At 49.9% G+C, this 264,084-nt stretch overlaps 1 protein-coding gene across 5 annotated transcripts; it reads right to left on the bottom strand.

Moving 5' to 3' along the window:
* Positions 1-28,397: 28,397 nt before the first annotated feature.
* On the bottom strand, positions 28,398-244,298 carry celf1 (cugbp, Elav-like family member 1). 5 transcript variants are annotated; one of them, XM_087996846.1, is made up of 15 exons: positions 244,253-244,298; positions 242,061-242,115; positions 198,623-198,810; positions 196,629-196,711; positions 190,532-190,580; positions 189,989-190,123; positions 159,106-159,185; positions 144,576-144,737; positions 142,902-142,977; positions 142,428-142,556; positions 138,386-138,499; positions 137,670-137,855; positions 136,039-136,182; positions 127,182-127,350; positions 28,398-32,577 (listed from the first exon to the last, which is right to left on the bottom strand). In XM_087996846.1, exons 3-14 carry the CDS (start codon positions 198,798-198,800, stop codon positions 127,223-127,225), a joined length of 1,464 nt encoding a protein of 487 aa, XP_087852972.1. In that variant the 5' UTR covers positions 198,801-198,810; positions 242,061-242,115; positions 244,253-244,298; the 3' UTR covers positions 28,398-32,577; positions 127,182-127,222. The 5 variants fall into 5 exon arrangements, with proteins under 5 accessions (XP_087852972.1, XP_087852973.1, XP_087852969.1 ...); XM_087996847.1 differs by having other exon boundaries at positions 242,061-242,108; positions 244,253-244,274; XM_087996843.1 differs by lacking the exons at positions 242,061-242,115; positions 244,253-244,298 and adding an exon at positions 203,874-204,062.
* Between the last annotated feature and the right edge of the window lie 19,786 nt (positions 244,299-264,084).

Below are 264,084 nucleotides of genomic sequence, written 5' to 3'. Positions count from 1 at the left end.
CAGAACAACCTGTAGTACACACTGCAGCTACTGAGCATTGGTGGTGGAGGGAGTGGATGCTTGTATACGTGGTGCCAATCAAGCGGGCTGTTTTGTCCTGGATAGTGTAAGCTTCTTGAATGTTGTTGGAGCTGCACCCATCCAGGTGTGTGGGGACCATTCCATCGCACTTCTAACTTCTACCTTGCAGATGGTGGACAGACTTTGAGGAGTCAGGAGGAGAGTTATTCTGCACAGTTTTCCTAGCGTCTGACCTCTTGTCGCCACTGTGTTAACAGGGTGAGTCCAGCTGAGTTACTGGTCAACGATCCCCAGGATGTTAATAGTGGAGGATTCAGTGATGGTAACACCGTTGAATGCCAAGGGGCAATGGTTAGACTGTTTCTTATTCGTGATGGTCAGAGCCTGCCATTTGTGTGGTGTGAATGTTACTCGCCACTTGCCAGCCCAACCCTGCATATTGTTCAGATCTTGTTGCATTTGAACATGGACTGCTTCAGTATCTAAGGAGTTGTGAACGGTGCTGAACATTGCGCAACCATCAGCGAACATCCCCACCTCTGACCTTATGACAGAGGGAAGGTCATTGATGACGCAGATTGGGCCTAGGACACTACCCTGAGGAAGTCCTGCAGAGATATCCTAGAGATGAGGTGACTACCCTCCAACAACCACAGCCATCTTCCTGTGTGTCAGGAATGACTCCAACGACCAGAGAGTTTGCTCCCATGGACCCATTGATTTCAGTTTTGCTCGGGCTCCTTGATGCCACATTCGGCCGAATGCAGCCTTGATGTCAAGAGCTGTCACTCTCCCATCCCCTCTGGAAATCAGCCCTTTTGTCCATGTTTGTACCAAAGCTGTAACACGGTCAGGAGCTGAGTGGCCCGGGCAGAACCCAAACTGGGCATCACTGCGCAGGTTATTGCTGAGCAGGTACTGCTTGATAGCACTGTTGGTGACACCTTCCACCACTTTACTGATAATTGAGTGTGGACTGATGAAGCAGAAATTGGCCAGTTTGGATTTGTCCTGCTTTTTATGTACAAAACATACTTGGGCAATTTTCTACATTGTTGGCTAGTTGCCAGTGTTGTGACTGTACTGGAACAGCTTGGCTAGGAGAGCGATAAGTTCAGTACTATTGCCGGAACGTTGTCAGGGTCCATGGCCTTTACAGTATTCAGTGCCTCCAACCGTTTCTTGATATCACGTGGAGTGAGTCACATTGGCTGAAGACTAGTACCTGGGATGCTGGGGACCACTGGAGGAGGCCGAATTGGATCATTCACTCGGTATTTCTGGCTGTAGATTGCTGTGAAAGCCTCAGCCTTATCTTTTGCACTGATGGCTCTCCCATCATTGACGATGGGGATATTTGTGGAGTCTTCTCCGACAGTGAATTGTTTAATTGTCCACCACCAGTCACGATGGGATGTGGCAGGACTGCAGAGCTGAGACCGGATCAGTGGGTCTGGGATCGTTTAGTGCCAGATTGACACCTTAGCTTCAGGTATGCCTGGTACTGCTCCTGGCACGTCCTCCTGTACCATTGAACCAGAGTTGATCCCCTGGCTTGATGGTAATGGTTGAGTGGGGATATGCTGAGCCTTGAGGTTACAGATTGTGCCATAGTACAATTCTGCTGCTGTGGGTGTGTCGTGTTTACAATTCTGTTGTTATGTCTGCATGGGTCTCCTCCAGGTACTCTCGTTTCCTCTCACAATACAAAGATGTGCAAGTTAGGTAGGTTGGTCATGCTAAATTGCCCCATAGTGTCCAGTGATGTACAGGCCTAGTGGATTATACACAGGGAATGGGGGTGGGGGGTGAGGGGGCTGGGTCTGGATGGGATGCTGTTTCGAGGGTCACTGGAGACTTGATGGGCTGAATGGCCTCTTTATGCACTGTCAGGATTCTTTGATTCATTTTTCCCTTTGACCATAATTGCTGCTGTTTTTCGACATTTGTTACACCCTCTCCCTTCCTGTCCAACTCTGGGTACCATGACCCAATTACCTGCCCTATTTTGCTGCCACATCCTTTTGCTTTCTAAGCCTGCATTTCTGCTCTCCCAAATCGTCACCATCCCGCTCATTAGTTTGAAGCCCTCTCTACAGCCTTAGACATTTGATTCCCCAGGACATGTTTCAAGTGAAATCTGTCTCACCAGAACATCTCCCTTCTAGCCCAGTACTTGTGCCAATGCCCCAAGAATTGAAAGCCATTCCTCTTCCACCAATCTTTCAGCCATACATTTAACTCTTTGACTTAATTTACCCCATGCCACGGGTAACAATCCCAATACTATCACCTTGGAGGTTTTGCTTTTGAGCTTAGGTCTTAACGACTTCCAGCAGAACCTTCTTTCTCATCCCATCAACATTGTTAATATCAATGAGAATGACAACAATGCTTGCCTTTATCGGTCAGAGTATTGAGTACAGGAGTTGGGAGGTCATGTTGCGGCTGTACAGGACATTGGTTAGGCCACTTTTGGAATGTTGCGTGCAAATTTGGTCTCCTTCCTATCGGAAAGATGTTGTGAAACTTGAAAGGGTTCAGAAAAGATTTACAAGGATGTTGCCAGGGTTGGAGGATCTGAGCTACAGGGAGAGGCTGAACAGGCTGGGGCTGTTTTCCCTGGAGCGTCGGAGGCTGAGGGGTGACATTATAGAGGTTTACAAAATTATGAGGGGCATGGATAGGATAAATAGACAAAGTTTTTTCCCTGGGGTGGGGGAGTCCAGAATTAGAGGGCATAGGTTTAGGGTGAGAGGGGAAAGATATAATAAAGACCTCAGGGGCACCTTTTTCACGCAGATGGTGGTGTGTGTGTGGAATGAGCTGCCAGAGGATGTGGTGGAGGCTGGTACAATTGCAACATTTAAGAGGCATCTGGATGGGTATATGAATAGGAAGGGTTTGGAGGGATATGGGCCGGGTGCTGGCAGGTGGGACTAGATTGGGTTGGGATATCTGGACGGCATGGACGGGTTGGAGCGAAGGGTCTGCTTCCGTGCTGTACATCTCTATGACTCTATGACTTGAATCCTTGGTATAAACCTTACTAAAAACAGTTCTTTCCCTCTCTGTATGGAATTCACAGTTTGAAACAAATTCTCAGATATTCACACTCAGCCTTTGTCTGACTCACCAAGGTGAATTCTCCACTCATCCTGACTGTACACTATAAAGAAACCCGTTTCTTACCCGGGGCTACTCAGAGTCACTTTCTTTCAGCTAGTTTACAGAAGGGATGTCAGGCACTTGAATGCTGACAGCCATGATCAGGCAGCTGCTGCTTTAGTTGTTGAACTTACGAAAAGTTATTGTCTGAATCTGACTTTAACTCTCAATCTGAATTTGGAAAAGATATACAGTGTACCAGTTAAACTCCAACACGTAATGCAAATATGCAGTCATAGAGCTGTACAGCACGGAAACAGACCCATCCATCAAAATCGTCTATGCCGACCAGATATCCTAAATAAATCTAGTCCCATTTGCCAGCACTTGGCCTATATCCCACCAAACTCTTCCTATTCATATACCCTTTTAAATGTTGCAACTGTACCAGCCTCCACCACTTCCTCTGGCAGCTCATTCCATACATATAGTGGGCGGCACGGTGGCACAGTGGTTAGCACTGCTGCCTCGCAGCGTCAGAGACCCGGGTTCAATTCCCGCCTCAGGCGACTGACTGTGTGGAGTTTGCACGTTCTCCCCGTGTCTGCGTGGGTTTCCTCCGGGTGCTCCGGTTTCCTCCCACAGTCCAAAGATGTGCAGGTCAGGTGAATTGGCCATGCTAAATTGCCCGTAGTGTTAGGTAAGGGGTAAATGTAGGGGTATGGGTGGGTTGCGCTTCGGCGGGTCGGTGTGGACTTGTTGGGCCGAAGGGCTTGTTTCCACACTGTAAGTAATCTAATCTAATCTATACACGTACCACCCTCTGCATGAAAATGTTGTCCCTTCCGTCCCTTTTAAAACTTTCCCCTCTCACCTTAAATTTTAGTTTTGGACTTCCCCGCCCTGGGGAAAAGACTTTGTCTGGTTATCCTATCCATGCCCCTCATGATTTTATAAACCTTTATAAGATCACCCCTCAACCTCCGACGGTCAGGGAAAACAGCCGTAGCCTATTCAGTCTCTCCCTGTAGCTCAAATCCTCCAACCCTGGCAACATCCTTGTCAATCTTTTCTGAACCCTTTCAAGTTTCACAACATCCTTCCTGTAGCATGTACAGTCACAACATGACCTCCCAACTCCGATACTCAATGCTTGGTGTCAATATTTGATACTCAATATTTTGGTGTCCTCAGCATAGTTACTAACCATGCATTCTATGTAAATGACGAAAAGCAATTGACCCAGCACCAACACTTGTGGCACACTGCTGGTCCCAGGCCTGCAGCCCAGAAAGCAACCCTCCAACGCCACCCTCTGTCTCCGGACCACCCTCTGTCTCCGGACCACCCTCTGACCTCCGAGCCAATTTTGTATACAATTGGCTAGCTCCTCTTATTCCATGTGATCTAACTTTACTAACCAATCTACCATGCAGTCCACATAAGAAACATCTACCATTCTGCCTTCATATCTGCTTTGTCACCTCTTCAAAAAGTCAATCAAGTTTGTGAGACACTAAGCCATGTTGACTATCCTTGCCTTTCCAAATGCACGTAAATCTTGTCCCGCAGGATCTGGATGAGGGACTCAAAAGCAATATTTCACGGATTGTTGATACCACAAATGTTGGGATGGACAGATGAGGATATAACCATCTCTCCAAGTTGGACTATAAAGTTGTTGATTCTCAGAATAGGACATGAAGCTTAATAAGGGAAACTACAATTGAATGGGGTGTGAACTGGCTGTGATAAATCGTTACTGAAACAAGTTATCCCCCTATCTACGTCTCTCATAATTTTGTAGACCTTGTTATGAAGTCAAGAGAATGTATGGTCACTTTAAGAGAGAGGTACCTTTTCTGACTGAGAGATTATGACAGCACATGTGTCTATGATGAGCTGACAGCTACAGGGAGGCTGAGAATTGATAATATATAACAATCAGCTTGGGGTTTGAAGTTAAGGATTTGAATTTAACCAATTAATTTAAATTATGCCCAGGATACCAAAAACCAATTGAATTTGAATTTCATTGTATTGATGACCTCAGACCAATGAGAGGGGTTATAAAAGGGGATGTAAAAGGAAGGGCCGTTTGAAAATGAGTCAGAGCTAACTGCCATCCAAAAAAAAACATCTTGTTTGCTCTCAATAGAAATCGCTAAGAAAGCATTATCTACCTATAAAAGGTGCCAAAGCATTTAATAGCTAAAAATATTCACAGTAAAAAGTAACACAACCACCTGGGAGGAAGACAGCAAATTTGGAAAACAGCATAAGAGACTGTTTAAACTTTCAGAGATTAAGTTAATGATTATTGTGGGACATAGGTAAAGCAGTATTACTTCTGCAACCATAATTGTTTATTAACATCAGTATATAATTGTTTCAGCCAAATTAATAATTGCTTATTAACACCAGTATCAGCCAAAAACTGAATTAATGATTGCTTATGTAAGGCAAAAATAAAAATTAACACAGGAATGAAGACTATGTAAAGGGATACATAGTTTGTTCTGAGTTAGCTAAAATGTGCATACAAGAATGGAATGTGCCTGCAAACAATGGAAGATGTTACAGACAAATAGATAAGTTGAAAAAAAAAATCAAGATATTCCAAGCTCAGCAAATTTCCCTCATGTCAGCACTGAGGCGAGCCAAGTCACTTATGGGGGTGAGGGTCGCCCGGCTTGGAGTAGGGGGAGAGGTAAACAAGGGCGGGGCACAGCTGGGCCGGGGCAGAACCCAATAAGGAATATTGATAGGTTTGAAGGCCAATGAGGTAAACGGGGAAGTACCGAGAATTAAACTGTATAAATTGTGAAGTAATTTCTGGATCAGGGTGGCTACTTGCTAGACACCCCTTCTTGCAAGAACATTTCAATAAAATTCGCTACTTTAGAATTTGATTCGGACTGAAATTTATTATACTGTAAGCTCTGTTTCTCACACATTATTTTATTGGATCAAAGCTTTAATAGAGTTGGGGGTCAGAGATTGAATAGTTAAGGAAGAGTGGACTCAGATTTGTTAATAGTTTTTGTTTAATGTTTACTGTTAGAGTTAAGAAAATAACTTGTTTTTTTCAGTAAATTGTGGGAATTAAGGGTTTTCTTTCACTCACTCACATTTTGGCAGATTTACGAGGTGAGGCAAGCTTTTCTCAGTGTTTTAGTTTTAATTAGCAGGGGGTTTGACCTCCTTGTCATAACAGCCTCGATCAGGTCTCCTCTCACCATTCTTCATAGCCAATGCAGTCCTGACCAGGCAACATCCTGGTGAACCTTTGCTGGACTCTGCAAAGCTTCCACATCCTTCTGGTAGTGTGGTGACCAAAATTGCACACAATATTCCAAATAAAGTTAGATCATATGGGATTCAGGGAGAACTTCATAAACATAGAACAATACAGTGCAGTACACACCCTTCGGCTCTACTTGCAGATCAGACGAACCTCCATACCCTTCATTTTACTATCATCCATGTGCCTATCCAACAGTCACTTAAATGTCCCTAATGTATCTGACTCTACTACCATCGCTGGCAGTGCATTCCATTCACCCACCGCGCTCTCTCTAAAGAACCTACCTCTGAACCTAAACCTTCCTCCAATCACCTGAAATTAATGTTCCCTTGTGATCGCCATTTCCGCCCTGGGAAAAAGCCTCTGCCTATCTACTCTATCTATGTCTCTCGTCACCTTGTACACCTCTATCAAGTCACCTCTCATCCTTCTTTGCTCCAATGAGAAAAGCCCGAGCTCCCTCAGCCTTTCTTCATAAGACATGCTCTCCAGTCCAGGCAGCATCCTGGCAAATCTCCTCTGCATTCTCTAAAGCATCCACGTCCTTTCTATAATGAGGCGATCAGAACTGAACACAGTAATCCAAGTGTGGTCTAACCAGGGCTTTATAGAGCTGCAGCATAACCTTTTGACTTTTAAACTCAATCCCCCTGCTAACGAAAGCCAACACAACATACATCGTCTTAGCAACCCTATCAACTTGGGTGGCAACTTTGAGGAATCTATGGTTATGGACCCCAAGATTGCTCTGTTCCTCCACACTGCCAAGAATCTTGCCTTTAACCCTGTATTCGACCTTCCAAAGTGAATCATTTCACACTTTTCCAGGTTGAACTCCATCTGCCACTTATCAGTCCGGTACTAGACCCTGTCAATGTCCCGTTGCAACTGTTACGACGTGGTTGGTGAATCCCGCTGTTACTTAAACCAAAAAGCTCACCTCGTCTCATAATCTGTTAAAATGAGTTAAAAATTCCACTACTTAAAGAAAATAATATCAGTTTATTCCTTAACTCTAAAAGTGAACATTAGCAACATTTATTCACAACTTCTCTTAATTGCTTAGTATCTGCCTCCAACTCTATAACAATATATTGTTCCAATAAAACACTTATTAAAATTGCATTAACTTAATTTCACACCCACACAGCCACCACTGTCTCCGTTGTCTGTTTTCTTCCTGCAGAACATCTCCCTTCTTCCTTTTTACTGAGAGTATGTTTCATATGAAAAGGTACCTTTGATAAACAGTGTTTGCTAAATTCTTGGGTCTTTCTTGATGGCAGTTGCTCTCTCTGCAATTTTCAAAATATCCACATTCTTCTCACCTCAATATCAGATTGTCTCATTGGTTCGATGTTGGCAAAACAATAAATTCAAACTCGATTAGGTTGTAGAATCCTGGGGCGTAATTTAAACCGATAGGTTAAATTTGGAGATGCTGCTGTTGGACTGGGGTGGACAAAGTTTAAAATCACACAACACCAGGTCATAGTCCAACAGGTTTATTGGGAAGCACTAGCTTCCAAAGTGCTGCATCAGGTGGTTGTGGAGTATAAGATCATAAGACACAGAATTATAGCAAAAGGGTTACAGTGTCATGGAGCTGTAATGATATATTAAACAAATTTAGATTAAGTCTTTCATCTTTTAGAATGGGGTATGCTAATTTCGGTTCTTTAATATGTAAATCCCAGAACTCCTCTGGAGTTACATTCTCTAGACAGCTTGAGCTTTTCTAAAGTGGCCGAGCAGAGGCTGATAGCCAAGTTCGGTACCCATGAGGATGGCTTCATCCGGGACCTTGGGTTCATTTCACACTACAGGCGACCCCACTGCAGTATACTCTCTCACACACACACACACAAACTCCTACATACGCACACAGACTCTCTCACACATGCACTCCGCAGTCACATGCACGCACCCTCTCACAGGCTTATACCCCATCACACTCACACACACACTTTACTAAGCTTACACACACACACTCTTTCACATGCACTCACACCCACTTGCACACTCTGTCTCCTTGCATGCACACACGTATAAGTTTATGAGGTGAATTTGTATTTGCAGAATTATATTTTATTTTGCTCAAAAACTCATGTAAGATTCTGTAAGACCTACTTTAGAAATAGAACCAGTCTGATTCAACATTGGGACACAGATAGACTTTACCCTCACACCTTTAATGCATTGTCTGAGCTGAGCTGAGAAAAGCTCAAGGTGTCTTGAGAATATAACTTCAGAGGCGTTCTGGGATTTACATATTAAAGAACCAAAACTAGCATATCCCATTCTAAAAGATGAAAGACTTAATCCAAATTTGTTTAATATATCATTACATTTCCTTGACACTGTAACGCTTTTGCTATAATTCTGTGTCTTATGATCTTATACTCCACAACCACCTGAGGAAGGAGCAGTGCTCCAAAATCTAGGCTTCCAAGTAAACCTGTTGGACCTGATGTCACCTGATGTCATGTGATTTTTAACTTGGTTAAATTTGAACTGTTGTCAAAACAGCAACCATGGAGACGGCACAGTGGCTCAGTGGTTAGCACTGCTGCCTCACAGCGCCAGGGACCTTGGGTTCGATTCCAGCCTCGGGTGACTGTCTGTGTGAAGTTTGCACATTCTCCCTGTGTCTGCGTGGGTTTCCTCCAGTTTCCTCCCACAATCCAAAAGATGTGCAGGTTAGGTGAATTGGCGATGCTAAGTTGCCCGTAGTGTTAGGTGCATTAGTCAGAGGGAAATGGGTCTGTGTGGGTTACTCTTCGGAGGGTCGGTGTGGACTTGTTGGGACAAAGGGCCGGTTTCCACATGTACGGAATCTAATCAAACTCAGGTATCTATTTCACAGCCAAATGTTACATATTTTCAATTTTCCCATACAGTCTGGGACTGCCATCTAGTCATATACACAGGTGCTTGTAAGGTCTCAGTTCAGAACAGCATTCACTCTCTCTTAAAGGTACAGTACACACCTTCAACTTAATGACACCTCCCCCCTTTAAGACAAAAAGTACCATCAGAATGAAAAGATGGCTTCATTTTTTTATCTAATCCTTAATCCCATTACAATGAAATATGAAAGTGATTAATCCAAGTTATACTCTCATATTTATTTCTGCACACATTTTTATAACATTGTCCAATCTTATCTGTACTTTTTCTTTTAAATTTGAGATAACGCATCTGCTACCACATGATTTTACGACCCACAGCATGAACAATTTGTAAATTAAACATAAGACTCCAACTAAATAGTCTTATATTCTTGTCCTTAAATCATTCCAAGAATATAAGAGGGTTGTGGTCCGTGTGCACAACTGTCTCTGATACATTGTTCATCACATAAATATTAAAATGATATGACGCCAGTACCAAACTCAAGAATTCTTTTTCAATGGTAGAGAATTTTCTCTAGTGGGTGTTGAGCTTCTTTGAAGAGTAACCAATTGGCCATTCAATTCCATCATCATCTTCCTGTAGCAGTTAAGCTCCAACTCCTATATCGCCAGCGTCAATTGCAGCTTGGAAGGATTTCAAAACAATGAGCGTATTTAAAACTGGTGTGGTGGTTAATACTGCTTTCAAATTCTCATATGCCTCCTGGCATTGTTCTGTCCACCGAAACTCTGTGTTCTTCTTCAGTAAATCTGTTAGCGGTGCCACTACATTGCTGAAGTTTGGAGCCATGATTTGGAGATGTCGGTGTTGGACTGGGGTGTTGTGGAGGTGGTTGTGGAGGACTCAATCCTAACACACAGAATTTATAGCAAAAATTTACAGTGTGCTGTAACTGAAATTATACATTGAAAAATTGATTGTCTGCTTGAATACCGTGATAGTTTCACTTCTTTCATGTGTAAATCACAAAACCTTTTTTTTAAAAGTTGCATTCTCAGGTTAGCTGTTAACAATGGTGATAGCTAGACAATATGTTGAAGGTGTTGGCCCCCTGTGTTCTCTGTCTATACCATGATGTCTGCGTGGATTCTAATCTAAAAAGTGAGATAACGGAGTTTTACATGAATTCATGCAGTTCTCCGACTTCCCCAGTTGGGGAATACTTCAGTGGTCCAGGACATTCGACCTCGGACCTTCAGGTGACCATCCTCCAAGGCGGACTTCGGGACAGGCAGCAGCGAAAAGTGGCCGAGCAGAGGCTGATAGCTAAGTTCAGTGACCTTGGGTTCATGTCACACTACAGGTGACCACCATTGCACTATACACACACACAGACACTCCTACACACACACACACACACACACACACACACACACTCTCACACACACACACAGGCACACCCATACACACATACACACAGACACACGTACACACAGACGCGCACACAGACAATTTTGCTATAAATTCTGTGTGTTAGGATTGAGTCCTCCACTATCACTCCGAAAGCTAGTGCTTCCAATTAAACCTGTTGGACTATAACCTGGGGTTGTGTGATTTTTAACTTTGAAGTTTGTAGCAAACTTCCATTAGAGGTTTTGCTTCTCGTAATCAAAGAGCTCTGCCAACTGTACCATGTGATCTTTCTATGACTCGCTAAAGATCACTACATCATCCAAATAAACTGCACAATTTGTTAATCCACCCCCACAACTCTGTTCATGAGGCTTTGGAATATGCGTTCTTCATTCCAAAGGGCATCACTTTGAATTGATATATCCCATTTGGGGTTATAAACGCAGAGATTTCTTTCCCTTTCTCTGATATTCTCTGCCAATAACCACGCAGTAAGTCCACCTTTGTGACATAACTGGCTTGTCCAACTTTTCTCTATAGTCCTCCAGTCTTGGTATTCGGTATGAGTCTGAGTAACAGCATTGACCTTCCGATAGTCCACAAAGAATCATTGAGTCCCGTCAAGTTTGGGAACTAACACGATTGGCAAACTCCACTCATTCTGACTCGGTTTGATGATATCTTCGTTGAACATTGAATCCACTTCCTTCTGGACCCGTGTGGGTTTGAGAGGATTAAATCTGTAGGGGTGTTGTTTTATTGGTACAGCATTCCCTACTTCCACCTCATGCACAGTAGCATTAGTCCTCCCCACTTTATTCCTGAGTATGTCCTCATACTGGTGCTACAAACCTTTCAACTGAGTTCATTGCTCCTGAGACAGATGGTTCACTAACCCATCCCATTCCTCAAGAACCTCCTCATTATTGAACATATTTTGAGGCACAAACTTCACAACATCTGGATTTGATTCCTCATGGGTTGAACCAAAGGGTCTGTTTCCATGCTGTACATCTCTATGACGCTATGACTCTGTGGGGCAGTAACTAACACTTGTTTCTCCAGGTCCTTCTCTCTATTATAATAAGATTTCAACATATTCACATGACCTACCCAATTCAGTTTTTTTCTATCCAGATAGTTTATCTAACTCAACTTTTTCTCAATTTGATAGTGACCACTAAACCTCGCTTTGAAGGGATCTCCTACCACTGGTAACAATATTAATACATCATCCCCATGGGAAAATGTCCAAATTTTAGAGTTTTTATTCATTCTATGCTGTGCCCTCTTCAGGTGCTGTTTAGCTAACTCACCTACCCAGTTTAATCTCTCCCTCACCACAGATACATAATCCAAGTGTGAGACCTCCAACTTCTGTCCTGTCAATTTCTCTGTAATTAATGTCAAAGGGCCTCTCGCTTTATGTCAGAATATTAAAGGAGTAAACTGAGTAGATTCATTTGGGGCATCTCTAATGAAAAAAAAACAATACGAATGGGATATCTTTATGCCAATCATTTGGGTAATCCTGACAGTACGCTCATAACATGGTCTTCAGGGTCTGATGCTGACCTTTCTGGAGCTCCCTGGAATTCACGATGATTGTTTTAAACTGCTGTATGCCTAAGCTATCCATGACTTCCTTAAACAGTCGAGCAATAAAGTTAGACCCTTGGTCTGACTGAATCTCTCTGGGTAGCTCATACCGATGAAAAAAGCTACTAACCCCTCCACCACTGTTTGTGCCTTAATGCTCCATAATGGAACTGTGTCCGGAAATCTGGTAGACACATTCATATGTTTAGTATGTACTGGTTCCCACTTCTAGTTTTCAGGAGGGGACCTACACAATTAATCATAACCCGCGTGAAAGGTTCTTCAAATGTGAGAACTGGCAACAACAGTGCTGGTTTTATTACTGACTGTGGCTTACCTACCATTTGGCACATATATGTATGGCAAAAATTAAACACATCCTGGGGCAGTCCAGGCCAATAGAAATGCTTGTGGACCTTAGCTTGAGTCTTCCCTACACCTCGGTGACCTCCTATCGGTAGTTCGTGTGCTACCCGTAATATTTCCTGTCTGTATGCTATCAGCAACAGCTATGCTATTTGGCTCTCCAATCTGATTTAACATAACACTAAATTTCGTCCATCTATCCCACAAATTACCACTCTGTCGGGTAACAGGTCAGAAAGAGTGCAAAGATGTTCATCTCTTACTGTGAGAGACTAATTCGATCTCTCAAAATTCTAACTTCTTTCCCTTCTCCTCCTGTTCTTTCTGAGTAAACTTTACTCACAGAGACAACGTCTTTCTAAAGATCAGGGACTAACTCCACACCCAGCCCCTGCCTGGGCTGTGCACTCTCCTGCAGCTCCTTGACTTTTCTTGGGGGTTTCCTTTACTACTTGCACTAATGCCACTGGCTTGGCCTCTTTTACCACATCTTTTCCCACAATGCCTTTCTTTAATGACCAGCACTGTGACTTTACGTGACCCACTTTATCACCGTGGGAACACCTGAGGCCTTTCACCTCCTTATCACCCTCTTGGGCTCCTTTTCTCACCTGTGGTAAACAATTACCAGTGTGCTGTACTCTTTGTTTTGTAGGGTAGGATCTCCCCTTCTCCCAATTCCTGGCCCTCACAGGATGAAAGCCTTGCCGGAAGCTAAACTTTGCCTGATGCATCAATGTATAATCATCTGCCATCTCTGCTGCTCTTCTCATTTCTTAAACGTTCTGTTCATCCGCATGAATTCTTATCATCTCTGGAAGTGAGGTGTTAAACTTCTCCAGCAGAATAGCCTCTCTTAGAGCCTCATAGGTCTTATCTATTTTTAAGGTATGCGCCCACCTGTCAATATTACTATGTTTAATTCTTTCAAACTCAACATAAGTCTGACCTGGTTCCTTCTTTCTGTTTCTGAACCACTGTCTATATGTTTGGGTATCAATTCATAAACACTCAAAATAGCCTGTTTGACATCTGCATAATCTCTTGATCCCTCATTTCACAACGCTGCAAATACCTCACTGGCTCTGCCTACCAGCTTCGTCTGAACTAGCATTACCCACAAGTTTTCTGACCACTCCATCTGCCTGGCCAAACAGCCCTTGACACTATCCACAACTCCACCAACTTCCTGTCATTGGCAAACCTATGAACCCACCCTTCCATTTCCTCATCCAAGTCATTTATAAAAATCACAAAGAGCAGAGGTCCCAGAACCGAACCCTGCTGAACACCACTGGTCACCGAGCTCCAGGCTGAATACTTTCCATCTACCACCACTCCCTGTCTGCTGTGGGCCAGCCAATCCTGTATCCAGACAGCTAGATTTTTCTTACTTTCTGAATGAGCCTACCATGGGGAACCAGATCAAACACCTTGCTAAAATCCAGAAACACCACATCCACTGCTCTACCTTCATCAATGTGTTTTGTCACATCCTCAAAGAATTCAGTAAGGTTTGTGAGGCATGACCTGTCCCTCACAAAGCCATGCTGACGATGTCTAATCAAACTCTGGTTTTCCAAGTAATGATAAATCTTGTCTCTCAGAATCCTCTCCAATAATTTGCCCACCACTGACGTACGGCTGACTGGTCTGTAAGTTCCAGAGTTATACCTGTTCTGGTTCTTGAACAAGGAAATAGCATTTGCCAACCTCCAACCATCTGGCACTACACCAGTGGACAGTGAGGATGCAAAGATCATTGCAAAGGCTCAGCAATCTCTTCCCTCACTTTCCATAGAAACCTTGGGTATATCCTGTCTGGCCCAGGGGACTGATCTTTCCTTACGATTTTAAAAATTCTCAGCACATCCTCCTTCCTAACATCAACCTGTTCTAGAATATCAGTCTGTTTCACGCCGTCCTCAGAAATGTCAAGGTCTCTCCCAGTAGTGAATACTAAAGCAAAGTATTAATTAAGAACCTCCCCTGACTACCGGCGCAAGTTCCCGCCACTATCCCTGATTGGCCCTATCCTCACTCTGGCCATCCTCTTGTACCTCACATAAGTGTAGAATACCTTCGAGTTTTCCTTAATCCTACCCACTAAAGCTTTTTCCAGCTCTCCTAAGTCCATTCTTCAGTTCCTTCCTGGCTATCTTGTAACCCTCTAGAGCCCTGTCTGATCCTTGCCTCCTCAACCTTAAGCTTCCTTCTTCCCCTTGACTAGATGTTCCACATCCCTTGTCACCCAAGGATCTTTCAACCTACCATCCCTTCCTTGCCTCAGTGGGACAAACCTATCCAGCATTATCAGCAAGTGCTCCCTAAACAACCTCCACATTTCTGTCATGCATTTCCCCGAGAACATCTGTTCCCAATTTAGGCATGCCTGTTCCTGCCTTATAACATTGTAATCCCTCCTCCACCAATTAAATACTTTCCCATACCGTCTGCTCCTATCCCTCTCCATGACTATAGTAATGATCAGGGAGTTGTGATCACTATCACTGAGAGATCTGACACCTGCCCTGGTTCATTGCCGAGCACCAATTCCAGTATGACCTCCCCTCTAATCAGCCCCTCTACATAGTGCATCAGGAACCCTCACAAAAACTGCTCCATTCACACTATTTGAACTAAGGAGGTTCCAATCAACATTAGAGAAGTTAAAGTTACCCGTGACAACAACCCTGTTATTTCTGCAACTTTCCAAAATCTGCCCCCCAATCTGCTCCTCTGTATCTCTGTTGCTATTGGGGCCCTCTGTGGAAAACTCCCAATAAAGTGACTGCTCCTTTCCTGTTTCTGACTTCCACCCAGACTGACTCTGTAGGCAAACCCTCCTCGATGACCTCCCTTTCTGCAGCTGTGGTACTATCCCTGATTAGCAATGCCTCTCCCCCACCTCTTTTACCTCCCTCACTATTCCTTCTGAAACATCTAAACCCTGGAACATCCAACAACCATTCCTGTCCCTGTGATATCCAAGTCTCCATAATGGCCACAACATCATAATTCCAAGTGCTGATCCATCTGAGCCAATCATCCTTATTCCTGATACTTCTTGCATTAAAATAGACACATTTCAACCCATCACACTGACTGCACCTTTGCCATATCAAGTTCCTATCTCTCTTCACAGACTCTCTGCATACTGTATCTGCCTGTTCACTACCTACTCCATCATCTCCCCTGTCAATCTAGTTTAAACTCTCCTGAAGAGCTCTAGCAAACCTCCCGCCCAGGATATTGATAGCCATGCAGTTCAGGTGCAACCCATCCTTCTTGTACAGGTCCCACCTTCCCCAGAAGGTATCCCAATGATCCACATATCTGAAGCCCTCCCTTCTAAGTCGGCCCAGCAGCTACATGTTTATCTGCACTCACTCTCTATTCCGAGCCTCACTAGCACATGACACCTGTAGCAATCCTGAGATTATTACTCTGCTCATCCTGCCTTCTAGCTTCTAACCTTACTCCCAATATTCTCTTTTCAGGTCCTCCTCCCTTTCCCACCCTCTGTCATTGGTACTGATGTGTCCCACGGCCTCTGGCTGCTCTCCCTCCCCTGTAGATTTGATCCGAGACATCTCTGACCCTGGCACCCGGGAGGCAACACACCATTCAGGAGTCTCGCTCGTGGCCACAGAATCTCCAGTCTGTTCCTCTCACCACTGAATCTCCAACCACTATCGCTCTCCTATTCTCCCCCCATTCCCTTCTGTATCATAGAGCCAGGCTCAGTGCCAGAAACCTGGTCGCTGTGGCTTTCCCCCGGTAGGTCGTTCCCCCCAACAGTATCCAAAACGGTGTACTTATTATTGAGGGGAAAGGCCACAGGGATCCCTGCACTGTCTGCCTATTCCCTTTCCCTCTCCTGATGGCCACCCAGCTGCCTTTATCCTGTAACTTAGGTGGGACTACCTCCTTATTACTCCTCTCTATCACCCCCTCCACCTCTCAAATGATCCAAAGTTCATCCAGCTCCAGTTCCCTAACACCATCTGCAGGTGAAGTCAGCAGGGACATCAGTGATGACCCTTACCTCCCACATCCTGCAAGAGGAGCTTGCAACTTCCCAACTGAATACAAAAGGAGACAGAGGGTAGTGGAGGAAGGTTGTTTATTGGATTGCAGGAGTGTGACTAGCAGTATTCCATGGGGATCGATGCTCGGTACACTGTTGTTAGTCATTTACATAAACAATTTGGATGAAAATACAGGAAGTATGGTTAGTCTGTTTGTGGATGACAGCAGCTTTGGTGGTACAGTAGACAGTGAGGGATCTTGATCAATTGGGCCAATAGGCCGAGGTGTGGCAGATGGAGTTTAATTTAGATGATTGCGAGATGTTGCATTTTGCGAAGATGAACAAGGGCAGGACTCGCACGGTTAATGGTAGGGCCCTGGGAAGTGTTATAGAACAGAGACACCTTGGGATTCGTTGAAAGTTACATCACAGGTAAAGGATGCATTTGGCACACTGGCCTTCATTGCTCAGTCCCTTGAGTATAGGAGTTGGAACGTCACATTGCATGAGACATTGGTGAGGCCACTTTTGGAGTACTGTGTACCATTCTGCTTACCCTGCTATAAGAAGGATATTACTAAATTGGAGAAGGTCAGGAAAAATTTACAAGGATGCTGCTGGGACTGGAGGGTTTAAGTTCAAAGGAGAGGTTGGATAAACCCGGACTTGTTTCACAGGAGTGCAGGAGGTTAGTGGGTGACCATACACAGGTTTATAAACTCATGAAGGGCATAGATAAGGATTGGGGAGTTCAAACGTAGGGGGCATAAGTTTAAGGTGACAGGTGAAAGATTGAAAAGGGACCTGAGGGGCAACTTAGAACACTGAAAGTACAGCACAGGAACAGGCCCTCCACCCCATGATGTTGTGCTGAACACGACACCAAATTAAACTAATCTCTTCTGTCTGCCCTAGGTCCATATCCCTGCACTCTTTGTATATGCATGTGCTGATCTAAAAGTTGGTTAAGTGCCCCTATTATCTGTCTCCATCACCACGCCTGGCAGCACATTCCAGATTTCTACCACTCTGTGTAAAATACTGGCCCCTCACATTTACTTTGAAAGTTCTCTTGAAATGCATACCCCCTGAGATTAGACATTTCAACACTGAGAAAAAAGACTACTTTCAAGTCTCCCCTCAGTATCCACCACTCCAGTGAAAGCAGCCCAAGTTTTTCTGGTCTCTCCTTCTAGCGTATACTCTTTCATCCAGGAAGTATCCTGGCAAATCTCTTTTGTACCCTCTCCAACCCTTCCACATCCTTCCTGTAATGTTGTGACCAGACCTGAATGCAATATTCTAAGATTGGCCGAACCAAACTCTTAGAAAGCTGCAACATGAGATCCTGACTCTTGTACTCAATTCTCTGACCAATAAAGGCAAGTATGTCATATGTCTTCTTTCCCACCATGTCTACTTCTAAGGCCAATTTCAGGGAGCTATGAACTTGAACCTCAAAACCCCTCTGTACTTCCTTCTGCATTCTGGGTTCTGCCATTAACATTTCTGCTTCCTTAACATTTGACCTCCCAAACAGTGCACCTCACACTTATCCAGATTAAACTCCATCCGCCATTTCTCCACCCATATCTGAACTATCTCCCATTGTATCATTTGATAACCTTCCATTGCTATCCACTATTCCACCAATCTTTATATTGTCTGCAAACTTACTAACCCACCCATCTACATCTTCATCGAACTCATTTGCATATATCACAAACAGCAGAGGTCTCAGTATGGATCCCTGCAGAACACCACTAGTCACAGATCTCCAGTCTGAAAAACAGCCTTCCACCACTACCTTCTGCCTTCTATGGGCAAGCTAATTCTGAATCCATGGGGCCAGGCCACCATGGTTTACATATATCTTAATTTTCTGGACGAGCCTACAATGAGGGACCTTGTTGAAAGCTTTACTAAAATCCACGTAGAGAACATCCACTGCTCTACCCTCATCAATCATCTTTGTCAACTCCTCAAAATTCAATCAAGTTAGTAAAACACGACCTTCCTGCACAGAGCCGTACTGTCCCTAATTAGGCCATGCTTTTCCAAATGCGTGTAAATCCTATCCTTAAGAATTCTCTCCAACAGCTTCCCAACCACCAATCTTAGTCTCACTGGTCTATAGTTTCCTGGATTAGTTCTATATCCCCTTCTTGAATGGAGGAATAACAGTAGCTGCTCACCAGCCCTCCAGGACTTCTCCAGTGGCTAGTGAGGCCCAAGCAATTTCCTCTCATGCTCTTCTCAATACTCTGAGATAGATACCTTAGGGCCTTGAGGACTTCCCTACCTTAAAGCCCTTTAAGAGATCCAGCATCACTGTTTTCTTGATCTCAAAATGCCCTCGGATATTAGCACTGTGACGATGCTGCTCCTTTACTAAGGCTACATTGTCGTTGGCTTTTTTCCAGAGAGTCATAAAATACACAGACTCTAAAAAGTCTAAGTTGAAGGGTTTTAGGGCCAATTTGATTTTCACTAACAAATACTGCCTTTAGCAAAAGGCTTTTAAGTTTAAAAAAAACACTTGTACAATGAAGGGGAGTGGCCAGTTCTCCCAGCTCAGCTTTTCTCTGGTTTGGTTTGGTTTGAGCACAGTAATGTTGTAAAAGCTGCTGGACCCTAAGAAGTTGGTGTATACTGATCTCTCTCTGACTTCTCTCCTGTGAGAACTTGGGTTTGATTTTACCTTTTGTGCCAGGGGATGTTTATAGGGATTGTTGCAGGTACTGGGAACAGCATCGGTTCTGTTCTCTTTTGTTTCTGTTTCATTCAGTACTCTTGTAAATAAATTGTTTTGTTTAAAACCACGTGGTTTGACCAACTGCATCCCTCCTGGACTATCCACATTACGCCTGCTTAAAACAACGAGCAAGTTTAGGGTCTGGGCTACCTTCTTAAAATATTTTGAGGGGGTTCAGCCTGGTCTGTAACAGCCTGTTCGACACAAATCTCACAATCCTCCATATCCTTCTCCTGGGAGTATACCGATGCAAAGTGATCATTTAGGATCTCACCCATAGCCTCTGTCTCCAAGCACATGTTCCCTCCTTTATCCTCAAGTGTCTGACCTTCACCCCAGTTATCCTCTGAAGGCATGTAAAGAATCCCAAGACATCCCATTTAACTCGACTTAACAACATCATTTCATGGTCCCTTTCTATCCTAGTTGACTGCTTGAGTTCTTTCATGCTTTTTTTATATTCCTCATGGGTCCTGTCCAGTTTTAGCTTCCTAAACCTTACATATGCTTTTGTCATTTTGACTAAATTCAAAACCTTCCCTGTTATCCAAGAGTCCCTTACCTTGCCATCCTTATCATAGACACGTACAGTACGGAAACAGACCCTTCAATCCAACACGTCCATACCAACCAGATATCCCAACCTAATCTACTCCCATTTGCCAGCACTTGGCCCATATCCCTCCAAATCCTTCCTATTCATATACCCATCCAGATGCCTCTTAAATGTTGCAATTGTACCAGCCTCCACCACTTCCTCTGGCAGCTCATTCCATACATGCACCACCCTCAGCATGAAGAAGTTGCCCCTTAGGTCTCTTTTATATCTTTCCCCTCTCACCCTAAACCTATGCCCTCTAGTTCTGGACTCCCCGACCCCAGGGAAAAGACTTTGTCTATTTATCCTATCCATGCACCTCATAATTTTGTAAACCTCTATAAGGTCACCCCTCAGCCTCCAACGCTCCAGGGAAAACATCCCCAGCCTATCCAGCCTCTCCCTATAGCTCAAATCCTCCAACCCTGGCAACATCCTTGTAAATCTTTTCTGAACACTTTCAAGTTTCACAACATCTTTCCAGTAGGAAGGAGACCAGAAGTGCATGCAATATTCCAACAGTGGCCCAACCAATGTCCTGTACAGCCGCAACATGACCTCCCAACTCCTGTACTCAATACTCTGACCAATAAAGGAAAGCATACCAAACGCCTTCTTCACTATCCTATCTACCTGCAACTCCACTTTCAAGGAGCTATGAACCTGCACTCCAAGGTCTCTTTGTTCAGCAACACTCCCGAGGACTTTACCATTAAGTGTATAAGTCTGCTAAGATTTGCTTTCCCAAAATGCAGCAACTCACATTTATCTAAATCAAACTCCATCTGCCACTTCTCAGCCCATTGGCCCATCTCGTCTAGATCCTGTTGTAATCTGAGATAACCTTTGTCCTTCCTTCTTACTGGAACCTGACTGTCCTGAACGATGTAGATGCTTTATAGAGGTTGCAGAAGACGTTTACCAGGATGCTGCCTAGATTGGAAGGCATGTCTTATGAAAAGAGGTTGAGTGAGCTAGCGCTTTTCACACTGGAGAGAAGAAGGATGAGAGGTGACTTGATAAGGTAACGAGAGGCAAAGACAGAGTAGTTAGCCAGAGACTTTTTCCCAAGGTGGAAGTGGCTGTCGAGGGGTCAGAATTTTAAGGTGATTGAAGGAAGGTTTTGGGGAGATGTCAGAAGTAGGTTCTTTACAGAGAGAGTGGTGGGTGCGTGGAATGCACTGCCAGCAGTGGTAGTAGAGTCAGAGACATTAGGGACATTTAAGCGACTGCTGGACAAGCACATGGATGGCAGTAAATTAAGGAGTGTCTAGGTTAGGTCGATCTTAGATTAAGATAAATGCTCAGCATAACAGTGTGGGCCAAATGGCCTGTACTATACTGTATTGTTGTATGAACTCTGATCAGTGGTCTTTAAAGAAACCTCCATGTCAAATGTGGATTTGGTTGATAACAGCTCCTCCCAATTAACACTCCTTAGCTCCAGCCTAATAACGACGTAATATGCCCTTCCCCAGTTTAGCACTTTCCAACAAGGTCATAGCTAACTTAAAACTTAAGGAGTTGTGGCAACTGTTACCATCATGCTCTCCCACTGAAAGATCAGTTACCTGGCCAGGCTCATTAACCAATATAAGGTCCTGTATAGCCCCTCCCCTAGTTGGACTAACCACATACTGTATAAGAAACCTTCTTGGATGCACTTAAACTCTGCTCCATCTGAGCCCCTTGCTCTAAGGGAGTCCCAGTCAATACTGGGGACGTTAAAGTCACCCACTGTGACAACTCTTCACACAAAGGAGAGATGATACCTAGAATGAATTGCCAGATGAATTGGTAGATACAGGTATAGTTCCAATATTTAAAAGACATTTTGACAGGTACACAAACAGGAAAGCTGTAGTTGTAGGTACGTACATTCTAAGTACTATAGCAAACGGCACCTGAGCTACAAATCTTTACAAAAACCTTGAATGAAGGAAATGTTTAGAGAGATATGGGTCAAAGGCAGGTAAATGGGACTAGTTTAGTTTGGGAAACTTGGTAGATATGAATGTGTTGGAATTAAGTGTCGGTTCCCGTGCTGTATGATTCTGAAAAGGGGAGAAGTAAGCTTGCAGGGAACATAAGAACTGACTGCAAACATTTATGTAAGCATGGGAAGAGAAAAAAATTGCTGAAAACTAGCGTAGGTCCCTCAAAATAAGAAATGGGGGAATATACAATGGGGAACACAAAAATGGCTGCCAAACTAAATGCTTACTTTATTTCATCTTCATAAAGGCGGACATAAATACTAGAAACGACAGGAACACAGGGTTCAGTGAGAGGAAGGAACTGAAGCAAATCTGTACGAGAAACGGTCATAGACATGTACAGCATGGAAACAGACCCTTCAGTCTGACCCGTCCATGCCGACCAGATATCCTAACCCAATCTAGTCCCACCTGCCAGCACTTGGCCCATATCCCTCCAAACCCTTCCTATTCATACACCCATCCAAATGCCTTTTAAATGTTGCAATGGTACCAGCCTCCACCACATCCTCTGGCAGTTCATTCCATACACGTACCACCCTCTGCGTGAAAAAGTTGCCTCTTAGGTTTCTTTTATATCTTGCCCCTCTCACCCTAAACCTATGCCCTCTAGTTCTGGACTCCCTGACCCCAGGGAAAAGACTTTGTCTATTTATCCTATTCATGCCCCTCAAAATTTCTGAACCTCTCTAAGGTTACCCCTCAGCCTCTAATGCTCCAGGGAAAACAGCCCCAGCCTGTTCAGCCTCTCCCTGTAGCTCAGACCCTCCAACCCTGGCAACATCCTTGTGAATCTTTTCTGAACCCTTTCAAGTTTCACAACATCTTTCCGATAGGAAGACCAGAATTGCACGCAATATTCCAACAATGGCCTGACCAATGTCCTGTATAGTCACAACATGACGTCCCAACTCCTGTACTCAATACTCTGACCAATAAAGGAAAGCATGCCAAACGCTGCCTTCACTATCTACCTGCGACTCCACTTTAAGGAACTATGAACCTGCACTCCAAGGTCTCTTTGTTCAGCAACACTCCATAGGACCTTACCATTAAGTGTGTAAGTCCTGCTAAGATTTGCTTTCCCAAAATGCAGCACCTCGCATTTATCTGAATTAAACTCCATCTGCCACTTCTCAGCCCATTGGCCCATCTGGTCCAGATCCTGTTGTAATCTGACGTAACCCTCTTTGCTGTCCACTACACCTCCAATTTTGGTGTCATCTGCAAACTTACTAACTATACCTCTTATGCTCGCATCTAAATCATTTATGTAAATTACAAAAAGTAGAGGGCCCAACACCGATCCTTGTGGAACTCCACTGGTCACAGGCCTCCAGTCTGAAAAACAACCCTCCACCATCACCCTCTGTCTTCTACCTTTGAGCCAGTTCTGTATCCAAATGGCTAGTTCTCCCTGTATTCCGTGAGATCTAACGTTGCTAATCAGTCTCCCATGGGGAATCTTGTCGAACGCCTTACTGAAGTCCATATAGATCACATCTACTGCTCTGCCCTCATCAATCTTCTTTGTTACTTCTTCAAAAAACCCAATCAAGTTTGTGAGACATGATTTCCCACGCACAAAGCCATGTTAACTATCCCTAATCATGTATCTTTCCAAATACATGTACATCCTGTCCCTCAGGATTCCCTCCAACAACTTGCCCACCACCGAGGTCAGGCTCACTGGTCTATAGTTCCCTGCCTTGTCTTTACTGCCCTTCTTAAACAGTGGTACGTTTGCCAACCTCCAGTCTTCCTGCACCTCACCTGTGACTATCGATGATACAAATATCTCAGCAAGAGGCCCAGCAATCACTTATCTAGCTTCCCACAGAGTTCTCGGGTACACCTGATCAGGTCCTGGGGATGTATCCACCTTTACATCCCCAGACATCCAACACTTCCTCCTCTGTAACCTGGACATTTTGCAAGATGTCACCATCTATTTCCCGACAGTCTATATCTTCCATATCATTATCCACAGTAAATACTGATGCAAAATATTCATTTAGTATCTGCCCCATTTTCTGTGGCTCCACACAAAGGCCGCCTTGCTGATCTTTGAGGTGCCCTATTCTCTCCCTAGTTACCCTTTTATCCTTAATGTATTTGTAAAAACCCTTTGGATTTTCCTTAATTCTATTTGCCAAAGCTATCTCATGTCCCCTTTTTGTCCCCCTGATTTCCTTCTTAAGGATACTCCTACTTTCTTTATACTCTTCTAAGGATTCACTCGATCTATCCTGTCTATACCTGACATATGCTTCCTTCTTTTTCTTAACCAAACCCTCAATTTATTTCGTCATCCAGCATTCCCTATACCTACCAGCCTTCCCTTTCATCCTGACAGGAATATACTTTCTCTGGATTCTTGTTATCTCATTTCTGAAGGCTTCCCATTTTCCAGCCGTCCCTTTACCTGCGAACATCTGCCCCCAATCAGCTTTCGAAAATTCTTGCCTAATACCGTCAAAATTGCCCGTTCTTCAATTTCGAACTTCAACTTTTAGATCTGGTCTATCCTTTTCCATCACTATTTTAAAACGAATACAATTATGGTTGCTGGCCCCAAAGTGCTCCCCCACTAACACCTCAGTCACCTGCCCTGCCTTATTTCCCAAGAGTAGGTCAGGTTTCGCACCTTCTGTAGTAGGTACATTCACATATTGAATCAGAAAATTGTCTTGTACACACTTAAGAAATTCCTCTCTATCTAAACCTTTAACACTATGGCAGTCCCAGTCGATGTCTGGAAAGTTAAAATCCCCTACCATAACTACCCTATTATTCTTACAGATAGCTGAGATCTCCTTACAAGTTTGTTTCTCAATTTCCCTCTGACTGTTAGGGGGTCTATAATACAACCCCAATAAGGTGATTATCCCTTTCTTATTTCTCAGTTCCACTCAAGTAACTTCCCTGGATGTATTTCAGCACAGCTGTAATGCTCTCCCTTATCAAAAATACCACTCCCCCTCCTCTCTTGCCTCCCTTTCTATCCTTCCTGTTGCATTTGTATCCCGGAACATTAAGCTGCCGGTCCTGCCCCTCCCTGAGCCATGTTTCCGTAATTGCTATGATATCCCAGTCCCATGTTCCTAACCATGCCCTGAGTTCATCTGCCTTCCCTGTTAGGCCCCTTGCATTGAAAAAAAATGCAGTTTAATTAATTAGTCCTGCCTACCCTGACTGTTTGAATCACTTCTGTTCTCAGCTGTACCCATCTCAGATCGATCTCTTTCCTCACTATCTCCCTGGGTCCCACCCCCCCACCTTACTAGTTTAAATCCTCCCAAGCAGTTCTAGCAAATTTCCCTGTCAGTATATTAGTCCCCTTCCAATTTATGTGCAATCCATCCTTCTTGTACAGGTCACTTCTACCCCAAAAGAGATTACAATGATGCAAAAATGTGAATCCTTCTCCCAACCACCAGCTCCTCAGCCATGCATTCATCTGCTCTATATTCCTATTCCTGCCCTCACTAGCTCGTAGCACTGGGAGTAATCCAGATATTATTACCCTTGAGGATCTCCTTTTTAAATTTCTGTGTAACTCTCTGTAATCTCCCTTCAGAATCTCAACCTTTTCCGTTCTTATATCGTTAGTTCCAATGTGGACAATGACCTCCTGCTGGCCCCTCTCCCCTGTGAGAATAGCTGCTGAGACATCCTTGATCCTGGCACCAGGGAAACAACACACCATTCTGCTTTTTCTCTGCTGGCCACAGAAATGTCTGTCTGTACCTCTGACTACAGAATCCCCTAACACAATTGATCTCTTGGAAGCCGACGTACTCCTCGTTGCATTAGAGCCAGTCTCAATACCAGAAACTTGGCTGTTCATGCTACATTCCCCTGAGAATCCATCACCCCCTACATTTTCCAAAACACTATACCTGTTTGAAATGGGTATATCCACAAAAGACTCCTGCACTAGCTGCCTACCTCTCTTACCCTTCCTGGAGTTAACCCATCTATGTGACTGTATCTGAGAGTTTCTCCCCTTCCTATAACTGCCATCCATCACATACTGTTGCTGTTGCAAGTTCCTCATCACTTCTATCTGTCTCTCCAATCGAACCACTCGATCTGATAAAATTCGCATCCAACAGCATTTATGGCAGATATAATCCGCAGTAACCCTTAAACTCTCTTTAAACTCCCACATCTGACAAGAAGTACATATCACTGCAAAGGCCATTTTTGCTCTTTCACAATCTACAGACCCAGAAAATAACACCATCTTATTCCTCTACAAACACTGCCCCAGGTTAAATTAATAGCTATGGCTTATATTTTAAGTTTAATCAAGAGACTTCTCTCCAAAAACATATAATCAAAAAAGAATCCACTATACTCACTACTGCAGCCTTTCTCTTGGACAGACTTAAAACAACAATTAACTTATCTGATTCTGTGCTGTGAACTTCGCCCAACAGTTCCTCCAAGATTAGTTGTGAATTTCACTGTTTGTTAATTTTCCCAGATGCACTCCGATGTCCAGCGTGTTGGAGAAATTGACAGGATTGAACGCTGATAAATCCGCAAGGTCTGATAACCAAAGTACTTAAGAAAGGGGCTCTAGAAAGTTGATGCACTGGTGGTCACCTTCAAATATTCTTTTGATTCAGACTAGTGAATCTGATGTCCATGGTGGGCCATTCCACTATGAACGATTTGACAGCAGAGCACTTGGAAAACCAGTGGTAGAATTGCTCAGCATAGATTCACAAAAGGGAACTAATGCTTGACAAATCCACTGAATTTTTTTTTAAGAACGTAACATGTAGAGTTGATCAAAGGGAGTCAATAGGTGTGATTTATTTGGACTTTCAAAGTTTTTTTTATTCATTCAAGGGCTGAGGATATCACTGCCTAGGTTAGTATGTTTTGCCCATCCCTAATTGCCCAGAGGGCAGTTAAGAGTCAGCTGTAGGCTAGACCACGTAAGGATGGAACTTTCCTTCCCTAAAGGAAATTAGTGAACCAGATGGGTTTTTCCAACAAACAATGGATTTGTCATCATCATTAGACTCATAATTCCAATTTTTTTATTGAATTTAAATTGCACCATCTGCTGTGGCAGGATGTGAATTCGAGTCTCTAGCATATTACCTGGGTCTCTGGATTAATAGTCCAGTAATAATACTATCAGGCTGTTACCTCCTCACAGTCCCATTAAGAGATTGACGTGTAAAACTCTCGTGCATGGGAATGGGGGCAGCATATTGAGATGGATAGAAAATTGGGTTAGCAGACAGGAAGCAGCGTTGGAACAAATACGTTTTTTTTTTGCCTGCCAGGCAGTGACCAGTGAAGTACACAGAGATCAGAAGAGCCCCAGCTATATGTTAATGATTTAGATGAGGGAACTAAATGTAATCTCAAAATTTGCATTTGATACAAAACTGGATGGAAGGATGAACTGCAGGGAGGTTGCAGAGCCCGGGCTGAGTGAGTGGGCCAATACATGCCGGATGTGGTATAATGCGGACACATGTAAGGTTATCCACTTTCGTAGCGAGAGTAGGAAGGCAGATTATTATTTGAATGGCTGTAAATTGAGGGGAATGTTTAAGGAGACCTGGGTGCCCCTGTGGACAGTTGCAGAAAGTAAGCGTGCAGGGAGAGCAGGCAGCAAAGAAGGCAAAGTGTATGTTGGCCTTCACAGTGTGAAGATTCAAGGACAGGAACAAGGATATCTTCCTGCATTAGTCAGGGCACTGGCAAGGCCACGACTGGAACACTGTGAGCAGTTTTAGTTTCCTTATGCGTTGAAGGACATTGTTCCCATTAAGGGGATGCAGGAAAGGTTGACCATATTGATTCCAACACTGACTATGAGTAGAGATCGAGTCAGTTTGAATTGAATTTACTGGATTTTAGAAGAATGAGAGCAGAAACCTATAAACTTCTAACAGGATTAGGTAGATTAGAACAGCCACCAGCTGGAGAAGAAGTAACACATTCACAACACCACTGTGGCAGACAAATGCTGGTGACATTCATATCCTGAGAGAGAACATCAGACTGGTGCAAATAACAAATGCCCAGTATTAAGAATAAGCAGTAAGATTCCTAGATTGAGAGAAAAGTGGAAGACATGGAACTGAGAGGTGTACCTTCTCGACTGAAGGCGACTGGTTTCTTGGGAAACAAGGTCAGTTTAATGGACGTTGTGGGTCCAAGTCAAATGACTGGCAGGTAAAGTGTTTTTGTGAAGTAAGAGATGGGTTTTATCGCTCTTGATCACTGTGCACTTCTTCTGTCAAAGTCATGACACCAGACCGTACCTACTTCACGAGCACATTCTGAAAAGAAACAGGCAGATGACAGAATCGTCTCAAACTGTTTAATCGTAAATACTAAACAAGGAAGGTACCACATTTCCATACAAAATGACTGCAAATCTATGCGTGCAGTTAAAACATTTTAGTACCCTTTCAAGACAAAAATAGTAGGAAAAATCTGAAACAAATACCAGCTTTATTCAAACTAGCAACATTTTGCCATTCCTCTACATCAACTGTTGGCTCCAAAAAACAACTTACAAGTGGTTTTATGATTTCTTTCATTATTAATTCCATAATTTGTCTCAAGATTACATCACACAAAAAAAAAATCACACTAGATAATGACACTTTGCAAAAAAAAAGAAAAGCGTTTTCTTGGTAATGAATGAACAAAGTTGCATTTGACTTTAGTTAGAGGGGTTTGGTCATTGTGGCAAACTGCTAGAAATCAGTAACATTCACATTTGTTAATCATTTAATAGTTCTTGTACAAAAGGCAAAATTTTACAAAACCTATAGAGTTAAATACAATGAGTTTTTACCAATAAAAAGCCCACAGGATTTTGAATTGTTTGTTAACTCACAAAGCAGCAAGGGTTTGGAAAAATCAGTCACTCAAGTATTCTGCCTTTATTTGTATTCTTTACATTATCAAAAGACAAGGTGGTAATTATACATCTTTGCTCCACAGGATTTTGAATGTGGGTAGAACAGTTCAGGTGTCCAAGTGCCCATGGTGATGTTGGAAGATTGGCAATGATGCGGCAGAGGGAACACATAGATAAGGAGTGTTTGTGGGGTGACAGTGGGGGGTGAGGGACATGTGAAAACCAGCCTCCACCCTGTGGATCAATGGCAGGAGTCATGGGTTCCCCTGGTGGATCTAGAGCAGGACTTTCACTTACGTGTTTTCTGGGAACAGAGTGCACGAACCACGGTGAATGTACTTTGTAGGTACACGTGGACATTCACTTGAGGTCATGTGTGGGTGCCAGCCTGTCTAGAGGGGTTGGTGGAACTCAGCATTGTTATCAAAGGGCTGAATTGACTACTCCTGTTCCCATTTTCTATATTGCCAACACCATCTCTCCACACAAAGTGTATGAGCCTCCTACACCTTTCAATGTAAGAGGCTCATACCCTGATGAGAGTGCCAGGTCCAGCTTGGTACTTTTTTTGGGGGTTGGGTAGGGGGGTCAGAAATAAACTACCAACTAAACTGGGCTCAAACATGGCCAAATACTGCAGCTACCAAACAACCACAGGTTCCGGTTAAGAATTAGTTTGTAAAATTAGTTGCTGGGAGAGTTGCTTTTTAAAGAAGGCTGTTTTATCTGAGAACTGTAATTAACAGATGGAGTTTCACAGTTATCACTTTGCTAGATTAAGAAATGGTGCAACACGTATACAGTGTGAAGAGTTCAGATCAGTGCATCAACAGCCCCCCTGGAAGGGTCCAGGAACAGCACCTCAGCCCAGGGGTCCTTTGGATGTCTTGAAGAGGAGGTATTAACGAGACTTCGGGGCTTTGAAAAAGCAGGGCTGTAGGTCGAGGGGACAGTTATTTAAACATTGTGGCTTATGGGAATGCTCCGGGAGAAACCATGCTGGGAGCAGGAAGGTCCTGAAGAGGCCTGGCTGCTTCAATTGTAACCCTATGTCTACTGGGGTTGAACAGAGTGAGTCAGAGATCCATTCAGAGTCAGGAGTGATAACAGCACAGGGAAATGAAATCCCAGGAAAGGTCAGACATGGGCTCATAGTGGCTGTGTGTGGGAGACAAGGAAAGGGGGTCGAATGGTGAGGTGGAAATTTGAGGTTAAGTGCTAGGGTCAATATGAAAATGGGAGGGGTGAGTCTAAGGGTGGGGGCTGAGGATGTTTGAATTCAGGTGGGAGTTTGGGATGGAGGGGGTTGGAGGCAGTGGGTTGAGATAGACGTTCAGTTGGAAGTGGCTGAATTGAGGCCCAGGGTTACTAAAGGTTCGCGTGGAGGGAGGTGTTGAGTCTGATGTCTCAGGGCCTGGTTGGAGTTGAAAGTGAATGGCGATTGAGCGTTTGCTGTTCTGAATTAAATTAGGGAAGTGGGGTATGTGGGCTTCAGAGTTGGGAAATGTAATTGCCAACTCCCCGCCCCACCCAATATCCCATGAGAGTCCGTAGCAATCTCCACAAATCCTTCACAGAATTGCACAGCTTGTCAAACCCAAAGGTGGCTTACTTCCTCAAAATAACCAGCACTCTGTGCTCTCCTTCCCACTTAGCTACAAATAAAGATGCATCCCACCATCAACTGGAAATGACCCATCTCCAATCTCCCGTAAAATCAAACATTTCTCCATATGTGTGTGTGTGTGTGTGTGTGTGTGTGCGCGCGCGCGTGCGTATATACGAGAGGAAGAGGAAGGAGGGGCCTGGGAAGAGAGTGAACACCACCGATGCTGGGTTTAGACAGACAGAGGGGAGAGTTTGAACAGGACACATCTGGTCTGACTATGATATTTGCCACAACACAGTTCAAAAATATACTTTATTTAAACCTCCAACTTTTGTTTTTGCACTTTATCAAACAGTAACTTTTAAGTCAGGAAGACAGAGAAGCAGTACAAAGTGGAAAAGGCTGTAACATGCAAATAACACTTGGCACTAAATAGAGTTAACAACAAGTCACATCACATTTTGCTGAGGTCTTCAGCATGGATACAATACACATGCAAGGTATAGTCACACCAAACTCGACAACATTAAACTACTGACTTTCCATTTTTTTTTGCTTTTCAAACACTTACTGCTAACAACAGAAAACCAAAGTGCCAAAAGAAACCCTATGGGAAATGGCCGACACTTTGAAAGAAGTTATTCAAGTATTTCTTTACTGATGTCACTCCAGCATAATGAACAGGGAAAGGTGGTGGTGGAGTCGGGAGGGGGGCGGGCGGGAGAGAACGCGCGAGAGAGAGAGAGAGAGAGAGAGAGAGCGCGAGAAAGAGACAGAGACAGGAGAAAAAGGGGGAGGGGAGAGGGAAGACAGAGTGAGGGAGGGAGAGAATGAAGGAGGAGAGAAAGAGAGAATAAGGGAGATCAGTGGTTGGGCGGGGAGGGGGGGGGGGGGGAGTAATAAAGACAGAGAATGAAGGAGCAGGAGGAAGTGAGAAAGAGAACGAGGAAGCCAGGAGAAAGTGTGTGTGTGTGAGAGAGAGAGAGAGAGAGAGAGAGAGAATGGGGTAGAAGAAGGGAAAGAGAAAGAACATGAGAAAAGTTGGGGGGGGAGGGAGGAGAGAGAGATAGAATGAATGAGGAAGGCAAGGAGGAGGGGAGAGAGAGAGAGAGAGAGAACGAGGGAGGCAACGGAGAAGAGAGAACGAGGGAGGCGGGGGGAAGAGAGAGGAGGGAGGTGAGGGGGGAAGAGAGATAGAGAGAACAAGGGAGGCAAGGCGAGGAGCAGAGAACGGGGAGGGAAGATGGGCAGACAAAGATGGGGACAAGGAGTGGGGGACAGAGAGAGGGAAACAGGAAGCTAGGAAGAGGAGAAAGAAGGGTCAAGATGTGAGGGAAGTGGCGAAAGAGCGAGATGAGAAAAAAATGGTAAGAAAAAAAGTGGTCAATTTCAGAAGGTAAAGATTGTGAAAAGGGAAATAAGATGCTGAAATAGCGAAAGAGAAAGCTCAACCCTGCCAATGTATGAAGAATGCATCTGAGGTTCATTTCCCTTCGAGTAAATTGTGACAAACACTCCACACTGTCCTAAACACACATCACACTAAAAAAAACACCAATAAGATACGCACAAATCATTTTCTGTTTTTTTTTCAAATTGATTGGCTGCTTGAGAAATAAAGCCCTCTGCCCATGCTAGAAAGGGCGCTTTGCAATAAGGAGTAGAAAGAAGTGTCAAAATGCTGCAATTTAGTTAAGAAATTCTAGAAAAATAGACTCTCAGAGAAGTTTTAGAAGATTTCAATGTAACAATCTGGAAGCTTGTTTAAAGCAGCCTGCCCCAGCAGCACTGAGTGAGGTCGGGGAAGGGGGAGGGGGTGTGAGAGGGGGTGCACGGGAGTAGAGGTGAACAAAAGGTTTCTGAAATACATCAAATTTAATAGTCTAAACAAGGTCAAAGGTCAGTAGAGGTCAAGCATCAGAGAAGCTCAGAGACAACGAGGGGATGATGAACTTGGACGTCACAGCAACATGCTAGGCAAACGATGAACAGACGGGCACGAAGATATCTAGAAAAGAAAACAAAACCAGAAAGGGAGAAGGACCAAGTTACACAAAGCCATAAACAAAAGGAAGAAACAAAACTAAACCAAAATTAACAACAAAACACAATGATACAGTGCATGGGGGTGGGGTGGGGGGGGTCAACGCATAATTTGAACAATGGGACGTGGAAATAGCACATGCTGAACACGAGAACAGACGTTAACTCACACACGTACATGGATGACACCAGACAGCCCTCAGCTACTCCGAGGAGTCAGGGATTGGGAGATAAGGAAGGGGCAGGGCCCACACCCTGTGTCCTGTCACTTACAGTCTGCACCCATCGCCAAGTGAGAATATTCCTCCTAACAGGAGGGAAGGTGAGCAAGGAAACAGACAGACACGAGGGGGCAGAGTGTGCAAGCAAAACCAGCACCAATACCCCTGCTGACAACAAATCAAAAGACTGGCACAGATAAAGTTATTTTCAAAATTAATACTGTTCGAGCAACAAACTCTCATGCAGATATAGAATGCCTAGGTGTCAAACTGAATCACCGAGCCGGACAGCCACTGAGACAATACGGGATGCTGCAATCCCTGGCCACCCAGCTGCTCACCTGATAGGACTCCAGCCCAGGAACCCTTTTCCCAGCCTGGGACATTGCAAACCCTTCAGGGCCTTTTGAAGTGTGGCTTACAAATGAACACCGAATGGCAACTTACTCTGCAGTGCTCAAAAAACCGCAAGGTGTCAATGTAAAAGCATTTCGCAGTTTCAGACTGGGGACAGTTCTCAGCCAAGACTCAAAATGGACTCCCCTGCTGCTCAGCGATTAGAATCAGAAATGGCTTTCCTTCTAGCAGAGAAGTCAAAAGACGTGTTGAATGTAACGTGTTGATTGAAAGGTGGCAGCTGCAACGGTGCGGCACTCCTGCCACACTGACCCTCCAACTGCGCGGCACAGCCTCAGCGCTGACCTTCCGACACTATCTTAGCAGGTCCGGCTGAATTATGGCACTCGGATCTTTGGAGTAATGGGAAGCATGCTGTTACTGGGGCAACCCAGTACCTTCCTCTCTCTCAGTGCAACTGGGCATGTACTGAGCATGCTTCTGGATTCAGCTCAGGGGCCAGACTGGAGGAAGGAGCAGGTGGTGGGGGGAGGTGAGACTGGAGATGGAGGCATTGGGAGGAAGCTCCTTCCGTGTAGGCTTTGGGCCGAGCTGGGGACAAAGGTGATGTCAGAGATTAGACGTGACCCGCGACTTACAGAGCACCCTTGGCTTGTCAGCGTCAGTTCACCCCCAGTTATTCTCGAGAGGGTCTTCAACGCAAATCATTTTCCTATCAGTGGGCTACACCCGGGACAGTTGTGTCATGAACACACGGTCAGGAACAAGGTCAGCTCCTTCACTGGGCTTTCATACTCTGACAAGTAGGTTGAGTGAGGTCAGCAAGCTATCATATTGAAATGAAATCTTTCACTTCTCTCCAAACAGCTATTGAAAACAACACAAGACGGTTCAAGTATTTGGATTCAAGAGTGTCAGAGGGACCCTGTTTCAGTAGTTCCACTTCAAACATTGCATAAAACAGCCATGTCAACAAATTGTCAACAAAACACTGATTCCCTAGTAACATATCTCACAAAATAAATAATCTCCAACACTCAGGAGCAGTAAAAAACCTCTATAAAAATACAAAAGGTAGAACTGTGATTATACATTCATCCCAATCTGTTTTGTGCATTTTTAAAACAAGTTCACATTAATTTCCCTGGAGGTTTTTTTTTCAGAACGTTAAATACGCGAAAAACAAAAAACATTTTGTTCTGCTTCTTTTTAAAAGACCCAAAAGCAAAAAATAAAAACGACTGGAGAGAATCAAAGTATTGGAGGAGACGACATCGCCTTCCACATATCTGACACAGGATTTGCATTCAGTCATGGTATATACAGAGCAGCACCTCTCTCTAGAGTTAGGACAGCAAATGTGAGCACAATAGCAGCACGGGAAACCTTCGAGGAACCATGGAACCTTGTACAATAGAGAACGCAGCTGGAGGAAAGACAGAAAGAGACACATAGACTAGGGGAGGAGGGAGACACAGAGAGAGAAAAACAACACAGAGACCGACAGCAAGCGAGAGAGAGAGAGAGAAACAGAGAAAGAAAGACAGACCAACAGGGTGAGAGAGAGAGAGAGAGAGACAGACTGACTGACAGCAAGAGAGACAGACAGGCTGACAGTGCGAGAGAGAGAGAGACACAGACCAATGGCGAGACAGTCAGACCAACTGACAGCGACAGACAGACAGAGAACGACAGCGAGAGAGAGACAGACAAACTGACAGTGAGAGACACAGACAGCGAGACAGACTGACAGTGAGAGAGACAGACAAACCGAGAGCGGGATGGACAGACCAAAAGAGAGCGCGAGAACGAGAACGAGACAGACCGACGGCGAAACCGAGACAGCCAGCCAGCAAAACATACGCAATGACAGTGAGAGCAAGAGCAAGACAGACAAACAGCAAGAGCGAGGCAGACCGACCAACAGCGACAGCGAGACAGACCGACTGACAGCGAGACAGACCAACCGACAGTGACAGCGAGACAGGCCGACTGCGAGAGCGAGACAGACAGACCATCGGCGAGAGCGAGACAAACAGACCGACAGCGAGAGCGAGAGCTAGAGAGACAGACCGACTGACCAACAGCAAGAACGAGACAGACCAACCAACAGCGAAAGCGAGACAGGCCGACTGCGAGAGCGAGACAGACCGACCGACAGCAAGAGCGAGACAGACCGACCGACAGCGAGAGCGAGACAAACAGACCGACAGCGAGAGCGAGACAGATAGACTGACCGACCAACAGTGAGAGCGAGACAGACTGACAGCGAGCGCGAGACAGACAGACCGACTGACAGCGAGAGAGAGAGACAGCGAGAGGGGCACGCGAGAGAGACAGCGAGAGGGGCACGCGAGAGAGAGACAGCGAGAGGGGCGCGAGAAAGAGAGAGACAGCGAGAGGGGCGAGAGAGAGAGGGAGACAGTGAGAGGGGTGTGCGAGAAAGAGAGACAGTAATAGGGGCGCGAGGGAGAGAGACAGCGAGAGCGGCGCGAGAGAGAGACAGGGAGAGGAGCGAGAGAGAGCAAGAGCGAGAGGGGCGCGAGAGAGAGAGAGAGAGTGACAGCGAGAGGGACGCGCGAGAGAGAGTGACAGTGAGAGAGGCGCAGAAGAGAGACACAGCGAGAGGGGCGCGCGAGAAAGAGACGAGAGGGGTGCGCGAGAGAGAGAGACAGCAAGAGGTGCGAGAGAGAGAGAGAGAGAGAGACAGCGAGAGGTGCGAGAGAGAGAGACAGCCAGAGGTGCGCGCGTGAGAGAGAAAGCGAGAGGGGCACGCGTGAGAGAGACAGCGAGAGGGGCGCGCGCGAGAGAGACAGCGAGAGGGGCACGTGAGAGAGAGAGAGACAGCAAGGGGGCGCGTGAGAGAGAGAGAGAGAGCGAGAGGGGCGCGAGAGAGAGAGACAGCGAGAGGGGCGCGCAAGAGAGAGACAGCGAGAGGGGCGCGCGAGAGAGACAGCGAGAGGGGCGCACGCGCGAGAGAGACAGCGAGAGGGGCGCGCGCGAGAGAGACAGCGAGAGGGGCGCGCGCGAGAGAGACAGCGAGAGGGGCGCGCGCGAGAGAGACAGCGAGAGGGGCGCGCGCGAGAGAGACAGCGAGAGGGGCGCGCGCGAGAGAGACAGCGAGAGGGGCGCGCGCGAGAGAGACAGCGAGAGGGGCGCGCGCGAGAGAGACAGCGAGAGGGGCGCGCGCGAGAGAGACAGCGAGAGGGGCGCGCGCGAGAGAGACAGCGAGAGGGGCGCGCGCGAGAGAGACAGCGAGAGGGGCGCGCGCGAGAGAGACAGCGAGAGGGGCGCGCGCGAGAGAGACAGCGAGAGGGGCGCGCGCGAGAGAGACAGCGAGAGGGGCGCGCGCGAGAGAGACAGCGAGAGGGGCGCGCGCGAGAGAGACAGCGAGAGGGGCGCGCGCGAGAGAGACAGCGAGAGGGGCGCGCGCGAGAGAGACAGCGAGAGGGGCGCGCGCGAGAGAGACAGCGAGAGGGGCGCGCGCGAGAGAGACAGCGAGAGGGGCGCGCGCGAGAGAGACAGCGAGAGGGGCGCGCGCGAGAAAGACAGCGAGAGGGGCGCGCGCGAGAAATACAGCGAGAGGGGCGCGCGCGAGAAATACAGCGAGAGGGGCGCGCGCGAGAAATACAGCGAGAGGGGCGCGCGCGAGAAATACAGCGAGAGGGGCGCGCGCGAGAAATACAGCGAGAGGGGCGCACGCGAGAAATACAGCGAGAGGGGCGCACGCGAGAAATACAGCGAGAGGGGCGCGCGCTAAAGAGACAGCGAGAGGGGCGTGAGCTAAAGAGACAGTGAGAGGGGCGCGCGCTAGAGAGGCGCGCGTGAGAAAGACAGCGAGAGGGGCGCGCGCTAGAGAGACAGCGAGAGGGGCGCGCGCGAGAGAGACAGCGAGAGGGGCGCGCGCGAGAGAGACAGCGAGAGGGGCGCGCGCGAGAGAGACAGCGAGAGGGGCGCGCGCGAGAGAGACAGCGAGAGGGGCGCGCGCGAGAGAGACAGCGAGAGGGGCGCGCGCGAGAGAGACAGCGAGAGGGGCGCGCGCGAGAGAGACAGCGAGAGGGGCGCGCGCGAGAGAGACAGCGAGAGGGGCGCGCGAGAAAGAGACGAGAGGGGTGCGCGAGAGAGAGAGACAGCAAGAGGTGCGAGAGAGAGAGAGAGAGAGACAGCGAGAGGTGCGAGAGAGAGAGACAGCCAGAGGTGCGCGCGTGAGAGAGAAAGCGAGAGGGGCACGCGTGAGAGAGACAGCGAGAGGGGCGCGCGAGAGAGAGACAGCGAGAGGGGCGCGCGAGAGAGAGACAGCGAGAGGGGCGCGCGCGAGAGAGACAGCGAGAGGGGCACGTGAGAGAGAGAGAGACAGCAAGGGGGCGCGTGAGAGAGAGAGAGAGAGCGAGAGGGGCGCGAGAGAGAGAGACAGCGAGAGGGGCGCGCAAGAGAGAGACAGCGAGAGGGGCGCGCGAGAGAGACAGCGAGAGGGGCGCACGCGCGAGAGAGACAGCGAGAGGGGCGCGCGCGAGAGAGACAGCGAGAGGGGCGCGCGCGAGAGAGACAGCGAGAGGGGCGCGCGCGAGAGAGACAGCGAGAGGGGCGCGCGCGAGAGAGACAGCGAGAGGGGCGCGCGCGAGAGAGACAGCGAGAGGGGCGCGCGCGAGAGAGACAGCGAGAGGGGCGCGCGCGAGAGAGACAGCGAGAGGGGCGCGCGCGAGAGAGACAGCGAGAGGGGCGCGCGCGAGAGAGACAGCGAGAGGGGCGCGCGCGAGAGAGACAGCGAGAGGGGCGCGCGCGAGAGAGACAGCGAGAGGGGCGCGCGCGAGAGAGACAGCGAGAGGGGCGCGCGCGAGAGAGACAGCGAGAGGGGCGCGCGCGAGAGAGACAGCGAGAGGGGCGCGCGCGAGAAATACAGCGAGAGGGGCGCGCGCGAGAAATACAGCGAGAGGGGCGCGCGCGAGAAATACAGCGAGAGGGGCGCGCGCGAGAAATACAGCGAGAGGGGCGCACGCGAGAAATACAGCGAGAGGGGCGCGCGCTAAAGAGACAGCGAGAGGGGCGTGAGCTAAAGAGACAGTGAGAGGGGCGCGCGCGAGAGAGACAGCGAGAGGGGCGCGCGCGAGAGAGACAGCGAGAGGGGCGCGCGCGAGAGAGACAGCGAGAGGGGCGCGCGCGAGAGAGACAGCCAGAGGGGCGCGCGCGAGAGAGACAGCGAGAGGGGCGCGCGCGAGAGAGACAGCGAGAGGGGCGCGCGCGAGAGAGACAGCGAGAGGGGCGCGCGCGAGAGAGACAGCGAGAGGGGCGCGCGCGAGAGAGACAGTGAGAGGGGCGCGCGCGAGAGAGACAGCGAGAGGGGCGCGCGCGAGAGACAGCGAGAGGGGCGCGCGCGAGAGAGACAGCGAGAGGGGTGCGCGCTAGAGAGACAGCGAGAGGGGCGCGCGCTAGAGAGACAGCGAGAGGGGCGCGCGCTAGAGAGACAGCGAGAGGGGCGCGCGCGAGAGAGACAGCGAGAGGGGCGCGCGCGAGAGAGACAGCGAGAGGGGCGCGCGCGAGAGAGACAGCGAGAGGGGCGCGCGCGAGAGAGAAGAGAGGGGCACGCGCGAGACAGCGAGAGGGGCGCGCGACAGAGAGAGACAGCGAGAGGGGTGCGCGAGAGAGAGACAGCGAGAGGGGCGCGCGAGAGACAGCGAGAGGGGCACGCGAGAGAGACTGCGAGAGGGGCGCGCGAGAGACTGCGAGAGGGGCGCGCGAGAGGGAGACTGCGAGAGGGGCGCGCGAGAGAGAGAGAGACAGCGAGGGGGTGCGCGAGAGAGAGAGAGACAGTGAGAGGGCGCGCGTGAGAAAGACAGCGAGTGAGGCGCGCGAGAGAGAGAGACAGCGAGAGGGGCGCGCGAGAGAGAGACAGCGAGAGGGGCGCGCGAGAGAGACAGCGAGAGGGGCGCGCGAGAGAGAGACAGCGAGAGAGAGACAGTGAGAGGGGCGCGTGAGAGAGAGACAGTGAGAGGGGCACGTGAGAGAGACAGCGAGAGGGGCGCGCGAGAGAGAGACAGTGAGAGGGGCGCGCGAGAGAGAGACAGCGAGAGGGGCGCGCGAGAGAGAGAGACAGCGAGAGAGAGACAGTGAGAGGGGCGCGTGAGAGAGAGACAACGAGATGGGCGTGAGAGAGAGACAGCAAGAGGGGCGCGCGAGAGAGAGACAGCGAGAGGGGCGCGCGCGAGAGAGACAGCGAGAGGGGCGCGCGCGAGAGAGTGAGAGGGGCGCGTGAGAGGGGCGCGCGTGAGAGAGACAGCGAGAGGGGCGCGTGAGATGGGCGCGCGTGAGAGAGACAGCGAGAGGGGCGCGTGAGAGGGGCGTGCGCGAGAGAGACAGCGAGAGGGCCGCGTGAGAGAGAGACAGTGAGAGGGGCGCGTGAGAGAGACTGCGAGAGGGGCGCGTGAGAGAGACTGCGGGAGGGGCGCATGAGAGAGACAGCGAGAGGGGCGCGTGAGAGAGACAGTGAGAGGGGCGCGAGAGAGAGACAGAGAGGAGCGCAAGAGAGAGAGAGACAGCAAGAGAGGCGCGAGATAGAGAGAGAGGGGTGCGAGAGAGACAGCGAGAGGGGCACGTGAGAGAGACAGCGAGAGGGGCGCGCGAGAGAGAGACAGTGAGAGGGGCGCGCGAGAGAGAGACAGAGAGGGCCGCGAGAGAGAGACAGCGAGAGGGGCGCGCGAGAGAGAGACAGCGAGAGGGGCGCGTGAGAGAGAGACAGCGAGAGGGGCGCGCGAGAGAGAGACAGCGAGAGGGGCGCGAGAGAGACAGTGAGAGGGGCGCGAGAGAGACAGTGAGAGGTGCGCGTGAGAGAGACAGTGAGAGGGGCGCGTGAGAGAGACAGTGAGAGGGGCGCGTGAGAGAGACAGCGAAAGGGGCGCGTGAGAGAGACAGCGAGAGGGGCGCGCGCGAGAGAGACAGCGAGAGGGGCGCGCGCGAAAGAGACAGCGAGAGGGGCGCGCGCGAGAGAGAGACAGCGAGAGGGGCGCGCGCTAGAGAGACAGCGAGAGGGGCGCGCGCTAGAGAGACTGCGAGAGGGGCGCGCGCTAGAGAGACAGCGAGAGGGACAGTGAGAGGGACGCGCTAAAGAGACAGCGAGAAGGGCGCGCGCGCTTGAGAGACAGCGAGAAGGGCGCGCGCTTGAGTGACAGCGAGAGGGGCGCGCGCTAAAGAGACAGCGAGAGGGGTGCACGCTAAAGAGACAGCGAGAGGGGCGCGTGCTAGAGAGACAGCGAGAGGGGCGCGTGCTAGAGAGACAGCGAGAGTGGTGCGCGCGAGAGAGAATTAGAGTGGCGCGCGCGAGTGAGACAGCGAGAGGGGCACGCGCGAGACAGACAGCGCGAGAGAGACAGCGAGAGGGGCGCGCGAGCGAGAGAGACGAGAGGGGCGCGTGCTAGAAAGACAGCGAGAAGGGCGCGCGCGAGAGAGACAGCGAGAGGGGCGCGCGCGAGAGAGACAGCGAGAGGGGCGCGCGCGAGAGAGACAGCGAGAGGGGCGCGCGCGAGAGAGACAGCGAGAGGGGCGCGCGCGAGAGAGACAGCGAGAGGGGCGCGCGCGAGAGAGACAGCGAGAGGGGCGCGCGCGAGAGAGACGGCGAGAGGGGCGCGCGCGAGAGAGACGGCGAGAGGGGCGCGCGCGAGAGAGACAGCGAGAGGGGCGCGCGCGAGAGAGACAGCGAGAGGGGCGCGCGCGAGAGAGACAGCGAGAGGGGCGCGCGCGAGAGAGACAGCGAGGGGCGCGCGCGAGAGAGACAGCGAGAGGGGCGCGCGCGAGAGAGACAGCGAGAGGGGCGCGCGCGAGAGAGACAGCGAGAGGGGCGCGCGCTAAAGAGACAGCGAGCGGGGCGCGCGCTAAAGAGACAGGGAGAGGGGCGCGCCCTTGAGAGGCGCGCGTGAGAAAGACAGTGAGAGGGGCGCGCTAGAGAGACAGCGAGAGGGGGGCGCGCTAGAGACAGCGAGAGGGGCGCGCGCTAGATAGACAGCGATAGGGGCGCGCGCGAGAGAGGAGAGGGGCACGCGCGAGACAGCGAGAGGGGCGCGCGCGCGCGTGAGAGAGAGACAGCGAGATGGGCGTGAGAGAGAGACAACAAGAGGGGTGCGCGAGAGAGAGACAGCGAGACGGGCACGTGAGAGAGACAGCGAGATGGGCGTGAGAGAGAGACAGCAAGAGGGGCGCGCGAGAGAGAGACAGCGAGAGGGGCGCGTGAGAGGGGCACGCGCGAGAGAGACAGCGAGAGGGGCGCATGAGAGGGGCGCGCGCGAGAGAGACAGCGAGAGGGGCGCGTGAGAGGGGCGCGCATGAGAGAGACAGCGAGAGGGGCACGTGAGAGAGAGAGAGACAGCGAGAGGGGTGTGTGAGAGAGAGACAGCGAGAGGGGCGCGTGAGAGAGAGAGAGAGAGACAGCGAGAGGGGCGCGCGAGAGAGAGACAGCGAGAGGGGCGCGCGCGAGAGAGACAGCGAGAGGGGCGCGCGCGAGAGAGACAGCGAGAGGGGCGCGCGCGAGAGACAGCGAGAGGGGCGCGCGCGAGAGAGACAGCGAGAGGGGCGCGCGCGAGAGAGACAGCGAGAGGGGCGCGCGCGAGAGAGACAGCGAGAGGGGCGCGCGCGAGAGAGACAGCGAGAGGGGCGCGCGCAAGAGAGACAGCGAGAGGGGCGCGCGCAAGAGAGACAGCGAGAGGGGCGCGTGCGAGAGAGACAGCGAGAGGGGCGTGCGCTAAAGAGACAGTGAGAGGGGCGCGCGCGAGAGAGACAGCGAGAGGGGCGTGCGCTAAAGAGACAGTGAGAGGGGCGCGCGCTAGAGAGGCGCGCGTGAGAAAGACAGCGAGAGGGGCGCACGCTACAGAGACAGCGAGAGGGGCGCGCGCTAGAGAGACAGCGAGAGGGGGACGCGTTAGAGAGACAGCGATAGGGGCGCACGCGAGACAGCGAGAGGGGCGCGCGCGAGACAGCGAGAGGGGCGCGCGCGCGACAGAGAGACAGCGAGAGGGGCGCGCGACAGAGAGAGAGAGACAGCGAGAGGGGCGCGTGAGAGAGAGACAGCGAGATGGGCGTGAGAGAGACAGCAAGAGAGGTGCGCGAGAGAGAGACAGCGAGACGGGCGCGTGAGAGAGACAGCGAGATGGGCGTGAGAGAGAGACAGCAAGAGGGGCGCGTGAGAGAGAGACAGCAAGAGGGGCGCGCGAGAGAGAGACAGCGAGAGGGGCGCGTGAGATTGGCACGCGTGAGATTGGCACGCGCGAGAGAGACAGCGAGAGGGGCGCGTGAGAGGGGCGCGCGTGAGAGAGACAGCGAGAGGGGCGCGCGAAAGGGGCGTGTGAGAGAGAGAGAGTCAGCGAGAGGGGTGTGTGAGAGAGAGACAGCGAGAGGGGCGCGCGAGAGAGAGACAGCGAGAGGGGCACATGAGAGACAGAGACAGCGAGAGGGGCGCGCGAGAGAGAGACAGCGAGAGGGGCGCGCGAGAGAGAGACAGCGAGAGGGGCACATGAGAGAGAGAGATAGCGAGAGGGGCTCGCGAGAGAGAGACAGTGAGAGAGGTGTGTGAGAGAGAGAGACAGTGAGAGGGGCGTGTGAGAGAGAGAGAGACAGTGAGAGTGGCGTGTGAGAGAGAGAGACAGCGAGGGGGCCAGAGAGAGAGACAGAGAGGGGCCTGCGAGATAGAGAGAGACAGCGAGAGGGATGTGTGAGAGAGATACAGCGAGAGGGGTGTGTGAGAGAGAGACAGCGAGGGGGGCGCGTGAGAGAGACAGAGAGAGGGGCGCGAGAGAGAGACAGTGAGAGGGGCACGAGAGAGAGAGAGACAGTGAGAGGGGCACGTGAGAGAGACAGTGAGAGGAGCACGCGAGAGAGACAGTGAGAGAGACAGCGAGAGGGGCACGAGAGAAAGAGACGAGTGGGGCGCGTGAGAGAGAGACAGCGAGAGGGGTACACAAGAGAGACAGCGAGAGGGGCGCGTGAGAGAGAGACACAACGAGTGGGGCGTGAGAGAGAGAAAGCGAGAGGGGCACGAGAGTGACAGCAAGAGGGGCGCGTGAGAGCGACAGCAAGAGGGGCACGAGGGAGACAGCGAGAGGGGCACGAGGGAGACAGCGAGAGGGGCACGAGGGAGACAGCGAGAGGGGCACGAGGGAGACAGCGAGAGGGGCACGAGGGAGACAGCAAGAGAGACAATGAGAGGGACGTGTGAGAGGGAGACGGCGAGGGGGCGTGAGAGAGAGAGACAGCAAGAGGGGTGAGAGAGAGAGACAGCGAGAGGGGCGTGTGAGAGACAGACGGCGAGGGGGCGTGAGAGAGAGAGACAGCAAGAGGGGTGAGAGAGAGAGACAGCGAGAGGGGCGTGTGAGAGAGAGACAGCGAGAGGAGCGTGAGAGAGAGAGAGAGCGAGGGGGGCGTGAGAGAGAGAGAGACAGCGAGGGGGGCGTGAGAGAGAGAGACAGCAAGAGGGGTGAGAGAGAGAGACAGCGAGAGGGGCGTGTGAGAGAGAGACAGCGAGAGGAGCGTGAGAGAGAGAGAGACAGCGAGGGGGGCGTGAGAGAGAGACAGCGAGAGGGGCGTGAGAGAGAGAGACAGCGAGAGGGGCAAGAGAGAGAGAGAGACAGCGAGAGGGGCACGAGAGAGAGACAGCGATAGGGGCATGAGAGAGAGAGACAGCGAGAGAGGCGCGCGAGAGAGAGAGAGAGACAGCATGAGACTGACCGAGGGGCCAGGGCAAGGGAGAACGAGAAGGACAGAGACACACTCGACAGAGAGACGCTAGAGAAAATAGGGACATGGAGACACACTAGTGAAAGATAGAGGGACAGAGAGACACGAGAGAGAGAGACAGAGACACACTCGAGCAAGGTTGAGGGTCAGAGACACACTCGACAGACGGAGAAAGAGAGACAGAGACACACTCGCGAGCGACAGAGACAGAGATATACCTGAGAGCGAAAGACAGAGCAACAGTCGAAAGATGAAGGGTGTGTGTGTGTGAGAGAGAGAGAGAGAGAGAGAGAGAGAGAGAGAGAGAGAGAGGGGGGGGGGGGAGAGAGGGAGACACGCACACTAGGGGGAGATAGAGAGACAGAAAAACACTAGGGAGAGAGAGACAGAGACAGACTGAGGAACACGCGACACAGAGACAGAGAGGGATGACACAACATAACGCTTGAGAGAGCAAGAGAGACAGAGACAGAGCTACAATCGAGAGAGAGGGGCACATTCAAGAGAGACAGAGAGATAGAGACACTGGTGAGAGGGGGACAGAGACATTGACACACTCGAGAGAGAGAGAGAGAGAGGGACAGAGACACACTTGAAAGAGACAGAGGGACAGAGACACACTTGAAAGAGACAGAGGGACAGAGACACTTGAGAGAGTTAAAGGGACAGAGACTCACTCGAGAGAGTTAAAGGAACAGAGATACACTCGAGAGAGACAGGGGGACAAAAATACACTCGAGAGAGTTAAAGGGACAGAGATACACTCGAGAGAGACAGAGGGACAGAGACACACCAAGAGAGAGACAGAGGGACAGAGACACACCGGAGAGAGACAGGGGGACAGAGATACACTCGAGAGAGACAGAGGGACAGAGACAAACTCGAGAGAGACAGGGGGACAGAGATACACTCGAGAGAGAGAGGGACAGAGACACACTCGAGAGAGTTAAAGGGACAGAGACATACCCGAGAGAGACAGAGGGACAGAGATACACTCGAGAGAGACAGAGAGACAGAGGGACAGAGACACGCTCGAGAGAGTTAAAGGGACAGAAACACACCCGAGAGAGTTAAAGGGACAGAGACACACTCGGGAGAGTTAAAGGGACAGAGACACACTCGGGAGAGACAGAGGGACAGAGACACACCCGAGAGAGACAGGGGAACAGGGATACACCCGAGAGAGAGACAGAGGGACAGAGACACACCCGAGAGAGACAGGGGGACAGAGACACACCCGAGAAAGACAGGGGGACAGAGATACACTCGAGAGAGTTAAAGGAACAGAGATACACTCGAGAGAGACAGGGGGACAAAGATACACTCGAGAGAGTTAAAGGGACAGAGAAACACTCGAGAGAGACAGGGGGACAAAGATACACTCGAGAGAGACAGAGGGACAGAGACACACCCGAGAGAGAGACAGAGGGACAGAGACATACCCGAGAGAGACAGGGGGACAGAGATACACTCGAGAGAGTTAAAGGGACAGAGACACGCTTGAGAGAGACAGAGGGACAGAGATACACTCGAGAGAGACAGAGGGATAGAGACACACCTGATAGAGACAGAGGGACAGAGACACACCCGAGAGTTAAAGGGACAGAGATACACTCGAGAGAGTCAAAGGGACAGAGACACACTCGAGACAGTTAAAGGGACAGAGACACACTCGAGAGAGACAGAGGGACAGAGACACACCCGAGAGTTAAAGGGACAGAGATACACTCGAGAGATTTAAAGGGACAGAGACACACTCGAGAGAGTTAAAGGGACAGAGACACACTCGAGAGAGACAGGGGGACAGAGATACACTCGAGAGAGTTAAAGGGACAGAGACACACTCGAGAGAGACAGAGGGACAGAGATACACTTGAGAGAGACAGAGGGACAGAGACACACTCGAGACAGTTAAAGGGACAGAGACACACTCGAGAGAGACAGAGGGACAGAGACACACCCGAGAGTTAAAGGGACAGAGATACACTCGAGAGAGTTAAAGGGACAGAGACACACTCGAGAGAGACAGAGGGACAGAGATACACTTGAGAGAGACAGAGGGACAGAGACACACTCGAGAGAGTTAAAGGGACAGAGACAAAACCGAGAGAGACAGGGGGACAGAGATACACTCAAGAGAGTTAAAGGGACAGAGACACACTCGAGAGAGACAGAGGGACAGAGATACACTCGAGAGAGTTAAAGAGACAGAGACACACTCGAGAGAGACAGAGGGACAGAGACACACTCGAGAGAGTTAAAGGGACAGAGACAAAACCGAGAGAGACAGGGGGACAAAGATACACTCGAGAGAGACAGAGGGACAGAGACACACCCGAGAGTTAAAGGGACAGAGATACACTCAAGAGAGTTAAAGGGACAGAGACACACTCGAGAGAGTTAAAGGGACAGAGACACACTCGAGAGAGTTAAAGGGACAGAGACAAACTCGAGAGAGACAGGGGGACAGAGATACACTCGAGAGAGTTAAAGGGACAGAGACAAACTCGAGAGAGACAGAGGGACAGAGACACACTCGAGAGAGTTAAAGGGACAGAGACAAAACCGAGAGAGACAGGGGGACAGAGATACACTCGAGAGAGTTAAAGGGACAGAGACACACTCGAGAGAGACAGAGGGACAGAGACACACTCGAGAGAGATAGAGGAACAGAGACACGCTCGAGAGAGTTAAAGGGACAGAAACACACCCGAGAGAGTTAAAGGGACAGAGACACACTCGAGAGAGTTAAAGGGACAGAGACACACTCGAGAGAGACAGAGGGACAGAGATACACTTGAGAGAGAGAGAGGGACAGAGACACACCTGAGAGAGACAGAGGGACAGAGACGCACCCGAGAGAGACAGAGGGACAGAGGCACACCCGAGAGAGACAGGGGGACAGGGATACACCCGAGAGAGACAGGGGGACAGAGACACGCCCGAAAGAGTTAAAGGGACAGAGACACACCCGAGAGAGACAGAGGGACAGAGATACACTCGAGAGAGAGAGAGAGAGAGAGAGAGAGGGACAGAGACACACCCGAGAGAGACAGAGGGACAGAGACACACCCGAGAGAGACAGGGGGACAGAGACACACCCGAGAGAGACAGGGGGACAGAGATACACTCGAGAGAGTTAAAGGAACAGAGATACACTCGAGAGAGAGACAGGGGGACAAAGATACACTCGAGAGAGTTAAAGGGACAGAGATACACTCGAGAGAGACAGAGGGACAGAGACACACCCGAGAGAGCGACAGAAGGACAGAGACACACCCGAGAGAGACAGGGGGACAGAAATACACTCAAGAGAGTTAAAGGGACAGAGATACACTCGAGAGAGACAGAGGGACAGAGACACACCCGAGAGAGCGACAGAAGGACAGAGACACACCCGAGAGAGACAGGGGGACAGAAATACACTCAAGAGAGTTAAAGGGACAGAGATACACTCGAGAGAGACAGAGGGACAGAGACACACTCGAGAGAGATAGAGGGACAGAGACACACCCGAGAGAGATAGAGGGACAGAGACACACCCGAGAGAGACAGTGAGACAATCGAGAGAGAGACAGGGGGACAGAGACACGCTCGAGAGAGATAGAGGGACAGAGACACACCCGAGAGAGACAGTGAGACAGTCGAGAGAGAGACAGAGGGACAGGGACACACTCGAGAGAGACCGAGGGACAGAGACACACTCGAGAGAGACAGTGAGACAGTCGAGAGAGAGACAGAGTGACAGAGACACACTCGAGAGAGACTGGGGGACAGGGACACGCTCGAGAGAGATAGAGGGACAGAGAAACACCCGAGAGAGACAGTGAGACACTCGAGAGAGAGAGAGAGAGAGACAGAGGGACAGAGACACACCTGAGAGAGACAGTGAGACAGTCGAGAGAGAGACAGGGGGACAGAGACACGCTCGAGAGAGACAGGGGGACAGAGATACACCCGAGAGAGACAGTGAGACAGTCGAGAGAGAGACAGAGTGACAGAGACACACTCGAGAGAGACAGGGGGACAGAAACACACTCGAGAGAGATAGAGGTACAGAGATACACTCGAGAGAGAGAGAGGGACAGAGACACACTCGAGAGAGATAGAGGGACAGGGACACACCCGAGAGAGATAGAGGGACAGAGATACACTCGAGAGAGAGAGAGGGACAGAGACACACTCGAGAGAGACAGAGAAACAGAAACACACCCGAGAGAGACAGCGGGACAGAGACACACCCGAGAGAGACAGAGGGACAGAGACACACTCGAGAGAGACAGAGGGACAGAGATACACTCGAGAGAGACAGAGGGACAGAGGCACACCCGAGAGAGACAGAGGGACAGAGACACGCTCTCGAGAGACAGGGGGACAGAGATACGCTCGAGAGAGAGACAGGGGGACAGAGACACGCTCGGGAGATACAGGGGGACAGAGACACACTCGAGGGAGTTAAAGGGACAGAGACACACTCGAGAGAGTTAAAGGGACAGAGACACACTCGAGAGAGACAGTGAGACAGTCGAGAGAGAGACAGGGGGACAGAGACACGCTCGAGAGAGATAGAGGGACAGAGACACACCCGAGAGAGACAGTGAAACAGTCGAGAGAGAGACAGGGGGACAGAGACACACTCGAGAGAGACAGAGGGACAGATACACACTCGAGAGAGACAGGGGGACAGGGACACGCTCGAGAGAGATAGAGGGACAGAGACACACCCGAGAGAGACAGTGAGACAGTCGAGAGAGAGACAGAGGGACAGAGACACACTCGAGAGAGACAGGGACACGCTCGAGAGAGATAGAGGGACAGAGACACACCCGAATAAGTTAAAGGGACAGAGACACACCCGAGAGAGACAGAGGGACAGAGACACACTCGAGAGAGACAGGGGGACAGAGATACACTCGAGAGATACAGGGGGACAGAGATGCACTCGAGAGAGTTAAAGGGACAGAAACACACCTGAATAAGTTAAAGGGACAGAGACACACCCGAGAGAGACAGAGGGACAGAGACACACCCGAGAGAGACAGTGAGACAGTCGAGAGAGAGACAGAGGGACAGAGACACACTCGAGAGAGATAGAGGGACAGAGATACACTCGAGAGAGTTAAAGGGACAGAAACACACCCGAATAAGTTAAAGGGACAGAGACACACCCGAGAGAGACAGAGGGACAGAGACACACTCGAGAGAGACAGGGGGACAGAGATACACTCGAGAGATACAGGGGGACAGAGACACACTCGAGAGAGACATGGGGACAGAGACACACTTGAGAGAGTTAAAGGGACAGAGACACACTCGAGAGAGACAGAAGGACAGAGATACACTCGAGGGGGTTAAAGGGACAGGGATACATCGAGAGAGACAGAGGGACAGAAACACACTCGAGAGGGACAGAGAAACACTCGAGAGAGAGAGAGTTAAAGGGACAGAGACACCCTCGAGAGAGACAGAGGGACAGAAACACGCTCGAGAGAGAGACAGAGGGACAGGGACACAGTCGAGAGAGACAGAGGGACAGAGACACGCTCGAGAGAGAGACAGAGGGACAGGGACACACTCGAGAGAGTTAAAGGGACAGAGACACACTCGAGAGAGACAGAGGGACAGAAACACGCTCGAGAGAGAAGGGGTACAGAGACACGCTCGAGAGAGACAGGGGGACAGAGACACGCTCGAGAGAGACAGGGGGACAGAGACGTGCTCGAGAGAGACAGGGGGACAGAGACACGCTCGAGAGAGACAGGGGGACAGAGACACACTCGAGAGAGGCAGAGGGACAGAGACACACCCGAGAGTTAAAGGGACAAAGATACACTCAAGAGAGTTAAAGGGACAGAGACACACTCGAGAGAGACAGAGGGACAGAGACACACCCGAGAGAGACAGAGGGACAGAGACACACCCGAGAGAGACAGAGGGACAGAGACACACCCGAGAGAGTTTAGGGGACAGAGACACACCCGAGAGAGACAGGGGGACAGAGACACGCTCGAGAGAGACAGGGGGACAGAGACACACTCGAGAGAGGCAGAGGGACAGAGACACACCCGAGAGTTAAAGGGACAAAGATACACTCAAGAGAGTTAAAGGGACAGAGACACACTCGAGAGAGACAGAGGGACAGAGACACACCCGAGAGAGACAGAGGGACAGAGACACACCCGAGAGAGTTTAGGGGACAGAGACACACCCGAGAGAGTTTAGGGGACAGAGACACACCCGAGAGAGACAGAGGGACAGAGACACACTCGAGAGAGACAGAGGGACAGAGACACTCAAGAGAGTTAAAGGGACAGAGACACACTCGGGATAGTTAAAGGGACAGAGACACATCCGAGAGAGACAGAGGGACAGAGATATACCCGAGAGAGTTAAAGGGACAAAGACACGCTCGAGAGAGACGGGGGGACAGGGACACACTCGAGGGAGTTAAAGGGACAGAGACACACTCGAGAGCGTTAAAGGGACAGAGATACACTCGAGAGAGACAGGGGGACAGACACACACTCGAGAGATTTAAAGGGTCAAAGACACACTCGAGAGAGACAGATGGACAGAGACACACTCGAGAGAGTTAAAGGGACAAAGACACACTCGAGAGAGATAGAGGGACAGGGACACACTCGAGAGAGATAGAGGGACAGGGACACACTCGAGAGAGATAGAGGGACAGAGACACACTCGAGAGAGGCAGGGAGACAGAGACACACTCGAGAGAGGCAGGGGGACAGAGGCACACTCGTGAGAGACAGGGGGACAGACAGAGACACGCTCAAGAGAGACAGAGGGACAGAGACACACTCAAGAGAGACAGAGGGACAGACAGAGACACGCTCAAGAGAGACAGAGGGACAGACAGAGACACGCTCAAGAGAGACAGGAGTACAGACAGAGACACGCTCGAGAGAGCCAGGGGGACAGAGACACACTCGAGAGAGACAGAGGGACACACACTGAAACAGAGAGATAGACACTCAGACAGACAGACACTGAAGACAGAGAGAGAGAGAGAGACACACACACACACTGGAGACAGACACAGAGAGAGAGACATGGGAGACAGAGAGACACTCGAGACAGAGAGAGAGACACACACACTCGAGACAGAGAGAGAGAGAGACTCTCGAGACAGAGAGAGACACACACACTCGAGACAGAGAGAGAGAGATACTCGAAACAGAGAGAGACTCACACTCGAGACAGAGAGAGACTCACACTCGAGACAGAGAGAGAGACTCACACTCGAGACAGAGAGAGAGACTCACACTCGAGACAGAGAGACTCACACTCGAGACAGAGAGAGACTCACACTCGAGACAGAGAGAGGGACAGAGACACACTCGAGACAGAGAGAGAGAGAGACACTCGAGACAAAGAGAGACATACTCGAGACAGAGACACACTCGAGACAGACAGAGACACACTCGAGGCAGACAGAGACACACTCGAGACAGAGAGACACACACTCGAGACAGAGAGACACACACTCGAGACAGAGAGACACACACTCGAGACAGAGAGAGACACACTCGAGACAGAGAGAGACACACTCGAGACAGAGAGAGACACACACTCGAGACAGAGAGAGACACACACTCGAGACAGAGAGAGACACACACTCGAGACAGAGAGACACACACTCGAGACAGAGAGAGACACACACTCGAGACAGAGAGAGACACACACTCGAGACAGAGAGAGACACACACTCGAGACAGAGAGAGACACACACTCGAGACAGAGAGAGACACACACTTGAGACGGAGAGAAACACACTCGAGACGGAGAGAGACACACACACTCGAGACAGAGAGAGAGAGAGACACACACTCGAGACAGAGAGAGACACACACTCGAGACAGAGAGAGACACACACTCGAGACAGAGAGACACACACTCGAGACAGAGAGACACACACTCGAGACAGAGAGAGACACACACTCGAGACAGAGAGAGACACACACTCGAGACAGAGAGAGACACACACTCGAGACAGAGAGACACACACTCGAGACAGAGAGAGACACACACTTGAGACGGAGAGAAACACACTCGAGACGGAGAGAGACACACACACTCGAGACAGAGAGAGAGAGAGAGACACACTCGAGACGTAGAGACACGTACTCGAGACAGAGAGAGACACACACGCGAGACGGAGAGAGACACACACTCGAGACAGAGAGAGACACACACACCTGAGACAGAGAGAGAGAGACACACACCTGAGACAGAGAGAGAGACACACAATCGAGACAGAGACGCTCACTCGAGACAGAGAGAGAGACACACACACTCGGGACGGAGAGAGAGACTCACACTAGAGGCAGAGAGAGAGAGAGACAGAGGGACAGAGATACACTCGAGAGAGACAGAGGGATAGAGACACACCCGAAAGAGACAGAGGGACAGAGACACACCCGAGAGAGACAGTGAGACAGTCGAGAGAGAGACAGAGGGACAGAGACACACTCGAGAGAGATAGAGGGACAGAGATACACTCGAGAGAGTTAAAGGGACAGAAACACACCCGAATAAGTTAAAGGGACAGAGACACACCCGAGAGAGACAGAGGGACAGAGACACACTCGAGAGAGACAGGGGGACAGAGATACACTCGAGAGATACAGGGGGACAGAGACACACTCGAGAGAGACATGGGGACAGAGATACACTTGAGAGAGTTAAAGGGACAGAGACACACTCGAGAGAGACAGAGGGACAGAGATACACTCGAGGGGGACAGAGAAACACTCGAGAGAGAGAGAGAGAGTTAAAGGGACAGAGACACACTCGAGAGAGACAGAGGGACAGAAACACGCTCGAGAGAGAGACAGAGGGACAGGGACACAGTCGAGAGAGACAGAGGGACAGAGACACGCTCGAGAGAGAGACAGAGGGACAGGGACACACTCGAGAGAGACAGAGGGACAGAGACACGCTCGAGAGAGACAGAGGGATAGAGACACGCTCGAGAGAGAAGGGGGACAGAGACACGCTCGAGAGAGACAGGGGGGCAGAGATACACTCGAGAGAGTTAAAGGGACAGAGTCACACCCGAGAGAGACAGAGGGACAGAGATACACTCGAGAGAGACAGAGGGATAGAGACACACCCGAAAGAGACAGGGGGACAGAGACACACTCGAGAGAGGCAGAGGGACAGAGACACACCCGAGAGTTAAAGAGACAGAGATACACTCGAGAGAGTTAAAGGGACAGAGACACACTCGAGAGAGACAGAGGGACAGAGACACACTCGAGAGAGTTAAAGGGACAGAGATACACTCGAGAGAGGTAGAGGGACAGAGATACACTCGAGAGAGTTAAAGGGACAGAAACACACCCGAATATGTTAAAGGGACAGAGACACACCCGAGAGAGACAGAGGGACAGAGATACACTCGAGGGAGTTAAAGGGACAGAGACACACTCGAGAGAGACAGAGGGACAGAAACACACTCGAGAGGGACAGAGAAACACTCGAGAGAGAGAGAGAGTTAAAGGGACAGAGACACACTCGAGAGAGACAGAGGGACAGAAACACGCTCGAGTGAGAGACAGATGGACAGGGACACAGTCGAGAGAGACAGAGGGACAGAGACACGCTCGAGAGAGAGACAGAGGGACAGGGACACACTCGAGAGAGACAGAGGGACAGAGACACGCTCGAGAGAGAAGGGGGACAGAGACACGCTCGAGAGAGACAGGGGGACAGAGACGCGCTCGAGAGAGACATGGAGACAGAGACACGCTCGAGAGAGACAGGGGGACAGAGACACACTCGAGAGAGACAGGGGGACAGAGATACACTCGAGAGAGTTAAAGGGACAGAGATACACTCGAGAGAGACAGGGGGACAGAGACACACCCGAGAGAGACAGGGGGGCAGAGATACACTCGAGAGAGTTAAAGGGACAGAATCACACCCGAGAGAGACAGAGGGACAGAGATACACTCGAGAGAGACAGAGGGATAGAGACACACCCGAAAGAGACAGGGGGACAGAGACACACTCGAGAGAGGCAGAGGGACAGAGACACACCCGAGAGTTAAAGGGACAAAGATACACTCAAGAGAGTTAAAGGGACAGAGACACACTCGAGAGAGACAGAGGGACAGAGACACACCCGAGAGAGACAGAGGGACAGAGACACACCCGAGAGAGTTTAAGGGACAGAGATACACTCGAGAGAGACAGAGGGACAGAGACACACTCGAGAGAGACAGAGGGACAGAGACACTTGAGAGAGTTAAAGGGACAGAGATACACTCGAGAGAGTTAAAGGGACAGAGACACACTCGGGATAGTTAAAGGGACAGAGACACATCCGAGAGAGACAGAGGGACAAAGATATACCCGAGAGAGTTAAAGGGACAAAGACACACTCGAGAGAGACGGGGGGACAGGGACACACTCGAGGGAGTTAAAGGGACAGAGACACACTCGAGAGTGTTAAAGGGACAGAGATATACTCGAGAGAGACAGGGGGACAAACACACACTCGAGAGATTTAAAGGGACAAAGACACACTCGAGAGAGACAGAGGGACAGAGACACACTCGAGAGAGTTAAAGGGACAGAGACACACTCGAGAGACGGGGGACAGAGATACACTCGAGAGAGAGTTAAAGGAACAGAGATACACTCGAGAGAGACAGGGGGACAAAGATACACTCGAGAGAGTTAAAGGGACAGAGATACACTCGAGAGACACAGAGGGACAGAGACACACCCGAGAGAGAGACAGAGGGACAGAGACTCACCCGAGAGAGACAGGGGGGCAGAGATACACTCGAGAGAGTTAAAGGGACAGAGTCACACCCTAGAGAGACAGAGGGACAGAGATACACTCGAGAGAGACAGAGGGATAGAGACACACCCGAAAGAGACAGGGGGACAGAGACACACTCGAGAGAGGCAGAGGGACAGAGACACACCCGAAAGAGACAGGGGGACAGAGATACACTCGAGAGAGTTAAAGGGACAGAGACACACTCGAGAGAGACAGAGGGACAGAGACACACCTGAGAGAGACAGAGGGACAGAGACACACCCGAGAGAGTTTAAGGGACAGAGATACACTCGAGAGAGACAGAGGGACAGAGACACACTCGAGAGAGGTAGAGGGACAGAGATACACTCGAGAGAGTTAAAGGGACAGAGACACACTCAGGATAGTTAAAGGGACAGAGACACATCCGAGAGAGACAGAGGGACAGAGATATACCCGAGAGAGTTAAAGGGACAAAGACACACTCGAGAGAGACAGAGGGACAGAGACACACTCGAGAGAGTTAAAGGGACAGAGACACACTCGAGAGACGGGGGACAGAGATACACTCGAGAGAGAGTTAAAGGAACAGAGATACACTCGAGAGAGACAGGGGGACAAAGATACACTCGAGAGAGTTAAAGGGACAGAGATACACTCGAGAGACACAGAGGGACAGAGACACACCCGAGAGAGAGACAGAGGGACAGAGACTCACCCGAGAGAGACAGGGGGGCAGAGATACACTCGAGAGAGTTAAAGGGACAGAGTCACACCCTAGAGAGACAGAGGGACAGAGATACACTCGAGAGAGACAGAGGGATAGAGACACACCCGAAAGAGACAGGGGGACAGAGACACACTCGAGAGAGGCAGAGGGACAGAGACACACCCGAAAGAGACAGGGGGACAGAGATACACTCGAGAGAGTTAAAGGGACAGAGACACACTCGAGAGAGACAGAGGGACAGAGACACACCTGAGAGAGACAGAGGGACAGAGACACACCCGAGAGAGTTTAAGGGACAGAGATACACTCGAGAGAGACAGAGGGACAGAGACACACTCGAGAGAGGTAGAGGGACAGAGATACACTCGAGAGAGTTAAAGGGACAGAGACACACTCAGGATAGTTAAAGGGACAGAGACACATCCGAGAGAGACAGAGGGACAGAGATATACCCGAGAGAGTTAAAGGGACAAAGACACGCTCGAGAGAGTTAAAGGGACAGGGACACACTCGAGGGAGTTAAAGGGACAGGGACACACTCGAGAGCGTTAAAGGGACAGAGATACACTCGAGAGAGACAGGGGGACAGACACACACTCGAGAGATTTAAAGGGACAAAGACACACTCGAGAGAGTTAAAGGGACAAAGACACACTCGAGAGAGATAGAGGGACAGAGATACACTCGAGAGAGATAGAGGGACAGAGATACACTCGAGAGAGATAGAGGGACAGGGACACACTCGAGAGAGATAGAGGGACAGAGACACACTCGAGAGAGGCAGGGAGACAGAGACACACTTGAGAGAGGCAGGGGGACAGAGGCACACTCGAGAGAGACAGGGGGACAGACAGAGACACGCTCAAGAGAGACAGAGGGACAGAGACACACTCAAGAGAGACAGAGGGACAGACAGAGACACGCTCAAGAGAGACAGAGGGACAGACAGAGACACGCTCAAGAGAGACAGGAGTACAGACAGAGACACGCTCGAGAGAGCCAGGGGGACAGAGACACACTCGAGAGAGACAGAGGGACACACACTGAGACAGAGAGATAGACACTCAGACAGACAGACACTGAAGACAGAGAGAGAGAGAGAGAGAGAGAGAGAGAGAGAGAGACACACACACTGGAGACAGACACAGAGAGAGAGACATGGGAGACAGAGAGACACTCGAGACAGAGAGAGAGACACACACACTCGAGACAGAGAGAGAGAGAGAGACACTCGAGACAGAGAGAGACACACACACTCGAGACAGAGAGAGAGAGAGATACTCGAAACAGAGAGAGACTCACACTCGAGACAGAGAGAGACTCACACTCGAGACAGAGAGAGACTCACACTCGAGACAGAGAGAGACTCACACTCGAGACAGTGAGAGACTCACACTCGAGACAGAGATAGAGACTCACACTCGAGACAGAGAGACTCACACTCGAGACAGAGAGAGAGACTCATACTCGAGACAGAGAGAGGGACAGAGACACACTCGAGACAGAGAGAGAGAGACACTCGAGACAAAGAGAGACATACTCGAGACAGAGACACACTCGAGACAGACAGAGACACACTCCAGGCAGACAGAGACACACTCGAGACAGAGAGACACACACTCGAGACAGAGAGACACACACTCGAGACAGAGAGACACACACTCGAGACAGAGAGACACACACTCGAGACAGAGAGAGACACACACTTGAGACGGAGAGAAACACACTCGAGACGGAGAGAGACACACACACTCGAGACAGAGAGAGAGAGAAACACACACTCGAGACGTAGAGACACATACTCGAGACAGAGAGAGACACACACTCGAGACAGAGAGAGACACACACGCGAGACAGAGTGAGACACACACGCGAGACAGAGAGAGACACACACTCGAGACAGAGAGAGACACACACACCTGAGACAGAGAGAGAGAGACACACACCTGAGACAGAGAGAGAGACACACAATCGAGACAGAGACGCTCACTCGAGACAGAGAGAGAGACACACACACTCGGGACGGAGAGAGAGACTCACACTGGAGGCAGAGAGAGAGACAGAGGGACAGAGATACACTCAGAGAGACAGAGGGATAGAGACACACCCGAAAGAGACAGGGGGACAGAGACACACTCGAGAGAGGCAGAGGGACAGAGACACACTCGAGAGAGACAGAGGGACAGAGACACACCCGAGAGAGACAGAGGGACAGAGACACACCAGAGAGAGACAGAGGGACAGAGATACACTCGAGAGAGTTTAAGGGACAGAGATACACTCGAGAGAGACAGAGGGACAGAGACACACTCGAAAGAGACAGAGGGACAGAGACAGACCCAAGAGAGACAGAGGGACAGAGACACATCCGAGAGAGACAGAGGGACAGAGATACACTCGAGAGAGTTAAAGGGACAAAGTCACGCTCGAGAGAGACTGGGGACAGGGACACACTCGAGGGAGTTAAAGGGACAGAGACACACTCGAGAGCGTTAAAGGGACAGAGATATACTCGAGAGAGACAGGGGGACAGAGACACACTCGAGAGATTTAAAGGGACAAAGACACACTCGAGAGAGACAGAGGGACAGAGACACACTCGAGAGAGTTAAAGGGACAAAGACACACTCGAGAGAGATAGAGGGACAGGGACACACTCGAGAGAGATAGAGGGACAGAGACACACTCGAGAGAGGCAGGGAGACAGAGACACACTCGAGAGAGGCAGGGGGACAGACAGAGACACGCTCTAGAGAGAAAGAGGGAGAGAGACACACTCAAGAGAGAATGAGGGACAGACAGAGACACGCTCAAGAGAGACAGAGGGACAGACAGAGACACGCTCAAGAGAGACAGGAGTACAGACAGAGACACGCTCGAGAGAGCCAGGGGGACAGAGACACACTCGAGAGAGACAGAGGGACACACACTGAGACAGAGAGATAGACACTCAGACAGACTGACACTGAAGACAGAGAGAGAGAGAGAGAGAGACACACACACACTGGAGACAGACACAGAGAGAGAGACATGGGAGACAGAGAGAGAGAGAGACAGAGAGAGAGAGAGAGAGACACACACACACACTGGAGACAGAGACACACACACACACTGGAGACAGAGAGAGACCCACAAACACACTGCAGACAGAGAGAGGGAGAGAGAGAGAGAGAGAGAGAGACACACACACTGGAGACAGACACAGAGAGAGAGAGACATGGGAGACAGAGAGACACCGGAGACAGAGAGAGAGAGACAGAGAGAGAGAGAGAGAGAGAGAGAGAGACAGAGAGAGAGAGAGACACACACACTGGAGACAGAGACACACACACACACTGGAGACAGAGAGAGACCCACAAACACACTGCAGACAGAGAGAGGGAGAGAGAGAGAGAGAGAGAGAGAGACACTGGAGACAGACAGACAGAGAAACAGAGTCAGACAAAGACAGAGACACTCGAGACAGAGACAGAGAGTCACACGAGAGAGAGAGAGAGAGACACATACTCGAGACAGAAGAGAGAGACACTCGAGACAGAGAAAGAGACACTCAAGACGGAGAGAGAGACACACACGCGAGACAGAGAGAGAGAGAGAGACACACACGCGAGACGGGGAGAGGGAGAGAGAGAGAGAGAGAGAGAGAGAGAGAGAGAGAGAGAGAGAGAGAGAGAGAGAGAAAGAGTGAGTCAGTCAAGAGAGAGAGTCAGAGAGACACACATTCGAGATAGAGACAGAGAGACACTCAAGACAGACACTCGAGACAGAGAGAGAGAGAGAGACACACACTCGAAACAAAGAGAGAGAGAGACACTCACTCGAGACAAAGAGACACTCACTCGAGGCAGAGAGACACTCATTCGAGACAGAGAGAGAGAGACACTCGAGAGAGAGAGAGAGATGGAGAGAGACTCACACTCGAGACAGAGACACTCGAGACAGAGAGAGAGAGAGACAGACACACTTGAGACAGAGGGAGACACACACTCGAGACAGAGAGAGACACTCGAGACAGAGAGAGAGAGACACTCGAGACAGACAGAGAGACACTCGAGACAGAGAGAGAGAGACACTCGAGACAGACAGAGAGACACTCGAGACAGACAGAGAGACACTCGAGACAGACAGAGAGACACTCGAGACAGACAGAGAGAGAGACACACACACACTGGAGACAGAAAGAGAGAGAGTCACTCGAGACAGAGAGAGAGAGAGACAGAGACACACTCGCGACAGAGAGAGACACACACTCGAGACAGAGAGAGAGAGACACTCGAGACAGAGAGACACTCGAGACAGAGAGACACTCGAGACAGAGAGACACTCGAGACAGAGAGACACTCGAGACAGAGAGAGACAGAGACACACACTCGAGACAGAGAGTGAAAGAGACACTCGAGACGGAGAGAGAGACACACACACACTCGAGACAGAAAGAGAGAGAGTCACTCGAGACAGAGACACTCGAAACAGAGAGAGCGAGACAGAGACACACTCGAGACAGAGAGAGACACACACGCGAGACAGAGACAGAGAGAGAGAGACACTCGAGACAGAGAGAGACACACTCGAAACAGAGAGAGCCACACAGTCGAGGCAGAGAGAGCCACACACTCGAGACAGAGAGCCACACTCGAGACAGAGAGTCACTCGAGATAGAGAGAGAGAGAGACACACACACACTCGAGACAGAAAGAGAGAGAGACACTCAAGAGAGAGACATAGAGACTCGAGACAGAGAGACCCACTGGAGACAGAGAGAGAGAGACACTCGAGACAGAGAGAGAGACACACACACTCGAGACAGAGAGAGAGAGAGAGACACTCGAGATAGAGAGAGACACACACACTCGAGACAGAGAGAGAAACTCGAAACAGAGAGAGAGAGACTCACACTCGAGACAGAGAGAGAGACTCACACACGAGACAGAGAGACTCACACTCGAGACAGAGAGAGAGACTCACACTCGAGATAGAGAGAGAGACTCATACTTGAGACAGAGAGAGGGACAGAGACACACTCGAGACAGAGAGAGAGAGACACTCGAGACAAAGAGAGACATACTCGAGACAGAGACACACTCGAGACAGACAGAGACACACTCGAGACGGAGAGACACACACTCGAGACAGAGAGACACACACTCGAGACAGAGAGACACACACTCGAGACAGAGAGAGACACACTCGAGACAGAGAGAGACACACTCGAGACAGAGAGAGACACACACTCGAGACAGAGAGAGACACACACTCGAGACAGAGAGAGACACACACTCGAGACAGAGAGACACACACACTCGAGACAGAGAGAGACACACACTCGAGACGGAGAGACACACACTCGAGACGGAGAGAAACACACTCGAGACGGAGAGAGACACACACACTCGAGACAGAGAGAGAGAGAGACACACACTCGAGACGTAGAGACACACACTCGAGACAGAGAGAGACACACACGCGAGACGGAGAGAGACACACACCTGAGACAGAGAGAGAGACACACAATCGAGACAGAGACGCTCACTCGAGACAGAGAGAGAGAGACACACACTCGGGACGGAGAGAGAGACTCACACTGGAGGCAGAGAGAGAGAGAGACATACACTGGAGAGAGAGAGAGAGAGAGAGAGTCACTCGAGACAGAGACTGAGAGACACTCGAGACGGAGAGAGAAACTCACACGCGACACGGAGAGAGAGAGAGAGACTCACACTCGAGACAGAAAGAGAGAGACTCACACTCGAGACAGAGAGGGAGACTCACACTCGAGACAGAGAGGGAGACTCACACTCGAGACAGAGAGGGAGACTCACACTCGAGGCAGAGAGAGACACACACACTCGAGACAGAGAGAGAAACTCGAAACAGAGAGAGAGACTCACACTCGAGACAGAGAGAGAGACTCACACACGAGACAGAGAGACTCACACTCGAGACAGAGAGAGAGACTCACACTCGAGACAGAGAGAGACTCATACTTGAGACAGAGAGAGGGACAGAGACACACTCGAGACAGAGAGAGAGAGACACTCGAGACAAAGAGAGACATACTCGAGACAGAGACACACTCGAGACAGACAGAGACACACTCGAGACAGAGAGACACACACTCGAGACAGAGAGACACACACTCGAGACAGAGAGACACACACTCGAGACAGAGAGAGACACACTCGAGACAGAGAGAGACACACTCGAGACAGAGAGAGACACACACTCGAGACAGAGAGAGACACACACTCGAGACAGAGAGAGACACACACTCGAGACAGAGAGACACACACACTCGAGACAGAGAGAGACACACACTCGAGACGGAGAGACACACACTCGAGACGGAGAGAAACACACTCGAGACGGAGAGAGACACACACACTCGAGACAGAGAGAGAGAGAGACACACACTCGAGACGTAGAGACACACACTCGAGACAGAGAGAGACACACACGCGAGACGGAGAGAGACACACACCTGAGACAGAGAGAGAGACACACAATCGAGACAGAGACGCTCACTCGAGACAGAGAGAGAGAGACACACACTCGGGACGGAGAGAGAGACTCACACTGGAGGCAGAGAGAGAGAGAGACATACACTGGAGAGAGAGAGAGAGAGAGAGAGTCACTCGAGACAGAGACTGAGAGACACTCGAGACGGAGAGAGAAACTCACACGCGACACGGAGAGAGAGAGAGAGACTCACACTCGAGACAGAAAGAGAGAGACTCACACTCGAGACAGAGAGGGAGACTCACACTCGAGACAGAGAGGGAGACTCACACTCGAGGCAGAGAGAGACACACACACTCGAGACAGAGAGAGAAACTCGAAACAGAGAGAGAGACTCACACTCGAGACAGAGAGAGAGACTCACACACGAGACAGAGAGACTCACACTCGAGACAGAGAGAGAGACTCACACTCGAGACAGAGAGAGACTCATACTTGAGACAGAGAGAGGGACAGAGACACACTCGAGACAGAGAGAGAGAGACACTCGAGACAAAGAGAGACATACTCGAGACAGAGACACACTCGAGACAGACAGAGACACACTCGAGACGGAGAGACACACACTCGAGACAGAGAGACACACACTCGAGACAGAGAGACACACACTCGAGACAGAGAGACACACACTCGAGACAGAGAGACACACACTCGAGACAGAGAGAGACACACTCGAGACAGAGAGAGACACACTCGAGACAGAGAGAGACACACACTCGAGACAGAGAGAGACACACACTCGAGACAGAGAGAGACACACACTCGAGACAGAGAGACACACACACTCGAGACAGAGAGAGACACACACTCGAGACGGAGAGAAACACACTCGAGACGGAGAGAGACACACACACTCGAGACAGAGAGAGAGAGAGACACACACTCGAGACGTAGAGACACACACTCGAGACAGAGAGAGACACACACGCGAGACGGAGAGAGACACACACCTGAGACAGAGAGAGACACACACCTGAGACAGAGAGAGAGACACACAATCGAGACAGAGACGCTCACTCGAGACAGAGAGAGAGAGACACACACTCGGGACGGAGAGAGAGACTCACACTGGAGGCAGAGAGAGAGAGAGACATACACTGGAGAGAGAGAGAGAGAGAGAGAGTCACTCGAGACAGAGACTGAGAGACACTCGAGACGGAGAGAGAAACTCACACGCGACACGGAGAGAGAGAGAGAGACTCACACTCGAGACAGAGAGAGAGAGACTCACACTCGAGACAGAGAGAGAGACTCACACTCGAGACAGAGAGGGAGACTCACACTCGAGACAGAGAGGGAGACTCACACTCGAGACAGAGAGAGAGAGACCCACTCGAGACAGAGAGAGAGACATTCGAGACAGAGAGACACACACACACACTCGAGACAGAGAGAGACACTCGAGAGAGAGAGAGAGAGAGAGAGAGACAGATAGAGACTCGAGACAGAGAGACACCCACACACACTCGAGACAGAGAGAGAAAGAAAGAGACACTCGAGACAGAGAGAAAGAGAGAGAGACACTCGAGACAGAGACAGACACACCTGAGACAGAGAGAGAGAGACACACACCTGAGACAGAGAGAGAGACACACAATCGAGACAGAGACGCTCACTCGAGACAGAGAGAGAGACACACACACTCGGGACGGAGAGAGAGACTCACACTGGAGGCAGAGAGAGAGACAGAGGGACAGAGATACACTCGAGAGAGACAGAGGGATAGAGACACACCCGAAAGAGACAGGGGGACAGAGACACACTCGAGAGAGGCAGAGGGAGAGAGACACACCCGAGAGTTAAAGGGACAAAGATACACTCGAGAGAGTTAAAGGGACAGAGACACACTCGAGAGAGACAGAGGGACAGAGACACACCCGAGAGAGACAGAGGGACAGAGACACACTCGAGAGAGACAGAGGGACAGAGACACACCCGAGAGAGACAGAGGGACAGAGACACACCCGAGAGAGACAGAGGGACAGAGACACACCCGAGAGAGAGAGAGGGACAGAGACACTTGAGAGAGTTAAAGGGACAGAGATACACTCGAGAGAGGTAGAGGGACAGAGATACACTCGAGAGAGGTAGAGGGACAGAGATACACTCGGGAGAGTTAAAGGGACAGAGATACACTCGAGAGAGGTAGAGGGACAGAGATACACTCGAGAGAGTTAAAGGGACAGAGATACACTCGAGAGAGTTAAAGGGACAGAGATACACTCGAGAGAGGTAGAGGGACAGAGATACACTCGAGAGAGTTAAAGGGACAGAGATACACTCGAGAGAGTTAAAGGGACAGAGATACACTCGAGAGAGGTAGAGAGACAGAGATACACTCGGGAGAGTTAAAGGGACAGAGACACACTCGAGAGAGACAGAGGGACAGAGATACACTCGAGAGAGACAGAGGGACAGAGATACACTCGAGAGAGTTAAAGGGACAGAGATACACTCGAGAGAGAGTTAAAGGGACAAAGACACGCTCGAGAGAGACGGGGGGACAGGGACACACTCGAGGGAGTTAAAGGGACAGAGACACACTCGAGAGCGTTAAAGGGACAGAGATACACTCGAGAGAGACAGGGGGACAGAGACACACTCGAGAGATTTAAAGGGACAAAGACACACTTGAGAGAGACAGAGGGACAGAGACACACTCGAGAGAGATAGAGGGACAGGGACACACTCGAGAGAGGCAGGGAGACAGAGGCACACTCGTGAGAGACAGGGGGACAGACAGAGACACGCTCTAGAGAGAAAGAGGGACAGAGACACACTCAAGAGAGAATGAGGGACAGACAGAGACACGCTCAAGAGAGACAGAGGGACAAACAGAGACACGCTCGAGAGAGCCAGGGGGACAGAGACACACTCGAGAGAGACAGAGGGACACACACTGAGACAGAGAGATAGACACTCAGACAGACAGACACTGAAGACAGAGAGAGAGAGAGAGAGAGAGAGAGACACACACACTGGAGACAGACACAGAGAGAGAGACATGGGAGACAGAGAGACACTGGAGACAGAGAGAGAGAGAGAGAGAGAGAGAGAGAGAGAGAGACACACACTGGAGACAGAGAAACAGAGTCAGACAAAGACAGAGACACTCGAGACAGAGAATCACTCGTGACAGAGACAGAGAGTCACTCGAGAGAGAGAGACACATACTCGAGACAGAAGAGAGAGACACTCGAGACAGAGACACTCGAGACAGAGACACTCGAGACAGAGAGAGCGAGACAGAGAGAGCGAGACAGAGAGAGCGAGACAGAGAGAGCGAGACAGAGACACACTGGAGACAGAGAGAGACACACACGCGAGACAGAGACAGAGAGAGACACACACGCGAGACAGAGACAGAGAGAGAGACACACTCGAGACAGAGAGAGCCACACACTCGAGGCAGAGAGAGCCACACACTCGAGACAGAGAGAGCCACACACTTGAGGCAGAGAGAGCCACACACCCGAGGCAGAGAGAGCCACACACCCGAGGCAGAGAGAGCCACACACTCGAGACAGAGAGTCACTCGAGATAGAGAGAAAGAGAGAGACACACACACTCGAGACAGAAAGAGAGAGAGACACTCAAGAGAGAGACATAGAGACTCGAGACAGAGAGACCCACTGGAGACAGAGAGAGAGAGAGACACTCGAGACAGAGAGAGAGACACACACACTCGAGACAGAGAGAGAGAGAGAGAGACACTCGAGACAGAGAGAGAGAGAGAGAGACACTCGAGACAGAGAGAGACACACACACTCGAGACAGAGAGAGATACTCGAAACAGAGAGAGACTCACACTCGAGACAGAGAGAGAGACTCACACTCGAGACAGAGAGAGAGACTCACACTCGAGACAGAGAGAGAGAGACTCACACTCGAGACAGAGAGACTCACACTCGAGACAGAGAGAGAGACTCACACTCGAGACAGACTCATACTCGAGACAGAGAGACACACACTCGAGACAGAAAGAGACACACACTCGAGACAGAGAGAGACACACACTCGAGACAGAGAGAGACACACACTCGAGACAGAGAGAGACACACACTCGAGACAGAGAGAGACACACACTCGAGACAGAGAGAGACACACACTCGAGACAGAGAGAGACACACACTCAAGACGGAGAGAGACACACACACTCGAGACAGAGAGAGAGAGAGACACACACTCGAGACGTAGAGACACATACTCGAGACAGAGAGAGAGACACACACTCGAGACGGAGAGAGACACACACTCGAGACGTAGAGACACATACTCGAGACAGAGAGAGAGAGACACACACGCGAGACGGAGAGAGACACACACTCGAGACAGAGAGAGAGAGACACACACCTGAGACAGAGAGAGAGACACACACACCTGAGACAGAGAGAGAGACACACAATCGAGACAGAGACGCTCACTCGAGACAGAGAGAGAGAGACACACACTCGGGACGGAGAGAGAGACTCACACTGGAGGCAGAGAGAGAGAGAGAGAGAGAGAGACACACACACTGGAGACAGAGAGAGAGAGAGAGAGTCACTCGAGACAGAGACTGAGAGACACTCGAGAGAGAGAGAGAGAGACAGATAGAGACTCGAGACAGAGAGACACCCACACACACTCGAGACAGAGAGAGAAAGAGAGAGACACTCGAGACAGAGAGAAAGAGAGAGAGACACTCGAGACAGAGAGAGACACACACACCTGAGACAGAGAGAGAGAGACACACACCTGAGACAGAGAGCGAGACACACAATCGAGACAGAGACGCTCACTCGAGACAGAGAGAGAGACACACACACTCGGGACGGAGAGAGAGACTCACACTGGAGGCAGAGAGAGAGAGAGACAGAGGGACAGAGATACACTCGAGAGAGACAGAGGGATAGAGACACTCGAGACAGAGAGAGAGACACACACCTGAGACAGAGAGAGAGAGACACACACCTGAGACAGAGAGAGAGAGACACACAATCGAGACAGAGACGCTCACTCGAGACAGAGAGTGAGAGACTCACACTCGAGACAGAGAGAGAGACTCACACTCGAGACAGAGAGGGAGACTCACACTCGAGACAGAGAGAGAGACTCACACTCGAGACAGAGAGAGAGACTCACACTCGAGACAGAGAGAGAGACTCACACTCGAGACAGAGAGAGAGACATTCGAGACAGAGAGACACACACACTCACTCGAAACAGAGAGAGACACTCGAGAGAGAGAGAGAGAGACAGATAGAGACTCGAGACAGAGAGACACCCACACACACTCGAGACAGAGAGAGAAAGAGAGAGACACTCGAGACAGAGAGAAAGAGTGAGAGACACTCGAGACAGAGAGAGACACACACACTCGAGACAGAGAGAGATACTCGAAACAGAGAGAGACTCACACTCGAGACAGAGAGAGAGACTCACACTCGAGACAGAGAGAGAGACTCACACTCGAGACAGAGAGAGAGACTCACACTCGAGACAGAGAGAGAGAGAAACACTCGAGACAGAGAGAGAGACATTCGAGACAGAGAGACACACACACTCACTCGAAACAGAGAGAGACACTCGAGAGAGAGAGAGAGAGACAGATAGAGACTCGAGACAGAGAGACACCCACACACACTCGAGACAGAGAGAGAAAGAGAGAGACACTCGAGACAGAGAGAAAGAGTGAGAGACACTCGAGACAGAGAGAGACACACACACTCGAGACAGAGAGAGATACTCGAAACAGAGAGAGACTCACACTCGAGACAGAGAGAGAGACTCACACTCGAGACAGAGAGTGAGACTCACACTCGAGACAGAGAGTGAGACTCACACTCGAGACAGAGAGTGAGACTCACACTCGAGACAGAGAGACACCCAAGAGAGAGAGACATACAGACACACACACACACTTGAGACAGACAGAGAGAGAGACACACACACGAGACAGAGAGAGAGAGACACACGTGAGACGGAGAGAGAGACACACTCGAGACAGAGAGAGAGAGAGAGAGAGAGAGAGACACTCGAGACAGAGAGAGACACTCGAGACAGAGAGAGACACACACACTCGAGAGAGATACACACACATTCGAGACAGAGAGAGACTCTCGAGACAGACACGAGAGAGAGAGAGAGAGATAGAGAGAGAGAGAGAGACACTCACTCGAGACAGAGAGGGACCCACTCGAGACAGAGAGAGAGACCCACTCGAGACAGATACTCGAGACAGAGAGAGAGACACACACACTCGAGACAGAGAAAGACACACACACTCGAGACAGAGAGAGAGAGAGACACTCGAGACAGAGAGAGAGAGAGACACGAGAGAGAGAGAGAGACACTCGAGACAGAGAGAGACACTCGAGACAGAGAGAGAGACCCACTCAAGACAGAGAGAGAGACCCACTCAAGACAGAGAGAGAGAGACACACACTCGAGACGGAGAGAGACACACACTCGAGACGTAAAGACACATACTCGAGACAGAGAGAGAGAGACACACACGCGAGACGGAGAGAGACACACACTCGAGACAGAGAGAGAGAGACACACACCTGAGACAGAGAGAGAGACACACACACCTGAGACAGAGAGAGAGACACACAATCGAGACAGAGACGCTCACTCGAGACAGAGAGAGAGAGACACACACTCGGGACGGAGAGAGAGACTCACACTGGAGGCAGAGAGAGAGAGAGAGAGAGACACACACACTGGAGACAGAGAGAGAGAGAGAGAGTCACTCGAGACAGAGACTGAGAGACACTCGAGACGGAGAGAGAAACTCACACGCGACACGGAGAGAGAGAGAGAGAGACTCACACTCGAGACAGAGAGAGAGAGACTCACACTCGAGACAGAGAGAGAAACTCACACTCGAGACAGAGAGAGAGACTCACACTCGAGACAGAGAGAGAGACTCACACTCGAGACAGAGAGAGAGACTCACACTCGAGACAGAGAGAGAGACTCACACTCGAGACAGAGAGAGAGACTCACACTCGAGACAGAGAGAGAGAGAGACCCACTCGAGACAGAGAGAGAGACATTCGAGACAGAGAGACACACACACACACTCGAGACAGAGAGAGACACTCGAGAGAGAGAGAGAGACAGATAGAGACTCGAGACAGAGAGACACCCACACACACTCGAGACAGAGAGAGAAAGAGAGAGACACTCGAGACAGAGAGAAAGAGAGAGAGACACTCGAGACAGAGAGAGACACACACACCTGAGACAGAGAGAGAGAGACACACACCTGAGACAGAGAGCGAGACACACAATCGAGACAGAGACGCTCACTCGAGACAGAGAGAGAGACACACACACTCGGGACGGAGAGAGAGACTCACACTGGAGGCAGAGAGAGAGAGAGACAGAGGGACAGAGATACACTCGAGAGAGACAGAGGGATAGACACACTCGAGACAGAGAGAGAGACACACACCTGAGACAGAGAGAGAGACACACACCTGAGACAGAGAGAGAGAGACACACAATCGAGACAGAGACGCTCACTCGAGACAGAGAGTGAGAGACTCACACTCGAGACAGAGAGAGAGACTCACACTCGAGACAGAGAGGGAGACTCACACTCGAGACAGAGAGGGAGACTCACACTCGAGACAGAGAGGGAGACTCACACTCGAGACAGAGAGGGAGACTCACACTCGAGACAGAGAGAGAGACTCACACTCGAGACAGAGAGAGAGACTCACACTCGAGACAGAGAGAGAGAGAAAAACACTCGAGACAGAGAGAGAGACATTCGAGACTGAGAGACACACACACTCACTCGAAACAGAGAGAGACACTCGAGAGAGAGAGAGAGAGACAGATAGAGACTCGAGACAGAGAGACACCCACACACACTCGAGACAGAGAGAGAAAGAGAGAGACACTCGAGACAGAGAGAAAGAGTGAGAGACACTCGAGACAGAGAGAGACACACACTCGAGACAGAGAGAGAGAGAGACCCACTCGAGAGAGAGAGAGAGAGAGAGAGAGAGAGACCCACTCAAGACAGAGAGAGAGACACTCACTCGAGACGGAGAGAGAGAGACACACGCGAGACGGAGAGACACACACTCGAGACAGAGAGAGAGAGAGAGAGACAGACTCGAGACAGAGAGAGAGAGACACTCACTCCAGACAGAGAGAGAGACACACATGCGAGACGGAGAGAGAGAGACTCACACTCGAGACAGAGAGAGACTCACACTCGAGACAGAGAGAGAGACACACACGCTGGAGACAGAGAGAGAGACACTTGAGACAGACAGAGAGAGAGACACTCACTCGAGACAGAGACACACTCGAGACAGAGAGAGACAGACACACTCTCGAGACAGAGAGAGAGAGACACACACACTCGAGACAGAGAGAGACACACACTCGAGACAGAGAGAGAGGGACACCCGAGACAGAGATAAAGAGACCCATTCGAGACAGAGAGAGAGAGAGAGATCCACTCGAGACAGAGAGAGACACACTCGAGAGAGAGAGAGAGAGAGAGAGAGAGACACTTGAGACAGAGAGAGAGAGACACTCGAGACAGAGAGACACTCGAGACAGAGAGAGAAGACACACACACACACAATCGAGACAGAGAGAGAGAGACACTCAAGAGAGAGATATAGAGACTCGAGACAGAGAGAGAGACACTCACTCGAGACAGAGACACACACACACACACTCGAGAGAGAGAGAGTGAGACATACTCGAAACAGAGTGAGACATACTCGAAACAGAGAGAGAGACACACTCGAAACAGAGAGAGAGACACACTCGAAACAGAGAGAGAGACACACTCGAAACAGAGAGAGAGACACACACCCGAAACAGAGAGAGAGAGACACTCGAGAGAGAGAGAGAGAGAGAGAGAGAGAGAGAGACTCGAGAGAGAGAGACTCGAGAGAGAGAGAGACTCGAGAGAGAGAGACTCGAGACAGAGAGCGAGAGAGACACTCACTCGAGACAGAGACATACACACACACACACTTGAGACAGACAGAGAGAGAGACACACTCGAGACGGAGACAGAGAGACACTCACTCGAGACGGAGAGAGAGAGACACACGCGAGACAGAGAGAGAGAGACACACGCGAGACATAGAGAAAGAGACACACTCGAGACAGAGAGAGACACACACTCGAGACAGAGAGAGAGGGACACCCGAGACAGAGATAAAGAGACCCATTCGAGACAGAGAGAGAGAGAGAGATCCACTCGAGACAGAGAGAGACACACTCGAGAGAGAGAGAGAGAGAGAGAGAGAGAGAGAGAGACACTTGAGACAGAGAGAGAGAGACACTCGAGACAGAGAGACACTCGAGACAGAGAGAGAAGACACACACACACACAATCGAGACAGAGAGAGAGAGACACTCAAGAGAGAGATATAGAGACTCGAGACAGAGAGAGAGACACTCACTCGAGACAGAGACACACACACACACACTCGAGAGAGAGAGAGTGAGACATACTCGAAACAGAGTGAGACATACTCGAAACAGAGAGAGAGACACACTCGAAACAGAGAGAGAGACACACTCGAAACAGAGAGAGAGACACACTCGAAACAGAGAGAGAGACACACACCCGAAACAGAGAGAGAGAGACACTCGAGAGAGAGAGAGAGAGAGAGAGAGAGAGAGAGACTCGAGAGAGAGAGACTCGAGAGAGAGAGACTCGAGAGAGAGAGACTCGAGAGAGAGAGACTCGAGACAGAGAGCGAGAGAGACACTCACTCGAGACAGAGACATACACACACACACACTTGAGACAGACAGAGAGAGAGACACACTCGAGACGGAGACAGAGAGACACTCACTCGAGACGGAGAGAGAGAGACACACGCGAGACAGAGAGAGAGAGACACACGCGAGACATAGAGAAAGAGACACACTCGAGACAGAGAGAGAGACTCACATTCGAGACAGAGAGAGAGAGAGACTCACACTTGAGACAGGGAGACACTCACACTCGAGACAGAGAGAGACTCACACTCGAGACACAGAGAGACACCCAAGAGAGAGAGACATACACACACACACGTGAAACAGACAGAGAGACACAATCGAGACAGAGAGAGAGAGACACACGCGAGACAGAGAGAGACTCACACTCGAGACAGAGAGTGAGACTCACACTCGAGACAGAGAGTGAGACTCACACTCGAGACAGAGAGTGAGACTCACACTCGAGACAGAGAGTGAGACTCACACTCGAGACAGAGAGTGAGACTCACACTCGAGACAGAGAGTGAGACTCACACTCGAGACAGAGAGTGAGACTCACACTCGAGACAGAGAGTGAGACTCACACTCGAGACAGAGAGTGAGACTCACACTCGAGACAGAGAGTGAGACTCACACTCGAGACAGAGAGTGAGACTCACACTCGAGACAGAGAGTGAGACTCACACTCGAGACAGAGAGTGAGACTCACACTCGAGACAGAGAGTGAGACTCACACTCGAGACAGAGAGTGAGACTCACACTCGAGACAGAGTGAGAGACTCACACTCGAGACAGAGAGACACCCAAGAGAGAGAGACATACAGACACACACACACACTTGAGACAGACAGAGAGAGAGAGACACACACACGAGACAGAGACCCTCACTCGAGAAGGGGGGAGAGAGACACACGCGAGACAGAGAGAGAGAGACACACGTGAGACGGAGAGAGAGACACACTCGAGACAGAGAGAGAGAGAGAGAGAGAGACACTCGAGACAGAGAGAGACACTCGAGACAGAGAGAGACACACACACTCGAGAGAGATACACACACATTCGAGACAGAGAGAGACTCTCGAGACAGACACGAGAGAGAGAGAGAGATAGAGAGAGAGAGAGAGACACTCACTCGAGACAGAGAGGGACCCACTCGAGACAGAGAGAGAGAGAGACCCACTCGAGACAGATACTCGAGACAGAGAGAGAGACACACACACTCGAGACAGAGAGACACACACACTCGAGACAGAGAAAGACACACACACTCGAGACAGAGAGAGAGAGAGAGACACTCGAGACAGAGAGAGAGAGAGACACGAGAGAGAGAGAGAGAGAGACACTCGAGACAGAGAGAGACACTCGAGAGAGAGAGAGACACACACACACGAGAGAGAGAGAGAGACACACTCGAGAGAGATACACACACACTCGAGACAGAGAGAGAGACCCACTCAAGACAGAGAGAGAGAGACACATACTCGAGACAGAGAGAGACACTCATTCGAGACAGAGAGACACACACACACACTCGAGACAGACAGAGAGACACACACGAGACAGAGAGAAAGACACACGAGACAGAGAGAAAGACACTCGATATAGAGACAGAGAAAGAGAGAGAGAGAGACAAAGAGAGAGAGACACTTGAGACACAGAAAGAGACACTCGAGACAGAGAGAGACACTCGAGACAGCGAGAGAGAGACACTCGAGACAGCGAGAGAGAGACACTCGAGACAGCGAGAGAGAGACACTCGAGACAGCGAGAGAGAGACACTCGAGACAGCGAGAGAGAGAGACACTCGAGACAGACACTCAAGACAGCGAGAGAGACACTCGAGACAGCGAGAGAGAGACACTCGAGACAGTGAGAGAGAGACTCTCGAGACTGCGAGAGACACTCGAGACAGCGAGAGAGAGACTCTCGAGACTGCGAGAGACACTCGAGACAGAGAGAGACACACACGAGACAGAGAGAGAGAGACACTCGAGACAGAGAGAGAGGGACCCACTCAAGACAGAGAGAGAGACCCACTCAAGACAGAGAGAGAGACACTCGAGACAGAGAGAGAGAGACACTCGAGACAGAGAGAGAGAGAGACTCGAGACAGAGAGAGAGAGAGAGACTCACACTCGAGACAGAGAGAGAGACTCACACTCAAGACAGAGACAGAGAGAGAGAGACACACACACAAAGAGAGAGTCACTCGAGACAGAGAGAGATAAAGACACACTCGAGGCAGAGAGAGAGAGAGACATTCGAGACAGAGAGAGAGAGACACATACTCGAGACAGAGAGAGACACTCATTCGAGACAGAGAGACACACACACACACTCGAGACAGACAGAGAGACACACACGAGACAGACAGAGAGACACACACGAGACAGAGAGAAAGACACTCGATATAGAGACAGAGAAAGAGAGAGAGAGACAAAGAGAGAGAGACACTTGAGACACAGAAAGAGACACTCGAGACAGAGAGAGACACTCGAGACAGCGAGAGAGAGACACTCGAGACAGCGAGAGAGAGACACTCGAGACAGCGAGAGAGAGACACTCGAGACAGCGAGAGAGAGACACTCGAGACAGCGAGAGAGAGAGACACTCGAGACAGACACTCAAGACAGCGAGAGAGACACTCGAGACAGCGAGAGAGAGACACTCGAGACAGCGAGAGAGAGACTCTCGAGACTGCGAGAGACACTCGAGACAGCGAGAGAGAGACTCTCGAGACTGCGAGAGACACTCGAGACAGAGAGAGACACACACGAGACAGAGAGAGAGAGACACTCGAGACAGAGAGAGAGAGACACTCGAGACAGAGACACTCGAGACAGAGAGAGAGAGACACTCGAGACAGAGAGAGAGAGACACTCGAGACAGAGAGAGAGAGACACTCAAGACAGAGAGACACACTCGAGAGAGAGAGAAAGACACACACTGGTGAGAGAGATACACACACACTCGAGACAAAGAGAGAGACACTCGAGACAGAGAGAGAGGGACCCACTCGAGACAGAGAGAGAGACCCACTCAAGACAGAGAGAGAGACACTCGAGACAGAGAGAGAGAGACACTCGAGACAGAGAGAGAGAGAGACTCGAGACAGAGAGAGAGAGAGAGACTCACACTCGAGACAGAGAGAGAGACTCACACTCAAGACAGAGACAGAGAGAGAGAGACACACACACAAAGAGAGAGTCACTCGAGACAGAGAGAGATAAAGACACACTCGAGGCAGAGAGAGAGAGACATTCGAGACAGAGAGAGAGAGACACACACACGAGACAGAGTGAGAGAGATACACTCGAGACAGAGAGAGAGAGAGACACACACACTCAAGACAGAGAGGGAGAGAGACACTCACTCGAGAGGAGAGAGAGAGAGTTACTCGAGACAGAGAGAGAGAGAGACACAAACTCGAGACAGAGAGAGAGATACTCGAGACAGAGAGAGAGGGTCCTACTCGTGACAGAGACAGAGAGACCTACTCGAGACAGAGAGACCTACTCGAGACAGAGAGACACACATTCGAGACAGAGAGAGAGAGAGACACTCGAGACAGAGAGAGACACTCACTCGAGACGGAGAGAGAGAGAGACACTCGAGACAGAGAGAGAGACACACACACAAACTCGAGACAGAGAGAGAGACACTCACTCGAGACAGAGAGACACTCACACACACACACACACTCGAGACAGAGACAGAGAGACACACTCCAGACAGAGACAGAGAGACACCCTCGAGACAGAAAGACACACACACTCGAGATGGGGAGAGAGAGAGACACTCACTCGAGACAGAGAGAGAGAGACACACACACTGGAGACAGAGAGAGAGAGAGAGACACTCACTCGAGACGGAGAGAGAGAGAGAGAGACACTCACTTGAGACAGCGAGAGAGAGAGAGACTCACACACTGGAGACAGAGAGAGAGAGACACACACACACTCGAGACGGAGAGAGAGAGAGAGAGAGACACTCACTCAAGATGGAGACAGAGAGAGAGAGAGAGAGAGAGACACTCACTCGAGGCGGAGAGAAAGAGAGAGAGAGAGAGACACTCACCCGAGGAGAGAGAGAGAGAGACTCACACACTGGAGACAGAGAGAGAGAGAGACACTCACTCGAGATGGAGAGAGAGAGACACTCATTTGAGATGGAGAGAGAGAGAGAGAGACTCACACACTGGAGACAGAGAGAGAGACTCACACACTGGAGACAGAGAGAGAGAGAGAGAGAGAGAGAGAGAGACACTCACTCAAGACGGAGACAGAGACACTCACTCGAGGCGGACAGAAAGAGAGGGAGACACTCACTCGAGATGGAGAGGGAGAGAGAGACTCACACACTGGAGACAGAGAGAGAGAGACAGAGAGAGAGTCACTCGAGACAGAGACACACTCGAGACAGAGAGAGTGAGAGAGACACTCGAGACAGAGAGAGAGACACTCGAGACAGAGAGAGAGAGAGACACTCGAGAGAGAGAGCGCGATTCGAGACAGACAGAGAGAGATAGACACACACTTGAGACGGAGAGAGAGAGAGACAGAGAGAGAGAGAGAGAGAGAGACAGAGAGAGAGAGACAGAGAGAGAGAGACAGAGAGAGAGACAGAGAGAGAGACACACTCACTCGAGACGGAAAGAGAGAGACTCACACACTGGAGACAGAGTGAGAGTGACAGAGAGAGAGAGAGAGTCATCGAGACCGAGAGAGAGAGACAAAGACACACTCGAGACAGAGAGAGACAGAGACACACTCGAGACAGAGAGAGAGACACTCGAGACAGAGAGAGACACGCACACTCGAGACAGAGAGATACACACACACTCGAGACAGAGAGAGACACTCGACACAGACACGAGAGAGAGAGAGAGAGAGAGAGAGAGAGAGAGAGATAGAGAGAGAGAGAGAGAGAGACACTCACTCGAGACAGAGAGGGACCCACTCGAGACAGAGAGAGAGACCCACTCGAGACAGATACTCGAGACAGAGAGAGACACACACACTCGAGACAGAGAGACACACACACTCGAGACAGAGTGAGAGAGACACTCGAGACAGAGAGAGAGAGAGACACACGAGAGAGAGAGAGAGAGAGACTCAAGACAGAGAGAGACGCTCGAGAGAGACACACACACACACACACACACGAGAGAGAGACACACACTCGAGAGAGAGAGAGAGACACACACTCGAGAGAGAGAGACACACACACTCAAGACAGAGAGAGAGACCCACTCGAGACAGAGAGACACACACACGAGAGAGAGAGAGAGAGAGAGACACTCGAGAGAGAGAGCGCGATTCGAGACAGACAGAGAGAGAGAGACACACACTTGAGACGGAGAGAGAGAGAGAGAGAGAGAGAGAAAGAGAGAGAGAGAGAGAGAGAGAGAGAGAGAGAGAGAGAGACAGAGAGACACACACACGAGAGAGACAGAGAGAGAGAGAGACACTCGAGACAGAGAGACACACACATGAGGCAGAGAGAGAGAAAGAGACACTCGAGACAGAGAGAGAGAGAGAGACACTCGAGACAGAGAGAGAGAGACTCGAGAGTGAGAGAGAGAGACTCGAGAGAGAGAGAGAGAGAGAGAGAGAGAAAGAGAGAGAGACACACTCGAGACAGAGACACACACTCGAGACACACACACACTCAAGACAGAGAGAGAGAGAGACACTCGAAACAGAGAGACTCACACTCGAGACAGAGAGAGACACTCACATTCGAGACAGAGAGAGAGACTCACACTCAAGACAGAGAGAGAGACTCACACTCGAGACAGAGAGAGAGAGACTCACACTCGAGACAGAGAGAGAGAGACTCACACTCGAGACACAGAGAGACACACACGAGACACAGAGAGAGACACACACTCGAGACAGAGAGAGAGACAGAGAGAGAGAGAGACTCACTTGAGACAGAGAGACACTCATTCGAGACAGAGAGACACACACACTCGAGACAGAGAGAAAGACACACGAGACAAAGAGAAAGACACTCGAGACAGAGAAAGAGAGAGAGACAAAGAGAGAGAGAGAGACACTCGAGACAGAGAGAGAGAGACACTCGAGACAGCGAGAGAGAGACACTCAAGACAGAGAGACACACTCGAGAGAGAGAGAAAGAGACACACTGGAGAGAGAGAGATACACACACACTCGAGACAGAGAGAGAGACACTCGAGACAGAGAGAGAGGGACCCACTCGAGACAGAGAGAGAGACCCACTCAAGACAGAGAGAGAGACACTCGAGACAGAGAGAGAGAGACACCCGAGACAGCGAGAGAGAGAGAGAGACTCACACTCGAGACAGAGACAGAGAGAGAGACACACACACACTGGAGACAGAGAGAGAGACACACACAAAGAGAGAGTCACTCGAGACAGAGAGCGACAAAGACACACTCGAGGCAGAGAGAGAGAGACCGACGAGACAGAGAGAGAGATACACTCGAGACAGAGAGAGAGACACACACACTCGAGACAGAGAGGGAGAGAGACACTCACTCGAGACGGAGAGGGAGAGAGAGAGAGAGTCACTCAAGACAGAGAGAGAGAGACACACAAACTCGAGACAGAGAGAGAGAGATACTCAAGACAGAGAGAGAGAGTCCGACTCGAGACAGAGACAGAGAGACCTACTCGAGACAGAGAGACACACTCGAGACAGAGAGAGACACACATTCGAGTCAGAGAGAGAGAGACTCGAGACAGAGAGAGACACTCACTCGAGACGGAGAGAGAGAGAGAGAGAGAGAGAGAGAGAGAGAGAGAGAGAGAGAGAGAGAGAGAGAGAGAGAGAGAGAGAGACACTCGAGACAGAGAGAGAGGGGGACACTCACTCGAGACAGAGAGAGAGAGACACTCACTCGAGACAGAGAGACAGTCACTCGAGACAGAGAGACACTCACACACACACACTCGAGACAGAGAGACACACTCCAGACAGAGACAGAGAGACACCCTCGAGACAGAGAGACACACACACTCGAGACGGAGAGAGAGAGAGACACTCACTCGAGACAGAGAGAGAGAGACACTCGAGACAGAGAGAGAGAGAGACATTCGAGACAGAGAGAGACACATTCGAGACAGAGAGAGACACTCGAGACAGAGCGAGAGAGACACTCGAGACAGATAGGTAGAGAAAGAGACACTCGAGACAGAGAGACACACACACACTCGAGACAGAGAGAGAGAGACACACACAGGAAACAGAGAGAGAGAGAGAGCCATTCGAGACAGAGAGAGAGAGAGAGACAGAGACACACTCAAGACAGAGACTCAGAGACACACTCGAGACAGCGAGAGAGACTCAGAGACACACTCGAGACAGAGAGAGAGACATAACACCAGAGACAGAGAGACACACACCATACAGAGACACACAATCACAACAGAAACACACACTCGAGACGGAGAGAGACACACTCGAGAAGGAGAGAGAGAGACACTCGAGACAGAGAGAGAGACACTCGAGACAGAGAGAGAGACACTCGAGACAGAGAGAGAGACACTCGAGACAGAGAGAGAGACACTCGAGACAGAGAGAGACTCATACTCGAGACAGACAGAGAGAGAGAGAGAGAGAGTGAGAGAGAGACACACACACACTGGAGACAGAGAAAGAGAGAGAGACAAAGAGATAGTCACTCGGGACAGAGAGAGAGAGAGTCACTCGGGACAGAGAGAGAGAGAGACTCGAGATAGAGAGATACAGAGACACACTCGAGACAGAGAGAGACACACACCCTCGAGACAGAGAGAGAGACACACACACTCGAGAGAGAGAGAGACACACACACACACACGAGACAGAGAGAGACACACAAACACTCGAGACAGAGAGAGAGACACACACACACTCGAGACAGACACACACACACACTCGAGACAGAGAGAGAGACACACACACACACTCGAGACAGAGAGAGAGAGACACACACTCGAGACAAAGAGAGACACACACACACTCGAGACGGAGAGGGAGAGAGAGACCCACGAGACAGAGAGAGAGACCCACTCGAGACAGAGACAGAGAGACCTACTCGAGACAGAGAGACCTACTCGAGACAGAGAGACCTACGAGACAGAGAGACCTACTCGAGACAGAGACACACATTTGAGACTGAAAGAGAGAGAGATACTCGAGACAGAGAGAAAGAGAGAGAGAGTGAGAGAGAGACACTCACTCGAGACGGAGAGAGAGAGTCACTTGAGATGGAGAGAGAGAGACACACACACTCGAGACAGAGAGAGAGACACACACACTCGAGATAGAGAGAGACACACACTCTCGAGACAGAGAGGGAGAGAGAGATACTTGAGACAGACAGACACACTCGAGCCAAAGACAGAGAGACACACACTCGAGACAGAGACAGAGAGACACACTCGAGACAGAGACATACTCGAGAGAGACAGAGAGACACACACTCGAGACAGAGAGACACACACTCGAGTCAGAGAGAGTGTGACAGAGAGAGACAAAGACACACTCGAGACAGAGAGAGAGACACTCGAGACAGTGAGAGAGAGAGAGACACTCGAGACAGAGAGAGAGAGAGAGACACTCGAGACAGAGAGAGAGAGAGACATTCGTGACAGAGAGAGAGACACATTCAAGACAGAGAGAGATACTCGAGACAGAGCGAGAGAGACACTCGAGACAGATAGAAAGAGAGAGAGAGACACTCGAGACAGATAGAGAGAGAGACACTCGAGACAGAGAGACACACACACACTCGAGACAGAGAGACACACACACACTCGAGACAGAGAGACACACACACACTCGAGACAGAGAGACACACACACACTCGAGACAGAGAGAGAGACACACACAGGAGACAGAGAGAGAGAGAGAGCCACTCGAGACAGAGAGAGAGAGAGAGAGACAGAGACACACTCGAGACAGAGAGAGAGACTCAGAGACACACTCGAGACAGCGAGAGAGACTCAGAGACACACTCGAGACAGAGAGAGAGAGACAAAACACCAGAGACAGAGAGACACACACCATACAGAGAGACACAATCGCGACAGAAACACACACTCGAGACGGAGAGAGACACACTCGAGACGGAGAGAGAGACACTCGAGACGGAGAGAGAGACACTCGAGACGGAGAGAGAGACACTCAAGACAGAGAGAGAGAGACACTCGAGACAGAGAGAGAGACACTCGAGACAGAGAGAGACTCATACTCGAGACAGAGAGAGAGAGACAGAGAGAGACACACACACACACTGGAGACAGAGAAAGAGAGACCCACACTAGAGACAGAGAGAGTGTGACAGAGAGAGAGAGTCACTCGAGACAGAGACAGAGAGAGACAAAGACACACTCAAGACAGAGAGCGAGAGACACTCGAGACAGAGAGAGAGAGAGAGAGACACTCGAGACAGAGAGAGAGAGAGAGACACTCGAGACAGTGAGAGAGAGAGAGAGACACTCGAGACAGAGAGAGACACTCGAGACAGAGAGAAACACTCGAGACAGAGAGAAACACTCGAGACAGAGAGAAACACTCGAGACAGAGAGAAACACTCGAGACAGAGAGAAACACTCGAGACAGAGAGAGAGAGACACACACACAGAGACACACTTGAGACAGAAAGACACACACCCAAGACAGAGAGACACACACACTCGAGACAGAGACACTCGAGACAGAGAGAGACAAACACTCGAGACAGATAGAGAGAGAGAGACACTTGAGACAGATAGAGAGAGAGAGACACTCGAGACAGATAGAGAGAGACACTCGAGACAGAGAGAGATAAACACTCGAGACAGATAGACACTCGTGACAGACCGAGAGAGAGACACACGAGACAGAGAGAGACAACCACTCGAGACAGATAGAGAGAGACACTCGAGACAGAGAGAGAGAGAGACACTCGAGACAGAGAGAGAGAGAGACACTCGAAATACAGAGAGAGACAGAGACACACTTGAGACAGAGACACACACACACATATTCGAGACAGAGAGACACACACACACTCGAGACGGAGAGAGAGAGAGAGAGACACTCACTCGAGACGGAGGCAGAGAGAGAGAGAGACACTCACTCGAGACGGAGAGAGAGAGACACACACTGGAGAGAGAGAGAGAGACACACACACACTCGAGACGGAGAGAGAGAGAGAGACACACACACACTCACTCAAGATGGAGACAGAGAGAGAGAGAGAGAGAGAGACACTCACTCGAGGCGGAGAAAGAGAGAGAGAGAGACACTCACTCGAGAAGGACAGAGAGAGCGACTCACACACTCGAGACAGAGAGAGAGAGAGACACTCACTCGAGACAGAGAGACACTCACTCGAGACAGAAAGACACTCACACACACACACTCGAGACAGAGAGATACACTCCAGACAGAGACAGAGAAACACCCTCGAGACAGAGAGAGACACTCACTCGAGACAGAGAGAGAGAGAGACACTCGAGACAGAGAGAGAGAGAGACATTCGTGACAGAGAGAGAGACACATTCGAGACAGAGAGAGATACTCGAGACAGAGCGAGAGAGACACTCGAGACAGATAGAAAGAGAGAGAGAGACACTCGAGACAGATAGAGAAAGAGACACTCGAGACAGAGAGACACACACACACTCGAGACAGAGAGACACACGCACACTCGAGACAGAGAGACACACACACACTCGAGACAGAGAGACACACACACAGGAGACAGAGAGAGAGAGAGAGAGCCACTCGAGACAGAGAGAGAGAGAGACAGAGACACACTCGAGACAGAGAGAGAGACTCAGAGACACACTCGAGACAGCGAGAGAGACTCAGAGACACACTCGAGACAGAGAGAGAGAGACAAAACACCAGAGACAGAGAGACACACACCATACAGAGAGACACAATCGCGACAGAAACACACACTCGAGACGGAGAGAGACACACTCGAGACGGAGAGAGAGACACTCGAGACGGAGAGAGAGACACTCGAGACAGAGAGAGAGAGAGAGACACTCGAGACAGAGAGAGAGACACTCGAGACAGAGAGACTCATACTCGAGACAGAGAGAGAGAGAGAGAGAGAGAGAGAGAGAGAGAGAGACAGAGAGAGAGACAGAGAGAGAGACAGAGAGAGAGACAGAGAGACAGACAGAGAGAGACACACACACACACACTGGAGACAGAGAAAGAGAGACCCACACTCGAGACAGAGAGAGTGTGACAGAGAGAGAGAGTCACTCGAGACAGAGACAGAGAGAGACAAAGACACACTCAAGACAGAGAGCGAGAGACACTCGAGACAGAGAGAGAGAGAGAGACACTCGAGACAGAGAGAGAGAGAGACATTCGTGACAGAGAGAGAGACACATTCGAGACAGAGAGAGATACTCGAGACAGAGCGAGAGAGACACTCGAGACAGATAGAAAGAGAGAGAGAGACACTCGAGACAGAGAGACACACACACACTCGAGACAGAGAGACACACGCACACTCGAGACAGAGAGACACACACACACTCGAGACAGAGAGACACACACACAGGAGACAGAGAGAGAGAGAGAGAGCCACTCGAGACAGAGAGAGAGAGAGACAGAGACACACTCGAGACAGAGAGAGAGACTCAGAGACACACTCGAGACAGCGAGAGAGACTCAGAGACACACTCGAGACAGAGAGAGAGAGACAAAACACCAGAGACAGAGAGACACACACCATACAGAGAGACACAATCGCGACAGAAACACACACTCGAGACGGAGAGAGACACACTCGAGACGGAGAGAGAGACACTCGAGACGGAGAGAGAGACACTCGAGACAGAGAGAGAGAGAGACACTCGAGACAGAGAGAGAGACACTCGAGACAGAGAGACTCATACTCGAGACAGAGAGAGAGAGAGAGAGAGAGAGAGAGAGAGAGAGAGAGAGACAGAGAGAGAGACAGAGAGAGAGACAGAGAGACAGACAGAGAGAGACACACACACACACACTGGAGACAGAGAAAGAGAGACCCACACTCGAGACAGAGAGAGTGTGACAGAGAGAGAGAGTCACTCGAGACAGAGACAGAGAGAGACAAAGACACACTCAAGACAGAGAGCGAGAGACACTCGAGACAGAGAGAGAGAGAGAGACACTCGAGACAGAGAGAGAGAGAGAGAGAGACACTCGAGACAGTGAGAGAGACACTCGAGACAGAGAGAGACACTCGAGACAGAGAGAGACACTCGAGACAGAGAGAGAGAGAGAGACACACACACAGAGACACACTTGAGACAGAAAGACACACACCCAAGACAGAGAGACACACACACTCGAGACAGAGAGAGAGAGACAGAGACACGCGAGACAGAGAGAGACAAACACTCGAGACAGATAGAGAGAGAGAGACACTTGAGACAGATAGAGAGAGAGAGACACTTGAGACAGATAGAGAGAGAGAGACACTCGAGACAGATAGAGAGAGACACTCGAGACAGAGAGAGACAAACACTCGAGACAGATAGACACTCGTGACGGACCGAGAGAGAGACACACGAGACAGAGAGAGACAACCACTCGAGACAGATAGAGAGAGACACTCGAGACAGAGAGAGAGAGAGACACTCGAGAGAGAGAGAGAGAGAGAGACACTCGAGACAGAGAGAGAGAGAGACACTCGAAATACAGAGAGAGACAGAGACACACTTGAGACAGAGACACACACACACATATTCGAGACAGAGAGACACACACACACTCGAGACGGAGAGAGAGAGAGAGAGACACTCACTCGAGACGGAGGCAGAGAGAGAGAGAGACACTCACTCGAGACGGAGAGAGAGAGACTCACACACTGGAGACAGAGAGAGAGAGACACACACACACTCGAGACGGAGAGAGAGAGAGAGACACACACACACTCACTCAAGATGGAGACAGAGAGAGAGAGAGAGAGACACTCACTCGAGGCAGAGAGAAAGAGAGAGAGAGACACTCACTCGAGAAGGACAGAGAGAGCGACTCACACACTCGAGACAGAGAGAGAGAGAGACACTCACTCGAGATGGAGAGAGAGAGACTCACACACTGGAGACAGAGAGACATACACTCGAGACGGAGAGAGAGAGAGAGAGAGAGAGAGAGAGAGACAGACACACTCACTCGAGACGGACACAGAGACACTCACTCGAGGCGGAGAGAAAGAGAGAGAGACACTCACTCGAGACGGAGAGGGAGAGAGAGACTCACACACTGGAGACAGAGAGAGACAGAGAGAGAGTCACTCGAGACAGAGACACACTCGAGACAGACAGTGAGACAGAGACACACTCGAGACAGAGAGAGTGAGAGAGACACTCGAGACAGTGAGAGAGAGACACTCGAGACAGAGAGAGAGAGAGAGACACTCGAGACAGAGAGAGAGAGAGAGACACTCGAGACAGAGAGAGAGACACTCGAGACAGAGAGAGAGAGAGAGACACTCGAGAGAGAGAGAGACACTCAAGAGAGAGAGCGACTCGAGACAGAGATGGAGAGACACACACACTTGAGACGGGGAGAGAGAGACACTCACTCGAGACCGAGAGAGAGAGAGACAGAGAGAGAGAGACACACTCACTCGAGACGGAAAGAGAGAGACTCACACACTGGAGACAGAGTGAGAGTGACAGAGAGAGAGAGAGAGTCATCGAGACAGAGAGAGAGAGACAAAGACACACTCGAGACAGAGAGAGAGACAGAGACACACTCGAGACAGAGAGAGAGAGAGAGACACTCGAGACAGAGAGTGAGAGAGAGAGACACTCGAGACAGAGCTAGAGAGACACGAGACAGATAGAAAGACACTCGAGACAGATAGAGAGAGAGACACTCGAGACAGATAGAGAGAGAGACACTCGAGACAGATAGAGAGAGAGACACTCGAGGCAGATAGAGAGAGAGAGACACTCGAGACAGAGACATAGAGAGAGAGACACTTGAGACAGAGCGAGACAGGCACGGGACAGATAGAGAGAGAGAGACACACACTCGAGACAGAGAGACACTCGAGACACAGAGAGAGACACTCGAGACAGAGCGAGAGAGAGCGAGAGAGACACTCGAGAGAGCGAGAGAGACACTCGAGACAGATAGAGAGAGACACACTCGAGACAGATAGAGAGAGAGATTCGAGACAGACAGAGAGAGAGAGAGAGAGACACTCGAGACAGAGACACTCGAGACAGAGAGAGAGAGAGAGAGAGACACACACACCCGAGACAGAGAGAGACACACACACCCGAGACAGAGAGAGACACACACTCGAGACAGAGAGACACACTCGAGACAGAGACAGAGAGACACACTCGAGACAGAGACAGAGAGACACACTCGAGACAGAGAGAGAGAGACACTCGAGACAGAGAGAGAGGCACTCACTCGAGACAGACAGAGAGAGACACTCCCTCGAGACAGAGAGAGAGAGAGAGAGACACTCACTCGAGACGGAGAGAGAGACACTCACTCGAGATGGAGAAAGAGAGAGACACTCACTCGAGACGGAGAGAGAGAGACACTCACTCGAGACGGAGAGAGAGAGAGACACTCACCCGAGACAGAGAGAGAGAGAGACACTCACTCGAGACAGAGAGAGAGACTCACTCGAGACGGAGAGAGAGAGAGAGAGAGAGAGAGAGAGAGAGGGAGACAATCACTCGAGACGGAGAGAGAGAGAGACACTCACTTGAGACGGAGAGAGAGAGAGAGACACTCACTCAAGTCAGAGAGAGAGAGAGACACTCACTCGAGACGGAGAGAGAGAGAGAGAGAGACACTCACTCAAGACGAAGAGAGAGAGAGAGAGAGACACTCACTCAAGACGGAGAGAGAGACTCACACCCGAGACGGAGAGAGAGAGAGACTCACACTCGAGACGGAGAGAGAGAGAGACTCACTCGAGACAGAGAGACAGTCACTCGAGACAGAGAGACACTCACACACACACACTCGAGACAGAGAGACACACTCCAGACAGAGACAGAGAGACACCCTCGAGACAGAGAGACACACACACTCGAGACGGAGAGAGAGAGAGACACTCACTCGAGACAGAGAGAGAGAGACACTCGAGACAGAGAGAGAGAGAGACATTCGAGACAGAGAGAGACACATTCGAGACAGAGAGAGACACTCGAGACAGAGCGAGAGAGACACTCGAGACAGATAGGTAGAGAGAGAGACACTCGAGACAGATAGAGAAAGAGACACTCGAGACAGAGAGACACACACACACTCGAGACAGAGAGAGAGAGACACACACAGGAAACAGAGAGAGAGAGAGAGCCACTTGAGACAGAGAGAGAGAGAGAGAGAGACAGAGACACACTCGAGACAGAGAGAGACTCAGAGACACACTCGAGACAGCAAGAGAGACTCAGAGACACACTCGAGACAGAGAGAGAGAGAGACATAACACCAGAGACAGAGAGACACACACCATACAGAGACACACAATCGCGACAGAAACACACACTCGAGACGGAGAGAGAGACACTCGAGACAGAGAGAGAGACACTCGAGACAGAGTGAGAGACACTCGAGACAGAGTGAGAGACACTCGAGACAGAGAGAGACTCATACTCGAGACAGAGAGAGAGAGAGAGAGAGTGAGAGAGAGACACACACACACTGGAGACAGAGAAAGAGAGAGAGACAAAGAGATAGTCACTCGGGACAGAGAGAGAGAGAGTCACTCGGGACAGAGAGAGAGAGACACTCGAGATAGAGAGATACAGAGACACACTCGAGACAGAGAGAGACACACACCCTCGAGACAGAGAGAGAGAGACACACACACACTCGAGAGAGACACACACACACACTCGAGACAGAGAGAGAGACACACAAACACTCGAGACAGAGAGAGAGACACACACACACTCGAGACAGACACACACACACACTCGAGACAGAGAGAGAGACACACACACACATTCGAGACAGAGAGAGAGAGACACACACTCGAGACAAAGAGAGACACACACACACTCGAGACGGAGAGGGAGAGAGAGAGACCCACGAGACAGAGAGAGAGAGACCCACTCGAGACAGAGACAGAGAGACCTACTCGAGACAGAGAGACCTACTCGAGACAGAGAGAGACACACATTTGAGACAGAAAGAGAGAGAGATACTCGAGACAGAGAGAAAGAGAGAGAGAGTGAGAGAGACACTCACTCGAGACGGAGAGAGAGAGAGAGAGTCACTTGAGATGGAGAGAGAGAGACACACACACACTCGAGACAGAGAGAGAGACACACACACTCGAGACAGAGAGAGACACACACACTCGAGACAGAGAGGGAGAGAGAGATACTTGAGACAGACAGACACACTCGAGCCAAAGACAGAGAGACACACACTCGAGACAGAGACAGAGAGACACACTCGAGACAGAGACATACTCGAGAGAGACAGAGAGACACACACTCTGGAGACAGAGAGACACACACTCGAGTCAGAGAGAGTGTGACAGAGAGAGAGAGTCACTCGAGACAGAGACAGAGAGAGACAAAGACACACTCGAGACAGAGAGCAAGAGACACTCGAGACAGAGAGAGAGACACTCGAGACAGAGAGAGAGACACTCGAGACAGAGACAGAGACACTCGAGACAGAGAGAGAGACACTCGAGACAGTGAGAGAGAGAGAGACTCGAGACAGAGAGAGAGAGAGAGACACTCGAGACAGAGAGAGAGAGAGAGACACTCGAGACAGAGAGAGAGAGAGAGACACTCGAGACAGTGAGAGAGAGAGAGAGAGAGACACTCGAGACAGAGAGAGACACTCGAGACAGAGAGAGAGAGACACTCGAGACAGAGAGAGAGAGAGACACTCGAGACAGTGAGAGAGAGAGAGACACTCTCGAGACAGTGAGAGAGAGAGAGAGACTCGAGACAGAGAGAGACACTCAAGACAGTGAGAGACACTCGAGACAGAGAGAGACACTCGAGACAGAGTGAGAGAGAGAGACACACACAGACACACACTTGAGACAGAAAGACACACACCCAAGACAGAGAGACACACACACTCGAGACAGAGAGAGAGAGACACTCGAGACAGAGAGAGACAAACACTTGAGACAGATAGAGAGAGAGAGACACTCGAGACAGATAGAGAGAGAGAGACACTCGAGACAGAGAGAGACAAACACTCGAGACAGATAGACACTCGTGACAGACAGAGAGAGAGACACACGAGACAGAGAGAGACAACCACTCGAGACAGAGAGAGAGAGACACTCGAGACAGAGAGAGAGAGACACTCGAGACAGAGAGAGAGACACTCGAGATACAGAGAGAGACACACTTGAGACAGAGAGACACACACACATTCGAGACAGAGAGAGAGAGACACACACACACTCGAGACGGAGAGAGAGAGAGAGAGACAGACACTCACTCGAGACGGAGGCAGAGAGAGAGAGACACTCACTTGAGACGGAGACAGAGAGAGAGAGAGACACTCGAGACAGAGAGAGAGAGAGACACACACAAACTCGAGATAGAGAGAGAGATACTCAAGACAGAGAGAGAGAGACACTCACTCGAGACAGAGAGAGAGAGACACTCACTCGAGACAGAAAGACACTCACACACACACACTCGAGACAGAGACAGAGAGATACACTCCAGACACAGACAGAGAGACACCCTCGAGACAGAGAGAGAGACACTCACTCGAGACAGAGACAGAGAGAGAGAGACACTCGAGACAGAGAGAGAGAGAGACATTCGTGACAGAGAGAGAGACACATTCGAGACAGAGAGAGATACTCGAGACAGAGCGAGAGAGACACTCGAGACAGATAGAAAGAGAGAGAGACACTCGAGACAGATAGAGAAAGAGACACTCGAGACAGAGAGACACACACACACTCGAGACAGAGAGACACACACACACTCGAGACAGAGAGAGAGACACACACAGGAGACAGAGAGAGAGCCACTCGAGATAGAGAGAGAGAGAGACAGAGACACACTCGAGACAGAGAGAGAGACTCAGAGACACACTCGAGACAGCGAGAGAGACTCAGAGACACACTCGAGACAGAGAGAGAGAGACAAAACACCAGAGACAGAGAGACACACACCATACAGAGAGACACAATCGCGACAGAAACACACACTCGAGACGGAGAGAGACACACTCGAGACGGAGAGAGAGACACTCGAGACAGAGAGAGAGACACTCGAGACGGAGAGAGAGACACTCGAGACGGAGAGAGACACTCGAGACGGAGAGAGAGACACTCGAGACGGAGAGAGAGACACTCGAGACAGAGAGAGAGACACTCGAGACAGAGAGAGAGACACTCGAGACAGAGAGAGACTCATACTCGAGACAGAGAGAGAGAGACAGAGAGAGAGAGACAGAGAGAGACACACACACACACACTGGAGACAGAGAAAGAGAGACCCACACTCGAGACAGAGAGAGTGTGACAGAGAGAGAGAGTCACTCGAGACAGAGACAGAGAGAGACAAAGACACACTCAAGACAGAGAGCGAGAGACACTCGAGACAGAGAGAGAGAGAGAGAGAGAGAGAGACACTCGAGACAGAGAGAGAGAGAGAGAGACACTCGAGACAGTGAGAGAGAGAGAGAGAGACACTCGAGACAGAGAGAGAGACACTCGAGACAGAGAGAGACACTCGAGACAGAGAGAGAGAGAGACACACACACAGAGACACACTTGAGACAGAAAGACACACACCCAAGACAGAGAGACACACACACTCGAGACAGAGAGAGAGAGACAGAGACACTCAAGACAGAGAGAGACAAACACTCGAGACAGATAGAGAGAGAGAGACACTTGAGACAGATAGAGAGAGAGAGACACTCGAGACAGATAGAGAGAGACACTCGAGACAGATAGAGAGAGACACTCGAGACAGAGAGAGACAAACACTCGAGACAGATAGACACTCGTGACAGACCGAGAGAGAGACACACGAGACAGAGAGAGACAACCACTCGAGACAGATAGAGAGAGACACTCGAGACAGAGAGAGAGAGAGACACTCGAGAGAGAGAGAGAGAGAGACACTCGAGACAGAGAGAGAGAGAGACACTCGAAATACAGAGAGAGACAGAGACACACTTGAGACAGAGACACACACACATATTCGAGACAGAGAGACACACACACACTCGAGACGGAGAGAGAGAGAGAGAGACACTCACTCGAGACGGAGGCAGAGAGAGAGAGAGACACTCACTCGAGACGGAGAGAGAGAGACTCACATACTGGAGACAGAGAGAGAGAGACACACACACTCGAGACGGAGAGAGAGAGAGAGAGACACACACACTCACTCAAGATGGAGACAGAGAGAGAGAGAGAGAGAGACACTCACTCGAGGCGGAGAGAAAGAGAGAGAGAGACACTCAATCGAGAAGGACAGAGAGAGAGCGACTCACACACTGGAGACAGAGAGACATACACTCGAGACGGAGAGAGAGAGAGAGAGAGAGAGAGAGACAGACACACTCACTCGAGACGGACACAGAGACACTCACTCGAGGCGGAGAGAAAGAGAGAGAGACACTCACTCGAGACGGAGAGAGAGAGAGAGAGACTCACACTGGAGACAGAGAGAGAGAGACAGAGAGAGAGTCACTCGAGACAGAGACACACTCGAGACAGACAGAGAGACAGAGACACACTCGAGACAGAGAGAGTGAGAGAGACACTCGAGACAGAGAGTGAGAGAGAGACACTCGAGACAGAGAGAGAGAGAGAGACACTCGAGACAGAGAGAGACACTCGAGACAGAGAGAGAGAGAGAGACACTCGAGAGAGAGAGAGACACTCAAGAGAGAGAGCGACTCGAGACAGAGATGGAGAGACACACACACTTGAGACGGGGAGAGAGAGACACTCACTCGAGACCGAGAGAGAGAGAGACAGAGAGAGAGAGAGACACACTCACTCGAGACGGAGAGAGAGAGAGAGAGAGAGAGACACACTCACTCGAGACAGAAAGAGAGAGACTCACACACTGGAGACAGAGTGAGAGTGACAGAGAGAGAGAGAGTCATCGAGACAGAGAGAGAGAGACAAAGACACACTCGAGACAGAGAGAGAGACAGAGACACACTCGAGACAGAGAGAGAGAGACACTCGAGACAGAGCTAGAGAGACACGAGACAGATAGAAAGACACTCGAGACAGATAGAGAGAGAGACACTCGAGGCAGATAGAGAGAGAGAGACACTCGAGACAGAGACAGAGAGAGAGAGACACTTGAGACAGAGCGAGACAGGCACGGGACAGATAGAGAGAGAGAGACACACACTCGAGACAGAGAGACACTCGAGACAGAGAGAGAGACACTCAAGACAGAGCGAGAGAGACACTCAAGACAGAGCGAGAGAGACACTCGAGAGAGCGAGAGAGACACTCGAGAGAGCGAGAGAGACACTCGAGAGAGCGAGAGAGACACTCGAGAGAGCGAGAGAGACACTCGAGAGAGCGAGAGAGACACTCGAGAGAGCGAGAGAGACACTCGAGAGAGCGAGAGAGACACTCGAGACAGATAGAGAGAGACACACTCGAGACAGATAGAGAGAGAGAGAGATTCGAGGCAGACAGAGAGAGAGAGAGAGAGAGAGAGAGAGACACTTGAGACAGAGCGAGAGAGACACACTCGAGACAGAGAGAGAGAGACACTCGAGACAGAGAGAGAGAGAGAGACACACACACACCCGAGACAGAGAGAGACACACACTCGAGACAGAGAGACACACTCGAGACAGAGAGACACACTCGAGACAGAGAGACACACTCGAGACAGAGACAGAGAGACATACTCGAGACAGAGAGAGAGAGACACTCGAGACAGAGAGAGAGAGACACTCGAGACAGAGAGAGAGAGAGAGAGGCACTCACTCAAGACAGAGAGAGACACTCACTCGAGACAGAGAGAGAGAGACACTCCCTCGAGACAGAGAGAGAGAGACACTCACTCGAGACGGAGAGACACTCACTCGAGATGGAGAAAGAGAGAGACACTCACTCGAGACGGAGAGAGAGAGAGAGAGACACTCACTCGAGACGGAGAGAGAGAGAGAGAGACACTCACTCGAGACGGAGAGAGAGACACTCACTCGAGACAGAGAGAGAGAGAGACACTCACTCGAGACAGAGAGAGAGAGAGAGACACTCACTCGAGACAGAGAGAGAGACTCACTTGAGATGGAGAGAGAGAGAGAGAGAGAGAGGGAGAGAGGGAGACAATCACTCGAGACGGAGAGAGAGAGAGACACTCACTTGAGACGGAGAGAGAGAGAGAGAGACACTCACTCAAGTCAGAGAGAGAGAGAGACACTCACTCGAGACGGAGAGAGAGAGAGAGAGAGACACTCACTCAAGACGAAGAGAGAGAGAGAGAGAGACACTCACTCGAGACGGAGAGAGAGACTCACACCCGAGACGGAGAGAGAGAGAGACTCACACAGTGGAGACAGAGAGAGAGTGACAGAGAGTCACGAGAGACAAAGACACACTCGAGACAGAGAGAAAGAGAGACACACACACTGGAGACAGAGAGAGAGTGACAGAGAGAGAGAGAGTCACTCGAGACAAAGAGAGAGAGACAAAGACACACTCGAGACAGAGAGAGAGAGAGAGAGACACACACACTCACTCGAGACGGAGAGAGAGAGACACTCGAGACAGAGACACACTTGAGACAGAGAGAAAGACACACACACTCGAGACAGAGAGGCAGAGACACACTCGAGACAGAGAGAGAGAGATTTGAAGCACTCAAGACAGAGAGAGAGAGAGAGACACTCGAGACAGAGAGAGACAGACTCTCGAGACAGATAGAGGGAGACACTCGAGACAGGGAGAGAGAGAGACACTCGAGACAGAGAGAGAGAGAGACACTCGAGACACACTTGAGACAGAGAGACACACACACACACGAGAAAGAGACAGAGAGAGAGGGAGACTCACACTTGAGACAGAGAGAGAGACACACGAGATAGAGAGAGAGAGACATTCGAGGCACTCGAGGCACACAAAGAGAGAGATACTCGAGACAGAGAGAGACACTTGAGACAGATAGAGAGAGACACTCGAGACAGAGAGAGAGAGAGACACTCGAGACAGAGGGAGAGGGAGAGAGAGAGAGACACTCAAGACAGAGGGAGAGAGAGAGAGAGACACTCGAGACACAGAGAGAGACACACACACACTTGAGACAGAGAGAGAGAGAGAGAGACTCACACTCGAGACAGAGAGAGAGAGACACACACACACACACTCGAGACGGAGAGAGAGAGAGAGACACTCACTCGAGACGGAGAGAGAGAGAGAGACACACACAGAGACACTCACGCGAGACGGAGAGAGACACTCGAGACGGAGAGAGAGAGACTCACATACTGCAGACAGAGAGAGAGTGACAGAGAGAGAGAGTCACTCGAGACAGAGAGACAAAGACACACTCAAGACAGAGAGAGAGAGAGAGAGAGAGAGAGAGACACTTTTGAGACAGAGTGAGAGAGACACTTTCAAGACAGGGAGAGAGACACTCGAGACAGAGAAAGAGAGAGAGACACTCGAGACACAGAGAGAGAGACAAAGACACACTCGAGACAGAGAGAGAGAGACACTCGAGACAGAGAGAGACACTCGAGACAGAGAGAGAGAGACACTCGAGACAGAGAGAGAGAGACACTCGAGACAGAGAGAGAGACACTCGAGACACTCGAGACAGAGAGAGAGACACTCGAGACAGAGAGAGAGACACTCGAGACAGAGAGAGAGACAAAGACACACTCAAGACAGAGAGAGAGAGAGTGAGAGAGACACTTTCAAGACAGGGAGAGAGACACTCGAGACAGAGAAAGAGAGAGAGACACTCGAGACACAGAGAGAGAGACATAGACACACTCGAGACAGAGAGAGGGAGACACTCGAGACAGAGAGAGACACTCGAGACAGAGAGAGAGACACTCGAGACAGAGAGAGAGACACTCGAGACAGAGATTGACAGACACTCGAGACAGAGAGAGAGACACTCGAGACAGAGAGAGAAACACTCGAGACAGAGAGAGAGACACTCGAGACAGAGAGAGAGACACTCGAGACAGAGAGAGAGACACTCGAGACAGAGAGAGAGAGAGAGACATTTGAAGCACTCGAGACATAGAGAGAGACAGACACTCGAGACAGATAGAGAGAGACACTCGAGACAGGGAGAGAGACACTCGAGACAGAGAGAGAGACACTCGAGACACACTTGAGACAGAGAGAGACACACACACACACTCGGGACAGAGACAGAGAGAAAGAGAGAGACTCACACTCGAGACAGAGAGAGAGAGACACTCGAGATAGAGAGACATTCGAGGCACTCGAGACAGAGAGAGAGAGATACTCGAGACAGAGAGAGAGAGATACTCGAGACAGAGAGAGAGACACTCGAGACAGAGAGAGAGAGAGAGAGAGAGAGAGAGACACTCGAGACACAGAGAGAGACACACACACACTTGAGACAGAGAGAGAGAGAGAGACTCACACCCGAGACAGAGAGAGAGAGAGACACACACAGACTCTAGACGGAGAGAGAGAGAGAGACTCACTCGAGACGGAGAGAGAGAGAGAGAGATAGAGAGAGAGAGAGACACACACACAGAGACACTCACTCGAGACTAAGAGAGACACTCGAGACGGAGAGAGAGAGAGACTCACATACTGCAGACAGAGAGAGAGTGACAGAGAGAGAGAGTCACTCGAGACAGAGAGAGAGAGACAAAGACACACTCAAGACAGAGAGAGAGAGACAGAGAGAGAGAGACACTCTTGAGACAGGGAGAGAGACATTCGAGACAGAGAAAGAGAGAGAGACACTCGAGACAGAGAGAGAGAGACAAAGACACACTCGAGACAGAGAGAGACACTCGAGACAGAGAGAGAGAGACACTCGAGACAGAGAGAGAGAGACACTCGAGACAGAGAGAGAGAGACACTCGAGACAGAGAGAGAGAGACACTCGAGACAGAGAGAGAGAGAGAGACACACTTTCTAAACAGAGGAAGAGAGACACTCGAGACAGAGAGAGACAGAGACACACACACCCGAGACAGAGAGAGACACACACTCGAGACAGAGAAAGAGAGAGACACTCGAGACACAGAGAGAGAGACAAAGACACACTCGAGACACAGAGAGAGAGACAAAGACACACTCGAGACAGAGAGAGAGAGAGAGACACTCGAGACAGAGAGAGAGAGACACTCGAGACAGAGAGAGAGACACTCGAGACAGAGAGAGACACTCGAGACAGAGAGAGAGACACTCGAGACAGAGAGAGAGAGAGAGAGACACTCGAGACAGAGAGAGAGAGACACTCGAGACAGAGAGAGAGAGAGACACACTCGAGACAGGGAGAGAGAGAGACACTTTCGAAACAGAGGAAGAGAGACACTCGAGACAGAGAGAGAGACACAGAGACACACACACCCGAGACAGGGAGAGACACACACTCGAGACAGAGAGACACACTCGAGACAGAGAGAGACACTCGAGACAGAGAGAGTGACACTCGAGACACAGTGAGAGAGACACTCGAGACAGAGAGAGAGAGAGACACTCGAGACAGAGAGAGAGAGACACTCGAGACAGAGAGAGAGAGAGACACTCGAGACAGGGAGAGAGAGAGACACTTTCGAAACAGAGGAAGAGAGACACTCGAGACAGAGAGAGAGACACAGAGACACACACACCCGAGACAGGGAGAGACACACACTCGAGACAGAGAGACACACTCGAGACAGAGAGACACACTCGAGACAGAGAGACACACTCGAGACAGAGAGACACACTCGAGACAGAGAGACACACTCGAGACAGAGAGACACACTCGAGATAGAGACAGAGAGACACACTCGAGATAGAGACAGAGAGACACACTCGAGATAGAGAGAGAGAGACACTCGAGACAGAGAGAGAGAGAGACTCGAGACAGAGAGAGAGAGACACTCGAGACAAAGAAAGAGAGAGAGAGACACACTTTCGAAACAGAGGAAGAGAGACACCCGAGACAGGGAGAGAGAGAGACACTTTCGAAACAGAGGAAGAGAGACACTCGAGACAGAGAGAGAGACACAGAGACACACACACCCGAGACAGGGAGACACACACACCCGAGACAGGGAGAGACACACACACCCGAGACAGAGAGACACACTCGAGACAGAGAGACACACTCGAGACAGAGAGACACACTCGAGACAGAGAGACACACTCGAGACAGAGAGACACACTCGAGACAGAGAGACACACTCGAGACAGAGAGACACACTCGAGACAGAGAGACACACTCGAGACAGAGAGACACACTCGAGATAGAGACAGAGAGACACACTTGAGATAGAGACAGAGAGATACACTCGAGACAGAGAGAGAGAGACACTCGAGACAGAGAGAGAGAGACACTTTCGCAACAGAGGAAGAGAGACACTCGAGACAGAGAGACAGATTAGATTACAGTGTGGAAACAGGCCCTTCGGCCCAACAAGTGCACACCGACCCGCCGAAGCGAAACCCACCCATACCCCTACATTTACCCCTTACCTAACACTACGGGCAATTTAGTATGGCCAATTCACCTAACCTGCACATCTTTGGACTGTGGGAGGAAACCGGAGCACCCGGAGGAAACCCACACAGACACGGGGAGAACGTGCAAACTCCACACAGTCAGTCGCCTGAGTCGGGAATTGAACCCGGGTCTCTGGCGCTGCGAGGCAGCAGTGCTAACCACTGTGCCACCGTGCTGCCCACTCGAGAGACACACTCGAGACAGAGAGACACACTCGAGATAGAGACAGAGAGAAACACTCGAGATAGAGACAGAGAGATACACTCGAGATAAGACAGAGAGATACACTCGAGATAAGACAGAGAGATACACTCGAGACAGAGAGAGAGAGACACTTTCGCAACAGAGGAAGAGAGACACTCGAGACAGAGAGAGAGAGACAGAGACGCACACACCCGAGACAGAGAGACACACTCGAGATAGAGACAGAGAGACACACTTGAGATAGAGACAGAGAGATACACTCGAGACAGAGAGACACACTCGAAACAGAGAGACACACTCGAGATAGAGACAGAGAGACACACTCGAGACAGAGAGAGAGAGACACTCGAGACAGAGAGAGAGACACTCACTCAAGACAGAGAGAGGCACTCACTCGAGACGGAGAGAGAGAGAGAGAGAGGCACTCACTCGAGACGGAGAGAGAGAGAGAGACACTCACTCAAAACGGAGAGAGAGACACTCACTCGAGACAGAGAGAGAGATACACTCACTCGAGACAGAGAGAGAGAGACACTCACTCGAGACAGAGAGAGAGAGAGATAGGGAGACACTCACTCGAGACGGAGAGAGAGAGAGACACTCACTCTAGACGGAGAGAGAGAGAGAGAGAGAGAGACACTCACTCGAGACGGAGAGAGAGAGACTCACACCCGAGACGGAGAGAGAGAGAGATTCACAATCGAGACAGAGAGAAAGAGAGACACACACACTGGAGACAGAGAGAGAGTGACAGAGAGAGAGAGAGAGTCACTCAAGACAAAGAGAGAGAGACAAAGACACACTCGAGACAGAGAGAGAAAGACACTCGAGACAGAGAGAGAGAGAGAGAGAGAGACACTCACTCGAGACGGAGAGAGAGAGACACTCACTCGAGACGGAGAGTGAGACACTCACTCGAGACGGAGAGTGAGACACTCACTCGAGACGGAGAGAGAGACACTCACTCGAGACGGAGAGAGAGAGAGACACTCACTCGAGACGGAGAGAGAGTGAGAGAGACTCACACTCGAGACAGAGAGAGAGAGAGAGAGACACTCACTCGAGACGGAGAGAGAGAGAGACTCACACTCGAGACAGAGAGTGACCGAGAGAGAGTCACTCGAGACAGAGAGAGAGAGACACTCGAGACAGAGAGAGAGAGACACTCGAGACAGAGAGAGAGAGAGACACACACTTTCTAAACAGAGGAAGAGAGACACTCGAGACAGAGAGAGACAGAGACACACACACCCGAGACAGAGAGAGACACACACTCGAGACAGAGAAAGAGAGAGAGACACTCGAGACACAGAGAGAGAGACAAAGACACACTCGAGACACAGAGAGAGAGACAAAGACACACTCGAGACAGCGAGAGAGACACTCGAGACAGAGAGAGAGAGACACTCGAGACAGAGAGAGAGAGTCACTCGAGACAGAGAGAGAGACACTCGAGACAGAGAGAGAGACACTCGAGACAGAGAGAGAGACACTCGAGACAGAGAGAGAGACACTCGAGACACAGTGAGAGACACTCGAGACAGAGAGAGAGACACTCGAGACAGAGAGAGAGAGAGACACTCGAGACAGAGAGAGAGAGAGACACTCGAGACAGAGAGAGAGAGAGACACTCGAGACAGGGAGAGAGAGAGACACTTTCGAAACAGAGGAAGAGAGACACTCGAGACAGAGAGAGAGACACAGAGACACACACACCCGAGACAGGGAGAGACACACACTCGAGACAGAGAGACACACTCGAGACAGAGAGAGAGACACTCGAGACAGAGAGAGTGACACTCGAGACAGAGAGAGAGAGACACTCGAGACAGAGAGAGAGAGACACTCGAGACAGAGAGAGAGAGACACTCGAGACAGAGAGAGAGAGACACTCGAGACAGAGAGAGAGAGACACTCGAGACAGAGAGAGAGAGACACTCGAGACAGAGAGAGAGAGACACTCGAGACAGAGAGAGAGAGACACTCGAGACAGGGAGAGAGAGAGACACTTTCGAAACAGAGGAAGAGAGACACTCGAGACAGAGAGAGAGACACAGAGACGCACACACCCGAGACAGAGAGACACACTCGAGATAGAGACAGAGAGACACACTTGAGATAGAGACAGAGAGATACACTCGAGACAGAGAGACACACTCGAAACAGAGAGACACACTCGAGATAGAGACAGAGAGACACACTCGAGACAGAGAGAGAGAGACACTCGAGACAGAGAGAGAGACACTCACTCAAGACAGAGAGAGGCACTCACTCGAGACGGAGAGAGAGAGAGAGAGAGGCACTCACTCGAGACGGAGAGAGAGAGAGAGAGACACTCACTCGAGACGGAGAGAGAGACACTCACTCGAGACAGAGAGAGAGAGAGACACTCACTCGAGACAGAGAGAGAGAGAGAGACACTCACTCGAGACAGAGAGAGAGACTCACTTGAGATGGAGAGAGAGAGAGAGAGAGAGAGGGAGAGAGGGAGACAATCACTCGAGACGGAGAGAGAGAGAGACACTCACTTGAGACGGAGAGAGAGAGAGAGAGACACTCACTCAAGTCAGAGAGAGAGAGAGACACTCACTCGAGACGGAGAGAGAGAGAGAGAGAGACACTCACTCAAGACGAAGAGAGAGAGAGAGAGACACTCACTCGAGACGGAGAGAGAGACTCACACCCGAGACGGAGAGAGAGAGAGACTCACACAGTGGAGACAGAGAGAGAGTGACAGAGAGTCACGAGAGACAAAGACACACTCGAGACAGAGAGAAAGAGAGACACACACACTGGAGACAGAGAGAGAGTGACAGAGAGAGAGAGAGTCACTCGAGACAAAGAGAGAGAGACAAAGACACACTCGAGACAGAGAGAGAGAGAGAGAGACACACACACTCACTCGAGACGGAGAGAGAGAGACACTCGAGACAGAGACACACTTGAGACAGAGAGAAAGACACACACACTCGAGACAGAGAGGCAGAGACACACTCGAGACAGAGAGAGAGAGATTTGAAGCACTCGAGACAGAGAGAGAGAGAGAGACACTCGAGACAGAGAGAGACAGACTCTCGAGACAGATAGAGGGAGACACTCGAGACAGGGAGAGAGAGAGACACTCGAGACAGAGAGAGAGAGAGACACTCGAGACACACTTGAGACAGAGAGACACACACACACACGAGAAAGAGACAGAGAGAGAGGGAGACTCACACTTGAGACAGAGAGAGAGACACACGAGATAGAGAGAGAGAGACATTCGAGGCACTCGAGGCACACAAAGAGAGAGATACTCGAGACAGAGAGAGACACTTGAGACAGATAGAGAGAGACACTCGAGACAGAGAGAGAGAGAGACACTCGAGACAGAGGGAGAGGGAGAGAGAGAGAGACACTCAAGACAGAGGGAGAGAGAGAGAGAGAGACACTCGAGACACAGAGAGAGACACACACACACTTGAGACAGAGAGAGAGAGAGAGAGAGACTCACACTCGAGACAGAGAGAGAGAGACACACACACACACACTCGAGACGGAGAGAGAGAGAGAGACACTCACTCGAGACGGAGAGAGAGAGAGAGACACACACAGAGACACTCACGCGAGACGGAGAGAGACACTCGAGACGGAGAGAGAGAGACTCACATACTGCAGACAGAGAGAGAGTGACAGAGAGAGAGAGTCACTCGAGACAGAGAGACAAAGACACACTCAAGACAGAGAGAGAGAGAGAGAGAGAGAGAGAGAGACACTTTTGAGACAGAGTGAGAGAGACACTTTCAAGACAGGGAGAGAGACACTCGAGACAGAGAAAGAGAGAGAGACACTCGAGACACAGAGAGAGAGACAAAGACACACTCGAGACAGAGAGAGAGAGACACTCGAGACAGAGAGAGACACTCGAGACAGAGAGAGAGAGACACTCGAGACAGAGAGAGAGACACTCGAGACACTCGAGACAGAGAGAGAGACACTCGAGACAGAGAGAGAGACACTCGAGACAGAGAGAGAGACAAAGACACACTCAAGACAGAGAGAGAGAGAGTGAGAGAGACACTTTCAAGACAGGGAGAGAGACACTCGAGACAGAGAAAGAGAGAGAGACACTCGAGACACAGAGAGAGAGACATAGACACACTCGAGACAGAGAGAGGGAGACACTCGAGACAGAGAGAGACACTCGAGACAGAGAGAGAGACACTCGAGACAGAGAGAGAGACACTCGAGACAGAGATTGACAGACACTCGAGACAGAGAGAGAGACACTCGAGACAGAGAGAGAAACACTCGAGACAGAGAGAGAGACACTCGAGACAGAGAGAGAGACACTCGAGACAGAGAGAGAGACACTCGAGACAGAGAGAGAGAGAGAGACATTTGAAGCACTCGAGACATAGAGAGAGACAGACACTCGAGACAGATAGAGAGAGACACTCGAGACAGGGAGAGAGACACTCGAGACAGAGAGAGAGACACTCGAGACACACTTGAGACAGAGAGAGACACACACACACACTCGGGACAGAGACAGAGAGAAAGAGAGAGACTCACACTCGAGACAGAGAGAGAGAGACACTCGAGATAGAGAGACATTCGAGGCACTCGAGACAGAGAGAGAGAGATACTCGAGACAGAGAGAGAGAGATACTCGAGACAGAGAGAGAGACACTCGAGACAGAGAGAGAGAGAGAGAGAGAGAGAGAGACACTCGAGACACAGAGAGAGACACACACACACTTGAGACAGAGAGAGAGAGAGAGACTCACACCCGAGACAGAGAGAGAGAGAGACACACACAGACTCTAGACGGAGAGAGAGAGAGAGACTCACTCGAGACGGAGAGAGAGAGAGAGAGATAGAGAGAGAGAGAGACACACACACAGAGACACTCACTCGAGACTAAGAGAGACACTCGAGACGGAGAGAGAGAGAGACTCACATACTGCAGACAGAGAGAGAGTGACAGAGAGAGAGAGTCACTCGAGACAGAGAGAGAGAGACAAAGACACACTCAAGACAGAGAGAGAGAGACAGAGAGAGAGAGACACTCTTGAGACAGGGAGAGAGACATTCGAGACAGAGAAAGAGAGAGAGACACTCGAGACAGAGAGAGAGAGACAAAGACACACTCGAGACAGAGAGAGACACTCGAGACAGAGAGAGAGAGACACTCGAGACAGAGAGAGAGAGACACTCGAGACAGAGAGAGAGAGACACTCGAGACAGAGAGAGACACTCGAGACAGAGAGAGAGAGAGACACACTTTCTAAACAGAGGAAGAGAGACACTCGAGACAGAGAGAGACAGAGACACACACACCCGAGACAGAGAGAGACACACACTCGAGACAGAGAAAGAGAGAGACACTCGAGACACAGAGAGAGAGACAAAGACACACTCGAGACACAGAGAGAGAGACAAAGACACACTCGAGACAGAGAGAGAGAGAGAGACACTCGAGACAGAGAGAGAGAGACACTCGAGACAGAGAGAGAGACACTCGAGACAGAGAGAGACACTCGAGACAGAGAGAGAGACACTCGAGACAGAGAGAGAGAGAGAGAGACACTCGAGACAGAGAGAGAGAGACACTCGAGACAGAGAGAGAGAGAGACACACTCGAGACAGGGAGAGAGAGAGACACTTTCGAAACAGAGGAAGAGAGACACTCGAGACAGAGAGAGAGACACAGAGACACACACACCCGAGACAGGGAGAGACACACACTCGAGACAGAGAGACACACTCGAGACAGAGAGAGACACTCGAGACAGAGAGAGTGACACTCGAGACACAGTGAGAGAGACACTCGAGACAGAGAGAGAGAGAGACACTCGAGACAGAGAGAGAGAGACACTCGAGACAGAGAGAGAGAGAGACACTCGAGACAGAGAGAGAGAGACACTCGAGACAGAGAGAGAGAGAGACACTCGAGACAGGGAGAGAGAGAGACACTTTCGAAACAGAGGAAGAGAGACACTCGAGACAGAGAGAGAGACACAGAGACACACACACCCGAGACAGGGAGAGACACACACTCGAGACAGAGAGACACACTCGAGACAGAGAGACACACTCGAGACAGAGAGACACACTCGAGACAGAGAGACACACTCGAGACAGAGAGACACACTCGAGATAGAGACAGAGAGACACACTCGAGATAGAGACAGAGAGACACACTCGAGATAGAGAGAGAGAGACACTCGAGACAGAGAGAGAGAGAGACTCGAGACAGAGAGAGAGAGACACTCGAGACAAAGAAAGAGAGAGAGAGACACACTTTCGAAACAGAGGAAGAGAGACACCCGAGACAGGGAGAGAGAGAGACACTTTCGAAACAGAGGAAGAGAGACACTCGAGACAGAGAGAGAGACACAGAGACACACACACCCGAGACAGGGAGACACACACACCCGAGACAGGGAGAGACACACACTCGAGACAGAGAGACACACTCGAGACAGAGAGACACACTCGAGACAGAGAGACACACTCGAGACAGAGAGACACACTCGAGACAGAGAGACACACTCGAGACAGAGAGACACACTCGAGATAGAGACAGAGAGACACACTTGAGATAGAGACAGAGAGATACACTCGAGACAGAGAGAGAGAGACACTCGAGACAGAGAGAGAGAGACACTTTCGCAACAGAGGAAGAGAGACACTCGAGACAGAGAGACAGATTAGATTACAGTGTGGAAACAGGCCCTTCGGCCCAACAAGTGCACACCGACCCGCCGAAGCGAAACCCACCCATACCCCTACATTTACCCCTTACCTAACACTACGGGCAATTTAGTATGGCCAATTCACCTAACCTGCACATCTTTGGACTGTGGGAGGAAACCGGAGCACCCGGAGGAAACCCACACAGACACGGGGAGAACGTGCAAACTCCACACAGTCAGTCGCCTGAGTCGGGAATTGAACCCGGGTCTCTGGCGCTGCGAGGCAGCAGTGCTAACCACTGTGCCACCGTGCTGCCCACTCGAGAGACACACTCGAGACAGAGAGACACACTCGAGATAGAGACAGAGAGAAACACTCGAGATAGAGACAGAGAGATACACTCGAGATAAGACAGAGAGATACACTCGAGATAAGACAGAGAGATACACTCGAGACAGAGAGAGAGAGACACTTTCGCAACAGAGGAAGAGAGACACTCGAGACAGAGAGAGAGAGACAGAGACGCACACACCCGAGACAGAGAGACACACTCGAGATAGAGACAGAGAGACACACTTGAGATAGAGACAGAGAGATACACTCGAGACAGAGAGACACACTCGAAACAGAGAGACACACTCGAGATAGAGACAGAGAGACACACTCGAGACAGAGAGAGAGAGACACTCGAGACAGAGAGAGAGACACTCACTCAAGACAGAGAGAGGCACTCACTCGAGACGGAGAGAGAGAGAGAGAGAGGCACTCACTCGAGACGGAGAGAGAGAGAGAGACACTCACTCAAAACGGAGAGAGAGACACTCACTCGAGACAGAGAGAGAGATACACTCACTCGAGACAGAGAGAGAGAGACACTCACTCGAGACAGAGAGAGAGAGAGATAGGGAGACACTCACTCGAGACGGAGAGAGAGAGAGACACTCACTCTAGACGGAGAGAGAGAGAGAGAGAGAGAGACACTCACTCGAGACGGAGAGAGAGAGACTCACACCCGAGACGGAGAGAGAGAGAGATTCACAATCGAGACAGAGAGAAAGAGAGACACACACACTGGAGACAGAGAGAGAGTGACAGAGAGAGAGAGAGAGTCACTCAAGACAAAGAGAGAGAGACAAAGACACACTCGAGACAGAGAGAGAAAGACACTCGAGACAGAGAGAGAGAGAGAGAGAGAGACACTCACTCGAGACGGAGAGAGAGAGACACTCACTCGAGACGGAGAGTGAGACACTCACTCGAGACGGAGAGTGAGACACTCACTCGAGACGGAGAGAGAGACACTCACTCGAGACGGAGAGAGAGAGAGACACTCACTCGAGACGGAGAGAGAGTGAGAGAGACTCACACTCGAGACAGAGAGAGAGAGAGAGAGACACTCACTCGAGACGGAGAGAGAGAGAGACTCACACTCGAGACAGAGAGTGACCGAGAGAGAGTCACTCGAGACAGAGAGAGAGAGACACTCGAGACAGAGAGAGAGAGACACTCGAGACAGAGAGAGAGAGAGACACACACTTTCTAAACAGAGGAAGAGAGACACTCGAGACAGAGAGAGACAGAGACACACACACCCGAGACAGAGAGAGACACACACTCGAGACAGAGAAAGAGAGAGAGACACTCGAGACACAGAGAGAGAGACAAAGACACACTCGAGACACAGAGAGAGAGACAAAGACACACTCGAGACAGCGAGAGAGACACTCGAGACAGAGAGAGAGAGACACTCGAGACAGAGAGAGAGAGTCACTCGAGACAGAGAGAGAGACACTCGAGACAGAGAGAGAGACACTCGAGACAGAGAGAGAGACACTCGAGACAGAGAGAGAGACACTCGAGACACAGTGAGAGACACTCGAGACAGAGAGAGAGACACTCGAGACAGAGAGAGAGAGAGACACTCGAGACAGAGAGAGAGAGAGACACTCGAGACAGAGAGAGAGAGAGACACTCGAGACAGGGAGAGAGAGAGACACTTTCGAAACAGAGGAAGAGAGACACTCGAGACAGAGAGAGAGACACAGAGACACACACACCCGAGACAGGGAGAGACACACACTCGAGACAGAGAGACACACTCGAGACAGAGAGAGAGACACTCGAGACAGAGAGAGTGACACTCGAGACAGAGAGAGAGAGACACTCGAGACAGAGAGAGAGAGACACTCGAGACAGAGAGAGAGAGACACTCGAGACAGAGAGAGAGAGACACTCGAGACAGAGAGAGAGAGACACTCGAGACAGAGAGAGAGAGACACTCGAGACAGAGAGAGAGAGACACTCGAGACAGAGAGAGAGAGACACTCGAGACAGGGAGAGAGAGAGACACTTTCGAAACAGAGGAAGAGAGACACTCGAGACAGAGAGAGAGACACAGAGACACACACACCCGAGACAGGGAGAGACACACACTCGAGACAGAGAGACACACTCGAGACAGAGAGACACACTCGAGACAGAGAGACACACTCGAGACAGAGAGACACACTCGAGATAGAGACAGAGAGACACACTCGAGATAGAGAGAGAGAGACACTCGAGACAGAGAGAGAGAGACACTCGAGACAGAGAGAGAGAGACACTCGAGACAAAGAAAGAGAGAGAGAGACACACTTTCGAAACAGAGGAAGAGAGACACCCGAGACAGGGAGAGAGAGAGACACTTTCGAAACAGAGGAAGAGAGACACTCGAGACAGAGAGAGAGACACAGAGACACACACACCCGAGACAGGGAGAGACACACACTCGAGACAGAGAGAGAGACACAGAGACACACACACCCGAGACAGGGAGAGACACACACTCGAGACAGAGACACACACTCGAGACAGAGAGACACACTCGAGACAGAGAGACACACTCGAGACAGAGAGACACACTCGAGACAGAGAGACACACTCGAGACAGAGAGACACACTCGAGACAGAGAGACACACTCGAGACAGAGAGACACACTCGAGATAGAGACAGAGAGACACACTTGAGATAGAGACAGAGAGATACACTCGAGACAGAGAGAGAGAGACACTTTCGCAACAGAGGAAGAGAGACACTCGAGACAGAGAGACAGATTAGATTACAGTGTGGAAACAGGCCCTTCGGCCCAACAAGTCCACACCGACCCGCCGAAGCGAAACCCACCCATACCCCTACATTTACCCCTTACCTAACACTACGGGCAATTTAGTATGGCCAATTCACCTAACCTGCACATCTTTGGACTGTGGGAGGAAACCGGAGCACCCGGAGGAAACCCACACAGACACGGGGAGAACGTGCAAACTCCACACAGTCAGTCGCCTGAGTCGGGAATTGAACCCGGGTCTCTGGCGCTGCGAGGCAGCAGTGCTAACCACTGTGCCACCGTGCTGCCCACTCGAGAGACACACTCGAGACAGAGAGACACACTCGAGACAGAGAGACACACTCGAGATAGAGACAGAGAGAAACACTCGAGATAGAGACAGAGAGATACACTCGAGATAGAGACAGAGAGATACACTCGAGATAGAGACAGAGAGATACACTCGAGACAGAGAGAGAGAGACACTTTCGCAACAGAGGAAGAGAGACACTCGAGACAGAGAGAGAGAGACAGAGACGCACACACCCGAGACAGAGAGACACACTCGAGACAGAGAGACACACTCGAAACAGAGAGACACACTCGAGATAGAGACAGAGAGACACACTCGAGACAGAGAGAGAGAGACACTCGAGACAGAGAGAGAGACACTCACTCAAGACAGAGAGAGGCACTCACTCGAGACGGAGAGAGAGAGAGAGAGAGAGACACTCACTCGAGACGGAGAGAGAGACACTCACTCGAGACAGAGAGAGAGACACTCACTCGAGACAGAGAGAGAGATACACTCACTCGAGACAGAGAGAGAGATACACTCACTCGAGACAGAGAGAGAGAGACACTCACTCGAGACAGAGAGAGAGAGAGAGGGAGACACTCACTCGAGACGGAGAGAGAGAGAGAGACTCACTCGAGACGGAGAGAGAGAGAGAGAGAGACACTCACTCGAGACGGAGAGAGAGAGAGAGAGAGAGACACTCACTCGAGACGGAGAGAGAGAGACTCACACCCGAGACGGAGAGAGAGAGAGACTCACAATCGAGACAGAGAGAAAGAGAGACACACACACTGGAGACAGAGAGAGAGTGACAGAGAGAGAGTCACTCAAGACAAAGAGAGAGAGAGACAAAGACACACTCGAGACAGAGAGAGAAAGACACTCGAGACAGAGAGAGAGAGAGAGAGAGACACTCACTCGAGACGGAGAGAGAGAGACACTCACTCGAGACGGAGAGTGAGACACTCACTCGAGACGGAGAGAGAGAGAGAGAGAGACACTCACTCGAGACGGAGAGAGAGAGAGAGACTCACACTCGAGACAGAGAGAGAGAGAGAGAGACACTCACTCGAGACGGAGAGAGAGAGAGACTCACACTCGAGACAGAGAGTGACCGAGAGAGAGTCACTCGAGACAGAGAGAGAGAGACACTCGAGACAGAGAGAGAGAGACACTCGAGACAGAGAGAGAGACACTCGAGACAGAGAGAGAGACACTCGAGACAGAGAGAGAGAGAGACACTTTCGAAACAGAGGAAGAGAGACACTCGAGACAGAGAGACACACACACCCGAGACAGAGAGAGACACACACTCGAGACAGAGAGATACACTCGAGACAGAGAGACACACTCGAGACAGAGAGACACACTCGAGACAGAGAGACACACTCGAGACAGAGAGACACACTCGAGATAGAGACAGAGAGACACACTCAAGATAGAGACAGAGAGGCACACTCGAGACAGAGAGAGATAGACACTCGAGACAGAGAGAGAGAGACACTCGAGACAGAGAGAGACAGAGACGCACACACCCGAGACAGAGAGAGACACTCGAAACAGAGAGAGACACTCGAAACAGAGAGAGACACTCGAAACAGAGAGACACTCGAAACAGAGAGACACACTCGAAACAGAGAGACACACTCGAAACAGAGAGACACACTCGAAACAGAGAGACACACTCGAAACAGAGAGACACACTCGAAACAGAGAGACACACTCGAAACAGAGAGACACACTCGAAACAGAGAGACACACTCGAAACAGAGAGACACACTCGAAACAGAGAGACACACTCGAAACAGAGAGACACACTCGAAACAGAGACAGAGAGACACACTCGAGACAGAGAGAGAGAGAGACACTCGAGACAGAGAGAGCGAGAGAGAGACACTCGAGACAGAGACAGAGAGAGGCACTCACTCGAGACGGAGAGAGAGAGAGACTCACACTCGAGACAGAGAGAGAGACACTCACTCGAGACAGAGAGACACTCACTCGAGACAGAGAGAGAGAGAGACTCACTCGAGACGGAGAGAGAGATAGAGAGAGAGAGGGAGACACTCACTCGAGACGGAGAGAGAGAGAGAGAGAGAGAGAGAGACATTCACTCGAGACGGAGAGAGAGAGAGAGAGACACTCACTCGAGATGGAGAGAGAGAGAATCACACCCGAGACGGAGAGAGAGAGAGACTCACACTCGAGACAGAGAGAAAGAGAGACACACACACTGGAGACAGAGAGAGAGTGACAGAGAGAGAGAGAGTCACTCGAGACAAAGAGAGAGAGACAAAGACACACTCGAGACACTCGAGACACTCGAGACAGAGAGAGAAAGACACTCGAGAGAGAGAGAGAGAGAGAGAGAGAGACACTCACTCGAGACGGAGAGAGAGACACTCACTCGAAACGGAGAGAGAGAGACACTCACTCGAGACGGAGAGAGAGAGACACTCACTCGAGACGGGGAGAGAGAGAGAGAGACACTCACTCGAGACGGGGAGAGAGAGAGACTCACACTCGAGACAGAGAGTGAGTGACAGAGAGAGAGAGAGTCACTCGAGACAGAGAGAGAGAGACAAAGACACACTCGAGACAGTCAGAGAGACACACACACACTCGAGACAGAGAGAGAAATACTCGAGACAGAGAGAGAGACACACACACTCGAGACAGAGACAGATACTCGAGACAGAGAGAGACACACACTCGAGACAGAGAGAGACACACACACCAGAGACAGAGACAGAGACACACACACCCGAGACAGAGAGAGAGAGATACTCGAGACAGAGAGAGAGAGACACTCACTCGAGACAGAGAGAGAGACACACACACACCCGAGACAGAGAGAGAGAGATACTCGAGACAGAGAGAGAGAGACACTCACTCGAGACAGAGAGAGAGACACACACACACCCGAGACAGAGAGAGACACACACACACACCCGAGACAGAGAGAGAGACTCTGTCTCTGGTGTGTGTGTGTCTCTCTCTCTGTCTCGAGTATCTCTCTTTCTCTCTCTCTCTCTGTCTCGAGTGTGTGTGAGATACTCAAGACAGAGAGAGACACACACACACCAGAGACAGAGAGAGACACACACACCCCCGAGAGAGAGAGAGAGATACTCGAGACAGAGAGACACACACACCTGAGACAGAGAGAGAGAGACACACACTCGACAGAAAGAGAGAGACACACTCGAGAGAGAGAGAGACACACACTCGAGAGAGAGAGAGAGACACTCGGGACAGAGAGAGAGACACACACACACCTGAGACAGAGAAAGAGAGAGAGATACTCGAGACAGAGAGACACACACACACACGAGACAGAGAAAGAGACACACACTCGAGAGAGAGACACACACTTGAGACAGAGAGACACACTCGAGACAGAGAGAGAAAGAGAGAGAGAGCCACTCGAGACAGAGAGAGAGAGTCACTCGAGACAGAGACAAAGACACACTCAAGACACAGAGAGAGAGAGACAATTTTGAGACAGAGAGAGAGACACTTTCAAGACAGGGAGAGAGACACTCGAGACAGTGAGAGAGAGAGAGACACTCGAGACAGAGAGAGAGAGACAAAGACACACTCGAGACAGAGAGAGAGAGAGACACTTTTGAGACAGAGAGACACTCGAGACAGAGAGAGAGAGACACTCGAGACAGAGAGAGAGAGACACTCGAGACAGAGAGAGAGAGAGAGAGACACTCGAGACAGAGAGAGAGAGACAAAGACACACTCGAGACAGAGAGAGAGACACTCGAGACAGAGAGAGAGAGACACTCGAGACAGAGAGAGAGAGAGAGAGACACTCGAGACAGAGAGAGAGAGAGATACTCGAGACAGAGAGAGAGACACACTCGAGACACAGAGACACACTCGAGACACACTCGAGACACAGAGACACACTCGAGACAGAGAGAGAGAGACACACACACTCGAGACAGAGAGAGAGTGACAGAGACGACAGAGAGAGAGTGACAGATGACAGAGAGAGAGTGACACGAGACACAGAGAGAGAGACACACACTCGAGACAGTGAGAGAGAGACACACATATTTGATACAGAGAGAGAGACACACACACCCGAGACAGACAGAGAGACACACACACACTCGAGACAGACAGAGAGACACACACACTCGAGACAGACAGAGAGAGAGAGATACTCGAGACAGAGAGAGACACACACACACTCGAGACAGACAGAGACACTCGAGACAGAGAGAGAAAGACACTCGAGACAGAGAGAGACAGAGACACACCTGAGACAGAGAGAGCACACACACTCGAGACAGAGAGAGAGACACACACATACTTGAGACAGAGAGAGAGACACACACACACCCGAGACAGAGAGACTCACACTCGAGACAGAGAGAGAAAGACACTCGAGACAGACAGAGAGAGACAGAGAAACACCTGAGACAGAGAGAGACACACACACTCGAGACAGAGAGAGAGACACACACATACTTGAGACAGAGAGTGAGACACACACACACCCGAGACAGAGTGACACACACTCGAGACAGAGAGAGAGAGAGAGATACTCGAGACAGAGAGAGACACACACTATCGAGACAGAGACAGAGAGAGATACTCGAGACAGAGAGAGACACACACACTCGAGACAGAGAGACACACACACTAGAGACAGAGAGAGAAACACACACACACCCGAGACAGAGAGAGAGAGAGAGATACTCGAGACAGAGAGAGAGACACTCACACCCGAGACAGAGAGAGAGAGAGAGATACTCGAGCCAGAGAGAGAGACACTCACTCGAGACAGAGAGAGACACACACACCCGAGACAGAGAGAGAGAGAGAGAGAGATACTCGAGCCAGAGAGAGAGAGACACACACCCGAGCTAGAGAGAGAGAGAGACACACACCCGAGACAGAGAGAGAGAGAGAGATACCCGAGACAGAGAGACATACACACCCGAGACAGAGAGAGAGAGAGACACACTCGAGAGACAGAGAGACACACTCGAGACAGAGAGAGAGGCACTCGAGACAGAGAGAGAGAGAGGCACTCGAGACAGAAAGAGAGAGAGACACTCGAGACAGAGAGAGAGAGAGAGAGACAGAGAGACAGAGAGACAGAGAGAGACACACTCGAGACAGAGAGAGAGACACTCGAGACAGAGAGAGAGAGACACTTGAGACAGAGAGAGAGAGACACTCGAGACAGAGAGAGAGAGACACTCGAGACAGAGAGAGAGAGACACTCGAGACAGAGAGAGAGACACTCGAGACGGAGAGAGAGAGACACTCGAGATAGAGAGAGAGAGAGAGACACTCAAGGCAGAGAGAGAGACACTCGAGACAGAGAGAGAGAGAGAGATACTCGAGACAGAGAGAGACACACACTATCGAGACAGAGACAGAGAGAGATACTCGAGACAGAGAGAGACACACACACTCGAGACAGAGAGACACACACACTAGAGACAGAGAGAGAAACACACACACACCCGAGACAGAGAGAGAGAGAGAGATACTCGAGACAGAGAGAGAGACACTCACACCCGAGACAGAGAGAGAGAGAGAGATACTCGAGCCAGAGAGAGAGACACTCACTCGAGACAGAGAGAGACACACACACCCGAGACAGAGAGAGAGAGAGAGAGAGATACTCGAGCCAGAGAGAGAGAGACACACACCCGAGCTAGAGAGAGAGAGAGACACACACCCGAGACAGAGAGAGAGAGAGAGATACCCGAGACAGAGAGACATACACACCCGAGACAGAGAGAGAGAGAGACACACTCGAGAGACAGAGAGACACACTCGAGACAGAGAGAGAGGCACTCGAGACAGAGAGAGAGAGAGGCACTCGAGACAGAAAGAGAGAGAGACACTCGAGACAGAGAGAGAGAGAGAGAGACAGAGAGACAGAGAGAGACACACTCGAGACAGAGAGAGAGACACTCGAGACAGAGAGAGAGACACTCGAGACAGAGAGAGAGAGACACTCGAGACAGAGAGAGAGAGACACTCGAGACAGAGAGAGAGAGACACTCGAGACAGAGAGAGAGAGACACTCGAGACAGAGAGAGAGAGACACTCGAGACGGAGAGAGAGAGACACTCGAGATAGAGAGAGAGAGAGAGACACTCAAGGCAGAGAGAGAGACACTCGAGACAGAGAGAGAGACACTCGAGACAGAGAGAGAAAGACACTCGAGACAGAGAGAGAGAGAGAGAGAGAGACACTCACTCGAGACAGAGAGAGAGACACTCACTCGAAACGGAGAGAGAGAGACACTCACTCGAGACGGAGAGAGAGAGAGAGAGACACTCACTCGAGACGGAGAGAGAGAGAAAGACTCACACTCGAGACAGAGAGTGAGTGACAGAGAGAGAGAGAGTCACTCGAGACAGAGAGAGAGAGACAAAGACACACTCGAGACAGGAGAGGGAGACAGAGACACTTTCGAGACAGAGAGAGAGACTCACACTCGAGACAGAGAGAGAGAGCCACTCGAGACAGAAGGAGAGAGAGAGAGAGAGACACACTCGAGACAGAGAGACAGAGACACTCGAGACAGAGAGAGAGAGACACTCGAGACAGAGAGAGAGAGAGACACTCGAGACAGAGACAGAGAGACACTCGAGACAGAGACAGAGAGACAGAGATACACTTGAAACAGAGAGAGACACACTCCCGAGACAGAGAGAGACACCCGAGACCGAGAGAGAGACACACTCGAGACACAGAGACACACTCGAGACACAGAGACACACTCGAGACACAGAGACACACTCGAGACACAGAGACACACTCGAGACACAGAGACACACTCGAGACACAGAGACACACTCGAGACAGAGAGAGAGAGAGACACACACACTCGAGACAGAGAGACAGTGACAGAGACACAGAGAGACACTCGAGACAGAGAGAGAAAGACACTCGAGACAGAGAGAGACACTCGAGACAGACAGAGAGAGACACACCTGTGACAGAGAGAAACACACACTCGAGACAGACAGAGAGACACACACACACTCGAGACAGAGAGAGAAATACTCGAGACAGAGAGAGAGACACACACACTCGAGACAGAGACAGAGAGAGATACTCGAGACAGAGAGAGACACACACTCGAGACAGAGAGAGACACACACTCGAGACAGAGAGAGACACACACACCAGAGACAGAGACACACACACCCGAGACAGAGAGAGAGAGATACTCGAGACAGAGACAGAGAGACACTCACTCGAGACAGAGAGAGAGACACACACACACCCGAGACAGAGAGAGAGACACACACACACCCGAGACAGAGAGAGACACACACACACACCCGAGACAGAGAGAGAGACTCTCTCTCTCTCTCTGTCTCTGTCTCTGGTGTGTGTGTCTCTCTCTCTGACTCGAGTATCTCTCTTTCTCTCTCTCTCTCTCTGTCTCGAGTGTGTGTGAGATACTCAAGACAGAGAGAGAGACACACACACCAGAGACAGAGAGAGAGACACACACACCCGAGACAGAGAGAGAGAGATACTCGAGACAGAGAGAGACACACACCCAAGACAGAGAGAGAGACACACACTCGACAGAAAGAGAGAGACACACTCGAGAGAGAGACACACACTCGAGAGAGAGAGAGACACTCGAGACACAGAGAGAGAGACACTCGAGACAGAGAGAGAGAGACACTCGAGACAGAGACACACTTGAAACAGAGAGAGACACACACACCTGAGACAGAGAGAGAGAGACTCTCGAGACAGAGAGAGAGAGAGACACTCACTCGAGACAGAGAGACACACACTCGAGACAGAGAGAGAGACACTCGAGACAGAGAGAGAGACACACACATACTTGAGACAGAGAGAGAGACACACACACTCGAGACAGAGAGAGACACACTCACCAGAGACAGAGAGAGAAACACACACACACCCAAGACAGAGAGAGAGAGAGAGAGATACTCGAGACAGAGAGACACACACACACACGAGACAGAGAAAGAGACACACACTCGAGAGAGAGAGACACACTTGAGACAGAGAGACACACTCCAGAAAGAGACAGAAGACACACTCGAGACAGAGACAGAGAGACGCACATTCGAGACAGAGACATACTCGAGACAGAGAGACACACTCGAGACAGAGAGAGAAAGAGAGAGAGAGCCACTCGAGACAGAGAGAGAGAGTCACTCGAGACAGAGACAAAGACACACTCAAGACACAGAGAGAGGGAGAGACAATTTTGAGACAGAGAGAGAGAGACACTTCCAAGACAGGGAGAGAGACACTCGAGACAGAGAGAGAGAGAGACACTCGAGACAGAGAGAGAGAGACAAAGACACACTCGAGACAGAGAGAGAGAGAGACACTTTTGAGACAGAGAGACACTCGAGACAGAGAGAGACAGACACTCGAGACAGAGAGAGAGAGAGAGACACTCGAGACAGAGAGAGAGAGACACTCGAGACAGAGAGAGAGAGAGACACTCGAGACAGAGAGAGAGAGACACTCGAGACAGAGACACACTTGAAACAGAGAGAGACACATACACCTGAGACAGAGAGAGAGAGAGATACTCGAGACAGAGAGAGACACTCACTCGAGACAGAGACACACACACCTGGGACAGAGAGAGAGACACACTCGAGACAGAGACATACTCGAGACAGAGACATACTCGAGACAGAGACATACGCGAGACAGAGACATACGCGAGACAGAGACATACGCGAGACAGAGACATACGCGAGACAGAGACATACGCGAGACAGAGACATACGCGAGACAGAGACATACGCGAGACAGAGACATACGCGAGACAGAGACATACGCGAGACAGAGACATACGCGAGACAGAGACATACGCGAGACAGAGACAGAGATACACACACACTTGAGACAGACAGAGAGAGACACACTCGAGACAGAGAGAGAGACTCACACTTGAGACAGAGAGAGAGAGAGACACACTCGAGACAAAGACAGAGAAAGAGAGAGCCACTCGAGACAGAGAGAGAGACACTTGAGACAGAGAGAGAGAGAGACACTCGAGACAGAGAGAGAGAAACACTCGAGACAGAGACAGAGAGACAGAGATACACTTGAAACAGAGAGAGACACACACACCCGAGATCGAGAGAGAGAGACACCCGAGACCGAGAGAGAGACACACTCGAGAGAGAGAGATACACACTCGAGACAGAGAGAGAGACACACTCGAGACAGAGAGAGAGAGACACTCGAGACAGAGAGAGACACAATCGAGACAGAGAGAGACACACACTCGAGACACAGAGACACACTCGAGACACAGAGACACACTCGAGACAGAGAGAGAGAGAGACACACACACTCGAGACAGAGAGAGAGTGACAGAGACGACAGAGAGAGAGTGACAGAGATGACAGAGAGAGAGTGACACGAGACACAGAGAGAGAGACACACATACTTGATACAGAGAGAGACACACACACCCGAGACAGACGGAGAGACACACACACTCGAGACAGACAGAGAGACACACACACTCGAGACAGACAGAGAGAGAGAGATACTCGAGACAGAGAGAGACACACACACACCGAGACACTCGAGACAGAGAGAGAAAGACACTCGAGACAGAGACACACCTGAGACAGAGAGAGCACACACACTCGAGACAGAGAGAGAGAGACACACACATACTTGAGACAGAGAGAGAGACACACACACACCCGAGACAGAGAGACTCACACTCGAGACAGAGAGAGAAAGACACTCGAGACAGACAGAGAGAGACAGAGAAACACCTGAGACACAGAGAGACACACACACTCGAGACAGAGAGAGAGACACACACATACTTGAGACAGAGAGAGAGACACACACACACCCGAGACAGAGTGACACACACTCGAGACAGAGAGAGAGAGAGAGAGATACTCGAGACAGAGAGAGAGACACACACTATCGAGACAGAGACAGAGAGAGATACTCGAGACAGAGAGAGACACACACACTCGAGACAGAGAGACACACACACTAGAGACAGAGAGAGAAACACACACACCCGAGACAGAGAGAGAGAGATACTCGAGACAGAGAGAGAGACACTCACTCGAGACAGAGTGAGACACACACACCCGACAGAGAGAGAGAGAGAGAGAGATACTCGAGCCAGAGAGAGAGAGACACACACCCGAGCTAGAGAGAGAGAGACACACACCCGAGCTAGAGAGAGAGAGACACACACACCCGAGACAGAGAGAGAGAGAGAGATACCCGAGACAGAGAGACATACACACCCGAGACAGAGAGAGAGAGAGACACACTCGAGAGACCGAGAGAGAGGCACTCGAGACAGAGAGAGAGGCACTCGAGACAGAGAGAGAGGCACTCGAGACAGAGAGAGAGGCACTCGAGACAGAGAGAGAGAGAGGCACTCGAGACAGAAAGAGAGAGAGACACTCGAGACAGAGAGAGAGAGAGAGACACTCGAGACAGAGAGAGAGAGAGACACTCGAGACAGAAAGAGAGAGAGACACTCGAGACAGAGAGAGAGAGAGACACTCGAGACAGAGAGACAGACACTCGAGACAGAGAGAGAGACACTCGAGACAGAGAGAGAGACACTCGAGACAGAGAGAGAGAGAGACACTCGAGACAGAGAGAGAGAGACACTCGAGACAGAGAGAGAGAGACACTCGAGACAGAGAGAGAGAGACAATCGAGACGGAGAGAGAGAGACACTCGAGACGGAGAGAGAGAGACACTCGAGACAGAGAGAGAGAGAGAGAGAGAGAGACACTCAAGGCAGAGAGAGAGACACTCGAGACAGAGAGAGAGACACTCGAGACAGAGAGAGAGAGACACTCGAGACAGAGAGAGAGAGAGATACTCGAGACAGAGAGAGAGAGAGATACTCGAGACAGAGAGAGAGAGACACTCACTCGAGACAGAGAAACACACTCGAGACAGAGACAGAGAGACACACACACCCGAGACAGACAGAGAGACACACACACTCGAGACAGAGAGACACACACACTCGAGACAGAGAGACACACACACTCGAGACAGACAGAGAGACACACACACTCGAGACAGAGAGAGAGAGATACTCGAGACAGAGAGAGAGACACACACACCAGAGACAGAGAGAGAGACACACACACACCCGAGACAGAGAGAGAGACACACACACACCCGAGACAGAGAGAGAGACACACACTCGAGAGAGAGACACACACTCGAGAGAGAGACACACACTCGAGAGAGAGACACACACTCGAGAGAGAGACACACTTGAGACAGAGAGACACACTTGAGACAGAGAGACACACTTGAGACAGAGAGACACACTTGAGACAGAGAGACACACTTGAGACAGAGAGACACACTTGAGACAGAGAGACACACTCCAGACAGAGACAGACACACTCGAGATAGAGACAGAGAGACACACTCGAGACAGAGACAGAGAGACACACATTTGAGACAGACATACTCGCGACAGAGAGACACACACTCGAGACAGAGAGAGAGAGAGAGAGAGTCACTCGAGACAGAGAGAGAGATAGACAAAGACACATTCAGGACACAGAGAGAGAGAGACAATTTTGAGACAGAGAGAGAGAGACACTTTCAAGACAGGGAGAGAGACACTCGAGACAGAGAGAGACTCGAGACAGAGAGAGAGACAAAGACACACTCGAGACAGAGAGAGAGAGACACTCGAGACACAGAGAGAGAGAGAGAGAGACACTCGAGACAGAGAGAGAGACATACTCGAGACAGAGACATACTCGAGACAGAGACATACTCGAGACAGAGACATACTCGAGACAGAGACATACTCGAGACAGAGACATACTCGAGACAGAGACATACTCGAGACAGAGACATACTCGAGACAGAGAGACACACTCGAGACAGAGAGACACACTCGAGACAGAGAGACACACTCGAGACAGAGATAGAGAGAGAGACACTCGAGACAGAGAGAGAGAGACACTCGAGACAGAGAGAGAGAGAGAGAGAGAGAGAGACACTCGAGACAGAGAGAGAGAGAGACACACACTAGAGACAGAGAAACACACCCGAGACAGAGAGAGAGACACTCGACACACAGAGAGAGAGAGAGAGAGACACTCGAGACAGAGAGAGAGAGACACACTCGAGACAGAGAGAGAGACACACACTCGAGACAGAGAGTGACAGAGACACAAAGAGAGAGAGAGACACTCGAGACAGAGAGAGAGAGAGACAGAGACACACTTGAGACAGAGAGAGAGACACACACACACTCGAGACAGAGAGAGATACTCGAGACAGAGAGAGAGACACACACTCCCGAGACAGAGAGAGAGACACACACACACTCGAGACAGAGAGTGAAAGACATTCGAGACAGAGAGAGAGAAAGACACTCGAGAAAGAGAGAGAGAGAGAGAGAGACACGCGAGACAGAGAGAGAGAGAGAGAGAGACACTCGAGACAGAGAGAGAGTGACACTCGAGACAGAGAGAGAGACACTCGAGACAGAGAGAGAGACACTCGAGACAGAGAGAGACACAGAGACACACTTGAGACAGAGAGAGAGACACACACCCGAGACAGAGAGAGACAACACACACTCGAGACAGAGAGAGTCACTCGAGACAGAGAGAGAGAGACATTCGAGACAGAGAGAGAGACACTCACTCGAGACAGAGAGACACACACTCGAGACAGAGAGAGAGAGAGAGAGACACTCGAGACAGAGAGAGAGAGAGAGAGAGAGACACTCGAGACAGAGACAGAGAGAGACACTCGAGACAGAGAGAGAGAGACACTCGAGACAGAGAGAGAGAGAGAGACACTCGAGACAGAGAGAGAGAGACACACGAGACAGAGAGAGAGAGACACTCGAGACAGAGAGAGAGAGAGACACTCGAGACAGAGACACACTTGAAATAGAGAGAGACACACACACCTGAGACAGAGAGAGAGAGAGATACTCGAGACAGAGAGAGAGCGAGAGACACTCGAGACAGAGAGAGAGAGAGAGAGACACTCGAGACAGAGAGACACTCGAGACAGAGAGAGAGAGACACTCGAGACAGAGAGAGAGAGAGAGAGACACTCGAGACAGAGAGAGAGAGACACACGAGACAGAGAGAGAGAGACACACGAGACAGAGAGAGAGAGACACTCGAGACAGAGAGAGAGAGAGACACTCGAGACAGAGACACACTTGAAATAGAGAGAGACACACACACCTGAGACAGAGAGAGAGAGAGATACTCGAGACAGAGAGAGAGAGAGACACACACTTGAGACAGAGAGAGACACACACTCGAGACAGAGAGATACACACACTCGAAGCAGAGAGAGAGAGAGTCACTCGAGGCAGAGAGAGAGTCAAAGACACACTCGAGACATAGAGAGAGAGAGACAGAGAGAAAGAGAGACACTCGAGACAGAGAGAGAGAGAGACAGAGACATACTTGAGACAGAGAGAGAGACACACACACCAGAGACAGAGAGAGAGAGAGAGACACACACACTCGAGACAGAGAGAGAGAGAGATACTCGAGACAGAGAGAGAGAGAGAGAGAGACACTCACTCAAGACAGAGAGAGAGAGACACACACACTTGAGACAGAGAGAGACACACACACTCGAGACAGAGAGAGAGTGACAGAGAGAGAGAGAGTCACTCGAGACAGAGAGAGAGTCAAAGACACACTCGAGAAATAGAGAGAGAGAGACAGAGAGAAAGAGAGACACTCGAGACATAGAGAGAGAGAGAGACACTCGAGACAGAGAGAGAAAGACACTCGAGACAGGCAGAGAGAGACACTCGAGACAGACAGAGAGAGACAATCGAGACAGAGAGAGAGAGACACACACACTCGAGACAGAGAGAGAGAAAGAGAGACAGAGCGAGAGAGAGACACACTCAAGACAGAGAGAGAGACACTCGAGACAGAGAGAGAGAGAGACAGAGACATACTTGAGACAGAGAGAGAGACACACACACCAGAGACAGAGAGAGAGAGAGAGACACACACACTCGAGACAGAGAGAGAGAGAGATACTCGAGACAGAGAGACACACACACTCGAGACAGAGAGAGAGACACACACACTCGAGACAGAGAGAGAGAGAGAGATACTCGAGACAGAGAGAGAGAGACACTCACTCAAGACCGAGAGAGAGAGAGACACACACTTGAGACAGAGAGAGACACACACTCGAGACAGAGAGATACACACACTCGAAGCAGAGAGAGAGTGACAGAGAGAGAGAGAGAGTCACTCGAGACAGAGAGAGAGTCAAAGACACACTCGAGACATAGAGAGAGAGAGACAGAGAGAAAGAGAGACACTCGAGACAGAGAGAGAAAGACACTCGAGACAGGCAGAGAGAGACACTCGAGACAGACAGAGAGAGACAATCGAGACAGAGAGAGAGAGAGACAATCGAGACAGAGAGAGAGAGACACACACACTCGAGACAGAGAGAGAAAGAGAGACAGAGCGAGAGAGAGACACACTCAAGACAGAGAGAGAGACACTCGAGACAGAGAGAGAGAGAGACAGAGACATACTTGAGACAGAGAGAGAGACACACACACTCGAGACAGAGAGAGAGAGACACACACACTCGAGACAGAGAGAGAGAGAGAGAGATACTCGAGACAGAGAGAGACACACACACTCGAGACAGAGAGAGAGAGAGAGAGATACTCGAGACAGAGAGAGAGAGACACATACACCAGAGACAGAGAGAGTGACACACACACTCGAGACAGAGACATACTTGAGACAGAGAGAGAGACACACACACCAGAGACAGAGAGAGAGACACACTCGAGACAGAGAGACAGATACTCGAGACAGAGAGAGAGACACACACTCGAGACAGAGAGAGAGACACACACACTCGAGACAGAGAGAGAGACACACACACTCGAGACAGAGAGAGAGACACACACACTCGAGACAGAGAGAGAGACACACACACACTCGAGACAGTGAGAGAGATACTCGAGACAGAGAGAGACACACACGAGAGAGAGACACACTCGAGACAGAGACAGAGAGACACACACACTCGAGACAGAGACAGAGAGACACACACACTCGAGACAGAGAGAGACACACACTCGAGATAGAGAGAGAGACAAAGACACACTCGAGACAGAGAGAGAGAGAGAGACAGAAAGAGACACTTTCAAGACAGAGAGAGAGACACTCGAGACAGAGAGAGAAAGACACTCGAGACAGAGAGAGAAAGACACTCGAGACAGAGAGAGAGAGAGAGAGAGACACGCGAGACAGAGAGAGAGACACTCGAGACAGAGAGAGAGTGACACTCGAGACAGAGAGAGAGACACTCGAGACAGAGAGAGACACAGAGACACACTTGAGACAGAGAGAGAGACACACAGCCGAGACAGAGAGAGAGACAACACACACTCGAGACAGAGAGAGTCACTCGAGACAGAGAGAGAGACATTCGAGACAGAGAGAGAGACAATCACTCGAGACAGAGAGACACACTCAAGAGAGAGACATACTTGAGACAGAGAGACACACACTCGAGACAGAGAGAGAGAGAGAGAGAGAGAGACACTCGAGACAGAGACAGAGAGAGACACTCCAGAGAGAGACACTCGAGACAGAGACAGAGAGAGACACTCGAGACAGTGAGAGAGAGACACTCGAGACAGTGAGAGAGAGATACTCGAGACAGTGAGAGAGAGATACTCGAGACAGTGAGAGCGAGACACTCGAGACAGTGAGAGCGAGACACTCGAGACAGTGAGAGCGAGACACTCGAGACAGTGAGAGCGAGACACTTGAGACAGTGAGAGCGAGACACTCGAGACAGTGAGAGAGAGACACTCGAGACAGTGAGAGAGAGACACTCGAGACAGTGAGAGATAGAGATACTCGAGAAAAAGAGAGAGATACTCGAGAAAAAGAGAGAGACACACTGAAGACAGAGAGAGAGAGAGACACTCGAGACAGAGAGAGAGAGAGAGACACTCCAGACAGACAGAGAGAGACACACACTCGAGACAGAGAGAGAGAGAGACACACACTCGAGACAGAGAGAGAGAGAGACACACACTCGAGACAGAGAGAGAGAGAGACACACACTCGAGACAGAGAGAGAGAGACACACACTCGAGACAGAGAGAGAGACACACACACACTCGAGACAGAGAGAGAGACACACACACACTCGAGACAGAGAGAGAGAGAGACACTCGAGACAGAGAGAGAGAGAGACACTCGAGACAGAGAGAGAGAGAGACACTCGAGACAGAGAGAGAGAGAGACACTCGAGACAGAGAGAGAGAGAGACACTCGAGACAGAGAGAGAGAGAGAGAGACACTCGAGACAGAGAGAGAGAGACACTCCAGACAGACAGAGAGAGACACACACTCGAGACAGAGAGAGAGACACACACTCGAGACAGAGAGAGAGAGACACACACTCGAGACAGAGAGAGAGAGACACACACTCGAGACAGAGAGAGAGAGACACTCGAGACAGAGGGAGAGAGAGACACTCGAGACAGAGGGAGAGAGAGACACTCGAGACAGAGGGAGAGACACTCGAGAGAGAGAGAGAGAGAGAGACACTCGAGAAAGAGAGAGACACACTCGAGAAAGAGAGAGAGACACATGAGACAGAGAGAAAGACACTTGAGACAGAGAGAAATAAGAGAGAGACAGAGAGAGACACACACTCGAGACAGAGAGATAGACACTCAAGACAGAGAGAGAGACACTGGAGACAGAGACACACTGGAGACAGAGAGAGAGAGAGACACACACACTTGAGAGAGAGACACACACACCCGAGACAGAGAGAGAGAGACACACACACACTCGAGACAGAGAGAGAGACATTCAAGACAGAGAGAGAGAGACATTCGAGACAGAGAGAGACACTCACTCGAGACAGAGAGACACACTCAAGACAGAGACATACTCGAGACAGAGACAGAGAGACACACACTCGAGACAGAGAGAGAGACACCTGAGAGAGAGAGAGACTCAAGACAGAGACAGAGAGACAGAGAGAGAGAGAGAGACTCGAGACAGAGACAGAGAGAGACACTCGAGACAGAGAGAGAGTCACTCGAGACAGAGAGAGACACTCGAGACAGAGAGAGAGAGACACTCGAGACAGTGAGAGATAGAGATACTCGAGACAAAGAGAGAGACACACTGAAGACAGAGAGAGAGAGAGAGAGAGAGAGAGAGAGAGAGAGACTCGAGACAGAGAGAGAAAGAGACTTGAGACAGAGAGAGAGAGAGAGAGAGACACTCCAGACAGACAGAGACACACACTCGAGACAGAGAGAGAGACACACACTCGAGACAGAGAGACACACACACTCGAGACAGAGAGAGAGAGACACCCGAGAGAGAGACAGAGAGAGAGAGAGACACTCGAGACAGAGGGAGAGAGAGAGAGACACGCGAGACAGAGAGAGAGACACTCGAGAAAGAGAGAGAGACACTCGAGAAAGAGTGAGAGAGACACATGAGACAGAGAGAAAGACACTTGAGACAGAGAGAAATAAGAGAGAGACAGAGAGAGACACACACTCGAGACAGAGAGATAGACACTCAAGACAGAGAGAGAGAGAGAGAGAGACACTGGAGACAGAGACACACTGAAGACAGAGAGAGAGAGAGAGAGAGAGAGACACTCGAGACAGAGAGAGAAAGAGAGACTCGAGACAGAGAAAGAGACACTCCAGACAGAGACACACACTCGAGACAGAGAGAGAGACACACACTCGAGACAGAGAGAGAGAGACACACACACTCGAGACAGAGAGAGAGAGACACCCGAGAGAGAGAGAGAGAGAGAGAGAGAGAGACACTCAAGACAGAGACAGAGAGAGAGAGACACCCGAGACAGAGGGAGAGAGAGAGACACTCGAGACAGAGAGAGAGACACTTGAGACAGAGAGAGAGAAAGAGAGAGACAGAGAGAGACACACACTCGAGACAGAGAGAGAGAGAAATGCACTTGAGAGAGAGAGAGAGAGAGAGAGAGAGAGATATAGAGAGAGAGAGAGAGAACGAGAGAGACACTCGAGACAGAGAGAGAGACAGACAGGCATTGGAGACAGAGAGTGACGGAGAGAGAATGAGAGAGAGAGAGACAGAGAAACACTCGAGACAGAGAGAGATACATCGAGAGAGAGAGAAACACAGATCGAGAGATAGAGAGAGACACATCGAGAGACAGAGAGAGACACATCGCGAGAGAGAGAGAAACACACATCGAGAGAGAGAGACAGACAGACACATCGAGAGAGAGAGAGAGACACACATCAAAAGAGAGAGACACATCGAGAGAGAGAGAGAGAGAGACAGAGAGAGAGAGAGAGAGATGCACTTGAGAGACACAGAAAGAGACAGACACTGGAGACAGAGAGAGACGGAGAGAGAATGAGAGAGAGAGACAGAGAGACACTCGAGACAGAGAGAGTGACACAGAGAGAAAGAGACAGAGAGAGAGAGACACAGAGAGAAAGACAGAGAGAGAGAGAGACAGACAGAGAGAGAGAGAGAGACAGAGAGAGAGAGAGAGACAGAGAGAGAGACACACACAGACAGGCCGAGAGAGAGAGATAGAGAGACAGAGATAGAGAGATAGACCTGAGATAGAGAAAGGGAGACTCCAGACAGAGAGAGACAAACACGCGAGACAGAGAAGGCGAGAGAGACTCAAAACATAGAGATATTCGAGACGGTGGAGAGACACGTACAAACATAATACATTAGAGATGGGGAGACAGACAGACATAGAGAGAGAGGGACGGGGTGAACGACACAAGGGGGGACAAGAAAGATGCATAGAGGAAGCTGTGTCAGTTAGGTTAAGGACTCAGAAGGCAGAGAAATACTGGTTAGGTGGATGAAGGAAGAAAAAGGGTGCAGGAGGAGAGGAGAACTGTGAGAAAAGGTGAAGAAGTGATAGGTTGGGAAATGTAAATGTAGGTTGAGGAGGAATAGGAGAAGGCAGCATTGGAACATTCAGGAAATGAAACTGATGGGATTCCCATTAAGAGCTGCTCAGTCTCCATTCCGCTATCATGACGACAAATAATGCAATGGCATGGGTCTCACTGGATAACACAAACATGACAAGAGACAGTTCAGATAGAACATCCTTCAATCCTCAAAAGGTCGGGAAGGAGGGTGGGGGTAGGTGCACAGGGATTACTTTGACAGAGACCACTGAACAGTCATCATTCTCTCCAGTAACATAACCAGCTGTCAGCACACAGCAAACTCCAACTTGTAAATGATATGGCAGCTAAACATTTCAGTGAAGAAAAATGCCTTCGGATTACCCTTGTACTGAGCATCAGTACGCATAAGTGCAGAGAGAAAACTTAAAAATTCACAACAGAAATTGATCCTGTTAATCTTGTCAACGAAACATAGGAGAAACACACGCACGCACTCACACTGAAAGACTGAGCGTGCAGAGAATGGCCCCAGTCACGCTGGGGTTACTCGAAGTGTTTGATGACTACCCCTCTCACGATTGGTTCCACACCGGTGCCAACTTACCAGTTAAACAGGTTTAAACTCAAGTTTATTTTGACAACAGCTCAGTATGGTTTGCTGTCATTCTTCGAGCGCTTTAGTTGAACTTTGAGGCGCTTCATGCCAATCTGAAAGCCATTCATTGCCTGTATGGCAGCCTGTGAGGAAACTGGGTTGTCATAGCTTACAAATCCTGCAAGCATAAAAACAAAGCAGAACAGCAGAGTCAGCCACATGAGATTCAAAGCAGCAGCTGGGCAACATTCAATGAGCTCAACTGAGGCAGGATCACAGCTCTATCAAACAGGCGCACATTTCGGCAATGAGCAAAGACCTGAACACTTTGTCCGCTCAGAAAACAACTGAGACCTTGATCTGACTGGAACATTTCTGTGCTGGGCGAGTTGCAGTTCGCCAGCGTAGCTCAATGCAAGCTGGAGGAACAGCGTCTCATTTTGTACTTAAGATACTTTACAGCCTTCAGTTGCCAAGTCTGATTTTAACAATTTCAGAGCATGAACACTGTCCTCCATTAATAGCCCTACGCCCAAGCTCTCATTGCGTTTGCTCTCAGCTATCTTCTGCTATGAACATTAATTCCATTAACACTAATTCTTAATCAGTACCCTCCTCTCCACCAACAATAACACTCATTAAGCAGCCTTTGTCAACAGCATAAAGTCCACCATTTTCCAGACAACTTCAGTTCCAACAAACAGTCAATGGACTTAAAACATTATAGAGATGGAAATGTGTTGCTGGAAAAGCGCAGCAGGTCAGGCAGCATCTAGGGAACAGGAGAATCGACGTTTCGGGCATTAGCCCTTCTTCAGGAAACTGCCTGACCTGCTGCGCTTTTCCAGCAACACATTTCCATCTCTGATCTCCAGCATCTGCAGACCTCACTTTCTCCTTAAAACATTATAGAGTCATAGAGATGTACTGCACGGAAACAGACCCTTCGGTCCAACCTGTCCATGCCGACCAGATATCCCAACCCAAACTGGTCCCACCTTCCAGCACCCGGCCCATATCCCTCCAAATCCTTCCTATTCATATACCCATCCAAATGCCTTTTAAATGTTGCAATTGTACCAGCCTCCACCACTTCCTCTGGCAGCTCATTCCACACACATACCACCCTCTGCGTGAAAAAGTTGCCCCTTTTGTCTCTTTTATATCTTTCCCCTCTCACCCTAAACCTATGCCCTCATGGCTCTGGACTCCCCCACCCCAGGGAAAAGACTTTGTCTACTTATCCTATCGCTGCCTCTCATGATTGATAAACCTCTATAAGGTCACCCCTCAGCCTCCGACGCTCCAGGGAAAACAGCCCCAGGACATTCAGCCTCTCCCTTTGGCTCAGATCCTCCAACCCTGGCAACATCCTTATAAATCTTTTCTGAACCCTTTCAAGTTTCACAACATCTTTCCGATAGGAAGGAGACAAGAATTGCACGCAATATTCCAACAGTGGCCTAACCAATGCCCTGTACAGCTGCAACATGACCTCCCAACTCCTGTGCTCAATACTCTGACCGATAAAGGAAAGCATACCAAACGCCTTCTTCACTATCCTATCTACCTGCGACTCCACTTTCAAGGAGTTATGAACCTGCACCCCAAGGTCTCTTTGTTCAGCAACACTCCCGAGGACCTTACCATTAAGTCTTTTTTGTTTCTCTCCTTACATTACACTTCACTGACACTAAAAGTCAAACCCTATATTCCTGGAATCATCACAAAAATTAAAGGTTTTAAAAAGAATGCAGCATTTCCTATTTTACCTAATGTTTAGACTCAGGTTGATAGAAAACATGGACCAGTTACTGAACTTAATATTTGTTAGAAGTAACTAACTACAGACAAACAATTATGAACAGTGAGCATACAACTCCATTATTTCCTTCTAGTGGTTCGATGGCTTCAGTCCAAACATTTCCAGCCAGGAGCTGTCCTGGGAGCCCCACTCGCAGCTGTTAGCGGACAGGAGGCCTTTGGCATTGATTATTGGTTACTAGCCCACAGGCCAATTCGCTATTCGTTGCTGGCCAATACTCCACTCATACACAGCCCCCTCGTTACAATCCACTTCTAACTAGGCTTCCCTCACTATCTGACCAATCGCTGTGTAAACAGGGCCTAACAGGAGTGTCAGGAAACTTACTTTTAAAAACCGAGTAATCCTTCAACAATCCTTTGCTTGAACAGCATCCTCTTTCGCATTTCAGTCCATAGTCTAAAGATGGTTTCTTTCTGATTATAGATGCTGCTCGCGCTGAGTTTCTCCAATCTTTCTGCTTTTAATTCAGGATTCCAGCATCTACAACACTTGGCTTTTCTTTGATCATTTTATAGGTAAGCCGACATTGAAGAAACTCTGCTCTCCTCCCCAAAGGGATTGCCACTTCAGCTTTCTGAGATTGCGCATCTTTTCCCTCTTAGCGTTTGATAAGGTGTTTAAGTAACTTTGCCTTCACAGCCTTTCTCGGCAGCTGTCTCTGGAATTATAGAATGGCTTCAATGCAGATGGAGGCCATTCAGCCCATCCAGTCAGCACTGACCTTCCGAAGAGCATCTCATGCAGATCCCTACCGTCTTCCTGTAACTCTGCTTTTACCAGTTAATTCACCCAGCCTGCACATTCCTGGATACTACAGCACAATTTATCATGGTCAGCCCAACTAACCCCTCAAGTCTTTGGACAGTGGGAGAAAACCAGAGCACCCAGTGGAAACCTATGCAGACAACAGAGAATGTGCAAATTCCACACAGAGTCACCCAAGGTTAGAATTGAAGCCGCGTCCCTGGGGCTGGGAAGCAGCAGTGCTAACAATCATGCCACCGCACTGCCACATGCCTGCCTCGAGCTCCAATGTAACCCACACTGATTCCAACTGATGTGCCATCCTTCATGCTTCAAATTCATTCCAAAATGTCCTGGTGCCCACTTCTATTTTACTCTTTGTCCCAACCAATTGCCTTACAGTAATTAGCTCGACCAAAATAAAATGCAGCATGAATAAGGGCGCTCAGTTAGATCGTCATAGAAATCCAACAGGTTACGGATAAACACAGCCGTAAAGAAGGTGCTTAGCATGCTTGCCTTCATTGCTCAGACTGTTGAGTTTAAGAGTTGGGACGTCATGTGCAGTTGTACAGAGCGTTGGTGAGGGTACTTTGGATTACAGTGTACAGTTCTGGTCGCCCTACTATAAGAAGGATATTACTAAATAATCTTTGCATGCTCACTCTCTATGGGAGTAGCACTAGTTGACTGGAGGAAGGTGAATGTTCTTCCTCTATTCAAGAAAGGGAATAGGGAAATCCCTGGGAATTACAGACCAGTCAGTCTTACGTTTGTGGTAAGCAAGGTACTGGAAAGGATTCTGAGAGATAGGATTTGTGATGATTTGGACAAACAAAGCTTGACTAAAGCTAGTCAGCATGGCTTTTTGAGGAGCAGGTCATGCCTCACCAGCCTCATTGAGTTCTTTGAGGATGTGACGAGACAAGTTGATGAAAATCGAGCAGTGGATGTGGTGTGTGTGGATTTCAGTCAGGCATTTGATAAGGTTCCCCATGGTAGGCTCATTCAGAACGTTAGGAGGTATGTGGCTATCTGAATACAGAACTGGCTGGCCAAAAGAAGACAGCGAGTAGTAGCGGATGGAAAGCATTCCGCTTGGAGGTTGGTGGCCAGTGGTGGCCCGCAATGATCTGTACTTGGGCCTCTCCTCTTTGTGGTTTTTAATAAATGACTTGGATGAAGAAGTGGAAGGGTGGGTGAGTAAGTTTGCCGATGACACAAAGGTCAGTGGTGTTGTAGATAGTGTGGAGGGCTGTTGCAGGCTACAACAAGACATTGACAGGATGCAGAGATGGGCTGAGAAGTGGCAGATGGAGTTCAACCTGGATAAATGCGAGGTGGTTCATTTTGTAAGGTCAAACTTGAATGCTGAATACAGGGTTAAAGGCAGGATTCTTGGCACTGTGCAGGAACAGCAGAATCTTGGGGTCCACACATAGATCCCTCAAAGTTGCTATCCAAGTTGATAGGGTTATTAAGGAGGTATGTGGTGTTTTGGCTTTCATTAACCGGGGGATTGAGTTTAAGAGCCGCGAGGTTTTGTTGCAGCTCTATATAGCCCTGGTTAGACCACACTTGGACTATTGTGTCCAGTTCTGGTCGCCTCATTATAGGAAGGATGTAGACAGGATGCAGAGGAGATTTACCAGGATGCTGCCTGGATTGGAGGGCTTGTATTATGAAGAAAGGTTGAATGAGCTAGGGCTTTTCACAGTGGAGAGAAAAAGGAAGAGAGGTGACTTGATAGATGTGTACAATGTAATGACAGGCATAGATAGAGCAGATAGCCAGAGAGTTTTCCCCAGGGCAGAAATGGCTGTCACAAGGGGTCAAAATTTTACGATTGGAAGGTAAGGAGATATATGAGATAGGTTCCTTAAACAGAGAATGGTGAGTGCATGGAATGCACTGCCAGTGGTGGTAGTAGAGTCAGAGACATTAGGGACATTTAAGCGACTGCTGGACAAGCACATGGATGGCAGTAAATTGAGGAGTGTGTAGGTTAATTTGATCTCAGATTGAGATAAATGCTTGGCAAAACATGGTGGGCTGAAGGGCCTGTACTGTGCTGTGCTGTTCTTGTGAGTTTAAAGCTTAAGGTACAGCCCTAATCATTCGTCGCAAGAGGACACTGGCCCCAGCACAGTTCAGGCCAGTGACCAGTATAGCTCCCTTCTACTACAGTACTGTGGTGACAGTGCCCCATAACCAATGACCTAGCCTTCAACACTCCCCGGAGAAAAACAAATTTCCAAACACAAATGAAATTCCTCATCCACTTGAATGGGAAGCCTCTTATTTTGTAACTACATTGTGTGGCACTATACTGTGGCAAATGGGATGGACCAGATCCAGCAGCTCAAAACACTGGCACATGCTGAGGCAGTGGCAGGATTGCAGGCAAGCATAATCTCTAACCTCGGAGCCATGAGGTCATGCTGCAGCTGTACAAAACTCTGCGAACACTTCTGGTCACCGCATTATAGGGAGGATGTGGAAACTTTGGAAAGGGTTCAGAGGAGATTTACTAGGATGTTGCCTGATATGGAAGGAAGGTCTTATGAGGAAAGGCTGTTTTCGTTAGAGAGAAGAAGGTTGAGAGGTGATTTAATTGAGGCATAAGATAATCAGAGGATTAGAAAGGGTGGACAGTGAGAGCTGTTTTCCTTGGATGGTAATGGCGAGCACGAGGGGACAGACCTTTAAATTGAGGGGTGATAAACATAGGAGAGATGTCAGAGGTAGTTTCTTTACTCAGAGTAGGAAGAGTGTGGAACGCACTGTCTGCTACAGTAGTAGACTCACCAACTGTCAACTGTAAGGGCATTTAAATGGTCATTGGACAAACATATGGATGAAAATGGAATAGTATAAGTTAGATGGGCTTCAGATTGGTTCCACAGTTGGAGCAACTTCGAGGGCCAAAGGGCCTGTACTGTGCTGTAATGTTGTGTTCATGATCGAACTCATCCCACACTCTATTGAGTCTAACTTCACGGGTACAAAGTGCAGAGGTATAAGACAGAAGCAACATCAGCTCCAAAAATGAGGTGCCCGATTGGTGCAATACTGGACTACTTGCAGATGAGTTAGGATAAGCAGTAGGTGATAGATCTGGCTAAGTGATAAGACAACCAGCAAATCGGAGCAGAACTCTGCAGTGCTGTCCAGCTGCCCAGCACGGGTGGCTCAGTGGTTAGCATTACTGCCTCTCAGCGCCAGGGACCTGGGTTCGATTCTAGCCTCGGGTGACTGTCTGTGTGGTTTGAACATTCCCCCTGTGTCTGCGTGGGTTTCCTCCCACAATCCAAAGATGTGCAGGTTAGGTGAACTGGCCCCATAGTGTTGCCCATAGTATTCAGGGATGTGCAGGTTAGGTGCATTAGTCAGGGGGCAAATGTGGAATAATAGGCTGGGGGAATGGGTCTGGGTGGGTTACTCTTTGAGGGGGGACTGCTTGGGCCAAAGGGCCTGTTTCCACACTGTAGGGATGCTATGATACTGCTGTGAATGATGGTGCACAAATACATTAACAGGGGCAGGCTCAAAAAACATTCCCATCCTTTATCATTATTCTTTCATGGAATGTGTGCGGCACAGGTAAGGCCAGCATTTGTGCATCGCTAATTGCCCATGAATCAAGTGGCTCACCAGGCCTCTCCAGAGGGCAGTTGAGAGTCAATCAGTGCTATGGGTCTCAAGACAATTATAGACCGGATAAGGACAGCACATTTCCTTCTCAAAAGGACACGAGTGAATCAGATGGATATTTACAAAAAAATGGAATTGAATTTTCACTGTTGGTTTGGTGAGGTTCTAGTCCATATCCCCATCGGATTATTCTTGGCATGTGAAACACTATGCCAGTGAAGTATTACCACACCACTGCTGAGACTGTTAGTTTTGGTTTTTAATCATTTCTGGGTTGGAGCTGTGAACTGAAGGTGGTCTTTGAGCCGTGAGCCACAACTTGATTTAAAAAGAAAGGAGAACAAATGAATTAATTGCTTATTCGTAAAGCCAAGCCTGGAAGTTAATTGCAGGTTGATTCTTGTTCAGAGAGCACTGCAGATGTTTCGATGCCGGAGACGTATTATGTTCAAACAGGTGCATTATGTTCAAATGTTAACTGGGGCCTCACAGGGAGTTATGGTGCCAATCAGTCTAACAAAGAAACTGCTGGAATAAGCAGCAAAACCAAAGTTTGCTCTGCATTTGAACTGTGTGGCCTTTTTGAGGAGGACTGTAGCTACTACACCAAACAGATTTGATAGCTCTCTGGTTGTCCTCTCATTGTCAATTTTTCAAAAGCTCAGAATGGAATCTCAGTTCTAAAAACTGAATGAATATTCCGAGGAGCTTACTGGTAGTTATTTGCATTGACTGGTGTGTTTGGAAATCAGGCAAGGCAGAATATCATGTGCCTGTGATATTACTGATTATGAAAAGTGCTAAAGTGAACTGGCCAGTTATATTTCCCTTATATTTCTTTATCTCTTAATGCGTCTGTCTGTCTTTCTGAGAGTGGGGCTCGAATTGAGCAGGATTGGATTTAAATCAGAGACATTAATTAGATCACCTTGCTTTGCTAAAGTTACTGTATTATTAATAAATTGTTAATTTTTTTCATTTGAGTGTATAAATTGGGTGTATGCTATCTGTTATTCTGGAACTGGTTATTTTTAAAAGTCTGGTTAGGAACCTTGGGGTTCATTTTGAGCGTTGAGTATTTTAATTTGCAAAACAGGGAATGGGGAGGCTGATTTGATTTGTCTGTCTGGCTGTCTCCGGGTTGCAATGCCACTATTGCTCCTCAATAACAGTGGAGTGCAACAGCTCCACAGCAATGAAAAAGATTCATGTATAGCCATCTGTCAAGGGGCCAATCACCTCAGTCCTCTCCAAAGTTCAGAAGGAACTTGAACAGGAGCACATAAACAGCTCTTTGAGCCTAAACTGTTATTCAATAAGTTAACAGCTTGTCTTGCACCTCAAAGTGACCTTCCCATACAATCTTGACATCATCTGATCTACTTAGTACGCAACAATCTACTGAATCCATAGCTCTGTGAGGTGGAGAATTCTGAAGTCTCACAACACTTCAAGTCAAAGAATTTTGCTTCAGCTTAGTCCTAGATGGATTCCTTAAGTTTGATACAGTGCATTTTAGATTCACTGCCAAAGAACCAACGTCTCAGCATCTACCCTAACGAGTACCAGAGAATCTGATACACTTCAATTAGATCACCTCATTCTTCTCAACTCCAGGTCATATAGGTCCAGTCTCCCTCATCTTCTCCTCATTGTAGAAGCATCCCCTTCAGCCAGGAGATCAAAACTCCAATACAGATGGGTGTGAACTGACAGGCAAGGGGCAAATGGAGTTTAATACAGGAAAAACTGTTGGCGGGCGGCACAGGGATTGGAGGGTGTGTGATGAAATTTGGGATTATTTGAAAATGACAAGGTATGTTGAGAGGGTGGATAGGAAAAGCATATGTGATCTTCACCTTCATAACGGTGTTGAGTGCAAAAACAGGGCAACTTGCTGAACTAGCAAATCGTGTCCATTTCTAGTCTGTATAAATTAGGAAGGATGCAAAGGTCCCCAGAGGAGATTTACCAGAACTCAGCTACAAGGTCAGGTTATTTCAATTCTTTGAGTAAAGTAGTTTCTCTTCATCTCACTCGTGGCTCTATAGCTGATGATCTTGAAGTTGTGAAACCTACCTACTGACATGGCAACGAATGGAAATAGAATGTTCTTCCTTACCCTCCCAAAATTGTTCATAACTTTGAGCACCTCAATAAGGTAACCTCATAATCGATTCGGCTTCAAGGAGAAAAAGCCGAATCTCTCTTAAGTTTTCCTACTATCTAAACTCCCTCATTTCTGGTATCATTCTCATACATCTCCTCTCAACTCTCTCCAGGACTTTGACATCCCTCCTTAAATAAGGTACTCAGACGGAAAACAATATCTCAAATATCTTGACCAATGATTTGTAGAGGTGTAGCATCACTTCCCTGCTTTTATATGCTAAGCCTCGACTTATTAACCACAGGATCCTATAAAGCTGCTTCAGAGAAGTGTGCTCTTGAACCCTGAGGTCCCTCTGCTCCTTGGAGGGGGCTGCAGAGGAGTGTTGCCAGCGTTTGGAGGAGTGGTGGTTGAGAATCAAATCCCACCAGTCAGCTCTGAAGGTCAAAGCTCTCACACAGATAGCAAACTCTAGCCACCAGACACTATACTCAACACAGAAACTGTACATTTTTCAGCAACATACCCACCAAAGCATTTACTCAGGTTTGTCTGCTTGTCAATGAAAACCTTGGCAGAAACAACATTCCCGAAAGGCATAAACATCTGGAGCAGATCTTGATCGCCGAACTCCTGGGGCAGATGGTATATAAATAGATTACCTCCCTCTGGTCCTGAAAAAGACAGCAAGCAAGAGCAGAAAGCGACAGGAGTATCGGATAGAGGGAATATGGGGTTTGTTGAGTCAGAGGATGAAGAGACAGAGAGAGAGAGAGAGAGAGAGAGGACAGAGGGTGGAAAGAGGGAGACAGGGTGCGGGGGCGTGGAGAGAGAGCACGCACATGCGGAGTGTGGAGAGAAAGAGAGAGAGAGAAAAAGGGCAGTGCAGGCGGGGGGGCGATGGGGGGGAAGAGATGCGGGGGGGGGGGGGGGAGATGCGGGGGGGAGAGATGCGGGGGGGAGATGCGGGGGGGGGGGGAGATGCGGGGGAGGAGAGATGCAAGGGGGAGAGATGCGGGGGGGAAGGATGCAGGGGAGAAGACGGGGAGGGGAGAAGACGGGGAGGGGAGAAGACGGGGAGGGGAGAAGACGGGGAGGGGAGAAGACGGGGAGGGGAGGAGGGGGAGGGGAGGACGGGAAGGGGAGGACGGGAAGGGGAGGACGGGGTGGGGAGGACGGGGAGGGAAGGGAAGGGGGGGTGAAGGGAGAACGATGGTGTGGGGGGAGAGAGGGTGGTGTCAGAATGAGAGGGGAAAAGAGAGAAGGAAAAGGAGAACAGGATGGAAGGAGGGAGAGGGAGACGGGGCGACGGGGGGGAGGGGGAGGGGTTGTAAAAGAGCCAAACAGGTTGGGTTTATAAGAACCCGAAATTAGGTTTAATGAGCCGGAGAGAGATGAGGTAAAGTAGTCAGACACAGGGGGCAAAAGAGCCAGTAAGAGACGAGTTAAAACCGCCCGGAGAGATAGCAGTGTGAATAGACAGAGAGAAATGAAGGGAGGAGGAAAAAGAAAATCACCATCAGTTGGAGTGAATCTCACATCCCACCCCAAATCCAATCCTTGAACTCATACACGCATTCACAAAGGGCAGGCTCATACACCCTGCCACACCCACAGCCTTCTGGTGTCCTGACATCCCTCCAAATCATCTCCAGGCCCTGACATATCCTTCACCCCACACCACACCACACAACAGATTACCACCACCCCCGCCATCCCACACACACCTAATCTGATTCTCCAATCCTTTCAACACCAGATAGCTGCTTCATTTGCATAGCACCATGGGTGTTTAAACATGGCATAATGAGGGACTCACATTGGTACAAGTTAACTTGACACAGATTCCACGGCTGCTCACACTAACATGAGGAAACTGTGAGGGGAGTGTCAGAATGGACATGGCTAGGACGTGCCATCTTGATCGACCAGGTTCACTCTCAAGAACTCACTGCTGCCGTGCATGTTCCTTTCAGAAGGGAAGCCAGTGCAGGGGAGCCCTCCACCTGTCATCCAAGCTAAGCCCCTTGCCTGTCCCATCATGTGCCTGTTGAGCAGAGTACATGGCTAATACTCCAGCACAAACCTCCAGTTGGCAGAAGATGCCATGCTTCGCCTGGTGCTCAAGAACATTCAGTGCCTTGTGGATGTTCCCACTTACCTTCTTTCTGACTTCCGGCTGCACTGAGGCTCTGTTGGCTGAGGAGACACTGGTTGTAGAGGGAGGGGAGTGCTGCAGCTGCGTACTGCTGAATCCCTGAGTATGCCTGGGTCAGAGCGTCCATGGCACTGCCTGTACCATTCGACAGGCCTCCAGATCCAAGCCCTCCATTCAAAGCCGCCATACCTGGGGATCAACAGCACCGTTCATTATCAGCTTGCAGGATGTGTTACACTAGCTCATCATGAAGCAACAAGGCCTGACCAACACCAAGCCCTGGTTAGTACATAACTTACTAAAACCCCACAGCAGACTGGAGTCCAACTTCCCATTTCCACCTTCCCTTCCCCATCCCCCCACCCCAACTCCAAACAAACACAGGAATCAATGACCTACATACACCTTTCTCATTAGACAGGAGTTCAACATCTCTCAATTCCACCCGACCAGAGTCTGGCCCCTCTACCCCAGGCCAGAGTTACATAAAAACCCAACAGAGATGCAGTCACTATGACCACGTGGCCCGCTAGTTCAGTTACACTGACTGAAAGCTTCTGAACATGGCCTGACAAGTAGCGGCTGTGCTGCAGAAAAGGCTTCCATTTTTGTCAGGTCCACACACATTGATAAAATGCTAAAACTAAATGCACCATCAGACTTGTTGCTGCTGGAAACTTGCTTCACGTCTGCGCTGATAGGAACAGCATGCCCTTCACCTGCTAAAGAGCTGACGTTGAGACCGCCCGATGCCCCTGCCAGTGTCTGCAGAGCCCCCAGCGATGCCATTGGGTTCACCGATGAGGAGCTGGTACTGTTACTGCTTGAAGACCCTGCAGTGAAAGGAGGAACACGAGAGTCAAAACATCAGACAAAAAAATTGAACAAGGACAAAACGTTTGGATACATCCCTTTCAAATGGGTATAACCCAAGCTGCCAATCTCAACAGCGCCACACACTGCAGTCAACAATGTGTCCTCTATGTGGAGTGGGGACTGGAACAGAACAAAAAGTCACATTGGACTTGAAACATTAACGCTATTGCTCTCTTCACATACACTGCCAGATCTGCCGAATTTCTCCAGTGCTTTGTTTTCATGATTGCTTGGAATGAAGTAACTTAAAGGCTACAAAGCAAATGGATTTACTGAGGCAGGCTCCATCAGAAATGCTGATAATGTGGTTGACCCAAAATTGGCATCTGGACAATTGTTAGCAATATCCACATCTTGTGAACATTGGAAATAAAACTAGCACACAAACCCTAATTTTGAACTCCCCCACCCAAGGGAAAAGACTTTTGCTATTCATCTTATCTATGCTCCTCATGGTTTTATAAACCTTAACCTCCTAGGCTCCCGTGAAAAAATGTCCTAGCCTACCCAGCCTCTCCGTATCACACAAACCCTCCATTCCCAGCAACATCCTGGTAAATCTTTTCCAAACCCTCTCCAATTTAATAATATTCTTTATAGTTTTAAGGTGAGAGGAGAAAGGTTTTAAAGCAACCTGAGGGGCAACTTTTTCAAACGGTGGGTGGTTCTTTTATTTATATAGAATCCCTACAGTGTGGAAACAGGCCCTTCGGCCCAACAAGTCCACACTGGCCCTCTTGAAGAGTAACCCAGCCAGACCCATTCCCCTATATTTACTCCTGATGTACCTACTCTACACATCCCTGAACACTATGGGCAATTTAGCTTGGCCAATTCACCTGACCTGCACATCTTTGGAGGAAACCCACGCAGACACAGGGAGAATGTGCAAACTCCACACTGACAGTCACCCAAGGCTGGAATCAAACCCGGGTCCCTGACGCTGTGAGGCAGCAATGCTAACCACTGAGCCAACGCGCTGCCCCTAAGAAATTTCAGACATTTCCAGATCCTTTTCCAAATCACCAAATTTGGCTTTTTTTCAGTGAGCTTTCTTCACCTTTTCCTTCTGCTTTCCCATAACTGATCCAACTGCATTCCTCATCACTTTAAAATCAGCTGCATTTGCTCCTCAACCTGCCCCATTATTAGAGCCCCAACTATGTCACATCAAGAAAAGCCTTTTGTCCCTGTCCCGTGCTGACCGTTCATATATCAGATGAACTGACTGGAGGAATTGGTAGATGTCCAGTTGATAGATGCAGTAACAACATTTAAAAGACATTTGGACAGGTATATGAATAGGAAAGGTTTAGAGGGATGTGGGCCAAATGCAGGCAGGTGGGACTAAATTTAGTTTGGGAAACTTGGCCGTCATGGAGAAATTGGAGGGTCTGTTTTCATGCTGTACGGCAAAGATTATGGAAAAACCAAAGGCATTTAGTAAATACGTTAAGTGTAAGAGGATTACCAGGGAAAGAGTGGGGCCTATTAGAAACCAAAGGGACAATCTGAGCCTGGAGCCAAATGATATGGGTGGGGTCTTACATGAATATTTTTCGTTTGTATTCACATTCTACCTGGAAATGTTAGTTGGGATGGTGTAGGTCTAGAATATCTTGGGATGAGTAAGGAAGAGGTACAAGATGTTTGATCAACCATAAAGCCATGAATCTCCAGGGCCCAATGAGGGCCAGGTTGCTATGGAGGCATCGGAGCAGATAGCTGGGGCTCTGGCAGTGATATTTAATAGCTGGTCAGAGGTGAATCACTGGATGGCCTGAGGTGTATTGTTCCTTTGGTCACATAGCGATAGGCCAGGTAATTATAGACTTGAAAGTCCGATGTAAATGGTGGGGAAATTATTGGAAAAAGTGGTGAAGGATAGGATTAATTAACACTTAGAAAGGCAAAGATTGATCAGGCACAGTCAATATGAATTGGTTGGACAAAGATCCTGCCTGGCTAATTTAGTTACATTTTTGAAAAGGTGACAAAATATATCAATGAGGGTAGTGCAGCTATTGGGATTTTCATCAATTTCGGTAAGGCCTTTCACAAGGTCCCACATGGACGGTTGGCCCAAAATGTAAGAGCTCATGATGGATCCAAGACAAGTTGGCAGACTGGATACAGAACTGGCTTCCAAATAGGAGACAAAGGACGATGGTGGAGGGTTGTTCTTGTGTTTGGAAGGCTGTGACCAGCAGTGTAGCAACCATTGCTATTTGTTATCTATTCAAGTCATTGACAATGTAGAAGGTATAATTAGCTAGTTGGCAGATGACTTGACGATTGATGGCGCTGTTGATAGTGAGGAGGATGGTCTCAGGCGATAGTCTAATATTGATCAGCTGAAAAACTGGGCAGAGCAATAGCAGATGGAACACCATTTACATCGGACTTTCAAGTCTATAATTACCTGGCCTATCGCTATGTGACCAAAGGAACAATACACCTCCAGTCATCCAGTGATTCACCTCTGACCAGCTATTAAATATCACTTATGCTGATAAGTGTAAGGTGATGCATTTTGGCAGGTCTAACAAGAGAAGGAAATACACAATGAATGATAGGCCCTTAGGGAGTACTGAAGAACAAAGTAACCTTGATGTACAAGTCCACAAATCTCTGAAGATGTCAGCACGGATAGACAGGGTGGTGAAAAAGGCAGAAGGTATGCTGCATTCATTGGCAGGGTGTAGAATAGAGGATCAAGAAAGCCTTGTTACAACTTTATAAAACCATTAGTGAGTTTTGAGAAGATTTGTAGCTCAGGTTGAGGTTCTGGATGTAGGTTTGCTCACTGAGCTGGAAGGTTCATTTTCAGATGTTTCGTCACCCTACTAGGGATCATCAGTGAGCCTCCAGATGAAGCACTAATGACAAGGCCCACTTTCTATTTGCGTGTTTAGAAAACAATGATTGGACCACAGGTAGAATACGGTGTGCAGTTCTGGTTGCAATATCATTGGAAGGACATGATTGCACTAGAGGGGACGAACAGGAGATTCACAGGGATGTTGCCCGAGATGAAAAGTCTCAGATATGAGGAGAGATTGCAGACCTGGTTTGTTTTCCCTGAGTCAGTGCAGGCTGAAGGGGGTGGGGATCCGATTGAGGAAGACAGAATTGAGAGGAAACCTCATCATGATGTCTCTGCCAACCACTTGTCAACCATTTTATCCTGTCACAAAATTTCTGACAGTTTGAAACGTGGCTTTTTTGGATTTGTCCTGATCTCCACAAAACAAAGTTTTGATATCATGCAATATCGAGAGAGGCATCAAGTACTGAAACAAGAACATTTGGCTGAAATAAAAACAAACTACTGGAGAAACTCAGCTTATGTGGAAATATTGGTAAACGGAAGGCAACATTGAGTCATGTGATTCTTCTCTGGCCCCTCCTCCTTTCACTGAGGTTGACATGTTAACTCTCCTTTCTTCTCAGATGCTGCCAAACTTGCTGAATTTTTCCAGCTTTTCTTTCAGATCTTCAGCATCCAAAGTTTGTGGTTTTATTAAGATTATGCTGACCCTTTATAAAGTTCTGGTTAGGTCACAAACCTCCAGCAATTTTTTGTTTAGTACTGGTTTCTGTACTTTCAGAAGAATATGAGTGCCCCTAAGAGAACGCAGAAAAGATATTACGAGAATGGTATCATGGGGGGTTGAGCGATTTTAACTACAAGATTTGAATGGGAATGCCAGGGTGGTTCTCCATAGAACAACAGAAACTGAGGAGAGATAAGATGATAACAGGTTTTAAGACAAAGAGAAAAGCCATTCCCTTAAGGTTTTGGGAGAAGGATTAGGTGCCCTTTCATGAACAGATTAAAGCATTCAGCAACTGTGGTCCTGCTCAATGTCTTGACAACCTTACCTGAACAGGTCAGTGCATTCAGGGGACTGCTGCCTGTTGTCAATGCATTGGTGCCTGGTGACGTGTTCTGAGCTGCACTTGCCGCTGCAGCCAGAGCAGCAAGGTTCTGTAGCTGCATGGCATTCAGGCCTGAAAGGGAATGAAACATTGTATTCATGCAACATAGAGGCACAGCCTGAAACAGCAAGTATAAGACTCATGGGAGATGAACCATGAATCCCAGAGGAAAACCTTCAGGTATGGGTCTTAAGGCCCAAGATCCTCAATTTCAATCAACCTGCAACCAGAGGTAGAGAGCACACCCACCCTGTCACAAAGTGGGACCCAGAGACTAAACAGCAGTGTCAGCTAAACATCCACAGATATGCTTGATGGGTAGGACTGTTACACTGTTCAACTGTGAGCTGGGCCCCACCACTGTCTGCCAAGTTAGGGTTGCATGCAATAAGGCACGGCCAGGTCAGAGGTACTCACCAGCCATGGGATGTAGGTTGCTCAGTGCATTGAGGTTCCCCGAGGAGGCTGACTGCTGTAGGAGCTGCAAATAAAGCTAGACATTACACCAAAACAAAACAGAGTATGTCAGCAGTGTCCGGATTACCAGGTAACGAGAGACACAGAGAGAGACAACGAAGGGGCAAAAGAAAGACAGAGAGGAAAAGAGAGTCAGACAGATCGATTGCAAACAGGAGGCAGAGGACAGCAGGAAAGAGGCAGAGGTGAGGTGGGAGAGGGCGTCAGAAGGAGGCGACAAGGGGGGCAGGGGTGGAAGTGAAGCGCGGGGGGGAGAGAAGGGAGAGAGGGGGGCTGAGAGACAGATGGGAAGAGAGAAAGGGGGAGAGAGAGAGACGGTAGGGAGAGACAGAAACAGAGAGATGGGGAGACAGAGAGAGAGATGGGGAGACAGAGAGACACGGGGGGGGGGGGGGAGAGAGAGAGAGAGAGAGAGACAAGGAGTGCCAGAGACAGGGAGAACGAGCGAGAGAGACGGGGTAAGTGAACGAGACAGACAGACAGTCGGGGTAGGGGAGAGTTTGTGAGAGAGGCGCAGACGGGGAGAGAGAGATGGGGGTATTTGAGGATTGGGGGAGAGAGAGAGAGAGAGCAGACACAGGGGAGTGTGTGTGAGGAGAGGAGACGGGGAGACAGAGGGACACTGGGGGTGGAGGGGAAGATACAGGGAGAGAGAGACAGACAGGGAGGGGGGGGAGGGATGGGGGGAGAGAGAGAAGGAGAGTGTGAGAGAGAAAGAGAATGGGAAGGTGGGGAGACAGAGGGAAATGTCAGCAATGAGAGAATGGGGAAAGAAACAACATGAGGGCAAGAGTTATTTTAATTCCTCTACTGAACATGGACGTCGCCGCCAAGGACAGCAATTAATGACTATTAGCTTCATGACGTGCTATGTTAAACAGTTCAGATGTTGGTGAGGAGTTAACACATCATTGTGGATCTGGAATCCCACACAGACCAGTCAGGTTAAGCATGTCCGATGTGGTTCCTTGTTTGATGGTGGAGAACGGAGTAGGTTCCCCACACTCAGGTGAGGAGCCAGTGCTTTTCCTGCTCCTTGGATGCGGCCTGACCCGCTGTGCTTTTCCAGCACCATTCTGATCTAAACTCTGGTTTCCAGCATCTGCAGTCCTCACTTTTGCCCAGAGGTGACAGCATGAGCAAATGTGAGGGTAGATTTGAAACCGGTGGGGGGGGACAGCAGGAGGAGAGCGTAAGATGACTATGGTTGAGTGTCAGATGTACAACATTGAGGTTGAGGGTACTATGCAGCTGATAGTGCTGGGAATAGTGAATCCATGATGGATGGATTAGCATGGGGATCGAGGCGAGATCGTGGGGGTCACTGAGAGGAGCAAGGAGGGATCAGGGACGATTGTAAGGATCATGGACTTTGGCGGGGGCGCAGAAGGATTGTGGGGAATTATTAAGAGCAGTGCAGAGGGATCGCGGTCGATTATTGCTGGGAGCAAGGACGGATCGCAGAAGTTACAGACATGAACAGCATGAGCAAACATTCCCATCTCCAGATTGGTAAAACAGGCAAACTGCTTGCTACATCTCCTAAGCAATGTGAAAACGACACGGGGAGCATGAACACATTGTGGCCTCTAGCCCTTCTCTGCCAATACTCACTGCTAAATACTGAGGTCCCAGTGTATTGAGTCCAGCCAAGTTGCCCCACATGGTGGCTGCATTGAGCTGCTGCATCTGCTGTTGGAGCTGCTGAGCCATACGCTTCTGCTCCTTGTCCTTCTGTGTGTCAGCAAACTTCACAACAATTGGCGAAGAACAACCCTGTGCAGGAAGAAGCAGGTGATCAGACAGACAGGACGGCATGGGGGATGGGAATAGAGGGCACCAGTGAGCTAGGGGATGGACAAAGGAGAGGTGGACAAGAGAATGGGGCGGAGAGCGTGCGCAGGCGACGGGCGGTGGGGGGGGGGGGGTGGGAGGGAGGGGAGGGGGCAGGCAAAGGGGCAAGGGGTGGGAGAAAAGGGGAGAATGGGCGGAGTGAAGGCAGAAGGGAGGAGAGGGGGGCAGGCGAAGGGGGGAGGTGGGGCGGGCGAAGGGCAGCGGGAGCAGGAGGGAGGGAGGGAAGGGGAGAACGGGCAGAGTGAAGGTGGAAGGGAGGGGAGAGGGCGGGGGCGCGGTGGGGCGGGAGGGGAGAACGGGCAGGCAAAAGGGTTTGAGGGGGTTGTTGGGGGCACAGACACACGAGAGAGAGAGGGCACGCTCACAAGAGCGTGCGAGCAGGCATTACAACCATCAAGGAGGTCATTGAAGGTCACTGAATCACAACAGTGTGGAAGGAGCCCATTCGTCCCATTTTCCCCGTCCGAAGAACAGCCCAGCCACACTCACCCTGCTATCGTATCCTTGTAACCCTGCATGGCCCATGGCTAATCCACCGAGCTTGCACAGCTTTGAGCTGTGGCAGGGAAACTGGAGCACCAGAGGAAAGATCCACATCGACAGCTCTCCAAGGCTGGAATCGACTCCAGGTCTTGGGTGCTGCAAACCAGCAATGCTCACCACTGAGGCACCACGTTGCCCTCATCAGACAGAGACGGCGAGGGGGGGGAAGAGACGGCGAGGGGGGGAAGAGACCGCGAGGGGGGGGGAAGAGACGGCGAGGGGGGGGAAGAGATGGCGAGGGGGGGAAGAGACGGCGAGGGGGGGGGAAGAGACGGCGAGGGGGGGGGGAAGAGACGGCGGGGGGGGGGGGGAAGAGACGGCGAGGGGGGGGGGGAAGAGACGGCGAGGGGTGGGGGAAGAGACGGCGGGGGGGGAAGAGACGGTGGTGGGGGGGGGGGGGAAGAGACGGCGAGGGGGCGGGGAAGAGACGGCGAGGGGGGGGGGAAGAGACGGCGAGGGGGGGGGGAAAGAGACGGCGAGGGGGGGGAAGAGACGGCGAGGGGGGGGGAAGAGACGGCGAGGGGGGGGGAAGAGACGGCGAGGGGGGGAAGAGACGGCGGGGGGGGGAAAGAGACGGCGGGGGGGGGAAGAGACGGTGGGGGGGGGGAAGAGACGGTGGGGGGGGGAAGAGACGGCGGGGGGGGGGGAAGAGACGGCGGGGGGGGAGGGAAGAGACGGCGAGGGGGGGGAAGAGACGGCGAGGGGGGGGAAGAGACGGCGAGGGGGGGGGGGAAGAGACGGCGAGGGGGGGGGGGGGAAGAGACGGCGAGGGGGGGGGGGGGGGAAGAGACGGCGAGGGGAGTGACAGACAGCGACAGACAATATAAAACAGGCTCTTCAGCCCACAATATTGCACTGAGCATTTATCTCAATCTGAGATCTACCAAGCCTACATACTCAATTTACAGCCAACCGTCCATGTGCTTGTCCAGCAGTCGCTTAATGTCCCTAATGTCTCTGAGTCTATTACCCCTGCTGGCAGTGCATTCCACATACTGACCACTCTCTGTGTAAAGAATCTATCTCTGACATCTCCCCTATACATCCTTCTATCATCTTAAACCTCTCATGACAGCCATTTCTGTCCTGGGGAAAGGTCTCTGGCTATCTACTCTATCTATGGCTCTCATTACCTTGTACACCTTTATCAAGTCACCTCTATCAAGTCACCTCTCTTCCCCCTTCTCTCCAGTGTGAAAAGCCCTAGCTCACTCAACCTTTCTTCATAAGACAAGCCCTCCAATCCAGGCAGCATCCTGGTAAATCTCCTCTGCACCCTCTCTAAAGCATCTACATCCTTCCCATAATGAGGCGACCACAACTGGACACAATATTCCAGGTGTGGTCTAACCAGGGTTTTATAGAGCTGCAGCAATACCTCACGGCTCTTAAACTCAATCCTCCCGTTAATGAAAGCCAAAGCATCATATACCTTCTTAACAACCCTATCAACTTGGATAGCAACTTTGAGAGATCTATATGTGTGGACCCCAAGATCCCGCTGTTCCTGCACACTGCCAAGAAACCTGTCTTTAACCTGTATTCAGCATTCAAATTTGACCTTCCAAAACGAAGCACTTCACAGTTATCCAGGTTGAACTCCATCTGCCAATTCTCAGTCCAGCTCTGCATCCTGTCAATGTCTTGTTGTAGCCTGCAACAGCCCTCCACACTATCTACAACACCACTGACCTTTGTGTCATCGGCAAACTTACTCACCCACCCTTCCACTTCTTCATCCAAGTCATTTATTAAAAACTACAAAGAGCAGAGGCCCAAGAACAGATCCCGGTGGGACACCACTGGTCACCGACCTCCAGGCAGAATATTTTCCATCCACGACCGCACGCTGTCTTCTTTCAGCCAGCCAATTCTGTATTCAGACAGCCAAAGGTTCCTATATCCCATACCTTCTAACTTTCTGAATGAGCCTACTTAGAAATCCATATACACCACATCCACTGCTCAACCCCTGTCAACTTGTCTCATCAAATCCTCAAAGAACTGGTGAGGCTGGTGAGGCATGACCTCTTTAAACAAACTATGTCTTTATAAATCATCATAAATCCTATCTCTCAGAATCCTTGCGTACCACAAACATAAGACTGACTGGTCTGTAATTCCCAGAGATTTCCCTATTCCCTTTCTTGAACAGAGGAATAACATTCCCCTCCCTCCAATCAGCCAGTACTATTCCCGTGGAGAGTGAGGATGCAAAGATCATCATCGCCAGAGGTGCAGCAATCTCATTCCTCGCTTCCTGCAGTAACCTTGGATATATCTGGTCCGGACCTGGGGACTTATCTATCTTGATGCTTCTCAGAATTTCCAGCACATCCCCTTTCCTAATATCAGTATGATCAAGCCTATTAATCTGGTCCAAGGTCCCACTCTCCAGTGAATACTGAAGCAAAAAACTCATTTAGGGCTTCCCCGACCTCTTCACACTCCAGGCACAAGTTCCCTCCACTTTCCCTGATCAGCCCAACCCTCTCTCTGATTCCTTATGGAAGTGGAATGCCTTTGGGTTTTCGCTAATCCTTCCCGCCAAGACTTTCTCATGCCCCCCCCCAGTCTATTTTTCAGTTCTTTCCTAGCTCCCCTGTAATCCTCTAAAGCTGTGCCAGATCCTTGTTTCCTCAACCTTGAGTAAGCTTCCTTCTTCCTCTTGATGAGAAGCTCCTCTTCTCTCGGCATCCAAGGCTCCTTCACCTTACCATTCCTCGCCTGTCTCAGTGTTCCTTAAACAGCCTCCACATTTCTGTTGTGCATTTATTGTAGAACAATTGAGTTGGGTGGGGAGGGGTGGGGGATGGGAAGAGAGAGAGAGAGAGAGAGAGAGAGAGAGAGAGAGAGAGAGAGAGACAGAGGGTGGGCAGGCAGGCAGGCGTGCGAGAGACGGGGAGAGGGAGGGCAAGCAGGCGTGCGAGAGACGGGGAGAGGGAGGGCGGGCGGGCGGGCGAGAGACGAGGAGAGGGAGGGCGGGCGGGCGGGCGAGAGACGAGGAGAGGGAGGGCGGGCGGGCGAGAGACGAGGAGAGGGAGGGCGGGCGGGCGAGAGACGAGGAGAGGGAGGGCGGGCGGGCGAGAGACGAGGAGAGGGCGGGTGAGAGGGCGGGCGAGAGACGAGGAGAGGGAGAGCGGGCGTGCGGGCGAGAGACGAGGAGAGGGCGGGCGAGAGACGAAGATAGGGAGGGCGGGCGGGCGAGAGACGAGGAGAGGGAGGGCGGGCGGGCGAGAGACGAGGAGAGGGAGGGCGGGCGGGCGAGAGACGAGGAGAGGGAGGGCGGGCGGGCGAGAGACGAGGAGAGGGAGGGCGGGCGGGCGAGAGACGAGGAGAGGGAGGGCGGGCGGGGCGAGAGACGAGGAGAGGGAGGGCGGGCGGGGGAGAGACGAGGAGAGGGCGGGCGGGCGAGAGACGAGGAGAGGGAGGGCGGGCGGGCGAGAGACGAGGAGAGGGAGGGCGGGCGGGCGGGCGAGAGACGAGGAGAGGGAGGGCGGGCGGGCGAGAGACGAGGAGAGGGAGGGAGGGCGGGCGGGCGAGAGACGAGGAGAGGGAGGGAGGGCGGGCGGGCGAGAGACGAGGAGAGGGAGGGCGGGCGGGCGAGAGACGAGGAGAGGGAGGGCGGGCGGGCGAGAGACGAGGAGAGGGAGGGAGGGCGGGCGAGAGACGAGGAGAGGGAGGGAGGGCGGGCGAGAGACGAGGAGAGGGAGGGAGGGCGGGCGAGAGACGAGGAGAGGGAGGGAGGGAGGGCGGGCGAGAGACGAGGAGAGGGAGGGAGGGAGGGCGGGCGAGAGACGAGGAGAGGGAGGGAGGGCGGGCGGGCGAGAGACGAGGAGAGGGAGGGAGGGCGGGCGGGCGAGAGACGAGGAGAGGGAGGGAGGGCGGGCGGGCGAGAGACGAGGAGAGGGAGGGAGGGCGGGCGGGCGAGAGACGAGGAGAGGGAGGGAGGGCGGGCGGGCGAGAGACGAGGAGAGGGAGGGAGGGCGGGCGGGCGAGAGACGAGGAGAGGGAGGGAGGGCGGGCGAGAGACGAGGAGAGGGAGGGAGGGCGGGCGAGAGACGAGGAGAGGGGGGGAGGGCGGGCGAGAGACGAGGAGAGGGAGGGAGGGCGGGCGAGAGACGAGGAGAGGGAGGGAGGGCGGGCGAGAGACGAGGAGAGGGAGGGAGGGCGGGCGAGAGACGAGGAGAGGGAGGGAGGGCGGGCGAGAGACGAGGAGAGGGAGGGAGGGCGGGCTAGAGACGAGGAGAGGGAGGGAGGGCGGGCGAGAGACGAGGAGAGGGAGGGAGGGCGGGCGAGAGACGAGGAGAGGGAGGGAGGGCGGGCGAGAGACGAGGAGAGGGAGGGCGGGCGGGCGAGAGACGAGGACAGGGAGGGAGGGCGGGCGGGCGAGAGACGAGGAGAGGGAGGGAGGGCGGGCGGACGAGAGACGAGGAGAGGGAGGGAGGGCGGGCGGGCGAGAGACGAGGAGAGGGAGGGAGGGCGGGCGAGAGACGAGGAGAGGGAGGGAGGGCGGGCGGGCGAGAGACGAGGAGAGGGAGGGCGGGCGGGCGAGAGACGAGGAGAGGGAGGGCGGGCGGGCGAGAGACGAGGAGAGGGAGGGCGGGCAGGCGGGCGAGAGACGAGGAGAGGGCAGGCGGGCGAGAGACGAGGAGAGGGAGGGCGGGCGGGCGAGAGACGAGGAGAGGGAGGGCGGGCGGGCGAGAGACGAGGAGAGGGAGGGCGGGCGGGCGAGAGACGAGGAGAGGGAGGGCGGGCGGGCGGGCGAGAGACGAGGAGAGGGAGGGCGGGCGGGCGAGAGACGAGGAGAGGGAGGGCGGGCGGGCGAGAGACGAGGAGAGGGAGGGCGGGCGGGCGGGCGAGAGACGAGGAGAGGGAGGGAGGGCGGGCGAGAGACGAGGAGAGGGAGGGAGGGCGGGCGAGAGACGAGGAGAGGGAGGGAGGGCGGGCGAGAGACGAGGAGAGGGAGGGAGGGCGGGCGAGAGACGAGGAGAGGGAGGGAGGGCGGGCGAGAGACGAGGAGAGGGAGGGCGGGCGGACGAGAGACGAGGAGAGGGAGGGCGGGCGGGCGAGAGACGAGGAGAGGGAGGGAGGGCGTGCGAGAGACGAGGAGAGGGAGGGAGGGCGTGCGAGAGACGAGGAGAGGGAGGGAGGGCGGGCGAGAGACGAGGAGAGGGAGGGAGGGCGGGCGAGAGACGAGGAGAGGGAGGGAGGGCGGGCGAGAGACGAGGAGAGGGAGGGCGGGCGGGCGAGAGACGAGGAGAGGGCGGGCGGGCGGGCGAGAGACGAGGAGAGGGAGGGCGGGCGGGCGAGAGACGAGGAGAGGGAGGGCGGGCGGGCGAGAGACGAGGAGAGGGAGGGCGGGCGGGCGAGAGACGAGGAGAGGGAGGGAGGGCGGGCGAGAGACGAGGAGAGGGAGGGAGGGCGGGCGAGAGACGAGGAGAGGGAGGGCGGGCGGGCGAGAGACGAGGAGAGGGAGGGCGGGCGGGCGAGAGACGAGGAGAGGGAGGGCGGGCGGGCGAGAGACGAGGAGAGGGAGGGCGGGCGGGCGAGAGACGAGGAGAGGGAGGGCGGGCGGGCGAGAGACGAGGAGAGGGAGGGCGGGCGGGCGAGAGACGAGGAGAGGGAGGGCGGGCGGGCGAGAGACGAGGAGAGGGAGGGCGGGCGGGCGAGAGACGAGGAGAGGGAGGGCGGGCGGGCGAGAGACGAGGAGAGGGAGGGCGGGCGGGCGAGGGACGAGGAGAGGGAGGGCGGGCGGGCGAGAGACGAGGAGAGGGAGGGCGGGCGGGCGAGAGACGAGGAGAGGGAGGGCGGGCGGGCGGGCGAGAGACGAGGAGAGGGAGGGCGGGCGGGCGAGAGACTAGGAGAGGGAGGGCGGGCGGGCGAGAGACGAGGAGAGGGAGGGCGGGCGGGCGAGAGACGAGGAGAGGGAGGGCGGGCGGGCGAGAGACGAGGAGAGGGAGGGCGGGCGGGCGAGAGACGAGGAGAGGGAGGGCGGGCGGGCGAGGGACGAGGAGAGGGAGGGCGGGCGGGCGAGAGACGAGGAGAGGGAGGGCGGGCGGGCGGGCTAGAGACGAGGAGAGGAAGGGCGGGCGAGAGATGAGGAGAGGGAGGGCGGGCGAGAGACGAGGAGAGGGAGGGCGGGCGAGAGACGAGGAGAGGGAGGGCGGGCGGGCGAGAGACGAGGAGAGGGAGGGCGGGCGAGAGACGAGGAGAGGGAGGGCGGGCGGGCGAGAGACGAGGAGAGGGAGGGCGGGCGGGCGAGAGACGAGGAGAGGGAGGGCGGGCGGGCGAGAGACGAGGAGAGGGAGGGCGGGCGAGAGACGAGGAGAGGGCGGTCGGGCGAGAGACGAGGAGAGGGAGGGCGGGCGGGCGAGAGACGAGGAGAGGAAGGGCGGGCGAGAGATGAGGAGAGGGAGGGCGGGCGAGAGACGAGGAGAGGGAGGGCGGGCTGGCGAGAGACGAGGAGAGGGAGGGCGGGCGGGCGAGAGACGAGGAGAGGGAGGGCGGGCGGGCGAGAGACGGGGAGAGGGAGGGAGGGAGGGCGGGCGGAGACGGGGAGAGGGAGGGAGGGAGGGCGGGCGGAGACGGGGAGAGGGAGGGAGGGAGGGCGGGCGGAGACGGGGAGAGGGAGGGAGGGAGGGCGGGCGGAGACGGGGAGAGGGAGGGAGGGAGGGCGGGCGGAGACGGGGAGAGGGAGGGAGGGAGGGCGGGCGGGAGACGAGGAGAGGGAGGGAGGGAGGGCGGGCGGGAGACGAGGAGAGGGAGGGAGGGAGGGCGGGCGGGAGACGAGGAGAGGGAGGGAGGGAGGGCGGGCGGGAGACGAGGAGAGGGAGGGAGGGAGGGCGGGCGAGAGACGAGGAGAGGGAGGGAGGGAGGGCGGGCGGTCGACAGGGAGAGGGAGGGAGGGAGGGCGGGCGGTCGACAGGGAGAGGGAGGGAGGGAGGGCGGGCGGTCGACAGGGAGAGGGAGGGAGGGAGGGCGGGCGGTCGACAGGGAGAGGGAGGGAGGGAGGGCGGGCGGTCGACAGGGAGAGGGAGGGAGGGAGGGCGGGCGGTCGACAGGGAGAGGGAGGGAGGGAGGGAGAGGGAGGGAGGGAGGGAGAGGGAGGGAGGGAGGGCGGGCGGTCGACAGGGAGAGGGAGGGAGGGAGGGCGGGCGGTCGACAGGGAGAGGGAGGGAGGGAGGGCGGGCGGTCGACAGGGAGAGGGAGGGAGGGAGGGCGGGCGGTCGACGGGGAGAGGGAGGGAGGGAGGGCGGGCGGTCGACGGGGAGAGGGAGGGAGGGAGGGCGGGCGGTCGACGGGGAGAGGGAGGGAGGGAGGGCGGGCGGTCGACGGGGAGAGGGAGGGAGGGAGGGCGGGCGGTCGACGGGGAGAGGGAGGGAGGGAGGGCGGGCGGTCGCCGGGGAGAGGGAGGGAGGGAGGGCGGGCGGGAGACGAGGAGAGGGAGGGAGGGAGGGCGGGCGAGAGACGAGGAGAGGGAGGGAGGGAGGGCGGGCGAGAGACGAGGAGAGGGAGGGAGGGAGGGCGGGCGAGAGACGAGGAGAGGGAGGGAGGGAGGGCGGGCGAGAGACGAGGAGAGGGAGGGAGGGAGGGCGGGCGAGAGACGAGGAGAGGGAGGGAGGGAGGGCGGGCGAGAGACGAGGAGAGGGAGGGAGGGAGGGCGGGCGAGGGACGAGGAGAGGGAGGGAGGGAGGGCGGGCGAGAGACGAGGAGAGGGAGGGAGGGAGGGCGGGCGAGAGACGAGGAGAGGGAGGGAGGGCGGTCGACGGGGAGAGGGAGGAAGGGAGGGAGGGCGGGCGGTCGACGGAGAGAGGGAGGGAGGGAGGCAGGGCGGGAGACGGGGAGAGGGAGGGAGGGAGGGAGACGGGGAGAGGGAGGGGGAGGGAGGGAGGGAGGGCGGGAGACGGGGAGAGGGAGGGAGGGAGGGCGGGCGGAGACGGGGAGAGGGAGGGAGGAAGGGCGGGCGGAGACGGGGAGAGGGAGGGAGGGAGGGCGGGCGGAGACGGGGAGAGGGAGGGAGGGAGGGCGGGCGGAGACGGGGAGAGGGAGGGAGGGAGGGCGGGCGGAGACGGGGAGAGGGAGGGAGGGAGGGCGGGCGGAGACGGGGAGAGGGAGGGAGGGAGGGCGGGCGGAGACGGGGAGAGGGAGGGAGGGAGGGCGGGCGGAGACGGGGAGAGGGAGGGAGGGAGGGCGGGCGGAGACGGGGAGAGGGAGGGAGGGCGGGCGGAGACGGGGAGAGGGAGGGAGGGAGGGCGGGCGGAGACGGGGAGAGGGAGGGAGGGAGGGCGGGCGGAGACGGGGAGAGGGAGGGAGGGAGGGCGGGCGGAGACGGGGAGAGGGAGGGAGGGAGGGCGGGCGGAGACGGGGAGAGGGAGGGAGGGAGGGCGGGCGGAGACGGGGAGAGGGAGGGAGGGAGGGCGGGCGGAGACGGGGAGAGGGAGGGAGGGAGGGCGGGCGGAGACGGGGAGAGGGAGGGAGGGAGGGCGGGCGGAGACGGGGAGAGGGAGGGAGGGCGGGCGGAGACGGGGAGAGGGAGGGAGGGAGGGCGGGCAGAGACGGGGAGAGGGAGGGAGGGAGGGCGGGCGGAGACGGGGAGAGGGAGGGAGGGAGGGCGGGCGGAGACGGGGAGAGGGAGGGAGGGAGGGCGGGCGGGAGACGGGGAGAGGGAGGGAGGGAGGGCGGGCGGAGACGGGGAGAGGGAGGGAGGGAGGGAGGGCGGGCGGAGACGGGGAGAGGGAGGGAGGGAGGGCGGGCGGAGACGGGGAGAGGGAGGGAGGGAGGGCGGGCGGAGACGGGGAGAGGGAGAGAGGGTGGGCGGGCGGAGATGGGGAGAGGGAGGGAGGGAGGGAGGGCGGGCGGAGACGGGGAGAGGGAGGGAGGGCGGGCGGGCGGAGACGGGGAGAGGGAGGGAGGGCGGGCGGGCGGAGACGGGGAGAGGGAGGGAGGGAGGGCGGGCGGAGACGGGGAGAGGGAGGGAGGGAGGGCGGGCGGGAGACGGGGAGAGGGAGGGAGGGAGGGAGGGAGGGAGGGAGTCGGGGAGAGGGAGGGAGGGAGGGAGACGGGGAGAGGGAGGGGGAGGGAGGGAGGGGGGGAGGGAGGGAGGGGGGGAGGGAGGGAGGGAGGGCGGGCGGAGACGGGGAGAGGGAGGGAGGGAGGGCGGGCGGAGACGGGGAGAGGGAGGGAGGGAGGGCGGGCGGAGACGGGGAGAGGGAGGGAGGGAGGGCGGGCGGAGACGGGGAGAGGGAGGGAGGGAGGGCGGGCGGAGAGGGAGGGAGGGAGGGCGGGCGGAGACGGGGAGAGGGAGGGAGGGAGGGCGGGCGGAGACGGGGAGAGGGAGGGAGGGAGGGCGGGCGGAGACGGGGAGAGGGAGGGAGGGAGGGCGGGCGGAGACGGGGAGAGGGAGGGAGGGAGGGCGGGCGGAGACGGGGAGAGGGAGGGAGGGAGGGCGGGCGGAGACGGGGAGAGGGAGGGAGGGAGGGCGGGCGGAGACGGGGAGAGGGAGGGAGGGAGGGCGGGCGGAGACGGGGAGAGGGAGGGAGGGAGGGCGGGCGGAGACGGGGAGAGGGAGGGAGGGAGGGCGGGCGGAGACGGGGAGAGGGAGGGAGGGAGGGCGGGCGGAGACGGGGAGAGGGAGGGAGGGAGGGCGGGCGGAGACGGGGAGAGGGAGGGAGGGAGGGCGGGCGGGAGACGGGGAGAGGGAGGGAGGGAGGGCGGGCGGGAGACGGGGAGAGGGAGGGAGGGAGGGCGGGCGGGAGACGGGGAGAGGGAGGGAGGGCGGGCGGGAGACGGGGGGAGGGAGGGCGGGCGGGAGACGGGGAGAGGGAGGGAGGGCGGGCGGGAGACGGGGAGAGGGAGGGAGGGAGGGCGGGCGGGAGACGGGGAGAGGGAGGGAGGGAGGGCGGGCGGGAGACGGGGAGAGGGAGGGAGGGAGGGCGGGCGGGAGACGGGGAGAGGGAGGGAGGGAGGGCGGGCGGGAGACGGGGAGAGGGAGGGAGGGAGGGCGGGCGGGAGACGGGGAGAGGGAGGGAGGGAGGGCGGGCGGGAGACGGGGAGAGGGAGGGAGGGAGGGCGGGCGGGAGACGGGGAGAGGGAGGGAGGGAGGGCGGGCGGGAGACGGGGAGAGGGAGGGAGGGAGGGCGGGCGGGAGACGGGGAGAGGGAGGGAGGGAGGGCGGGCGGGAGACGGGGAGAGGGAGGGAGGGAGGGCGGGCGGGAGACGGGGAGAGGGAGGGAGGGAGGGCGGGCGGGAGACGGGGAGAGGGAGGGAGGGAGGGCGGGCGGGAGACGGGGAGAGGGAGGGAGGGAGGGCGGGCGGGAGACGGGGAGAGGGAGGGAGGGAGGGCGGGCGGGAGACGGGGAGAGGGAGGGAGGGAGGGCGGGCGGGAGACGGGGAGAGGGAGGGAGGGAGGGCGGGCGGGAGACGGGGAGAGGGAGGGAGGGAGGGCGGGCGGGAGACGGGGAGAGGGAGGGAGGGAGGGCGGGCGGGAGACGGGGAGAGGGAGGGAGGGAGGGCGGGCGGGAGACGGGGAGAGGGAGGGAGGGAGGGCGGGCGGGAGACGGGGAGAGGGAGGGAGGGAGGGCGGGCGGGAGACGGGGAGAGGGAGGGAGGGAGGGCGGGCGGGAGACGGGGAGAGGGAGGGAGGGAGGGCGGGCGGGAGACGGGGAGAGGGAGGGAGGGAGGGCGGGCGGGAGACGGGGAGAGGGAGGGAGGGAGGGCGGGCGGGAGACGGGGAGAGGGAGGGAGGGAGGGCGGGCGGGAGACGGGGAGAGGGAGGGAGGGAGGGCGGGCGGGAGACGGGGAGAGGGAGGGAGGGAGGGCGGGCGGGAGACGGGGAGAGGGAGGGAGGGAGGGCGGGCGGGAGACGGGGAGAGGGAGGGAGGGAGGGCGGGCGGGAGACGGGGAGAGGGAGGGAGGGAGGGCGGGCGGGAGACGGGGAGAGGGAGGGAGGGAGGGCGGGCGGGAGACGGGGAGAGGGAGGGAGGGAGGGCGGGCGGGAGACGGGGAGAGGGAGGGAGGGAGGGCGGGCGGGAGACGGGGAGAGGGAGGGAGGGAGGGCGGGCGGGAGACGGGGAGAGGGAGGGAGGGAGGGCGGGCGGGAGACGGGGAGAGGGAGGGAGGGAGGGCGGGCGGGAGACGGGGAGAGGGAGGGAGGGAGGGCGGGCGGGAGACGGGGAGATGGAGGGAGGGAGGGCGGGCGGGAGACGGGGAGAGGGAGGGAGGGAGGGCGGGCGGGAGACGGGGAGAGGGAGGGAGGGAGGGAGGGCGGGAGACGGGGAGAGGGAGGGAGGGAGGGAGGGCGGGAGACGGGGAGAGGGAGGGAGGGAGGGCGGGCGGGAGACGGGGAGAGGGAGGGAGGGAGGGCGGGCGGGAGACGGGGAGAGGGAGGGAGGGAGGGCGGGAGACGGGGAGAGGGAGGGAGGGAGGGCGGGCGGGAGACGGGGAGAGGGAGGGAGGGAGGGCGGGCGGGAGACGGGGAGAGGGAGGGAGGGAGGGCGGGCGGGAGACGGGGAGAGGGAGGGAGGGAGGGCGGGCGGGAGACGGGGAGAGGGAGGGAGGGAGGGCGGGCGGGAGACGGGGAGAGGGAGGGAGGGAGGGCGGGCGGGAGACGGGGAGAGGGAGGGAGGGAGGGAGGGCGGGCGGGAGACGGGGAGAGGGAGGGAGGGAGGGAGGGCGGGCGGGAGACGGGGAGAGGGAGGGAGGGAGGGAGGGAGGGAGGGCGGGCGGGAGACGGGGAGAGGGAGGGAGGGAGGGCGGGCGGGAGACGGGGAGAGGGAGGGAGGGAGGGCGGGCGGGAGACGGGGAGAGGGAGGGAGGGAGGGCGGGCGGGAGACGGGGAGAGGGAGGGAGGGAGGGCGGGCGGGAGACGGGGAGAGGGAGGGAGGGAGGGCGGGCGGGAGACGGGGAGAGGGAGGGAGGGAGGGCGGGCGGGAGACGGGGAGAGGGAGGGAGGGAGGGCGGGCGGGAGACGGGGAGAGGGAGGGAGGGAGGGCGGGCGGGAGACGGGGAGAGGGAGGGCGGGCGGGAGACGGGGAGAGGGAGTGCGGGAGACGGGGAGAGGGGGTCGGGAGGGAGGGAGGGCGGGAGACGGGGAGAGGGAGGGCGGGAGGGAGGGAGGGCGGGAGGCGGGGAGAGGGAGGGCGGGAGACGGGGAGAGGGAGGGCAGGAGGGCGGGAGACGGGGGGAGGGCGGGAGACGGGAAGAGGGCGGGAGGGCGGGATACGGGGAGAGGGCGGGAGGGCGGGAGACGGGGAGAGGGCGGGAGGGCGGGCGGGAGGGCGGGAGACGGGGAGAGGGAGGGAGGGCGGGCGGGCGGGAGACGGGGAGAGGGAGGGCGGGCGGGCGGGAGACGGGGAGAGGGAGGGCGGGCGGGCGGGAGACGGGGAGAGGGAGGGCGGGCGGGCGGGAGACGGGGAGAGGGAGGGCGGGAGGGCGGGCGGGCGGGAGACGGGGAGAGGGAGGGCGGGCGGGCGGGAGACGGGGAGAGGGAGGGCGGGCGGGCGGGAGACGGGGAGAGGGAGGGCGGGCGGGAGACGGGGAGAGGGAGGGCGGGCGGGCGGGAGACGGGGAGAGGGAGGGCGGGCGGGCGGGAGACGGGGAGAGGGAGGGCGGGAGGGTGGGCGGGCGGGAGACGGGGAGAGGGAGGGAGGGAGGGAGGGCGGGCGGGAGACGGGGAGGGGGAGGGCGGGAGACGGGGAGAGGGAGGGCGGGAGACGGGGAGAGGGAGGGCGTGCGGGCGGGAGACGGGGAGAGGGAGGGCGGGCGGGAGGGCGTGCGAGAGACGAGGAGAGGGTGGGCGGTTGGGCGGGCGAGCAAGAGACAGGGAGAGGGAGGGCGAGGGAGTGAGAGACGGACGTGCGGGCGAGCAAGAGACGGAGAGAGGGAGGGAGGGAGGGCGGGCGGGCGAGCAAGAGTCAGGGAGAGGGAGGGCGGGCGAGAAACGGGGAGCGGGGACGGGAGCGAGACAGGGAGAGCGGGGGCGAGACAGGGTGAGTGGGGCAGGAGACAGGCAGAGCATGCGCGATAGACGGGGGAGCGGGGGCGTGAGCGAGACAGGGAGAGTGGGGGCGATAGACGGGCAGAGCGGGAGTGGGAGACGGGCAGAGCGGGGGAGTGGGAGACGGGCAGAGCGGGGGAGTGAAACGGGCAGAGCGGGGGGAGGGAGAGGGACAGAGCGGGAGCAGGAGAGGGACAGAGCGGGAGCAGGAGAGGGGCACAGCGGGGACGGGAGAGGGGCACAGCGGGGGAGGGAGAGGGGCACAGCGGGGGAGGGAGAGGGGCACAGCGGGGGAGGGAGGGGGCACAGCGGGGACGGGAGAGGGGCAGAGCGGGGGCGGGATTGGGACAGAGCAGGGGCGGGAGCGACTGAGAGAGAGCTGGTGACAGACAGCGGGCCAGTGAGTGACAGAGACAGAGCGAGCAAGGGAGAGAGAGTGAGTCAGCAATGAAATGAATAAGAGAGAGAGAATAAATGAGCAATACCAAGGGAGAGTGTATAAAAAATCAAGAGTGTGGATAAAAAAGCACCACCATTTGTAGGGGTTCGCAGAGAGGGGCAGCGAGGGCGAGGGCTGTGCGACACGGCACTTGTCAGCACGAAGCCTAATGAGATGGGATACTAGGCGTTGGCTGTAGGGCCAGCTCGAGGAGACAGTGGACTGCAATGAGTTTGCATAAATCGCAACATGGGCATGTGGGAACAAATGTCTCGAGAGCTTCTATGTATGGCTTGGACGGTTGGACTCACCTCCATCGTCTGCGACTGGTGCATGGTCTTGATTGCATTCTGGGCCATGGAGCGGGTGGCAAACGTTATAAACGCACAGCCTGCAGAGAGAGAGGGCAAGTCGTCAGGGACAACAATCCCAATGCAAACAGCACAAGCTTCACTGCACATGTCGGGGCAGCTTAACAGGTCAGGGCACAGGGTCAACCCCAACAGCAGGGAGCTGGGGTAGGAGAGAAAACAGATGAAGAACAGCGGCAGGTATTTACAATACTTCATTGTCAGATCTATCCCAATGGAGGCAGCTGGTGGTAGTTGTTAAACCAACCTCACGGTACCATGTGACTAGCAAGTAGAATCTTACAGTGCGGAAATAGACCCTTCGGTCGAACTCATCCATGCCAACCAAGTTTCCCAAACTAAATTAGCCCCATTTACCTCTCGGAGAAAGTGAGGTCTGCAGATGCTGGAGATCAGAGCTGAAAATGTGTTGCTGGAAAAGCGCAGCAGGTCAGGCAGCATCCAAGGAACAGGAGAATCGACGTTTCGGGCATGAGCCCTTCTTCAGGAATTTACCTCTAAGCCAATCCTGTTCATGTATCTATTCAAATGTCTCTTAAAATGTTATAACTGCACCTGCACCTGCCACTTCCTCTAGCACAGACAAACCACCCTGTGTGTCAAAGAGTTGCCCCTCCAATCCTTCTAAATCTTTCTCCTTTCACCTTCAAATTATGCCCTCTAGTTTTGAACTCCCCAACCCTAGAGAAAAGACCGTATCTATGCCTCTCATGGATTTTATAAACTTCTGAGGTCACCCCTCAAACTCCTACGCTCCAGTGAAAAGTGCCAATATTTCCAGCCTATCCTTATAATTCGAAACCTCCGATCCCAGTAACATCCTTACAAATCTTTTCTGTATCCTCTCCACTTTAATAACATCCTTCCTATAGCAGGGCAACTGGAACTGTACAGAGTACTCCAAATGTGGCCTTACCAACATCCTGAAAGTAACACTAAAGCAGGCATGAAGACCTTCTTAAAATGTATCAAAAGGAGGAGAGACAAAAGTGAACATCGGCCTAAACAGAATATGGCTAGGGAAATAATTATCACAGACAAGAAGAGGTCAGAGGAATTAAGTAAGTACTTTGCATCAACCTTTATGGTAGAGGACATCAACTGGACGAGAACAAAGAATACAAAGAACAGCAGAGCACGAGAGCAGGCCCTTTGGCACAGCAAGACGATGCTGACACAGGATGCCTCTCTAAACTAAACGCCTTTTGCCTTGACATGGTCTGTATCCTTCTATTCTCTGCTAGTTCATGTGTCAGACAAGGTGCCACTTAAATGTCGCTGTTGTATCTGCCTCACCATTCCAGGCACTTACCACCCTCTGTGTAAAACCTTGCCTCTCACAACTTTTAAACTTAGCCCTTTTACCTTAAAACCATGTGTCCTAGTGATTGACATTTCTACCCTGGGGAAAAAGACTCTTGACTATTCAAACCTCACAAATTTATAAAATTCTGTCACGCTGCCCCTCATTCTTCAATGTTCAAGTCGGTCCAATCTTTCCTCATAGCTAATACCCTCCCATCGAGGCAGCATCCTGGTAAACTGTTTCTGCACACTCTTCAAAGCCTCCACACCCTTCTGTTAGTGTGACAAACAGAACTGTACACAATATTCCTATCACGGCCTTACTGAAGTTCTATATGGCTACAAAATTACTTGCCAATTTTTATACTCTAAGCACCAACTGATGAAGGCAAGCATGCCATATGCCTTAGTGACCACCTTATCCACTTATATTGCTTTCAGGGAACTGAGGACCTGAATGCCTAGCTCCTTTTGTATATTGATGCGACAAAAGGTTCTGCCACTTACTATATACTTCCCTCCTGTATTAGTTCTTCCAAAATGCATCACCTCACATTCATCCAGATTAAACTCTATCTGCCATTTTTCCACCAAACTCCAACTATATCTTGTCATATTCTCTGACAATCCTCACTATATTTGCAGCTACCCCAATCTGTGTTTCCTGCAAACCTACTAATCAGGCCACCTAGATTCTCCTCCAAATCAATGGACTCCTGCAGAACACCATTGGTCGCAAGTCACCAGTCAGCAAAACACCCTTCCACCACTACACTTTGTCTTCTATGATTAAGCCAGTGCTGTATCTATCTTACCAGCTCACTGTGGATCCCATGTGATTTCACCTTTTGTATCAGTCTGCCATGAGGGATCCTGCCAAAGGCCTTGTTAAAGTCCATACAGACGATGTCTACTGGCCTGCCCTCTTCAATCATCTTTTGTCATTTCTTCAAAAAAATAACTCAAGTTTCTGAGACACAAACTTTCCTGCACAAAGTCATGCTGCCTATCATTAATAAGTCCATGTTTTTCCAAATGTGAGGAAATGCAGAACCTTCTCCAATAATTACCCTATCACTGACACAAGGCTCATCAGCTTGGAATGTTCCAGATTATCCCTGGTGCCCTTCTTAAAGGATCAGCAGGGGCTATTCTCCTTTGGGTCCTTTCCTATAACCAAAGAGCATATAAAGATTTCATAAAAGGCCCCAGCAATGTCCTTATCTGCCTCCTTCAGCATTCTGAGATAGATCACATCAGATCCAGCTGTAATTCTTTTCAAAACACCCAACACAGCCTCCCCAGAATCTCAATGTACTCCTCCCAAAGTTCACCATCCACCGTGCCCTCCTGCTTTGTGAATACCGATGTAAAGTATTGTTTAAGGACCTCACCCACTTCCACCAGCTCCACACAATAAATCCCACCCCTGTCCTTGAGTTGACGTACACTTTCCCTTGCTACCCTCTTGCTCCTTAGATTGGTATATAACACCTTGGGCTTTCCTTAATCCCAAAGACATGTCATAGCCCATTTTAACATAGAATAGTACAGCATAGGAGCAGGCCCTTGGCCCACGATGCTGTGCCAAACATGATACCAAGTTAAACTAATCCCTTCTGCCTGCCCATGTCCATATCCTCCATTCCTTGCTTATACATCTGCTTATCTAAAAGCCTATCATATCTGCCTCCGCCACGACCCCTGGCAGCAGGTTCCAGGCACTCACCGTATAAAAAGCTTGCCCGTCACACCACCTGGGAACATTCCTCCTCTTACCTTAATGCAAGCCCCCCTAATTCCTAGTTTGAGATCTCCTTCACCCCATCTCTCGCCTGCCCTCCCTCCCTCCCTCGCCCGGTCTCTCGCCTGCCCGCCCTCCCTCCCTCGCCCGGTCTCTCGCCTGCCCGCCCTTCCTCCCTCGCCTGCCCAGTCTCTCGCCCGCCCTCCCTCGCCCGCCCAGTCTCTCGCCTGCCCGCCCTCCCTCGCCCATTCTCTCGCCTGCCCGCCCCTCCTTCGCCCAGTCTCTCGCCTGCCCGCCCCTCCTTCGCCTAGTCTCTTGCCTGCCCGCCCCTCCTTCGCCCAATCTCTCGCCTGCCCGCCCTCCCTCTGTCTCTCGCCTGCCCGCCCCTCCTTCGCCCAGTCTCTCGCCCGCCCTCCCTCCCTCCTTCGCCCAGTCTCTCGCCTGCCCCCCCTCCCTCGCCCAGTCTCTCGCCTGCCCTCCCTCCCTCCCTCGCCCGGTCTCTCGCCTGCCCTCCCTCCCTCCCTCGCCCGGTCTCTCGCCTGCGGCCCTCCCTCCCTCGCCCAGTCTCTCGCCTGCCCGCCCTCCCTCCCTCGCCCAGTCTCTCGCCTGCCCGCCCCTCTCTCGTCCAGTCTCTCGCCTGCCCGCCCTCCCTGCCTCTGTCTCTTGCCTGCCCGCCCCTCCTTCGCCCAATCTCTCGCCTGCCCGCCCTCCCTCTGTCTCTCGCCTGCCCGCCCCTCCTTCGCCCAGTCTCTCGCCCGCCCTCCCTCCCTCCTTCGCCCAGTCTCTCGCCTGCCCCCCCTCCCTCGCCCAGTCTCTCGCCTGCCCTCCCTCCCTCCCTCGCCCGGTCTCTCGCCTGCCCTCCCTCCCTCCCTCGCCCGGTCTCTCGCCTGCCCTCCCTCCCTCGCCCGGTCTCTCGCCTGCCCTCCCTCCCTCCCTCGCCCGGTCTCTCGCCTGCCCTCCCTCCCTCCCTCGCCCGGTCTCTCGCCTGCGGCCCTCCCTCCCTCGCCCAGTCTCTCGCCTGCCCGCCCTCCCTCGCCCGCCCAGTCTCTCGCCTGCCCGCCCTCCCTCGCCCGCCCAGTCTCTCGCCTGCCCGCCCTCCCTCGCCCAGTCTCTCGCCTGCCCGCCCCTCCTTCGCCCAGTCTCTCGCCTGCCCGCCCCTCCTTCGCCTAGTCTCTCGCCTGCCCGCCCCTCTCTCGTCCAGTCTCTCGCCTGCCCGCCCTCCCTGCCTCTGTCTCTTGCCTGCCCGCCCCTCCTTCGCCCAATCTCTCGCCTGCCCGCCCTCCCTCTGTCTCTCGCCTGCCCGCCCCTCCTTCGCCCAGTCTCTCGCCCGCCCTCCCTCCCTCCTTCGCCCAGTCTCTCGCCTGCCCCCCCTCCCTCGCCCAGTCTCTCGCCTGCCCTCCCTCCCTCCCTCGCCCGGTCTCTCGCCTGCCCTCCCTCCCTCCCTCGCCCGGTCTCTCGCCTGCCCTCCCTCCCTCGCCCGGTCTCTCGCCTGCCCTCCCTCCCTCCCTCGCCCGGTCTCTCGCCTGCCCGCCCTCCCTCCCTCGCCCGGTCTCTCGCCTGCCCGCCCTCCCTCGCCCGCCCAGTCTCTCGCCCGCCCTCCCTCGCCCGCCCAGTCTCTCGCCTGCCCGCCCTCCCTCGCCCGCCCAGTCTCTCGCCTGCCCGCCCTCCCTCGCCCATTCTCTCGCCTGCCCGCCCCTCCTTCGCCTAGTCTCTCGCCTGCCCGCCCCTCTCTCGTCCAGTCTCTCGCCTGCCCGCCCTCCCTCTGTCTCTCGCCTGCCCGCCCCTCCTTCGCCCAATCTCTCGCCTGCCCGCCCCTCCTTCGCCCAGTCTCTCGCCTGCCCGCCCCTCCTTCGCCCAGTCTCTCGCCTGCCCGCCCTCCCTCCCTCGCCCAGTCTCTCGCCTGCCCGCCCTCCCTCCCTCGCCCAGTCTCTCGCCTGCCCGCCCTCCCTCCCTCGCCCAGTCTCTCGCCTGCCCGCCCTCCCTCCCTCGCCCAGTCTCTCGCCTGCCCGCCCTCCCTCCCTCGCCCAGTCTCTCGCCTGCCCGCCCTCCCTCCCTCGCCCAGTCTCTCGCCTGCCCGCCCTCCCTCCCTCGCCCAGTCTCTCGCCTGCCCGCCCTCCCTCCCTCGCCCAGTCTCTCGCCTGCCCGCCCTCCCTCCCTCGCCCAGTCTCTCGCCTGCCCGCCCTCCCTCCCTCGCCCAGTCTCTCGCCTGCCCGCCCTCCCTCCCTCGCCCAGTCTCTCGCCTGCCCGCCCTCCCTCGCCCGCCCAGTCTCTCGCCCGCCCTCCCTCGGCCATTCTCTTGCCTGCCCGCCCTCCCTCCTTCGCCCAGTCTCTCGCCTGCCCACCCCTCCCTCGTCCAGTCTCTCGCCAGCCCGCCCTCCCTCCCTCTGTCTCTCGCCTGCCCGCCCTCCCTTGCCCTGTCTCTCGCCTGCCCTCCCTCACTCTGTCTCTTGCCTGCCCGCCCCTCCTTCGCCCAGTCTCTCGCCTGCCCTCCCTCCGTCTCTCGCCTGCCCGCCCCTCCTTCGCCCAGTCTCTCGCCTGCCCGCCCCTCCTTCGCCCAGTCTCTCGCCTGCCCTCCCGCCCTCGCCCGGTCTCTCGCCTGCCCGCCCTCCCTCCCTCGCCCGGTCTCTCGCCTGCCCGCCCTCCCTCCCTCGCCCGGTCTCTCACCTGCCCGCCCTCCCTCGCCCGCCCAGTCTCTCGCCCGCCCTCCCTCGCCCGCCCAGTCTCTCGCCTGCCCGCCCTCCCTCGCCCGCCCAGTCTCTCGCCTGCCCGCCCTCCCTCGCCCATTCTCTCGCCTGCCCGCCCCTCCTTCGCCTAGTCTCTCGCCTGCCCGCCCCTCTCTCGTCCAGTCTCTCGCCTGCCCGCCCTCCCTCTGTCTCTCGCCTGCCCGCCCCTCCTTCGCCCAATCTCTCGCCTGCCCGCCCCTCCTTCGCCCAGTCTCTCGCCCGCCCGCCCTCCCTCCCTCGCCCAGTCTCTCGCCTGCCCGCCCTCCCTCCCTCGCCCAGTCTCTCGCCTGCCCGCCCTCCCTCCCTCGCCCAGTCTCTCGCCTGCCCGCCCTCCCTCCCTCGCCCAGTCTCTCGCCTGCCCGCCCTCCCTCCCTCGCCCAGTCTCTCGCCTGCCCGCCCTCCCTCCCTCGCCCAGTCTCTCGCCTGCCCGCCCTCCCTCCCTCGCCCAGTCTCTCGCCTGCCCGCCCTCCCTCCCTCGCCCAGTCTCTCGCCTGCCCGCCCTCCCTCGCCCGCCCAGTCTCTCGCCCGCCCTCCCTCGCCCATTCTCTTGCCTGCCCGCCCTCCCTCCTTCGCCCAGTCTCTCGCCTGCCCACCCCTCCCTCGTCCAGTCTCTCGCCAGCCCGCCCTCCCTCCCTCTGTCTCTCGCCTGCCCGCCCTCCCTTGCCCTGTCTCTCGCCTGCCCTCCCTCACTCTGTCTCTTGCCTGCCCGCCCCTCCTTCGCCCAGTCTCTCGCCTGCCCTCCCTCCGTCTCTCGCCTGCCCGCCCCTCCTTCGCCCAGTCTCTCGCCTGCCCGCCCCTCCTTCGCCCAGTCTCTCGCCTGCCCTCCCCTCCTTCGCCCAGTCTCTCGCCTGCCCTCCCGCCCTCGCCCAGTCTCTCGCCTGCCCTCCCGCCCTCGCCCAGTCTCTCGCCTGCCCTCCCGCCCTCGCCCAGTCTCTCGCCCAGTCTCTCGCCTTCCCTCCCTCCCTCCCTCGCACAGTCTCTCGCCTGCCCACCCTCTTCGAATTCTTTGAGGGCTCTGCCTGTCTTTTCTTTAAGGTTTCATCAATCTTACATACGCCCTTTTCCTTTTTGACTAAGCTCTCAATTTCTCTTGCCATCCAAGATTCCGGAATCTTACCATTCTTATCCTTCATTTCCACAAGAACATGCTGGTCTAGAAGGCTAAATCAAATGGCCTTGACAAGACTCCCGCTGAAAATGTGTGGCTGGAAAAGCGCAGCAGGTCAGGCAGCATCCAAGGAGCAGGAGAATCGACGTTTTGGGCATGAGCCCTTCTTCAGGGCTTATGCCCGAAACGTCGATTCTCCTGTTCCTTGGATGCTGCCTGACCTGCTGCGCTTTTCCAGCAACACATTTTCAGCTCTGATCTCCAGCATCTGCAGTCCTCACTTTCTCCTTGACAAGACTCCCACTTGCTAGATGTGGATTTACCTTCAAACAGCTGCTCCAGCCTACATTCCTGTAAGAACGCACAAAGAAAATTACAGCACAGGAACAGGCCCTTCAGCCCTCTAAGCCTGTGCCAACCCAGATCCTCTATCTATGCCTGTTGCCTATTTTCCAAGGATTTGTATCCCTCTGCCCCCTGCCCATTAATTTATCTCTCTAAATACATTTTAAATGACGTTATCATGCCCGCCTCTAACATCTCCTCTGGCAAAGCACCCACTATCCTCTGTGTAAAGAACTTTCAAAGCATATCTCCCTTAAAGTTTTCCCCTCTCACCTTGAACTCGTGACCCCTAGTAACTGAGTCCCCCACTCTGGGTGAAAGCTTCTTGCTATCCACTCTGTCTATACCTCTCATGATTTTGTAGACCTCAATCATGACCCCCTCAACCTCCGTCTTTCTACTTAACCTCTCCTCATAGCTAGCACCCTCCATACAAGGCAACATTCTGGTGAACCTCCTCTGCACCCTCTCCAAAGCAACCACATCCTTTTGGTAATGTGGTGACCAGAACTGTATACAGTATTCTAAATGTGGCTGAACCAAAGTACTATACAACTGTAACATGACCTGCCAACTCTTGTATTCAATACCACATCTGATGAAGGAAAGCATGCCATATGCCTTATTGACCACTCTATTGACCTGCGTTGCCACCTCCAGGGAACAATGGACCTGAGCACTCCGATCTCTCTGAACATCAATTTTCCCCAGGACTTTTCCATTTACCGTGTTCGCTCTTGAATTGGAGCTTCCAAAATGCATCACGGCACATTTGCCCGGATTGAAATCTATCTGCCATTTCTCCGCCCAACTCTCCAACCTATCTATATCTTGCTGCATTCTCTGACAGTCCCCTTCACTATTCTACTAATATTGTGGTAATTAGTCTTCTCCCAACTTCATCCAAGGACTACTCGCATCCCTATCCATAAGTAACTTAAAACTTACAGAATTATGGGCACTGTTTCCAAAATGCTCTCCCTCTGAAACTTCAAACACGTGGCTCGGTTCATTCCCCAGTACCAGATCTAAAATGGCCCCTTCCCCAGTTGGACTATTTATATATTGTTCCAAAAAAAATCCGAGACATGCCTATCAAATTCTCCTCCTTCAAAGGCAGTGGAATTAAGCCAGACCCAGTCAATATTGAGGAAGTTAAAATCACCCACCACAACAATCCTGCTGGTTTCACATTTTTGCATATTCTGTAGGTATATCTGTTCCTCTATCTCCCACTGGCTGTTGGGAGGCCTGTCGAACAATCCCAGCAAAGCGATTGCACTTCTCTTAGTCCTGAGCTTGATGCAATTAGTCTTGCTGGATGAACCATACAAGGTGTCCTCCCTCACAGTACAGCTGTGATATTCCCCCTTATCATAATACCTTCCTCTTTTACATCTCAATTACCCCGAAACATCTAATCCCCAGAACGTTAAGCTGCCAGTTTTGTCCTTCTCTAAACAAAGTCTCTGTAACATTTACGGCATGATAGTTTTATATGTATTGATGCAAGCTCATCTGCCTTACCTGTCTAATGCCTCGCATTATAATAAATACACTTCAGACCTCCAGTTCTGCCATAAAAGCAAATTACTGCGGGTGCTGGAATCTGAAACCAAAAGAGCAAATGCTGGAAAATCTCAGCAGGTCTGGCAGCATCTGTAAGGAGAGAAAAGAGCTGACGTTTTGAGTCTAACTGACCCTTTGTCAAAGCTTTGACAAAGGGTCAGTTAGACTCGAAATGTCAGCTCTTTTCTCTCCTTACAGATGCTGCCAGACCTGCTGAGATTTTCCAGCATTTGCTCTTCCAGTTCTGCCATGTTCAGTAACGTCCCCCCCTGTCTGTTCTTCCTCTTAGCCTTACTGGCTCGAGTCTCAGACACCTTGATCATTTCACTTGCTGACCTACTGCTTTGGTTCATGGTCCCCTGCCACACTCGTTTAAACCCTCCCAAGTGGCACTAGCAAAACTCCTTTCCAGGATATTGCTGCCCTTTCAGCTAGGTGCAATCGGTCCTTCTTTTTCAGGTCCTACCTACCCTGGAACACATCCCAATGATCCAGATAACACAGTCCCTCTCTCCTACACTAGCTCTTTAGCCACGTCTTTACTATCTTACTATTCCTAGCCTCATGCCACGGGACAGAGGAAGTAATCCCAAGATTATAACCCTAATTTCTTACTCCTTTTGCAGAACTTTACCTCTCTTTCTGCCTATGTCCTTGGTACCAATACGGACCACAACCTCTGGCAGCTCACCCTCTCCCTACAGAATATCCCCCCATGCTGGGTCACAGACATCCTTGATCCTAGCACAAGGCAGGCGATACATCACCCAAGAGTCCTGTTTATGGCCACAGAAACGTCTGTCAGTGCCCCCACTACAGAATCCAATCACTTCTGTCCGCCTACACACTAACCCATCCTGCTGTACAACAGTGCTAGTCACAATGCCAATGATTTGGCTGCTTGCTGTTTGTGCTTTCCCCTGAGAGGCCATCCCCCCCAACATTATCCAAACGGATATGCCTGCTTGAGGGGGAAATGGCCATAAGGGTCTCCTGTATTGCCTGCTGACACTTTAGTCTCCCGGGTCATTACCCCAAACCTTCTGTCTCTTTTGCCCTTACTGGTGGTGTGACCAGCTGGCTAAACGTGCTATCCACAACACTGTCAGTCTCATGGACACTCCATAGTGCACAGTGATAGAGATGACTTGGTACACTTACACTGTTCTCATGTATTCCTATACTTGAGTACACGCAACAATAAAATCGCATTCTGGTGAGTTCACCTCGAGTTCCCGGCACTCCATGTGGCAAATCACTATTCTGAAAACACTAAATAACCGAGGGACAGAGTTAAACAGAATAACTATCACTAGAGGTAAACATACTCGGGTAACTATTGGCACCAAAGGCTGACAAGTTCACTGATGGGCTGCATTGTGGAATTTTAAAAGACTGAAGGGTTAGTGGGTGCACTGTAGTAACCTTCCAAGAATTATTAGATCTGGAAACAATTGGAAAACTGTCAAAGTAACACGTTTATTCAAAAAAGCAAGGAGAAAAAAAAACAGGCAACCACAGACCTGCTGGCTTAATACGCTATCGAGAAAATGCACGGGCCTGTTAAAAAGGATACAATACATGACCATTTAGAAAGAATCAACAGAGTCAGCATGGCTTCACAAGGGAGAGGAGATCATGCCTGACAAGTTAAACACAGTCCTTTGAGGAGAAAGAACGTGCAATAAATAAAGGGGTAGTACCAGTAAACATTTGGATTTCTTAAACACGTTTGATAAGGTAACTAACATAAAGCTACTTCAGGTAAGAGCCCATGATGTTGAGGGTTGTATAGCAGCTTGAAGAGAGGATTGGCGAACAGAGAAGTCAAGGTGGAGATAAGGAGAGCAAGTCCAAGTTGGCAACCTGTAACTAGTGGAGTGCCACAGGAATCAATGCTGGGACCACAGTTATTTACAATACATTTTAATATCCAGGATGACAGAAGTGAACGTACAGCTTATGGATGATTAAAAAAAACAGGAGTCGGAGATCCAAGATGGCGGTGACCCAGCAAGTCTGAGTCTAAGTGCTCCTCCCAAGACTTGGGCAAAGTGGGCCACCCGCTTCCACCACACTTACCAAATCATTTTAAATAGTTTTTACTTAATGTAATTAGTTGCTCTGTACTAAATGTGAACAGACTAGTCTGCAGCAAAAATGACTAAAGGGAAAGGTGCTCGCAGTTCTCAGCATACAGGAACCCCTCTCCCACCTTCCCCAACTGCAGCAGAGGCGTCCACAGCCACCCCGGGGGACTTATCTATGGTGGCGAGCCTCATGGAAGTAATTTCCAAGCTTGACGTGAAGATCAACGCCCTTCATCGAAGAGTCTCGGAGCAGGTGGAATTCACTCTCGGCTGCGCTACAAAAGCACGATCGAGACATTGAGGAAATCGAGTGCCGAGTCGGAGGGGCGGAGCTAAAGGCCGCGACCTCCAAGACGACCGCAGAATCGGCCATGGGATGGCTCCAGACTCTCCAGCGATTCCGGACCTTAGAAAATCACATCGACGACCTCAATTCTCGAGGTCGTCGAAAATATATTCGTTTGCTGGGCCTTCCCGAACGGGAAGAGGAAGGCCAGCTTACAGCGTTCCTCGAGCAGTGGCTTCCACAGCTGTTAAATCTGGAGGCTGGATCAGGCCAGGTAAGGGTAGAATGGGCCCACCGGGTTGCAATGCACAGGCCCTGCTTGGACCAGCGCCCCCACCTGGTCCTGTTCTGGCTGCAGAGCTACAAGAAGCTTCCAGAAATCTTGGGAAAGATCCCCAAGCCATGATTTATAAAGGATCCAAGATTATGCTATTCCAGGACTTTTTCCCAGCTTTGGCCCGAAAGAGGAAGGTGTTTGACGAAGCGAAGAAGCGTTTAAGGGACTTAAACATCCAGTACTCCCTGCGCTACCCAGCGACGCTACGTTTTAGCCATGAAGGGTCCATGTATAACTTCAGATCGCCAGAGAAGGCCAAGGAATTTCTGGACTCTCTTAGATAAATTGTAAGAGTTAATTCGAGTGGTGAATGATGTTGTTCTGCCCTCCCCACCATCCCGATAACACTTTTTTTTCCCTTTCTTTACCGTACTGTTTAATATTATCTCCAGGGGGTGGGGAGAGGGGTTAATTTTTTTGTTCTTCACTTAGCGATTTTCTCACTTTTTTTTAAAATATATATATATATATAATAGGCCGGGCGGTCTAGTTAATGTAGGTGGGGGGAGGTGGTTACCTTATCCTATTTTATCTCTGTCTTTAACAGCGGGGCTGTTTTCCCCCGTTATTTTGTATTACTATATTTAGTTATTATTTGTTGAGACTGTAATTTTATAGTTATATATGTTCATACATGGTATTAACATTACTAAATATATCCAGGTGTTGGTGTGGGTGGGGGAGGAAGGGGTAGGGTACTCACTGTTAACTCTAGCTTCGTAGTATATTTGACTTTTCTTTATTCTATCGCGAGATGCCTGGGTCAAGGGTGGGGCACTGGCTGGGAGAGAATATGATGGGCTTTTGGAAAGGAAGTGATGCCCCCTGGGAACAAGGGAGAAAATTTCCATTTAAATACTTTTTTTTAAATAAGAAATAGTTTTTTATTGTGTTAGTGTATTAAAGAACCTCTATTTTTGTGAATTTTACATGTTCTATACTCAGGATGTTTTGGATGGGGTTTCTTCTCCCGAGGGGTCTCGGACTTGCCCGGACGATTATGGTTAATCAGTCGATTAAATGGTGCACCTGGAATGTCAAGGGGAGTAATTCACCAATCAAAAGGAAGAAAATATTATCAAACCTCAAGAAAGAAAGGGTTGATATAGCTCTCCTACAGGAGACACACTTATTGGATAAAGAATACTTGAAATTATGACAGGGTGGATTTCATCAGGCCTTCTTTTCTTCCTTCAGCTCAAAAAGTAGGGGAGTTGTCATCCTTATTCGGAAGAATCTCCCTTTCAAAATCCTAAATCAGATAAAAGACGAATCTGGATGATATCTTCTGATTAAAGCCCTTATAAATGGAGAGGAATATGGGATCTTAAATCTGTATTGTCCCCCGGCACATCCTTTTAAATTTATAACGGAAGCCTTCTCCAAATTGATGGCTCTCGGTGCTCGGCATACAATTATAGGGGGAAACTTTAATTGTATTATGGACCCGGAAATAGATAGGATTCCCAAGAGTACTGCAGGAGTATCCCTCAGATCCAGACAATGGTGGATTTGAACAAAGAATTAGGACTAGAAGATGTGTGGAGATGCCTTCACCCACAGGGCGGAGATTTTTCTTTTTACGCCAATCCACATAAATGTCACACCAGAATTGATATGTTTTTTGCCCCCTCGATTTTTTTAAATTCCATATCATCCTGTAAAATAGGTAGTACAACAACTTCTGATCACGCTGCTGTATATAAGGAAATCAAGGCGAGGAACAATGAGACACCCCCTGGCATTGGCACATGGATTCCTTCCTGATGAAAGATAGTAAATATGTAAAGTACTTCTCTCAAGAATTTAAAACTTTTTTAGAAATTAATTCAGGTACAGATAGCAACCCATCAATGATGTGGGAGACCATCAAAGCTTACACACGAGGTTTGATCATTTCATACTCGGCTACAACAGCATCTGCTCAAATCTCGCTTAAAAGTGGCTGAAACAGCATATGCTGACAGACCTTCTATTATCAAATTACAAAGGATTACGGCCCTTAGGACAGCCCTGAACACCACGCTTGTGCGTCATACAAACCAATATCCTTGCTAAATGTAGATTTTAAAATTCTTTCTAAAACGTTAGCATTGAGGCTAGAAAGGGTATTGCCATACATCATAAAGGAGGATCAGATGGGGTTTATTAAGAGCTGTAGATCATCCAATAATGTTAGAAGGGTTTTGAATGTGATTCAAGCCTGCCATCAGGGAAAGATACTGGGAGTAGTAGTCTCATTAGACGCGGAAAAGGCATTTGACAAGGTTAAGTGGTCATATCTGTTTTACACATTGGAAAGGTTTGGCATTGGAAAGATGTTTGACAAATGGGTCTCAACATTGTATAATGATGCCAAAAGCAGTTGTGGTTACCAATGGACTAGGCTCGGATAGCTTCAGTGTGGGTAGGGGCTGCTGTCAGGGATGTCCTCTCTCACCATTGTTGTTTACGCAAATAATCGAGCCACTAGCAGAAGCGATACCGGCTGACCCTAATATAATGGCCCCGAGGATTGGTACAGGTAAACATAAAATTACCCTATACGCAGATGATGTTCTCCTATTCCTCAGTAACCCCATGATGTCCGTGCCTCGCTTAATTCAAGTTATTAATACATTTAGTGTATTTTCAGGCTATGAAATTAATTTTTCAAAATCGGAGGCTATGCCAATGGACGCTAGTATATCCCACCTATTGGACGGATCCCACTTTCCCTTTCGGTGGTCCCTGGAGGGTTTCTTATATTTAGGCATTTTTATCACCCCAGTATTTGGCCAGCTATACAAGGCTAACTTTGTGCATTTACTGGAGAGGATAAGGCAGGACCTCCAGCGATAGGGAGACCTTCCAATTTCCTGGCTGGGTAGAATAGCACTAATTAAAATGAATGTCCTGCCCCGTCTCCTATACCCTATGAGAATGCTTCTGGTGATGCTGCCGAGGCTGGCATTACGTAAATTTTATGGCTGGCTGGGTTCCTTCATCTGGAATCATAGGCGGCCCCTCATTAAGCTGAAGAAGCTACAGCTTCCACAGGCAAGGGGAGGACTGGATTTTCCAGATTTTAGGAAATATCAGAAAAGTTCCCTATTAAGCTACATAGCCGATTGGGTCTTGTCTGACCCACAATCAATCTGGCTTGACATCAAGGCTTCTCAAGTAAAATGCCCACTTACTAACCTCTTAGTTTCAGACAAGAGGAAAATCATCACGGATCACTGTAAAAACCCTATAATACTAACTACAATTAAAGCTTGGAATATAATGCGGCAAAATGAGGGCAATTCACATAAAACATCCCCTTATGCTCCGAACTTTCAACCGGGGGCTTACAGATGCCACTTTCAAACTCTGGAGATCCAGGGGTATCTCCTGTTTCGGGGATCTGTTTAAGGAAGGGGTCCTGATGTCTTTTGAACAGTTGCATCAGAAATTTGGATTACCTAACGGTGATATCTTTTGATAATTCCAAATTCGAGATTACATACAGAAGACGACTACGCTATTAGATAGTCTTTATAAATCAGACAGAAAACGTAGAATGTAATGGCCAATGGGGGTACCTTCGGTCAGCACTCTTTATAATTTATTACATGATGAATTATCGGAAGATATGGACAATTTGCTTAAAACATGGGATCAGGATTTGGGGCTGGAAATCTCTATAGAAATGTGGAATGACATTTGGGAAAATGCCAGAAAAATCTCCATCTGCAACAGACCTCAGGCCAATCAGTTGAAGATACTTCACAGGCCCATGTAGCACCTGACCGATTGGCAAAATTCAAGGCAGGAGCATCTCCAATGTGTCCCAAATGTAAAAAGAGGTGGGCACTCTTGTACACTGCTTATGGACCTGTCATAAGATCCGTAGATATTGGACTAAAGTAGTAAATGTTCTGACAGAAATCTTGGGAACGGAAATTAGAGTGAATCCAGTATCTCTCCTTTTGGGCTTTTCGAGCTTACCTTCCCTGGATGTGCACGGGAAAAGATTATTTTCCATTCTCTCTTTCTGTGCAAGGAGAAATATTTTGGTGAACTGAATGGCTGAGTGCCGTCCTGGTCTTTTGAATTAGCACAGAATAATCATGGGAATATATTCCCCTTGACTTCCTTACAAATATGGTGCACCAAAAAACCGAATTATTCTATAAAATATGGCAGCCCTTCTTGAATTACACAGATACAGATATTTCGGCCATTCTAACAAGGGCTTTTATCTAATTGAGACAACGACCCTGGCTGGTCCGGGGCCCCTTGGGAGAGGAATCCCGCACGAATACGGGTTTTGTTACGATCTGATGTTAACACATTCCGAGCATGTACTCAATTTCTGTGTTATCCGTCGTTTCTTTTTCTTTTCTTAAGTAATGTAAGAGATTTAATTATACACTTTGGTTACTTGTAGGTTAGATTAGTAGTTAGTTGAGTTTTGTCTTTTTTTCTTTTCTCGGTTTTTTTTGTTTGTTATTTAAGATTTAATTGTATATCAATGTTTATACTTGGGTTTTTTTATTCGTAAACTTGTAAAAACATGTTAAATTTTCAATAAAAATATCTCTTAAAAAAACAGGTGGGAAGGCAAGTAATGAGAATGACACAAAGTGGCTGCAAGAAGGATAGAGACTAGTTTAAGTGAGCACGCAAAAACTTTGTTGATGAAATATGTGGGAAAATGTGAAGTTATTCACTTTGGCAGGAATCTGATGAAGGGCTTATGCTCAAAACATCGATCCTCCTGTCCCTCGGATGCTGCCTGACTGGCTGTGTTTTTCCAGCACCACACTCTTCGACTCTGATCTCCAGCATCTGCAGTCCTCACTTTGTTGCCTTCACCTGTCCCATCTGACTCCTCCCTTCCTTTTCTCAACTTGACTGGAATCTGTTTCCATTTCTGGGGATAGGCTGGCCAGCATGGTGGCACAGTGGTTAGCATTGCTGCCTCACAGCGCCAGAGACCCGGGTTCAATTCCCGCCTCAGGCAACTGTCTGTGTGGAGTTTGCACATTCTCCCCAAGTCTGCGGCACGGTGGGCGGCACGGTGGCACAGTGGTTAGCACTGCTGCCTCACAGCGCCTGAGACCCGGGTTCACTTCCCGCCTCAGGCGACTGACTGTGTGGAGTTTGCACGTTCTCCCCGTGTCTGCGTGGGTTTCCTCCGGGTGCTCCGGTTTCCTCCCACAGTCCAAAGATGTGCAGGGTCAGGTGAATTGGCCATGCTAAATTGCCCGTCGTGTTAGGTAAGGAGTAAATGTAGGGGTATGGGTGGGTTTCGCTTCGGCGGGTCGGTGTGGACTTGTTGGGCCGAAGGGCCTGTTTCCACACTGTAATCTAATCTAATCTGCGTGGGTTTCCTCCAGGTGCTCCAGTTTCCTCCCACAGTCCAAAGATATACAGGTTAGGTGAATTGGCCATGCTTCCCGTCAAGATTCCATTCAACTTATCCAGTTTCTCAGTGTCCATCGCACCTGTCCTGATGATACCACCATCTACAAGGGAGCTTCAGGAATGCCCACCTTCTACTTTAACAGAGGATTTCCTGCCACCATGGCCAACAGGGGCCTGAGCCATTTCTGATTCATTTACCATACTTCTGCCATCACCCCTTCTTGCCCCTCTCAACACCATAAGGTCCCTCTGGACATTGCACTAGCATTGGCATCCAAAAGATCATAAGCTGCCATTTTTGTCACGAGACTCAGAAACTCACATGCCCCATCATCACCACCACCCCACTGGCATTCCGCAGAGATCATTTCCTCTGCGGCACACTTCCTCCACTCTCAACACTTCCCCACATCCCCATGGCGCCTTCCCAAGCATTTGCAGGTGGTGCAAAACCTGCCTTCTCACTATTCAAGGCCCCTATATCTTCCACATGAAGTAGCAATTTACCTACACTTCAATCAATCTAGTCTACTGCACTTGCTGCTCATAGTGTGGTCTCCTCTACACTGTGGCGATGAAACGCAGATTGGGCAACTGCTTTGTGGAACATTGAATCTTATCCACAAAAATGATCTTGAGCTTCCATAGCACCATTGTGTTCCCTGGCCAACATCTGAGTCTCGGGCTTGCTACAGTGCTCCAGCGAGACTCAGCACAATCTGGGAGAACTGCATCCCATTTTCCACTTAGGGATCCTGAAGTCTTCAGGATTCAATATTAATTTTGGAATCTGATAGGTTCTTGCTTGGTAAGGGAATCAGGGGTTACAGGAAGAAGGCAGGAGAACTGAGTTGAGCAACATATCAGCCATGATGAAATGGAGGAGACTCGATGAACCAAATGGCTTAATTCTGCTCCTACATCTTATCGTCTACAAATGCTGTCAGACCTTCGAAAGTTTCTCCAGCAATTTCTGTTTTTGTTTAAGATTCTTAGTGGACATGACAAGGTAGATACAGATGTTGTTTTCCTTTGTGGGAGAGTCTGGGACCCAAGAGCAGAATTTAGAGTAAGGGATTGCCCACTTACAACATAGGAGGAATTCCTTCTGTCAGAAGGTAGTGCATCTGTGGAATTCTTTACCACAGAGGGCTATCGAGGATTGGTCTTAAATTATATTCAAGGCTGAGATGGACAGATTTTAATCCGTAAGGGAGTCGAAAATGGGAAAAAGGCAGACAAATGGAGTTATGGATGGGGTGAGCCATGATTGGACTAAATGACTGAGCAGACTTGATGAGATAATCGGCTTCCTTCTGCTCCTCCATCTTAGTCTTCAGGGATCCATGGCTAAAGAGAGTGCAGGGACGTGCATTTACAAAGACAAGATGACAATGAAGAAAAGCAAGGGTTTAGATTAGTAGACATATTTCATCACCCATTCATACTCTTGATACTCGGACGTGATGAACCTGGTGAGTTACCGCTCCCCAGACCGAGAGTATCTAATGGTGAAGTGCCATCCCTACAACCTGTCATGGGAATTTATTTCTGCTATCCTGACAGTAGTTTACATCCCACCGTTTGCTGAAGTGAAGAGTGCACTTGATGAAATATGTACTGCCACAAATAGCCGGGATGGAATATCCTGAAGCCTTGTTCACTGCAGCTGGTGACTTCAACCGGTCAACCTCAAGTGTGTGAGATCAAGATACCATCAACACGTCTCCCGTTTCACCAGAGGTTCACTCACCCTTGGTCATTGCTATACAACCATTAAAGACGTGTAATGTTCCATCCCCTGCCCATGTTTCGGTAAATCGGACCATAAGGCTGTGCTCCCTCTCCCGGCTTAACTGGAGTGTGAGGATCCATTACAGAAAGTCGTACAATGCTGGCCTGAGGTAACAGATCTGACAGCTTGGAGATAGTGGACTGGTCCATATTCAAGAAGTCAGCAGCCAACGTAAATGAGTATGCCACTACTGTCACACATTTCTTCAGTAAGTATGTAAAGGACTGTGAGCCAAAGAGGTCAACCCGAGTGTTCCCCAGCTGGAAGCCATGGATCAACCGGACGATGCACTCCCTCTTGAAGTCCAGGTCTGCAACGTTCAAGTCTGGTGACCCTGACTTATACAGGGAATCGAGGCACGATCCTCGCAAAGCCATCAGCTACGCCAAGAATCAGAATCCCAGACTAACCACACAAACTCATATTGACTGCAGCAAGGCTTACATGATCTAACTAGTGACAAAGAGAAGTTGAGTAGAATCGCTGACAATAATGCATCTCTCCCCGATGAGCTCAATGCATTCAATGTTGGTTTTAAATAGAAGGCCAGTGAAACAAAGTTATCTGCATGGACAGTCTCAGGTGCACCTGTACCCAGTCACCACCACAGTCATCTGATTGGCCTTCTTAAAAGTTAACCTACAGAAAGCAACTGGCCTGGATGAACTCCCTGGCTGTGCACTCAGATCCTGCGCAGACCAGCTGGTAGGGGTATTCACGGACATCCTTAATCTCTCTTTACTCTGATGTGATGTTCCCACCTGCTTCAAGAAGACCACCATCATCCCAGTGCCAAAGAAAAATCAGGCAACATGCCTTAATGATTACCTCGGTGGCTCTGACATCCATCATTGCTACTTCAAGTAGCAATGGCGCACATCAACTCCAGCCTCCCAGACTGCCTTAATCCATGACAATTTACCTACCGTCACAATAGATCCATGCAGGACACCATCAGACTGGCCCTACACTCATCCCTAGAAGATGTGGATAACAAGGATACCTACATCAGACTCCTATTTATAGACTTTAGCTCAACCTGCAACACCATAATTCCAACCAAACACACCTCCAAGCTCTGAGACCTAGGACTCTGCTCCTCCCTCTGCAACTGGAGCCTCAACTTCCTGACTCACAGACAGTAATCAGTAAGGATATACAATACCCCCTTCCACAATAATCCTCAACACTAGTGTCCCGCAAGGCTGCATACACAGCCCCTTATTACACTCGTTATAGACTCAACTATGTAGCCAAATTCAGCTCTAACTCCATTTACAAATTTGCTGACGACATCACCGTAGTGGGTCGGATCTCAAAAAACGACAAGACAGAGTACAGGAAAGAGAGAGCGCAAGCGAGCTTACTGGCATGGTATAAAGGCCTCTCTCTCCCTCCCTCAATGTCAGCAAAACAAAAGAGCTGGTTATTGACGCCTGGAAGCAGAGGGGAGGACACTCTTGTTGCATCAATGCTGCTGAGGTGGAGATCATCAAGAGCTTCAAACTCCTCAGAGTAAGTGTCACCAATCTGTCCTGGTACATCCATGTCTAGAAAGCACATTCAACACTGCTATCTCCTCAGAAGGCTAAGGAAATTCAGCATGTCCACAATGATCCTTGACAATTTTTATAAGTGCACTATAGAAAGCATCTACCTGGATGCATCACAGCTTGGTATGGCAACTGCTCAACCCAAGACCGTAAGGAATTACAGACAGTTGTGAACACAGCCCAGCCCATCACAACAAACAGCCTTCCTTCCATTGACTCCACCATTTCCCACTGCCCTAGGATAGCAGCCAGCATAATCGAAGACCACACACCATACCGCCACCGCCGCCGCCACTCCCCCACCCTGTGCACGGTCATACTCTCTTCGATCTGGCAGAAGGTACAGAACTTTTAAAAAAAAATGTCAACAGATTCAAGAACAGCCACTTCCCTGCTATTATCAGGTTTATGAATGGACCTGTCAAATATTAGATTTGATCTTTCCCTGCACCTTCTCTGCAGCTGTAACACTATATTCTGCATTCTACTTGGAGACAGTGAGAACTGCAGATGCTGAAAAAAGTCGATAAAACGTGGAGCTGGAAAAAGCACAGGCCTGAAGAGGAGTCCTGCTGGAAACACTGACTCTCCTGCTCCTCTGATGCTGCTTGACCTGCTGTACGAGTCCTCATTAAGGGTCCTGCTGGAAACACTGACTCTCCTGCTCTCTGATTCTACTTCCTATTACCCTTATGTAAGGTGCAATTTGTCTCAACACTCCGCAAAACATATTTTTCCCTATATCTTAGTGTGTGACAATAATAAGTCAAACCAAAAGAATAATTTTCGATCTAATGTGGGTGATCTGGGAAGATATTTGTGCACAGCCAGATCCCACATATGACAGCAGAAAATATGTTTTTAATGATGTCAAATGTGCAATACATCATAATCAGAACACTTCCTCTTCAAAATAGAACTTTTTTTTACACCTAATTTCACATAGTACACAGTTGCAATTTGTAATCAGAAGACTAATGGAATGCTGGCCTTTATTTTAAGGAGTAGGACAGTACGGAAATCATTCCACAACTGCTTTTACTGTTGAGAAGAAATGGAAGCTGGAGAACTCAGGGAAATAAACAGTTCACATTACAGAAAAGGAATTGCTGCAGGTCTTAGAAAACAAAAGGTAGGTAAATCTCCAGGACCTGATCAAATGTATCCCAGGACATGGTGAGAAGTTAGAGACAAAACTGCAGGACACCTTGCAGAAATATTTGTATCATCTATAAACACAGGCGAAGTACAGGAGGACCGAGGTGGCTAATGTAATGCCATTGTTTAAGAAAAGCTGCAAGGAGAAGCCTGGAAACAATAGGCCCATGAGTCTGACATTGGTGGTGGGTAATTTGTTTGAGGTGATTCTGAAAGACAGGATTTATATTCATTTGGAGAGTCAAAGGTTGATTAGGGATAGCCTGCATGGCTTTGTGCGAGAAAAATAGTGTCCCACAAATTTGATTGAGTTTTTTAATGAAGGAATAAAAAAAAATTGAAGCCAGTACACGTTGTTTACTTAGACATTTGTAAAGCCCTTGACAAGGTTCCACTTGGTAGACTAATTAGTAAAGTTATATCGCATGGGATTCAGGATGAGCTTGCCAAGTGAGGACCAAATTGGCTTTATGGTAAGAGAGTTGTGGAGTGGTTGTAGATGGTGACAGAGGGTTATTTCTCGGACCAGGATCAGCAGTGTTCCACGGGGATCTGTGCTGGATCCACTTTTGTTTGTCATTTATATAAATAATTTGTAAGAGAATGGAGGAGGCATGGTTACTAAGTTTGCAGTAGAAAACACCAAAATTGGTGATAAAGTGGACAGCGCAGAAGGTTATCCAAGATTACAAAGAGATCTTGATCATTCGAGCCAATGGGCTGCAGAACGGCAGATTTGGATAAATGTGAGGTATTGCATTGTGGTATTACAAACAAGGACAGGACTTAGACAATGAATGGTAGAGCCCTGGGTAGTGTTGTAGAACAGAGACACCTAGAGGTTCAGGTACATAATTCTTTAAAATGTGGCTCACAAATTGATAGGGTGGTTAAGCATGCTTGCCTTCATTGTTCAGACCTTTGAGTGTAGGAGTTGGGGCATCATGTTGAGGTTCCACAGCACGTTGGTAGAGCATCTTCTAGAGTACTGCGTCCAGTTCTGATCGCCCCGTATATAGAATGGATATAAACTGAAGAGGGTTCAGAAAAGATTTACCAGGATGTTGCTGGGAATAGAGCATTTGAGATATAAAAATAAACTGGAAAGTCCAAGACCTTTTTCAGTGGAGTAAAGGAGGTTGAGGTATTTTATTGAAGTTTATAAAATTATGAGGGGTATAGGTAAGGCAAATGACAAGGGTAGTTTCTCTCGAGTGGGGGAGTTCAAAACTAGGGGGCATGATTTTAAGGTGAGCGGAGAAAGATTTAAAAAGGACCTGAGGCAATTTTTTCTTACACAGAGAATGCTATGTGTGTGAAATGAACTTCCAGAGTAAGTACTAAGATGCAGGTACAGTTACAATGTTTAAAATTTGGATAAATTCATGAATAGGAAAAGTTTGGAGGGATATGGGCCAAGCGCAGGCAGGTGGGACTTGTTTAGTTTGGGACACAATCCGCATGGATTGGTTGGACCGTATGCGTCTGTTACCATGCTGTGTAACTCTAAGACTCTATAACTGTACACAGTGCTAGTGATACCACATCTGGAGTACTGAGAGCAGTTTGGTCTCATTAGTTAAGGAAAGATATCATTTCATTGAAGGCACTTAACAAAAGGTTTACAAGGATGATCTTTGGAATGGAGGGATTGTCTTATGAGCAAAAGCTTAACATGTTGGCTGTCTGTTCATTGATTAGATTACATTACATTACAGTGTGGAAACAGGCCCTTCGGCCCAACAAGTCCACACCGACCCGCCGAAGTGCAACCCACCCATACCCCTACATTTACCCCTTACTTAACACTACGGGCAATTTAGCATGTCCAATTCACCTGACCTGCACATCTTTAGACTGTGGGAGGAAACCGGGGCACCCGGAGGAAACCCACGCAGACACGGGGAGAATGTGCAAACTCCACAGTTGCCTGAGGCGGGAAATGAACCCGGGTCTCCGGGTTTGAAAAAGTGAGAGGTGATCTCATAGAAACATACTGGATTCTGAATGGGCTTGACAGGGTAAATGCTGAGACGAAATTTCCCCTCATGGGATAATCTAGCACCAGAATTAAGGAGCGCCAATTTGAGACTGAGATGAGAAGAAATTTGATCTCTCAGAGGGTTGAGGGTCTTTGGAGCTCCTTGCCACAGAGAGCTGTAGGGCAAAGTCCTTGTGAACACTTCAGGCTGAAACAGATACATTCTTGATCAATAAGGGAATCAAGGATTACCAGAAAAGGGAAAAAGACGTGAAGCATGTTGGATCAACCATGGCCTTTAGAATAGCAAAACTAGACTCAGACGGCCAAACTGCCTCCTGAAGTCCATATAAGCATCCACAGACATTCCATGCCCACTACCTTAGTCACCTCTTCAAAACATTTGATGAGTTGGTCAGGCATGACTTACCTGTCATGAATCCATGCTGGCTCTCACTGACTAACTAAAAACTTGAGGTGTTCATTTACCACCATCATCGTTCATAGACTCTAACAACTCCCCCACCATAAATGTTAGGTTAACTGCTTGGCAAATTGCCTGGTTTTCCTCTTTCATTCTTTTTAAAAGCATGGACATAGGAAAACCTCTGTTGGTACCAAATTTAGGAGGCACTAATTTCAGGTTCTGGCTGAGATTCAGATGAAATGTGAGGAACGTTAATTGCTTACAAACTGCTTGTAACACTATAGCATCATAGAGTCAGAGTGGACAGTCTGCACCAAACTACTAGCCCCATTTTCAGCCCCTAGCCTTGAATGACATTTCAAGTATTCTTCCATGCACTTTATTTAGGTTATGAGGTTACCTCCCAGGTATTGCATTCCAGATTCTCACCACCATCTAAATCAGCTGTCCTTCATCTTGAAATTATTCCTCCTTCAACTAAGGAGAACACCTACTTCCCTGTCTACCATACGCCCTCATAATCCCATATACCTCAGGTGCCCTCTCAGCCTTCTCTGCTTGAAAGAAATGTGGCTGAAATGCTTCATCCTAGGCAACATCCTACAATCACATCCTTTCAATAGTGTGGTGACCAGAACTGCACCATGTTCTCCAGTTGTGATCTAACCAAAGTTCTGTACAGCTCCAACATAACCTCCTGTTCCTACAAACTATACCTCAAAAGGATAAAGGCAAGTGCTCCTGTATACCTTCTTAATTACCTTAATTCCTTGTCCTCCCACCTTCAAGGATCTGTGCACAAGCACCCCAAAATTCCTCTGAGCTTCCAAGTGTCCTGCCATTCATTGAGCGCTCCCTTGTCTTGTTCCGACTTCCAAAGCGAATCAGCTTACACTTATCAAGTTTAACTTCCATCCGCCATTAATTTGTCCATCTGACCAATCTGTGCATAGCTTCCTGCAACCTAAGACTTTCTTAAATACTACACATCTAGTAAATCTTCATGTCATCTGCAAGCTTACTTATTATTGTACTCCCTCACTGTAATAAGGGACACAGCATTAATCCTTGTGGTGCGTCACTGAACACCAGCCTCCAGTCAGGAAGAGAAAGTGAGGACTGCAGATGCTGGTGATCAGAGTCGAGAGTGTGGTGCTGGAAAAGCACAACAGGTCAGACAGTATCCGAGGAGCAGGGGAATCAATGTTTCAGGCATAAGCCCTTCATCAGGAAGGGCTTATGCCAGAAACGTTGATTCTCCCGCTCCTCAGATGCTGTCTGACCTGCTGTGCTTTTCCAGCACCACACTTGACACCAGCCTCCAGTCACACAAATAACCTTTTACTGTCTCCTGTCACTAAGCCAATTTTGGACCCAATATGCCAAGTTACCTAGAATCCCATGTGCTTTTACCTTCTTTATGAGTCTCACATGTGGGACTTTGTCAAGGCTTTGCTTTCACCAATCCACAAACTGCATCAACTGCACTCCCTCATCTACACGCCTGATCTCCACCTTGAAAAATTCAATCAAATCTGTTAGGTATGACAAAGCCACGCTGACAATCTCTGGTCAAACATTCTAAATGGAGTATAATTCTCTCTTTCAAAACTTACTCCAAAACATTCCTGACCACCAATGTCAGACTTATTGATCTGCATTTCTCTGGTCTATCTCTAACACCTTTTTTTTTTAAAAAGTGAAATCACTAACTGTCCTCCAGTCCTCTGGCACCTCCCCTGCAACCGGAAAGGAATCAAAAATTTGGGTCAAAGCTCCTGCAATTTCCTCCTTCACTTTGCTCAGCAGCTTGGGATACAACTCATCCAGACCCAGGGTACGTGTCCAGTTTTAAACCTTCCAAAAGCTCAAATATCTCATCACTCCTTATAACACTCTGCTCAAAAACTTTGGTCCCTCTTCCAGAGTTCTCCCTAGTGAAGACAGAAGTACTCACTTAACACCCAACCAATGTCCTCCAGCTCCTCGCACAGACTTTGCCCCCACCCCAGTCCCTAATGGGCCTTACTCTTCCTCTGGTTATCCTCTTCCTCCTGATATGCTGTGATTATCCTTAATTTTAGCCAGTGTTCTTTTCATACCCCTCTTTGCCCTCCTAATTGCTGATTTAAGATTTCCCCCACCCCCACATTTTCCAAACTCCATTAAGATTTCCACTGATTTGTTCCCCCTTTCCTTTTTACCATTCCTGAGACATCCAGGGTTCTCTGGGCTTGTTGCTCCTATATTTCAGCATAAGGGGAACTTGTTGGGCTTGTACTCTCCCCATTTCTTTTTTGAACAGCCCCCACTTTTAGGACAAAGAATATTAAAGCAGAGGAACAAGCCCTTCGGCCCTCCAAGCCTGCACCAATTCAATCCTGTATTAAACCTGTCACCTATTTTCCAAGGACCCATATCACTCTGCTCCCTGCCCATTCATGTATCTGTCTAGATACATCTTAAATGACTCCTCTACCACATCCGCTGACAACTTGTTCCAGACACCAACTACTCTCCACGTAAAGAACTTCCCACACATTTCTCCCTTAAACCTTTTTCCCCTCTCACCTTGAACTTGTGACCCCTAGTAATTGACTCCCCCACTCTGGGGAAAAAGCTTCTTTACCTCTCATGATTTTGTAGACCTCTATTAGGTCCCCCCTCAACCTCCATCTTTCTAAAGAAAATAACCCTAATCTGCTCAACCTCTCTTCTTAGCTAGCATCTTCCATGCCAGGCAACGTCCTGATGAACGTCCTCTGCATCTTCTCCAAAGCATGCACATCCTTCTGGTAATGTGGCCAAACCAACGTCCTATACAACTGTAACATACTCTATCCAATGAAAGAAAGCATGCTGTATGCCTTCTTAACCACTTTATCGACCTGCATTGCCAGCATCCAGATCTCTGTACATCAATACTCCCCAGGGCTTTTCCACTTACCATATAGTTCACTCTAGAACTGGATCTTCCAAAATGCAACACCTTTGTCCAGACTGAACTCCATCTGCCATTTCTCTGCCCAACTCCCCAATCTATCCATATTCTGCTGTATTCCCTGACAGTCCCCTTCACTATCTGCTACTCCACCAATCTTAGTGTCATCTGCAAACTTGCTAATCAGACCACCTATACCTTCCTCCAGATCATTTATGTATATCACAAATAACAGTGGTCCCAGCACAGATCCCTGTGGAACACCACTGGTCACAGTTCTCCATTCTGAGAAACTCCCTTCCACTACTACTCTCTGTCGCCTGTTGGCCAGCCAATTCTCTATCCATCTAGCTAGTACACCCTGGACCCCATGCAACATCAGCCTACCATGGGGAACCTTATCAAATGCCTTACTGAAGTCCATGTATTTGACATCTGCAGCCCTTCCCTCATCAATCAACTCTGTCACTTCCTCAAAGAATTCCACTAAGTTGGCAAGACATGACCTTCCCTGCACAAAACCATGCTGCCTATCACTGATAAACCCATTTTCTATCTCTCAGTATCTTCTCCAGCAGCTTCCCTACAATTGACGCCAGGCTCACCGGTCTATAATTACCTGGATTATCCTTGCTACTCTTCTTAAACATTGGACAATATCAGCAATTCTCCAGTCCTCCAGAACCTCACCCGTGTTCAAGGATGTTGCAAAGATATCTGCTAAGACTCCAGCTATTTCCTCTCTCACTTCCCTCAGTAACCTGGGAGAGATCCCATCCGGACCTGGAGACTTGTCCACCTTAATGCCTTTTAGAATACCCAACACTTCCTCCCTCCTTACGTCGACTTGACCTAGAGTAATCAAACATCCATCCCTAACCTCTATCTGTCATGTCCCTCCCTCAATGAATACCGCAAAGTACTCATTAAGAATCTCACCCATTTTCTCTGACTCCACGCATAACTTCCCTCTTTTGCGCTTGAGTGGGTCAACCCTTTCCCTAGTTACCTTCATGCGCCTTATCTACGAATAAAAGACTTGGGGATTTTCCTTAACCCTGTTTGCTAAAGATATCTCATGACCCCTTTTAGCCCTCTTAATTCCTTGTTTCAGAATGGTCCTACTTTCCTGATATTCTTCGAAAGCTTCATCTGTTTTCAGTCACCTAGACCTTATGAATGCTTTCTTTTTCCTCTTAGCTAGTCTCACAATTTCATCAGTCATCCATGGTTCCCTAATCTTGCCATTTCTGTCCCTCATTTTCACAGGAACATACCTTTTCTGAACTCTAATCATCCTCTCTTTAAAAGCCTCCCACATATTAAATGTGGATTTACCTTCAAACAGCTGCTCCCAATCCACATTCCCCAGCTCCTGCTCAATTTTGCTGTAGTTGGTCTTCCTCCAATTTAGCACTCTTCTTCAGGACCACTCTTGTCTTTGTCCATAAGTATCCTAAAACTTACAGAATTGTGATCATTGTTCCCAAAGTAAACTTCAGCCTCCTGGCCAGGCTCATTCCCTATTACCAGGTCCAGTATGGCCCCTTCCCAAGTTGAACTATTTATACAGTGCTCTAGAACACCCTCCCGGATGCTCCTTAAAATCTGCTCCATTTAAACCTCTAATACTAAGTGAACCCCAGTCAATGCTGGGAAAATTAAAATCTCCGATCATTACCACCCCGTTGCTCCTACATCTTTCCATAATCTGTTCACATATTTGTACCTCTATCTCACACTCGCCGTTGGGAGGCCTGAAGTACAGCCCCAACATTGTTACTGCACCCTTCCTATTTCTGAGCTCTGCCTATACTGCTCGAGTCCTCCATCGTGCCCCCCTTCAGCACAACTGTGATTTTCTCTCTGACCAATATTGCAATTTTACCTCCCTCTCTATCCGACCGGAAGCATCTATATCCTGGGATATTTAGTTACCAATCTTGCTCTTCCCTCAACCAAGTCTCAGTAATAGCACTAACATCATACTCCCAGGTATTAATCCAAGCCCGACTTTAACCTGCCTTACCTACTACACTTCTTGCATTAAAGCAAATGCACACACACCACCTGCCCCTTTGCATTCATCATCTGCTCCCTGCCTACTCTTCCCCATAGTCATGCTGACTTCATTATCTAGTTCCATACAGGATGCAATCACGATCACCTTACTGTCCTTAACCTCCTCATTTGGTTCCTATCCCCCTGCCACATTAGTTCAAACCCTTCCCAACAGAGTTAGCAAAAGCACCCCCAAAGACATTGGTTACAGTCATCCCAGGTGTAATACTCCCTCCTCCCCCAGAACCGGTCCCAATATCCCAAAACTCTGAATCCCTCCCACCTGCATTATCTCTCAAGCTACTCATTCCTCCTGCATATTCTTTCATTTCTACTCTGACTAGCACATGGCACTGATAGCAATCCTGAGATCATTACCTCCAAGGTCCTACTTTCTAACTTGGCTCCTAATTCCCTAAATTCTGCTCATAGGATCTCATCCTGTTTATTACCTATATTACTGGTGCTGTATGCACCACGACAACTGGCTGTTCACCCTCCCCCTTTAGATGTCCTGCAGCTGATCTGGGACATCCCTAACTCGAGCACCTGGGAGGCAACATACCATTTGGAGTCTCGTTTTCCACTTATCTACTCTCCTTACAATTGAATCCCCTATGACTACAGCTATTCCACTCTTTTTCCTACGTTTCTGTTCTGCAGAGCCAACCATGGTTCCATGAACCTGACCACAGCTGCCTTCCCCGGTGAGCCATCTCCCCCAACAGCATCCAAACCCGTATACCTGTTTTGGAAGGAAATGACTGTAGGGGACACCTGCACTGCCTTCATGCTCTTTCTCTGCCTTTTGGTCACACACTCCCTTTCTCCCTCAGCAATCCTAATCTGCAGTGTGACCAATTCACTAAACATGCTATCCACAGTCTCATCAGCATCGCCGATGTTCCAAAGTGAATCCATCCAGAGCTGTAATGCGGTCCAAGAAGAACTACAGCTGGACACACTTCCTGCATGTGAAGGTGTCAGGGACATCAGCTGTATCCCTGAACTCCCACATTGAGCAAGAGGAGCATAACACGGGTCTGGGATCTCTTGCCATTTTTACTCGTAAGCTTGAATTTGTCAAACTATAATATCAAATAATAGATGAATGAAGTTACTTTTTTTTTAAACCAATCACACTACTTACCAGCACACTATGAAAAAGAAAAGGAAAAACCTTTCATTATCAACACACCACAGAGTCGTCTTTTTTGGTTTCAGGAGGACGGCAGGTCAGAAATACTACATGTGTAATGTCTCCGATTTAACCACTGCCCAAATATATCGGTTCACTCACCTTCCCAGAGCACAATTAGACTAATCCTACTCAGATCCTCACCATGCTCCCGCTGCAAAATGGAGGCCGCTGATTCCACAAAGTAAGTATTTAAATGACAAATGTACCTTTCCAGCAGCCCCCTGGTCCTCACTCTCACCGTTACCGTCGCTGCAGCAAAATGGCTCTTCTGCTATAGATTTTCCCCCAAGTAGCAGTTCCCAGTTTACTTTGGCCAGATCCGACTTTTAATAACATTTGTCTTACCCCGATCCAAGAACTCTTTTTTTGCTTTTCTATAACAAACTTAAAACGTTGAGTCTTGTGCTCACTAAAACGCTCCTTAACTGTCTCACTCTCTCCCCACCACTCTTCCCACATCCTTACCCATCCACACACAAAGTACACCACCCCAGAGACAGCGTCTCTTGCATCTCTTGCTTTGTTTTTTAAAATTCTTTATCAGACCTCCACCTACATCAAGAGCAGGGAGGAGGGATGAGGCAGGAGGAATCCCATGAGCACACTGAATGCGGACTGTCACGGCACTGTCCCAAACAGTGTTTATCTTTCAACCACGAGAACAGATTACCCAGTCTTTAGCTCCAGATGATCTGGAAACTCCAAATTTCAATCGCAGCCATTAACCAGCTATTCTCCACCACAAACGCCCACCTTCTCCCTGTATCCCACAACCCCCAAGCCCTGAAACATTGGTTCCACTGACCTCGACTCAGTCCGTCTGGGCCTCGCAATATTCGACATTCTTCTATCTGTCCAAATGGTGAAAACATGACACGGACATCATTCTCATTGCACTTTTTGGAAATCATCCCCACAAATAGCTTTCTGTCCTCCACCGCTGCAATGAAACAAGGGAAGGAATTACTTCAGCAACAGATAGTTATGGATGTAGAAAGGCACATACACCAACTCTCCCAGTGCTACAAATTAGGAGTTTATTCCCTGGAATTATCAGTGTAAAAGAGCTGAGTTGACAGAGGGTTGAGAGAGAAGAACTGAGAGTATATCTGGAAAGAAATTATTTTCACTGGCCTGACACTAGGGGACACTGTCTAAAAATTAGACACAGACTTTCAGGAGTGAAATTCAGAAACATGGTCAATGGTAAGTATATGAGGTTTTGTGCCCACATTGGGAAAAGCTGATTGAATGGCTGAACAGGCTTGAGGGAGTCAGATTGCTGAGGGGTTCAGCTTTCTGACATGAGGACACTGATGGGTGCTTTCAGAGGAAGGGACTAACTCACCATTATTCTTCTCACTGTCAGCTGGTTTCATCTGTATAGGATGGTGCATCTGGAGAAAGAGAAGGAAAAGCAATGGATCAATCAATAACACTCAAGAGCAATCCTGCGCTGAAACAGCTCTCAGTATATCTGCACCCAGGGCTCAAGTTAAAAAATTCAAACTGACAATTCTGTGATGTACCGAGGGAGTGTCACACTGTCAGAGAGTTGTTGCTGAGGGAACACCACACTCTTGAAGGGTCAGTGCTGAAGGAGCATCGCATTGTGAGAGGGCCAGTACTGAAGGACCGTTGGACTATTAGATGGTCAGTAATGAGGGAGCCCCCATATTGCTAAATGGTCAGTAGGGAGAATGCCACACTGTAACCAGAGCACAGAAGAGTCAAGAGATGGGTGAACAAGGAGAACTAAGATCAAGGTTCATCCCAAAGGGGAAAAGACTTTAACAAAGTGACTGCAAGAGCAAATTAGAAGGACAACTACATTGATGGGAATAAATCAAAAGACAAAATAATAAATTCTGTTAGGGTTATCGAATGCTCTTTTGAAATCAGAAACAGCACAGAATAAGCACAGGATCAGAGGAGGAGAGCACAAGAGCCAACTGAATGTTCATTAGATCTTTCAAAGAGCAGGCTCATTAATGCTGCTTTCGACGGTCATTTCCTCATATCTCAACAATATCGTTCTGCAGGTTCGGTGTGAATCTGTGTCCATTACGCAATCAAGCAGTGCATGCCAAACTTTCATCTGAGGAGGCTTCTGCTACTTCCAATGATCCCGTTTAAATCTGTGCCCTCCCACAAACCTACAAATGTCTGAAATTATGTCCTTCCATTTACTCTGTCTAAAATCTCTGCTATTTTCAAAACCTACATCAAAACTCTTCAAATTTAAACAGATAATAGGAGATCACTCATCAAGTGTATCTGTGCCAGATGACTAAAAGTTAGTCAATCTCATCTTTCATTCTAGGTCTACCATAAGTGCCATACCTACAAAGGTTGATCTACTTGTTCACAGATGTGGATGTCTCTGGCCAAGCCAGCATTTATTGCCCAATACCAACTGCCCACAGTCTGGAATCATCGGCAGCAAAGACCAGGTAAGGATGTCAGATTTCGTTTCCAAAAGGCTTTTCATAAGTCACACAGGGCTTAATAACAATCAAATGCAGTTACATAGAATCCTTTCAGTGCAGAAAGGATCCATTCAGCCCATTAAGTCTGCACTGACCCACTGAAGAACATCCCACTTTATTCCCCATAATCCCATATTAACTGTGGCTAATCTACACAGCCTGCACACCCCTGAACACTACAGGGCAATCTAGCTTGGCCAATCCACCTAACTTGCACTATTTTAGACTGGTGGAGGAAACCAAAGCAGGCAGACATGGCAAGAACGTGCAAACTCCTCCCCAATATAGAGGAGACCACATCGGGTGCAGCGGATGCCTTTCCATTTCTATCTCGGGCGACCGAATCAACACGGACATTTACTGTAAACCGACCAACTCCCACAGCTACCTAGACTACACCTCCTCCCACCCTGCCCCCTGTAAAAACGCCATCCCATATTCCCAATTCCTTTGTCTCCGTCGCATTTGCTACCAGGAGGACCAGTTCTAAATCCGTACAACCCAGATAGCCTCCTTCTTCAAGGACCGCAATTTCCCCCCCCGACGTGGTCGACGATGCCCTCCACCGCATCTCTTCCACTTCCTGCTCCTCCGTCCTTGAGCCCCGCCCCTCCAACCACCACCAGGACAGAACCCCACTGGTCCTCACCTACCACCCCACCAACCTCCATGTACAGCGTATCATCCGCCGTCATTTCCGCCACCTCCAAACGGACCCCACCACCAGGGATATATTCCCCTCCCCTCCCCTCCCCTCCCCTATCAGCGTTCCGAAAAGACCACTCCCTCCGTGACTCCCTCGTCCGGTCCACACCCCCCCATCAATCCAACCTCCACTCCCGGCACCTTCCCCTGCAACCGCAAGAAATGCAAAACTTGTGCCCACACCTCCCCCCTTACTTCCCTCCAAGGCCCCAAGGGACACTTCCATATCCGCCACAAATTCACCTGCACCTCCACACACATCATCTATTGCATCTGCTGCACCCGATGTGGCCTCCTCTACATTGGGGAGACAGGCCGCCTACTTGTGGAACGTTTCAGAGAACACCTCTGGGACACCCGGACCAACCAACCCAACCATCCCGTGGCTCAACACTTCAACTCCCCCTCCCACTCCACCAAGGATATGCAGGTCCTTGGACTCCTCCACCGCCAGACCATGGCAACACGATGGTTGGAGGAAGAGCGCCTCATCTTCCGCCTAGGAACCCTCCAACCACAATGGATGAACTCAGATTTCTCCAGTTTCCTCATTTCCCCTGCCCCCACCTTGTCTCAGTCAAATCCCTCGAACTCAGCACCGCCTTCCTAACCTGCAATCTTCTTCCTGACCTCTCCGCCCCCACCCCACTCCGGGCTATCACCCTCACCTTGACCTCCCTCCACCTATCGCATTCCCAACGCCCCTCCCCCAAGTCCCTCCTCCCTACCTTTTATCTTAGCCTGCTGGACACACTTTCCTCATTCCTGAAGGGCTTATGCCAGAAACGTCGATCCTCCTGTTCCTTGGATGCTGCCTGACCTGCTGCGCTTTTCCAGCAACACATTTTCAGCTCTGATCTCCAGCATCTGCAGGCCTCACTTTCTCCTTCCTCAAATTCAATCAAGTTTAGTCAGATTTGAATTTCTGTTGTTATCAAACCCATGCAAACAGTTCCTCGAATGAACTTACCCTTTCCCAGACTACCCTCCTGCTCTTTATATGTGGATAAAATGCCTTAGGATTTTCCTTAATCCTATTTGCCAAAGACATTTCATCATCCCTTTAAGCCCTACTAATTTCTTGTTTGCGTTTTCTGCCATCTTTTTATTATGTTTGTTTTCAGCTTCCTAAACCTTACGTATGCCTCCTTTTTGACTAAGTTCTCAATTTCTCTGAAGAAGGGCTTATGCCCGAAACGTCGATTCTCCTGCTCCTCGGATGCTGCCTGGCCTGCTGTGTTTTTCCAGCACATTTTTCAACAATTTCTCTGGTCATCCAAGGTTCCCGAATCTTGCCGTCCTTATCTTAATACTTTGCTTCTTTGGCTAATCATCTTCAACTTGTGCTCTCTATTCTTCCATTATTGGGAAGATTTTCTAACATTTATACTGTCCAGACCCTTCATAATTTTGAACAGCTCAATCAAATGTCCCCTCAGTCTTTTCTTAGCCAAGGAAAACAGTCTCAACTTCTCAAATCTGTCCTAACAACTAAAGTTCTTCATTCCCGATACCATTTTCATCGAGTCAGAGAGATATATACAGCCCGGAAACAGACCCATCGGTCTAACTCATCCATGCTGACCAGATATCCTAACCTAATCTAATCCCATCTGCCAGCAGTTGGCCCATATCCCTCCAAATCCTTCCTATTCATATACCCATCCAGAGGCCTTTTAAATGCTACAATTGTACCAGCCTCCACTATTTCCTCTGGTAGCTCATTCCATACACACACCACCTTCTGTGTGAAGAAGTTGCCCCTTTGTTCCCTTTTATATCTTTCCCCTCTCACCTTAAACCTATGCCCTCTAGTTCTGGACTCCCCCACCCCAGGGAAAAGACTTTGTCCACTTATCCTATCGCTGCCTCTCATGATTGATAAACCTCTATAAGGTCACCCCTCAGCCTCCAGTGCTCCAGGGAAAACAGCCCCAGGACATTCAGCCTCTCCCTTTGGCTCAGATCCTCCAACCCTGGCAACACCCTTGCAAATCTTTTCTGAATCCTTTCAAGTTTCACAATATCTTTCCGACAGGAAGGAGACCAGAATTGCATGCAATATTCCAACAGTGGCCTAACCAATGTCCTGTACAGCTGCAACATGACCTCCCGTCTCCTATACTCAATCCCTGACCAATAAAGGAAAGCATACCAAACGCCTCCTTCACTATCCTATCTACCTGCGACTCCACCTTCAAGGAACTATGTACCTGCACTTCAAGGTCTCTTTGTTCAGCAACACTCCCTCGGACCTTCCCATGGAGTGTATAAGTCCTGCTCTGATTTGCTTTGCCAAATTGCAGCACCTCGCACTTATCTAAATTAAACTCCATCTGCCACTCCTCAGCCCATTGGCCCATCTGGTCAAGATCCCATTGTAATCTGAGGTAACCTACTTCACTGTCCGCTACACCTCCAACTTTGGTGTCATCTGCAAACTTACTAACTATACCTCCTATGTTCACATCCAAATCATTTATATAAACGATGAAAAGTAGTGGTCCCAGCACAGATCCTTGTGGCACTCCACTGGTCACAGGCCTCTAGTCTGAAAAGCAACCCTCTACCACCACCCGCTGTCCTCTATCTTCGAGCCAGTTCTGTATCCAAATGGCCAGTTCTCCCTGTATTCCGTGAGATTTAACCTTACTAAGCAGTCTCGTATGAGGAACCTTGTCGAACACCTTACTCAAGTCCATATAGATCATGTCTACTGCTCTGTCCTCTTTGTTACTTCTTCAAAAAATTGCACCGTCTTCAACACCTCCACTTCTCCATGAAATTGTGTTCCCAGCATTGCACCTAATCATCCAACAGGTCTACACATGTTAACATAACCTCCTTGCTTTTGTAGTATGTGTCACTAATGATATAACCCAGGATGCTGGACATCTTATTAACCATACTTCCACCTGTCCTTCCAGTTTCTACTGCCTCTCCACCTCTTTTAAATTGTACTGTTCGTTACAAGTTGTTTCTCTGCATTACTCCCAACAAAACAAATCAATTCACATTGCTCTAACTTAAATTTCATCACTATCTTCTTATTCCATCAACTTGTTCTTACTTTTAACACTGTCCACCTCTCAGTTCACAAAACATGGAAGTTTCTTCTAATTTGCAAATTCTGAAAGTCCACCAAGTCCAGGCAATTTAGCATGGCCAATTCACCTGACCTAAGGTAGCAAAATGGAGTTGAGGGTTTTCAGATCAGCCATGATCTCAAAGGAAGAGCAAAGAAAATTTACAGCCCCGGAACAGGCCCTTCAGTCCTCCAAGCCTGTACAGATCCAAATCCACTGTCTAAACCTATCGCCCAATTCCTAAGGATCTGTGTCCTTCTGCTCCCCACCAACTCATGCATCTACCCAGACGCACCTTAAATGAATCTACTGTGCCTGTCTCTGCTGCCAGCACACTCCAGGCACCTACCGTCCTCTGTGTAAAGTACTTTCTGTGTGCATTCCCCTTAAACATTTCTCCTCTCACCTTGAACACCCTGGGAAAAAGCTTATCTCTATCCACCCTATCTATACCCTTCATGATTTTGTAGACCTCAATCAGGTCACTCCCTCAATCTCCTTTTTTCTAATTAAAACAATCCTAACCAACTCAACCTCTCTTCATAGCTAACACCTTCCTTACCGGGCAATATCCTCGTAAACCTTCTCTGCACCCTCTCCAGGGCGTCCACATCCTTTTGGTAATGTGGCGACCAGAACTGTACGCAGTTTTCTAAATGCAGCCGAACCAATGTCTTGTACACTTTTAACATGACCTGCCAGCTCTTATACTCAATACCCCGTCCGATGAAGGCAAGCATACCATATGCCTTTTTGACCACTATCCACCTGTGCAGCCACCTTCAGGGTACAATGGACCTGCACTCCCAGATCTCTCTGCTTATCAATTTTTCCCAAGGCTCTTCTGTTTAAAGTATAATTCACTCTAGAATTAGACCTCCCAAAATGCATCACCTCACATTTGCTTGGATTGAACTCCATCTGCCACTTCTCCGCCCAACTCTCCAGTCTATGTTCTCCTGTATTCCTTGACCCTATGCTTTCTGCTACTCCATCAATCTCATTGGCTAGCAGAGCAGACTTAAGAGGCCTTATATGAAGACAAAGTTCCATGTTTAACGACAGGCACAGTACTCTGTTAATTTGGTTCTGAAGACACAACTCTCACAAAGTCGACGCCAGTACCTGACCTCTTAAATACCACAGCGAGCATGCGCATACTCACCCCAGGCAGAATCTTCATATTGTGAAGAGCATTTTGTGCTTCCAGTGCTGCCTTACGTGTATAAAATGTTACAAAGCAACAGCCTAAAAAAGAAAGGCAAAGAGTAAACAGTAAGAATGCTTCCCTTCCCTTATGACCCTTCTCACCTGCTCTGGCATTAATCAATTATTGACCGCTCCAGGTGTTGTGAACATGCCAAGGTGCAGAAAAGCAGCAGTGCCCTATTTGCCACTTCATTCTGCCTTTTACTGACACAAACCTGTGTAACAGCCTCTCAGATTGGGTGTTAACTCCACTTCTCACACACCATGAAAGCTGCAGCTGTTATGCAACTGTTCAGCAACTGCAGCTTCCCCACCAAATGCACTAGCAACATCCCTTATAAGGGATCCAGAGCACACAGCTATTTGAGCCATCTGTAGTCAGCACACTCAATACAACTCAGCTCTTCTCCAGTCCTCCTTCCCTGATCTGAAATGTATTACCGTTTTTGGCAACTACGTAACAAACAGTGTTGATTAAGGGGAACCAGCAGATATAAGTGCATTTGAATTTCCAACCAAAAAGATTCATACCCACCTGGTTCTCACCTTCCAACCCACCAACCTCCAGATACAACATATCATCCTCCGCCATTTCTGTCACCTACAAACAGATCCCACCACCAGTAATATATTTCCCTCCCTACCACTATCTGCGCTCCGCAGAGACTATTCCCCCCGCAACTCCCTTGTTAGGTCCACGGCCCCCACCAACCCACCCTCCACTCCCGGCACCTTCCCTTGCCACTGCAAGAATTGCAAAACCTGTGCCCACACCTCCAACTAAGACCCCAAAGCATCCTTCTACATCTGGCAGAGATTTACCTGTACTGCCACCCACGTGATCTACTGTATCCGTTGCTCTCGGTGTGGTCTTCTTTACATTGGGCAGGTAGGATGCCAACTTGTAGAATGTTTCGGAGAACATCTCTGGGACACATGCATTAAACAACCCCACCACCCTGTGGCCAAACACTTTAACTCCCCCTCCTACTCCGCCAAGGACATGCAAGTCCTGGGTCTCCTGCACTGCCAAACTCTAACCATCCAACGCCTGGAGGAGGAACACCTCATCTTCTGCCTTGGAACACTTCGACCACATGGGATCACAATGTAGTTTTCCCAATTTCTTCATTTCCCCCCATCCCAGATCCAACCTTCCAACTTGGCATCGCCCTCTTGAACTGTCCTACCTGTCCATCTTCCGTCCCACCTATCAACTCCAACCTCCCCTCTGACATATTACCATCACACTCCACATCCATCTATCTATCACACTCCCAACTACCTTCCCCCCCCAACTCCCCACCACCCCCACCCCTTCCCCACAGCCCCGCACCCCCTCCCATTTAACTGCCAGCCTCCTTGGGCCACCCCCTCATTCCTGATGAAGAGCTTATGCCCGAAACATCGACTCTCCTGCTCCTCGGACGCTGCCTGACCTGCTGTGCTTTTTCAGCATCACATTTTTCAAGTCTGATCTCCAGCATCTGCAGTCCTCACTTTCTCCTTTTTACGGAGGGGGTCAAGGCCATTAGATCATATCTGATCTTACTGAGGTGGAGTAGGCTGAAGGGTAAATGGTCCACTCCTACTCCTATTTTTATTGAGTGGATGGCAAGATTGAGAATTAGGATTGTATTTTTAAAAATGCTGCAGGCATCAGTACCCAGAACTAAAAGGATCTTAGAATTACACAAGTTGAGGGGGCCCCAGAAGTAAGCACAGCATAAGAGTTTTGGGTTCCTAACAGCCCAGCCTCTGCGTGTGGATATACCAACCACAAGGCAGTATTGCAACTTGCCCCTGACGAGGAAGAATGCAATAATTGAAGCCGCACAAAATACACAAATTGTGTGGAGTTCAACCTTGTATTTATTGAACAGCCTCCCAGAAACCTGGTGTTTGCAGGCATATACTAAAGACAAAATGCAACAAATTTAGCAAGCTCACCTTTACTCTGAGGGGGATTCTGACTCCTGTCTCGAAGCACATTGATTTCATATACAGCGCCATGCTGCTCAAAGAGCTCCTTTAGTTCCTTCTCTGACCAAGACCGTGGAATCTGACCAACAAACATCTTGATGGAGTCGATATCGGGCTGGTCGGGGTGATCCAGAGACCCATTCATCTTCTTCGATCTAGGCAAAGGAGAAGTAGCATCATTATTAAAAAATCACAGACCAACAGATGTGCGGGAAGCATTAGGTTGTGCTGGGTTACAGAGAGTGGTGAAGCGATGTGGCAGCAAGACAGCACACCCTTTCAGCAGCCTCTCTGGTAGAAGCTAATGATCACTCAATTAAATGCTCCCTGGCTGAAGCCTTGAGCCCACCTTTCACCAATCTAAAACTCTGTGCAGTTTGAGGTCATGACACTCATATCAAATCCCTTCCAATATGCCTCCTGTCAAGACAGAGCTTTTGAGCAATCCTGCCTCCTGATTATAAAATCAGATGACAGAAGACACACTGCACTCCATCAAGTGTGTGCCATGAAAAACATGATACAATCTACACTAGTTCCACTCTTCCACACTAGGCCCAGAGCTCATCCAAGTTCTTTTTAAAAGATTATGAGGTTTCCTGCTTCAACTACCGTCTCAGATTCTTACCATCCTTTGGGTGAAAACGCTTTTCCTCAAATCTAATCAAAACATCTTGTCTTTCAATTTAAAATTATGCCCGTCAAGCCTGTCCACGAAAGCACAAGTCAGGAGCATGATGGAACACTCCCCAGCTGCCTGGATGATTGTAGCTCCAACAACACTCAAGAAGCCTGACACTATCCAGGGCCAAACAGCTGACTGATTGATGGTGAGGGGAGTGGAGGCTATGTCAATGTGCAGTCGCAGAAATACGTACCAGCTATAAGAATGACTGCAGAAATTCATCAAGGCTCTTTAGACCGCACCTTCCAAACCCACGACAATACTCCAAGAAGGACTAGGACAACAGATCCACTACATGCAAGTTTCCCTCCAAGCCACTCGCTATCCTGACTTGGAAATATATCCACCTTCTATCAGCAAGTGGTGGTTCTCCCAAGTATCTGCTGCCTTTTTCCTTCTAGATGTAAGTGACTGTGGGTTTGGCAGATGCTAAGGATATTTGGTGAACTTCTACAGTGCATCTTGCAGATAATACGCAGTGCTTCCTCTGAGTGCCAACGGTGGAGGGACAATGTTTGTGGATCAAGGCGGCTGCTTTGTCCCTGATGGTATCAAGCTTCTTGAAAGTTTTTGGAGCTGCACTCCTCCGGGAATGGGGAGCATTCCATCACACTCCTGACTTGTGCGTGGAGATGTAGGCAGGCTTGGGGAGTCAGGAAGTGAGTCGCTGCAGTGTTACTAGCCTCTGACCTGCTCTTTGTCTTTACATTGTAATCTAATTCAGTTTATGGTCAAAGGTAACCTGCTAGATGTTGGTAGTGGGAAATTCAGTGATGGTAACATCATTAAATGTCATGGGGTGGTGGTTATATTGTCTCTTATTGGTGATGACCATTGCCTGGCATTTGTATCCGTGAATGTTATTTGCTACTTTCCAAACCCAAGCCAAGATATTGCCCAGATCATGTTGCATTTGAACATGGACCGGTTCAGTATCTGGCGAGTCACAAATGGTGCAATCACCAGCATAAACATCCACACTCTGACCTTATGATGGAGGGAAGTGATGAAGCAGCTGAAGATGGTTGGGCGTGGACACTACCCTGAGGAAATCCTGCAAATACAACCAAACTTCAACAATCACAGAATCTTCCTGTGCCAGCTGTGATCCCAAACAGCAAAGACCTTTCCCGAGACCTATTGATTATAGTTTTGCTAGGGCTCCTTGATGTCAAGGGCAGTTTTCTCACACCTCACCTCGAGAATTCAGTTTCTTTGTCCATGCTTGAATCAAGGCTGTAATAAGTTCAGGAGCTGAGCAGGACACAGACAGGAGTGGGGAGAGAAATATATCTCTGGTGGTGGGGTCTGATTGCAGGTAGCAGAAACAGCGGAGGATAAGCTATATCTGGAGATAAGTGGGGTGAAAGTGGGGGGGGGGGCATCCTTGTTGCAGTTGGAGGGCTGGGGTTCAAGGGCAGAAGTGCAAGTAGTGGAAGACATGTGCTGGAGGGGATTGTTGATCATGTGGGAAGGGAGATTGCAGTCTTGAAATAGGAGGCCACCTGGGATGTCCTGGAGTGGAATTCCTCCTCCTGGGAGTAGATACAGCAGAGGAGAAGGAATTGGGAGTAAAGGATCATGTTGGGAGGTGGTTCAGTCCAGGTAGCTGTGGGACTGAAATTCCTGTCCGTGTTGAGTGGGTTGGAGAGTGGAGGCAGAGAAGTCCAGAAAGGGGAGGGAGGTGTCCGAGATGGCCCAGGTGAACTTAAGGTCAGGGTGTCAGGTGTAAGTGAAGTTGATGAACTGTTTAAGTTCCTCATGGGAGCACGAAATGGCGCCAATACAGTATTCAATGTAGCAGAGGAAAAGGTGAGGTAATGTAACTGTGGAAGATGGACTGTTCCACATTTCTTACCAAGAGGCAGGCATACCTGGGACCCATGCGGGTGCCCATGGCTACCCTTTTGGTCTGAGGGAAGTAGGAGGATTCAGAAGAGAAGTTGTTGAGGGTGAGGACCAGTTCTGCCAATTGAGTCAGTATCGGTGGAGGGATATTGGTTGGGTCAGGGGAGAGGAAGAAACAGAGGGCTTGGAGGCCTTCATCAGTGCAGATGAATGCATACATGGACTGGATGTCCATGGTGAAGATGAGGCGTTGGAGGCTGGGGAAAAGAAAGTCTTGGAGGAGGTGGAGGGCATGGGCCATGTCCCGAACATATCTGGGGACCAAGGGGGACAGGGCAATGTCGAGCTATGAGGACATATGTTCAGTGGGGCAGGACCAGGTGGAGACAAGTCATCAACCGGGGTAGTCAGGTTTGTGGAGTTTGGGGAAGAGGCAGAACCGGGCAGTGTGAGGTTCAGGGACTATGAGGTTGGAGGCTGTGGATGGGAGAGTTCCTGAGGTGATATGGTTGTGGCTGGTCTGGGATATGATGGTTTGGTGATGGGAGGTGAGGTCGTGGTCGAAGGGGCGGTAGGAGGTGGTGCCTGGCTTCAGCAGTGTGGAGGTCGGTGAGCCCATGACCTCCACAATCATGAAATGCTTCGACAGCCTGGTCATGGCCCACGTCAACTCTGGTCTCCCAGTCTAACTCGAACCTTTACAATTTACCGAGCGATGTAACATGTCCACATTTCCCTTCCCCTGCACTCATCCCTGGAATATGTGGACAACAAGGACACCCACATCAGACTCCTGCTCATCAACTCCAACTCCACCTTCAATACCATTATCCCGTTCAGACTGATTACAAAACTACGACACCTAACTCTCGGCTCTGCCCACTGCAACTGGATCTTCAGCATTCTGACCCATGGACCGCAATCAGTGAAGATAGACAACAGCACCTCCTCCATAATAACACTCAACACTGGAGCCCCCCAAGGATGTGTTCTCAGACCCCTATTGTACTCCCTGTACACCCACGACTGTGTTGCTAAAGTCAAAAGGAACGCCATCTACAAGTTTGATAACACCACCATGGTAGGACAACGATGAGTCACAATACAGGAAGGAGATAGAGGGATTGCTGACAAGGTGCAATGAGAACACCCTCTCTTTCAATGCCGGCAAAAGTAAAGAACTGACTTTAGACAGAAGGGAAGAGAACAGACCCTCCCTATCCCCCTCCCGCACATCAACAGAGCTGAGGTTTGACAGGGTGGAGAGCATCAAGTTCCTAGGAGCGACGACAACTGACAACCTATCCTGGATTCCCACACAGATGTGACAGTCAAAGAGGCATACCATGCCTCTTCTTCCTTCAGCAGCTCACAAAATATGGCATGTCTATAAGACCCTCACCAACCTTTACAGATGCACCATTGAAAGCACACTGTGTGGGCGCATAACGGCCTGGTACAGCTGCCCAGGACACGTAAGAAACTACAGAGGTTGTGTGCACATCCAAGACCATCACTGAAACCAAGCTTCTATCCATGGACTCCCCTTACATGGCCCGTTGCTGCAGAAAGATTGTCAACATCAAAGGCCCATTGCACCCCGGCAATGCTCTTGTCCAACCTCTTCCATCAGGCAGAAGATACAGAAGCTTGAACACACATGTCAGCAGGTTCAGGAACAGCTTCTTCCCTGCTGTTGTTAGACGGATGAGTGGACTCCCTAATTTCAAAGTCAAGATTAGTGTGGTGCTGGAAAAGCACAGCAGGTCAGGCAGCATCCGAGAAGCAGGGAAAAGAAAAATCGACGTTTCAGGCAAAAGACTGATTCCTGGAATGGCGGACTAAAGTACAAAGAGAGACTGAATTGGTTAGGTCTATATTCACTGGAATTTTGAAGAATGATGGGAGAGAATCTCATTGAAACCAATAAAGATCTAAAAGGACTAGACAAGGTGAGTGAAGGAAGGATATTACTCAATACTGAGGAGTGAAGAAACAAGGATTTGATTAAGGAAGTTTAAGGAAACATGGTAGGCCTTCGAGGACTGAGAGGAGGAGAAAACTCTTCATCCAGAGAGCAATGAGCCTATGGAATTCTCTCCCAGTTGAGGTCAAAGCATCGAACAGGACATAATGGCAAGAATGCAGCTCAGGGTGGGGCCAGGCAGCGTGTGATGAAGACAGGGCTGGGCAGAGCGCGGCCTCGAGGGTGGGACCGGGCAGAAATGTAAGTTTGTGCGTGGAGCCAGGAGGAGCGCAAGCTTGAGCGCAGACCAGGCAGAGCACAAACTCATGCGCAGGTTGGGTGGAATGCAAGCTCGTGCGGGAGCGCTGGGCAGAATGTGAGCTCAAGGAGATGGGATTCGATTGAAAGTACAAGTGAGGACTGCCTCAACAGCAAGCAAAAAGGTGCAATGATCATGCAGAGAGGGTGTGAGGGCAGTACAGAGAGTAAGTGATGGGACAAAGTGAGTGAGAGCTGCACAGAAAGCATGAGAGAGAACCAGACGGATATTGAGCAAGAGAATACTGGGACCGTACAGAGAACAAGCAATCAAGTTTGAGTGTCCGAGGATGGGAGACAGAATGATCAAATGCTGGCGAAGCATGTGCATGATAGAAGCTGATCATAAAGCCCGAACAGTATGAGCCACACAATGCACAGACATTGGGCTTTGTACTCACACAGAATTGGAACTCAGGGTGCAGTGGTCCACCATCATCTCCGGTAAGAAGTCCAGTTTGAAGGAAGACATTATCAAAGGCAAGGCTGAGTGTGTGGCGACAGGTTTCACCCTTGATAAGGCCCACAAGTTTTCCAAACAATGGAAATAATTCTTCTTTAAAAAGAAAATCTCTGCAGATAGATGGAGACAGGTGCAGCAGGCTCGGGCACAGCTCTCAGTCAAGAGTCTGTGTGTGCTTTCTTGAGATCTCAGACACGATGTGGGGGGGGGGGGGGTGCGGCTGGAGAACAGGGGAGGGGTGGGGAGGGGAAAAGTTGAGTATTGTAGGACCCGTGAGACACGTAAAGGACAGCTCAGACTGAACAAACACACTGCAGCAGGATGGAGCAGCAACTGGGTGAAGCGGGAGGCAAAGTAGCACATACAGTCTCACCCTGGCACACAATAGAAACGCTGAGCCATCAGGGGCTTTGTAGAATGTACAACCATAGCAGTACAAAGTGCAGTGTCAGGCAGATCCAATGTCAGATTGATCACGATATGGTCGCTTGATGTTTGGAAATAAAAGCTGGCTGGTCATTTTAATTCATTGTTAATGTCAGTCAGCCTGACATCAGCACAGTGCTAAGTTGTTTTCTGTCACGCTGGATATCGGTTGAGGGTAATCAGGCCTTGAATAAGGCTGGCAGGTATGTTGATAATTGGCTCCCAGCACCAGCCAGATGCCTGCAAACAAAATGGTCCTCCCACAGACAGGATGGTGGGGGCAGGGGGTGTGTGGTCCCCAGTGACACCTTCTGCAACATGATGGGAGAAGAGGAATGATCGAGTCATATCGAGCTGTAGTTTGAGCTAAGCTGGAGTGCTAGGGTACAAACCAGCAATCAATGAGGTGCACACACAGTCACCAGAAGGGGAATGATTCAGCAGGCCATGTAAACCTAAATCAATGTCACGCTGAGACCCATGTAAACCTAAATCAATGTCACGCTGAGACATTGTTAAACTACCAAAGACAAGATGTTGTTCTGAAGCCTTGGTTGATATCCCAGCTCTATGTATCAAACTCCAGAGCAAGCATACCTTTTTCTCTTCATTCAAGTCATTTCCATAAACTTAAAGAGTTGCAGTCCTCATACCGACCTCTGCGGCACACCACTGTTACTTAGCAAAAGTAATATTTATTTCCCTGTGAGCTAGCCAACCTTCTATCCATGCCGATGTTAAACCCTACACCAGGAGCTGTGTTCCTGCGACCATCTTACAAGCAGAAATTGAAAGATCAGAAACAGTGCTGGCCTGAGGCAGTTTCTGTGGGACTGCTTGGAATCAGTGGATTGGTGGTAGGCAACCTAAATGAAGAAGGGCTTATGCCCGAAACATCGATCCTCCTGTTCCTTGGATGCTGCCTGACCTGCTGCGCTTTTCCAGCAACACATTTTCAACCTAAATGACTATACCACTACTGTTACAGATTTCATTAGCAAGAAGTCAAGGGGAATACATTCCATAATTAGTCTGTGCCAATTTGAAAGTCCAGGGGGGCCCTCCGCCACCCAGTTCATCAAAATATTTTTCCTTGCACAGAAAGAAAGAATAGAAAATAGTCTCTTCCCGTACGTGTCCAGGGAGGGAAAGTTCAAAAAGCCCAAGAGGAGAGATACGGGGTCCACTTTTATTTCCGTTCCTAAAATTTCTGTCAGGGTGCTTGCTACTTTAGTCCAATATCTACGGATCTTATGACAGGTCCATAAGCAATGTACAAGAGTGCCCACCTCTATTTTGCATTTAGGACACATTGGAGATGCTCCTGCCTTAAATTTTGCCAATCGAACCGGTGCTATATGGGCCCTATGAAGTATCTTCAGCTGGATAGCCTGGGTTCTGTTACAAATAGTAATTCTTCTAGCATTTTCCCAGATATCATTCCACGTTTCTGTGGAGATTTCTAGTCCCAGATCCTGATCCCATGTTTTAAGCAGATTATCCATATCTCCCGATACTTCATCATGTAGCAAATGATAAATATTACTGACGGAAGATACCCCCACTGGTCGTAGGACACTACATTCTCTATCGGATTTATAAAGACTATCTAATAACGTAGTCTTCTTCTGTATAAAATCTCGAATTTGGAAGTATCGAAAGAGGTCTCCATTGGGTAATCCGAATTTCTGACGCAGCTGTCCGAAAGACATCAGGACCCCATCCTTAAATAAGTCCCCGAGACATGAGATACCCCTGGATCTCCAGAGTTTAAAAGTGGCATCTGTTAACCCCGGTTGGAATCCCCATGCTCCCACTATCGGTGCATAGGGGGATGTTTTATGTGAATTACCCTCATTTTGCCGCATTATATTCCAAGCCTTGATTGTATTCAGTATTATAGGGTTTTTACAGTGATCTGTAATGATTTTCCTCTTGTCTGAGAATAAAAGGTTAATAAGTGGGTATTTTACTTGAGAAGCCTCGATGTCCAACCAGATTGATTGTGGATCAGACAAGACCCAATCAGCTATATAACTTAATAGGGAACTTAATTGATATTTCCTAAAATCTGGGAAGTCCAATCCACCCCTTGCCTGTGGAAGCTGTAGCTTCTTCAGCTTAATAAGGGGCCGCCTATGGTTCCAAATAAAGGAACTCAGCCAGCCGTATAATTTACATAAAGCTGTCCTCGGCAGCATCACCGGAAGCATTCTCATAGGATATAGGAGACGGGGCAGGATATTCATTTTGATTAATGCTATTCTACCCAACCAGGAAATTGGCAGGTCTCCCCATCGCTGGAGGTCCTGCCTTATCCTTTCCAATAAATACACAAAATTAGCCTTATACAACTGACCAAATACTGGGGTAATAAAAATGCCTAAATATAAGAAACCCTCCAGGGACCAGCGAAAGGGAAAAAGGGAACCGTCCGCTAAGCGGGGTATCACAGCAAGGCCACCCATTGGCATAGCCTCCGATTTTGAAAAGTTAATTTTATAGCCTGAGAATGCACTAAATGTATTAATAACTTGGATTAAGCGAGGTATGGACATCAAAGGGTTACTGAGGAATAGAAGAACATCATCTGCATAAAGGGTAATTTTATGTTTACCTGTACCAATCCTTGGGGCCACTATATTAGGATCAGCTCGTATAGCTTCTGCTAGTGGTTCAATTATTAGCGTGAATAACAATGGCGAGAGGGGACATCCCTGACGGCAGCCCCTACCGACACTGAAGCTATCCGAGCCTAATCCATTGGTAACCACAACTGCTTTGGGATCACTATACAATGTTGAGATCCATTTGGTAAACACCTGTCCAACACCAAACCTCTCCAATGTGTAAAACAAATATGACCATTCGACCCTATCAAATGCCTTTTCCGCGTCTAATGAAACCACTACTCCTGGTATCTTTCCCTGATGACAAGCTTGAATCATATTCAGAGCCCTTCTAACATTATTGGATGATCTACGGCCCTTAATAAACCCCGTCTGATCCTCCTTTATAATATGTGGCAGTATCCTTTCTAATCTCAGTGCTAACGTTTTAGAGAGGATTTTAAAATCTACATTTAGCAAGGATATTGGTCTGTATGATGTACAATCTTCTGGGTCTTTTCCTTTTTTAAGGATAAGAGAGATATTTGCCTCTTTCAGCGAAGGCGGGAGACAGCCCTGACTATATGCATAGTTATACATATCCATAAGTGGACCAACCAGTATTTCTGTAAATTCTTTATAGAATTCAGCTTGAAAGCCATCTGGGCCCGGCGTCTTACCATTTTGAAGGTGCCTAATTGCATCAACTATTTCTTGGGGTGTAAGAGGAGCATTTAGGACCGATACTTGTTCCGGAGTTAGGTCTGGAAAAGTCAAATTTTTAAAAAATGACTGCATCCTCTTCGTCCTATCTTCACAATCCTGTGATTTATATAACTCAGAATAGAATTTTCTAAAGGTCGCATTAATCTTTTTATGATCATGAGTCAAAATACCCGTACTTTCCTTGATAGACATAATAGTCTGAGGGGCCTTTTTTTTCTTTGCAAGAAATGCTAAGTATCTACCCGGTTTGTCGCCATATTCATATAACCTTTGCTTTGCAAATAATATTTCCCTCTTAGCCGTTTGAGTAAGTGTAGTATTTAGAGCTGTCCTAAGAGCTGTAATCCTTTGCAATTTAATAATAGAGGGTCTATCAGTGTATGCTGTTTCAGCCGCTTTTAAGCGGGCTTCAAGCAGACGCTGTTGTTCTCCCTTTAATTTCTTCTGGGTCGCTGAGTAGGAGATGATCAAGCCTCGCGTGTAAGCTTTGATGGTCTCCCACATCATTGACAGGTTGCTAGCTGTACCTGAATTAATTTCTAAAAAAGTTTTAAATTCTTGCGAGAAGTACTTTACAAATTTACTATCTTTTATTAAGAAGGGGTCCATACGCCAATGCCGAGGGGATGTCCCACTGTTCCTCGCCTTAGTTTCCATATATACAGCAGCGTGGTCAGAAATTGCTATATTACCTATTTTACAGGATGATATGGAATTTAAAAAAATTGAGGGGGCAAAAAACATATCAATTCTGGTGTGACATTTATGAGGATTAGAGTAGAAAGAAAAATCTCTACCCTGTGGATGAAGACATCTCCATACATCTACTAATCCTAATTCTTTGTTCAGATCCATCAATTGTCTAGATCTGGGAGATACTCCTGCAGTACTCTTGGGAATCCTGTCTATTTCCGGATCCATAATACAATTAAAGTCTCCCCCTATAATTATATGACGGGCATCAAAAGCCATCAATTTTGAAAAGGCTTCCGTTATAAATTTAAAGGGGTGTGCCGGGGGGCAGTACAAATTTAAAATCCCATATTCCTCTCCATTTATGAGAGCTTTAATCAAGATATATCGTCCAGATTCGTCTTTTATCTGCTTTAGGATTTTGAAAGGGAAATTCTTCCGAACAAGAATAACAACTCCCCTGCTTTTTGAGCTAAAAGAAGAAAAAAAGGCCTGATCAAATCCGCCCTGTCGTAATTTCAAGTGTTCTTTATCTGACAGGTGTGTCTCCTGTAGGAGAGCTATATCAACTCTTTCCTTCTTAAGATTCGATAATATTTTCTTCCTTTTAAGTGGCGAATTACTCCCCTTGACATTCCAGGTGCACCACTTAACCGATTGATCAACCATAATCCTCTGGGCCAATCCGAGACCCCTCGGGAGGGGGAACCCTATCCAGAACATCACGAGCATGGAACATGTAAAATTTACAAAAATAAACCCTCTTTAATACACCCACAACAATACAGTAAAAAACTATTTCTAAATAAAAAAAATATATAAAACGTATCTAAGTGGAGACTTTCCCCCTTGTTCCCAGGGGGCATCACTTCCTCTCCAAAAATCCCTCATATCCTCTCCCAACCGATGCCCCACCCTTGACCCAGGCACTCCTCAATCAAATGAGGAAAATTCAAATATAATACAAAGCTAGAGTTAACAGTGAGCACCCCACCCCCACCCCTACCAACACCTGGGTATATTTGGTAATGTTAATACCATATATAAACATATAACTATAAAATTACCAGTTCAACAAATAATAATTAAATATGATAATACAAAATAACGAAGGGAAAAACAACCCCGCTCCTAAAGACAGAGGTAAAATCGAATAAGGTAACCACCTCCCCCCACCAACATTAACCAAATCCCCCAGCTTATATATACATATATATACATACACACACACATATACATACACCCCTCATATATACATAAAATAATAACAGAAAACAACTCCAAGGGGGGGGGGGGGAGAAAATCAAATCCCTCTCCCCACCCCCCATAATAATATTAAGCAATAAGGTAAGAAAAAAAAAGGGAGGGGATATAAACCAAAACGGGGGGGGGTGGAAGGCAGACCAACATCCATTATGTCCTACAGTTTATCTAAGAGAGTCCAAGAATTCCTTAGCCTTTTCTGGTGATCCAAAGTTATATACAGATCCTTCATGGTTAAAGCGTAACATCGCTGGGTAGCGTAAGGAGTACTGTACATTTAAGTCCCTTAAACGCTTCTTCGCCTCGTCGAATGCCTTCCTCTTTCGAACCAGAGCCGGGGAAAAGTCCTGAAATAGCATGATCTTGGATCCTTTGTAGATCATAGCTTGGGGGTCTTTTCCGAGATTTCTAGAGGCTTCTAGGAGTATCTGCCTCTCCCTGTAGCTCTGCAGCCGGAACAGGACCGGGCGTGGGCGCTGGTTCGAGCCAGGCCCGCGTATTGCTACCCGGTAGGCCCATTCCACCCTTACCTGGCCTGATCCAGCTTGCAGATTTAAAAGTTGTGGCAGCCACTGCTCCAGGAATGCTGTAAGCTGGCCTTCCTCTTCCCGTTCGGGAAGGCCCAGCAAACGAATATTTTTTCGACGACCTCGATTATCGAGGTCGTCAATATGATTTTCCAAGGTCCGGACTCGCTGCTCGAGAGTCCGGACCTGATCCACGGCCGATTGAGCGGTTGTCTCCGAGGTCGCGGCCTTTAGCTCCGCCCCTCCAACTCGGCGTTGAATTTCTTCAATTTCACGGTCGTGCTTCTGCAGCGCGGCCGACAGCGACTCCCAACGATTCCTGGATTCGACGATAAAGGCATCGATCTTCGAGTCAAGCTTGGAAAGCATTTCTGCAAGGCTTGCTACTGTAGGTAAGTCCCCCGGGGCAGCTGTGGACGCCTCTGCTGCAGCTGGAGAGTGTGGGGGAGGGGTTCCTGCTTGCTGAGAGCTGCGGGCTCCCTTCCCTTTAGTCATTTTAACTTAGGATAAAGTTGCTTAAATGTAATATTACACAACTAATTGAGTTACTAAACTATTAAAAATGATTTATAAATGATTTGGTGAGCTTGGTAGGGGGTAGGTGACCCACTGTGCCCAAGTCTTGGGAGGAGCACTATAGACTCAGTCTTACTGGGTCGCCGCCATCTTGGATCCCCCCCAGCAGGGATTTTAATCTACATGTAGATTGGTCAAACCAGCTCGGCCAGTGTAGCCTTGAGGAGGAGTTCGTTGAGTGTATCTGTGATAGTTTTCTTGAACAGTATGTAATGGAACCACGGAGGGAGCCAGCTATCCTAGATCTGGTCCTGTGACAGGAATGATTAATGTCCTCATAGTTAGGGATCCTCTTGGAAGCAGTGATCATAGTATAGTTGAATTTAGAATACAGATGGTGAGTGTGAAGATAAAATTCAATACCAGGGTCCTGTGCTTGAACAAGGGGAACTACAATAGAATAAGGCTAAAGCAGACTGGAAACAAAGATTTTATGGTGGGACAGTTGACAAGCAGTGGAGGACTTCCAAAGAAATTTTTCAAAATGCTCAGCAAAAGCGTATTCGAATGAAAAGGACGGACTGTAAGAAAAGCGGTAATCTGCCATGGGTGTCTAAGGAAATAAGAGAAGCTACCAAATTGAAAGACGACAGATGGTCCCACAGCCATTCCTCCTAAGACCTTCCCTTCATATCAGGCAACATCCTAGTAAACCTCTTCTGAACCCTTTCCAAACCTTCCACATGCTTCCTATAATAGTGACCAGAACTGTACACAAATCTCCACATGCGGCTGCACCAGAGTTTGGTATAACTGCAGCATGACCTTGTGGCTCCAAAACTCAATCTCTCTACCAATAAAAGCTTAACAACCCTATCAATCTGGGTGGCAACCTTCAGAAATCTATGTACAACTCCCCTGTCACTCTTGCTCCTATCGAGAATCATCTTTACTATCCTTTCCTCTACATCTCTGGAACTATTCGGACGCCTATAGAAAATTCCCAACAGGGTGACCTCTCCTTTCCTGTTTCTAACCACCTCAGTAGCCAAGTCCTCAAATGTCCTTTCTGCCACCATAATACTGTCCTTGATTAACAATGTCCACCCCACCCCGTCACCATCTTCTCTGTCCCTACTGAAACATCTAAATCCCGGAACCTGCAGTAACGTTCCTGTCCTTGCTAAACCCACGTCTCCGAAATGGCCACAACATCGAAATCCCAAGTATCAACCTATGCTGCAAGTTCACCCACCTTATTCCAGATGCTGCTGGCATTGAAGTAGACACACTTCAAACCAACTTCTTGCTTGCCGGGGCCCTCTTGTGACCTTGAAACCTTAATACTGTACCTCACTACTCTCAACCTCCTGTACACTCAAACTGCAACTTAGATTCCCATCACCCTGCTGAATTCATTCCAAAGAAGAAGAAATTCGAGGACGAGGCGACAATGGCTGACAAGAGAATTCAGGGACAACATCAAAGTGAAAGACAAAGCATATAACATGGTGGGAAGCCAGGGGATTAAGATGCCTTTAAAAAACCAGCTGAGGATAACTGAAAAAGCACAAAAGGGAAATATGATGACAAGCTCGTTAAATCATGTAAAATAAGGTTGCAAGAGTTATTATTAGATACAGGTAGTTCTATGACACGTGCTTTGTCAGCGTGAATTGGCTGTAACGCGATTCATGACTGGTGGACATTGCTGCATAACACAAACGGGTCCAGTGGGTTTTCTACAGCAGCTTCCCTTGGTACGACTTTCTATAGGGAGAGGTTGCAAAGGGACAGAACTGTCGTGTTATAGCAAAGCGCCCTGCATATATAAAAGCTACGGCAAGAGTGGACATTCGACTGCTGGAAAATGAGTCTGGAGTAGTAGTAACAGGCAACAAAGAAATGGCAGAGGAACTGAACAAGTACTTTGCATTGATTTTCACAGTGGAAGCCACCAGGAGCATAGCAGAATTCAAGAAAATCGTGACAGAGGTGAGTAAAATGAAAAGGCTGCTGAGGAAGTTGAAAGGTCTGAAAGTGGATAAATCACATGGACCACAATGACTACATGCCAGAGTTCTGAAGAAGCTAGCTGAGGAGATTTTAGAGGCGTTGGTGATGATCTTTCACCACCGGCGCTGTGAGGCAGCAGTGCTAACCACTGTGCCACCGTGTGGGCGGCACGGTGGCACAGTGGTTAGCACTGCTGCCTCACAGTGCCGGAGACCCGGGTTCAGTTCCCGACTCAGGCAACTGACTGTGTGGAGTTTGCACATTCTCCCCGTGTCTGCGTGGGTTTCCTCCGGGTGCTCCGGTTTCCTCCCACAGTCAGGTGAATTGGCCATGCTAAATTGCCCGCAGTGTTAGGTAAGGGGTAAATGTAGGGAATGGGTGGGTTTCGCTTCGACGGGTCGGTGAGGACTTGTTGGGCCGAAGGGCCTGTTTCCACACTGTAATGTAATCTAATCTAATCTAATAAATCATTGGAGTCAGGGAGGGTCCCAGAGAACTGGAAAATGGCTAATGTAACCCTCCTATTTAAGAAGGGAGGCAGCAGATAGGTTAGCCTGACCTCAGTCATTGGTAAGATTTGAGAGTCGATTATAAGGGTCAGATTGTGGAGTACTTGAAAGTACATGATAAAATAGGGCTGACTCGGCACACTTTGTCAAGGGAGGTCATGCCTGACAAATCTGTTAGGACTCTTTAAGGATGTAACCCACCTCAGTAAATTTTCTTTGATCAATGGACATTTTGGCACAGTGGTTAGCACTGCTGCCTCACAGCGCCAGAGACGCAGGTTCAATTCCCGCCTCAGGCAACTGACTGTGTGGAGTTTGCACATTCTCCCTGTGTCTGTGTGGGTTTCCTCCGGGTGCTCCGGTTTCCTCCCACAGTCCAAAAATGTGCAGGTCAGGTGAATTGGCCATGCTAAATTGTCCATAGTGTTCGGGGATGTGTAGGTTAGACACAGTAAATGTAGGGGAATGGGTCTGGGTGGGTTGTTCTTCAGAGGGTCGGTGTGGACTTGCTGGGCCGAAGGGCCTGTTCCTACACTGTAAGTAATCTAAGTAAAATGGTCTTTTAAAACTTAAACACAATGTTCTCTGGGAAATGTTGTGTTTACTAGTGAAGGTGCTTATCTAAGATTACAAAGAGATCTTAATCAATTGGGCCAACTAGCTGAGGAATGGCAAATGGAGCTTAATTTGGATAAATGCAAAATTTTGCATTTTGGTAAAAGAAATAAGGGCAGGACTAATGCAGTTGATAGTAGGGCCCTGGGCAGTGTTGTAAAACAGAGGGACCTAGGGATTCAAGTACACAGTTCTTTGAAACTGAGGCACAGGTGAACAGGATGATTAAGAGGGCATTTAGTACGCTTGCTTTCAATGCTCAGACCACTGAGTACAGGAGACGGGATGTCATGTTGAGGTTGTACAGGATAGTGGTGAGGCCACTTTTGGAGTACTGATCACCCTGCAATAGAAGATTATTATTAAATTGGAGAAAGTTCAGGAAAGATTCAGCAGGACTTTGCTGGGACTGGAAGTTTTGAGTTATAAGGATAGATGGGACTTCTTTTTCACTGGAGTGTATGAGGTTGAGGGGTGGCCTTATAGAGGCTTATAACATTGTGAGGGGCATAGATAAAGTGAATAGCAAAGCTCCTTTCCCTAGGGTGGGAGATTTCAAAACTAGGGGCATATTTTTAAAGTGAGAGGAAAAGAGTTAAAAGACACCTAAGGGGCAACATTTTCCACGCAGAGTGGTTCGTGTGCAGAGTGAACTGCCACAGGGAGTTGCAGGTAAAGTTACAACACTGAAACATTTGGATAGATACATGAATAAAGAGGGATCAGATGGATTTGGGCAAAATACAGCAAAGTGGACTAATTTAGTTTTGAAAACTTGGTTGACGTGGACAAGTTGGATTGAAAGGTCTGCTTCCGTGCTGTATGACTCGAGGTAATGAGCAAGATAGACAAAGAAGAGCCAGTGCATGTGGTCTATTTGGATTTTCACAAGGCCTTTGACAAGGTGCCACACGGGAGGCTGTTAAATAAAATAAGAGCCATGGTGTTAGGTGCAAGGATAGAGGTTTGGCTGACTGGCAGAAGGCAGACAGTTGGGGACGAAGGGATTTTTTCAGAAATGGCAGCTGGTGACTAGTGGAGTTGCACAGGGAGTCAGTGTTGGGACCACAACTATTCATGTATAAAATTAACAAACTGGACGAAGGAACTGATGACATTGTTGCCAAGTTTGCAGGTGAAGATAGACAGGTAGCATTGAGGAAGTGAGGAGGCTGCAGGAGGAGTTGGACAAGCTAGAAGAGTGAGCAAAGAAGCTGCAGATGGAAAACAATGTGAGAAAATGTGACATTATGCATATTGACAGGAAGAATAGAGGCATAGACTATTTTCAAAATGAGAAAAGGCTTCAGAAATCTGAAGCATAAAGAAAGTTAAGAGTGTTAGTCTCTTAAGGTTAAAATGCAGGTTCATTTGGCAGTTAAAAAAACAAATGCAATGTTAGTAATCATTTCAGAGAGCTGGAATGCAAGAACATAGATGCACTGCTGAGGCTTTATGAGGCTCTGAACAGAATGTACTGAGCAGTTTTAGGCCCCATAGCTAATGAAGGATGTGCTGGCATTGGAGGGGGTTCACCAGAATTATTCTAGGAATATTAGGAGTGATTAAGTACTCTGAGGCCGTACTCGGTGGAGTTCAGAAGGATGGAGTCGAGGGATCTGATTGAAACTTACAGAATTCTAAGGGGCCTGGATTGACTGAATATGGGGAAGCTGTTTCACTACTAGAAGAGACCAAGACCAGACAGCAAAGCCTCACAGTGAAGGGAGAACCCTTTAGAACTGAGATGAGGAGGAATTTCTTCAGCCAGGTGGTTAATCTGTGGAACTCAATGCCACATAGGAGGCCAAGCCATTGAGACTTGAGACAAAGATAAATATGCTCTTGATTAGTAAGGGGTTCAAGGCTGACATGTCAAGGAGAATGGGTTTGAAAAACATATCAGACATGATTGAATGGTGAAGATGACCCAAGGGGCCAAATGGCCTAATTCTGCTCCTATATATCATATGGTCTTATGTACTCACTGTATCCTTCACCAATATTTTACTGCTATGATTGAAGAACGATTTTAGTGCAGCCTGCAATCCTTTCCTCACACTTGCTCTTAGCCTTCCTTATTTCAGCAGTGTCCTCTTCTGCATTTGAGATACTCTTCCTGATTCCTGTTACAATTATTATTTTTGAGTATGCATCACATACCTCCTTTTCCATCCTTACTTTCTCATCAATATCCTTTTCTAATACAGTGTGTTTACCATTTCTTATATTAGTATCTTCATCTTTCATCTTGTCTCTTCACATGGATTTGCCACATCTCTCCACATTTACGCTTGTCCCTACTAATTTAAACCCTCTCTACTTTTCTCAATAATGGGGCTCATAGAACACCAGCCCCAGCATGGTTCAGGTGGAGTATACAGCCCACTTGCCCCATGTCTGGTGACATTGCTACATGACCCAAAACCCACTTCACCAACTTCGCCTTTGAGTCACCCACTGCTTTAATCTTACTCACGCTGCACCAACTTATGTATAGTTCAAGTAATCAATTACAAACAATAACCTTTTGGTTCAGCTTCTTAATTTGGCATTGAGCTCCTCATACTGACTATGCAGAACCTCTTGCCTTTTCCTATTTATGTCACAACCACAACCACCAGGTTCACCTCATCACTGCAAGTCCTCTCCAGCCACGAACAGTTGTGCAAATCTTGCAACTGTGTGGGCAACAACGTTGTCTGGGCTCTTGCTCTTTGCTACAGAGAACAGTTCAATCTCCCTCATCAATACTGTCCCCATATTGTCACCAAATCCCTTTTCACTCCTCCCACGTGTGTCTTCCATGGTGTACCACCGTGCCATGGTCAACTTGCTTATCACCCTATACCCTGTACTCTCATCCAAAGAGGCTGAAAGACTCTCCAATTTGTTGGGCAATTGCCTCTAGCTTATAACTTCTGAGCCAAAGCTAGTTAGCCAGAAATACTTACCACAGATATGTTTACCATGAATCGTGCTGGCATCCAGGGACTCCCACATGCTGCTGCCTCACTATTTTGATGCGATAAACAGATGCAGCAAATTTTGCTGACATTTAGTGGACCATGATATTAGCTTAATACTGATTTAATACAATAAGCCACCAAAGACTAGAAGCAGCATGAGAGAGAAGATCTGCAAACAAATTTCAGGAAGATGCAAAACTAACAACAATATTGATAACAGGGCCAATAATCTTAATATAGACTGGGTATAAAACAACAGCATGCCAAAGAACATACATAACAGGGACAAAAGGCTTTTCTTGATGTGACATGGTTGTGGGTCTAATAGTGGGGCAGGTTGAGGGGCAAACGCAGCTGATCTTAAAGTGATGAGGATAGCAGTTGGATCAATTATGGAAAAGCAGAAGGAAAAAGGTGAAGAAACCTCACTGAAAGAAAGCTAAATTTGATGATTTGAAAAAGGATCTGGAAATGTCTGAAATTTCTTGGGGGCAGCACAGTGATTCAGTGGTTCGCACTGCTGTCTCACAGTGCCAGCGACCCAGCTTCGATACCAGCCTCGGGCGACTGTCTGTATGGAGTTTGCACGTTCTCCCCGGGTTTCCTCCAGGTGCTCTGATTTCCTCCCACAGTCCAACGATGTGCAGGTCAGGTGTATTTGCCATGCTTAATTGCCCATAGTGTTCAGTGACATGTAGGTTAGGTGCATTAGTCAGTATAGGATAATAGCTCAAGGGTCTGGGTGTTCGAAGGGTCAGTGTGGACTTGTTGGGCCGAAGGGCCTGTTTCTGCACTGTAGGGATTCTATGATTCTAAATGGTGGGCTGGAATCAAAACCTGATCAGCAAAACAGTGATCGAACAATGAGAGACCTTCAAAGTGGAGATGGTCCTGAGAGAGAAGGCAGATTCTCACAAGGATAAAAGAAAAGGCATCAAAAGCTCGAGGTTCCTGGAAACAAACTATCAAGACAAGTTAAGGAAGTTTATGTAAGATTCACAGTAGAGATGAGAACCAAATGAATATACAAAACAAAGAGTTTAAAAGGCATAGAGAGAGCATGAGAATAGATTAGTGAGTAAGAAAGTAAACTAGAAGTATTTTACATAAAATAAGACATTGGACTAAAGTTGCTTAGGAGCTAAATAAAAAGAAGTTTTGCTCGTAGACAGGAAGCATGGCCAAATTACAAAATTAATGCTTTGCTTCAGTCTCCATCAATACAGGAATATTGCCAATGTCATGGGAAAGGTGAGAGATAATATTCCAGAAGGGATATACTGGCCAACGGAACAGAGAGAACGCAAGGTGACAATAATGGAGGCTCTGGTCACACCCTTTCAATCCTCCTTTGCTATGGAGTGATACCAGGGCACTGCTAAATTGCATATTATATCTCTCCTTAAACAAACAGAGAAAGGAATTAATCTCGTAATTAGAAACCAGGGAACCTTGGTTGGAAGCGATCAGCTACAACAAAATTATCATTTGGAAGATGCAAGTGGAGAGGGCAGTGTGTAAATTTCTGCTATGTCATTTCAGTTCCATGTTATTACAAACATACAGATTTTCCTTTGAGCTAAAGAACAAAGGAAATTTACAGGCCAGAAACAGGCTCTTCGGCCCTCCAAGCCTGAGCCAATCCACTGTCTAAACCTATCGCCAAATTCCTAAGCATCTGTATCCCTCTGCTCCCCACCTACTCATGCATCTGTCCAGATGCACCTTAAATGAATCTACCGTGCCTGCCTCTGCTGGCAACGCGTTCCAGGCACCTACCACCCTCTGTATTAAGTACTTTCAGCATTTATTCCCCTTAAAGTTTTCACCTCATACCTTGAACGCATGACCTCGTTATTGAATCCCTCACCCTGGGAAAAAGCTTTTCTCTATCTACCCTGTCTATACCCTTCATGATTTTGTAGACCTCAATAAGGACCCCTCTCAATCTCCTTGTTTCTAATGAAAACAATCCTAACCTACTCAACCTCTCTTCATAGCTAGTGCCTTCATACCAGGCAACATCCTCGTAAACCTTCTCTGCACCCTCTCCAAAGCGTCCACATCCTTTTGGTAATGTGGCGACCAGAACTGTACACAGTATTCTAGATGCGGCTGAACCAAAGTCTTGTACACTTTTAACATGACCTGCCAGCTCTTATACTCAATACCCTGTCCAATGTAGGCAAGCATACCATATGCCTTCTTGACCACTCTATCCACCTGTGCAGCAACCTTCAGGGTACAATGGACCTGCACTCTCAGATCTCTCTGCTCATCAACTTTTCTCAAGGCTCTTCCATTTATAGTATATTTCACTCTAGAATTAGACTTCCCAAAGTGCATCACCTCACATTTGCCTGGATTGAACTCCATCTGCCACTTCTCCGCCCAGCTCTCCAGTCTATCTATATCCTCCTGTATTCTTTGACAATCCCCTATGCTTTCTGCAACTCCAATCTTCATGCAATCTGCAAACTTACTGATCAGACCAACAGTGCCCTCGTCCATATTATTTATGTATATCACAAACAACTGTGGCCCCAGCACTGACTCCTGTGGGACACCACTGGTCACCTTTCTCCATTTCAAGAAACTCCCTTCAACTACTACTCTGTCTCATGCTCAACCAGTTCTTTATCCACCTAGCTAGAACACCTTGCACAACATGTGACTTCACTTTCTCCATTAGTCTACCATGGGGAACCTTATCAAACGCCTTACTAAAGACCATGAATATGACATCTACAGCCCTTCCTTCATCTATTAACTTGGTCATTTCCTCAAAGAACTCTAAGTTGGTAAGGCACGATCTCCCCCGCACAAAACCATGTTGCCTATCACTGATAAGCCCATTCTTTTCCAAATATAAGTAGGTTTATATTTGGTTTATACCTTCTGCAGCAACTTTCCCACCACTGACAACAGGCTCACTGGGTCTGTGGTTACCTGGAATATCCCTACTCCCCTTCTTGTACAGGGGGACAACATGAGCAACCCTCCAGTCCTCCGGCACCTCATCCGTGTTTAAGAATGCCACAAAGATTCTGGGTCAGGCTCCCATCTATTTCCTCTCTCACCTCCCTCAGCAACCTGGGATAGATCCCATCCGGTTCTGGGGATTTGTCCACCTTAATATACTTTAGCCTGCACAACATATCTTTCCTCCTTCTGTCAACCTGATCCAGAGTAAACAAACTTTTATCTCTAATCTTAACATTCATCATGTCCCTTTCCTCAGTGAACACTGATGCAAAGTAATCATTGAGAATCTCACCCATTTTCTCAGGTTCGACACACAACCTTTCTTCCTTATCCTTTAGTGGACCAACTCTTTCTCTAGTACCCTCTTGCTTCTTTAGGTTAGATTCCCTACAGTATGGAAACAGGCCCTTCAGGCCAACAAGTCCACACCGACCCACCAAAGAGTAATCCACCCCGACCCTATGTTTACCCTTGCCTAATGCACCTAACACTTTGGACAATTTAGCATGGCCAATTTACCTGACCTGCACATCTTTGGAATGTGGGAGGAAACCAGAGGGCCCGGAGGAAACCCACGCAGACACTGGAAGAATGTGCAAACTCCACACAGACAGTTGCCCGAGGCTTGAATCAAACCCAGGTCCCTGGTGCTGTGAGGCAGCAGTGCTAACGACTAGGCCACCGTGCCGCCCCTTATATATGAAGAAAAGGTTTTGGGATTCTCCTTAATTCTGCTCGCTAAAGATATTTCATGATCCCTTTTACCCCGCTTGATTCTTCGTTTAAGATTGGTCCTACTCTCCTGTTATTCCTCCAAGGCCCGTTCTGTTCTTAGCTGCCTAGACCTTATGTACTCTTCCCTTTTCCTCTTGGCTAGTTGCATGATTTCTCCTGTCATCCACGGTTTACGAATCTTGCCTTTCCTATCCCTTGTTTTCAAAGGGACACGCCTAACCTGCACTATCTTTAACCTATCTTTGACAGCATCCCACATATCAAATGTGGACTTCCATTTAAATCGCTGCTCTCAATCCACATTTCCCAGCTTCTGCCGAATTTTGATATAATTGATATAGTTGATTTTGGAAAGGTGCAGAAGCCACAGGGTAGTAGTCATGGGCGATTTCAACTTCCCAAATATTGATTGGAAGCTCTTTAGATCAAATAGATTGGACAGGGCGGTGTTTGTGCAGTGTGTCCAGGAAGCTTTTCTAACACAGTATGTAGACCATCCGACCAGCGGGAAGGCCATATTGGATTTGGTACTTGGTACTTGGACAAGTGATGGGCTTATTAGTGGGTGAGCATTTTGGTGATGGTGACCACAATTCTGTTACTTTTACCTTGGTTATGGAGAGAGATAGGTGCGTGCAACAGGGTAGGTTTTACAATCGGGGGAAGGGTAAATATGATGCTGTAAGACAGGATTTGAGGAGCATAAGTTGGGAGCATAGGCTGTCAGGAAAGGATGTCGTTGAAATGTGGAACTTTTTCAAGGAACAGATACGACGTGTCCTTGATATGTATGTACCTGTCAGGCAGGAAAGAGATGGTCGTGTGATGGAACCTTGGTTGACGAGGGAGGTTGAATGTCTAGTAGAGAGGAAGAAGGAGGCTTACATAAGGTTGAGGAAACAAGGTTCAGACAGAGCGTTGGAGGGATACAGGATAGCCAGGAGGGAGCTGAAGAAAGGGATTAGGAGAGCTAAGACAGGGCATGAAAAATCTTTGGCGGGTAGGATCAAGGATAACCCAAAGGCATTTTATGTGTATGTGAGAAACATGAGAATGACGAGAACGAGGGTAGGTCCGATCAAGGACAGTAGTGGGAGACTGTGTATTGAGTCAGAAGAGATAGGAGAGGTCTTGAATGAGTACTTTTCTTCAGTATTTACAAATGAGAGGGACCGTATTGTTGAAGAGAAGAGTATGAAACGGACTGGTAAGCTAGAGGAGATACTTGTTAGGAAGGAAGATGTGTTGGGCATTTTGAAAAACTTGAGGATAGACAAGTCCCCCGGGCCTGATGGGATATATCCTAGGATTATGTGGGAAGCAAGAGAGGAAATTGCAGAGCCGTTGGCAATGACCTTTTCGTCTTCACTGTCAACAGGGATGGTACCAGGGGACTGGAGAGAGGCGAATGTTGTGCACCTGTTCAAAAAAGGGAATAGGGATAACCCCGGGAATTACAGGCCAGTTAGTCTTACTTCGGTGGTAGGCAAAGTAATAGAAAGGGTACTGAGGGATAGGATTTATGAGTATCTGGAAAGCCACTGCTTGATTAGGGACAGCCAGCACGGATTTGTGAGGGGTAGGTCTTGCCTTACAAGTCTTATTGAATTCTTTGAGGAGGTGACCAAGTATGTGGATGAGGGTAGAGCAGTGGATGTAGTGTACATGGATTTTAGTAAGGCATTTGATAAGGTCCCCATGGTAGGCTTATGCGGAAAGTCAGGAGGCATGGGATAGTGGGAAATTTGGCCAGTTGGATAGAGAACTGGCTAACCGGTCGAAGTCAGAGAATGGTGGTAGATGGTAAATATTCAGCCTGGAGCCCAGTTACAAGTGGAGTTCCGCAGGGATCAGTTCTGGGTCCTCTGTTGTTTGTAATTTTTATTAATGACTTGGAAGAGGGATTCGAAGGGTGGGTCAGTAAATTTGCAGACGATACAAAGATTGGTGGAGTTGTGGATAGTGAGGAGGGCTGTTGTCAGCTGCAAAGGGACTTAGATATGATGCAGAGCTGGGCTGAGGAGTGGCAGATGGAGTTCAACCCTGCCAAGTGTGAGGTTGTCCACTTTGGAAGGACAAATAAGAATGCTGAATACAGGGTTAACGGTAGGGTTCTTAGTAAGGTGGAGGAGCAGAGGGATCTTGGGGTCTATGTTCATAGCTCTTTGAAAGTTGCCACTCAGGTGGATAGAGCTTGTAAGAAGGCCTATGGTGTATTCGCGTTCGTTAGCAGAGGCATTGAATTCAAGAGTCGTGAGGTGATGTTGCAGCTGTACAGTTCCTTGGTAAGGCCACATTTGGAGGACTGTGTGCAGTTCTGGTCGCCTCACTTTAGGAAAGATGTGGAAGCTTTGGAGAGGGTGCAGAGGAGATTTACCAGGATGTTGCCTGGAATGGAGAATAGGTCGTACGAGGATAGGTTGAGAGTGCTAGGCCTTTTCTCATTGGAACGGTGAAGGATGAGGGGTGACTTGATAGAGGTTTATAAGATGATCAGGGGAATAGATAAGAGTAAACAGTCAGAGACTTTTTTCCCAGGTACAACAGAGTGTTACAAGGGGACATAAATTTAAGGTGAAGGGTGGAAGGTATGGGGGGATGTCAGGGGTAGGTTCTTTACCCAGAGAGTGATGGGGGCATGGAATGCGCTGCCTGTGGGAGTGGCAGAGTCAGCATCATTGGTGACCTTTAAGTGGAAATTGGATAGGTACATGGATGGGTGCTTAAGCTAGGACAAATGTTCGGCACAACATCGTGGGCCGAAGGGCCTGTTCTGTGCTGTATTGTTCCATGTTCTATGTTCTATAATTGGCCTTGGTCCAGTTTAGTACTCTTCCCCATGGACTACACTTACCTTTGTCTACAAGTATTCTAAAGCTTACAGAATTGTAGTCACTATACCCAAGGAAATCCCCCACTGCAACTTCTACCACCTTCTACCCCAACACCAGGTTCAATATGGCCTCTTCCAATGTCGGACTATTGACATACTGCTCTAGAAAACTTTCCTGGATGCTCCTTACAAATTCTACCCCATCCAGACCTCTGACACAAATTGTATCCCAGTCAATATTGGGACAATTAAAATCTCCCATCACCACCACACTCTTGCCTCTACATCTTTCCATAATCTGTTTACCTATTTGTTCTTCTACCTCACGCTCACTGTTGGGAGGCCTGTAATACAGCCCCAACAGTGTGATTGCACCCTTATTTCTCAGCTCCACTCATAATGCCTCACTGCTCAAGTCCTCCTTTAGCACAGCTGTGATATCATCCGTGACCAACAATGCAACTCCTCCCCTGCCTTTACTTCCCTCCTGATCCTGTCTGAAGCGTCTATATCCTGGAACATTTAGTTGCCAATCATGCCCTTCCATCAACCAAGTCTGTTATCACAATAATGTCATACTCCCAGGCATCAATCCAAGCCCAAGTTCATCTGCCTTACCCACTATACTCCTTGCATTAAAGTATGTACTGTAAATATATGGCTTCGTCCACACGGCATTCAGAAGCCTTTGATGATGTATCTGTTTTGCGCGCAAGAGGAGGTCGCGTGGTGCTCTGTTTCACGGGCAGAAGGAGGTCACATGGGGTTAGACATCCGGGAATGCGAGGGGGCGGAGAGTGGAGTCAGATCAACAGCCAATCAGAAGACAATCCCACCTCAGCGATTGCATGACGTTCTGTACTGTATAAAAGACTGGGTCAGCGACTGGAATAGGTCGGACTTCGTGAACTGACACACTTTGCTGTTTGTCAGGGACGGGAAGTCCTAGACCCAGAGCTCTGTATACTTTATCCACTTACTGCTAAAATAAACTAAGAGTTTGAGACCGAATATCTTCTCCTATCGCTTCATTGAAAGAACACGCAGGACTCGGCTCACACATAGATGAAAGTAAGCTGGTAGATTGAGCTAAAGTCCAACAGTACACTTCAGGCCACCAGTTCTTTTGTGTTCATCTGCTCTCTGCCTACCCTTTCCCTTAGTAATGCTAACTTCATGATCATTACAGTCTCTAGTTTCCACCTCACTGTCTACTAGTCTGCTCTTCTGGTTCCCAGCCCCCTGCCACATTAATTTAAAACCTCCCCAATAGCAGTAGCAAAAACTACCCCAAGGACATTAGTTTCAGTCTGGTTCAGGTGTAGACCATCCAATCTGCAATAATCCCACCTTCCCCAGAACCTTTCCCAATGTCCCACAAATCTGAATCCCTCCCTCCCACACCATCCCTCAAGCCATGTGTTTCCTTGTCTGTTTGATTCTCTACACCTACAAAGTTGAAAAAAAGCCTTATTATTCAGAGTTTCCATTTCACCAACTTCAGGATAATCCACCTGTCCTGAAAACTTTGAAAGCACTGACAAAGTCCAACACAGCAGATTAACTAATCCACAAGTCAACAGTATACTTTAAATTAAACAACCTATACAACACTTCTTAAAACAAATTGCCGTATCTCCCAAACCTAATGAATTCTGTGAAAAAGATTCCAGGGATCTGGAACTTCACAAAAAGTAATTAGTTCTGTCTTGAGTCATACCTAACATAGAACATAGAATATTACAGCTCAGTACAGGCCCTCAATGTAGCATGCCCTGTGAAACCAATCCGAAGCCCATCTAACCTACACTACACCTGTGCACAGAAATACAGCCATTCATTTTTTTTTTTAAACATATATTGGTTGCAGACAAACCGATGAACGAAGAGGGTAGAACACTGTCTCCACCCTGTTTCAGTGGTGAAGGTAATAAATGAACACCAGTACTGATTTGTTAAAACTTAATTGCATCTGTCAAACCAGACTGAGTTTGTTGTTGAAGCATGGTAAGTGACTGGTGAAGGTATGATGGTAATTGATGGTATGTATATTAACTTTAAGAAGGCATTTAGCTGATGTCAACAAGTTTTGAGATGATTTGTCGCTCAAGTTGAGGTTCTGGATATAGGTTTGCTCACTGAGCTAGAAGGCTCATTGTCAGACATTTTGTCACCATACTAGGTAAGATCTTCAGTGAGCCTCCAGACAAAGCATTGCTGATGATTCCTGCTTTCTATTTATATGTTTGGGCTTCTTTGGGTTGGTGATGTCATCTAATGGGGTGATGTCATTTCCTATTCATTTTCTCATTGACTGGGACCCCATTTACCACCCCCTGAGAAAAAGAACAGGAAATGACACCACCACAGGAAATGACATCACCAACCCAGGTCTACATCAGCAACACTGGGAGTTGAAAAGGCGGTAGGATCTGGATGAGAGGATATCAATCATCGTGGAGGCTCAAGCCCTACATCACTGAATTTGGGAGTGGGAGAAGCAGCGAGACTTGCAAGGGAGCAGTGCAGAGTGGCAGAGACAGTGGAGCCTGTGAGGGAGCAGCATAGAGTGGAAGAGGCAACAGGACCTGCGAGGGACCAGTGCAAAGTGGGAGAGACAGTGGGACCTGTGAAGCAACAGCTCACAGAGTTTGAAACAGTGAGAAAAAGAGTTACATCTCAGAAAAACTAAGTTTATTGGTTAAGAAACTGTTGATGAAGATTGTCTGTCTGTAAATTGCTGTAAATTAGAGAAGTATACATTTTTTGAACAAGTACGGTTGGAGTTAACTGAGAAAGTTAGGACCAATATAATAAGGTAATAAACATAAGAAAAGCAAAGCAAGGTCTCCAAAGACTTTAAAAAATGACTGTTGATTAGAGTGAAATAAGCTGCTTATAATAATGCAACATATGGAGGGTTGTTTTTCAGACTGGAAGCCTGTGACCAGTGGAGTGCCACAAGGATTGATGCTGGGTCCACTACTTTTTGGCATTTATATAAATGATTTGGATGTGAGTCCTAAGAGGTATGGTTAGTAAGTTTGCAGATAACACCAAAATTGGAGGTGTAGTGGACAGCGAAGAAGGTTACCTCCGATTACAATGGGACCTTGATCAGATGGGCCAATGGGCTGAGAAGTGGCAGACGGAGTTTCATTTTGATAAATGCGAGATGCTGCATTTTGGGACGGCAAATCAGAGTAGGACTTATACACTTAATGGAAAGGTCCTAGGGAGAGTTGCTGAACAAAGAGACCTTGGGGTGCAGGTTCATAGCTCCTTGAAAGTGGAGTCGCAGGTAGATAGGATAGTGAAGGTGGCATTTGGCACGCTTTCCTTGATTGGTCAGAGTATTGAGTACAGGAGTTGGGGGGTCATGTTGCGGCTGTACAGGACATTGGTTAGGCCACTGTTGGAATATTGCGTGCAATTCTTGGCTCCTTCCTATCAGAAGGATTTGAGAAACTTGAAAGGGTTCAGAAAAGACTTACAAGGATGTTGCCAAGGTTGGAGGATTTGAGCTACAGGGAGAGGCTGAACAGGCTAGGGCTGTTTTCCCTGGAGCGTCAGAGGCTGAGGGGTGACATTATGGAGGTTTATAAAATCATGAGGGGCATGGATAGGGTAAATAGACAAAGTCTCTTCCCTGGAGTGGGGGAGTCCAGAACTAGAGGGCATAGGTTTAGGGTGAGGGGGGAAAGATATCTGACAGACCTAAGGGGCAAGGTTTTCACATACAGAGTGGTACGTGTATGAAATGAACTGCTGGAGGAAGTGGTGGAGATTAGTACAATTGCAACATTTAAAAGGCACCTGGATGGATATATGAATAGGAAGGGTTTGGAGGGATGTGGGCCGGCTGCTAGCAGGTGGGACGAGATTGGGTTGGGATATCTGGTCGGCATGGAGAAGTTAAACCGAAGGGTCTGTTTCCGTGCTGTCCATCTCTACGACTCTATGACTCTAAGAGAGCAACTAAAACATGAAAATGAAAGTAGCAGCATTAGACAACCTAATGGGGCTAAAGGATGTTAAGTCCCTTGGCCCTGAAGGTTGCATCCTCGGAACAGAAAATACGTTTCTGTAGAGATAGTGGGTGCACTAGTTCTAACTTTCCAAAAATCATTGGATTCTGCAGAAGTCTGGAGGAATGGAAAATAGCCAATGAATGCCACTATCCAAGAGTGGAGGGAGGCAAAAATCAACGAGCCGCAGACCAATTAGCTGAAAGTTTATTATTGGAAAAGTATTGAAGGCAAATATTAAGAGAGTAATAACAGAACATTTGGAAAATCACAGTCTAATTAAGCAAAGTCAACATGGCTTCATGAAAGGGAAATCATGTCTGACAAAGGAAGTCTCAACCAGAGTGTATTGAGGGAATGAGTTGGTATGTTGTGTTTGAACTTTCAGAAGGCATTTGACCAGGTACTTCACAAAGTTAACTCATAAGAGCTTGAAAGTCATTTATTGGTAGGAACAGAGAATTAGCTAATGGGTAGGAAACAGCAATTGGGGATAAGGGGTTATTTTTCAGATCAACAAGCTGTTGCCACAGGGATCAGTGCTGGAACTAAAACTGTTTGCCATATAAAACTTAGAAAAAAGCAAATGTACCGGAGCCAAACAACATTCTCCTGCCTTCTCACAGATTCCCTTACTAATCAAGAACAAAAATACACTCAATAAATTGGCCTCCACAGCCCTTTGCGATAATAAATTCCACACATTAACCCCAGAAGAAATTCTGGCAGAAGAAATTCCTTCTCTTTTCAGTTCTGAAATGTCATCTCTTGACTCGGAGGCTGTGCCTTCGAGTCACAGTCTCTCCTATTGGTGGAAACATCATCTCCATGTCCACTCAACCTAGACCTCTGTGTTCTCCTAGTTTCAGTGAGAACCCCCTCCCACCCCCATCCATTTAAACTATGATGAGTATAAGCCCATATGACAAGCCTTCATCCTCCGGATCATTCCTGTAAACCTTCTCTTGACCCCCTTCCAATGCCAGCATATCCTTCATTAGATATGGGGCCTAAAACCACTCAATATTCCAAATGCAGTCGTACCACAGCTTCGTACTGCTTCAGCAGTCCACCTCTGCTCCTCTATTCTAACCCTCTCAAAATGAATGCTAAAATTGCAACTGCCAACTAAACCTGCATGTTAACCATAAGAGAACCCTGAACTTGCTCTAAGTGCCTCTATGCTTCAGATTTCCAAAGGCTTTGCCCATTTAGAAAGTAGTCTACATCTCCATTCCTCCTACCAAAGTGTATAACATCACACTTGCCACATTGTATTCCATCTTCCACTTCTTTGCCCACTCTCCTTACCTGTCCAAATTATTTTGCAGCCCACTCACTTCCTCAACAGTTTGTCTCTCCATCTGTCATCTGCAAATGTTATAAGAATACTTTGACCTTTTCCTCTTTAAATTTTCCCATTATTTTTCATGCGACGGAACCCAACCCTCTCTGCCACTAAGCCCAAGCCTTCTCACAGCTCTAGTTGTGCAACTCATCAGGACTCTTGTCCCTGCACAATTCAAGCCGAAATAGATCTCCCTCAAACCCTCTCTTCCCTCCCTCAACACCAAGAGGGTCCCCTCTTGTCCTCACCTCTTTTCCATCTCCCTAGTATCTACTTCTACAGGATCATTAGCTGCCACTTCCACCACCTCCAGCAAGATGCCCATATCGAACACATATTCTTCTCCCCTCCCAGGTCAGCCTTCTGCAGGGACCGTTCCCTCCAGGCCACCCAGGTCCACTCTTCCTTCACTGCCAACATATCCCTGCATCCCATGGCAACTTCCCCTGCGATTGTAGAAGATGTAACACCTGCCCACGTACTTCCTCACTCCTCATTATCCAAGGCACCAAAAACATCCCATTTTTCACTTGAGAAATCAGCAGCCTTCTGGACTCAATTGAGGACTTTCTCCTCTGTCTTTTCCCCCAACACCACACACCAGGCCTTGTCATCTGATGGATTGCTACCCATTCTCAGCTATTAATATTCCCCACTAGTAGCTATTTGTGATAATGCTGTGGCTTTAAGAGATGTGTTTTATTCTGATTTCTTTTAGGAAGAGAGTTTGGAGAAACCACACTAGCAATGGTGTTGTGGAGGAGAATTGCCTGGACTCTGCATCTGATCATTTTTTTGGGGCAAGTATGAAGTCATAAAGTCCTACAGCACGGAGACAGGCCCTTTGGCCCAAACTAGTCCATGCCAACTAAAATGTCCATCCACCTTAACCCCATTTCACTGCACTTGACCCATACCTTCCTAATCCTTTCCTATCCATGTATTTATCAAAATACCTTTCAAATGCTGTTCATGTACCCAGCTCAACCACTTCCGCTGGCAGCTCATTCCACATGCATGCCCCTCAGGTTCCCTTTTATTCTTTCCCCTCTCACCTTAAATTAATATCCTCGATTCCCTAACCCTGGGGAAAAAAACGCAGGGGTGCGGGGATATGTTGGCACTGAAGGAAGAGTGGACCTGGGTGGCCTGGAGGGAACGGTCCTTACAGAAGGCTGACCTAGGAGGGGAGGGGAATAAGTGTCTGATGTTGGCTTCCTGCTGGAGGTGGTGGAAGTGGCAGCTAATGATCCTATGGAAGTGGATACTAGTGAGATGGAAAAGAGGTGAGGACAAGAGGGACCCTCTCACTGTTGTGGGAGGGAAGACAGGGTTTGAGGGAGATTTTTTTCAGCCTCTCATGATCTTGTACAGCTCTATAAGTTTCCTACACTCTAAAGAAAAATGTCCTAGCTTGTCCAACCGCTCCTTATAACTCAGTCCAGGCAAAGTCCTTGTACATTTCTTCAGCACTCTTTTCAGTTTAATAACATCCTTTTTATAAAAAGGTGACCAAAACTGAATACAATACTCCAAGTGTGGCCTCCCCAACATCCTGTACAACTGCAATATAACTTCCAAACTTCAATACTCAATGCTCTGGCTGATGAAGGTCAATGTGCCAAAAGCCTCCTTCACTGCATTGTCTCCTTATGACTCCCCTTTCAGAACTGTGACCCTGAATTCCAACATCTCTCTGCTCCACTGCACTCCAATTAATTCATCTCTGACTACTGCTGTGATACTCGCCTTAATCAAAAATGCAACTCCCCCTCCCCTCCTTCCACCACCTCCGCCCCACCTAAAGCACCTGTACCCTGACACATTAAGCTGTTTCTATAATGGCTAAGGGAGGGGAGCAGTGGTTTACTAAAAAAGTTGAATCTCTTGTGAAGAGGAAGGCGGCTTATGTTAAGGATGAGATGTGAAGGCTCAGTTAGGGTGCTTGAGAGTTACAAATTAGCCAGACAAGACCTAAAGAGAGAGCTAAAAAGAGCCGGGGGGTACATGAGAAGCAGTTGGCAGATAGGATCAAGGATAACCCTAAAGCTTTCTATAGGTAGCATGAGGGTACACAGCTTCAAATTGAGGGGTGATCAATATAGGACAGATGTCAGAGGTAGTATTTTTACTCAGAGGAGTTGGGGTGTGGAACACCTTGCCTGCAACAGTAGTAATCTTGCCAACTTTAAGGGCATTTAAATGGTCATTGGATAAACATATGGATGAGAATGGAATCGTGTAGGTTGGATGGGCTTCAGATTGGTTCCACAGGTCGGCGCGACATCGAGGGCCAAAGGGCCTGTACTGCGCTGTAATTTTCAATGTTCTATATTCTATCCCAGTCCCATAGACTTATCCACGCCTTGAGTTTATTGGCCTTACCTGTCAGCCCTCTTGCATTGAAATAAATGCAATTTAATCCAACAGGCATTCCTTCCACCCTATTGTGTTCCAGCCTGATGTCTCTCTTCACCTTACTATTTCTGATCACTGTATCTCCTTCCATCCTCGAACTGTTTTTGAGCACCTCCCTGCTAATCTAGTTTAAATCCTCTCTTGCACCACTAGCATACCTGGCCACCAAGATATTAGTCCCTCTCCAGTTCAGATGCAACCAGTCTCCCTTGAACAGGTCACCTCTGCCCCAGAAAACATCCCAATAATCTAAAAATCGGAATCCCTGCCACCTGGACTATTTCTTTAGCAATGCATTCATCGGCCATATCCTCCTGATCTTCACCTCATTAGCACATGGCACTGGAAGTAATCCTGAGATTATCACCAATGAGGTTCTGGTTTTTAAACTTTTTTCCTAGCTCTCTATAAATGCTCTGCAGGACCTCATGCCTATTTCTAGCTATATCATTTGTGCCAACATGTACAATGACTTCTAGCTGCTCACCCTCCCCCCTGAGAATGTTCTGCAGCCACTCAGACATCCTGGACCCTGGCACTTGGGTGGCTTCCTGATGAAGAGCGCTGCCAGACATATCGACTCTCCTGTCCCTCGGATGCTGCCTGACCGGCTGTGCTTTTTCAACACCACACTTTTTGACTCTGATCTCCAGCATCTACAGTCCTCACATTCTCTTAGGCTACACCCCATCCTGAATTCCCATATGCGGCCACAGAATCTCCTAACTGTCCCCCAAATTATTGAGTCTCCTATCATTAAGGTGCTGTTTACCTTTACCCTTTCCTACTGTGCACCAGAACCAGTCATAATGCCATCAACCTATCTACTGCTGCTTTCCCCTGAATGGTCATTGCCCCTCAACAGTATCTAAAATGGTATACTTGTTTTAGAGGGAAATGGCCACAGGGGATTCCTATCTCCTTCCTTTGCCTTTCCTGGTTACTCCCAGCTACTCTCTGGTTACTCTCTGCCTGCATCTTGGGTGTGACCATCTCACTAAAACTCTCATCTATGAAGCGCTCAACATCTCGGATGATCCGGAATGCATCCAGCTCCCTAATGTGGTCTCCCATGAGCTGCAACTGGATGCACTTCCCGCAGGTGTTGGCATCAGGGACAATGGAAGTCTCCCTGAGGTCCCACATCGTGCAGGTGGTGGTGGTGATAGATCAGTGGGAAGTGTGGAGCGGATAGCTGAAAAGGAAGATGGACAGGTAGGTCAGGTCAAGAGGGCGGAGCTCCTGCAACCTCACTTATTGCATCCGCTGCTCTTGATGTGGTCTCCTCCATATCAGTAAGACTGAAAGCAAACTTATGGAACAGTTCAAAGAACATCTCTGGTCCACACATACCTACCCCCCCCCCTTTCCTGTGGCTATCCATTTCAACTCCCCCAATGACATGTCCATACTGGGCCTCCTCCACCACCTAAACAAGGCCACCCACAAACTGGATATAACAACACTTCAGGTGGCACCTCGGGAGCCTACAACCACACAGCATCAACGTCGATTTCACCAATTTCCAAATCTCCCCACCTCCCACCCAATCCCAGATCCAAACCCCCAACTCAGCTCCACCTTTTTGACCTGACCTACCTGACCATCTTCCTTCCTACCTATCTGCTCCACACTTCCCACCGTCCTATCGCCATCACCTCCTACCCTTACTCACCTACCTTTCCCCAGCCTCAATTCTTCCCTTTATTTACGTCTCAGCCCCCTACCGAGTTCTGGATGACGGTTTGCTCGCTGAGCTGTAAGGTTCATTTCCAAGAGGCCCCAGGTGGAAATGAACCTTCCAGCTCAGCGAGCAAACCGACATCCAGAACCTCAACCTGAGCTGCAAATCTTCGCAAAACCCCCTTCCCAGTACTGAAGAAGGGTTTTGCCTGAAACATCGACTCCCTTGGTCTTCAAATGCTGCCTGACCTGCTGTGCTTTTTCCAGTGCAACACTTTATCGACTCCTACTTTCCAGCATCTGCAGTCCTCACTATCTCCTTGAAATTCATATTACCAATGGTAGAGAAACTGTGATTTATACTGACCACAATCGGGGTGCGGGTGGTGCAATGAGAAAAATGGTTATTTCAGTGGAGTTTAATTCTCCAGCCTTATAATTAAACATCATTCAAGTCACTGGGAAAGAAACATGCTGGAGCTAACACTTTATCATAATCACATAACAGAAAGCTAATACTGAGATTCAAATGGACCTAGGTAAAAAAAAGGTTACCATGAAATTCATTGTTTCTGAACAGTAATAATGTAAGTATATTTAAAGTTTAAAAGAATGTTTGTTTGATAAATGATTCCCTACAGTGTGGAAACAGGCTCTTCGGCCCAACAAGCCCACACTGACCCTCCGAAGAGCAACCCACCCAAACCCATTCCCCTATGTTTACCCCTGACTAATGCATCTAACACTACATTTGACTTGACCAATTCACCTAACCTACACATCTCTGGACTGTGGGAGGAAACCAGAGCACCCGGAGGAAACCCCATGCAGACACGGGGAGAATGTGCAAACTCCACACAGACAGTTGCCAGAGGCAGTAATTGAACCTGGGTTGCTGGCGGTGAGGCAGCAGTGCTAACCACTGAGCCACTGTGCCGCCCCGCCACCCCAAATGATAATGCCTATTAAAGGTATATTTTCAGTCCTTTTTGGGGAGATGTGTGATTAAACCTGCCCAAATTAATTGCATTGAAGGGTTAAAAAAAAATGACTAGGTCAGTCAATCCTCCTAACTGACCAGGGAATGACAGACCAGTGAATCTCACATCAGTGAGAAAATTCTAAAGGAATTGAATTGAATTCGTTTTATTGTCACATGTATTCACAAAAGTACAGTGAAAAGTTTACAATTTGCTTCCAGCACCATCTCAGGTACAGAGTTTTAGTTAGAAAACAGAAAAATAAGGAAAACAAAGTCAAAAAGTTAAACATTACAGTCCTTCTTACTAAAAGCTAGAAAACCAAAGGAGGAAATAAATATCCATTTAGAATGTCATGGTCTGATCAGGAATTGGCAACACAGCTTTGTTAGAGAGACATAATCTTGTGGAATCTTTTGAGATGAACAAGTTTGTAGAAGAGGGTAATGCAGTTAATGTGGTTTACATGGATTTCAGGAATGCCTTTGACCGGATCCTGCATGGAAAACTGACTAACAAGGTGAAAGCATTTGGGATCCAGGGTTACTAGATAAGATGAATACAAAGTTGGCTAAGTGACAAGAGACATAGGGACGTAGATGGCTGTTTTCAGGACTGAAGGCCAATGGCCTAATTGCACCATGGGGATCAGTGCTGAATTCCTTATTGTTTGTGACACTGATATAAACAGTGTCGATGGGAGTGGGGGGAAACAATAAGTAAGTCTGTTAATGGCATGAAGTTTGGCCAGATGGCTGACTGCGAGGAAGAAGGTCTTAGCTTGAGAATATAGAAGGACTGATCAGAGAGCATACCAGTGTCAGATGGAACTTAACCCTGAAAAGTAACCCTGGGAAGAAGTAACAAGGCAAGGGAGTATTCAATGAATGGCAGGACATGAGGAAGCTCAGAGTACAGAGGTAGTTGGGGTAGTTGTCCACTGATTTCTGAAGGTGGTGGGACAGACAAATAGCGTGGTCAAGGTGGCATACAGACATTTATCAATGTAGTTCTGCATCACAGCACAATAGTAACGATGTGATTGTACTAGAGGGGGTGCAGAGGATGTTGCCTGGGATGGAGCTTCTTCGCCACAAAGAGAGACTGGATGAGCTCAGATTTTTGTTTGGAGCAGTGAAGGTTAAGGGGAAATCTGATAGACTTGGAAAAGTTATGAGGGGCATGGACAGAGAGATACAAAACAGCTGCTCCTCTTAGTTGCAGGGTCAATAACAAGGGAGCATACCTTTAAGATGAAAGGCAAGCAGTTTAAAGGGGACCTGGAATGTTTTTTCACCCAGTGGGTGGTAGGATCTGCAATGCCCTGCCTGGAGGGTAGTTGAGGGAAACCTCACAACTTTTAATCTAAAAGTACTTGGACAAGCACGAAGTGTCAAAATATTCAAGGCTATCAGCCGAGTGCAGGAAAGTGAGACTAGCATAGATTTAGAACATTTTTGGCAGTACACACAAAATAGGCCAAAGGGCCTTTTCTGTCCTGTATGCTTCTACAATTCTATGGAATTCAGTATCCGTCAGACAGTAGGGAGCCCCCAGAGTTTTAATGCAGCTTTCGGTGCACAGACCAGGTTTACGACCAGGAATGTAAACATGCAAGACTCGCTTTTGATTTAAGATGATCAATAATTGATTTTAGCTTAGGAAACCCGGGGAACAGAACCAGTTTGAAGCTAGAAATGACAGATGATCGACAGACTGAGAAAACCTAAGCATCAGCTCTGTGAATATTCATGCGAGAAAACTTCACAGTTCACAGAAAACACAGGAAAATGGGGTTGAGTTGAACTTAAAGATTTGAGACAGAGGCAATCTCCCTAAATGTGAAATGATAAAGGGATGGTGCTGGGGAAAATATGAAAGCTGTGAGTTTTAAGATCTTTCAAATTCTTCTATATTTAAATAGCTTAGTTTGTTTTATTTTGTCACTTTTCCTTTTATGTAGTAAACTTCAGTTTTATCATTGAAACAGTCACAGGAGGCTGTGGATTTCAGTGGGTGGTCACCATGTTTAGGATATGACTTGTCCAGTGGTACCATAAGCTGGGAATATAACAGTGTGCTCCGATCAGTCTCAATAATCATGGAGGTCATAATCACATCACCTATAAATAATTAGAGAGGCAATAAATCTCATGATATTTACTCAACAAGACTCTTCTTGTTAGATCAGAAAGGTGGATCTCCTCATCCACACTCGACTAGTGTTTCTCTTGTGCAATCAATATTATGTTTGCCTCACATGAAAACGGTCGCCAGTTCGAAACAGGACAGAAATATCTGGAGAATGTATGCATCTCCACGCGAGTGGAAATTTTTTAGGGATTCTTGTAGTGGAGTGGTAGTGACCCCAACTCGTTGGTGAAGGTCCAGATTCAAATTCCACCTGCCCCGGAAGTGTGTCGTAACATCTGATTTTAAAATATCCACCAAACCATTTAAGGCTTAAAGGTATTACACAAACTACAAAGCAGCCCCGAAGTTAAATTGTCATTCTTCCTTTGGGCCAATTGATAGGGACTACTTCCTTCAACACTCAAACAAATTCTTTGTACAAACCATTCATACCACAGTTGTCAATTTGCAGTCACCTCCAGAGCCCCTTTATCTACAATGTTAAACTTCTGAACACCAGTTGGTGAATGAGGAAACCAGTCGTCGGTTGTCAAGTTTTAGAGTAATTGGCAGAGTGTCATAACAAATATACAGTTTCTTATTCTACCATTGATCACCAGTATAGCCCCTCAATCTACAACCCACTGTCATTAATAAAAGTAAAGCATTCAACAAAAACTTAAACAAAATTAAAACCTAATTCCCCAGACCTATATAATGTACTTATCCCACAGTGACACCCAGCAGTCTCAGACGGCCATGAGCAGATGCCGCAGCTCCCTCCCCAGAGGCACTGAAGTACACACACCACCTACAAACGTGGAGAAGGTTGTTGGGTCAAATGACATCCACAACCTCCTGCTGCACCTGTTAAAGGCCCTTTGACCTGTAAATGACCATATCACAGAAGCAGCATCAGATTTACAAAAGGGAAATCAAGGTCAACAAATCTACAGGAATTTTGAGAGTAGTCGTACAGTTGATCAGAAGAGCCAGTTATACAGTTTACTTGGACTCTCAGAGGTCTTTTAACAACGCCCCATCCAAGAGATTAGCACTTAAAGTGCGTGGAATTGGGAGTAGTGTACTGACATGAATAGAGAGCTTTCAGACAAAGTTAAGAATAAAGAGACTTTGTATAATTGTACAAGTATGGTACTTCAGGAATCAGAACTTGCATCCCAGCTTTGCACAATATACATTAACAATTTCAATGAGGAAACTAAATATAATATCGCAAATTTTGTAGATAACACAAAAGTGGGTGGGACAGTGAACTGCAAGGAGGATGCTGTGATGTTTTAGTGTGATTTGGACAAATTGAGAGAGCGATACATGTACTGCACATGCTGTATGTGAATAAATGTGAAGTTGTCCACTTTGTAGCAGAAACAGGAAGGCAGATTACTTGATTGGCAACAGATTGGGAAAGAGGGAAACGCAATGAGATGAATGTGACCTTCTATACCAGTCACTGAAAGCAAGCATGCAGGTGCAGCAAGCAGCAAAGGCAGCAAATGCCTTGTCGTCTTCACAGCGATAGGATCAAAGTACAGGATGGAGAAAGTGAGGACTGCAGGTACTGGAGATCAGAGTTGAGCGTGTGGTGCTGGAAAGGCACAGCAAGTCAGGCAGCATTTGAGGAGCAGAAGAATCAATGTTTCGAGCAAATGTTGATTCTCCTGCTCCTCGAATGCTGTCTGACCTGCTGTGTTTTTTCCAGCACCACACTCTCTACTCCAAGTACAGGATATCTTGTTGTAATTGCAAAGGACCTTGGTGAGACCAAATCTGGAATATTACTTACAGTGTGGAAACAGGCCCTTCAGCCCTACAAGTCCACACCGACCCTCCAAAGAGCAACCCACCCAGACCTAGTCCCCTAACACTACGGGCAATGTAGCATGGCCAATTCACCTAACCTGCACATCTTTGGACTGTGGGAGGAAACCAGAGCACCCGGGGAGAATAGTTGCCTGAGGCGGGAATTGAACCCGGGTCTCTGGCGCTGTGAGGCAGCAGTGCCGCCCACGGTTCTCCTTCTCTGGGGAAGGATATTCTGGCTATGCAAGGATTTGGACAAAGGTTTACCAGACTGATTCCTGGAATGGCAAGACTGAAATACAAAGAGAGGCAGGATCAGACGGGACTACATTGCAGTTTAGAAAGATGCCAGAGTGTTGTTTAGAAACCTAACAGGATTAAACAGGGTAAACACAGGAAGGATGTTCCTGATGTGTGAAGCATCCAGAGCCAGGGCTTTAGGCTAAGGACATGGGGGTAGTCCATTGAGGACTACAAGGAGAAATTTCTTCAACTGAATGGTGAGCCGTAGAATTCTCTGTTACCGAAAGTTGAGACGAAACACTGAATGTTTCTTAATAATAAAAGAATCAAATGGTATGGGGAGAGAAAGGGATTTTGAATGATCGGCCATGATCATATTCTTGGCAGTGTGGAGGAACAGAGGGATCTGGGTGTGCAAGTACATAGATCCCTCAAAGTTGCCACCCAAGTGGACAGGGTTGTTAAGAAAGCATATGGTGTTTTGGCTTTCATTAAAAAAGGGATCGAGTTTAAGAGCCACGAGGTTTTGCTACAGGTCTACGAGTCCCTGGTGAGACGACACTTGGAATATTGTGTCCAGTTCTGGTCGCCCTACTACAGGAAAGATAGAGGCTTTGGAGAGGGTGCAAAGAAGGCTTACCAGGATGCTGCCTGGACTGGAGGGCTTGCCTTATGAAGGTTGAATAAGCTCGGGCGTTTCTCTCTGGAGAGAAGGGGGAAGAGAGGAGACCTGATTGAGGTATACAAGATAATGAGAGGAATAGACAGAGTCAATAGTCAGAGACTTTTCCCCAGGGCAGGATTGACTAGTACGAGAAGTCATAGTTTGAAGATATTAGGAGGAAGGTATAAAGGAGACATCAGAGGTAGGTTCTTTACGCAGAGTTGTGAATGCTTGGAATGCGTTGCCAGCTGTGGTGGTGGAAGCAGAGTCATTGGGGACATTTAAGCAACTGCTGGACATGCACATGGATAGCAGTGAGTTGAGGGGTGCATAGCTTAAGTTACTATATTTGACATTAGGATTAAATCTTGGCACAACACCATGGGCCAAAGGGCCTGTTCTGTGCTGTACTTTTCTATACTGAATGGCAGAGGAAGTTCAAAAGGGCCAAATGGCCTACTCCTGCTCCTACTTTCTCTGCATGAGTCTGTCCTCACCATCCCTCCTGCCATTTGCATATCGGATGGCCAAAGATCAGAAAGCTGGGACTGAAATGCTTTACAAACCCCGAGGAGCAATCCTACAAAAAACAAGGGCTGCAACACCTCAAGTCTCCCTCAAGACACTCCCCATCCTTTCCCTATTGCTGAGACATAACCCTGGTACTCCCTCCCTAACAGTGTAGGTGTACCTACTAAAAATGGATGGCAGTGATTCAAGGCCTCAGCTCATCACATCTTCCAGGAAAACTAGGGACGGGCAATAGCCCACATTACCTGAATAAATGAGGAAAATACAAAATAAAACAAATCTCACTAAATAGTTAATACATATGCTAATCTTGGCTTTATTAGTTGAGGTAGGAGAAAGTGAGGACTGCAGATGCTGGAGATCAGAGCTTAAAAATGTGTTGCTGGAAAAGCGCAGCAGGTCAGGCACCATCAAAGGAACAGGAGAATCGACGTTTCGGGCATAAGCCCTTCTTCAGGAATGAGGAGGGTGTGCCAAGCAGGCTAAGATAAAAGGTAGGGAGAGGGACTTGGGGGAGGGACGTCGAGAATATGATAGGTGGAAGGAGGTTAAGGTGAGGGTAATAGGCCGGAGAGGGGGTGGGGACGGAGAGGTCGGGAAGAAGATTGCAGGTCGAGAAGGCGGTGCTGAGTCTGAGGGCTGGGACTGAGAAAAGATGGGGGGGGGGGAAATGAGAAAGCTGGAGAAATCTGCATTCATCCCTTGTGGTTGGAGGGTTCCTAGGCGGAAGATGAGGTGCTCTTCCTCCAGGCATTGTGTGGATCTGACGAGGGAGTCACGGAGGGAGTGGTCTTTCCGGAACGCTGATAGGGGAGGGGAGGGAAATATATCTTTGGTGGTGGGGTCTGTTTGGATCCACACCCCCCCCACCAACCCAACCTCCACTCCCGGCACTTTCCCCTGCAACCGCAAGAAATGCAAAACTTGCGCCCACGCCACCCCTCACTTCCCACCAAGGCCCCAGGATCCTTCCATATCTGTCACAAATTCACCTGCACCTCCACACACATCATTTACTGCATCCGCTGCGGTCTCCTCTACATTGGGGAGACAGGCCGCCTACTTGCGGAACATTTCAGAGAACACCTCTGGGACACCCGGACCAACCAACCCAACCGCCCCATGGCTGAACACTTTACCTCCCCCTCCCACTCCGCCAAGGACATGCAGGTCCTTGGCCGCCTCCATCGCCAGACCATGGCAACATGACACCTGGAGGAAGAGGGCATCATCTTCCGCCTAGGAACCCTCCAACCACAAGGGATGAACTCAGATTTCTCCAGCTTTCTCATTTCCCCTCCCCCCCATCTTTTCTCAGTCCCAACCCTCAGACTCAGCACCGCCTTCTTGACCTGCAATCTTCTTCCCGACCTCTCCGTTCCCACCTTTTATCTTAGCCTGCTTGGCACACCCTCCTCATTTCTGAAGGGCTTCTGCCCGAAGCGTCTATTCTCCTGTTCCTTTGATGCTGCCTGACCTACTGCACTTTTCCAGCAACACATTTTTAAGCTTTATTAGTTAAGATACAGAGTTTAAGAACAGGGAGGTTATGCTTGAACTGTACAAGATGTCGATTAGGCCACAGCTAGAGCACTATGTGCAAATGTAGGATCCACATTAGAGAAAAGATGTGACAGAACTGGAGAGAGTGCAAAGGAGATTTACCAGGATGTTTTTTTATCATTGACAGGATGTGGGTGTCACTGACAGGGATAGGCAATAAATGATGGCCCAAAGTGCCCCAAACAGCAGCTGAGAGTCATCCACATGCACGGTGATGGCCTAGTGGTATTATTGCCAGGCTGTTAACTCAGAAACCTAGATAATGTTCTGAGGACCCTGGTTCGAATCCTGAGATTAAAGTTCTTACAAACCCGTGCAGCAATCCCTCAAAAAAAACTTTTCCTATGTTCCCCTCAAGATAGTGAAAGGATGGTAGACCATAATCATAATCCTGGAACACTGTCCCTAACAACACCGAGGTACACCTACAACAAATGGATTGTATTTGACACCAGTTCCCAGCTGTTCAGGGGAAAGAATCTGATGAAGTGGGAATCCCACAGGAGACCCCTTGCCATCTCCAGACAGCAGGATGTGGCACAATGGACGGAGTGTTGTTTAAGGCTCGTTAGAATGACACTGCAAACAATAAATCAAACCAACTAGTTAATCAAAATTCATGGGTGACAGCCATAATCTCTCTTGAGACCTCTTCGACTAATCATTGAATGAAAGCCACCAAACAGTACATCCTTCAACTTCAATCAGACAACTCAGCACCAGCCCACATGTTGGTAAACTTTGGACCTGGGAGTCCCTGCCTCCAGCAATGTGAAAAATCAAATGGCTTCAGGCCTCGAAAGACTAATGTGCCAAATCAGGTTCACGATGTCTTACAATGTCAGGAGTCTTACAACGGTGTACTCCACAACCACCTGAGGGAGCAGCGCTCCGAAAGCTAGTCCAATTAAACCTGTTGGACTATAACCTGGTGTTGTGTGATTTTTTTTTAACTTTGTACACCCCAGTCCAACATCGACATCTCCAAATCAGGTTCACAATGGTCAAGATCACAGCTCTTGATTTTATTCCGATACTTTCAGAGATCAAAGCAACTTCACAATAGTTAAGGTTTCCATTCTTCACCATAAACCAGTACTGCAGACTATCCTCAGCCTGTCATACAAAGCAGCTGAAAAATTTAAAACTGGTCCCTCTATAGACTGTTTGCTAAAATCAAGATCCAAATACTCTTCACAGACAAATCCACACGGGCCAGCAGTAAACAAGTAATCAGACACCAGCAGCCCTTCCAACAGCCAGTGAAACATATTTTAAGAACACTTACCTTAAAGCCTTCCTTGAGTAATACTCTCTGCTGCTCGATCGCGACCCTCTGAACCCTCGAGGAAAACAAGAAACCAAGTTCAGCCAAAGTCAAAACCTGCCAAAAAGCTGAGAATGGTGCATCCCGGCCAACGAGTACTACACCGCCAGTCTGAGAGACAACACTGAATAGAACAGACATGCAAAATGCACAGGTTCAGAAAGCTACAGCTCCTCACTTCACCACGCAGCTGTAAAAAATCAAATGACACCTCCCACAGCAGTGTCACTGTCTTGCACGGTTTCTGTTTTTAGTTCAACCATGCCCCAATGTCATTTCTCTTCCACTGAGTCAGAAGGCAGTGGAAACAAGTTCCAATTGAGAGGTATGGGCACAAAATTGAGCCTGGTATTTTAATATGGTGGGGGAACTTGTCAATGCACCAGAGGGAGTGCTGCACTGTCAGCGAGCCGGGCCACTTGCAGCGCCACACCGTCACAGGGTCAGCACCGACCCGGCGCCGCGCCGCCACAGGGTCAGCGCTGAACCGACGCGGTGCCGCGCCGCCACAGGGTCAGCGCTGAACCGACGCCGCGCCGCCACAGGGTCAGCGCTGAACCGACGCCGCGCCGCCACAGGGTCAGCGCTGAACCGACGTCGCGCCGCGCCGCCACAGGGTCAGCCCTGAACCGACGCTGCGCCGCGCCGCCACAGGATCAGCCCTGAACCGGCGCCGCGCCGCCACAGGGTCAGCGCTGAACCGACGCGGCGCCGCGCCGCCACAGGGTCAGCGCTGAACCGACGCGGCGCCGCGCCGCCACAGGGTCAGCGCTGAACCGACGCGGCGCCGCCCCGCCACAGGGTCAGCGCTGAACCGACGCGGCGCCGCGCCGCCACAGGGTCAGCGCTGAACCGACGCGGCGCCGCGCCGCCACAGGGTCAGCGCTGAACCGACGCGGCGCCACAGGGTCAGCGCTGAACCGACGCGGCGCCACAGGGTCAGCGCTGAACCGACGCGGCGCCGCGCCGCCACAGGGTCAGCGCTGAACCGACGCGGCGCCGCGCCGCCACAGGGTCAGCACCGACCCGGCGCGGCGCCGCCACAGGGTCAGCACCGACCCGGCGCCGCGCCGCCACAGGGTCAGCACCGACCCGGCGCCGCGCCGCCACAGGGTCAGCACCGACCCGGCGCCGCGCCGCCACAGGGTCAGCACCGACCCGGCGCCGCGCCGTCATAGGGTCAGCACCGACCCGGTGCCGCGCCGTCACAGGGTCAGTACTGAGGAAGTGTTGCACTATGAGGATCAGCACCGACCCGGCGCCGCGCCGTCACAGGGTCAGTACTGAGGAAGTGTTGCACTATGAGGATCAGCACTGACCCAACGCCGCGCCGTCAGCGGGCCAATATCAAGGGAGCAACACTTTATCAGAAAGCTACTACTCAGTGTGTTGGAGGGTGCCAAGGACATGCCGTAACTTCAGAGGTTCAGCGTTGAGGGAGTACTGTCAGAGGGCCAGTCCTGAGGGAGTGCAGCACTGCTGCAGTCAGTCACACGGAGTGCATAGTGCCCTTTCAGATGAATAATACTGAGGTCTCATGCCACTTTGTCAGAGGATAAGTACAGAGGGAGTGCCACACTGTCGGAGGGTCAGTACTGAGGGAGTGCTGCTCTGTCAGAGGGGCTGTACTGAGGGAGCGCTGCTCTGTCAGAGGGTCAGTACTGAGGGAGTGCTGCTCTGTCAGAGGGTCAGTACTGAGGGAGTGCTGCTCTGTCAGAGGGTCAGTACTGAGGGAGTGCTGCTCTGTCAGAGGGTCAGTGCTGAGAGAGTGCTGCTCTGTCGGAGGGTCAGTGCTGAGGGAGTGCTGCTCTGTCAGAGGGTCAGTACTGAGGGAGTGCTGCTCTGTCAGAGGGTCAGTACTGAGGGAGTGCTGCTCTGTCAGAGGGTCAGTACTGAGGGAGTGCTGCTCTGTCAGAGGGTCAGTACTGAGGGAGTGCTGCTCTGTCAGAGGGTCAGTACTGAGGGAATGCTGCTCTGTCGGAGGGTCAGTGCTGAGGGTACAGTAACTGTTAGGTGGGGTTAGGTGGAAAGGCTGAATGATCGTCGGTTAATCGTTCCACGTGGACTGTGATACCTTCCTCTGTAACTGTAACCCTAACCCTTGCCTCTCCCCCCCCGTGTGTGCCTCTCCTCAGGAGATGCTGATATCTTACCCGCTCAGCGTCACTCTCTCTCTCTCTCGGCTCCCACAAGAAGACGCGCTCAAAATGGCCGAATTTCCGCTCCCAACAACCCACGGGCATGGCAGGCAGAGGCGGGACACTCAACATGGCGGGTCCACGTTCCCGGCGCGGGACACTCAACATGGCGGGTCCACGTTCCCGGCGCGGGACACTCAACATGGCGGGTCCACGTTCCCGGCGCGGGACACTCAACATGGCGGGTTCACGTCCCCGGCGCGGGACACTCACCACCTCTCAGGGATCGCCATGACGTCAGTGCCTCTCTGCAAGTTGGATAAATGGGAATATTTGGACAAAAATAAAGCATTGGTATAAGAGAGCATGAAGAGAGGAGAAATGAAGGAGTGTTGGTGTTACAATGTGGTTTGGAATCTGAAACTTATATTTTTCAATTTAAAAGTCACACAACACCAGGTTACAGTCCAACAGGTTTATTTGGAAGCACTAGCTTTCGGAGCTCTGCCCCTTCATCAGGTTGTGGAGAATAACGTCACAAGACAAGAATTTATAACAAAAATTTACAGTGTGATGTAACTGAAATTATATATTGAAGAAGACCTGGATTGTCTGTTAAGTCTCATCTTTTGGAATGAACATGTTGGTTTCAGTTCTTTCATGTGTAAATCGCAGAACATTTTTAAAATTACATTCCAGAGTGAACTTTAACAATTGGTGTCATGTCAGCCCAGATAATAGAGTAACAGAGATGTACAACACGGAAACAGACCCTTCGGTCCATGCCGACCAGATATCCCAACCCAATCTAGTCCCACCTGCCAGCATCCAGCCCATATCCCACCAAACCCTTCCTATTCATATACCCACCCAAATGCCTCTTAAATGTTGCAATTGTACCAGCCTCCACCACTTCCTCTGGCAGCTCATTCCATACAGTACCACAATCTGCATGAAAACGTTGCCCATTAGGTCTCTTTTATATCTTTCCCCTCTCACCCTAAATCTATGCCCTCTGGTTCTGGACTCCCCCACCCCAAGAAAGAGACTTTGTCTATTTCTCCTATCCATGCCCCTCTTGATTTTATAACACCAAAATTGGAGGTGTAATGGACAGTGAAGAAGGTTACCTCAGATTACAATGGGATCTTGATCAGATTGGTCAAGGGCTAAGAAGTGGCAGATGGAATTTAATTCAGATAAATGCGAGGTGCTGCATTTTGGGAAAGCAAATCTTAGCAGGACTTATGCACTTAATGGTAAGGTCCGAGGGAGCGTTGCTGAACAAAGAGACCTTGGAGTGCAGGTTCCTAGTTCCTTGAAAGTGGAGTCGCAGGTAGATAGGATAGTGAAGGCAGCGTTTGGTATGCTTTCCTTTATTGGTCAGAGTATTGAGTACAGAGTTGCGAGGTCATGTTGCAGCTATATACGACATTGGTTAGGTCACTGCTGGAATATTGCTTGCAATTCTGGTCTCCTTCCTATCAGAGAGATGTTGTGAAACTTGAAAGAGTTCAGAAAAGATTTACAAGGATGTTGCCAGGGTTGGAGGATCTGAGCTGAAGGTGTGAAGTGCCCTGTCTGAGGCTGTCTATGTCCCAATGTTCAGACTGATTCTCATCTAAAAAAGGGATTTACAGAATCGTGCATGGATTCATGCAGTTTTTGAGCAAAATAAATGTAATTCTGCAAGTACAAATTCACCCCACAAACTTATATGTGTGTGTGCGTGCACGTGGGGCTATGAGTATCTGTGAGAGTGTGTGTGTATGTGAGTGTAAAGGGGTATAAGTCTGAGAGAGGGTGCGTGTGAGTGTGAGAGTGTATGAATGAGTATCTGTGAGACAATGTGTGTATGTGTGTGAGTGTGAATGTAAAGGGGTATACGTTTGTGAGAGGGTGCGTGTGTGTGAATGTGGGAGCATATGAATGAGTTTATGAAAGAGGGTCTGTGTATGAGAGAGGGTCTGCGTAAGTGTACGGATCTGTAGGTGTGTGTGTGCGCACGCGTCAGTGGACACTTGAAAGTACTCAAAGATGCCCTCATAAGAATAGGGTATGATGCTCAACTCATCGACTGCCAGTTCCGACGTGCCACAGTGAGAAACCGTAATGACCGCCTCATGTGTTGCAACCAACAGGGTACTCTTCTTTGTCCACTACTTCCCAGGAGCCCAAAAACTATGCTATGTTTTTCACAGCCTGCAACACATTATCAATGAGGATGAGCACCTTGCCAAGACACTCCCCACGCCTCCACTGCTCGCCTATAAACAACCACCAAACCTTAAACAGATCGTTGTTCGTAGCAAACTGCCCGGCTCTCAGGACAACACCATACAACCCTGTCATGGTATGCGCTGCAAGACGTGTCAGAGTGTGGACATAGATACCACCATTACACATGGGGACACCTCCCACCATGTACGTGGCAGATACTCATGCAACTCGGCCAATGTTGTCTGTCTCATAGGCTGCAGGCGAGGACGCCCTGAGACACGATACACTGGTGAGACTGAGCAGAGGCTACGGCAATGAATGAATGGACATGGCACAACAATCAACAGACAGGAGTGTTCCCTCCCAGTCGGGGAGCACTTCAGCGTTCCAGGACGTTCGACCTCGGACTTTCGGGTGACCATCCTCCAAGGTGGACTTCAGGACAGACAACAATGCAAAGTAGCCAAGCAGAGGCTGATAGCTAAGTTCGGTACCCATGAGGATGGCCTCAACCAGGACCTTGGGTTCAGATGCCCCACTGCACCATACACACACACTCCTACAGACCCTTCACTCACGCAGACCCTCTCTCATATACTCGTTCATGCATCCCCACGCTCGCATGCACCCACTCACAGACTTATACACCTTGACACTCACACTCACACAAATACACATATATACAGTCTCGCACAGACACTCATAGCCCCTGCACACACACATCCACATGCAGGTTTGTGGGATGAATTTCTACTTGCAGAATTACATTTTATTTTGCTCAAAAACTGCATGAATCCATGTAAGATTCTGTAAATCCCTTTTTTTAAATTAGAATCAGTCTGACCATTGTGGCACAGACAGCCCCACAGGGAATTAACACCTTCAAAACCTTATCTGGGCCAACATGACACCAATTGATAAAGTAACTTGAGAATGTAACTTTAAAAAGGTTCTGTGATTTGCATATGAAAGAACTGAAACCAACGTGATCATTCTAAAAGACTATAACCAGGTTATAGTCCAACAGGTTTAATTGGAAGCACACTAGCTTTCAGAGCGTCACTCCTTCATCGGGTGGTAGTGTCCAACACCAGCATCTGCAAATCATTCTAAAAGATTCGGAGATGCCGGTGTTGGACTGGGGTGTACAAAGTTAAAAATCACACAGCACCAGGTTATAGTCCAACAGGTTTAATTGGAAGCACTAGCTTTCGGAGCGATGCTCCTTCATCAAGTGGTAGTGGAGGACTGAATCCTAACACACAGAATTTAGAGCAAAAATTTACAGTGTGATGTAACTGAAATTATACATTGAAAAACTGATTGTCTGTTAAGCCTTTCATCTGTTAGAATAAAGTGATGGTTTCACTTCTTTCATGTGTAAATCACAAAAGCCTTATTTTAAAAAGTTGCATTCTCGGGTTAGCTGTTCACAATGGTGATAGATAGCTAGTATGCTTCCAATTAAACCTCTTGGACTATAACCTGGTGTGTGATTTTTAACAATCTAAAAGATGAGAGACTTAACAAACAATCCAGGTCTTCTTCAATATATAATTTCAGTTACATCACATTGTAAACTTTTGTTCTAAATTCTTGTCTTATTACGTTATACTCCACAACCACTGATGAAGGAGCAGCACAGAAGGGAGATAGAGGGGTTGGTGACATGGTGCAATGAGAACAACCCCTCTCTCAACATCGTCAAAACTAAATAACTGATAATTGACTTTAGTAACAAAGGAGGAGAACACGCCCTCATCTACATGAGGAACTGAGGTCGAAAAGCCTTGGGCGACTGTCTGTGGAGTTTGCACGTTCTCCCCGTGTCTGCGTGGGATTCCTCCGGGTGCTCCGGTTTCCTTCCACAGTCCAAAGATGTGCGGGTCAGGTATATTCGCCATACTAAATTGCCCATAGTGTTAGGTGCATTAGTCAGAGGAAAATTGGTCTGGGTGGGTTACTCTTCGGAGGGTCGGTGTGGACTGGTTGGGCCTTAATCTAATCTAATCACTCCGAAAGCTAGTGCTTCCAAATAAACCCTATGGACTATAACCTGGTGTTGTGTGATTTTTAACTTTGATGATATTGGCAGCCTTACTGTGGCAGCGAGCCATGTAAATGGAGTCCATGAATGGAAGGTTGGCTCCTGTGATGGCCTGGGGCTGTGCACACCACCGTCTAGTTTCCTGCAGAGCAGTTTCCATACCAGGCCATTATGCACCCAGACGGTATGCTTTCAATCATGCATCTGTAGATGTTGGTGAGGTTCCTTATGGACATGACATATTTCCTGAGCTACCTGAGGGAGGAGAGGCTTCTTTACTGTCACAACTACATGGGAAGACAGGTTATCGGTATTTTTCACTCCAAGGAACTTGACCTCAGTTCCATTGATGTAAATGAGGGCATATTCTCCTCCTTTGTTACTGAAGTCAATTATCTGTTCTTTAGTTTTGACAATGTTGAGAGAGGGGTTGTTCCCATTGCACCATGTCACCAACCCCTCTATCTCCCTTCTGTGTTCTGACTTGCCGTTGTTACATATCTATCCTACTACAGTGGGGTCATCAGTGAACTTAGATACAGTGTCCAATTGGAATTTAGTTACGGGTGTACAGGAAGTAATTGTATTATAGCTACAAATAAACACATTTAAAATATTGACATAGAACACCACTAACCAAAAATCCTGTCCCCTTATAAAGTTCAGTGGTGTTTGCTTTCCCAATTCTGATGTCAAGATGATCTTATTTCCCTTAGTGTTCAGTTGTCTTTTCTCTGGAAAGTTCCACAGGTGTGTAAGAAGTACAGAGGGACTGATTCACTCAGAAAGTGTCTCTGATTTATGAATTCAGAAATCACGGCTCACGGCAACTCTTGGAATAAAGGTTTTATGATCTTATGGTTTTCTTCAGGTTTAAACTATGGTTTTTATCTGCACAGAACAGGCAACTTCTACTGGGGAATTCAACAGTACACACTCCTGTGTCTTTCTCTGTGTGGCTGTGTCTCTGTAACTTGTTTCCAGTTCCAACCTGCTCAGTTAGTTAAGAACCAATCAGCTTCACTTCTTTCTCCTTGCAGTCAACAGTTTTTTTTTGTATTTTACTGGGAAAGAAAAGTTTTTAGGTTTTTTTTTAACAAAGTTACAGAACTAGTACAACATGGTGTAACTGCTTTACAATATAATAGCAACAACCATTTAAATAAACAAAACCAGAGACCTGGTTTTGCATTCTCCCCGTGTCTGCGTGGGTTTCTTCCGGGTGCTCCGGTTTCCTCCCACAATCCAAAGATGTGCAGGTCAGGTGAATTGGCCATGCTAAGTTGCCCGTAGTGTTAGGTGCATTCGTCAGAGGGAAATGCGTCTAGGTAGGTTACTCTTCGGAGGGTCAGTGTGGACTTGTTGGGCTGAAGGACCTGTTTCCACACTGCAGGGAATCTAATCTATCTACAAACTACCAAACAACAAAAGAGGATATTTTAAAAAAGCTCTATATATTTTTTAAAAACAACAGTATGGTAAGTAACTAACAAAAAAGAAAACAAAATAAATAAATAAACATTCAAAATAGAATTATACCAAGTCATAACAAGATAGCTTAATTTACATTCAATAAAATTACAATATTCAAAGCACTCTCATTGCAGCTCCCCATCAGTGGGAGCAAGAGTGAGTAGACCCACATTTCTACGGGATTCTTCTTCCTAGGGGTCCCCAAACCGACAGACACAATCCTCACGGCTAGACTAAGGCCCTAGATAATATGGCCGATACATCTACATCGATATAGCTCAAGAAGGGCTGCCATGTTCTATAAGACAATTCCGTTTTCTGGTGCACCATATTCATAAGGAAGTCCAGGGGAATATATTCCATAACTATCCTGTACCAGTTCGAGAGTCCTGGGGAACTTTCCGATATCCAGCTCACTAAAATGTTTTTCCTCGCACAAAAAGAGAGGATAGTAAACAGTTTCTTCCCTTGTACATCTAGCGAGGGAAAATTTGGAAAACCCAGAAGGAGAGACACTGGATCCAACCCAATCTCGGCTCCCAAGATCTTTGAGGAGAAAGTGAGGACTGCAGATGCTGGGGAGCAACTTTTCAGCTCTTTCAGCTCCCAAGATCTTTGCCAAGGCATTCGCTACACTGTCCCAGTACCTGCGGATCTTTTGGCATGTCCACAAACAATGAGTGAGGGTACCGACTTCTATTTTGCACTTAGGGCACATTGGGGACACTCCTACCTTAAACTTTGCAAGCCGTTCTGGCGCCATGTGGGCCCTATGAAGTATCTTCAATTGAATAGCTTGAGTCCTATTACAAATTGAGATCTTCCTAGCATTTTCCCAGATGTCCTCCCACATCTCTGAGGAGATTTCCACTCCTAATTCTTGAGTCCAGGATTTATATAGTCGTTCCATGTCCTTCGTCACATTATTACCTAGCAAGTGATAGAGAGTACTGATCGAGGGGGCACCCACTAGCCAAAGCACTTTCCTCTCCATATCCAATTGATAAGGATTAACCATCAATGTAGTTTTTTTTGTATAAAGTCTTACACTTGAAAATATCGGAAGAGGTCCTTGCTAGGTAGCCTAAACTTCTGATGTAATTTTTCTAAGGACATCATGACCTCCCCATGAAATAGATCTCCTGAGCTTAAATCCAGTGTTTATCAAGCCTGGTTAAAATCCCAATATTCCCACTATAGGAGTGAGGGGGAGGTTTTTTTGTAAATTACCCTCACCCTGTCGCATCATCCTTCAAGCTTTGACTGTGTTGAGGACAATCGGGCTTTTACAATGATCTGTGACAGTTCTCGTCTTGTCTATAAACAACAGGATGATGAGGGGGCATTTTGCCTGGGAAGCCTCGATGTCCAACCAAATTGATCGTGGATCACAAGAGGCCCAATCAGCCACATATGATAGCAAGGAGCTCAGTTGGTACTTCCTGAAGTCCGGAAAACCTAGATTCCCCCCTTTCTTGTGAGAGCTGCAGTTTATCTAATTTGATAAGGAACCGTCTATCCGAGCGGCATAAAGCCTACGCAACGCTTGCCTCGGCAATATCAAAGGAAGCATTCTCATGGGGTATAATAGGCAAGGGAGAACATTCATCTTGACCAGAGCTATTCTCCCCAACCAGGATATCGGGAGATCTTCCCAGTGCCGAAGGTCCTGCCTCATTTTCTCTAACAACTGCACATAGTTAGCTTTATATAGCTGATCAAAAGCTGGGGTAATAAAGATACCTAAGTACAGAAAACCACTCTGTGACCACCGAAAGGGGAAACAGGTTCCATCCCCAAAGTTGGATATGCTGGTAAGACCTCCCGCCGGCACGGCTTCTGATTTCACGAAATTAATTTTGTACTCTGAAAACACACCAATTAAGCAGGGCACAGATGTCAATGGATCAGTTAAGAAAACAAAGATGTCATCCGCATAAAGAGTGATTTTATGCTTGTCTGATCTTACCTCTGGCGCTGTTATGCTGAGATCTGTCCGAATGGCTTCCGCCAGCGGTTCGATGACTAGTGTGAATAATAGTGGCGAAAGAGGGCATCCTTGGCGACAATCTCTGCCAACACTAAAACTATCTGAATTTATACCATTACTAAATACCGCTGCTTTCAGTTTACTATATAGCATTGCGACCCATTTGGTACAAACTTCTCCAAGGCCAAACCATTCCATGATATAAAAAAGGTACGGCCATTACACCCGATCGAATGTTTTATCTGCGTTTAGGGCAACGACCAAGCCCAGTGTTGCTCTTTACTGGCATACTTATACCATATTAGGTACTCTTCTAATATTATTACTAGACCTATGACCCTTAATAAAGCCCATCTGGTCCTCTTTTATGATAAACAGCAATACCGTCTCCAGTCTTGATAACAGCATTTTCGACAGGATTTTAAAGTCCACGTTTAATAAGGATATAGGCCTGTATGAAGTACAGTCACCTGAGACAGATATTTGCTTCTCTCAAAGAGGACAGGAGACTATCCTGACTGAATGAATAGTTGTATATGTCCATAAGCAATCCAGCCAGTTCATCTAGAAACTCCTTATAGAAACAGTTTGGAATCCATCTGGCCCGGGCGCTTTACCGCTCTGGAGGAGCCTCACCGCCTCCTGCACTTCCTGAGTTGTCAAGGGGATACTCAAAAAGGACACCTACTCCGAGGTTACACCCAAGTTCTTAAAAAAGGACTCCATCTTCTTCATTCTATCCTCACAGACCTCCGAAGGATGCAGCTTAAAATAGAACTTTCTAAATGCTGCATTGATCTTTTTAGGATCACAGGTCAAAGTGCCAGCACTCTCTCTAATAGATGTAATAGTTTGTGGAGCCTTCTTCTTTCTGGCAAGGTATCGCCGGACTCAAATAGTCTCTGCTTCGCAAATAATATCTCCCTCTTTGCAGTTTGAGTAAGTGCAGCATTCAGAGTAGCCCTGAAGGCTGTAATCGGCTATAATTTAGTTATGGACAGCCTATCAACATAGGCTGACTCAGCTGCCTTCAGGCAAGCCTCGAGCAGACATTGTTGTTCTCCCCTCTGTCGTTTCCGGGTCGCAGAATATGAGATAATCAAGCCGCATGCACAGGCCTTGGCAGTCTCCCACATCCCCAACGGGTTGCTGGCCGTACCTAAGTTAATGTCCCAGAAAGCTTTAAATTCCTGCACACAGTATTCGAAAAACTTACTATCTTTCAGTAGGAAAGGGTCCATACGCCTGTACCAGGAATCCATCTCATCACCACCAGCCTTAACCGCCATATACAGTGGAACCTCGATTATCCTAATATCAATGGATGAGGTTGGGGGGTCGGGTGGAGGTGTTGGACAGGGTTGGGGGACAGGCGGGGGGCAGTGTTGAACAGAGTTGGGGGGAGCGGTATTGGACGGAGATGGGGAGCAGTGTTGGACAGGGTCGGGGGGGGGTGTTGGAGGGGGTTGTGGGGGCGGAGTTGGACGGGGATGGGGGGGCGGTTTTGGACGGGGATGGGGGAGCGGTGTTGAATGGGGATGGGGGGGCGGTGTTGGACGGGGATGGGGGGTCGGTGTTGGACGGGGATGGGGGAGCGGTGTTGGACGGGGATGGGTGGGGGGGGGCGAAGTTGGACGGGGATGAGGGGCCAGTTTTGGACGGGGATGGCGGGGCTGGTGTTGGACAGGCTTGGGGGGACAAGTGTTGGACAGGGATTGGGGGGGGGGGGGGCGGTGTTGGACGGGTTTGGGGGGAGCCGGTGTTGGATGGGGTTGGAGAGCGGTGTTGGACAGGGTTGGGGGGGAGGTCTTGAACGGGGATTGGGGGGCGGTGTTGGATGGGGATGGGGGGGGGCGGTATGAACGGGGATGGGGGGGCCGGTGTTGGACGGGGATGGGGGGGCCGGTGTTGGACGGGGATGGGGGGCGGTGTTGGATGGGGTTTGGGGGGCTGCTGTTGGACGAGGATGGGAGGACGGTGTTGGGGGGAGCCGGTGTTGGACGGGGATGGGGGAGCTGGTGTTGGATGGGGATGGGGGAGCTGGTGTTGGGCGGGGATGGGGGGGCTGGTGTTGGATGGGGTTGGGGGGGCTGGTGTTGGACGAGGTTGAAGGCCCAGTGTTGGACGGGGTTGGGGGCCGGTGTTGGATGGGGATGGGGGGGCGGTGTTGGATGGGGTTGGGGGGGCTGGTGTTGGACGAGGATGGGGGGGCGGTGTTGGATGGGGTTGGGAAGGCCGGTGTTGGACGGGTTTGGGGGGTCCGGTGTTGGACGGGTTTGGGGGGGCTGGTGTTGGACGAGGATGGGGGGGCGGTGTTGGATGGGGTTGGGGGGGCCGGTGTTGGACGGGTTTGGGGGGTCCGGTGTTGGATGGGGTTGGGGGGGGCCGGTGTTGAACGGGGTTGGAGGGGCCAGTGTTGGACGATGTTGGGGGGCCGGTGTTGGATGGGGATGGGGGGGCTGGTGTTGGATAGGGTTGTGGGGGCTGGTGTTGGATAGGGTTGTGGGGGCTGGTGTTGGACAAGGTTGAAGGCCCAGTGTTGGACGGGGTTGGGGGGCCGGTGTTGGACGAGGATGGGGGGGCGGTGTTGGATGGGGTTGGGAAGGCCGGTGTTGGACGGGTTTGGGGGGTCCGGTGTTGGACGGGTTTGGGGGGGCTGGTGTTGGACGAGGATGGGGGGGCGGTGTTGGATGGGGTTGGGGGGGCCGGTGTTGGACGGGTTTGGGGGGTCCGGTGTTGGATGGGGTTGGGGGGGGCCGGTGTTGAACGGGGTTGGAGGGGCCAGTGTTGGACGATGTTGGGGGGCCGGTGTTGGATGGGGATGGGGGGGCTGGTGTTGGATAGGGTTGTGGGGGCTGGTGTTGGACAAGGTTGAAGGCCCAGTGTTGGACGGGGTTGGGGGGCCGGTGTTGGATGGGGATGGGGGGGGCGGTGTTGGACGGGGATTGGGAGGGCGGTGTTGGACGGGGTTGGGGGGCCGGTGTTGGATGGGGATGGGGGGGCGGTGTTGGACGGGGATTGGGAGGGCGGTGTTGGACGGGGTTGGGGGGGGCTGGTGTTGGACGAGGATGGGGGGGCCGGTGTTGGACGGGGTTGGGGGTCTGGTGTTGGACGGGGTTGGAGGGGCCAGTGTTGGACGGGGTTGGGGGGCCGGTGTTGGACGGGGTTGGGGAGGCGGTGTTGGACGGGGTTGGGGGGGGCGGTGTTGGACGGGGATGGGGGGGGCGGTGTTGGACGGGGTTGGGGGGGCCGGTGTTGGACGGGATTGGGGGGGCCAGTGTTGGACGGGGATGGGAGGTGGTGTTGGACGGGGTTGGGTTGCCAGCATTGGATGGGGATGGGGGGGCAGTGTTGGATGGGGTTGGGGAGGGCAGTGTTGGACGGGAATGGGGGGGGCCGGTGTTGGATGGTGATGGGGGGGGGCGGTGTTGGACGGGGTTGTGGGGACAGTGTTGGACAGTATTGGACGGGGATGGGGGGGTTGGGGGGGGGGGGGGGGGGGGGGGGGGGGGGCAGGGCTCACATGCAGTGTACTGATGCCTCATCTCCTGAACGGGCAGCAGACTTAAAAAACTCCAAGCCCCAGAGGAAAAGCATTTAATTGATTAACCGAATAATCGATTATCCGTACAAAATTGTGCCTGTCCATCATGTTCTGATAATTGAGGTTCCTCTGTACACTGCCACGTGATCAAAACAGCTATATTCCCTATTTTGCAGGTCAGTACTGAGTTCAAAAAGGCCGGAGGGACAAAAAAACATATAAGTTCTGGTATGGCACTTACGTGGATTAGAATAAAAGGTAAAATCTCTATCCTCAGGGTGAAGACATCTCCACACATCTACCAGTCCAACTCCCTATTCAAATCCACCAACTGTCCATATTGCAGAGATATACCTGCAGAGCCCCGAGGCATCCTGTCCACATCGGGGTCAATGATACGGTTGAACTCTCCCCCTATAATTGTATGACGGACCCCAAGGGCCATCAATCTGGGGAGGACATCCGTTACGAATTTAAAAGGATGTGCCAGAGGGCAGTATACATTCAGGATCCCGTAGTCCTCACCATGTACGAGAGCTTTAAGTATTATAAACCGCCCGGACTCATCCTTTATTTGGCTTAACATTTGAAATGGAAAATTCTTCTGGATGAGAGTAGCCACTCCGCTACTCTTCGAGTTAAAAGATGAGAAGAACACCTGGCCAAATCCTCCATGTTGCAGCTTCTAATGCTCCTTTTCAGTTAGGTGTATTTCCTGTAATAGGGCGATAGTATCTTTTTCCTTTTAATTGGTGAGTGACTCCCTTTAATATTCCAGGTGCACCATTTAAACGAATGCCTATCCATGATCGTCCAGGAGAGTCCAAGACCCCCCAGGAGGAAGAACCGTAAACAATTCACATAGATTTAAAAATACAAACTTTAAAACTACTAAATCAGAACTGCTGAAAACTGCTCCTAAGAAGTAACAACATAAAACGAGGAAAGGCTGAGGGCCTTGAGGCTGTTCTTGTTAGAGAGAAGAAGGTTGAGAGGTGACTTAATAGAGACATACAAGATAATCAGAGGGTTAGATATGGTGGACAGAGAGAGCCTTTTTCCAAGTATGGGGACGGCAAACACGAGGGGACACAACTTTAGAGTGAGGGGGGATAGGTATAAGACTGATGTCAGAGGTAGTTTCTTTACTCAGAGAGTAGTAAGGGTATGGAATGCTTTGCCTGAAACGGTAGTAGATTTGCCAAGTTTAAGTGCATTTAAGTCGGCATTGGACAGACATATGGATGGTCATGGAATAGTGTAGGTGGGATGGGCTTCAGATTAGAATGACAGGACGGCGCAACATCGAGGGCCGAAGGGCCTGTACTGCGCTGTAATGTTCTATGTTGTATAACTAAAAGGGGACTTTCCCCCTTGTCCATAGGGGACACTCCTACCATCCAATAATCCCACCATGACTCCTTCCAGCTGGGGCCATGCCCTCGCCCCACACATCACAACATAAGATAAACGAATACCAATATCTTATAACAACCAAGTTAAAGGTGGGTACCCAACCCATCCCTTCCATGCTGTTACCCTAGGCATTCTTGGCAAAGCAGCAATATGAGATAAAATATATAAATTATAATCCCGACATATATTAAATGAAAAATCAAAAACACCCCCCAACAACCAGGTAAACCAAGCAGATTACAAATAAAAATAAGAAGAAAGAAAAAAAGGGGTAGGAGGGGGGGAAAAGTGGGTAAAATAGAATAATGTCCATATAATTCAGGCCAGTCAGTCTATTTTAGAGCGTCCAAAAATTCCTTCGCCTTTTCCGGCGATCCAAAGTTAAACACTGGCTGAAGCACAGTGTTGCCGGATATCTCATGGAGTACTGAAGAGCACTATTCTTGATCCCTTGTACACCATAGCCTGGGTTCCTTCACCAGTTCTCTGGAGGCCTCCAGCAACATTTGCTTGTCTCTGTAGTGCTGGAGTCACACTAGGACAGGGTGGGGGCGCTGGTCCAATCCGGGCCTGTGCACTGAGACCCAGCACACACTTGACCCACACCTGGCCTAACTCAGACTCCAGAGCTGAAAATGTGTTGCTGGAAAAACGCAGTAGGTCAGGCAGCATCCAAGGAACAGGAGAATTGACGTTTCGGGCATGAGCCTTTCTTCAGGAATGCCCGAAACGTTGATTCTCCTGCTCCTTGGATGCTGCCTGACCTGCTGCGCTTTTCCAGCAACACATTTTCAGCTCTGATCTCCAGCATCTGCAGTCCTCACTTTCTAACTCAGACTCCAGCCTCAGCAGTTGTGGGAGTCATTGCTCCAGGAAGTTAACAAGCTGGCCTTCTTCCTCCTGTTCAGGAGGCCGCGGTCTGTTGCTCTGCCCCTCCGACATGCTGCCCGAGAGTTTGGATCTCCAGATCATGCTTTTGCAGCATGACTGAGATCGATTCCCACCTGGCCCTGGTTTCCTCCATCGATGCATCAATCTTCTCTCGGAGTTTACAAATTCCGAGACCAAACTCGCCTCTGTCTCACTCACCTGTGGCTGTGTGGTGGAAGGTGGGGGAGTTGGGGGGGTGGGGGGGGGCTATCTCCCTGTCTGTTGCAGGTTCCATGCTTTGGTCATGTTAAAGTGTACCAAACTGCTCAATTTTGGTGCAAAATGGCTATAGCAGCCAGGAAAAAGCTATTTTTAGAAACTTAAGAGGTGAAGGGAGGGTAGGTGCCCCACTTTATCTAGGTTCTGGGCAGAGCTCAGCAAACTCGGACCCACTGGGTTGCCGCCATCTTGAATCCCCCGCAGTCCACAGTTTCTAAAGATACAAAAGTGAAAGAGGCACGGTTCTTACAAACCTCCATCCTTATGAGAGAAACACCATATTTAAAAATGCATTTCCTTATAAACATGTAATACGCAACAACAAGACTTATAACCATTCAATTTTCTTCACTCCTCAATACAAACTAACACAGTTTTAGAATTTGTGAAACTTATTGAAAAATTTTACATTCAGGATAAGTGTTACTATAAACTACAATATCAATTAAATAAATGACACAATTGTGAACCAGCTATGACTTGTTTGACAATAGACAATAGGTGCAGGAGGAGGCCATTCTGCCCTTCGAGCCTGCGCCACCATTCAATATGATCATGGCTGATCATCCTCAATCAGTATCCTGTTCCTGCCTTATCTCCATAACCCTTGATTCCACTATCCTTAAGAGCTCTATCCAACTCTTGCTTAAATGAATCCAGAGACTGGGCCTCCATTCCACACAACCACCACTCTCTGGGTGAAGAAGTTTCTCCTCATCTCTGTCCTAAATGGTCTACCCCGTATTTTTAAGCTGTGTCCTCTGGTTCGGCACTCACCCATCAGCGGAAACATGTTTCCTGCCTCTAGAGTATCCAATGCTTTAATAATTTTATATGTCTCAATCAGATCCCCTCTCAGTCTTCTAAACTCAAGGGTATACAAGCCCAGTCGCTCCAGTCTTTCAGCGTAAGGTAGTCCCGCCATTCCAGGAATTGACCTCGTGAACCTATGCTGCACTCCCTCAATAGCCAGAATGTCTTTCCTCAAATTTGGAGACCAGAACTGCACACAGTACTCGAGGTGTGGTCTCACCAGGGCCCTGTACAGCTGCAGGAGAACCTCTTTGCTTCTATACTCAATCCGTCTTGTTATGAAGGCCAGCATGCTATTAGCCTTCTTCACTACCTGCTGTACCTGCATGCTTACCTTCATTGACTGGTGTACAAGAAAACCCAGATCTCTTTGGACTGCCCCTTTACCCAAATTGATTCCATTTAGGTCGTAATCTGCCTTCCTGTTCTTGCCACCAAAGTGGATAACCATACATTTATCCACATTAAACTGCATCTGCCATGCATCTGACCACTCACCTTACCTGTCCAGGTCACCCTGTAATTTCCTAACATCCTCCTCACATTTCACCCTGCCACCCAGCTTAGTATCATCAGCAAATTTGCTAATGTTATTACTAATACCATCTTCTATATCATTAACATATATTGTAAAAAGCTGCAGTCCCAGCAATTTTGCTCACTAATCTCCTATGTGGGACTTTATCAAAAGCTTTCTGAAAGTCCAGGTACACTACATCTGCTGGATCTCTCTCGCCCATCTTCAGAGTTACATCCTCAAAAAATTCCAGAAGATTAGTCAAGCATGATTTCCCCTTCATAAATCCATGCTGACTCTGACCTATCCTGTTACTGCTATCCAGATGTGTCGTAATTTCATCCTTTATAATTGACTCCAGCATCTTTCCCACCACTGAGGTCAGGCTAACTGGTCTATAATTTCCTGCTTTCTCTCTCCCACCTTTCTTAAAAAAATGGTACAACATTAGCCACCCTCCAATCCGCAGGAACTGATTCTGAATCTATCGAACTCTGGAAAATAATCACCAACGCATCCACGATTTCCCGAGCCACCTCCTTCAGTACCCTGGGATGTGGACCATCAGGCTCCGGAGACTTATCAACCTTCAGACCTAACAGTCTCTCCAACACCAAATTCTGGCAAATATAAATTCCCTTCAGTTCAGGTCCTTTAGCCACTGTTACCTCAGGGAGATTGCTTGTGTCTTCCCCAGTGAACACAGATCTGAAGTACCAATTCAATTCTTCTGCCATTTCTTTGTTCCCTGTTTCTGTCTTCAAGGGCCCAATTTTATTCTTAACCATTTTTTTGCCTTTCACATACCTAAACAAGCTTTTACTATCCTCCTTTATATTTTTGGCCAGTTTACCTTCGTACCTCATTTTTTCTCTGCATATTTCCTTCTTAGTAATTCTCTGTTGTTCTTTAAAAGCTTCCCAGTCCTCTGTTTTCCCACTTATCTTTGCTATGTTATACTTTTTCTCTTTTAACTTTATATTTTTCTTAACTTCCCTCGTCAGCCACGGCATCCCATGCCTCCTCCTAGGATCTTTCTTCCTTTTTGGAATTAACTGATCCTGCATCTTCTGCATTATTCACAGAAATATCCACCATTGTTCCTCCACTGTCATCGCTGCATTGAACTTTGGCCAGCTCCTCCCTCATAGCTCCATTGTTCCCTTTACTCAACTGAAATATTGTCACTTCCGATTGTACCCTCTCCCTCTCAAATTGCAGATTGATAAGCTTCTGCAATGCAGCTCAAGTGTTCTTTAACCCAAATGGCATCATTTGTTTAAACCATTTGGTATAACATAAGCAGGTATTTCTTTAGCCCTTGATGATAATTGCACTTGTCAGTACCCCTTCAACAGATCTATTCTCGGGATAGAATGACGCACTGTCAATATTATCAATGACAGTCTTCAAACAATGGAATGGAGTATGGATGTGCCTTCCTGACTGCATTCACCTCTCTATAACCTATATATAGTCTAGTTCTTCAATCCAGTTTAGGAACCAACACAATTGGGGAAATCCAGCTGCTCTCTCTTGGTTGAATCAAGTAGCTTTCCAGTTTGCAATGAATCTCTGTTTGAGCTTCTTTCACAGGGCTCAACCGATAGAAACATAGAAAGAAGGAGCAGGAGGACACCAATCAGCCCATCAAAGCTGCTCCACCATTCATCATGATCATGTGGGCGGCACGGTGGCACAGTGGTTAGCACTGCTGCCTCACAGCGCCAGAGACCCGGGTTCAATTCCCGACTCAGGCGACTGACTGTGTGGAGTTTGCACGTTCTCCCCATGTCTGTGTGGGTTTCCTCCGGGTGCTCCGGTTTCCTCCCACAGTCCAAAGATGTGTGGGCCAGGTGAATTGGCCATGCTAAATTGCCCATAGTGTTAGACAAGGGGTAAATGTAGAAGTATGGGTGGGTTGCGCTTCGGCGGGGCGGTGTGGACTTGTTGGGCCGAAGGGCCTGTTTCCACACTGTAAGTAATCTAATCTAATCATGGCTGATCATCGAACTCAATAGCCTAACCTGCTTTTCTCCCCATAACCTTTGATCCCATTCGCCCCAAGTGTTATATCTAGCTACCTTTTGAATATATTAAATGCTTTAACAGCTAGTACTTCCTGGGGTAATGAATTCCACAGGCTGCCCACTCTTTGGGTGAAGAATTGTCTCCTCATCTCCATCCTAAATGGTTTACCCCAAATCTTCAGACTGTGAACTCTGGTTCTAGACACATCCATCAATAGGAACATCCTTATGGCTGATAAGGTTCTCAACCCCATTCTCCTGCTTTCTCCCCATAATCCTTGGTCCCCATTGACAACCAAGAACATATCTATTTCTGTCTTAAATATACTCAATGACCTGGCCTCCACAGCCTTCTGTGGCAGTGAATTCCATAGATTCACCACTCACTGGCTGAAGAGGTTTCTCCTTATCTCCGTTCTAAAAGGTCTTCCCTTTACTCTAAGGCTGTGCCCTCGGGTCCTAGTCCCTCCTACCAATGGAAACATCTTCCCAATGTCCAGACAATGTCCCAATGTCAGTATTCAGTAAGTTTCTACTAGATGCCCCTCATCCTTCTAAACTCTTCGGGTGTAGACACAGAGTCCTCAAATGTTCAAGTGGTAAGCTTTTCAGTCCTGGGACCATCCTTGTGATCCTCCTCTGCACATGCTCTTGGGCCTTCCTGAGATATGAGGTCCAAAACTGTGCAGAATAGTCCAAATGTGACCATAGCCTTTTTGAGCCTCCGAAGTATGTCCCTGCTTTTATATTCAAGTCCTCTGAAAATAAATGCCATTGTTTCATTTGCCTTCCTAAATACTGACTCAACCTGCAAGTTTACCTTGAGACAATTGTGGACGAGAACTCCCAAGTCACTTTGCACTCCAGACTTCTGAATTTTCTCCCCATTTAGAAAATAGTCCATGTGTCTATTCTTCCGACCAAAGTGCATAACTCACACTTTCCTACATTGTACACCATCTGCCAATTCTTTGCCCACTCTCCTAATCTGTCCAAATACTTCTGCAGCCTCCCCTTAGTGCTATTTGTCCCTCTACCTATCTTTGTATCATCTGCAACTTAGCCAGAATGCCCTCAGTTCCTTCATCCAGATCGTTAATGTATAAAGTGAAAGGTTGTGGTCCCAACATAGAGCCTTGCAGAAGATGACTTGTCACCAGCTGCCATCCTGAGAAAGATCCTTTTATCCCCATTCCCTGCTTAGTCCTGTTCGAATTTTATAAGCCTCTATGAGATCCTCCCCTCATTCGTCTGAACTCCAGCTAAACAAACGTGACCCTAGTCAATGCCTCCTCATACATCAGTCCCACCATCCCCGGAATTAGCCTGGTAAAACTTCGCCACACTCCCTCAAGAGCAAGATACTGTTTTCTTCATCTTGACCCTCTTATAGCCATATCATGTTCAGCTAATGTGATACTTGCATGTATATCTCCACGGATTACCTCATACTTTCTGAGTCATCTTATGAGATCCTCTTGTTCTTTCTCTGAGAACACAGTGTCTAACTGTCCCAGTAATTCTGTATTACCTGGTCGAACCTGTTAAGGGGAGGTAATGTCTGACCAATGATTGAAATTTTTGAAGTGGCAGCCAGGTAGGTGGAGAACGATGTTTTTGATGTCATCAACTTGGACTTCAGCAAGGTTTTTTATAAGGAAGACTGAAGCCCATGGAATACAAGGAAGTTTGGAAAATTGGATCCACAAATGGCTGAGTGACAGGAAGCAGAGAGTGATGTCTGAGGGGTGTTTTTTCTGACTGGAAGTCTGTGTCCAATGGGATCGTACAGCAGTCCTTGCTGATTGAAGTTTATATAAATGATATGGATTTGAATGTAGGAGGGAGGCTCAGTTAGTTTGCAGATTATAAAAAATTTGGAGGGTGGTATGAAAAATAGCCCTGGGCTACAAGAGGATATACACAGGCTGATCAGATGGGTTGATCAGTGGTAAATGGAATTCAACCTGGATAAATTTGAAGTGGTGCACTTGGGCAGGACAGACAAGGCAAGGGAAGACATGATGAGCAGTAGAACCCTGGTGCACATATGCACTGGTCCCTTAAGGTATCAGGGCAGGTGGATAAAGTGGTTAAGAAGACATATGGGATGCTTTCCCTCATTAGTCAATTCACAGAGTTTCAGTGCAAGGAGCTTATGCTGAAACTGTATAAAATTTTGATTAGGCCATTATATGCAGTTCTGAAATCCACATTGTAGAAGAAATGTGATAACACTGGAGAAAGTACAGAGGAGATTTACCAGGAACTTGGGCTCTTCGAATTGAATTGAATTGAATTATTGATACATGTACCAAGGCACAGTGAAAAGCTTTGTCTTGCGAGCAATACAGGCAGATCACAGAGTTAAGTAGCACAGATAAGTAAATAATAAATTAACAGCGGCAAAAACAAAAACACAGGTACAGGCGAATGTTAAGAGTTTGTGAGCCCATTCAGTATTCTAACAGCAGTAGGGTAGAAAATGTTTCGAAACCGGCTGGTGCGTGTGTTCAGGTTTCTGTACCTTCCCCCTGATGGTAGAGGTTGTAGAAAAACATTGCCAGGATGGGATGGATCTTTGAGAATGCTGGCGGCCTTTCCTTGACAGTGGGCCTGGTAGATGGATTCTATAGATGGGAGGTTGG

Source organism: Chiloscyllium plagiosum, unplaced genomic scaffold, assembly GCF_037043375.1.
Source record: "Chiloscyllium plagiosum isolate Xiang-an unplaced genomic scaffold, Cpla_swu_hap1 HiC_scaffold_18, whole genome shotgun sequence".
In the NCBI taxonomy this organism is placed as follows: Eukaryota; Metazoa; Chordata; class Chondrichthyes; order Orectolobiformes; family Hemiscylliidae; genus Chiloscyllium; species Chiloscyllium plagiosum.
The sequence above is the reverse complement of the archived record's forward strand: the minus strand, read 5'-3'. Positions and strand labels throughout refer to the sequence as shown.

Excerpts from the sequence above, each read along its gene's own strand:
- celf1 (XM_087996844.1), bottom strand. The coding sequence starts at position 203,944 with ATGTCTTCCTTCAAACTGGACTTCTTACCGGAGATGATGGTGGACCAC. Across the intron at positions 198,811-203,873 it reads ACCCTGAGTTCCAATTCTGT|ATCGAAGAAGATGAATGGGT; the intron begins GTGAGTACAAAG and ends TCCTTTGCCTAG. Across the intron at positions 127,351-136,038 it reads AAACCTGAGTAAATGCTTTG|GATTTGTAAGCTATGACAAC; the intron begins GTGGGTATGTTG and ends TTATGCTTGCAG.